The sequence below is a fragment of the Thamnophis elegans genome, chromosome 2 (assembly GCF_009769535.1).
Source record: "Thamnophis elegans isolate rThaEle1 chromosome 2, rThaEle1.pri, whole genome shotgun sequence".
In the NCBI taxonomy this organism is placed as follows: domain Eukaryota; kingdom Metazoa; phylum Chordata; class Lepidosauria; order Squamata; family Colubridae; genus Thamnophis; species Thamnophis elegans.
In genome coordinates, this window is record NC_045542.1 from 137,455,461 (window position 1) to 137,714,437 (window position 258,977).

The 258,977-nt window shown below is 39.4% G+C and overlaps 3 protein-coding genes across 5 annotated transcripts; 2 read left to right on the forward strand and 1 right to left on the reverse strand.

The window, feature by feature from the left end:
- The first annotated feature begins 45,000 nt into the window (after nucleotides 1-45,000).
- On the forward strand, nucleotides 45,001-58,080 carry PSMD6 (proteasome 26S subunit, non-ATPase 6). Its single transcript, XM_032211416.1, has 8 exons — nucleotides 45,001-45,296; nucleotides 47,721-47,926; nucleotides 49,584-49,729; nucleotides 51,345-51,564; nucleotides 51,675-51,783; nucleotides 52,897-53,065; nucleotides 57,306-57,383; nucleotides 57,746-58,080. Exons 1-8 carry the CDS (start codon nucleotides 45,152-45,154, stop codon nucleotides 57,840-57,842), a joined length of 1,170 nt encoding a protein of 389 aa, XP_032067307.1. The 5' UTR covers nucleotides 45,001-45,151; the 3' UTR covers nucleotides 57,843-58,080.
- A 4,391-nt stretch (nucleotides 58,081-62,471) lies between these two features.
- Nucleotides 62,472-185,906, reverse strand: ATXN7 (ataxin 7). 3 transcript variants are annotated; one of them, XM_032208801.1, is made up of 13 exons: nucleotides 185,825-185,906; nucleotides 163,112-163,198; nucleotides 144,283-144,567; nucleotides 140,078-140,146; nucleotides 111,818-111,922; nucleotides 78,020-78,275; nucleotides 76,670-76,929; nucleotides 75,440-75,522; nucleotides 73,334-73,599; nucleotides 70,901-71,099; nucleotides 70,223-70,344; nucleotides 68,055-69,021; nucleotides 62,472-66,736 (listed from the first exon to the last, which is right to left on the reverse strand). In XM_032208801.1, exons 3-13 carry the CDS (start codon nucleotides 144,554-144,556, stop codon nucleotides 66,719-66,721), a joined length of 2,619 nt encoding a protein of 872 aa, XP_032064692.1. In that variant the 5' UTR covers nucleotides 144,557-144,567; nucleotides 163,112-163,198; nucleotides 185,825-185,906; the 3' UTR covers nucleotides 62,472-66,718. The 3 variants fall into 3 exon arrangements, with proteins under 3 accessions (XP_032064692.1, XP_032064694.1, XP_032064693.1); XM_032208803.1 differs by lacking the exon at nucleotides 163,112-163,198 and having other exon boundaries at nucleotides 185,825-185,893; XM_032208802.1 differs by lacking the exons at nucleotides 163,112-163,198; nucleotides 185,825-185,906 and adding an exon at nucleotides 145,458-145,593.
- Nucleotides 185,907-185,945: 39 nt separating this feature from the next.
- Nucleotides 185,946-198,723, forward strand: THOC7 (THO complex 7). The gene is made up of 8 exons (XM_032208804.1): nucleotides 185,946-186,205; nucleotides 187,508-187,625; nucleotides 191,516-191,643; nucleotides 192,837-192,923; nucleotides 196,571-196,628; nucleotides 197,830-197,896; nucleotides 197,987-198,056; nucleotides 198,489-198,723. The coding sequence occupies exons 1-8, from the start codon at nucleotides 186,187-186,189 to the stop codon at nucleotides 198,554-198,556; spliced, it is 615 nt and encodes a 204-aa protein (XP_032064695.1). The 5' UTR covers nucleotides 185,946-186,186; the 3' UTR covers nucleotides 198,557-198,723.
- The last annotated feature ends 60,254 nt before the right edge of the window (nucleotides 198,724-258,977 follow it).

Genomic DNA, 258,977 nt, shown 5'->3' on the forward strand with positions numbered 1-258,977 from the left:
GAACCGGTAGTTCCAAAGATCAGTTTGCCCCGCCCACCTGACCCTGCGCTAGTCTGTCCTATATTTCCTTTGTTTGAAGCCCAGCTGATAGGCACAGCAGAGCAGATTGCCATGCTTCAGCTGTTTTTCTCACCGGGGCTGCAGTAGAAGGCAAGTTTTAAAGCTGCTTTCAAACCTGCATGCTCAGCGAACCGGTAGTTACACCGGTTGAATTCCACCACCGACAATAACATATCAACACTTGTAAGCAAATCTCAAGCGATTTGGTCACGACATTGGACTGCATATTTCTAGCTTTTCCCAAACGTACATTGCCTTCCTTTTCCAAACGCACAAAATGTGTTCTGAAATGCCATTGTTATTTGATTTCTGGCATGAAGCACTAGGAGCACCTTAAACATAATTTGTAAGCTGTGCCTTTTGCCAAAATGGGCTACCTAAACATTTTAAAATAAAATGCCTTTCCTCAAGAACAGGGTTTTTTTTAAAAAAATCCCTTTAGTGTCTTTGCATTGTTTCCAAAATATAATGCTGACTCTTTAATATCGATGCATTTCAGAAATTTGACCTTGAGTGCTGGAATTATTTAGCTTTTGATGGATTTAGCCTACACATTTACCAAACGAAAGAAGTTAAGCTTCACCCCTATGATTTTTCGTTCAGGGGTCAGTAATCACAACCCATCTGTAAATGTTGAAGGATTTGGGCTTTCAGCCTCAAATATTTCACACATGCCTTTTAAAATAATGTTATCACTCAGAGCACCATAACTCTGAGGCACATTCATGCTTCTTGACAGCAAAGACTCAAAGGCCTCTTAAGGACCTTTTCATGCTCTGCTGGCTTCTACAGGAGGAGAAGGTCCCTCTTGGGGTGCAGATTTCTGCCTGCAGTTTTCCCAAAACACGCAGCCTCGAGGTCAAAGCCGAAGGTGGAGAGAAATATTGTAAAGCAGACTCTACAACTTTTAACACCACTCTCTCCAGTCACCACTACGATGGCTCCAGAAATTGAATTCAAGGAATTTGGTAGTTTATACAAACTGTAATCAGTGGGGAGGGGGGGAGTAATAAATAAGGCCCGAGGGAGAAAAATGACATGATGAAGAAAAGAAAAACATCAGGAAAACATATGGGGGTATGGATATTATGTGCTGCACAGATGTGCCAGATGTAGCAGTAGTAGTGCCAGGATAAAAAAAAATAATGTTAAAAAAATCACATTGTTGTGTGGTAGCATCAGTCCTTGTTTTGATCTGGCAATAAATAAACCCTAATTCTTGAGAATTACGGTATGCTTCCAATTAAATGATGTTTTTGGTGCCCCAAAATATTTTTTTTAAAAAAATCTCTCTTTCACTGTAATACTTTGTGGGCTATTTGTAATTTCTAAATGATTCTATAAGTCTATGAGATATTTCTTCTTAGGTGTGATGAAGTATGTTTTTTTTTAAATAGTTTTTATTAAACATTTTTACCTTTAAAAACAAAAAAACCCACAACAACCAAAAAAGAAAAAAAACAAGACAAACATAACAATATAAAATAGTTATACAGCCTTCTGTATCTGCATTCATGTTTAGCCTTTGTAGTTCTCCATGCTACATTGCTTTCCTATGGCTTGATGAAGTATGTAATTTATATTTTTTAAAATGTTTTCCACAACCCTCATATTAGCAATTAAAGACAAAACCCGGCATAATCATCACATGATTCTGTTTTACTGGTTGCAGTTTGCAAAACCCAGGCCAGATGTTTCATTTTTTCATGTATTGTGACCTTTTCTATAGTAAACAGATAAACATCCTTAAAATGTAATTTCTGAAACCACAATGCAACAGGGGCATGGGGTTGGAGGAATGGTGGCGGCAACTGTGTGTATGAAGCCCTTCCAAGAGCCAAGGTGGTGCAGTGGTTAAATGCAGCACTGCAGGCTACTGCTAGATCAGCAGGTCAGCGGTTCAAATCTCACCGGCTCAGGGTTGACTCAGCCTTCCATCCTTCCGAGGTGGGTAAAATGAGGACCCAGATTGTTGGGGGCAATATGCTGACTCTCTGTAAACCGCTTAGAGAGGCCTGAAAGGCCTATGAAGCGGTATATAAGTCCACTGCTATTGCTATTGCTATTGCTATTGCTATTGCTATTCCCCCTTTTTGTTTTGCATGCACAATAGTGTGTAAAGAGGAGGAGTGGTGCGGTTGCTTAGAGGTGGAACTCTCACCTCACAATCAGGAGGCTATGAGTTCAATCCTAGGTAGAGGCAGATATTTCTCTCTCTGGGCACAATGAGAATATATCTGCCAAACAAAACTCTGGATTGGCAACAGGAAGGGCATCTAGCCAGTAAACAGTCTGCGAGCTCCATTCAATTGCCCAGACTCTACCCTGCAGGGGAGTACGGGGTTGTTAAAAGAAGATGATGAATTGTGTGTAAAGAGGAACGGTGCTTTGGCTGCAGTGGTGGGTTCCTACTGGTTTGGACCGGTTCAGCTGAACTGGTAGTGGCTTGGCAGCCTGGGTAGCTGGAACCGGCCATAGGTGTCACCATCTTGTTTTTCGCTTCTGCGCATGCGCAGAACAATTTTATTGGACTGTGCATGTGTGCGCCGCACGCATCAAGCATGTGAAGTGTGTGCGCACATGTGGCACTCACGTGAGCAAACCGGCAGTAGTGCCTGCAGGAACCCACCCCTGCTCGGTTGTGATGTCAGTGCAGTCTGTTATGATCCCTCCTGCATCTGTCCCTGCATTCTATGCTGCCAGTGTGATGTACAGGCAGTCCTCGACGTACGACAACAATCGAGCCCAGAATTCATGTTGCTAAGTGAGAAGTTTGTTAAGTGAGTTTTGCCCTATTTTACCACTTTTAAATGAAGTGAAGTGAATCTGGCTTCCCCATTGACTTTGCTTGTCAGAAGGTCACAAAAGGTGACAGCAGGACCTCAGGACACTGCAGCCATCATAAATATAAACCAGTTGTCAAACACCCAAGTACAAATCAAGTGACTGGCAGTGGTGAAATTCATTTAGGTTCTGTGGGCGTGGCTTGGTGGGTGTGGCTTGGTGGGAGTGGCAGGGGAACGATACTGCAAAATATCCATTCCCACCCTACTCTGGGCCAGCTAAAGGTGGCATTTGCCAGTTCTCTGAATTAGTCAAAATCTCCACTACCAGTTCTCCAGAACCTGTCAGAGCCTGCTGGATTTCACCCCTGGACCATGGGGATACTGCACCGGTCGTAAGTGTGAAGAAATGTCCATAAGTCACTTTTTTTTAGTGCTGAACAGTCACTAAACCAGCTGTTGTAAGTTCAGGACCACCGCTATTTATTGCAGCCATGACATGAACTGGGATTTTCTGTTGACATTGCGTAAGTGTGCTTTTCATATGACAGGTCTTTAGAACTAGGGGATTGATGTGACAGGTAGCAGTAAAAGTGCCATTTCCAGGTGAATTCTCCTTACTAAATAATGGAGTTTATCATGGTTGGTTTGGTCAATGGAACCCAATAAAGCTCTGGCAATGACAAACTGGCCTGCCCTCCTTGAAGACTATAGGTAGTTGCAGTTCTTGTTTAGTGACCACAACTGGAACCGGCAACTCCGTCATTTCGCTAAGTGAAACCACAGTGTTGTTTAAGGTCTTATTTCAGCTTTCCTTTGCTTTATAGACTTGCCAAGCTTGTAAATACAAAGATTGGTTGAAAAGTTATTTTCTCTACTAAACTTAGGGAAATAATGTTAGTATGAATATGAAAGATATGGCAAAAGAGGAATGACGTTGCACAGAGATGTTTGTACCCAGACAACACACTGCATAAGGGAAGGTGGAATGTTTATTTTTGTAATTGAAAAAAAAAAATAAACTCTTTTTTTTAAAAGTTATTTTCTCATCCCTATCATAAATGGGAATAGGTCGTTAAAGGAGGCTGTTGCTAAATGAGAGGAATCTGTACATTGGTGTAACACAGTGGTTCCCAAACTTGGCAACTTTAAGACTTGTGGACTTCAACTCCCAGAATTCTCCAGCCAGCTCTGCTTAAAATTGCCAAGTTTGGGAACCACTGGTGTAACACAATCAGAAATATTTGGAGTAATTTTTGGGTAATGTATTATTTTATACTAATTATATTGAGCACTGGAAGACAGTACATGAGTGGTTTCATCCTGCTCAGGACTCTTCAGTTTTTACAGATTAACAGAGTTGGAAGGGACCTTGTAGGACATCCAGTCCACCCCACCCCCTGCCCAAGCAGGAGACCCTACACCATTTCTGACAAATGGCAGTCCAATCCCTTCTTGAAAGCCTCCAGTGATGTCATGTAAAAAGCTGACACATGAACACATGACAATGGAATGTCTATACAGGTAGTCCTCAACTTACAACCACATTCAGCCCCAAATTTCTGTTGCTAAGCAAGACAGTTGTTAAGTGAATCACCGCAGTTCAGTTAGCAACACGGTTGTTAAGTGAATCTGGCTTTCCCATTGACTCGGCTTGTCAGAAGGTCGCAAAAGGGGATCACAGGAAACCCCCCCCCCCCGAGATTTTGCAACTGTCATAAATGTGAGGCCGTTTCCAAGTGTCTGAATTTTGATTACGTGACCATGGGGATACTTCAGTGGCCGTAAGCGTGAAAAATGATCAAAAGTCACTTTTTTTCAGTGCTATTGTAACTTTAAACAGTCGTTAAATGAACTGTTCTAAGTCAAGGACTACTTGTTTTGCTCTGGTCGGGGAACGTAACTGAAGTGGGCTTGTATCAGATGTGGGTTGCTGCCGGTGTTGGTGCCAGTTTGCTTTGCGCGCACTTCGCTCACGCCGTGCCACCCATGCGTTGCTCATGCATGCACAGTTCATTGTAAATTGTTCTGCGCATGCCCAAGGACCATTAAAAACTAATAAAAACATTGCCAGCAACAGCAGCAGTTTGGGGGCATGGCCAGCCTGGGTTGCTGCCAGTTCTGCGACCCAGGCCAAAATACCACTAATGGTTCACCCGAACCGGTAGCAACCCACCTCTGGCTTGTATACACCGATAAATGGTTGAGTTTTTGCTAACTTGCACTAACACATTCATTGTTAGTTGCCTTTTTTTTCATTGATCGCCTCTCTAATAGACTATTTCCCCAGATATGCTGGCATAGGGAATTGACAGGTTGCTGTTCCATTTCTTGGCCATCTGCCTATCATCCATTTCAGTCCAGACACCAAATTGCTGGCTGAGAACAGCCTTCAAGGGAGATTACTCAAAGCCCCCCCCCCTTTTTTGCTGCAGAAGAAGTATTTTGTCTAAATCCAAACCAGAATGTCGGTATGCAGCCTGGGAAAAAACGAGAGAGGGAGTATTTCTCTCTTAAGTATCTGATGTAACCTACAAGAATCTGGAAAAAAAAATCCAGGAAAAGCAAGCAGGAATTGTTTGCTATAGTGAATCTCTATCACTAAAGAATAGATAAATATTTTAGCCAGGATTCTGCTGTTAGACTTCTGCTTCACCTTGATGCGTAAAGCTCAGGGGTGAAATTCAGCAGGTTCTGGCAGGTTCTGGAGAACCGGTAGTGGAAATTTTTAAGTAGTTTGGAGAACCGGCAAATACCATCTCTGGCTGGCCCCAGAGTGGGGTGGGAATGGAGATTTGGCAGTATCCTTCCCCTGCCATGCCCATCAGGGCACACCCACAGAATCGGTAGTAAAAAAAAATGAATTTCACCACTGGTAAAGCTGTATTGTTTCTGGTAATCTGAGCTCTCTTGTATATTCTACATAAAGTCAATAGTAGCTATGAATATCTTGTGGAAATTCAAACCTCACTGAATAGTCATTTTAAACCTAGAAGCAGATCTTTATCACCAGGTGATCTATCCATGATTTTACAGATTCCTTCCCCCGCTTTTAGAAATCTTTTATAGGTAGACCTTGGGTTACAAAGGCAAAAGGGACCAGGATTCCTGTCACTAAGCCATGTTCTTGCATAGTACCAAGTCGTATGTGTCGCTTAGTGATGATGACACAAACAGTCCCGTAAAACCCAGGTGCACAGGTTGTTGAGCAAGAAAAGGCACAAATAGTGTGGAGGTCTTATGCAGGGGGATGGTGATGTAGGCCAGGGCAGGCCCTGGGAAGCTGGAGACAGGCGGCATGTGAATTGAGGGAGGCCGGGAGAGAGGGTGTTGTGGTGTTGCACAAGCACAGAAAGCTGTGAAGTGAAGTGGTGCTGTTCTGACCTAGGCTTCCCAAGAGCATGAAGCAAACTCCTTGTCCCGACAAAAACCCCTTTTGTTAATTTACTGTGAAGTTTGCTCATTCACAGCCAGCAAAGTCTTTCAAAGGAGGATTTACAGTCACAGACCTTATCTGGCTTGGAAAGCTGACAGGCCGATATCTGCAAAACTTGGCAAGGAGTCTCGGAGAGTCACGAGCCAATTAAGTGAACTAATTGTCTCCTGCAAACTCCACTCCACTTTCGCTCCTCTTTTATTTTATCTGGGAGGGGCCATTCATTCGCCACCTGTGACTTTACTCCCAAGTCAGCCCCTGTTCTTTTGCTATTCCCTTCATCTGGAAACTCTGTGCATGCACACACTGGGAAGAGGCTCCAGATGTTTGTCTGCCTCACAGATCCCTGACTCTGAAGGCAGCTGATAACTGGCATAGGGTTCTGGCCCCTTCTCTGCCTCCGACACAGAGCCCTCGTCCAAGCCTTCCCCAGATTCAGGACTGGCCCGTGTTCCTCCCCAACCTCCTTTCTGTCCAAATATGCTGTCAGCTCCACTGGCCGCTGGCAGGCCACAACAGGTGCAGCAAAGTATGAGCGCTGGACAGCTGACATGTGACTTGGGGAAAGGAATCACATGTCCATGAGTCCCTGTCACATCATTATCATTATCCTGTGACTGGGTGTTGATCATGTGACTACAGGGATTCTGCAATGGGCAGGACTTCAAGGATTGGTCACTTAGCATTCAAAGTTCTCACTGACCTACTCCAGAGCCACTTAGGATACAAATGTGAAGTTCTGACAGTTGGCCTGCCCTATGTTCAAATGATCACACTTTTTGGATACTTGGCAACAGGGCCATATTTGTAGCTGTTTGCAGCATCCTAAGGTCATGTGACTGTGTTTTAACAGATTAACAGAGTTGGAAAGGAGCTTGTAGGTCATCTACTTCAACCCCCCCCCCCTTGCCCAAGCAGGAGACCCTGAATGATTTCTGACAAATGGCAGTCCAATCTCCTCTTGAACATTTCCAGTGATGAACCTCCTGCAACTTCTGAAGGAAAGCTGTTCCATTGGTTGAGTGTTATCCCTGTCAGAAAATTTCTCCTTATTTCTAGGTTGAATCTCTCCTTGATCAGTTTCTACCCATTATTCCTTGTCTGGCCTTCAGGTCCTTCGGAAAATAGCTTGACCCCCTCCTCTCTGTGGTAGCCCCTCAAATATTGGAGCAATGCTATCAGGTCTCCCCTGGTCCTTCTCTTCACTAGACTAGCCATGCCCAGTTCCTGTAACCATTCTTCATAGGTTTTAGTCTCCAGTTTTATGATAGGTTTGTGAAAAACTGGAAGTTACTTCTGTTTTGGGGCAAAACTGACCCTATAACAAGCCAGTGATTCGCTTAATGATTGTGGTGGTTCATTTAATGACTACTACGAAAAGGTTGTAAAACTGGGTTGGTTATATCAGTGACCCACGTTATGACCATCATGACTTACAACCGTAATAGGCAAGCTTCCATTATGCAGGCTCAGCTCTCCTGTTACAACTCTGATTGTCAGGGGTTTGCACCCCCCCGCCGGAAAGTTTATCCTGTTAAGATCCCTTCAAACATTACTCCCAGTGCATCTCACTTGCTACTTGTAAATGCTAAGCAGCTTTTGCCACCTTATTATGGAGCATTCATTAATTTTAAATATCCTTATCAGAGATATTTGCCGTCTCTTTGGGATTCATGTTTTGAACAATTAGGAATTACAGGGGAAAGTGTCATCTTTACTGCTCACATTTTTGGTCAAATTAAAAAGTGTGGTACCAAAACAGGTCTCTGGTGATCGTTCAATGCTTCAATTTTTGTTTCTATTGTACTTTTTACTGGACTCCATACCAACTCCGGTGTACAAAGACACAATTGCTTCATCCATACAACTTGATGCGTTTTATAGCTTTCATAACCTGAGATATCCACCAATCTTTCATTTTCCATCAGATGGCTGATATGCCTACTGCATCCATGTTCTCTTTCAGAATAAACAACTGTTTATTGGTATTAGCCTATAAGTACCAATACACTGGGAAAGGATTGCGATATTGGTTACATATTGAAAAGCAAAAGAAAGTTTGGAATAACATAGAATAAAAAGGCTGGAAGGGACCTTGGAAGTCTTCTAATCCAACCCCCTGTTCAAGCAGGAGACCCTATACCAGTGATGGCTAACTTTTTGATCCTCGCGTGCCAGAAGCATGTTCATGCATGTGCAACAGCGTGCACATGTGGGCCCACACCCATAATGCAGTGCAAATGAGACATCCCCCTGTGCACCCCACCCTCCTGTGCATACTAACTGCCTGCACATGGACACGAGATGCCTCCCCACTCCCCCCACCCCCATGCATGCATGCAAACACCCACTGACCTGTTTTGAGCCTCCCTGAAGCCAAAATCAGCTGGCTGGTGGGAGGCACGCGAGCATGCGCACTGGAGCTGAACTGGGCAACAGCTCACATGCCCACAGAGAGTGCTCCCCGTCGCACCTGTGGCACGCATGCCATAGGTTTGCCAACATGGCCCTATATCATTCCAAACAAATAGTTGTGCAATCCTTTATTGAAAATTCCAGTGATGGGGCACTACAACTTCTGGAGGTAAACCGTTCTACTCATTAATTATTTTCACTGCCAGGAACTTTCTCCTTAGTTCTAGCTTGGATCTTTCTTTTATGATCTTCCACCAGCTACTTCTTGCCCTGCCCTCAGATGCTTTGGAGAATAGATGGACTATTGTTTTTCATTAGGCTAAACATACCTACAGCAGTTCTCTCAACTGTTCAACTTACGGTTTATCCTCCAGATCGGTTATCATCTTTGCCACTCTTCTCTGCACACTTTCTACAGCCTAAACAACTTCTTTGTATCATGGTGACCAGAACTGGATGCATTGTTCTTAATGTGGCCTCACTAATGCAGTACAAAGTGGGCAATATCTCTTGATCTTTGGCTGTTCCCCCCCACCCATCCCCTCGAGCTAGCAAATTAAATCCATCCATCATTAATTCATCCCTTGTTCCATCAAGACAGTGCCATCAGTCAACACTGTTCCCTTGGCTAAGATTGTAAAAGGAAACCTGGCTGCCAAAGAACACAGGGGCTGGACACCGTCAATGCTAACACTAGCCAGAGCATAGAAAAATTCATAGAAGCAATGGAAGAGTGGAAAATCTGGAGAGACCTGGCCCATAGAATCTGCAGAGTCAGAGATGATTGAATAGATAACATCATCATCAGCATAATCATCATCATCATCATGGTGCAATGGTTAGAATGCAGTATTTGCAGGCTACTTCTGCTGACTGCAATTTGACAGTTCGAGTCTCACCGGCTCAAGGTTGACTCAGCCTTCCATCCTTCCCAGGTGGGTAAAATGAGGACCTCCCATCCTTCCCAGGCTGGTAAAATGAGGACCCAGATTGTTGGGGGCAATAGGCTGACTCTGTAAACCGCTTGGAGAGGGCGGTAAAGCATCGTGAAACGGTATATGAAGTCTACGTGCTATTGCTATTGCTACCCTGGCTAAGATTGGAGGCAGAAAGCTAATGTTTTTGTGGGGGTGGGGGGGAGAAAGACTTTGCCATCACTCATCTCAGGGTGATCTAAAATCTCTAACTATTCTATGGGAAAATATTTAGAATCACAGAAACCGGGTGCTTATGGCAAAAAATGCAGTTAATTAGATTCATCTAGAAGGCTTCAACAGCTGCTTCACAGACAAAATCCTTGCCATTTCTCTCAGCTCTATGGAGACAGCGAGGTTGGTTTTCCGTCCCCTTCTTGGCCCCAACCGAGGATGTCTTTTAGTACACATGATTATTATCTGTTGCTGGGTTTCAGAAAATGCAGGACACACAAACAGAGAGAGAGGGAGAGAGAGAGGGCAAGAGAGAAAGGACAAACATTTTTTGCATAGATTATTTTCAGCCTTAGAGCCTCAGCTTTTCCTTTTGAAAATCCTGGGTAGTTTATTTTGCAAAAGATTGGAATGAAGCCTGACACAGCATGTTATTACTTAAAGGAAGTCAACCCAACAAACAAACATCTGCATCTATCTCTATCTCGAGGATGTTTTTCTCTTCTTCAAATGGAAGAAAGCCTTTATTTTTCCCTGTTAGCAAATACTGGAAACATTAAAGTGTCCATGCAGGCACGTACTGGAAGATCTCTATGCCAAATTAAACATTCCCTCCTTGATTCTCAAAGATGTTTGTATTGTTTCACGCAGCTGGTCTCTTTCTAATCTTAGTTTCAGGATATTAGGATCTGTCTAAGGGTAGAGACAGATGACAGTGATTTGAGAGAGGTTCTATTTCTATTTAAGCATGCACACACATTTCTGAAGACTCAAGGCCACTTGTCAAAGAGATGTCATAAGCCTAGAGAGGTCATCCACACCATACACGGATAGTCGTCGGCTGACAGCATTATAGCAATAGCAATAGCAGTTAGACTTATATACCGCTTCATAGGGCTTTCAGCCCTCTCTAAGTGGTTTACAGAGTCAGCATATTGTCCCCAACAATCCGGGTCCTCATTTTACCCACCTCGGAAGGATGGAAGGCTGAGTCAACCTTGAGCCGGTGAGATTTGAACAGCTGAACTGCAGAACTGCAGTCAGCTAAAGTAGCCTGCAGTGCTGCATTTAACCACTTCGCCACCTCGGCTCTCCAAGTAATGCACCCATTGAAAGCAGAACTCCAAGGCAGGTAGATTCCTCAAAGAACAATTTGTTGGATACATCATATTGGCACAATTGGTGAAAACTGACTCTGAAGGTTCCCATGGTTTTCACCAAATTAAAAGGTAAAAGTTCCCCCTTCCCCCCAGATCACTGGTCACATTGTCCAATAGTGGTGCTGGCAGGTTGCCTGGTTACTCCACTTCTCCTCTTCTCAGCCACCTATTGGAATGACCTTGGTTCCCACAGGAAAAACTTTTTTATTTTGACGGCCAAGCCGAGCTATCTATAATTCCCCCTTCCCTTTCTCCCCCTACGCTTGGTGGCAACCATGAAGCCTCAAAGATGACCTCAGCCAGGCTCACTTCAGGGTTGACAACATCCATTCATTTCTAGACTGTTTGAAGTTACAACTGCCCTGAAAAATGTCACTTCTGACCAATCCTCACATTTCTGCCCATTGTAGCATAGTCACGTGATCAAAATTCAGGTTCTTAGGAACTGGCATGGATTTGGGATGCTTGCCACCTCCCTGGGTCATATGATTCGTCCTTTGCATCCTTTTCAACGGATTTCTGACAAACAAAGTCAATTGGGGAAGCTGGATTCACTTAACGACTATGTGATTTACTTAACATCTACAGTGCTTAACAACAATAGCAAAAAAAGGTCATAAATATGGTGTGGCTCACTTAACAACTGCCTTTCTCCAAGCATATACACTTCCTTTTTTGGCAATTTTCCTAGTACACTGTATCATTGAACAGATTGTTCTCTAATATGCTTTTTAAAAACTTTGCAAAATTGGAAAAATCTGGATTTTAAATGATTATTAAGGCTTGGATCATATATAGGTACTTCTCCATTAGTAATCATAATTGGGACCAACAACTTGGTCACTGAACAAAGCGGTTGCTAAGTGAGATCATGCTTACAGTCTTACTACAGCTTTCCTTTGCTTTATAGACCCCAGTGCAAGGACTGGTTGCAAAATTACTTTTCCCCCAGCGTCATAACGGCAAACTGTCGCTAAACAAGAACTGCAGTGCCTGTATCACTTTTCAAAATGAGAAATTAGTATGAGTGCAAACACAGTGAATTTCTCCTTCCTCCCTAAGACTTACATGACAAAATGGGGAGTGGGGTTTATGGTTGTTTTTGTAAACAAGTTCCAAACCCAGTTTTCAAGATTGTGAGTGAGATGCCCAAACAGCATTCCACTCTCTTCATTTTTGAAATAACCAGAGTTGGAAGAGACCTTGGAGATCTTCTACTCCAACCCCATGATCAGGCAGGAAGCCCTATACCAGTGTTGGTGAACCTTTCCAGCACTGAGTCCCGAAACGGGAGCGTGCGGGTCTACGTGCGTGCCAAGAACCGGAAACGCAGCCACCCAGTGCACATTCTCTTCCAGTTTCCGGCATGCACATGTGCACCAACCACCTGGTCTTCTGGTTTCTGGTGGGCATGCGTGTGTGAAGAGCAACTGGCTGGTGGGCATGCCTGTGCCAGAAACCAGAAGATTAGCCACCTGGTGTGCAAGAGTGCACTGGAAAGATGATCTTCTGGTTTCTGGCATGCACACTGGGCAGCTGGTCTCCGTGCGCGCATGCATGCCAGAAACTGGAAGACTAGGTGGCCGGTGCACATGCGCATGCCAGAAACTGTAAGAGCAGCCGCCTGGTGCTTGCATGCGTACAGGGTGGCTGCTCTTCCAGTTTCCGGCGTTCCCGTGCACTTGAAGATCAGTTGGCTGGTGCGCCAGAACCCAGAAGAGCAACGGGCAATGGTTCATGTGCCCGGAGAGATGGCTCTGTGTGCCACTTCCAGCATGCTTGCCATAGGTTCGTCATCATGGCCCAACCATTTCAGACAATGGTTGTCCAATCTCTTCTTTATAACCTCCAGTGTTGAAGTACCTTCTGGAGGCAAGCTGTTCCACTAATTAATTGTTCTAACTTTCAGACATACTTGTACTCTTTCACACATACATCTTGTACTGATTCCCTTCTAGAGTCCTAATATAAATTATAAAGGAGGCAATCAGGAATTTGGCTTTGCTAGTCAACTGAGTTTGGCTAATAGGAACCAGATTTCTTGGAGTCTTGTCATTAGTGGCAGCAAGACACCAGAAATCCATCCTCTGCCAGCCACCTGGCCAAGCTAATTAACTGACCCTTGGGAAACTGGAGAAGGTTCCTACGGTTCTTCAGTCTGTGCTTTTTGGCTTGGTGGGAGATGGATGGGGCAAGGCTGAGCAGAGGAACTCTCCTTTCATTTCTCCCCCCCAAATTATCTCCTTTTAGCCTGAATTATTCTTAACTGTTAGTTAAGGAAATAAATGAGCATGTGGAATTCGTAAGTGGGGTCAGCACTGAGACCATGCTGTTACAAAGGAGAAGAACCACTTCTGAACACTTCAGGAAGCCAGAAAGGGGCGTCTGCAGATTGAAGCTGTTATGGTGTGATGGCTTATTTATATACACACTTTTGTTTGCAAATGTACATACGTGGTGTAAAATAAGCTTTCCTGTTCAAATGGAGTTAGATTTCCATGGGAACCCAAGAATGCCAGAGAATATGCATGGAGACAAAACCAGCTATGTGCTTTCTTCTCAAGCACAAATTGCTTTGGCTTCAAGCACAGGTTTCATTTCTCCCTTCCCTTTGTCAGAAGGGAAGAAAAAATGAGTCCAATCCACTCTCCCATCAGAGGATCAGAGAGTCATAAGGGTTGGAGGGATCTTGGAGGTCTTCTACTCCAACCCCTCCTCAAGGCAGGAATCCTTATATTATCCCAGACAAAGGTTGACCAATCTTTTCTTGAAATCCTCCAGTGATGGAGCACCCACAACTCCAGGAAGCAAGCTACTCCATTGATTAATTGTTCTCACTGTCATAAAATTTCTCCTTCCTTCAAGATGAGAGCTCTCTCTGATCTCCCATTGCTTCTCATCCCACCCTCAGGTGCTTTGGAGCAGGAGTCCCCAACCCATGGGCTGCAACCCACTACTGGGCTGTAGCCTATTCAGAACTGGGCTGCAGAAGCAGCAGGTGAGCGTATGTGCGTACTTGCTCACCACTGGTATGGAACCATCCCCCCCTGGGGGGGGGGTTGCATGGGTTCGGGCAATCCTCTAACTAGGATTCTGCCAATTTGGCAAACCTCCAAATGCCACCCCTGGCTGGCTCCTCCCACCCTGCCCCACCCCTCTCAGGAGTCTCCATGTGGCGGTTCATATGCCAGATAAGTGTAGGGCCTGCACGGAAGCTCAGGGAGGGGGGAGAAATAGGCATATTGGAGGTTCCAGAAGTTCAGAAACGGGCCTGTTTCTGGCCTCCAGAGGGCCTCTACAGCCCATGGAAAGCAGTTTTCACCCTCACAGAGGCTCAAGGAAAGCCTCTAGAAACTGGGGAGGGCAAAAAACTATATATATAGTGTTGTATCACATACCTATTTCCCTGGCCTAGCTGATAAAGGAATAGAGCCTGTGGCTTAGTGGCTAATATAACTCCCTGATATGTAATACAGCTCAGGTTCGATTCCCAGTAAGGGTATGGCTAGCTGATGAGAGCTAAATAGCTTGAAATAGATCTATATTAGTCTCCCTTTATTTATTTATCAGCACAAATGCAACACAAATGTAACAAAGGCAACAGTAAAAATAATGGCTTTCTGTCGTGATGGTCTCTTGTGATGAGCCGATAGACAGAAAAAGGAAGCAGTGTGCTTCCTCCCATATTTGGGCATACCAGGGGTTGTGACACAACACATACCTATTTCTTTGGCCTAGCTGATAAAGGAATAGAGCCTGTGGCTTAGTGGCTAATATAACTGCCTGATATGTAATACAGCTCAGGTTTGATTCCCAGTAAGGGTATGGCTAGCTGATGAGAGCTAAATAGCTTGAAATAGATGTATACTAGTCTCCCTTTATTTATTTATCAGCACAAATGCAACATACACACGCACACATAAAGTTTTTATTTTTTTCATTTTTCTAACATATAGCCACATGTATACTATTACATAACCAACATCTTATTATATTATTAACTGTTTACATCAATTTGTCTTACCATCAACTCCCAAAAACAATCATTGGCTCTTCTGCTCTCCATACATCATATTTGTACCATATCATTACTTTCTTCTCCCTCTCTCCTCCTCCTCCCTACCTCCTTTCTTCCCTCTGTCATCTTCTCTTCTCTACTTCCTCTTCTTCTCTCCTTCTCCTCTCTCCCCTTTCCCCTCCTTCTTTTTCTCCTCCTCTCCCCCCTGCCCTCTCTCCTCTCCCTCTCTTCTTCCCTTACCTCTCTCCTCTACTTCACACTCTTCATCTCATTTACTTGGTGTATTTCAGCCTCTGAGCGAGCTCCATTTTATGTTAATGGTATTTGTAATTCCTTTTCAATATACATATTTTATTTTAACATATATCTTCCTCTTCCTTTTTTAAAAGAGAAAAAAAGAAGTATACATATATAGTAATCATATTTTTTTTTAAAAAACCAGCCTATTTTTGGGCGAGATGTAGGCCTGCTTACAATTTCCAGCTATTCTCATCATTATATTTATATAATTATGCATCCTTACACGCCCCAAATTTAAAATTCTGATTTGTAATCTCAATAATTTCCCATTGTAGGTATACTTCATGTTCCCCCTCCATTTTTCCATATCTTGACTTAGATTACCCTTAATTGTCTTTAAATAACAATCTTTACTGTTCAATGTTCATTACAATTCCCTTAATCTACTATATAGGATAACAAGCGGCACACATCTCACTTTGTTCATCATCTTAGGAGTTCTATATGTATCCATGTTTCATATATTTTAACCCATACTTAATTGTCCTTCCATTGTCATATTCAATCAGTTAGCAACTCAGTTTAATTATCATGTATAAAAGTGAATCACATACCTCTGCTTTACATTCTCCCATAACAGTTTCATATTTGCCCCATTCCATATATTTTAACCTTTATTTAATTATCTTTCCATTATCATATTCAATCAGTTAGCAACTCAATTTTATTATTATATATAGGAGTAAACCACATATCTCAGCTTTATATTTCCCCATATAACAGTTTCTAATTATCTGATTTTTTCCTAGTAAGTCTTTTGTCCCACTTCTCTATTCCTGTCTTCTCCCTTTTCTTTGTTTTGACATGTCCACCCTTGTCAATTTTCCCCAAGCCATTGTCAAACCCAGTGAAATCTTTTCTATTTCCCTTTGTTGGGGCATAACCCTCCTCTACAGTTTTCCCTATACCACTGTCAAACCCAATAAAGTTTTTGTCTGCTTTTTATTTTCCACTGTTTCTACCCCTTCATTATCCCTCTCCCTTCTTCCTTCACTTCTTCCTTCAGTTCCCACTTCTCTGAGTCCAAAATTCTATTTAGACTTGATTTGAATGATTTATGCATATATTCTTTTATAATTTCACGTAGTTCTTCAAATTCCCACCTTTCCATAATGTCCTGTTCCAAAGTTACAGTTAGTTAGACAGTTCTTATTTCAGAGTTCTGGTTCACTTTAAATTTGGCTAATTCAGTTGATGTGGAGAGGAAGAAAGACCAGAGCCACCTTAATCTTTTGTTCTTCCTTAATGTCCAGTTCCAAAATTGTCTGTACTTATTTCAAAGTTCTGGTCCACCTTAAATTTAGCTAATTCAGCTAATGTAAAAAGGAAGAGAAGCGGGAGCTATCTTGATCTTTTGCAAAGAGAAAAAACTTTGCATTTTCTCAGTTCTTGATTTTATTATTTTTTCCCTTGTTACCTTCCACCTCTCATTGGATATAATTGCTCAAAATATATTAATTGGAACAAACTTGCATATGGCCAAATTCCGGTATGTTTCTCTTCACCACCTGCTTTTCCAAGTTTTGATTTATGGCAATTGGTTAATTAAATTTTCCTGCTCAGGGTTTCACATTCCATTCGCTGCATAGGCAAGGTTAGATTATCAATGAGAAAAAAGTGCTTTTTTCTTGATTTTTTCCCCCTTGTTACACTCCATCTCTCATTAATTGGAGTTGCTTGAGATATGTTAGTTGGAAGAAATTTGAACATAGCAAATCTACTCGGTATGTTTTGATTTTCATTTCAACCTCCTAGTCTCTTTTAAAAACATAGTCTTTTCCAATGCAAGATCAAATTTAGAGTTTGTATTTGAGTGGGTTTGTCACTTCTCTACTTTCTCCTTTTCTGTCCAGATTTCTGTCCACACGCATTTCAAACAAATGGATCTTTTTGGGCTAGTGGTTCAACCCTCCATTTTTTCCCTTCTTTCTTTTTGCCAAAATCCAAATCTGTCCATTAATATTATTTATACTCTCAAAGTTCTTTGTCTTTTCCAAGTTCTGATTTCTGACTGTGGGTTAATTAGATTTTCTTACCAGGCTTTCATCTCGTCCTGGACACTCCTGTTCAGTTGTTTTGGCTGGAAGCCAGCTTCTTGTGCAGCCATGTTGCCATGCTGCCGCCCCGATTCCGATTCAAAGGGCAAATCTCCAAGCTATGAGGGACCTGTTGCCTCCCCCTGGGTCTGATGAGACGTTGCCCCTTCTTCACCCCTCCCCCCCAGGGGGGTTCTGATCCAAAAAGGATCTCGGAATTGGTTTGTCAGACAGAGTTCATGGGAGACTCTTCAGAGCTCACATCTCCCTCATTTGTCCAGCTGGTCAAATCTGACCCTATACCATTTCTGACAGATGGCAGTCCAATCTCTTCTTGATCAGTTGAATCTCTTCTTGATCAGTTTCCATCCATTATTCCTTGTCTGGTCTTTAGGTGCTTTAGAAAATAGCTTGACCCCTCTCTATGGGAGCTCCTCAAATATTGGAACATTACTATCATATTTCCCCTGGTCTTTCTCTTCATAGTCTCTTCACTAGACTAGCCATGCCCAGTTCCTGTAACCTTTCTTCATATGTTGTCTCCAGTGCCTTAATCATCCTGGTTGCTCTTCTCTGCACTTTTCCTAGTGTCTCAATATCTTTTTTATAGTGTAGTGACCAAAACTGGATGCAGTACTCTAGGTGTGGTCTTACTAGGACTTTATAGAGTTTTATTAGTATCTCACTTGATCTTGATAGTATCCCTCTGTTCAGAGGTGGATTCCTACCGGTTTGCAGCAATTCAGGCAAACCGGTAGTGGAAATTACGAGTGGGTTACTGAACCAATACGTTCCCTGGTCGCCCATGCCATTGCTGGCATGGTTTTTAGTCCTTTTTTAATGTTCTGTGCATGCACACGCAGTAAACCATCAGTAATGCCAGCAGCAACCCACTCCTACCTCTGTTAATGCAACTTAGGATACCATTGGTTTTTTTGGTTGCTGCCGCACACTTCTAACACATATTTAACTAGTTGTCCACCAAGACTCCAAGATCCCTCTCAGAATTACTGCTGTTAAGCCTGCTTTCACCCAGTCTATATGTGTACTTTTGTTTTTTCTTGCCTAAGTGTAAGACTTTACTTTTCTCTACCATGAATTTCATTTTGTTAGATAGGGTCCAGTGTTCAAGTCTGTCTTCAATAGGCTATAGACATAGTTTCATGATGTATGCCACCCAGAGTCACTTGTTGAGTTGGGAAGCTACAGAAATCAAATTAATAAGTAAGCTTATCATATTTTAAGCTATCCATAATACCAGAGCTGCCAGTTTATAGACACTGCATTTCAAGAAGCAGAATCATCTTTGTTTCCTGCTTTTCAAATCTACAGATCTCTTTCAATGAACCCAGTATTAGAAATTCAGCTTTCTAATTACCGTCAATTTTAAAAAAGAAGCACCAAGTTCATACCATGTGATCTGATATTCCAATGGCTATGCAGCAGTTCAGAATATACTGGAAACCCCAACCTATAGAGTAAGTTATTTGTGCTTCATCGTGATTCGGTCTCAAAAACTGCTATGAGGGTCTGCCTTTTAATTTCATGAAATTGTGCTCTTTGAGGCTGACAATTGTTTGTGACATTTGCAGAAAAGATTCCAGTTTTCAAATTTTTCAGGAAAAGCTCATTTCACTACAAGCCTGAGATTTCTTTTCCTTTATTTTTCCCCTTTTTCTTTTCTTTTAATTGGCACAAGTCAGTGGTTTTAAGAGCCAGAAAAAATATTTCTTCGGGCCTCCACTTACATCCAGTAAGTTTCTTATTACTCATTAGACAATTCGTAGGAGAAAGCTGAATGGAAAGAAGTTTTCAGAACCAAATCAAAGAAAAACCCTTACGTTTGAAGAGAAGGAGAGCAAAAAGACCCATAGAGAAGCAGAGACAACATTTCTACAGATTCTAAAAGGTGAGATTCCATGCACCACAATGAACAAAAAGTGATCTTTCAGGTTAAATAATTTTTATCAGGGGAATCTGGTCTACCCCAATATGGGATGGAGCCAGGGTTGGGCTTCAAAAATTTCAGTAATGGGTTTGCTGCCTGGTTGCTGGGTGGGTGTGGCCATGGTGGGCGTGGCCTTGTCAGCCTCATACACCACAGGGGGGGATTTTCACCTTTCCCAGGCTCCGGAGGTTTTCCTTGAGCCTCTGGGAGGGCAAAATCTGCTTTCCTGGGCTCCGGAGGTCCTCCAGAGGCCAGAAACGGATCCATTTCCAGCCTTTTGGAACTTCCAGGAGGTCCGTTTTTCCTAAGGTGACCAGATTTTAACATTGGTAAAGTGGGACACCATTGACCGGAGGGGGGGGGGGTGTTGTTGATTAACATGGAGCAACAACAATTTTCATAGAACGCAAAAATAGTATTAACAAAAATAATATAAAACTCATATCCTGGCGAATAGCCACATGGCTGCTGAAAACTGTATGTTCCCTTCCTGTTCTCCCTTCATTCACTAGCTTGTTGGGCATTCTTTCCAAAAATCGGGACTTTTTTAAAACACCGCGGGACGTGGGACAAATTGTTAAAAATCAGGACTGTCCTGCCAAAAGCGGGATGTCTGGTCACCTTGGTTTTTCCCCCTCCATGAGCCTCCACATGGGCCCTGCACTTACCTCACATCCAAAACGGGCCACATGGAGACTCCTGGGAGGGGCAAGGTGTGAGCGGCCAGCCAGGGGTGGGATTTGGAGGTTCTCTGAACCAGCCATAACGTTAGTTATGGGTTCTCCCAAACCCGGGCGAATCCGTAGCAACTCACTCCTGGACGGAGCATACTGCTTCCGCTTTCACCTTTCAGCCTCAATATAGGAGCCTTTGCAGGCAGACACTTTTGTGACAAACTATTTTTGTGTTAAATTTATATTTTACCAACAAAGAAACAAAGGAAGACTAATATAGATCTGTTTCAAGCTATTTAGCTCTCATCAGCTAGCCATAGCCTTCTGGGATTTGAGAAGTAGCCCACGTTCGAATCCCAGAAGGGTATGGCTAGCTGACGAGAGCTAAATAGCTTGAAATAGATCTATACTAGCATCCCTTTATTTCTTTGTTGGTAAAATATAAATTTAACAATCTTTCAGGTTATGGGCATTTTGCAACGAAGACTGAAATAACTGGAGAAAAGTTTACAAGTATGGTTGATAAAACAGAAAGATGCTGATATCACAAAGCCCAAAGCTATCTGAACACACACGGCTGAAGGTTATTAAACCTAATCACAAATTTGGCAGAAAGGAAGTGAAAAAAGACAGCAGTGATGGATTTCTGCTGGCAGCTTTATATTTGGGTTCAGGCTTCTAATGGTGCCAAGGGAAACAAATAATGAAATTGTTAACATGCATATGGAAGAGTGTGATTTGTAAAGCATTCCAGAAAGACATCAGTTTAAAAGGTCCAGGGTGGGAATTATTTTCTAGCTGTTATTGTTACTTAGCTGGGTATCAAAAAAAAAAAAAGGCTTGTGGTTTTTGGAGTCACCCTACCCTCATCTGTCTTTGGGACAAGAGAGTGAATTTTTGGACATCTGGCAGCCTGGACAAAGATTTCTAGAACATGCATAGAATATAAAACTGCTGTGAGCTCATTTCCTGATTGCAGTGTGTTTTCCCTGATGCTGGAGCTAATGTGGAACAGCCATGCAATCAACCAAATAAGACCTTTTCCCACAGCTACTTGATATCAGAGATGGGTGAATTTCCCAGGTTCAATTTCTCATTATTTCAGGGAAATTGAGGTGGGGTTTTTTTTGGGGGGGGGGGTTTAAAAACAAAAATCAGTAGAATTCGTCAGTATTTTGATTTGCATTTTTCTTAAATGATCTTTCTCATCTGCCTTATGCACATGGTTTTAACATAGCTTTTTTCCTAATACATTTTTGCACATTGTTTTCCTGAACATATGCATTTTTGTACAATTTTCCCTTAACAAGCTTTAAGAAATTAATAGAGGTAGCATTGCAAAATTCAGATACAGATAGTTATCAACTCACAACACTTCATTTAGTAACTGAAGTTACAACGGCACTGAAGAAAGTGACTTATGACCATTTTGTCACACTTATGCCCATTGCAACATCCCCTGATGGTGGCCACCTGATCAACATTCAGATGCTTAGCCGCTGACTCATATTTATGACGGTTGCACTTTCCCGGGGTCATCTGATCACCTTCTGACAAGCAAAGTCAGTGGGGAAGACAGATTCACTTAGCAACCATGTTACTAACTTAACAAATGCAGTGATTCGCTTAACAATTGTGGGGAGAAAGTTTGTAAAGTGGGACAAAGCTCACTGCCTCACTTAGCAACAAAAATATTGGGGACAATTGTGATCCTAAGTCAAGGACTACCTGTAACCAGAGGTGGGATTCTACCAGTTTGGATTGGTTTGGGCGAACTGGTAGCTCCGACCATCAGCTGGGACTGAACTGGTTCGCTCTCCCTCCCGCCCTAGCGCTCTACTCACCTGTATCTTCCCAGCTGAGTCACACGGCAGAGCAGATTGCTGCATCTCAACTGTTTTCCTCCCCGCCAGCAATGAAGGTACTTTTTCTCAAAATGCAGTGAAGCAAATATGCAATATGTAGTGAAGCAAATCACGTGATCACCGGTTGTTAAATTGGTAGGATCCCACCATTACCTGTAACTGTACACTACCTGTAAAAATTTGGTTAGTTAGTTAGTTAGTTAGTTACTCTACCTATTAGCAAAAAGTGCTTAACTTTGCATTTAAAAGTGTATTAATAATATTTCTTTCTTATCAGTCTTTGGGATTAAACTGACACAGGCATTGTGCAGAGCCAGCATTTTTTGGAGAGCACTAAGTTTGGGAATCTGATAACATGAATGCCTTTGGGGGAAGGATGCAATTTAATTGGGAGACCTCCTAATCATATTATCCTAATCATATTATGCTAAAGTGCAGTTTACAAGCCATGAATTTATCCGTTTATGAAAGACAGAGTAGAGTAGAACACAACTAGTGAATAAAGTATACCTAAATTTATATAATTATGGAGATTGTATTTAAATATAAATTATATTTAATAAATTGAGACATCCCAATGTTGTGGGTAGCTAATGCATTTGTGTGTCATTACCCGAGGAAAAAACACTGTTACCCAATTTGGGGTAATTTACCCAGATATGGAAAGCACTGCTTTAAACAAATACTTTGAAAAAGTGGTTTATTACGACCACTTAGATTAGAAGGCAGGGGTGGGATCCTACCAGTTTAACAACCATTTTGCTGCATGCACATGTGCAGTTTTAAGAAAAAGTGCCTTCCGCATTACTGCTGGGGAGGAAAACAGCTGAGGCAAAGCAATCCACTTTGCCCTGCCTATCAGCTGGGCTTCAGAAAAGGGAATATAGGTGAGTATAGCGTAGGGGTGGGCAGGCAGGCCCAGATGAAAAATGGAGCGAACCGGTTCACTCCCAGCTGATAGTCGGAGCTACCAGTTCACCTGAACCAATCCGAGGCGGTAGAATCCCACCCCTGTTAGAAGGTATTATAATTTATCTGCAGTTGTAGAATAAAGGTGATTAAAAAAACCCCGTCCTCTTAGATTTAATCCTAAGAACGAACAAAAATCATCCAGAATGGACAGTCAGAAGTGCTTAGGACATACCATGGACATCTGATAGAAGCCACCTTTCTTCCACCAATCCCCATCATGCACAATGATGTCATGTCATGTATGACATCTTTGTCTTCCTTCGTTTCCCCATAGATGGCCATGGCATAACACTGTGGCAATGGACAGCAGCTTTTCAGATTATTATCTTTTCATCCTTCACAATTTAGTATATAGGTCCTCTTTGTGCCCCGTATCTCTGCTCGTTGTCCTCTCTTCCTTGTCTCATCTTCCTGTTGACCTCCATTCTGAAATTCTCATTAGCTCTTTCTGTTCATTGACTCAGCATGGAGGGTCATCCAATGAAATGAAGGGGCAAGTGCATTTCTCATACTAGGTAGAAATGTGACAACTTCTCACAAGAGGTTTGTGGAAGGAAAAAAAACAAAGCTTCTTGGATGTGAAGTGAAACTTCTTCTTCCTCAAGGAAAAAACAGTCTAGCTGCCTTTTGAAAAAGCATCTTTGAAACAATTAACCGATGGTAAGGTTAAGGGATGAGGGGGCTCAGTGGCTAAGACGCTGATGTTGTCGATCAGAAAGGTCGGCAGTTCGAATCCTTAGCGCCGTGTAATGGAGTGAGCTCACATTACTTGTCCCAGCTTCTGCCAACCCAGCAGTTCGAAAGCATGTAAAAATGCTAGGAGAAAAAATAGAGACCACTTTGGTGGGAAGGTAGCAGCGCTCCGTGCTCCTTCAGTGTTTAGTCATGTCGGCCACATGACCAGGGAGACGTCTTTGGACAGTGCTGGCTCTTTGGCCTTGAAATGGTGATGAGCACTGCCCCATAGAGTCAGGAATGACTAGCACATATGTGTGAGGGTAACCTTTACCTTTAAGGTTAAGCTAAACCTTGAAGTTTAGAACATGTATGCCTTCGAATGCCAGTTGCTGGGGTACATTACAGGACCAGGAACAATGTGATAGCCAGCCAGCAGGATGTCAACTCTGAAGCAAACCTGTCTGAAGCCATCTTTTGCTGCCTCATAGTTACCATGAATTCTGAGAGGGGGAAGAAGGGGAGGGATAGATAGACCAGCTAATGGTCAAAACAAAAAGTTGTCTTGTGGGAACCAAGGTCATCCCAACAGGTGGCAGTAGAAGGAGGAGAGGAGTGACCAAGCAGCCTGCCAGCTACTTTCATTAGACAATGTGACCAGGGACTTCTGGGGAGGGATTATTTGTTCTTTTAATTAAGGGAAAAAAACACGGGAATTTTCAGAGTTGGTTGCCGATGTGATGTATCCAATAAACATGTTCTCAAAGTTCTGCTTTTGGCGGATGCATTACTCGGGACACTGGCGCACACTGATCCACCAAGGCTGCCAGACATCTGAGGACAGAAGAACAACCATAGCACAAGAGAAGTGAGCCCTCCGCAAAGCCAGAGCTCCAAATGCTGCAACAATGGTGCCCACACATGTCTGCTCAACATTTGGCAGAACATTTTGTGCTGGTATAGGCCTTACCAGTCGCCTGTGGACACATCATGGACAGCCCACAACCTGTTAGATGTCAAGGTCCTCTTCGAACATGATGGATGGACATCATCACTTGGGACATTGACACAGGATTGAATTATATGCAGGTAGTCCTGAACTTATAACCATTCATTTAGTGACCATTCAAAGTTACAATGGTATTTTAAAAAGTTACTTATGACCAATTTTCACACTTACAACTGTTGCAGCATCCTCAAGGTCATGTGATCAAAATTCAGATGCTTGGCCACCGGCTCATATTTATGACGGTTGCAGTGTCCTGAGGTCATGGTCACAACTGCTGTGATTCACTTAACAACAGTGAAAATAAAGGTCGTAAAATAGGGCAGAACTCACTGAACGACTGTGTCACTTAGCAATGGAAATCTGGGGCTCAGTTGTGGTTGTGAGTCAAAAACTACTGTATAGGCTGAATTATTAGAAGATAGTTTAGATGGGAAGGAGATGCAGTTTGCAACAGAAAGCGTATCTTCTGGTCTTTATTCAAAGTGGCCACCAAAGCAGGGGTGAAACTCAGCAGGTTCTGACAGGTTCTATAGAACCGGTGGCGGAAATTTTGAGTAGTTCGGAGACCTGGCAAATACCACCTCTGGCTGGCCCCAGGAGTGGGGAGGGAATGGGGATTTTGCAGTATCCTTCCCCTGCCATGCCCACCAAGCCACGCCCACAGAACCAATAGTAAAAAGTTTTGAATTTCACCACTGCACCAAAGCCTTAGAAGAGTCAATAAGAGCTACCCAAATGAATACATGTTGTCTTCACTATCAAAGCCAATATGTGTCCTAAAATGAATAGCTGAGTATTGAGCTGAATGGACATGATGAACTCCGATTAGGCCCTGTGGGTGGGCTCCTTCGTTGCATCTCTTTGCAAAGAGAGAAATTTCTATGGCCCAGCTCTTCTTCTGTTTCATAACATCAACATAACATGCTAGAAGCTTCAGAGTGTAATTTGATGCAATCAATACAGACATCCAAACATACTCTGGGTAACGATCAAGGCAGAAACAAGATGATCGATGGCAATTCTTCAGCGTGTGACAAAAGAGAAGATAAAAACCGAAGCCCTCTCAGCTAATCATTGATTCAAATACAAGACATGAAGAATACTTACAAAAAGGAGTAATATCTGAAATGGATCATAGGGACTAATGACATGGATTTCCACTACATTGTCAAAACAGCAAGATAGAAATTGTCATTCCTTTTATCAAACAGCAAGCATCACCCAAATACATACATACAAAAGAGTCATTTTTTTTACACATTCTTAAAATGACTTTTTTGTTTTAAAAAATGCTAGTTTGCTGACACAATCATGCACCTAGTTTCAAATGTTCACGTGCTTTCCTGATAAAGATGTGCATAAACATATTTGATAAACCACTAAAAACGTATTGTATAGCAACAGAATTGGAAGGGACCTTGGAGGTCATCTAGTCCAATCCCCTGCTCACACAAGAGACCTGTACTAGGAATTCGAACCACTGAACCACCGACCTTTCTGATTGACAAGCTCAGTGTCTTAGCCCCTGAGAATAGATGAAAAATAATATGAAATGGTATTGTTACGAAAATTTTCCTTCTTGTTCTTTTATCGTGCCTATATTATTTTAGATGGTCTATGACAATGAAGAAAATGTTTGTTGAAAGAAGCAAAAACAAAACAATACCCCCCTCCACTGACTAATAGCATGTTTCTATCTTTTTGGCTATATGGAAATGAGGGTTTGGGTATGTTAGGAGAAATAAGGAAGTAAAATGGGAAGGCAATATCTTGTGTAGCAAAACAAGAGGAATTAGGGTCAAGGATGAATGGTTGCTGGATTAATGTAGCTTGAATGCAATAGAGCCCTATGGCACATGTGCTGGAAGTGGCACAGCCATCTCTCCGGGCACGCCAGCTGTCACCCATTGCTTTACCGGGTTCCAGCGTGCACATGCACATGGCCAGTTGATCTTCGTGCGTGCGGGAGTGTCAGAAACCGGAGCAGCTCCGTGACACACATGCATGCTCCGGGAAACTGAGCTTCCGCTTTCCGACCCACATACTTGTCTTTATGTGCACATGCGCACCAGAAACCAGAAGACCAGGTGACCAGCACGCACATGCACTTGGGGGAACTGCTCTTCCGGTTTCCAGTGCTCCCATGTGTGCATGCCAGGAAACTGCTCTGCCGGTTTCCGGTGTTCTCCCACATGTGCCCACGCTACCATTTCAGCAGTCGGTGCTGAAAAGTTTCACCAACACTGCAATAGAGCATGAACAGTTCAAAAGAAGTACAACAAAATAACAGAAGAACAGAGTTGGAAGGGACCCTGGAGATCTTTCAGTCCAAGCTGCTTGCTCAAGCAGGAGATCCTATTCCATTCCAGACAAGTGGCTGTCCTGTCTCTTCTTAAAAGCCTCCAGTGATGGAGCACCCAAAACTTATGAAGGCAAGCTGTTCCACTGGTTAATGATCCTCACTGATAGGAAATTTCTCCTTAGTTCTCGGTTGCTTCTCTCCCTGACTAATTTCCATCCATCATTTCTTGTCTTGCCTTCTGATGCTTTGGAGAATAGATTGCCCCCCTCTTCTATGTGGCATCGCCTCAAATATTGGAACACTGTTAGCGTGTCACCCCTAGTCCTTCTTTTCACTAGACATAACCAATTCCTGCAACAATTTTTCATATGTTTTAGCTTCCAGGCCCTAATCATCTTTGTTGGTCCTTTCTGCACACTCTCTTTTTCCTAATATGGTGACCAAAAAAGATTCTGAATATCTGGAAAGAGTACAGAACAGAGCAACAGAGATGATTGAAACCTCCAATAGAGAGTTGGTACATTAATAAAAGTTTTTGAAAACTCAAAAAAGCACAGAAATTTTTTTTTGAGGGGGGGGGAATAGCAAAACATTGTTGATGTTAAATATGATTTATCATAGGGAGGCAATGAATTGAGAAGCAAATATATGAAGGAAGAGTGAATGAGTCAAGGGGAACGACCAACACAGATGAAATATTCGAAAACAAAGGTGAGAAGTTTAAAGACTGAATGACAACGTAAGGACAGGATAGATGTTAGGTAGCTGGAAAGAACAGAAAGGTGTGGAGAGATTATTGAAGACTGGACAAGAGAGGCAACAGACACTCTGAGGTAACCTTTAACAACTCTTTATTTAAACCAACAGCAAGCAAACGGTAGAACAACAACTTCAGCACCATGCTCTGCTTGACAGCTATTTATACTTGAGCTGCCAAGCAGAGCAACCAATAGGGAAACAGTAGAAGTCCTGCTTCAGCCAGCCACGTCTCAACCAATAGGCATTGTCCTGTAATTGCCAGGCTGAGGGGTCATAGGTCGAGGACTTGCAGTCGGTTGTAGGTCGAGGACTTTCTGCCAGTCACAAGTTGAGGACTTTACAGAGATAACATGAACAGTGGCGTATAAACAAGTATGTGTTTTCTCTTTTTCTTGTCTTCCTGCCCTTATTATTTCTTAATCATTTTTTAGAGTGTAAAATTCCTTTCCCCAGAAAGAATAATGTAATGACTATTTACACTCACGCACATATAGTGGTGAGTAGCATGGTGGCTGAGAGATGGAGCTCTCGTCTCTCAATCAGGAGGCTCTGAGTTCGATCCTAAGTAGGGGAAGATATTTCTCTATCTGGGTGCGATGAGTAATTGTCTGTGCGAACTCTATGTTGCCACCAGGAAGGGCATCCGGCCAGTAAACACACAAGCTCTGTTCAGTTGCCCTAACGCCATCCCGATCCAAGGGATTACAGGGTTATTAAAAGGAAAAAAAATCATAGGAGTTGGTGAGGATAGTGGTGAGTGCAATGTCATTAGACCTGAAAAACCAGGTGCGGGACAAATCGTCATGGAGAAAATCAATCTCTGTGGTCACGAAAGAGCCAACACCAGCTTGAAGGCGTCTAATCGATCATTATATATGAATGAGCAAGGAACGTATTTATGGAGCCATCATTATCAAACAAAACTCCCAAGCGAATAAGAGAACAAACATTGCTTTCATTTTTTTTTCCAAGCCAGCCGGCCTCTCTCCACTGAGGGCACAGAACTCTCACATTGATTTCAGAATAAGGTAGAAAGCTGGTGAATATAAATTGCAAAAATAAAAGAAAAATATTACATCGACGTATACTAATTGTTTGCAGAGTTTACACACAGACCTTTCGAAAATTGGGTAGGTTTCCCTACACTTGCTTGAACTTTCAGCAGCCTTTTTCAGTTCATACCGGTAATTGTTGAGCTTCGGAGCATGAGGAATTAGTCCCAGTTTTTTTCTTTTCCTCCCCTCCCTATCTCTTTTACTTTCTGGGCCATTTCCTGCAGTTTGGGTTGTAGGCCTGACAGCAGAAAGCTTTTATTTTTTTGAATTAATCTTTTGTGCCCCTCTAATTCCTTTTTGGGCAAAGAGCAGGCTATAAATGCTCCCAATAAATATAAACCTGCTTTGTCTGCAGCATTTCAAAGGTTCACAATGTCACAGATGCACAATGGAAAGTGCCACACTGGAAATTGCCCAGACATGTCCATACCTGTGGTAGAATCCTTTGCAAAGTGCATCCCAAGAGCTTTTATAAACTCTCCAGGGCCCTGAGCCAATTAATCCTGCAAAGATCCCGACGGTAAGAAATTCACTTTTTACCAAGTTAAGAAAAGACTTCCTTTTAACCCAGAAACCAAGAAAGGAGAAAGCTACCTTACGACCTTTCGAACTACAGGAGGTACAAGATAATTCCAGCTTGGTTGAGCCCTATGGATGACTCATTGTGGCTTCAGGTGAGTCAATTCTTGTACCTTTTTGATACAATACTTTGGATTGAATTTAAAGGATCGTGGTATTATTGTTATCACAGCATTGCAAAACACAGCTGTTCTCCTGAGATTAGCATACACATTGGGATAATGTGATAAAAGACCAAACTTAAATAGAATTTATATAACACTTCTCCTGCAGGGTGGGGGGGCACTCCTGTCTTCATTTTGGTAAGAAAGAGTGAAGAACAATGGAAACTCCGCTTCTTTAACCTGGACAGAAAGTTGATGGTAAGAATGGTCTTTATCCAGGAGTGGGATTCAATTGGTTTGGCCCGGTTCAGGTGAACTGATAGATCTGAAGATCAGCTGAAGTTGAACTGGTTCGATCCAACCTTCAGGTGGGCCTGCCCGCCCACCCCTGGGCTATACTCACCTACATTTCCTTGGTTTTTAGCGCAGCTGATAGGCGCGGCAGAGCAGTTAGACTTATATACCGCTTCATAGGGCTTTCAGCCCTCTCTAAGCGGTTTACAGAGTCAGCATATCGCCCCTGTTTGGAAAGATGGTTTTAATAGTGGACATGACCACACGGTTTAAGGTCCTGGGCAAAAAAGCACATGGAGTGGAGAGAAGGATAGATTTATAGCCTCTGTTGGGCCCCACCTTAGAGCTTCCTGTTCCTGTGTAAGAAATGTATCCCACTGACTGTCAGACTCCCAGGGGTCTTAGCTAACTTTGTAGGCTGTCCTGTGTCCCAGGCTTGGTTGAGCCTTGCTGGGTGATGTAATCTTCCCAGGTGCCATGTGGTGAGATGGGTAGAGGGCTAATCCTATCATATCCTGAGGGCCATGTCTTAATCCCATCATCCTGGAGCTGAAGGTAGGGGGGCAGGGATCTGCTTTGTCTTTAAAATGTGTTTCTCTTTTTCTCATCCAGGAAAACATAATATTCTGACTTTTTAATATTTCCTAAAATATTTCATTCTTCTAGGAAGGGGGTGGGTGCTAACTTCCTACACAACATATATAAGAAAAAAGTTCCAATTTTTTTCTCCAGTTCTTTATCCATTAGGCCCAATAGGAAAAGTTCTGGTTTCTTTGTTGCACTGCCTTTCCGACTTCACATGATTTTCCCATAAGGAGGGAATTCTTATCTTGCATTTTTTCCATATTCATAATCAGAGATTTATTACCGAAAAGGCCTGCACACAATCACAACATTCCCTCCGCTTTGTAGCAAGAATGGAATTTCAAAACACCACTAAAATAAACCCTAAATCATCTTGAGAATGAGATAAGAATAAAAACCTGAAACTCCTTTCTTGGGAGGAAACACACCAATGACTCCCCACAACAGTGCCATTTTGGACCAATTCCAGAGGAAGCATAGCTAACTCCCACATCTGAGTTAGATGAACGGGGGAAAGAAACCCTCAAAAACACCGACTGCTTCCCTTTGCTTACTCACATCAAGATGATGGAGTTTAAGATCGTCAGTTCAGGTTTGGGACTCATTGCACTCAACAACAATCATACATGAAGCCAATTGACATAATCGTGACTGATCATACACATTAAGCCAGAGGTGGGATTCTGCCAGAGCTGCCAGGCCAATATCTGCAAAACTTGGCAAGGAGTCTTGGAGTCATGAACCAATTATGCAAACTAATTGTCTCCTGCAAACTCCACTCCCCTTTTGCTCTTTTATTTCCTCTGGGAGGGGTCATTCATTGTCCACTTCTGGCCTTACTCCCAAGTCGACCCCTGTTCTTTAGCTCTTCCCTTCATCTGGAAACTCTTTGCATGCAAACATGGGAACAGGCTCCTGCTGTTCGTCTGCCTCACTGATGTCTGACTCTGAAGGCAGCTGATAACTGGCATACAGCTCTGGCCCCCTCTATGCCTCCGACACAGAGCCCTCATCAGAGCCTTCCCCAGACTCCAGGACTCGCCCATATTCCTCCCCAACCTCCTCACTGTCCGAGTCTGCTGCCAGCTCTGCTGGCCACTGGCGGGCCGCAACACTACTGTGCTGCAGTTATTCCTGTTGGCCTTCGCCATTGACTTCTGAAAGCAACGAAAAAGGCCTGTAGATTAAAGGCAGGCAGCTTTAGCAAATGTATGCGGGGTTTTAAGTCACTCAGAATTGATAAGAAAATCTTATCAGTAAAGTTTGCAGCCATAAAATTAAATAAAAAGCTTTGACTGTCTCAACTGAATGAAAGTTATGAAGCTATCTCATAAAAATAAGATCTAATAAGATTTAATCAAGTCATATGACAGGTCCTGATAGATATCCTCCATCTCTTATCCCTGCCAACTTTCATCTCTGTTAAATTGCACTGTTACAAAGAAACAATTTTTTTTCCTCCTCAAGAAGATTATTAGATTGAATATAATTGTGGATTTAAGAGAATGTGGTTACATTCTCTTGGCTTGACGCCATCAAAACCAATAGAGTTAAAATGCCAACAGAGTGTTTTGCTCAGCACATCTAAGTTTATAACAATTAAACAGTATTATTTTTGGATGTGAACACTTCCATGGATTGTAAAATGTCAACAATAATTAGTTATTTAAACAGACAGTAATCTTCTAGAAGCCTTTCTCAGAATATTTCAGCATGAAATACATCCTTTGGGTTTTAGAAAAAATGATGCAGAGATATACACATTTATTAGACATGAAACATAAATCAGGGCATAGTGTTATTTTTCAGTGTCTTTAAAAGCATTAAGTGGAAGAAGAAAACAAGAATAAAAAATGGATTTTGAATATCATTTGGGTCACGCTCCCTTTCCCTTGAATTGAAGGAAGTTTCAGGGCAGCTTCAGAAGATCAATATGATTACTACGCCTTTATTGACTACGTAGTAAATGAAATACATGGGTCCAATTGTCTAAAATAGATGATACAAAGCTACGGAGATGCAGAGCAAACCGTTCTAGGCTTCGTTGCTGTGCTTTCTTACTTGTTCGGATTTCATTGTCCACACAGACTAGGCAAAAAACATTTTTTTAGTCTTCCTTGTCCCAAAGGTGCTTTTTCAAAAGGCAACTGAACTTTGCTTTTCCTTGAAGACATTTCATTTCTCATCCAAGAAGTCAGAACTGAAGAAGCCTCTTGGATGAGAAGCGAAACGTCTTCAAGGAAAAACAAAGAAAGTCCACTTGCCTTTTGAAAAATCACCATTGGGACAATCATGACTTGGATGACTGAGAATCTCCACAGACATTTAATCTTCCTTCTCAACTTGCCACCATTTTTGACTTGTCCAAAATGTCCTGAGTCGGTGATTTTAGGCAAATCACATCCGAGCAAAAGGCATCCTGTACAATTCATAGAACTAAACAATGACATGCTTTGCCATCAGGTGCAGGAATAAGGTAAAAATAATTTTAAAATAGGATTTTGTTAGGGTTGAAATTGTTGGAAGAAGTATCCATCTGGTTCAGTTCCAAGCCAGGAGAAAGGCACTGGAGACAAAATGGAGGCTGGAGGCTGACTGAATTGAATTGAATTTATTGCATTTATATGCCGCCCTTTTCCCCGAAGGGGACTCAGGGTGGCTCACAATCCAAGTCAGGGAAAGGGGTACAGATAAGGGTAAAAAAGACAAACAGAACAATACACAATTTAAAAGCACACAACAACCACACCATTCGAGGGGGAGGCAAAAGCTCTTTAGCACCAGGCCTGTTGGAACAGCCAGGTTTTAAGGGCTTTGCGGAAGGCCTGGAGGGTGGTGAGGGTTCGAATCTCCACGGGGAGCTCGTTCCAGAGCGTTGGAGCAGCCACAGAGAAGGCTCTCCTCCGGGTAGTCGCCAGTCGGCATTGGCCGGCGGATGGAATTCGGAGGAGGCCTAATCTGTGGATCTGATCAGTCTATTGGAGGTAATTGGCAGCAGGCGGTCTCTCGAGTACCCAGGTCCAATACCATGAAGGGATTGGAAAGAGGGTTGATTTATTAATGAACAGGATCACATGGGTTGTGGTTCTGGTGCAGCTGACCACATGGAGTTGAGAGTGGGGGGGCTTTTATACCTTCCCTTGGGCTTTGAACTTGAGCTTCCTGTTCCTGTGCAAGAACATGTATTTTTTTTTGGCTATTTTAGGGGCACAGCTGTCTCTGTAGGTTGTCTGAGCTCCCAGGTTTGGTTGAAGTTTGGACTGCTGATGCAATGAAAGGGCGTTGTGGCTGAGGGATAATCCTACCTTTGTTCAGACTTTGCTGCAGGGAATTTTTGCCTATGAATAGAGCTACCTAGATACTTGGCTTTTCCCCCCAATAAGCTCTTCATTTGTTAAGTGCTGACATCTGCTGAGGGCTATTAAGAAAGGTGGGGGCTGCTTTAAAAAACCATGTTTCTCCATTTCCCATCCAGGGAAATATAATATTCTGACATCTTAAAATATTTCTCAACTGATCTTCCTATGTTGCCCTGAACAGGAGAATTTCATTCTGCTAGGAGAGGGGTGGGTGTTAACTTTCCACAAAGGTAAAAAGAGAGTACAAACCTAATTGTTTAACCCCTACAAATCTTTTCTCAGGATCAAATAGCAGATGCAGAAGTCAACCACACAATCTCAGGAAAGGACATGGATGTTATAAAGAGTTGCAGATGGGAACGGCATTAATTCAATTGCGTGCGCCAAAGCACATTTTGGCCTTCAACCCCAAAACACTGCGCAACCCTTGATTTCCCAAATTATAGCCATTAATCTTAACAGGTAGCACTGCATAACATAAATACAACAGAGGGGAAATCATACATATAAACTTTCTTTAGGTACTTGGCTGGATATTGTGTGACTTGGAATATTGATTTAGCTGGGCTTCTGGAGGGATCCAACAGGACTCCTGTTAATTTTTATGAATAATAAGATGGCGTTCCCATACTGTCATTATTCTAAATGAAAGGAGGATATATATTTCATGGGAGGGAGGGAGGGAGGGAGGGAGGGAGGGAGGGAGGGAGGGAGGGAGGGAGGGAGGGAGGGAAGGAAGGAAGGAAGGAAGGAAGGAAGGAAGGAAGGAAGGAAGGAAGGAAGGAAGGGAAGACTGCATAATTTATAGGCAGCAGTAATCTGTTCAGTGCCCTCTAATTTTTTGGGGACAAACTAAACAAACACACAAAATTCTTGCTTCTTACTCTACAGTCTGTCTTATTTTTTTTTCTTTTTCCTTTCTTCCTCTAGTTCACTCCTGTCTTCTTTTCACAGAGATAAAAGAAATGGTGAGGATTTTTTTTTTTTTAAAAAAATCCCCCTAGTAATGGAAGGGTATTTTCAGGAAGGTTTACGCTTTGTGTCTCATTCAAAGAAATTTACAAGCTGGGAGAGAGGGGATTACAGATAACTGTCATTTCATTTCATGATGTTTTCCTACTGCTGCTTTCTTTGTGGTTTCACACAACAGTAGTGTTAGATATTCTCCCCCCCCCCGCCCCATTACAGACTTACAGAGGTTTCCATCAAGGTCCTCTGTTCCGGTGGGAACAGAGGTTGAATCCCATTGGTCAAGAGGTCTGACAGATCCCTTTAAAAGGGGATGCTGCCCGACCATTCCCCAGCCGGATGTTTGCTTGACTTGCAATAAAGAGCTATTGTTACTGCAGCCTTTGTGTGCCTCCTTTACCCGATCTAACAGGTAGAGAAGATATAGAGAAGATAGTTTCATTTTTGTGTGTTCTGGCTTCATGGTAAGAATGGAGACTCCCACTGTGAGGTAAATGGGTGGCTTGAAAATTAAATAGGTGACGGATGGAAAATAGATAGATAGATGGATGGATGGACAGATAGATAGATAGATAGATAGATAGATAGATAGATGATAGATAGATAGATAGATAGATAGATAGATAGATAGATAGATAGATAGATAGATAGATCTATAGATACGGATGTGGTGGCTCAGTGGCTAAGATGCTGAGCTTGCTGATTTGAAAGGTTGGCAGTTCGGTGGTTCAAATTCCAAGCGCCGCATAACAGATTGAGCTCCCATTACTTGTCCCAGCTTCTGCCAACCAAGCAGTTCAAAAGCATATAAAAATGCAAATAGAAAAATAGGAACCACCTTTGATGAGAAGGTAATAACGTTCTGTGCGCCTTCAGCATTTACTCATGCTGGCCACATGACCATGGAGACGTCTTCGGACAGCGCTGGCTCTTCAGCTTTGAAACAGAGATGAGCACCGCCCCCTAGGGTCAGGAATGACTAGAACATATGTGCGAGGGGAACCTTTATCTTTGCTAGATAGAAAGATGATAGATAGATAGATAGATAGATAGATAGATAGATAGATAGATAGATAGATAGATAGATAGATATAGACAGATAGAAAAATATAGAGACTGTCAGAATATAAGGCCAGCAGGAAATAGATGTAGTGAATGTACCTGTATGCAGGGCTTACTGAGGAGTCAAGTGACCTGGACATGGAGACAGAGCTTGGTTGGAGAAATAGCAGCAGGGAGGTGAGGAGAAGACACTAGGAGAATGCGGGTGGAAGCAGTGTGTGCAGAGGAATTGCCAGAAAGAAGACCATAAGAATACTCACATACATATCAAATTTATTGGGAGTCCAGGTGGAGATATACAGCTAGGCTGAGCTGTCCAAAGCCAGAGTAACAAAATGAATGCTAGGAAATGCCAATTAAGAGTGTTGGAATTGTGAAAGGAAACTGTACTCCACTATACACGGTAGCAAAAGTCAATGTAATCTGGTATCTGGGAGAGCTCTTGAGTGACTGGGCCCAGATCAGGGGAGGGTTCCAGGAGGCACTACTGCCAGTTAGTTTGTGGGCATGCAGCGCGTGCATGTGCAGCATAATAAAAATTGTTCTGTGCATGCACAGAAGCAAAAAAAAAGATGGTGGCGCTTATGGCGCAGAGAACTCATTTGTGGGTGTGGCAGGCCTGGGTCGCTGCTGATTTGGCCAAACTGGTCTGAACTGGTAGAAACCCATCACTGGCCCAGATTCTCTGTGGGAACAGATAAGAGACAGCATAGCCTGCAGTTGTATAGTGACTGGAGTAAGAGACTCAGGAAAGATTCTCCCTAATTTCACAAGAGACGGGAGTATTGTACTTATATATTTTTAAGATTCTGTTAATTTAACCTTACTAGTAATTAGAACCAGGATCAAAGGACAGGAAATACAAGCCAGAGGCCTCTGAACCCAGATGGCTTCTACAAGGTAATTGTAGTGGCATGGTTTAAATCCCCTCCTTTTGAGAGTGCACCACTACGGGCTCTCTTCACACAGCTTCTGATGAGGAGGCAGCTGAGTTCTGGGCTTAGACAACTCAGAACTACGCTGCCTTCGGTCTGACCTGAGCATAGTACACAAAATTACCTGATACAATGTCCTACCTGTCAACGACTACCTCAGCTTCAACCACAACGATGCACGAGCACACAATAGATACAAACTTAAGGTTGCAGAAAATACGACTTCAGCAACAGAGTGGTCAATGACTGGAACGCACTACTTGACTCTGTGGTTTCATCCCCAAACCTTCAAAACTTTACATTGTCTATTGCTGATCCCACCGTATTCCTAAGAGGTCTGTAAGGGGGTGTGCATAAGCACACCAAAGTGCCTACCATCCCTGTCCTAACAACCCCATTTATTCGTATCCATTTCATGTATTCATAAACTTGTATATACTTCTGTCTATTATCTTATACACGCTTGACAAAACAAAACAAAACCAAACAATCAAACAAATAAATATTCAGGAACATGATGTTTGATTGGCAGGCATTAACTTTGGTGCGGTGTAAGGTCTTCAAGCCCTGGTCAGGGTAAACTCCCATACCTTCTGGCATCTGAATTGGTTGAGGAAGCTTCTGTGCTGCCAGGGAAGAGGCCTGGCAACACATTGAAGAAATAGAGGAATCTGTAACCACTGATGTCCCTCGTACCAGACTGACTGTAGAGTCGAGCCAATGTGGAGGAATATTGGTAATGAAGGTATTGCTGAAGTCACTTGGCTGGCAGCTGTATGGGCACCTTATTTGTTAGGGGGCACCGTGTGGCTCACGGTTTCCATAAGCAGCTGGCATTCATTTTCCTGAGGCACAGGGCCTTCGTGCTGTCTCCCACATCTTTTGGCACCCAGGTATACATTCACATTGGCAATAAAGGAGAATATTTATAGCCAGGGTTGAAATTAGGGAGTCCTTGGTGCTCTTTTGCAAACTTCAAACGTGCTGCAATAGTTTTTTTGGACAGCAATGGCTTCCTCCGTGGTGTCCTCCAATATACTCCATTCTTGTTTAATGTTTTCCTTATTGTAGATGTGTCAACAAAAATGTTAGCATGTGCCAGAGATTTCTGTAGGTCTTTAGCTGACACTCTAGAATTCTTCTTTACCTCATGAAGCATTCTGTGCTGTGCTTTTGCAGTCATTGTTTTCTTTCAGATGTTTCATTACCCAAACTAGGGTAATGAATCAGTCAATCAATCATCAATCAGTCAATACCCTAGTTTGAGTAATGAAACGTCTGCAAGAAAACAACCAAGCTCAGAGAGCACCAAGGACCCCTTATTTCTACATTGGCTGAGGAGAGGCCATTTTGTAAGCCGCCCAGAGTTGCCTATGTGCGCATTGGGTGGTTATATAAGTTTGATAAACAAACCAACAAATATCTGAGGAATGGAAAGTTCTGCAGCACCTGGGCAATGGAAAGTCTCTTGTTTCTGGAACTACCCTAATGTTCCCATTAGTCAATGCACAAAGAAAGGAACACATGGGGAATACGGGTGACACTTTCATTGTTCAACAGACACAATAATCAGGCCCAGCAATTAATCTGGGGGGACCTCTATGTTGGGAACAAGAAGCAATGGTGCGGCTAGAATTGGATTCTAGGATCTTAATTGGATCTGTGAGCCCACAGCCTGGGACACTCCCAGATGACTATTTTTTTTTTTCCACTGGTGCTGCTGGAGCTGCCTTTGAATTGGCACTCTCTTCTCTGCCTCCTCTTCCTTTTTTCATATACATGTTTTCTTAGATTTTACTCAGAGTTTTTTGGAAGAGAGGCTTTGTCCAAATCCTATGCAAAGCAGTGGGATTCTTTGTGGCACCAAGGGATCCATTGAAGGGTCAGTCCTTCTGCCCCGCCTCAATAGTCTATTTGGTCACGTCATTGTGGCAGTTGTATGAAAATGAAAAAGTGAAGGGATTGTGAGAAATATTTCAATGGTGGAGTAAACATGCTAAGTTTCACCAGGATATGTTTTGCCCAATGCAACATCTTTTTTATTCGTTTGAAAACATTTTATAGTCAGATATTAGCTAGTTTGGCCTATACAGTGGTTATCTTGGCACTCACTCTTAATTGGTTCTGGGAGGCATGATGAGTACCAAAAATGCTGAGTACTAAACGATTTCCCCCCCACAAGGAATAATAAGTCACAAGGCAACAACATCAAGAAGTTCTAGCTTGTGCATTGAGTACCAAACAAATGATGAGTACCGGGATGAAATTTTCATGTACAAATGCGTTGAGTACAAACTTGATGAGTTTCGGAGCAGTTGAGTACCAAAGTACCATTGTGCCCTGTTTCTCTGAAAATAAAACCTCCCCAGATAATAAGCCTAATCGGGATTTTGAGTGCATGTGCTAAAATAAGCCCTCTCCCCAAAATAAGCCCTCCCTGAAAATATTGCAACACAGAAGCAGCCACGAGGTGACCACGCTCACTGCCTCCTGCACCTCAAAAATAATAAGACCTCCCCGAAAATAAAGCCAAGCATTTATTTGGGGGGGGGGGTTCAAAAGAAAATAAGACTCTGTCTTATTTTTGGGAAACCATGGTACTTAATGAAGAGTTGCTAATTTTCATATTTTTGTATTTTCCACGTCTGAATTCTTCTTATTCCCAAGTGAAGTTCAGCATGAGGGGGAACAGAAACAAACTCTTTTTTATTCCAGAAGTCTTAGCGATGCTACAATCTCAACAACTTCAAAATAGGAACACCACACAACCTCAGAGTACTTCTCCTTTATTCAGTAATGGTTGCCCAATGGTCTTGCTGCTTTGATTACAGTGTGATGAAAGCATGGGAATTCAGTGGTGGGAGAAAGGGGAAAGACAGTTATGCATTTCACAGTCCCGTTACAGGCAATCCTCGGCTTACAGCCACTCATTTAGTGACTGCTGGAAGTTGCCATGGCACTGAAAAAAATGCCTTATGCTGGACTTGCAATTAGGACCATTTCAGAATCCCCAGGGTCACATGATCAAAAATCAGGCATTTGGTAACCAGCATGTATTTACAAAGGTTGCAGCATCCTGGGCTCACGTGATCGCCATCTGTGACCTTCCCAACTTGGTTATGATGAAGTCAATGCAGTGTGTGTGTGTGTGGGGGGGGAGACGAATTCTCTTAATTGTGCTATTCACTTAATCAGTGGTAGGATTCAAACATTTTTACTACCGATTCTGTGGGCATGGCTTGGTGGTCATGGCAGGGATACTGTAAAATCCTCATTTCCCCCCAATCAGCTGGGACTCGGGAGGCAGAGAATAGATGGGGACGGGACCAGTCAGAGGTATTTACCGGTTCTCCAAACTACTCAAAATTTCCGCTACCGGTTCTCCAGAACTGGTCAGGACCTGCTGAATGCCACTTCTGACTTAACTGCAGTGATTTGCTTAATACTCATGGAAAACAGATTGTAAAATTGGGTAAGATTCCTTTAATTGCTTTGCTTAGCAATGGAAATTCTGGCCCCAATTGTGGTTGTAACTCAAGGACGTTAAGGACCTAATCTAAGTTACTTACCTACAACTTTGGCATTGGACATGTGTTAGCCCATCATCCCAGGGGTGAAATCAACTTACCTTTGTTACTGGTTCGGACATGCGCAGGACTTTCTGTGCATGCGCAGAGCGTCAAAAATGGACATGATGACATCCGGGCGGGTGGGCGGAGCCTGCTACTGAATGCGCCTGCAAAGGGAAGTGAACCGCAAGGGGGGGGGGAGTCCGCTATGCCATGCGATTTCCTGCTTTCTAGCTAATCTAAATCACGCATCACAGTTGATCATCAGAAATACCAGTTCACCTGAACTGGTAGCATTTTTTTTACTACTGGTTCAGACCAACTAGTGCAAACCGTAGCATTTCACCCCTGCATCATCCTCTCTTCACCGTTTTAAGTCCTTTATTCTTTGCTTCCCTTATAATGGCTGCGTCTCTCTAGAATAAGTCTATGTTTTATCCATGGTTTCCACAACACTTCTAGCAATGCCTAATGGGTCACATATTGTTGTGTTTAAGCAACAGGGAGAGGCCATGCAGTAATACACAATCTATGCTGCACTTTTTTTGCACCAGGCCCAGCTCTTTTATTCCTTGTTTTAAGGAAAAAAAACCACAGAACAAACAAGTCTATCCTTAGCAGGATTTTCTTATTGTTTAGAATTTAGAACACATAGGACTGCAACTTTAATCTTTATGCCATCACATCTATTTTTTTTTTGAGCCTGTAAATTCTGTTTCTATTTTTTCCCCAAATTTGCTTCATTGTTTTTTTTAATAAGCTACCCAAATTGCACTGTGATCATGGATAAGAAATCAGATCCAGGTTCAATAAAATTCCTGCAAAAAATTGTGCATAACGTAAGAATTTTCAATCTGTGTTTGGATTGCAACTCTTGGCTGCATTGAAGAAGTAGACAGATGCCTACTCTAGTACTTTGAGTAGTTTCTTTTATCTCTGCTCTCAACTTTCCTCTCCCTCCAAGCATTTGTCCTACATCCTTAAAACGATTTCCAAAATAAGGCAGATAAGATTAGCCCTATAACTTTCTGTACTGATGCCTATCTCAAACTATACTGCTGATTCTGGCTCCTTTTTTTAAACAGCAAATTAATCTTTCTCCTTTTAATGTTTGTGGTTCACCCTCTTTACTCCTCAGCTAGTTAATCTTGGCCACCGAACAAGAAAAGGAAACGGGAGAACCAGTTTAAAAATGAAGATGTATTTCGTGTGACTCCTGCACAGAAAGGCAGGAGTTACTGCTTTGGACATTCCTCTCTCTCTCTCTCTCTCTCTCTCGCTCTCACTTTCTCTCTTTCTCATCTCTCTCTCTCCCCCTTTCTCATCTGTCTCTCCCATCTTTCTCTCTCTCATCTTTCTCTCTCATCTTTCTCTTTTCTCCTCCCTTTCTCCCACTCATCTCTCTCCTCTTTCTCTCTCTCTCCCCCTTCTTTCTCATCTGTCTCTCCCCCTTCTCTCCTCTCTTCTCCCTTTCTCTTTCTCTCCTTTCTCATTTTTTCTGTCATTTCTCTTTCTCTCCTCTCTCCTCCCTTTCTCTCCCTCATCTCTCTCTCTTCCCCTCTTTCTCTCTGATCTCTCTGATTTCTCTCTCCTCTTTCTCTCATCTCTCTCCCTCCCCTTTCTCTCTCATCTCTCTCTCCTCTTTCTCTCATCTCCCTCTCTCTCATCTCTCTCTTCTTTCTCTCATCTCCCTCTCTCTCATCTCTCTCTCCCTCCCTCCCTCCCTGTCTCTCAAACACAGACAGAGACACACAGAAAGACACAGAGAGAAAATGTGCAAGCATATGAGAAAAGCAGTGGAAAAATTACATTAGCTCTGCACTAATGAAGTGACTCAATGTAAGGATAAAGAAAAAAGAATCTTAGTGAGAGAAGTAGTAAAGCTGGAAAGATGCCAACCCATAGGCACCAGATCATTGCATACAAAATTGGATTCTGAGCATGTGCCTTAATGCTCAGATTATAATATATCCTCTCTAACCAGTCTAAAAGGCTCAAAAGAATTATTATCTAGCAGAGGCTGAATTTGAGAACAAAACAGAAGGTCTATAACGTACAATGTATAAAAGATTACTATAATGTATAAAGGGGTTGGAAGGGACATTGAAGGTCTTCTGGTCCAATCCCTGCTCAAGCAGCAAATCCTATATCATTTCAGACAAGTGGTTGTCCATTCTCTCCAACCCTCCAGTGTTGGAGCCTCCACAGCTTCTGGAGACAAATCATTCCACTGATTAGTTGTTCTGTCAGAAAATTTGTCCTTAGTTTCAAGTTGCTTCTCTCCTTTTTTTTTATAAAGTTTTTTAATTTTTAATTTAAAACAAATACAACATCCTTCTTTACATGCTATAGAAAATGTATCAGTTGGTTACAAATAGACTTTTGCGCATCTCTTCCACAGTCAACAAACATAGTTCATGTTAACTCGAGCATTTTAACTCAAATATTCATACGTGTCACCATCATCATATATCCATTTTCATTTGACTATAATTATTATTAAATAATAATAATAATAATAATAATAATAATAATAATAATAATAATAATTTTTGTTTCTTAAACAATACATGCCCACACCAGTGGGAAAAGAAAAAAAAAAGAAAAGAAAAAAAAATAAAGAAGACAAGAAGAACAAAAAAAAAAAAGGAACACAGGTATATATTATAAAAAAAAAAGTATATCAGCTGGTTACAACATGTTTTGGTGCATCTCTTCCATTAATTCATATTATAATTAATTCATATCATAATTCATATTAATTCAAATATCTTAACTCAAATGTTTACCATATTGACATCATTATACCTCCACTTTTAGTTGACTACAGTTATTTAAACATCCTTCATCCTTAACTATGCCAAACTATGCTTCTCTCCTTGATGGGTTTCCACCCATTGCTTCTTGTCCTGCCCTCAGGTGGTTTGGAGAATAATTTGACTCCCTCTTCTTTGTGGCAGCTCCTGAGATATTGGAACACTGCTATCATGTCATCCCTAGTCCTTCTTTTTATTAAGGTAGCTCATACGTGCCAAAATGTTAGGAGAAATGGGTAAAAATTAACAAGTTCAGAATAATAATGCAGCTGCTATCAAATAGATACATTGAGAAAATTTACATAATTATTTTAAGGAATTGCAATTGATTTCCTCTAACTGACACCACCTAGCCTTATCTTGCACAAATAAGGTCAGATTTAGTTAGTCTCAGATGTGGTAGAATTGAAGGGAAAAAGTGAAGGGGATGACAGTTAGATAGTGTCAGAGAATAAGAATTTGGACAAACTCCAGAAGACAGTGGAGGATGGGGCAGGTGAGGCTGTCGTGCTATCATCTACTGGGATTGGGAAGAGTTGGACATGACATAGCAACTGAACAACAGCAGCAAGCTATGGTAGAACACCACCAGAACATTCCACCTGTATGGACTAGCCTGAGCCTTGGTGGCATAGTGGTTAGAATGCAGTACTGAAGGCTACTTCTGCTGGCTGCCAACAGTTCGATTCTGACCGGCTCAAGATTGACTCAGCCTTCCATCCTTCCAAGGTCGCTAAAATGAGGAGCCAGATTGTTGGGGGCAATAGGCTGACTCTGTAAACCACTTAGAGAAGGCTGTAAAGCATTGTGAAGCGCTATATAAGTCTAAGCGCTATTGCTATTGTCAAATTATCATGCTTTGGACACATTATGCAAAAATGTAGCTCTGGGGAACTCTTTTAATGCTGGGAAAAGTGGAAAAAAAGAGAACCACCAGGAGAAAAATGATTAAGGCGGAAGTCCCAGTAGCAAAGGGTGCACCTTTAAAAGATCTGAAGGATCAAGTTGGGGGCAGATTGAAGACCTCCAAGGTACCTTCCAGCTATTCTCTCCTCATCCTCCCCTATCCTATTCTAATTGGACTAGAAACTCCAAAAAACCTTCCAAAAGAAGGCAACGGGAAACCACTTCCGTACTGTTACCAGGTAGTCCTCAACTTATGACCACAATTCAGCCCCAAAATTCTGTTGTTAAGTGAGACATTTGTTAAATGAGTTTTGTTCCATTTTTCAGGGACAAGGAATGGGAATTCTTGGCCATCGTACAACTATTATCCAAGTACATTAAAATAACCCCAGGAAAGATCTTGAGCAGATAAAACAGACACACACACACATAACACACACCTCTGTGAAGATCCTTCATCAAAATGGACCCTGTGAGCAAGGAACAAGCTTGCAGCAAAGCCAGGGTGAAAATAAACAAAGAAGACATTCCTTAAAAAAAGACAGAAATAAGGAAAGAAATAAGCAGAGGCACGCAGCCTTTTCGCTGACCCTTTTCATCGCACATGCTGGTGATTTTGCCATTTATGCAAAACAAATTCCTTAAATCCCTGATTTCTACCAGCAGGAAACACCATAAATGCCGTGGATAAATACGGAGGCAGCGCCATCTATCGGTCACAATCTCATAATGCGAAGGGAGGCGTGCAAGTGGCCTCATTTCCATCAAGGAATGCAAAAAAGGAAGAGATGTTTATAAAAACCGGACCTTTGCCTGGATGATCATTTCCTTCTCCCTCTACATCCAGGGAACCACCAGGGCAAAAAGTAAACTGGATCAAGCAAAGGGGCAGAAAGGGTAACAGTTCCTTCCCGCCTCGCGCTTTGCAATTAGCAAGTAACATCTTGCCGGGAGAACGGGTAACCCAACCAGCCGCTTTAAAGCCATTTGGAAACTAAACTCTTTGGGCTCAACCCACGCATTCTCTCGCGTCTGCTTTATTCTTCAGCCTTACGAGGACCGCATCCCCTTTTAACCCTAGCCCCGTCGCAAATGGCACGCCACGCATATGGGGGCGCGCGAGGGCGTAGAACCGGAAGAGTCGGATGAACGCCGCAATCACCCTGCCTCTTGGTGGCGCGCCCAGACGGATGTCGGAAGTGTCCTCTCGGAGCGTTCCTTCCGTATCCGGGTGGCGGGCTGAGTCACTCTATAGTCTCTTCTTCGCTGCTCGCTGGCTGTTTGGTTTCCCCTCCGTGCCTGTCACCGACCGGCCTTTTCCCCGCTCGGTCTCTCTCGCGCCTTTCTTCCTCGCCAGGATGCCGCTGGAAAACCTGGAAGAGGAGGGCCTCCCTAAGAACCCCGACCTCCGGATCGCGCAGCTCCGCTTCTTGCTGAGCCTGCAGCCGCAGAGCCCGGACCCCGCCGTGCGCCAGGAGCTCATGGCCGCCATCCGTCAGCACGGTAAGAAAAACGGGGAAACCGACAGCCTTTGCTTCCTAGGGTTTTTGCCCTCCCGCCTCTATTTAGGGCAAACTTCAAAACCTAAACATCGAAATGAACGAGGGGAAAAAACCCTTCAAGTAACCTGAAAACTAAATTTAAAGTTTCTCAAAGTTAAGAAAGATGGATTTATTATAAAGGGTTCTTTTCACACCAAAGGAGGAGGGACACACCTTTAATCCTCTTGCTGAGTAGGGAGTGGGGAGCTTTCTGTACATGCTCTAGGGAGTAGGAAGTTGTCCTCGACATACAACGGTTCATTTAGTGACCGTTCAAAGTTGCAACGGCGCTGGGGAAAAAAGTGACTTACAGACGGTTTTCACAGTTACGACCTTTTCAGCATCCCTGTGATCAAAATTCAGATGATTGGCAAATGGTTTGGGCTTATGACCGTTGCTGTGTCCCCGATCCCCTTTTGCCGACCTTCGGACAAAAGCCAGGTCAACGGGGAAGTCGGATTGACTTAATGACTGGGTTACTAATGTGTCAACCGCAATAATTCATTTAACAGCTGCGGCAAGGAAAGTCGTAAAAATGGGCCACAACTCACTTTAACCAACAGAAGTTGCTTAGCAACGGAAATGTGGGGCTCGGTTGTGGTTGTAAGTCGAGGACCACCTGCATTAAGTTGAAGCGTCAGTCTGAGTTTCTGCTTTGAACCCATCTAAACGTGGGGAATATGTGCCACCCTTTTCGCTGTGAGGTCTCACTGTCAAACCTGCCATACACAGTGTCTCAAAATTGTACCTGCTAGTTTTCCCCTCTCCCTGGGATCATAAGGAAGAAACTATGCCCTTGTTCTGTGTAACATCTCTTTGGATGCTTGAAAAAAGATTGTGACCACCATCCCTCCCACTGTTTTTCTTCATTGTTGCCTCAGCCTTTGTGACTTAAGTTTCTAGTCCCTTCATCATCTTTCTTGTCTTTCTCTGCACTTGGATTCTCTGAGTCCTTCTGCAAATGCAATGCCCAGAACTGGATATTATACTGGAGATGGGGGATCTGAGCAGGCCAAAATAGAATGGCTGCTTTCCAGGGGTAGGAAAATATATTTCTGCTAAAGAAATGTAATTGATCGTTTTAACAGCCATGTCACACTGCTGATGGATATTTGGCATGTATTCAGGTATGTCATTCCCAGACCATTTTTGCAGATGATATGAGCAGGGCAGGTAGATCTCTTATCCTGTACTTGAGCGCTTGGATCCCCCCCAAATAAATGTATTTATCTTAAATGTGTTATTTTGTTTTCAACACATTCCAATTTATCAACTTTGCCTTTGTCTTTTAGAACCAATTTTATTCCACGCCTCTTTGTTTTTGTTCAGAGCAAAACATTCTTGGACACTTATATGTCAGTCACCCTTCTGATTAGCTTTTGACTATCTATCTATATATCTATATCTATATATATATATATATAATCAGCACTGATTATTTATTACATTAATTTCCTCTCTCAATACCTATTACTCAGATTTCTATATTTGCAGCAAGTAGTTCATATAATTATCTCCTTTGTTATCTTTGAGATTATTACTTTCTGTCTTTGTCATCTGCTCTGCCACCCTTCCCTCTTAAGGAAATTATTGTGTTTTTATTCCTTTGCTCTAAGTATTATTATTTAGCTAACTTTCCTCATGAATTGGAGTGGCGCTGTGGCTCTGCAGTGAAGATACTGGGCTTGAAAGCCGGCAACCCGGGTTCAAGACCCAAACGCCACATGACAGAGTGAGCTCCCATCCTCACCCAGCTCCTGCCAACTTAGCATTTTGAAAGCATGCACATGTGAGTAGATAAATAGATACCACTTAGGTGGGAAGGATGACCACAGAAATGTCTTTGGACAGTGCTGGCTCCATGGCCTTGAAACGGAGATGAGCACTGCCTCCTATAGTTGGCAACGACTAGCTGAGTAAAATTCACAGAGACTCCTTCATGAATTGTCTTCTTGTGAATGTGATCACTTGGATATAAAAACTCAGCTCTGAGAGATATCATGCGTAGTATTGCATGTGACACAAACTTTGCATATTTAGGAATCTTTTGAATTTTGTGAGGGTGCTTCCCTGCTTTACACATGCTGTAAAATGTAATAGAAAAACTTTCATGTACCTCCAGGTAAAGGTACCTGGAGTTAGATGTACCTCTAGGGAGTATTTTTATTCCACTTGAAAAAAGCAAGCCTATGGAATCTCCAGGAACAATGGCCTAAACAAAGATTTGAAGCATCTTAGTCTAATCAAGGCTTTTCACTGGTCCTATATGAAAACCTTAGCTGGATAAATTGCTGATTTCATTTCCTTTTATGTTTTTGTTGCTCTAGTTCTCATTGAAGATACGATTTTTATCATATTGTTTCTGGTTATTATTTTTTTTTTTCAGATATGGCCCCATATTATGAAAGCCTCTGCAAATCCCTTGACTGGCCAGTAGATACAGATTTGTTGAATAAGATGAAGAAAGCAAACGAGGACGAGTTGAAACGCTTGGACGACGAATTGGAAGATGCAGAGAAGAACCTGGGAGAAAGTGAAATCCGTGATGCCATGATGGCCAAAGCTGAGTATCTCTGCCGAATTGGGGACAAGGTAAGTGAAGTTTTCACAAATTGCCAAAGGATTTAAACCTGGATTTTTCTATAGTGATGTCCATATTGAAAATGAGTATTAAGTGTGAGCTGCTCATACTTTTAATACTCATACAGAGTATTAAAACTGAGGGCCACACATGGCTTTTGAATGCTATGCTGCGCATTCCAGAAACCAAGAGACTAGAAGAAAACCTACATTTGATTTGTTTTACATTCAGTTAAAGTTAAGTTAGTAGGATTAGTCTCTAATCCAATATTTCATAATTTTGTTTAGCCACATTAAAAAAAAATTACAATTTGTTCTGGGGATCCCACCCATGGTTGTCTGGCTATATCTAATACCAAACAACTTGTTTATAATGCTTTCAGAAGCTGCTGTTATATATGGGGGTCATAGCATGTTATAAAACACAATAAAAAGGCCTTTGGTTTATACTAAAAAGCTCAGTGAGAAAGATTGTGTGTTAGATAATATCTTTCCGCAGATTCTCACTGGATTACTGAGTTATTCTGAAAGGCTATAGATTCCCCACCTCTTTGCTAATAGTTTTGTTTCATAAAAAATACTTATTAATACTGTGTGGAGGGAAATGGCTGGTAACCTGATATTCGTATTTTAGTTAACCAGAGCAAAAATACATATATTTTGTCATCATTTTAACTAGATTCTTACTTTAAATGTCAGATTTGGAGGAATTTGGAGACCTTCTGTTACTGAGTAAGGTGGGGAATGCAGTAATAAATAAAACTTAATGATTGCTGTATATAGATTTTTTTTCTGTCTGATTTTTTTTAACTTCATTCTTGTGGGTGAAGAAAGAGAGACCATTAATGCTGTTAATGAATGGGAAATAGAGAAATAGAACAATCTGTCTAGGGTGCTTTAAGTTGGGTTCCTTTACTGAGGAAAGGATTGCACTCTTTGGCTTAAGTAGACTTTCCTATTCTGTGATTGTGTAATGCATCTGGGGTTGCAGAAATGCATGTGTGGATCACAGTCTGGTTGGCATACTAAGCTGGTATGTGACTTTGGACCGGGCTGAAAACCCATTTGTTTTCTTGTGCTTTTCAAGTCCATTCTGCTGGCCTATTTTTATGTTACTGTACACTCTAGAAAAGGAAATGTTTGCATGATTTTAGAATTAAGGGCAACAGGTAGCAATTTTTGTTGTTTAACTCTGTCCCTTCCCTTGGGTTTTCTGAAATTGGTGGGGGATAATTCTAGTGAAATGAACTACTGGAAGTCTGACCTTTACTCGAAACACAAGCATAAACATTGAATTGGAAAGTTGTTCTTTTTTAGTTTAGTGAGGTGATGGTGTTGATCAGTAACTATTAAAGCAGGGTCTGATATCACTGTGGTAGTATAAAACATGTTTGGTATCCTTAGAGCAAGTTGTATTTGAGCTGTGGTTAGAATGCAGCGTTGCAGGCTAATTCTGCCCACTGCCAGTAGTTCGATTCTCAGCAATTCAAGGTTGACTCGGCCTTCCATTCTTCTGAGGTCAATAAAATGAGGACCCAGATTGTTGGGGGCAATATGCTGACTTTGCTTAGAGAGGGCTGTAAAGCACTGCGAAGCGGTATATAAGCCTAAGTGCTATTGCTGTATGTAATCATACACATCTTGTCTGCCTTTGCCGTTTTTCCTTTAGGAAGCTGCTCTAACTGCCTTTCGGAAGACCTATGATAAAACTGTTGCTCTAGGACATCGTCTGGATATTGTCTTCTACTTGCTGCGAATCGGCTTGTTTTATATGGACAATGACCTTATTACACGGAACACTGAAAAGGCCAAAAGGTATCTTTCCTGCCAGAATGAGAGAATTGGGAAAAACTCTTTATCTAGGGCACTTCAACATAAATTCCCGGTAGTCTGATTGCAAGCCAGTGGGACTTTGTGTCACAACAAAGGCTGACATTCAGGAATATTCAATCAATGAAAAATGTCAGAAAAGCTGGAAAATGCAATTGTATCATTTAAAAATTATGATTTGGGGAGGGGGGAAATGAAATGATGTATGTGATGGTTAGGAAAGGTAGCTTTACTTTTAAAAACTGAAATGCATTTTGTTTCTGGAGAACATTATTTTATGGGTTTGTTATATTTTGTTCATTTTTAATAAAGCGGCTTGTGCTCATAACGTAATTAGGTTATTTTAAAATATTCAGAAATATTGTACTTCTTGGACAGTGATACTTTTGCATTAATAATGCCTCTACCCCATTTTTCTTACAGATCGACTTAACGATCATAATTGAGTCTAAAATTTTGGTCATTGTGCGTGATCATAATGCAGGTCACCGCATGATCTCATCCAATTTTATAGCCTTTTTTTTTTTTTGCAACAGTTAAGTGAATGCCACAGGCATATAGCAAACCCATTGTTCGCTAGAGACCTTTTTGTTTTGGCTGGAAACCAGAAGTAAACAACGGTTTTTTGGGGGGGGAGGGGAGGATGTAAATCGAGGTCACTGGACACTGCAAACGGCCATAAATGCGCGCTTGTTTTTGAGTGCCCAAAATGTGATCATGTGACTGGGGTGGGGGGCTGACTCAAGAACTTTGAATCCAGGTTATTAGTCCCCTTTTGGGGGGCCTGTTGTAACTTTGGTCACTAAGCAACTGATTGTACATTGAGGACTACTGGTACTTGTATCTGGAAACAGCTTTGAAAAACTACTTTTAACACTGATGATTTGTATGACATGCCATTATAGCTTACAGGTCATCCTTTGGTTGGCAGGTGAATCAGAAATAGGTTGCTTTATTCCCTTTGCTAAAAGCCCAGGTGTGCAGCCTGTGGAAAGAAGTGTTTCAACCAGGAACCTGTTATTGAAGGAATGTGAACCTTCACTCAGAGCAGAAGCAAAAGAGTTATGGGCCAGAACGCAGAGATTATATAGGTGGCAGGTTTTGTGCAGCAGAATTGTACTTGTGATTTGTCTATTTACTGGTAGTCCTTGACTTACAACCACAATGGAGACCAATATTTCTGTTGCTAAGTGAGACATTTGTTAACTGAGTTGTGTCCCGTTTTATTACCGTTCTTGCTACATTTGTTAAGTGAATCGCTGCAGTTAAGTGGGTAACATGGTTAAGTGAATCTGGTTTGCCTATTAACCTGGCTTATTAGAAGGTTGTAAAAGCTGTTCACAGGACTCCAAGACCCTTCAATGCCATCATAAATATGAGTCAGCTGCTAAGCACCTGTAGTTTGATCATGTGACCATGGGGGGGATGCTGCAACGGTGTGAAAACCGGCCATAAGTTAATTTTTCCCATGGCATTGTAACTTTGGTCACTAAATGAACTGTCATAAGTCGAGGATTACATGTATTCAGCTACTAACCTACAGTATTTCAGATGTAATGCGGATTGCAGATTAAAGGGGTATCTCTCTTTTCTTTGAAAGTCTTATAGAAGAAGGAGGAGATTGGGATCGTCGGAATCGGCTGAAGGTCTATCAAGGCCTTTACTGTGTGGCCATTCGGGACTTCAAGCAGGCAGCCGAACTTTTCCTGGATACCGTTTCGACCTTTACGTCTTACGAACTTATGGATTACAAAACGTTTGTGACTTACACAGTGTATGTCAGCATGATCGCATTAGAAAGGCCGGACCTGAGAGAGAAGGTAGGGCAAATTGTTTAGTAGCATAGAGAAGCCACAGAATCTTCCTTATAGCTCTGCTCTGATTTTTACACCCCTCTTCCCCCCTTCCCCTCTTCTTTGACCTACTTTAGGTTATCAAAGGAGCTGAGATTCTGGAAGTGTTGCACAGTTTACCCAAAGTGCGGCAATATCTTTTTTCCCTCTACGAATGTCGGTATTCAGTATTCTTCCAGTCATTAGGTAAGAAATAGTTTAGCTTTATGATTTTCTGTGAAATCCTAAATGGTTGCGAACACTTAACAATCTATCGAGTAACAGGCTGAGTTGCTCCGATGCTCATATCTCATCTTTGAAGGCCAAAGTGCTCCAAAACTGTGTGAACCATTCCCAATTGTGGGTAGGTGGCAGAAGCGAATGTGAGGTTTCTTACAAAAATGAACGGAAGCTGTTTGCAGATGTGGCAACTTTACAGGGCAATGGACAGGGCAAGCAAAAAAGATGGCAGGAGTTCTTCAGAAGAATGGGAGGGATGCAAGTGAGATTGGACATTGGTTTTCAGATGGTGGGGAGGGTTGCACTTCTGGAATAGGTACAGTGCAGTGGTGGGATTCAAAATTTTCACTACCAGTTCTGTGGGCATGGCTTGGTGGGTGTGGCAGGGGAAGGATACTGTAAAATCTCAATTCCCACCCCACTCTAGGGGAAGGTTACTGCAAAATCCCCATTCTCTCCTGATCAGCTGGGACTCAGGAGGCAGCGAATAGATGGGGATGGGGCCAGTCAGAGGTGGTATTTACCAGTTCTCTGAACTACTCAAAATTTCCACTACCCATTCTCCAGAACTGGTAAAAACCTGCTGAATACCACCTCTGGTACAATGGATATAGAAAGCCTACACACCCCTGTTAAAATGCCAGGTTTTTGAGATGAGAGGGAAAAAAATCAGACCAAGTGCTTTGGGTCATTATATTGAAAGGTGAAAATCCTCTTCATATTTAGCATTTTAGTTGAGGCCTGAAGCCTTTTTTTGTTTTGTTTTTTGCCAAAAGTGACCAATATTTGAAATTGTTTATAATTTCCCCCACCTTGACTAAAGCCTCAGTTCCAGCTGAAAAAAAGCAGCCCTAAAGCATAATGCTGCCAACTACCCTGCGTCACTGTGGGTGTGGTGTACTTTTGATGATGTACCGTATTGTTTTTTTTAAAGCCAAACATATTTTTTGGAATTATGGCCCAAAAGTTCAACCTTGGTCTCATCAGACCACAGTACATTTTTCCACATGCTTTTTAATCAGACTTGATTTAATGTCTGTAAAGCATTGCCACCTTTACATGCTCTCTTTCCCATTTCAGCCAATGTAGAACAAGAGATGAAGAAAGATTGGCTGTTCGCGCCACATTATCGTTACTATGTTCGGGAAATGAGAATCCACGCCTACAGTCAGCTTCTAGAATCTTATCGGTCCCTCACCCTTGGTTACATGGCAGATGCTTTTGGAGTCTGCGTAGAGTTCATAGATCAGTAAGTATCATTTGAAAATATTAAGACCTGCTTTTTGTGATCCATCCACATTGAAACGGAAGAGAGCAAACCAATTTCTTTTAAAATTCTAAATAGTTAGGATTAATGTAATTTAGTTGAAGAGGTCCATAATGAAGATGCCAAGGTAAGGGGAGACATGATAGCAGTGTTCCACTATCTCAGGGGTTGCCACAAAGAAGAGGGAGTCAAACTATTCTCCAAGGCACCTGAGGGTAGAACAAGAAGTAATCAAGGAGAGAAGCAACTTAGAACTGAGGAGAAATTTCCTGACAGCACAATTAATCAGTGGAACAGCTTGCCTCCAGAAGTTGTGAATGCTCCAATACTGGAAATTTTTAACAAGATGTTGGATAGCCATTTGTCTGAAGTGGTGTAGGGTTTCCTGGCTAGACAGGAGGTTGAACTAGAAGACCTCCAAGGTCCCTTCCAACTCTGCTATTGTATTTATTGTATTAAGGTTAATTTCAGTAGTTGGATTCTGTCCATGGAGGCATGTGACTCTTTTTATTGATAGAGCCACTCAGTGCCTAGTGTCAGAATGTTGAATAATTAAATTATTCAAGAGAAAAAGACCCTGTTTCATTATTGATGGCAGGACATTTTTTTCTTTGTGGCTTTCTTGTGACGTATATTTTCATGGAGGCCAGGAATAAGAAGTTCCAATAGGTGATAAATAAAACATAGTGCCATCGGTTATGATAATGGAACACAACCATGAAACAAAAATAGAAGTAAGGATTGGGCCTTATCCAAAGGAGAGGGCAATGGAGAAATGTTTAGGAGATTTTGAAAAGTATCTTTATGAAAGCTAGTAGCTACATGTTGAGTCTAAGCTCATTGCGGCCAATTAGATTTAACAAGAGGAAACTTTTAAGGTCTCCAGCAAATTATTCAATTTTCTATTTCGCTCTGTGGTTAACAACACTTGATAGATCAACGTGGACTCGACTTCTCAACTGCAGAAAGCTTGGGGGGGGGAGTGGAAATAGAAGCGGTTTTACTTTCCTTAATTTGTGTGTGTGGGGGGGGGAGAAAAACCCCAAGCAGTTGGCCACAAATCATGCATCCCTGCAATAAACAATTATAAAACAATGAAATAAATATATACAGTATGTCACAGAAGTGAGTGCACCCCCTCACATTTTGTAAATGTTCTAAATACATCTTTTCATGTGACAACACTGAAGAAATGACACTTGGCTACAATGTAGTGAGCATACCGCTTAATATGCTGTCCTCTCCAAATAACGCAACACACAGCCATTAATGTCTAAACTCTGGCAACAAAAGTGAGTACAACCCTAAGTGATAATGTCCAAATGGGGACCAAAGTGTCAATATTTTGTGTGGCCACCATTATTTTCCAGCACTGCCTTAACCCTCTTGGGCATAGAGTCCACCAGAGCTTCACAGGTTGCCAAAGGAGTCTTCTTCCAATCCTCCATGACGTCACAGAGCTGGTGGATGCTAGAGACCTTGCGCACCTCCACCTTCCATTTCAGGATCCCCCACAGATGCTCAATAGGGTTTAGGTCTGGAGACATGCTTGGACAAACCATCACCTTTACCTTCAGCTTCTTTAGCAAGACTGGTCATTTTGGAGGTGTGTTTGGGGATATAGAGCCGAGGTGGCGCAGTGGTTAAATGCAGCACTGCAGGCTATTTCAGCTGACTGCTAGTTCGGCAGTTTGGCGGTTCAAATCTCACCGGCTCAAGGTTGACTCAGCCTTCCATCCTTCCGAGGTGGGTAAAATGAGGACCCGGATTGTTGTTGGGGGCAATATGCTGACTCTGTAAACCGCTTAGAGAGGGCTGAAAGCCCTATGAAGCGGTATATAAGTCTAACTGCTATTGCTATCGTTATCCTGTTGGAATCCTGCCCTGCGGCCCAGTCTCCAAAAAGAGAGGATCATGCTCTGCTTCAGTATGTCACAGTACATGTTGGCATTTATCGTTCCCTCAATGAACTGTAGCTCCGGCAGCAATCATGCAGCCCCAGACTACATACATTCCCACCATCATGCTTGACTGTAGGCAAGACACATTTGCCTTTGTACTCCTCATCACTAACAAGTCACATGACACTAGGGAGGGAAAATGGCTACTTCGGCCCCATTTGGACATTATAACTTAGGGGTGTACCGCTTTCATTGCCAGCAGTGTAGACATTAATGGCTGTGTGTTGCATTATTTTGAGGGGACAGCACATTTACACTGTTATACAAGCTGTATACTCACTACTTTACATTGTATCCAAGTGTCATTTCTTCAGTATTGTCACATGAAAAGATAAATATTTACAAATTGTGAGGGGGTGTACTCACTTCTGTGATAGGAAATATTTTAAAATATCTAAAATCACTATCCCATTCAAAATCTAACGTGGTTTTGCAAACAAAAAAGAAGATAGTATTTAAAATAAGTCTGTAGTGTTTAAAATAATCATATTTTTAAAAAGGCTGTCATATCTGCTCCTTTTCTAAAGGCCACAGTTGAGGCAGAAGCCAATCGCCTTTTTGTAAGCAGAAGAGTTTCAATTTGGGTTATGGGAAACCATCTCCAATTTTTTTGAAAGAATGGTTTTCCACTGACTTCTGTGTTTGAAAGGGCTGCCCTAAAGGCATAGTGGCTGTGGCAGGGGTGGGTTCCTACTGGCGAACAACTGGTTCGCTTCACACACGCTTTGCCATACCGGTAGAAACCCACCACTGGGCTGTGGTGATTTCATCTGTGTTTTGTGTTCATTGAAGGGAAGTGTTCCACTGTTGTACAAAATAAAAGGTGCTATTAGAATCATAGATTTTTTTTTAAAGCCAACTAGGTAGGAGATATGAGCTCATTCTTCCTTAATTTAAGGGCTTTGGATTTGGTAGCGCTCAAGAATTGTTCCAGAAAGTGAAGAGAAAAGTACGAAGCCATGAAAATTGTCTCCAATTCTGTTACCATGTAGAGAAGTTTGCAAAGGGTGAATAATCTTTCAGTGTTAACCATAGCCCCGAAGGGCTCTGATACAGCTCATGAGTCAAGGGGATACTACTCATAATCTAGTTCTACTAGCTCTAGAGAAACATACTTGTTAGAGAAAGGGACGCGTGTAAGGGACTAACCCACCTGATTGTGGGAGCTGTGATTACTTAGACAATCAGAACTTTGTCCTCCAAAATAATATTTGCAGGATGGTATCCTTTGTAGGATACAAGCAGAGTTGACCATCTATTCAAGTTACAGCTTTTACAATAACGTTGCACGGGGAGGGTCAGATAAGAGATTGTTTGGTCGACTTGGTTAACCAAAGGCTGTAAGAATGTGTGCAGCCTACTCTGCAGTAATTGTTCTCTCTGCCTTTGAACTATTAGACCCAGATCAGGGTACTGTTTTATATTTTCAAGCTTTTATTGGTTAACATCATCCTATGGTTACCCATAGGATGGAGAGGGATTGAGAGGTACACGGTGGCTCAGTGGCTAAGACGCTGAGCTTGTCGATCAGAAAGTTTGGCAGTTTAAATCCCTAGCGCCACGTAACCGAGTGAGTGCTTGCTCTTCAGTTTTGAGACAGAGATGACCACCGCCACTTAGAGTCGGGAACAACTAGTACATATGTGCGAGGGGAACCTTTACCTTTATAGTTACCCAGTGAGGGCCTATTGGTATGTTCCTTGATTATGAAAAACAAAATCAAGGTTAAAAGCCTTTGCGGATAATCTATTGTTATAGCATGCGTTTACATTTACCCCTGTGCTGTGCATACCCAGTGGTGCTCAAAGGAGCCCTTTATTTTTAAAAGTGTAGATAACTACTGTACATTCACAGGTTAAGCAGCAAAAAAAAACGAACGATGTGTTGCCACTAAGCCATTTTCCTTCCCATGTGGTTTGCTAATTGCAGGTCTTAAGTTTCAAAGCTATAAACAATCAGAAGAGCAGCATTTAATTAGGCCCTGGCTGCAGCTTTGAACATTTTCTGACATGTCTTTGAGGGGAAAGGGACTGTTGACTGCATGGGGTTAACATTGGCTGCACTAGGTCAATCTGGCAGACTTCCTCTCCTCCCAGTCTTTCTAGAAGAAAGAAGCAAGGCTAATTTATACTGGTTCTAAAACACCAGACCTTTTAGATGTGTGCTGCTACAAAGGGACTTTGCAGTGGGGCTTGTTCAGATGGTCTCCTGAAATCATCAATCTGAGTATAACACAAAAGGATTTTTTTCCCCTCAAACAGGGAACTTTCAAGATTTATTGCTGCTGGGAGACTACACTGCAAGATAGACAAAGTCAATGAAATCGTAGAAACCAACAGGTAGCTATCAAGTTTCTTATTGAATATTGTTTAAGGAAGTAGCATTATTTGGATAATAAGAGTAATTATTGATCATTGTAACAGTAACATTACAAGATTTGTGGATTGTAAATTGCTATCCTTCCAATTGTGTTCTAAGGTATACCTTCAGTTACTTTCTCATCTGGGCCAAATTTGAAATAAATATGTAGCCGCAAATACCTTTGCTTTTTTCTGGTTGTGATCTTGCAAGGGAAGACCAATAGTTGTAAAGGAAATACTTTATAAGAGTCTTATTCATAGACTTCTTAGGATGGCAGTTTGAAGGCCAACTGGTGTTGGTACAATATCTCAATAAATGTTCTTTTGTTTTCTTATTGTAGGCCTGACAGCAAAAACTGGCAGTACCAAGAAACCATCAAAAGAGGAGATTTGTTGTTAAATAGGGTGCAGAAGCTTTCTCGAGTAATTAATATGTGAATTTTTTTTAAAAAAAAAGTAAAACAAAGGAATGCACCATTCAGTCAGAACTTTTCTGGAAGTAATTATTCCTATATTATATAATTTGTACTGTAGGTAAGGAAATGTAACCATGATGTAGTTAGGGCTTTTGCAGTCTTATTTCATTGTGTAAACAACTGAACTGTATGACTATTCATGTTTTTCCGATCATTGTCATTTATTAAATGTACAGTACGGTTGACTGTTCTGTTCTCGAGTTATGGAGTTTAATTTAAAGCTTAGTATTTTTTGTTAACCAGAGGCTGAGCTGTTTTGGCCTTTGTGTTTTGAATGAGAATGCGAGACTGATCTTTCTCAACTTTTCTTATAATAGAAAGAGAACTAGCAGGGCACTTTGGCCGATTGGCACGATTGGCATGATTACTAGATCGTTGTGTTTTACTCCATTAATTTTTCAGATAAAGATACTGAAATTCATAGGCCTCATCTAGCAACAGTCATTAATTCAAGTCAACCTTATTATGCTAGGTCAGGCGTGTCAAACTCCTATTTCATTGGAGGTCACATCAGGTTGGGGGAGGCTGGCCAATGGTGGGCATGGCTAGCTCAACATCACTTGAGTTGGGGGCGCCTGTGGTGGACCAAGTGCTCTGCCGGTGAAAATACCCTCCCGAACTCCGTTTTTGGCTGCAATGGATTCCTGCAACCCTCTCCCAAGGTCCATTTTAGCTGGCAGAGAAACCACAGGCTGGTCCTTCACTGTTTCCAGGGCGGTCTCATGGCCAGATCTAAGCACGCCGCAGGCTGGATCCAGCCCCCGGGTATTGAGTTTGACACCCCTGTGCTAGGTGATAAAAGATACTTTATCTATTCTCAAATATTTGCTTTATTGGATAGGCCCCAAATCTAACGCATTTTTCCCCTCAGTCAATTTCATACCATTTGTAATGTTAGGTATGTGCCTTTTTTAATGATCTGGAACCCCATTTTTCATTATACCTTTTGCAATAAAGTGAAACTTCATTTGCTTCTTTTTGTGTTAAATACAGCCATAATTATATTCCTGATTCCATATTATTTATGAACATAGGAAAAAGCACAACTATCCTTGGTGACATCACAAACCATCCCACTCACCCTCTTTTTTTTGTTTGGACTAGAATTACAGGTTTATAAGGCCTTTCCCTATTGCCCAGGAGTCTTTGAGAAGTGTTTGAGACTTGAACAGCTTCTCACATTGTGTAATCAAGTCTTGTTTCTCATACTAAGAAGCTGCCAGAGACTTGTATCACTTTTATTTGCATTTAAGGAAACAGGCCAAGAACAGAGCTGGGGTTATTGTCAGACAACTATATTTATTGGATTTTTACACCCACCTATTACTTTTATATGTAACTCAAGGCCGCAAACGTACCTAATACTCCTTTCCTCCTCCTGTTTTTTCCACCACAACAATCCTGTGAAGTGGGTTGGGCTGAGAGAATGTGACTGGCCCAAGGTCACCTAGCCAGTTTTTCATGCTTTAAGGCGAGCGTAGAACTCCCATCTCCTGGTTTCTAGTCTGGTATCTTCACCACTAGGCCAAACCGGCCTTTACAAATACATATGCCCTATTTACATAAATATGCATAAATATGCATTGGTTATCTTACGGATATGCATGACTAAGAAGGGCACAGAAATCTTTTGGTTCAATCCTAATGTAGTCTGATAGGATCAACCAACAAAACTACATGGTCAATAAAACAATTTAGCACCAGGTAGCAGCATTCAAGCGTTTGATGAACTGGATTTGGCTTCTGTTCCGTGGGCTTCTTTGCACTACCTAGAATCGTGATGGCAAGCCTATGGCATGTGTGCCACAGGTGGCATGCAGAGCCCTCTGCGGGAATGTGAGCCGGCCCCCAGCTCAGCTTCACCATGCATCTGTGCATGCATCCCGCCGGCTGATTTTTGGGTATTTGCCACACATGCGCGAGGGAGTGCAGGGTGGTGCATCGCTCCCCGCCATGGCCTGTTTTTGGCTCCAGGAGGCTGCACGGAGCAGGGGAGGGAGCACATGGGGGGTTGTGTGCATGTTGGGGGGGAGTGGCCAGGGCCCGGGGGGGGGAGGTACCATTCGCACATTGCATTATGGGTGCGGGCGCTTGCTTTCGGCACACGACAAAAAGGTTAGCCATCACTGACCTACAATGTGGGCATCTTTGTTGTCTAGAAATGTTTTAAGTGTTTCATATGATGGCACATGACCTACAAGACAGTGTGACACATTTTTGATACATGTATTTTCTTCGCTACAATTCCATCCAGAAAATTTTAACATGCTTTGTTTGACAGATTCTTGGAGCCTTGGAGTTGATTAGTTTGATCATTCAGTAGTTAACATGTTATTTTGGCCATAACTGTTCCAGCTTTTTATGAGGACTGAGCAATTATGGTTATTGCAATTATCAAGTAGTTTTGACTCCTTCAGAATTTGGAAGGAGTTAATATTTTATGTCAATGTTTGGGCAGTTTCTGGGGAAAATATCCACACATTGTGGTTCTTCAAGATACTGATTTAAGTGAGTTGAGTTCCAGTACTAACAGCAGATGGCAGCATTATCTGTGCTCACCAGTTGCTTAAAGAAGAAAAATCCCTCTTTTGAGAATCTTAGCAATAGCAGTTAGACTTATATACCGCTTCATAGGGCTTTCAGCCCTCTCTAAGCGGTTTACAGAGTCAGCATATTGCCCCCAACAATCCGGGTCATCATTTTACCCACCTCGGAAGGATGGAAGGTTGAGTCAACCCTGAGCCAGTGAGATTTGAACAGCCGAACTGCTGAACTGCAGTCAGCTGAAGTAGCCTGCAGTGCTGCATTTAACCACTGCGCCACCTCGGCTCTTAGTGGGTTCTTAAGGTATTGATTCAAAATTCCTGTTTCTGAGATGATATTCGTAGTGACTATCGTCTCAAACTAGACAAATAGTTGAGATGGAGAAAAGATCAGATTTAACTTCATACGTTCCATCAAATTCTTATTTTTTGAATGGGAAAAATGTTATTTTGTTTTGCCATCAATCAAGTACTCATTATTGTGACATATAACTACAATGCATTCACTAAGGATCCCACAGTGATTTTTAGGACCAATGATATTATATGAGAGACATGGTGAAGGTACCTGGACATTATTTGGCTGCTGGATTTTCATTACAAAGTATTTGGGAACTGCCTATACTATATGAAAGAAAGAAACCAATAGTTGTGTGTCCTTTAAGACAATTGCAAATTTTACCTAAAATTCAATGAGTTTTTAACCTTTTATATTGCATTTTCATTGGGTTATGAAATGACCTCCAGAAAAAGCAGGAGAAAATTAGTTCGGCACAAATGAATTCTCGTTTTCTGTATTTTCTGGAGGACATTTCACTTACTGTCCTGGTCTTGAACAAAAACAATTTTCAACACCCACTAAAGTGAAGACAAAGGTTGGTCCTTCCATGTCCATTTCCAATGATTTGGCAAGGTTACCCCTTCTCCGTTATAATCTATAATTAGCGATGGTAGATTTATTCACGTCATTTGAAGTTGTTCTTTTTTCCTGTTCTACTACTCTCCAAACAGCCTCGAATTAGCGATTAGATACAGTAAAGGTGACTTGATGTGTCCTGATGTTTCGAGCAGACAAGAGACAGCCTGGTATCATGTTGCTTCTGTTTTGCGTCTACCTGATTTACAGGTAGAGGTAGGAAGATGGAGACAGCTACATAAGACCTTACAAGTTTAAACCCTCTTTTGCATGTATGTTTCTAGAGATGCCCATATCTACCTAATTAGAAATACGGTTGGAATTCTTCACAGAAATAATGACACGTCTCTTAGCTTAGACCAGGTTTTGATGATTTCATTATGAAACAAACAATGTCCATCTCATAAAGACAACCTATTTTTTTTTAATCTTGGTTTAAGTCACATTTTGTTTATTCTGCAAGATTATTTTTCTGGTTATGAAGCAAAAGCACAACTTTTTTTATAAATAGTATAAATTATTTTATTTACAGAAACCTGTTACAAAACAAATAGACTATATATTTTCTTCTTTTAAATATCCAAAGTAATTTTTTCTACCCCATGACATTTGTTCATGTACTATACAGCAGCCAACACAAAAAGTTCAGCTCCGAGCAGATGCTCTTGAATATGTATACAAATTATCAAACTATTCACACATTTTACACAGGAGATTGCTTTTCCCCCACCCTCTCTATGGAGCTAGGCTCAACTCCAAAGCAAGAAGCTTCCATGGCCTACATTCTCATTGACATTATGTAGTGCTCATTAAAAAATAATAATAATAAACACCTTTCATAAAAAGTAGAGCATTTTGCACAAAGCATTTAACATAGGTTTTCTGCTGAAGGAAAGCAGAACAATCTTCAAGTCCAATCCCCTTCGCTTTACAATTACCAATCCCCAAAAGACAGAGACAAAAAAAAAAGGATACTTGGCAATAATAACTCTTGCCGGAAGACGACTTACCGGAAAAATGGTTGGAAAAAAATCACACAACCAAGCACAAGCTCACTTGGGGGAAGGAGGGGGGCGGGGCAAGAAGTCTTCACTGAAATGAACCGGGATTTGAACCGCTCTCGTTCATTTCGGTAAGGATTGTGTGTAGGACAGTGGTAGTGGCTTGTGTAGGTAGCTCGTAAAATTGCTTTGAGAGGTTAACTTTTTTTTCAGTAATACAAAATGTCAACCATCTGTATCCTTAAAAAAAAGTTCTATCTGACGGAACTACGGCTCTCTGAATTCACTAGTTGAAAGCCTACCTATGTGCAGAAAAACCCCTTGGCATTGGTTACAGAACCAAGGACGTATTTCAGTTGGATCATTTGCAAGTTTTATTCTCATTCCCCTGCATCCTCTCTTCCTCATTAATGGAAAAGTCACATGGAGGTGGGAAAAGCAAGCTCGACTTTTTTTTCTTTTCTTTTTAAAACAGAACATTCAAGTCTTTAAAGGAGAAGCTGTCTAAAGAACAGTCCAAGCTTAAAATCTAGATATATATAGATATATATATATATCAGGCACTTTCAGTTTTTCCATTAGTTTTTAAATCATATAAAGACTCACACCTGTGTGCATGTATGCGGACACCGAGGTGTGCACATACACATACACACAAATGCTAAAATGAAAAAAAAAAAGCAGTGTGTCACAACTAAACGTAGTCTTCTGGAAATCAGGCAATTGTAAGCTATGCTGCATATACCAGAGTAGGTCAACAACATGCCACCCGATGCAACCTGGCCTCGCTGCTAAGAATTGGGAAAGCTGGGGGCACAGGACTTTCACTTGTATGGAGCAACTCCCAAGACAAGGGACAGAATACCCTCCTCGCCATTCCCTGGACAGAGGCATCCCTTAAAAACTGCAAAGTAGGCATGTTAGCTATTGGCTTGGCAGTGAACCACTTCAAATTATAAAAAAAGGGTATTTGCTTTTTTTCCTTTTTTAATTAATAAATACTAGATGATTTTTCAATTGTACCAAAACTGGATATAAGAAAAAAAAACACGACCTGTGCAAAAATACATATTTAAATATGTACAATCAATTAACAAAATATGTCTTCTGAAATAGGGATACTTCAATATTTATAATAGAACAAGAAATTCCAAAATAAAGGTACAAAATTATGGGTTTCATTATTTTTTTGTATATTTCTTTGTTCACCATTGCAACATTTTTTTATTATTATTTTTTTAGGTTAAGAAAACTGCAGGAGTCATAATGAGAAGCAGGGAAGTCTATAAAAATCGTATCTTCTTAAATTAAAATCATTCTAACAACCCAGTCACTGCAAATTTTGCAAGATAAATTAAATTTGAAAGTTCCTTAATTATTTACAATGAGAATGTTGTCAGACAATAAAAGATTCAAAAACAATTACTCCATTCATTAATAAGCTCCCAAAAATGGAATATTGTTTGCCTAATCGTTAAGCAAGTCTACACTTTGAGGGCAGGCATAAATTAACATCTTCCGCTTCTATTCATAGCAAATTATAAAACTATATGCTTTAAGAGCCAGATGCAAGACGTAATTCCACCTTAGAATGCCTTTTATGTATTTAAGCCCTACCGAACGCACTGGGCGAGCTCTGTGCAACAACATGGCTGTGTTTGTGTGAAGTTCCCAGTGCTTTCAACATAGCTTGCAGCACAGGCATTCGCAGTGGGAACTCGGTCCATAGCTGTGCAACCTATTTAAATTAAACACTGTTGAACTTTCCATAGAGATCTGCATGTTTTAAGGAGTTTGGGACTTGCTTTGATATGCTCAGAGTAACAGAATATTTATAAAAGAAGTATATTTTCGAGTACTTAAAGCCACTAAGATTTAACTCATGGAAAAGGTCAGCCTTCAAAGGTAAAAACCAAATTGCACTTGTGATTGAAAATACCTAACCCGTGGGATGGAACCTATGTCTACTTTCTCTGCCAGGCAGATACATTACTTTGGTTGTTCCTTCCCACTTTCCAAATAAGCCAATTAAGAGGTCTTCACATTTTATTTTACAATATTCTCTATCTAACGAAGGGTGGTTTAAAATTCCCCTTTCTCCAGAATGCAGTCACTTTTAATATTTGCATAATCATCAGTGTCCATAATATTATTCCTTTACTTTAAAAAACAACAACCCCCCAACATGATCGTTTGTGAATTCAAGGCTTTAGAGTTGTCTGCATAGAGTCTTGTTTCTTCACTGTGTTTTTAAATAATTCACTAGCAAATTTCATGTTGATTTGAAAATCTCAACAGGTAAAAATCAACCAAGGACAACAACAACAACAAAAAAAAGACCCCAAGCATCTACTGCTCGTGGTGGCTTTAGAATCCCTGATGTGCACTGCACCACCGTAGGAGGGAGAGAGAGGCTGGGCTGTGTGAATTAGATAGGCTCAGATTGTCTAATCTCAGCAAAATCTGGTGCCCATTTAAGGCAGAAGTCTACAGGCATATTTCATTGAGAACATCTTCACAAGCCCTGTTGTGAGTAGATTCAGATGATCCGTTTCCTCTCTCAGTAAGGGTTAACTTTTTTGACCATGTGGTTCTCAAGTGACAGGCATGAGATGGAATTGAACGGCCTGGAAGATTGGGTGTTGAGTCCACAAGGGCAACAGATTTGCAGGTGCATCTCCGAGAAGCTGTGAAAATGCAACCATGCTAAAAATCTGGCCTCCTTGAATGTGATTGCAAGAGTAAAACTCTCACTGAGGAGGAAATGACTGTCTGAATCTATACTCCAAAACACACCCTATTACAAAAGGACAGGAAGTGCATTTTTAATAGAATTGCAGAAGGAAAATTCCCCATGGATTAGGTCCTATGGTTTGGATTGATCGTTTCCTCTCCCTTTCAAACAAAACACGTAAAATTCTAGGTTGTTTTTCAAGGTTCACTACTCTTACAATCAACCAGATCACATAGTAGTGTTAAAGCCCTTCCAACTTTCCCATTTTTTTTTCCTTTTTGCTTAAAAGAAAAAGGTATCAGTGGGGACTGAATGACTCATTACCCCTCTCCCCCTGTTATAAACTAGTAATGCAAGGGGTAAATTTAATACTGAGCTCAGAACCTGAACTGGCACTTAATGCAGTCATCAGAAAAAAAATCTGAAGGTGGACTTCAGAAAAAGGTGATTTGGTTGTGTGAACAAAGTTATCAACTTGCTGGAAAAAATATTTCAAGAAAAATAGCACAGGAAATTTAGTGTTACAGATGATTGCAATTTAGGTTTTTTTTTTTTAAAGGATTTTTCTTTCTTTTTGGTTTCATTTTTCATCCTTCCCCACCCACATCTCCCCAAAACAACAAAGGCGTATGGCATACAGTATAGGTCAAGAATATATTCTTTGGGAATAAGTTTTAGAGGTCATTCACCATTTTGGATTCAAGAGCTTTGCATCGGTCTGTGTATCAGAATCAAAGCAATTTTATTTAAGAATCAAGAAGGTACCACCCTCCTCCAAAGAATGCCACTGCACAACCTTTATTCCTTTCAGTGGGTCTCGCATAGGCGCCCTATACAACCTCCACTGGAAGGAATGAAGGAGATGAGGCAGTTATGCTCGGTGGACAACTTCCATTAGAAAAAAATTGTTCTGTACCATGTGGTTTCACAATTTAAATATGCTTTTTAGTTTTTGAGTGATGACCCTAAACTTGTGTTTTGTAAGAACTCCTGTCAGCTTCTTATCCCAAATTACTTATAAAAGGCTGGGCAAAACGTAGACTTTCATTTCTAAATTGTGCTATTTTTTAAAATTATTATTTTTTGTATTCCAATCAAGGAACATTGCTATAAAACACTAAAGCCATATTCCCTTCTGGAGGGCTTTTCTGTCTGTTTTATTGTGCCTAACACATTTGTGCCCCCTTCTGGAAGGGTTTTCACTAGGACAGTGCCAAAAGAGCGGTTAATTAGGCCTATGACACTATCGGTAAAGAAAAGAAAACACAAGTCCATAGTAAATATTCTTTCCCAAACACTGCTTTGCCCAATCAATCTTGTTTGAATTAGTGGCAAAAATGATGTACTCCTGTAAATAAAACCTCACAGGGATGTGTAGCAAGCAGTCCAGACCACTGGTAACACTGATAGGAATAATCCTGTGGCTGAACGGCAATCCAGTGTCCATTTCCAATCTCTGTTGCTAGACATGGCTTCAGGGATTCTCCTTGACTGAGTGACAGACTAGTAGATTTCCACACCTGAGAACTGTGGGAAGCTGGGAGAACTCAAAAGGCATCAGGGAGTCCAGAATTTCCAGATGGAGATTTTTTTTTTCCTGCTTGTAGTGAAAATAATCCAGTTCTGTCATGGTACTGTCAACTGCTAGGGACGTGCCTTTGGCTTTTACACAAATGGGAGATGGAGAGAAAGAAAAACAAAAGATAAATATAATGTCTCAAACCATACCTAGTTAACACAATTTGGGATACAAGGGTCATGCTTTGGCAGAATCTAGGAATGAAGGTTAACAGTCAAAGATGGGGAAGAACAAGGTTTGTTTTGCTTATTTCCATTGATCAACGTGAAATGCTTTTATATAGGACTATTCATTACAGGTAAGTACAGATATTGTTCGTTAAGTCCAGAAAGCATTTACCATATTTTTCGGAGTATTATAAGACGCACCGTTTTCCCTCAAAAAAGAGGGTGAAAATCTGGGTGCCTCTTATACATTGAATACAGCATTTTTTGCTTCCTGAAACCCCACCACCTTTACCAAAATGGTCGTGCATAGCTTTTAGGCGACTTTCAGAGAGCTCCTGGGGGCTGGGGAGGGCAGCAAGCTTTTTGCCCTGCCCAGAACACTATATAAGCCTCCTAAAGGCTATTCATGCCCCTCCCTTTTTTAAAAAAAAAACAGGCCCGTTTTCGCAAAATACAACCATCTATCAAAAGGGTCCAAAATCACAGAAAGATTGGTAAAACATTAGTTAAGTTTACTGATCAACAGCATGACTTTTTAAAAACGTAATTCAATATATTCCTTTAGCAATATGGTTCCCTTCCCCTAATTTATGATGATTTGCTAGTCCCTTCTCATATCAACAAACGTCCCCCTACCATTACCAGGCCACAGTCATCCTGTTTGTAGTTTTGTTACCGGTTTCAGAAATTACTGATCTATGGAGTTAAAATATTTATGGGATTTATTCATGTAATTAATGTAATAATAGCTATCACACTGATTCTCTTCACTTTTTTCAGCAGTTTCTCAGACATAGAATCTACTGATGGCCACGAGAAGGAAAAATCCACAAATGCACATGCATCTTTTTCCTTCTCTAGCTGGTGAAAAAAAAAGCCATACATAAAAATAGGGGGCACCAGCAAATTATGTCATTTCTCTTCTCAAGACATTTATGTTGCACTTGGAAGATTCAACAACTCTGAAAATATGGGATGCATTATATCCAAGTTAAATTACTGTGAAATATACGTTGATTTTTTAAAAAGAAGATAAAAAATACAGCCAAGATATCTAAAATTTAATTTTATAAAAAGTCTTTAACAGAGTAACAGAGTTGGAAGGGACCTTGGAGGTCTTTTAGTCCAACCCCCTGCAAGTTATACTTTCTGTTTTCAAACATAAGCAAAGTTTTAGAATGACACCATGATGCATCTGCCTGTTGTAAGCCTGACCCAAGTTAAGATTTCATACCTGATGAAGAATAGAATTGTTCATCAATCCTTGTGTCCCTGGGATTGCACCAGTGTGTTTTGTGTGAATGTTGTTCACCGGTGGCAATTTGGCAATCTTGCTTGCTTTGCTGCTGCTGCTGCTGCTGCTTAGGCTACTTGAACCAGGCCCGCCCTTTCTTTTTTTTCCTATGAGTTTATCTAGGGAAGGATGTGAGTGTGAAAACCCGCCATGCGAGTTTACAGTCAGTTCGCTGGACTGGTGAATGAACGGTCCCAGTGAGAGGGTAGAATCGCCGCTGTTCACCATCACGCTCATTCGTTTTATCGATTCTGCGGGGCTCCCCGTGGGAGGCCCCCTCCCTGATTGGTCATGCTTGAGGCTAAGCGAGTTCGCTTTACTAGTCATACAGTTGAGGCCAACACTGTGGGATGAAGACATCACAGGAGAGTGAAAAGAAGCCCCCGAGTTTCCAGAGTTCACGACGCAGGTTTTCCTAAAGGACTCCGTGGAATGAGAAGAAGCTGCTGGCAGCGCAGAACTGTTCTTACGCTTCTTTCCTGAGCTGCCGCTGCCGCTGTTGCTACTGCTACTGTTACTGTTACAGTTGGCGCTGCTAGCAGAAATTTCCTTAGGCTTAAAAGACTTGCTGGATTTAAATTTCTGAGGTTTGCTGGACAGAGGTGAAGGTATTGAGGAAAGCACTGGAGGTGTTGAAAGGGATGTAGACCCTTGTCTTGATTGCATACTGCAGGCGGGTTCTGCGGCACCAAAACTAGCAGGGTTGGCATTGAGCGTAGTCCCATGGGATGGTACTGATTTGCCACTAAGAGATAAACAAGAGGGAGACACAAGTACTGGAGGGGGCACAGCGGTTGTGGGTAACGTGGAACTGGTCGTGCTGACACCGTACTGTGACGCGGGCATGGCACTTGTCCGGTGGGGAGCACGGATGGATGCTGAGTTGCTTGTCGCGGGAGGAATCTTCCTAGAAAGCAGGGGGGAAAAATCAAAGGATATACTTCAAAGACCATATTATTTTGCCTGTTTTCAAAGGTCAACTGAACATGACTCTGAAGATACAGCGAAGACACTTGCATAAAGCAACTTCCTTCTGTAGGTACATGTGGATGTAGAATAGAACTCTGGAAAAAGACTTTAAACCCAAATTCATTAAGGTTTGTTCTTCTTAGGATAGATGCATTAAAAAAAACCAAGTCCTGAAGTTTGAATAAAGCAAAGCAGGTTCAATTTTTTCTTGTTTAAGCTTGATGGACTCTGGCAAAGAGATGCTATAGGAAAGTATATACATGTGTTATATCAAGAGAAGGGAAATAAATAATTCTAGGCCCTTGGGCCATAGAATTTATTAGATCCACCAGCTGACAAATACTATAGTATGCTTCCTGCTATCCAGTACCTTAAAGATGAATAAGATGACTTTTATGCTGCAATGAAACAGCAGATAACTAAACAAAATTTTAATCATAGAGGACTCAATTGTTTTGTCTCCATAATCTTTTCTCTCTGCCGTCAAAAACCAGTTTCATTTCCAAGAAATGATCAAGGTTTGTAGCAATATTTTAAAGGAAATTTCTTGCTATTTTACATCCAAAATTCTATACCCTTGATGGCGAACCTATGGCACGCGAGGTGTTGCCCTGTCAGCTCCAGCATGAATGTGTGCGCTGTCAACTGACTTCAGCCTTCTTTTTCGGCTGTTTTTTACCGTCCGGAGGCTTCCCTCCGGAGCGCGAAAATGGCCCTACGGACAAACTGGAAGGCCGTTTTTCGCCCTTCGCAGACTTCAGGGAAGCCTCCCGAAGGCTCTGGAGAGAGAAAACAGCCTTATGAGCAACACGAAAGTTTGGGAACAGTGACTTCCAGTTTGTCTGTAGGGTTGCGCGCATAACGTTATGGGTGTTGGCATGCCTGCGCACGATCCCCCTGCACTCCCCCCGCTTTTGGCACTCAATTCAAAAAAGGTTTGCCATCACTGTTTTATACGTTTAACATCTGTTGTTCTTGGAAATTATCATAATATTCATCCTGGTTCCAGAAAAATAATTTCTACTTATTTTGAAATTGCTAACAAGGCTGAGAAACCTTTTTCACTTCTTTGGTCTTTACATGCAAATAAAAAAACATTAACAGTGAAATAAATTAGAGATTCTTCAGTGTCAACTCACTTCCACATCTGTGAATTAAGATGTTTGTCCACCATGACATTAAGTGCACATCGGATATGGTTCCACCGCTTATCAAATACATAGTAACCTCTTCCGATTTGTCGACTACCAAATGTGCAAAACTGGGAAGGCAAGGAGAACATGATTTCAATTTTACTAATTCAAGATCTATTTAACCAACAAACAACACTTTAACAAATAAAATCAAGACAAAATGAAACTTAATATCTGCAATTAACTTACACTAAACGTCCACCTAAAGGATCTTATATATATGCCACCCCAACTCCCCCTTTCTTAGGATTTCTTATGTAAATCTTCTTTCTTAACCTTGGTCACTTAAAGATATGTGGACTTCAACAACCAGAATTCCCCAGACAGCATTGCTGGCTGAGGAATTCTGAAAGTTGAAGTCCACACGTCTTCAAGTGGCCAAGATTGACAAATACTGTTTTAGAACACTATATGTCCAATGAAGAGTTTCTTTTATTCTGCCATCATAATATTTTAAAACCCAGAATAATCTAATGTGTATTACACCAATCATGACCAACTCCAGTATCCGTCATCTGCAGCAAACCGTTACCTGCATTTCCATCTTCTCTAACGAGGCAACTAAAGCAGCTGCTAATATACAGCTTTTAAATATAACACAGGAAAGTATTGACTGAAACATACAGCAGCTGCTTGAGGATGATGATCCGAGTAAAGACAATCCAGTTTTTCAACAGGCTCTTCTTTTTCATCACATTCTCCCTCATCACTGGATAACCGAGATGCTGGCTCAGCTGCAGGCAAGGGAGCATGTGGAGATTCATGGAGTGATGGCGACTCACTGGGGGCATTCCCACTGTGCTGGCCAGGACAGCCTGGAGGCCTTCAGACAAGAGGAATCATTGAATAAAGGTAATATTAGAAAACAATTTGAAAGCTTGCACAACATCAGTACTAGGTGCCATAGATTCCATCATAACATTTTATTTCCTTTGTAAACATACATAAAATAATTGTCATACTGAGGTTTTATGAATACAAAGTGAAATTTAAAGGCCCAGTGAAATGATGCACTAATCCAATGTAAATATTGGGGGAGAGGGGGAGATGAAGGCATTAATAGAATAACACAGTTTAAAGACATTCTGGAGGTCTTCTAGTCCAACCCCCTGATAGCAGGACACCATTCCAGACAAAGTGGCTGTCCAGACTTGTCTTAAAAGCCTCCTGTGCTGGAGCACCCGCAACCTCTGAAGGCAAGCTGTCCCACTAGTTAATTGTTCTCGCTGTTAGGAAATTTCTCCTTAGTTCTAGGTTGCTTCTCTCCTTGATTAGTTTCCATTCATTGTTTCTTGTCTTGCCTCCTGATGCTTTGGAAAATTGCCTACTGAAAATCAGTTTGGTGTAATGGTTAAGGCACCAAGCTAGAAACTGGGAAACTATACGTTCTAGTCCTGCCTTAGGAATAAAATCAGCCAAGTGATCTTGGACCAATCACTCTTTCTCAACTCTACAAAGCAACAATGAAAAACCATTTCTAAAATTGTGCCAAGAAAGCTGCAGGGACTTGTCCAGGCAGCTGTCCGGAGTTTTTTTTTTTTTTAAACTGACTTTAAGTCAATATAGATTTGATAGATGTAATGGTAAGATCTGAGCAACAATGAAGCAGTCTACCTATGGGGTTTTTTAGACAGGATAAGCGATAGCTCTCATTGATGCTTTAATTAATTATCCAAATGGTTGGACTAGATGATCCTTGTGGTCCTTTCCAACTCTACAATTCTAGGATTTCTAGACTACGGTCACAGTCAGGAACTTAATGTGACAGTGTTGGTCATTGCAGACACTTTGAGACTAACTACTAATAGCATAGTAAGAATAAAACAGCAGTGATGAAAAATCATGGCAGAATAACAACTTCCTCTGAACAATAAAGGTCAGGGATAATTATTGTGGCTCAATGGTTTTCCAGCAATTTATTTTTACACAGAGCCACTTGTTTGTAGTGTAAAAGTAATGGGAGTCTATTTCCATCCTCCCATTTCACAAGCATATTCAAGCCAACTGTGAAATTACTTCTGTGTATCATAGAAAAATTAAAATGATCAACTATTACAGAAACAGCAAAAAGAAAGAACCAGGAAGACCAGAGAAATATTTTTGTTTTTACATCCCTCACTATATTTCATTCATCTTTTTTTTAAGCTCTAGATGGGATTGGTATGCAGCACTTGCTTACTGTTGATTGGCCTATATCATTACCTTGAAAATAGTTTATAATTTATCTTTCTTAATTATTGTACTAATTTTAGAAGTGGAGTATTCTGACCTAGACTTCCCAAGAGCATGAAGCAAACTCTCTGTCCCGACAAAAACCCCTTTTGTTAATTTACTGTGAATTTTGCTCAGCAAAGTCTTTCAAGGCAGGATTTACAGTCACAGTCCTTATCTGGCTTGGAGAGCTGACAGGCCGATACCTGCAAAACTTGGCAAGGAGTCTCGGGGAGTCACGAACCAATTAAGCAAACTAACTGTCTCCTGCAAACTCCACTCCCCTTTCACTCCTCTTTATTTCCTCTGGGAGGGGCCATTCATTGTCCACTTCTGGCCTTACTCCCAAGTCAACCCCTGTTCTTTAGCTGTTTCCTTCATCTGGCTATTCTGTGCATGCACACAGCTGTTCGTCTGCCTCACTGATATCTGATTCTGAAGGCAGCTGATAGCTGGCATTTGGCTCTGGCCCCTTCTCTGCCTCTGACACAGAGCCCTCATCAGAGCCTTCCCCAGACTCCAGGACTGGCCCATGTTTCTCCCCAACCTCTTCACTGTCCGAATCTGCTGCCAGCTCCACTGGCTGCTGGCAGGCTGCAACATGGAGGTAATACCAAGTGTTTGGGCAACTGCCACACAAAAGCATGTCATCAACTGAAGAGAACTGATGGTAAAAGTGGCAAACGATTTGGATGGAAATAACTCAGCACGTCACTAATTTCTTGAATTTGTTCAGGAAGAGACACCCATCCTCACAAGGAAGCATCAACATACCATTGGGATGGTATTTTGGGAGGGGGGGGGGAGGTCACAAGACACTCATCCCTACCTGTTCAGGACACTTACCTTGGAAGACTGGGGGTGTGAGGTTTGGGTTTATTAGGTACTAAAGGCTTTGATTCTGTAGGAATAACTCCATGAGAATTTTGGTGCAGCTCCTGGGAAGTCCTTGAAGGTGAGGGATGTGGTTCCCTGAGAAGGGGCATCTGCTGATGATGATCCAAATGGCGGAGTAATTCTTTTTCCCTGGTTTTGCTTTTGTGCTCAGCTAGTAATAAATCAAATCGTTTCCTCCGACCCTGCACAGCTCTTCGCTGAGTTAGGGAATGTGTCTAGAAAGTACGAAATATTAAATTAGTTCACGCTGTAAAAGGATTGCAGAAATTAGGCACAGACATGAGAGACTGAGTACGCAAAAAGGGTTAGACTCTTTGGCAAGCCACTAATAAAGAACAGTATATTTACAGTATTTGAATCCCGCATATCCAACACATCTTTTGCCTCCTTTTCCTGCAACATCAACCCTGGGAGGTGAATTGGGCTGAGACAGGGTGACTGCCTCAAAGTCCCCCAGCCAATTTTTATAGCTAAGACAGGACTAGAATTCATGGTCCCGGTTTCTAGCTGGTGCCTTAACCACTAGGCCAAACTGGCTCTCTCAAATGGATGGATTATTTATTTTAGGAAAATAAAGCCCATGGCATATCAGGGAATCTTAAGGAATGCCTTTCATTTGTCCCCACTGTACCAATATTGTAAAATAATGTTCGGCACAAAGGCAATGTATTTTTATTTGAATTTGGGTCCTCCTGTTGTAGTCCAATACCTTAATCATTACTTCACAATAGCTCTGACTAAGCAAACAACCTAGCCATTTTTTCTTACTATTATTCAGGAGCAAGCATGTATCTTTATACAGCATGTAATTTTTACAAAGACTCCCAGATCAACCTTGAGTTTTGGTTGAGAGCTAAAGGGGAAAAAAGTTATGGAAGAAAGAAATAGGAAATATCTATTATATATAAAACAGACCTCTGGCCTAGTATAATAGATCTAAGTCTGTCTTGTCAACTTTCTTATGAAAATATTATAGCATTAAAAATAGAATTTAATGAATAAACTATCATCATACTGTGTTTCTTATTTCATGATACATCAAATTCATTACATGTGGCAGTTATACACGGTAAAAGAGTGTTCAAAGAGTTGACATCTGCTCATGTCCCCATATATCTGCAGTGACTACACAATTTCTAAATTTAGAACCTGATCAAGCAGAAATATTGTTATGGTATGCATTTTTTTTCTTTTTTGTGCCTTTGAGTCAGTGTTAATGCCTGGCAACTGCCTGGACAAATCCCTGCAATTTTCTCACTTATTAGAGATGATTTGGCACTGCATCGTTCCCAATGAGAGCGGGTGGTGATGGTGTTGGCTGAAGATCACCCAACTGGCTCTATGCCTAAGGCGTAACTAGAAGTCTCCAGGTTTCTAGCCTGCTGCTTTAGCCACTACCTCAAACTGGCTCTCTAATGGTATGTGTTAAACATAATTAATTCTGTCCAAGAAACAGATATTATTTGTGATTGGCTAGGGAATTCTGGGAGTTGAAGTCCATCCAGCTTAAGTTTGCCAAGGTTGAGAAATTCTGTTCTATACTATTTAAATGGGTATTGTGATTTACGAATTACTTTTAGCATACATCATAATTATGAAGTAGTACATGTGGAATACCTAGTTCCACTTTTAAGTTCAGGCTAAGAAAAGTAAAAAAAAACCACAACAATATAAAGAACGAAGCACTGATCTAGCAATGGGTGGGAGAAGTATGAATGAACTCCAGTTCAATTCTCACATGTATTTTTCACTGGTATTACTGAAAAAAACGCTTTTCCTATGTTTTGTGTTATTTTACAAATTTATTTTTTTAGGAGAATTCTCTTTATACATGCCATACATAGGTTCTTTTTGTTGTTCTTGATAAATGTTTGGTTTCAGTTTAAAAAAAAAAACAGAATGTCAGGAACGGCATTATTCAAATGTATTTTCACAAGGCCGTTATAGTTTTAAAAGTACTCAGTCAGCCTATACTGAAGTCTCTCAGGTTGTTTTTGCAGATTGTTCAAATATGCTCAATTACTTTGGAGATCTAATATACAGTAGGCATCTTACCTTGCATGTTAACGACCTGGTACAGGGTTTCTTGGTTTCTGTGTCAACGACTCCGCAGTAGATATCAGGATCAAATTCTCTCTCTATTAAAGGCAAGATAAAATTGTCATACTTGGACTACATCGGTTTGTGCTACTGTATAATTAAATCCCACATTGCTTTCAACTTTCATATATGTTACTATGTAGCAATCATTAACATTGGAGTTTTTTTGGTTTTCAGAAAACCCGGTTAAGTCTGTAACAGAATTTAAGAAGGTAAAATTCGCACGAAGACTCTCAATTAGCAGCCATTCTTCTTAGAAAAGAAAGAGTAAAAAAACAGCAATTAATTGAGAGTTAGCATTTGTAAAAGTTGCATCATATTGCAACAGTACTACTGTTGCCACAAAAATATTCAGCTAAGTTCAGCTAAGCATGTAAGAATGTCTTTAAAGATTGTAGTGCTGCACAGAATACTCTTGAGTTACTACACCTTTGTACAGGTACATATGCCAAATGTTATTAGTTAAGATGAGGGTTAATCATTATAATTCCAGAAATACTGAAGATGAATTCAGTAAAACAATATCTGAAAAAACACTGTGCTTTTCTGTGCAGTTGTGCTATTTGCCATTTTATTTTTATATAAAAATAAATATGTGTGTGTGTGTGTATGTATGTATGTATACACACACACACACACACACACACAAACAAACACACACACACACACACTGCCCCTATTATATAGGAGACTAAATAGCATTGCAGAATTCATGGACAGTTTACAAATTTGTTGAAATTTTCAACAGAGCAGCCCCTTGAGACATGAAATCAACTCAAAACTCATATTGTAAAATCCAAAGAATCCATGGGTGCTTCTTTTTACCTTAACTACCAATGTTAATGCTTTACCTTTTGCATTGTTATTATGATTAAATACATGCTTTATGCTAGGCCAGGACCCTTTAAGTGTGAGCACAGAAGATGTATGGCTGATTTTTCATTTCAAAAGTGTGTCAGCAGCTATCGGAAGGATTCACAATGGGGAAGGAGCAGCTATGCAGATCCCTTCACATGGCACTCTGGATTCTGGTTATTCAAAGATGGTAATTATTAACTTTTCTATACCATTTCTAGAGTTTAGGATAACTTCAGAAACATACATTTTATTTTTACCTTTATTATAAAAATGCACATGGCTTTTTTATTTTAATATTCGACATTTGACATTCATTGTAAGAATTACCTGACAGTCTTTTGTGTAAAAATTTCCTATTATTTGTACTCTCGTCTTGTTTCTTTTCTGTATATGGAGGCACAGAGAGAACACTTTTACCATTCAGTATCTGTCCAGGGGAAGGCAAGGGTGGCTTTGGTATTGAGGGATTAAGGCCAGTCTTTATTGAGGAGCTCACAGTAGTAGAACAGGTTGGACCAACAGCAGGCTTCAGTAATGCACCATCTAACTTTGGATGTATTTTTTCCATTTTGACAGATGGAGTCATGCTAGTGAAGAGGAAATATAAGGCAAAGTCATATGTAATTGTTACACAATGAAGCCTCCCTTATTTAGGCATGATTTAATATACAGTACACCTCAGGTTCATCCCAATTTAACTGTCCTTTTCATTTAAACACAAGAATTTCTAAATGCTTCTCTTTCTATGCAACCCAGGGCAAGCCAGAGCAATCTGACACTATTCAAGGTAATATCCTTCCATATCCGTCTTCCTCCTCTAGAGAAATTCTGGGTAATTGATTGTCTGAGAAAGGGTGCATGTGTGAAGAGAGAAACCTTGCCATATGGTATTGGCTAGGGCTCAGAACAGAAGACAGAAAGACATGTTATGTGTCTGAAGAGGCTTTCCTTTTTCATTACCACGGAAAAGCCTTTCAGGAACACTGCCATTTCATTTTCCATTTTCTGGAAGTGGGAATGTATCATGACAGGCCGTCTCTGAACTGACAAGAAGTTATTTCTGGAGCACTGGATCCGAGTCAAAAAGCAAGCTGACATCTGCGCAGCTCTGGTAAATTATGTCATTTTTCAACCTTATAAACAACAATTCCACCCTCAATCCAGATCTACAACTCGCTACCTGATCTGAGTTTTCTTTCCACTATGCTCTGGATCACACCAATGCCGCAAACCTATTATTTGGGGGAACAAATCCCTCTCTTTCTTCCTCCTATGTGATTTTTCCTTTCCGTTCTTTCTCAGCATTAATTGTGCTCTTGTGTTTCATCTGCACCGATTTTAGGGTTAGCCTCTGCTTCATTTAACAATGACTTGCAAATCCAGAGTCTGCCTTGGTTTAATGGTTCCTATTAATTCTTAATGTGTGTGGTACAGCTAGCTATACAGTGTTATTTACTGATCAGGGCTGGGGGTGGGGAAAGAGGAAGGGTCATACAGAAGAGAGTTTCATGGCATTTCTCCCAAATCCTAGTTTACGGTTGGAAAATAACCAGTACCAAAATAAAATACCATGTTTAAAAATGGACCTGGCACAGTTAGAAACAGAGTACTCGTCTCAGTGCTAAAACTTTTCTATTTTCAAAACAAAGGCAGGTAAGAAATCAATAAATAACTCACATTTTGTCATGGAGACCTTTGCTATGGATTAGATGCATTGGCCTATTGTTTCCACCAATTGGCAGCTTGTCTTTGGGTGATTTCAATAATTTTGAACTGGATGAGGACGATGCACCTGCCCCTCCACCACTGGATGAGCGATTGCTCCCTCCTCCGCTGCTACCTTTACTTTTTGAAGACAGAGATGAATACAAGGAGAATACTGAAGAGGAAGGAGGTGTCAGAGGTGGTTTGCTGGAGGAGCTGTGTCTTCTTTCTGGGACAAAAAACACCCAAAACAAAAGCAAAATGAGACATGTTAATGATCACACAGTACACTGTGATAATTTCCTCCAAATTACTTCCTATTTCAATGTATGTGGGGTTAAAACCTCGCTTAAAAGGGGTCTCCAGGATCAACTCCCATTAAATATTTACAGTGCACTGTCGTGTCTGCTTCGTTTTACGCATTCTGATTACACGAGTCCTTATTGCAAGAGCCTTCTGCATGAAGACTATGCAATCCCATTTCTGTGGTGGATCCTGGTTTTAAAATGTTTTCATAACAGGACACTTTAAAAGTGAATTTTGGTTCTAACAACAGACTGGGAGGTTATACAAATTAGAACACCTGGGTATAAAATGCATGTTAATTTATATCATAAAGTTTATACGCTGGATAATTATTTTAGTCTTCATCTATTTGAGCATACAACTGTAACCACAGGTTACTGCATTGAAGAGGTACCCAGAGGTAGATTATAATTTCAATAATTATTCTGCTAACAAATATTTATCTTAATTCCATTATGAAAGTAATAGTGGGTAAGAAGAAATTATTTGAAAAGTACAAGGAGATAATTTCATGTTAGTTATTTTGGACTACAACTACCATAACCCCCTGAATTTTTGGGCTAGTCAAGTATAATATATATCTATTGCTGTTGGGAAGGACTCAATAAGTGCATTTAATATGCCAAATCTGGCTGACTCTATGATGGTACAATAATAATAAAAACAGTAGCAGACAGCAAATGCCACCTTTGCAAAGAAGCTGAAGAAACAGTGGATCACCTAGATAGCTGCTGCAAGAAGATTGGACAGACCGACTACAAAGAACGGCATGACAAAGTAGCAACAATAGTGCATTGAAGATCTGCAAAAAATACCATTTGTTTATAAGCAAGAAGTTGTAGTTTAGAATTCAGACAGGCGCCTGACACATAACATCCCAGACATTATAATTCTTGATAAGACAGACAAAAAAAGTTGGATTGGGGACATGGCACTGTGCATGGCAGTATCCAGAGACAACAGAATAGAAGAGAAAGAATTGGAGAACATAACAAAATACAAAGATCTGCAAATAGAAATAAAATGAATGGGGCAAAAGAAAGCAAATGTAGAACTACTACTAATAATAGGCGCGTTGGGTGCAAACCCAAAACAACAAGCTTACATCCTGCAATGATATCTCTAATATATCAAATATCAATATCTGCTTATCCCAGGTCCCTGGAAGGACTCGATAGATGGCTAAAAATTCCAAATCCATCCAGAACATCTGGCTGACTGTGAGACAAACTATAATTACTATCACTGTTATTAAACTGACAGCTAACAAAATTCATTCACACAACTTCACAGTTTTAATACCCTGAGATATTACAAGATTTAGAGAAACAAACCATGCTTTTTTATTATAGTTTTGCTTTCTGAATAACTGTTCTCAATTTTTCTCCTAGTAAAAGTGATGTAAATCTTTATTAAGTCCTCTGGGATTTGACTATAAATGTCCAATATAAATAACATCTATTTGGTGTACCAGTACTCCTAGACGGTGGCATATAGGCGGCAGTATGCTGATTTACAAGACAGTTTACAGATGAGTGATCCAAGTTTATAGAGTAGCAAAAGCAAAGGTGGCATAGTGGCCCAAATGTGCTAGTTTCCTTCTATGATAGAAGTGGGAATGATGGCCCCTTTATGACTTGTGGACTTCAACTCCCAGAATTCCTGAGCCAGCCTGTCTTGCTCAGGAATTCTGGGAGTTGACGTCCACAAGTCATAAAAGGGCCGTCTTTCCCCACCCACCCCCATTCTACGAGTAGGGAATATTTCAAGTTAATCAGAATAGAACTGGAAGTTGACTTAGAGGTCTTGTAGTCCAACCCCCTGCTTGAGCAGGAGACCCTGTATTATTTCAGATAGGTGACTGTCCATTTTTTTTCTTTAAAGCCTCCAGTGATAGAATCACTTACAACTTCTGGAGGTAAACTGTTTCACTGTTTCACTGTTTTCTCTATTAGGAAGTTTCTCCTTAATTACAGGTAGCTTCTCTCTTTGATTAGTTTCCACCCATCGTTTCTTGTCTTACCTTCTAGGGCTTTGAAAAATAAGTTGACTCCCTTTTGTGTCAGCCCCCCAAATACTGGAATACTGCTATCATGTCACCCTACTCCTTCTTTTCTAGTCCTTTTTTAAAGTAAGTAGCCTTAATTGAACCATCACTGGTTACTAACTCAGTAAAAAGTGTCCAAATATAACCTTGATTGACAAAACTAGCAATTAAAGTCAATCCCTATAAATCATCTTGTAAGATCACTGTACACAGATTTTGAATCTTAGAAGAATCAATGGTAAGGAGCATGAAATGAAGAATATTTTTACAAGGATAAAAAGATGAGGGGGTTTAATGAATGGTGTTGGTATGAACTGGATTAAGTTTTATGATTCATTTTTTTTCTCCTATCTAATTTCTTTTGTTTACTATTTCTTACTCCTTTTCTGCGAACTGTGTAACATTATCTACTCCAAGAGGAAATAGTATGTGATAATTCCACGGTTGGGGTGTATTATACCCATTGATATTCCATTTTTTTGTAACTATTATAAAGAGCTCCCTTCTTAAACAAGTATCCAGTAAGATAATTACTGTATTTACAAAAGTATGAGCTATGTAATATATGTGGGTTTTATATCCTAACTTCTTTCCTTCTACAAAGGATTAAAAAACTAAGGCATAAAATGTCCTTTTTTAACAATGGTGTTTGCTAAGATATAATTGGAGTCTCTTAAAAATTCTGTGCTACATGATGTAGCTAATGTTAACGTTAGTCATGACAAATCCTTTATATAAAACAGAAAAAAAATTGCTGGTTATTTTCACCTTCTTAACCACTGTACACTTGGCAAATCCTAAATCCTAATAAATGACAGTTGAAAATAATGCTTGATTCACTGGCAAGTTACTAAAATTTTGTATTTTGTCACTCTTCAAATGACTATTTCCTCTATATAAATGAAGCATTGGTTGAGATATTACTAAATGCCAACATTTTCACTGCAAATAATTTTTATGAAAAATAACTTTTTGATTGGTACAAATGTCAATAGTTGTCTTTATTTTTGGTTGAGTCAATCAGTGTTCTGAATGGTCCTGATATTGAATTTCCCAGTCATAAATGTTCACAATCAGTCTACGTAGGAGGTTAATGAAATTCTATTCTTTACTGAAGAAACCAAAACACTTATTTAAATCATGATTTAAATCACTAGTAAAAAGACTTGATTTAAATCAACTCAATTTAAATCATTTTTTAAAGAGCAACTGTCATCTCTGTCCCACAGCAGCTCCTCCTCTGACCTGTTACTAACTCACCAAATGTCCCAATATTGCAGAAAATACAGCCTCATGTTACCTAACTAAGCTCCATTTCATGGTGAATAAACTAAATTATTAAGGTTTCTTAAATAGAAAACTACCTTTAGATAGATTTTTACTCCAAGAACATTTTATTAAAATAAATTTGATAAAAATAAAAAAAATCCAATTTAAATTAAAGAAATCTTATTTTTTATTTTAGAAAATCATCAATTTTTCTCCACCCTGGTTTCAAGGGAGTAACGTGCTCAGTTCAGCTTGAGAAAAGAAAAAAACCCTCTTTGCTTACAGAACCCTGGATCACACCCAGTCAAATGTCAGCGTAACTGTAGGTAGCTTTACCCATAAACCAACACAAATTAGAAGACTACTGATTCTATGGCTACTGCTCTCCAGAATGATAAATGACCAGGTGGGACGGGATGGGACAGAAAGATGTGCAGGATACGAAATTGGGGAAGGAGCACAAGAAATGTATGTATGTATGTATGTATGTATGTATGTATGTATGTATGTAGGTAGGTAGGTAGGTAGGTAGGTAGGTAGGTAGGTAGGTAGGTAGGTAGGTAGGTAGGTAGATAGATAGATAGATAGATAGATAGATAGATAGATATAGTTTTGACGCCCTATTCAGGAGCTATGAATTAAATCAAGTAAATATAAAATAGATTTGGTATTAAGGCATTTGAAAGAAAAAAGGTGATTAGGGGTGCAAGTAGACACCCATGTAGCATCAGCTAACCCCTTAAAGCAGAGTATCAAACTCAATTTCATTGAGGACCTCATAAGGGTTGAGTCTGACCTCAGGGAGACTGGGGGGTATGGCCAGGGTGGGTGTGGCCAATTCAACGTCACTCGTCGAGGCTCAGTTTTTGCTGCAATGGCCTCCTGCAGCCCTCTGCTATTGAAAACAGAGCTCAAGGAGGTTGCGTGCAGCCCACCCAGGCTCCGTTTTCAGCAGCGACAGCCTTCTGCAGTCCTCTGCCAATAAAAATGGAGCTTGGGAGGCCGACGTCACTCGTCGAGGCTCTGTTTTCTGCTATGGCAGCTTCCTGCAGCCCTCACTGCCAGTGAAAATGGAGCTAAGGCGGTCCTGCCGAGCTCTGTTTTTGCTGCCAGAGGCACCATGGGGCGGTCCTTCACTATTTCCAGGAAGGGCCCAAGGGCCAGATCTAAGCACCCCATGGGTCAGATCTGGCTCCAGGGCCTTGAGTTTGACACCCGTGCCTTAAAGCCAGATTTGAGTTAACAACAGGTGTGTTTACACTCTTTCCCTTCCAGATCAGTGCACAACTCATTATTGGATAACATCCTAATTGTTAAATAATAATAAAAACACACATAAACCAAGCTAACTTAATAGTATAATCTAGTACACCTCATAGTATTATCAAATATCCTATTTCAATCTGCAAAGCATAGGCTTAGATCAGTGGTTCCCAACCATTTTTTGGGCCATGCCCCACCTAAACATCTCTAAAATCCTGATGCCCCCCCCCCCCCCCGTGATTCTTTCTTTACTCAAAAAGTGAACTCTACTCATATGGAGGAAGCCTAAAAGGCCATTAACTTGGTTTAAACAAGGTTCAAATTGTCCCCATTAAAAATCAAATTGCCCCCTGTGGGGCATGGGCCCCATGTTGGGAACCAATGGCTTAGATTTAATTTCTGCAGTACAGGTAGTTCTCGACTTACAACCACAATTGAGACCAAAATTTTCATTGCTGAGACATTTGTTTTCGTTCTTGCCTCAATTATTAAGTGAATCACTGCAGTTGTTAATTTAATAACACAATTGTTGAGTGAATCTGGCCTCCCATTGACTTTGCTTGTCAGAAGCTTTCAAAATGTGATCACATGACCTCGGGACAACTGCAACAGTCATAAATATGAGTCGGTTGCCATGCATCTTAATTCTGATCACATGACCATGGGAATGCTGCAATGGTTGTAAGTGTGAAAAACGGTCATTTTTTCAATGCCATTGTAACTTTGAATGGTCACTAAATGAACTGTTGTAAGTCAAGGACTACCTGTATCCTTCTTGACTGAAAACTTACCTACTTCTGAAATCAACCTGGGATGACTCATAACTTTCATGAATGACACTTTCTAAGTCACTAGTATAATTAAACAATACTTCAGAGTTAACATTAACAGCAAGAATTAGAGACTCAGAGCATGTATGTTTTAATTTCAGATTTGTATCTAAATCTTACACTGTTACTTGGAGGAAGAATGGGCATTGATTCTTACCTGATACACCCCTTCTCTAGGTAGGTGGAGACAGCGGTCATGCATAGGTTAACTCAGTCAGTAACCAATAGAACTGAATCTATCCAAGTGATGTCATCGCCTCGGGAGAGTGTCCTCCCGCTTTTGTGAGGAAGGAGATAAGTAGACTGCTGTGCATTAGTTGACTGCTTTCAACCCTCCGGAAAAAAAAAAATTCTCCCCTTAGCTCCATAATGCCCACTGTCACTAGGCCAGGAGCCAAGGGTGGAGATGACCGCTGTCTCCACCTGCCTAGAGAAGGGGTGTATCAGGTAAGAACCAACGCCCCATTCTCCAACATTGGTGGAGACAGCGGTCATGCATGGGATCTACCAGAGCTGGTCTTGTCCCCGGGTGGGATTGAGACTGGGCTAGGAGCTTGAAGAAGGGAGAACTTGCTGGAGGACTCACCGTCCAAATGCTGCATCCGCCAATGCGTACCTGTCCATCTTATAATGGCGGATAAAAGAATTAAGGGTCGTCCAGGTGGTTGCCTTGCAGATCTCTTCCACCGAGGCCTGCCTTGTCCAGGCTGCAGATGTAGCCGCGCTTCATGTGGAATGCGCCATGATGAAGGGGAGAAGTTGTCTGCCACATAAGCCCTGGTTATAGCCGATCGGATCCAGCGCCCCACCATAGATGGCGGAGCCTTTAGCCCCTTATTTGTGGGATGGAAAGAGACGAAGAGTGCCTCAGTGCGTCTGAAGACGGCTGTCTTGGCAACATAGATCTTAAGAGCCCTTCTGATGTCTAACTTGTGCCATTTGCGCTCGAGCCTATGAGAGGGATTAGGGCAAAAGTTCGGTATGGTGAGGTCCAGGGACCGATGAAAGGCTGAATTGACCTTTGGGACAAAGGTGGGATCAATCCAAAGGACCACACAGTCTGGGTGAAAGGTACACAGGTCGGAACAGATGAAAAGAGCTGCCAATTCTGAGACACGTCATGCCGACATGATAGCCACCAGGAAGGTTGTGTTCAATTTGAGGCGATGCAGGGAGGCCGACCTGAGAGGCTTGAAGGGTGGTCCAGTGAGGGAGTCAAGGACCCTGGTGAGATCCCATGAGGGGAAGCGGTGGATGACAGGAGGGCAGAGGTTAGACGCACCCTTAATGAAGCATCGTACATGAGGATGCAAGGACAGAGGCTCATTTCGGTGAAGAGAGAGAACTGAGGACAGAACCGAAACCTGCCTCCGCAAGGTGTTAGGCATAAGTCCTTTGTTTGGTCTCTGTTGCAGGAACTCCAAAACCTGGGAAACCGAAGCCTCCAGGTGAGAGACAACTTTATCTCTCATTATCTTTTCCAGCTGGACCTTTAAACAACAAGCCCTTATCTAACCACAATACCAGGACTCTTGGCCTCTCTGGACTGCACCCCCTCATTGAACTCATTGAACTCTCACCAGAACTCTTATCAGACTTACAGAAGAGAAGGTTAAGATTATTAAGACCTTTATATAAGCCTTATGCGTTCTTTGCACATCGCGCAATTTTTAATTTTTAAATTTTTAATTTTAATTGGTATGATGAGTGTATGAGATTGCATGTGATTGAGTGAATGCTCCCACTTTTTACTACCCTATATTGCTGTATTTATGTGTTCTTAATTATCACGTGGGGACTGTCTGAGTGAACGAATGAGTGTGTCTGATTCGGAGGGCCTGTCAGGGAATGCGGGAGCTATAGGTGTGGTTGGGGGGACCACGGACACGGGAGTGGGCCGGAGCATTATGGTCGTAACGGGGAGGGGCAGATATGGCGGGGACTTTAGGGCTGGCCATTACCGGGGAAGGAGGGTTCGCTACGTCACAGAGATCCCTCCTTCCGGCCCTATGAGTCCCACTCCGAGGCCAGATGGCGCGAGTAATCAGGACCCTGGTCTCCGGCTGTTGTCGCTAAATGCCAGGTCTGTTGTTCACAAGGCTCCCCTCGTCCGGGACTTAATTTTAGACAAGGGGGCAGATCTGGCATGTATTACTGAAACCTGGCTGGGCCCGGAGGGAGGAGTCCCCCTCGTAGAGATGTGCCCAGAAGGATTTCAGGTGCTTCATCAGCCGAGAGCTCAGAGAAGGGGTGGGGGTGTGGCTATTGTTATTCGGGAGTCTTTAGTACCTCATAGGATCCCTGCTCCGGAGCTTGTCGGGTGTGAGTCCCTACTGGTGAAGCTGGACCTCAAGGGTCAAGTGGGCCTGCTGCTAATGTACCTGCCTCCCAACAGCGTTGCAGCAGCCCTCCCCTCGCTCCTCGAGTCGGTAGCCGAGCTGGCAATTGAGTTCCCCAGGCTTATGGTCCTGGGGGATTTCAATTTGCCTACGCTCGGTGAACACTCTGATGGGGCGCAGGAGTTCATGGCTTCCATGACAGCCATGGGCTTGACCCAGATAATTCGGGGCCCAACTCACTTTGCGGGTCACACGCTCGACCTCGTATTCCTTTCGGAGCAGTGGACTTGTGATCTTGGTCTGAGGGGTAATGAGATCATACCCCTGTCGTGGTCAGACCACTGCCTACTGAGGCTTGACTTCCGAAGACCAAACCCCCACTGTAGGGAGGAGGAACCGACCAAGTGGTTCCGCCCCAGGCGACTTATGGACCCTTTGAGGTTCCAGACGGAGCTTGGGGTTATTCCTGATACTCTCGCCCACAGTCCGGTAGAGACTCTGGTTGCTGCCTGGCATTCGGCAGCATCGGAGACCCTCGACCGGATTGCGCCATTACGGCCCCTCCGAGGTGGCGGATCCCGGAGGCCTCCTTGGTTCACCGAGGAGCTCCGGGAGAGGAAGCGCCGGAGGAGACGCCTAGAGCACCTGTGGAGGTCCGATAAATCCGAATCGAACCGAGCACTCTTAACAACCTGCACCAAGGATTACATCAGGGCACTTAGGGCTGCAAAGAGATCTTATATTGCCACCTTGGTTGCGTCCGCCGAGTCCCGTCCAGCCGCCCTGTTTAGGATAACCCATTCCCTCTTAAATAAGAGGGATACGGGGGACCCCTTGCAGGGTAGGGCGGAAGACTATGCCCAGTTCTTGGCGGACAAAGTTGCTCGGTTTCGGTCGGATTTGGACTCCACCTTTGCAGAGCCAGCCGAGACACGAGAGGACGATTTGGTAGACCATCGCTGGGTTGAGTTTCAGGATGTTACCCCCGGGGACGTGGACAAGGCCATGAGGGCTGTGAGTGCCTCCACCTGTGTACTGAACCTGTGTCCCTCCTGGCTGGTTGCTAACAGCGGGGAGGTGACACGGGGCTGGATCCAAGCGGTTATTACCGCCTCGCTTCGGGAGGGGCACTTCCCCGCCGCACTTAAAATGGCGGTGGTGAGACCCCTCCTGAAGAAACCATCTTTGGATCCAGCCGTACTTAACAACTATCGTCCAGTCTCCAACCTCCCCTTTATTGGGAAGGTTGTTGAGAAGGTGGTGGCCTACCAGCTCCAGCGGTCCTTGGAGGAAGCTAGTTACCTTGACCCTTTCCAGTCCGGCTTCAGACCTGGTTACAGCACAGAAACCGCTTTGGTCGCATTGACCGATGATCTCTGGAGAGCCAGGGATGGAGGCCACGCCTCCATCCTGGTTCTCCTTGACCTCTCGGCGGCTTTCGATACCATCGACCATGGTATCCTTCTGCGACGACTGCGGGAGGTGGGGGTGGGAGGCACTGTTTTGCAGTGGTTCTCCTCCTACCTCTCGGACAGGTCGCAGTCGGTGTTGGTCGGGGGACAGAGATCGACCATGAGGCCCCTAACATATGGGGTGCCGCAGGGGTCGGTCCTGTCCCCCGTACTATTTAACATCTACATGAAACCGCTGGGCGAGATCATTCGGAGGCACGGGATAAGATACCACCAATATGTGGACGATACGCAGCTGTATCTGTCCGCCCCGTGCCAACTCAATGAAGCGGTGGACGTGATGAACCAGGGACTTGAAGCTGTTAGGGACTGGATGAGGGCTAACAAGCTTGTACTCAACCCAGAAAAGACCGAGTGGCTGTTGTGTTTCCCTCCCAAAAATTTGGTTGGCGTTCCATCGCTCAGGCTGGGGGGCCAAAATTTACACCCCTCAGACAGGGTTCGCAACTTGGGAGTCCTCCTGGATCCACAGCTGACCTTTGATTACCACCTGTCGGCTGTGACCAGGGGGGCATTTGCCCAGGTTCGCCTGGTGCGCCAGTTGCGACCCTACCTGAATCGGGAGGCTCTCACAACAGTCACTCGCGCCCTCGTGACCTCTAGGCTGGAATACTGCAATGTGCTCTACATGGGGCTGCCCTTGAAGAGCATCCGGCGGCTTCAGCTAGTCCAGAATGCGGCCGCGCGAGTGATTGTGGGTGCACCTCGGTTCACCCACATAACACCTATCCTCCGCGAGCTGCACTGGCTACCTGTTGATCTCCGTGTGCGCTTCAAGGTGCTTCTTACTACCTACAAAGCCCTTCATGGTAGTGGATCTGCGTACTTGGGAGACCGCCTCCTGCCAATCACCTCCTCTCGACCCATAAGATCTCACAGATTAGGCCTCCTCCGAGTGCCATCTACCAGCCAGTGCCGGCTGGCAACTACGCGGAGGAGAGCCTTTTCAGTAGCAGCTCCGACCCTCTGGAACGATCTCCCCGTGGAGATTCGTACCCTCACCACCCTTCAGACCTTCCGCACAGCCCTCAAGATCTGGCTATCCCGCCAGGCCTGGGGGTAAAGACCATAGTCCGCCCCCACCCGAATGCTGTATGAATGTTGCTTGGTTTTAATTATACATTGTGTTTTTATGTTATTGTATGTCTTCCCCCTCCCATACAAGTTGTTAGCCGCCCTGAGTCCCCTCAGGGAAAAGGGCGGCCTATAAATAAACTCAACTACTCAACTACTCAACTATTTTAGAGATGCACCACGTGCTGAAAGTCTACCACGTTGATTTGTAGATTCTATTAGTGGCTGGGCATCGGGAAGCCTGAATGGTTTGGATTACAGTCTCTGAAAGGTTAGCCGCCCTCAAGACCTCCCGCTCAGCCTCCATGCAGTTAGGCGGAGCCAAGATAGGTCGGGGTGTTGGATGGAACCCTGATGAAGAAGGAATGGTATCAGGGGAAGACGCCACTCTGGCTCCACTGAGAGGTTGATGAAGTCTGCGAACCATGGCCAGAGGGGCCAATGGGGGGCGAGCAGAATGAGCTCGGCCCCCTCTTCTATCATTTTCCAAATGACCCTCTGTATCAGGGGGACGGGAGGGAAGGTGTACAGGAGACCGCGGGGCCACCTGCACCTCCAGGCATCTGTCCCTACTGCACCTGGTGTCGTGTAGTGACACAGATACCTGGGCAGCTGTTTGTTGGATGCCATTGCGAAGAGATCTAGGATCGAGTCCCCGTACCTGGTCGACAGCTGTTTGAAGATGTGATGGTTGAGGGTCCACTCTGCAGGGTCGATTGTTGTACTGCTCAACCAGTCCACCCTGGAGTTGTTGGAGCCTGAGATGTATTCGGCGTAGAGAGAGAAGGTTGGCTTCCACCCAGATCTCTAGGTGAAAGGTGGACTCTAAGAGAAACAGCTCTTGGCCTCCCCTGGCGGTTGACATGCGCCTTGGCTGTCGTGTTGTCTGTCCGAATGAGCACATGTGTGTTGCGAACTGAAGATTGGAACTGAAGGAGATCTAGATGGATGGCCCTCAATTCTAGCCAATTCATACTGTGGGAGAGGTCGGAGTCGGACCAGATACCCTGAGCTATCTGATCCTCCAGATGAGTGCCCCAACCAATCAGGTTCGCGTCCGTCGTGACTACGAGGCGAGGAGGTTCCCTGAAAAGGGACCCCTGAGAGATGGCGGGGGAGATCCACCAATCCAGAGAGAAAAGGACTGACTGTTGCTGGGGAACAGCTGCTGTTGGTCTTTTGGAATGGTGAAGCTGCGCCCAAGGAATGATGGAGAAACAAGAGACCATCTTCCCCAGCAGTTGAGACCGCTGGAGAAGGGGGGGCCTGCTGCTTCCTTCATACCTCTAAGGCTAATTCCCTGAGGCTGAGCTGTCTCTCCTGAGACAGGAAGACTTTCCCCTGGGCAGAGTCAATGAGAGCCCCCAAGTGGACTAGACGAGAGATGGAGGTCAGGTGGCTTTTCTCCTAATTGGAGAACCCCACCTCCTGAAGTACCTGCAAGGTGTCTTGTAGATCCCGCAGGGTCTGGGTGCGTGACCTGGACAACAGGAGGATGTCGTCCAGGTAACAAAAGATGCGAATGGGTCTGGCATGGAGGTGAGCTGCTACGACTGACAGGATCTTGGTGAAGACCCTTGGGGCTGATGATAGCCCGAAGGGAAGGGCGCGATACTGGAAGTGACGGCCTGCATAGACGAATCGGAGAAATCGTCTGTGTTGCTTGTGACTGGGTACATGGAGATAAGCCTCATGAGGTCCACTAAAGTTAGGAGATCGTGTCTGCGCACAATCTCTAGAATTGACAAGAGAGAGTGCATTTTGAACTTCCTGTACCTGATGAACCGATTCAAGAATTTGAGATCGAAGATTGCTCTCCAGCCTCCCCAAGACTTTGGCACGATAAAGAGATGAGAGTAGAACCCCCATCCCACCTGGCCTGGAGGCACAGGTTGAACGGCCCGTATGAGGAGCAGGTGATGGATGGCCTGCTCCACTAGGAGCCTCTTTTGAGGATCCCTGGAAATGGGGTAAGGGACAAAGTGGTTTGGAGGGCTGGAGCGCAAATCCAAGAAAAGACCGAATCTCACCCACGCATCATTGGTGATGTTGTCCCAACGATCTGCAAAGGTTGACAGCCGACCCCCTATGGGGAGATCTTTCAGGCAGTCACTTCTGCCTCTTGAAGAATCAGTTGGTATTGTCCCTGAATGACTTTCTGGGCTGGAATCTCTGGCTGTTTCTGCCTGACCTGTTATTAAAGGAGGGGCCCTGTCTGGGAGGAGCCTGACGCTGTGGACAGGAGTTGGGGGAACTCCCATCCTGACCTCAAAAGGGCTGTCTGCGATAAAAGGATTGGCTTCGGCCCTCCTGCTTCTTAGTGGCCGGCTGCAAGACCTTCCGCTTATCCTTGGACTCCACCAAAAGGGGGTCCAATGGGGCTCCAAAGAGAAGGGATGAAGAATAGGGAGAGGAGGCAAGCCTCCACTTGGCCCGGGCTTCTTTGGGGCTGAAAAAGATGGGATTCAGTGTGATTAGCCTTGTCCCTGGCCTTGCAGGGAGGAGCCTGGGTGGCACTAGCCCTGGCCTGTGGCTTGGTATTACCCCTCTGTGACTCCCTGGGGGCCTTGGGGGAAGGTTCCGTGGGAGATGCTTCTGGGGCCGGTTTGCGGCGCTTGGAGGGGTGCATAGCCCAGCAGAGGTAGCAGCGCAGAGCGGGGCCTCCAACGGCCATTGCCAGGAGGCACTGTTTGCCGGAGAGCTCTCTGCCAGCAATCTCCAGAGACAAGAGCCTCAAAAATTTCTTCCCATAGCCCCGGGCTAGTTGAGAGACTTAGCTTTAAAGAGCTATCCTGATTCTTCCAATTTAGATGAAATTTAGAACAACATCCAAGTAAATACGATTTAAATAACTTTTAAAGTTGAAGAGAAAGCAGTTAGCACAGCCAGTTCGATCAAACTGAGTCTAGAAAAGTGGGAGGACACTCCCCCGAGGCGATGACATCACTTGGTAGACTCAGTTCTATTGGTTACTGACTGAGTTAAACCGTGCATGACCGCTGTCTTCACCAACGTTGGAGAAATCTTTTTTTTATTATGGAACCAAGTCACTATAATAAATGTCTAATAATTTTAGAATGCAAACCTTATTTTGAAGCATTAAAACACAACTGAATTTATTCTGTATTAAAAACAGATAGCACTGCCATGAAAGTTTAAAAATATAACTGGTTATGTTCAGCCTGACCAACTGCTTATCATTTACATTTCATTGCAAAAAATATTATTTCTGTTGTAAACAAAAAGACCTAAAATTACTGTATCGGTTCATTGAACTGAAAAAGAGTTATATGTGATCTTAACTGCTAAATTCTATGTTTAATAATACACTGATTAAGTAGTATTCAAATTTCAGGGCTGCAAAGTCATTTTATTTATATCTTTTGTTGTTTCTTTTACAACAGCTTCCGCTTTTATACAAGCACAGATTTCAAACTTCTGCAAAAGTAGGTTTGAAAAAGAGCAAAACCTGAACTTTGATTACAGGTGCACTTTAATCACAAATATTCCCAACAAAATAAATTCAAGATTTTAAAGCGTGCAGAAATCTTAATCTTAGAATGGTAAGCATCAATTCTGTAAACAGTTACACATTTTTACTATACGTTATGAAAAAAAATCTACTATGTTTCAAACACTGCCATGCAAACCTCAGCATTCTGTCTGAGTTAATAGGAAACTCAGCTCCCCGTCTGCTTTGAACTTTGGCCAAATTACATTTCAAAATGGCTAATGTGAGTTGCTTGCAGCAGTTAATCCCTTATTTGAGATTATCTACTCCGATCAAACTAACACTGCAAAAGCCATCTAACTTCACTGCTATTCAGCTTCCACTTCTGTCAGAACAAGCAAATGTCAGAAAAACGTTATCAAGTGTAATTCTCTTTGCAACATGTCATGTTAGTACAGAACTATACCAACCTTCTGCAAACTCCATTCAGAACTGGGCTTCCTGCCAAATGTCTTTCAAAGCTGCACTCAAAAAGTAAAGCAGAGTTTTTCAAGCCTGATGCCATATAAAAAGGCTGTTCTGGAAAGCAAGTGTTTTGTTTTCTCATTGACAAAATATGTGTTTTGCTGCAAATTGCTTCCAAAGTTTTGCTTAATAAGTTTGCTTACAAGCTCCAAACAGACTCCCGTATTTAGTTTTATGTAACATTTGCTAATACAGTAATGTGCATTTGAGTCACAAAGGTCCTGGCAGATAACTAGTAAAAACAGGGAGGTGGAATCTAATTTTATCTAAAGAGGAATGTGTGAGTAAATTCCTCCGGTAGAAAAACCTGCCAGAGTTTGAGAAGGCTGTTCTTCCATAAATCTACCATGATAATTACTCAGTGTTCCAATTTTATGTTTCTTTAAAATTGTTCACATATTATTAAAATATCTTGTCATAAAAAGTATAATAAAAATTTCATGCAACACTAAATTATCAAACCTATTTAATACAATGTTTTATAATAACAATAATTCCTTACAACAAATCTTCATAATGGTCCTATAAAATTACTTCTATCTTCTGATAGTAACATTTCTTTTTACCAGACTATTTATCTTATCGGTACATTCTTACATGAATACCTGTTCTTTCATACCAGCACTCCTATGTCATAACTCTAATCATTTTGCCACAAATGATTACTAGGGCTGTGTGCACTTCAAAAACAATTAGGAAGAACTGCTTAGGACCTCACACGAGTACAGCACCTTCAGCAATTCATTAAAAAAGCTTATCTTTTTCCAGCTTATCTCTACTCAAGCCTGAAACATGTTGTGGTTGCTACAAGAACTGCATTAATTTTAATGAGTCTACCCCTTAAACCACTGGCATTTTTACAGGCTTATTTGAAACCCAGGAAAGAAAAAGACATCAGTGCTGTGATGAATAACAGAGAGATACTGTGCCCACACAAAGTCCAAAGCAGTTAGTCCAAATCGTTTTTTGAACAGTAGACACAATATTCATTAGCAGCTTGTGCAGAATGCATTACTACACCAGGCTGCTCAGAAATCTGCACACAAATTCAAGGGAATGATCCTTGTTTTCCATGGTAGGAAAACTTAACCATGTCTGAATCTGGTAGGGCTACAGCCCAAATAGGGTCTAGGACAACTCGGTGCGGCCAGCTCAGCAAAGCCAGCTCACCACCGCAAGCACGTCACCGACAAGTCGCCTCTGCAAATTCATTGCCACCAAATCATCGCAAGACAACTCAACATGGCTAATTCTCTGCAGGGACAAGTAGCCACAGGCAGTCGGAGGGAGAGGTGGCCGGGCAGCCGGGGGACCAAGCGGATCGGCAGAGTGCAGAGCAGCAGCAATGGCTTTCTGTTTTTACACACCCCACTGCTGTCACCACCACCTTGTCAAACTCCAGGCTGTTCGGAGTTTGGCAATTCAGTGGTGGTGGTGTTTGGGCATTTGGTGGCGGTGGCAGTGGACGGGGAGGATGACGGGGAGGGGCAGGGCCTGTCCCATTTTCACACACCCCATTGCCGCTACTGCTGCCATGTCGAACTCTGGCAGGATGTATGAAAATGGGAAGTGCCCAGCCTCCATTGCCTCCCTGCCCAACACTGCCAAATGGCCAGAACACTTCTGCCACTACCAAACAGCCTGAACTCTAAATGGCCTGGAGCTTGGCATAGTGGTAGCAGTGGCATGTGTCTGTGTGGAAATGTGTAGTTTGCTTGTTCGCCTGGCTCTCCTTCTGGCTATCCACAGAGTTGTCTCCACAGAGAATCAGCCATGTTGAGTTGTCCTGAAATGACTTGGTGGTGGTGAGTTGACAGAGGCAACTCGGCAGTAGTGAGCTGGCGGCAGAGAGCTGTCCACATTGAGTTGTCCCATTCCAGCCCAAATATCTGTCTAACATTTCTCTGTCTATCACAGGGTTAGGGATACTTCTGCATAACACAACTAATGGACTCTATGGGATCAGTGAGACAAAACAGCATCCAATTTTAAGAACTTTCTAGAGACTACTCTATCATCAGTACGTCAGTTTGAGTGCTAAAGCATTTTAGAGTGAGCAGCTATAATACAAGACTAATGTATCATTCTTCATTATGTATCTCCTTGCCATGATTTCAGAATACAGTAACTGAATTATAGCATTGACACATTTCACAGACTAAACATACCATAAACATAATCTTGCATACGTAACATTTGTTCATAGAATTTCATACTCCACTACACTATTCACACTTCTTGTTTTGCAGCTCTTGTGTACAATCCATATGCCTCATCTAATTCCATTGGAAATTTCCAACATTCCTTAGGGATATTATTTTATGCAAGTGTCCATGTTTTTGTGTGCATATGTATATACAGAATTCATTTCATGAACTAAAAATGATTAGGATTTTTTCGCTGCAAAATATTTGCTTTAATCGTTCCACTATACATGATAAATATATCTGTTTCTGATTTAAAATCTACACTGTGACTGTGAATAGGAAAATTATTATTATTTTTTTATATATATTTTTATTTTTAATTTTCAAAGCAGACACAACACAAAGAATCCTCCTTCTTTACATACTGTAGAAAGTGTATCAGTTGGTTACAAAAGACTTCGTGCATCTCTTCCACAGTCATCAACCATAATTCATATTAACTCAAGTATTTTAACTCAGATATATTTATACATACTACCATCATCATACCTCCATTTTCATTTGACTATAATTGTTTAAACGTCCTTCATCATAAAATATATCAAGATTTAAAACATAACCACATACTGGCATTTCATTTGCTATTTCTAATATCCTCCAATAACACTGAATCCTTATGGCCTATTCTGGCTAAACATCCATAATATTTACTAACAAAAATTTCTAATCCTCCTTTCCAAATCAGTGTTTACAATTTACATCTGCTTTCCTTATGTTGTACCCATGCATATATATACATTGTTTATCGTTATCCCTCCTTTATTTGACTTTGTCCTTTATCATAACATTTCCACCCCTAATTAACAAAACTTAACTAAATTTAACCTAGTTCTTTTTTTATTAACCTTTATATATAACCAAAAAAATTTCTAATCTTCCTCTCATAGGTACCATTCAAATTCATATCCAATTATTACTTATCATAGCAAAACACATGTATACATTATATCATTATCAATTATTTATTTAACTATATCTATTGTCACTAAATTTCACTAAGTTTAACTAGTTTTAGATTATAGGAAAATTATTTTAATAATCAGACGTACCATATATAACTCCTTCAACAGGCTTCTCAAAAAAGAGGATATTTTGGAGGCAGAATTGCCATGCGGCAAGATGGGTAGCAAAAAATAATAATAAATAATAATAATAAATAATAGATAATTATAGGGATAATGCAGTAATCCTACTGCTCGTAAATGACATTAAGTCATCAGCCCTTAATGCATATAAGACTTCATATTATTAATAAATAACATCAAATAGCAAATTATTTTATCAGTAATAGTAATTTATATACTACAGCTAGTCCTTGAGTTATGACTGGTCACTTAGCAATTGTTCAAAGTTACAATGGACCTCCAAAAAGATGCTTATGATCTGGATTTGAAGTTCCAACAGCCAAGGCCACCTACGGTCATATGATTGTATTTTGGGCACTTAGCAACCAGCCTACATTGATGGCTATTTGTAGTGTCCTGCAGTCGTATGACAGGAATTCCCAATGTATTTTTTCAGAAACCAGCTTTTACTTCCAGTTTCCAGAAAAAAACTGTCTATTGTAGACAATGTGTTCAGTTAATGACTGCCAAAAAAAAAAAAGTTGATCAGCTCATGCAATGACCTGCTGAATGACTAGCATGGCATATGAACATAATTGTGGGTTCAATTATGGCTGTAATTACAGTATCTGTACTAAAACTCTCATGCATGTAACCTTTAACTGGCTGAAACAGTGATTCATAGGAAAACCCATTTTCAATTAAGGTACCTCAAATGGGCTAACTTATAAAATGAGCCCAAAGTCCAAAAGCATTTTATGACATAATACAAGATATCATAAGACAATTCCTGTGATCAACTCTTGGCATTTGTGCGATAGAGTTTAATATGGGTTACTTTAATCTTTAAATATCTCCCTGAATTTTAAAGAACTTTTCAAGTTCATTAGTGCCATTGTTGAGGGTGGGTGGGAGGAAAACTGTATAGGGAAGGAAGGAAGGAAGTCTAATGCTCACAGTCATCTTCCCACAAATTCAATGCGGAAGCTGACAAGGTCACTTCCACCCGACTAATTTTTTTTTTTTTGGCTGCTTCTGGTCATTTCTATTCTCTATATAGGTCAAGCAATATCTCTAAATATATGACCCAATGAGCCACACTTGTCTAGTTACTTATTAAAATTGTATGTTTACCTCCCTTCCCCCAACAATTCCTCTCCTATTGGTTCAGAGTGTACAAGCTCTGGGTTAATATTTTTACTAGAACAACCAATAAGCTCTTCCTCATAAGATGCAGAATATATAAGAACATATATATTCTCCAAACTATTCCCCAGATAAAACCTAACTGGCATTAATAACATCTGGCAGCTTTTACTGAGTATTAGAGTAACACTAAAGATTAGCACAAGAGCAAGCAACATACAATATACAATCTGACAATGATATTTAGGAATATTAAGATTAAATGAATATGGGGTTAAATTAAATGGGGTTTACATATGGAAGAAATCAGGTGCAATGAATAGGCCCCTTTCACTGGATTTCCTAGTATATCTCAAAGGATTCCTGGAATAACAGCAGAAAAATATGCATTTCCCTACATTATAGCTGAAGATACATTTCCTTTTCCAATTTTTGTATCTCACATGATAGCTGCTTTAATTTTGTGGATCGTTTCACAGTTCTACAGCATCATGTTTAAGGAGTTTTAGCCCCTTAGAATATTTTCTAGCACCCCTGCCAAACTGCAATTTGATTAACTCAAGGCTCTTCCAGTGTTTGCCTGTGTATGTGTGTGTGTGTGTGATAGAGAGAAAAAAAGAAAGAGAAAGAGAGAGACAGAGAATGAATTGGATACTATGTCTGCTCTTGATAAAAGACTTTTTTCTTTGTAAAGGTAGGGTTAAGCTAGATATTGTATAGTAAAATCACTGCAAAATTCTGTGTGAATTTCAAGTTGAACAGTGTTTCCTTAAGACTATACTGTTTGCTCCAGGAAAATTTCCTGAGTCTCACTAATAAAATGTCACAGTTCTAAAGAATTAACTTTTTGAGATTTTAAAATTTTAATATGGTATTAAATATTTCTAATACTCTTGTCTCAGGAGCTATATATCACACAGTACATAAGGATGGCAACAATTCTATTTAAAATTACTGAAACTGAGAAATAATTTGATTATTTCAGTTAATTGATCATTTTCAGTTAAAAATGAATTGGATGCGATTAGAAACCAAAATATCTAGGCAAAGGCTGGATACCATAGTTGTCAGAAAGGTGCATTAGGTGTTTAAATGTTGCTGTAGTAACAATTTATTTATAATTACATTCTACGTGATTCTCGGAAAGCAATACCATCTGTCTGCATTTGGCTGAACTTCTGCTGATCCATGGAAAAGCCGCAAAATCAGAAAAATCAGAGGAACAAAAATAATATTCTGTGTTTCTTCCTGCTGTATCTAAATAACTTATAAATCCTCCCCAGGTGTTTTGATATGTACAAAACCATAGAATATCTCAGTGACAAAGGCTGGATATTTCACCACTAATAGCTGTAATACTACTGGTCCCAAACACACACATATACACACATATACACACTCAATTCCATAACAGAATTGACAAACTAGATGTACCAATAGTTGTCAAACAACTGAAATAGCTTGAACATCAGTTTCATGAACTCATTTTGAAGCTAAGGCTGGTTTTGCTCAAGTTAATCTTTTGCCTTGAAACATTATTGTAGAAGGAGTTGCAAAGCCTGAGATTGGCGTCAAAAGAGGAATCAGCCTAAAGTCTCTACGTTCAACCCTTCTTGAACTCTGTTAATCCTTATCTAGTGCCAAAATAATGCTAATCCTTAGTTGACTTAAGTGGCTATGGAGATTCTCAATCATCCAATAGAAGCTCCTTGGATGAGAAGCAAAACGTTTTCAAGAAAAAAACCAAGAAAGTCCAGTTGCCTTTTGAAAATCATATTTGCGACCTTAGTTGACTATATTCCTGGGCATAGACATGAGCAAAAAAAATAAGCTTAATTGGAACTTAACAAATGTTTTAATCTTTAAAAACAGAAAGAAAAACACAAGAAAAACAAAACACAAAACATATATAACAATATAAAGTAATTATACAGCCTTCTATATCGGCTTTCCTGTTTAGCCTTTATAATTCTCCATTCTGCATTGTCTTCCTATTGCTTTTACCTTGTCCTATAATATAACAATAGTAGCGCTAACACTTATACTAATATTGATTATTTATATCACCATATATTTACATTCTCTATTTTCTGTTTTAGCTTCTATTTTCTAGCCACTTATAAATTTTATTCCATATTTTATAGAAATCTGATTCTTCTCTTTCTTTTAATTCTATTGTCATTTTGTCCATCTCTGCACATTTGAGTACTTTTCTAATTATTGTTTCATCTGCGGGTGTATTGATTTTTTTCCAGTTTTGTGCAAAAGCAATCCTGGCTGCAGTGAGTATGTGTATGATTATGTATTGAGATTGTTTATCCACTTTTTTGGTCTAATAGTCCTAATAAGAATGCTTCTGGTTTCAGTTCTATTTTTCGCTCTATAATTTCTTCCAACCATTTCCGAATTTTGCACTAGTATTTCCTTGTGATGGGACACATCCACCACATATGGTAAAATGTTCCAGACTTATGGCTACATCTCCAACATTTGGGAGATAAATTTGGGTACATTTTGGCCAATCTCACTGGAGGCAAATGCCATCTATAAAACATTTTATAAATATTTTCTTTGTAAGCTACTGCTGTTGTAAATTTATAATTTCTTTCCCATAGTTTATCCCATTTTTCTATCTCTATATTATGGCCAACATTTCTTCCCCAGCTAATCATTGTCTCTTTTACTGTCTCTTCCTCCATTTTATATCTTAAAAGAAAATTATATAATCTAGTAATCATTTTCCTCTTGTTCCTAATAATATTTTATCTAATTCCATTTGTTTCTTGTGTATTCCGTATTGTTCCCAATCTTTTAAAAATCTTGTTTAAATTTGTAAATAGGGCCACCATTTCATATTTATTCCTTGTGTTTTCAGATCTTGTACTGATTTTAGTTCTCCTTTTTCATCTAAGACTTCTGCATAACTTACCATTTTTGCAGAGATCTATAGTATAGAATAATAATACTATTATTATTACTATTATTACAGAATAATCTTGAGATAGGACTCTAGTTTATTTTGAAAATGAGCACATTACCCAGTAACCAAACTTAGGCAGTGTGACATGGAGGAAGCAGGATAAACAGAAAATCATAAAAATGAATGGATCATGATGAGCCATACTTTCCTTTTTGGTATTTGTACATAATATATTCAGTCTGAAAAAAGATTAGATTTTATATCAGCTATCAGGTATAATTCCATCACCACCACTACCACCATTTCTGTTGTCTGTCCTATTGTGGCAGGTGTGTTTGTTCTTAGGAGGGATGAATGAAGGACAGCAGAAGTACACGTGAAGAATAATAATCTCCACAAGGTCACCCATGGCATGACAGACATTCTAGTTGCCAGCTGGCATATTGGAAAACAGAAATCTGCTGGAGACAGATGTTTACTTTATCATCATTTTATATGGTTTTAAAACTGGAAGAAGAAACATCAATAACCTAGATGTGCTGATGACAAAACTCTTAATTGCTTCATATCAGGAGTTCCTATCAGGGATATCTATTGTTAGGGTTACTAGGGGAAGTTACAACGGGAGGCGAGAGTAATGGGATGACGAAAAAGCTTGAAAAAGATACAAGAGACCTAAAGGGAGGTATGGTTTTAATGGAAAGCAGGAAAATAGGGAGAAGGGTGTACTTCAGGAAATAAATAGCGAAGGAGAATTAGATAAAGATACAGTTATATTAAGAAACATTTTATCCACTGAAAGTCTATATAAATTCTCAGTCATCCAGGTCATGGTTGTCCCAAAGGTGCTTTTTCAGAAGGCAACTGGACTTTCTTGTTTCTCCTTTGAAGACATTTCGCTTCTCATCCAAGAAGCTTCTTCAGCTCTGCAGGCAGCCAACAGGCATTCCATTCCCCACTATCCTGTCAGAGCTGAAGAAGCTTCTATGATGAGAAGCAAAATATCTTCAAAGAAGAAACAAGAAAATCCAGTTGCCTCCTGGGACTTTGGGATTTTACCCACTGCCAATCTTTATGTTACCAGTATTTATATTTTCTGTTATAGTGAAACCTTGCTTTAATGGCTCGGTAAAAAAGAAGTTGTGTTCAGGTTACCCAATTCTCCATTAAATTGAGGAATACCTCATCTGTGATGACTTCATCACAAAATTAAACATTTACATAATTGTTTAATAATATCATTACATCTATTACTTAAACACAGTGTAATTCTGTGTACTGTATTCAAAAACTGAATTTTTGCTGTACCACTAATTTGTTCTGAGACTGCATTCTAAAAGCAATATTCATGGTACAATTATTTTATCAAACCATATATCTAATCTAAAGGACTACACACACCTTTTTAAAAATAAAAATTAATATGATCTACAAATTTGGTATTACATTTATCAAAGATGTTTTTTACTTTCTTTGACAAATATATATATATATATATATATATATATATATATATATATATATATATATATATATATATATATATAATTTATTTAGGATACTCAAAACTACTGTTTATTTTTTTAACACAGGTAATCTTTGACTTATAATGGAAATGGAGCCAGACATTTTGGTCGTAAGTTGTTGTACATCTATGTTACTGGATATGATTTTACAACTATTTTTATAATGGCCATGTAAATGGGTCACCATGAACATCAAGTGAATCCTGTGGTCATTAAGTGAATCCAGCATTTCCAATGGGTGGGTTTTTTTGCATTTTTCTGCTGGAAAATGGCAAAAAATCCTAAAACGGGATGCTGAAATGGATTGTAAATGCATGCCAGCTGTCAGGTGTCCAAAATGTGATCACTTCACCACAGCATATGTGCGTAAATCACAATTTTGAGGATGGGTCATCGCTAGTATTTTTGAAGTCCATAATAATTTTGAATGATCATTAAGTGACCTGTTGCAAACTGTGGACGACCTACATGAGATATTATTGGAAGAAATGAAACCAGCAGATAAATGCATATGAATTATAATGTTCCTATTAATAATCTATCTTCAAAAAAACCTGACATATAGAACTAGTAAATTAAAAAAATTACCAGTTCTATTGTAAATTTAAAATTCTAAGACATTCAAGGAGAGAAGCGTCTCCCCACTGGAATAGTCTTTGGAGACCTGTATGGCACCCTCCCTTTCTAATACTTAAGAAATCTGTGAAAATGTAACAATGGAAAATTTTAGACTAATATAATTAGGTAACACAATTTATGTTATTTGCGATACGGCTTTCAATTATTTTTTATTGTTTATTACATGATACACAGGAAAGAATGCCAGGCATCTGTTCAGTGTGTGATAGTACAAATATAAAGTACCGTATTTTTCAGAATATAAGACGTACCCTTTTCCCTCAAAAAAGAGGCTGAAAATCTGGGTGCGTCTTATACACTGAATACAGCATTTTTTGCTTCCTGAAACCTTGCCCCCTTCACTAAAATGGTCGTGCAGAGCCTTTAGGAGGCTTATAGAGTGCAAAAACTTTTTTTAAATTTGCCTCTTCAAAATCTTGGTGCGTCTTATACTCCAGTGCATCTTATACTCCAAAAATTACGGTAAGTATATAAACCAAGTTTGGGAAGTGCAGATTTCTCTTCTATTCTGCTAGTTTTTCCAGTTAGCAGCTTTAAAAAGGCATTTAAATCTGAGTAGTATTTGAACTAAATTTTAGCTGTCAAATGGAATTATTTCTGGTTTAGAAAGATTGAAATAGAAGAAATGGCTAACGATGCGTGTATGTGCACCAGGTGGTCCCATGCTCTGCATGTCTGTTCTAGAGAACAAAATCTAGTGAAATAACAGCAATTGTGTTCTTTTCACGTCAGCCATCTGACAACATCCAAGATGATGGCAAAGGGCAAAGAAGAGAGAAAGCTCAAAGCGCATCACCGAAGAGAAAGCTGGTTCCCTCAACTTTGCTGTTCTAAGATCACTCTGCATGAATAATGCTAGTAGCAACCTACTTTAAGCTGTCATGCTGAGAAGGGGAAACTGTGAAGTCTAAATACTTCCAGCTTTTCTAGGGTGTAGTTACACAAATCACATACATTGTTCTTCATGCTAATTCAAATGCACACTCTGCAAATGAACTGACAGTCAAAGGATCCTACTGTGAAAACCTACGCGACAGCGATGACACTGCCCATAACTGGAAAAAGAGTTAGTGCTGCTAATTGATGTAAATAGGTAGCAACTAGTCTACTACGTATAACATACTATGTCTTCGCTATATATCAGAGATTATTACAGAGTATTTTACAGCGGCATATTGCAACAACTATCATGACACTATTAACACATTAATTTAGATCTATTATATGTCTTTTAACTGCTCTACAAAATATGTATGCTGCATATTTTCTTTGAAATATAGTACTGTTGATGAGATCTTAAGTAATAGGTGATCAAGTTCTGGATGCTGTAGACACAATAAACAATACAGAAATGGGCTCTATACAGGGCCGAGTAACCCATTTTAGGGTCATCGTGCAAATCCACTTTTGTTGAATGATTAGAGTTGCTGTATTGTTTGAAAGTTTTTTCCTGTTGTTTGGGAAACAGCTTCTAAGTTTGGTTTTGCAGACACTTATTCCATGGAATGACATGATTTCCCCACCCCACCCCCAACTATATCTGTAAGTGTCATAGATAAAACTCCATCTTTTCATGCAATTGTATTCCTATCGTTCATAATTACCAATAGTTTTAAAGTACAGGGAAAAAAGGTAAATGGATCTTGATAGTTATTTTAGAAATAGATAATAAAAAGCCATGGAAATGTGAGGATATATCATATCTGAGGCAGAGAAAATTCTCAACTTTACGTTATTATATTTCAAAGGTTAAGTTAAAATTTTGGGAATAAAAGCAGATGCTTCAACTATGGTTGCAGCAGCTCAGTAAAAATATGTACTCATAATCCAGGTTACAGTATTAACATACTCAAACCATATTCTTAGTTTTAATTCCAACATACCAAATGTGCTGGTGACAGACCTTAAAGAACAAATGTGAATGAGGAGGAACTTTATGAAAGAAGGATATTTTTCCCCCTCCCATGTTTCCTCACTTGGCATTTATAATCACTGCAAATGGCACAGGGTAATCTAGGATTGTGTTCAGATTGCCAACTGCCGAATTAGCAATGAAAACAAAATGTACAGCCTCAGTAAAGAAGCTTATGAGGTAGGAAGCAGCTAATTGCTCAATGAATGATCCTCACATCCTGGCTCCTCCTCTTTCCACCCCATGCATTAAAAAAACATTTTAGAATGACAGAATTGGAAGGGATCTTGGAGGTCTTCTAGTCCAACCCCCTGCTTAAGCAGAAAACCTTATATCATTTCAGACAAATGATTGTCCAGTCTCATCTTAAAAACTTCCAGTTTTGGAAACATTCACAACTTCAGGAGGCAAGTTGTTTAACTGATTGAGTGTTGCAATTGTCAGGAAATTTATCCTTAGTTCTAGGTTGCTTCTCTCCTTCATTATTCCATTGCTTCTTGTCCTGCCCTCAGGTGCTTTGGAGAATAGCTTGATTCCCTCTTCTTTGTGGCAGCCCCTGAGATATTGGAACACTGCTATCATGTCTCCCCTAGTCCTTCTTTTCATTAAACTAGACATACCCAGTTCCTGCAACCATTCTTTATGTTTTAGCCTCCAGTCCCCTAATTTTATATCCAATAGTTTTAACTTTTCACCTATGCCTTTGGGAAGAAAGAGAGACATCCCTCATTTCAAGGCATCTGTTCTGTTGATCTTGCCATCTTTTATTTTTTATTGATTTTATTGTAATTTCTTTATTGGAAACTCTCCAGAGCATTGAGAGTTGGGTACCATGCGGGTACTCCTTGATGTACAACTATAATGGAGCCTCAAATTTTGACTGTAAGTCATTGTGGTTGTAAGTTAGGCATCACGTAAATGTAGTCAATTTTATAATAGTTTTTAAGAGGGTCATAAAGCAACCCTCATGATCATAAAGCAAATCACATGGTTGTTAAATGAATCATGTAGTCATTCTTCAGAAAGGGAGGGTTTTTTTTTGCTGGAAACTGTCAAAAATATTGCAAATCTCAGTCATGTGATCAGAGGGCCAGCAGGCATCAATGGAAAATATAAATAACATACACTTCTTCAGTTAACAGCAATAGCAGTTAGACTTATATAACATTTTACAATACTTTACATCCCACTCTAAGCCATTAACAGAGTCAGCGTATTGCCCACAATAATCTGGGTCCTCATTTTACCGACCTCTGAAGGATGGAAGGCTGAGTCAACCTTGAGCCTGGTGAGATTTGAACTGCCAAATAGCAGTCAGCCAGCAGTCAGCAGAAGTAGCCTGCAGTACTGCACTCTAGCCACTGCACTACCGTGGCTCAGTAATGGATAAAGACACAAAGAGTTTTGAAGAAAGATGACAGATGTAGGAGTTGTCAAAAACAATATGTGTTATAAGATAAAATGAGCCTTTTATGATGTGCCTCAGAATATTTTTTTATCCTAACCACAATCATTCCATTAAAATATTGTACTTTTTTCTGGAAGCAGCTTTATTTTGTTCCTATGTATACAACCTTCTAAATAATTTTATAGAAAAGAAATATGTGAAATAATAGTTATAGTTAATAGCAGTAGACTTATATACCGCTTCATAGGCCTTTCAGGCCTCTCTAAGCGGTTTACAGAGAGTCAGCATATTGCCCCCAACAATCTGGGTCCTCATTTTACCCACCTCGGAAGGATGGAAGGCTGAGTCAACCCTGAGCCGGTGAGATTTGAACCGCTGACCTGCTGATCTAGCAGTAGCCTGCAGTGCTGCATTTAACCACTGCGCCACCTTGGCTCTTCTTAAATGGGATTTATTTGGAAGAATAATTCAACAGATCTTACACTAGTATAAAAAATAAAAACTCCATTCAAGACTGCGTGCCGTTACAAACAACCACCTATGTATATTGCTGTTATTATACATTCTTTGGGAGTTTGTTTTTTTAAATAAACAATATACAACTTTTAACAAACAAACCAATAATCATGCAATGATTCTGTACGAAGTGATCAGGGTTAAAATTGTTAGGTGTTCTAAATCTTATAAAGGAATTGGAAGATTACTCATTTTAAAACTCTGCCTATTTCAGAGCTTATACAATAGTTTTTATTTTGTTCTGTCAAAATTATTGAGAATGTGGAAACTATGCTGCTGATTTTTAGCAATTTTCTGACATTCAACTATGCAACCAATGAGAATTCTAAGAGCTACAAAAAGTTATTTGTTCCTTCTGCAAATTTCCTTTAATAATTAATACAATTTGGGAGCATACCAGTAATAATAATTAATACAACTACCATCATTAATTTTCCAGTTAAACTACGGATTGTGTGGGTTAGAGGTGAATTGTATACTGAAGCTTTTGTATTTATTGTGATTTTTATGCAAGTGTTCCTGAGTCCTGAAAATTATTTTAAAGGCTCACCTATGCAGGCTAAAAAGGTTCAAAAAGGCTGCACTAGAATGCTCAATTTCAACAGACTCATTTCCTAAAACAAGCTTCCTTTCAGCAATTGTGCAATGTAATTCTTGAAAGGACAGTATAAATCCTACTATCAGAAACCACATTAGATTAAATGCTATAATCTTTAAGACAGGGGTGAGGAACGATGGCCCCTTTATGACTTGTGGATCTCAACCCCCCAGAATTCCATGCTGGCTTAGGAATTCTGGGAGTTGAAGTCCACAAGTCATAAAGGACCATTGTTTCCCACCCCAGCTTTAAGAGATAATATCTAAAATTGTTTTAAAGTAAAGATTCAGGCAAGCAACAGCTTAACAACCCTTACTGAAACACAATCTTTGGAAACTCAAATATCCCTTGCTCTCCATCCCATCAGAAATCACTCACTATCCTATGTATATTAGTAAGGGCTTGAAGCCAATTCGGTATGTCAATCCTCCCATGACATACAGTACAATCTACTCCTAAATGACTTATACAATATTTGATGGTAAGTAGTCCCTTTATCTTAAGCATACTCATAGTGCTTTCAATATTAAACATTCTCTTCCACTGTTTTCAAAAGAATATTATTAGCATGGCAGGGAGGAGAATGTTATTTAATTATTCATATAGTACTAAGTATTTCCCGAATGATTTTTTATGATTATTGAGAAACACTTCAAAAGGAAATGCAGTTTTCATTTAAAAAAGGAATTATGTTTAACCTTTTATATTAGTCTTTATATGATATAGTTCAGTCCTTAGTGATGAAACTTTGATAGCCTTTTTGAGACAGTGCTACCCAGATTTATTTGGTAGATATGTTAAAAAGACTTCAATATTAGTTGATTAGAAAAGGGATAAATTCTGATTTAGAGAAAGGCTTATTTCTTTATTTAAACAATTTATAAGGCTTCCCTCCTACCAAAAGTGGGAAGTATATAAGAGTTAAAATAATCACCATAAACAGTTAACGAAAACCAAACCCTAGAGAAAACAAAAACAATCTAACTCATAAAAGAATACATAATAATATAATCACATTAAACAACAAAACTCTCCTAACTACCCAGCCCAAATGTTTGGGGCAACAAGTTATTTAATGCCTTACAGAAAGCTAAGAGGTTCAGGGTCAATTTATGTTGTTCCATAGGGAAGGTGTTGCCACAGATAAGGCATGAGTGAAGGATCCAACAGGATAACATTGCTTAATAGAATGAACCCTGAGTATATACAGTACCTTACTTCCTAAATCTGATGGGGCGAGCAGAGACAATGGGAGATAAGCAGTCTCACAAACAGCCTGGCCCAAAGCCACGTGAAGCTTTAAAGGTGACAAACAGCACTCTGAATTGTACTTGGAAGCTCATTGGGAGCCCATGCAGCTAATAGAGCAGTGGTATTGTATGGATTACCATGAGATACCCAAAACAGGGTTGAGCTGAAGCTTCTTCTCTCAGATCTGACCTCCCCAACTCCCTTTGCCAGCCTCCAGGCATTGAGAAAGAACTTCAATGGCATCAACTGTTTGGTCCAGGCAGAGATGTATAACTGAGTGTCATCAGCATACATCATGCCGACAGATAACCTCACCCAGTAGCTTAATGTGGATATTAAATAAGAGCAGGGAGAATAGAGCCCTGTGGCACCCTACAAAGCAGGGGCCTCAAGTTCAATCTCCCCTTCCTTATCAACCCTGACTGGAGCCAGACCCAGAGAAAGGAGGAGAACCAACTTAATAGCATGCCTCCCACTTCTAATCCCCTAAATTGGCCCAGAAAGAGGGAGAAAATAAATGGTATCAAAGGCCACTGAGAGATCAAGGAGATTATATTGTGAAGTTGGTTACAGCCCAACTCCACAATACTTATTTTGATCTTCTGCTAAAGTGTGGATGGATGAGTATCAAATCTTTTCTTTAATGGAAACAACAGGTATCTCAATCTCATACTGAAGAAAGTACATATTTTTCCCTTTAATGAGGTTTGAAGTGTTAGATCCTACATTATATTTTTTTCATGATTTAAATATTCTATAAATTGCTGTGTTATATAAGCTATCTGCTGAGTTGAGAGGAACAAATATTGGGAAGAAACAATTCATGAGATGAGATTGTATAGGTATTGAGGAAGGTCTTCAGCATTATAGGTGATGTTGGGACAGGATCATCTTCAACAAAGAAGAACAAAATGTAGAAAAAAAAGATGATCATTTCACTTGGGACAAAATTTTGATTCTTATATTTTGTATTTGAAAAAACCAAGGTTTTCTAAAACTGCAGACACATTTAAATTCATTTCACAGTTGCAGTGTCAATCGACATAATATATTAGTGTATTAGTGTCCACTAAAAGTCTTACTGACAACATAATAGTCAAGCAGAAAAGTCAGTTTCATTTGATACATGTAGATTGCAATTAGGATGAAAATAGTTTCTAAAAATCTTATTGTGTTTTAAGTAGTATCTGAAACACTAGATTCCCCATCTGCTGTGACTTAATTGCCAAAATAAATTTGGTTGTTCCTCCTTTTCTTCACAGCAAGGAATCCAGCCTATCTGTCTAGTGCCAGACAGGCACAAGTTGTGGCTGACTACCAACAAAAAGCCTAAGTTAATTACTGTGTATAGTTTAACAAATTACCATTAAAACTTGAGTTGGTTCCATATAAATGCTTATCCGGTCTTCAAACAGTAGTTCACCAACTCTAGATTCCAGCAATGGGATTTAATCTCTAGTTCTAGCAATGGTTGATTTAATTTCTTCTTGGCAGAGCTGTGTGAAATTGTATCACCGCTACACAGAGTACTCTGGCATTTCCCCAGGAGCATTTTGCACTTCAGCTTCAGTGAAGGAAGTGTTTCAGTAAGTCACTTTAACCAATTACTTTGTAACTGAAATAGTACATCGTTTAATGAAATTTTGCCAATGGAGTAGCCCTTCCAATAAAATAAGTAAACAAGGCCTGGAACCCTGTGTCTATTACAATATTACGCAAAGTGAGAAATTCTTAGGTTATACTGTAGTTATAAGTTCAAGTTTCAAGTTTCATTTGCGGTCAAGTTATAGAAAGAAGGGTGTGAGCCATGTTTTCAATATAACCCCAAAACTGTATATTACGAAGAGTTTCTTTTGTGATAGGTTGTTATAAAAGCAATACTTCCTTTAAAGTACTGGTGCCTCTGCATGATCTTTCTCCTTGTTTCCATAAATTAGCATTTAGCAGTGGCTGATAAAATGCTGTGGTTATTGGTGTTCGTTTTACTGTATAATCTGTCATTAACAGTATTGCTGAAGCACTGTTTGTGCTGGTGCATTTTGTTTTCTTCTTGCTTTTAACACTGGTTTGTATGAATCAAATTTTACTTGAATATGTTAAGAGTCTCTCAGTAGCTACATCTAGAAGAGAGGTGGGGAACAATGGCCCCTTTATGATTTGTGGACTTCAACTCCCAGAGTTCCTGATCCAGCCATGCTGGCTCAGGAATTCTGGGCGCTGAAGTCCACAGGTCATAAAAAGGCCATCGTTCCCCACTCCTGATCTAGAAATTGAAAGAATGTCATAGATGCTCCTAAAGAATGGCCTCCAAAGTGGGTATGGCTAGTCACCAATAAATCATAACGTTTGCAAAAGAAGTGCAATAAAGTTTATTCTGCTACAGGGAATAATTCTTACAACAGGAGAACCGTGTGTGTGTCAATACTTGATGAAAGAAAATGAATGAGATAAATAGCCAGAAAGGCATATACCCACATTAAACCCCATTATATGCTAAATTAATATCTTGGGGCATTAGATTGATATGGTATAAAAAGTAGGAAGAAAAATGAGGAAACAATGGAGAGGAGGAAAAAGAGGAGGGTCAAATGAAGAAATTGGAATTTTAAATGTAAAGTCTAGAAAAAGAAAAGATGGCGGAAAGAAGAAAAGAAGGAGAGCTGAAAGTCATTAACTGAGAGCCGAGGTGGCGCAGTGGTTAGGGTGCAGTACTGCAGGCCACTTCAGCTGACTGTGATCTGCAGTTCAGCAGTTCAAATCTCACCGGCTCAAGGTCAACTCAGCCTTCCATCCTTCCGAGGTGGGTGAAATGAGGACCCAGACTGTGGGGGCAATTTGCTAAAAAATTTGTAAACCGCTTAGAGAGGGCTGAAAGCCCTATGAAGCGTTATAGAAGTCTAATAAATAAATAAATAAATAAATAAATAAATAAATAAATAAATAAATAAATAAATAACAGGGAAGATCTTCACAGCTTTGACTTCTGATAAATAGCTTTCTGATTTAACCTCTTCAAGTGCAGTGATTCTATAAAGGAGCACACAATGCTCAAAACATGAAATGCCACAACATTAGGAACTCCCATTCTAATAAATAAATAAAAGAAATTGTAAGTAGAAGTCGATTTCTTCCTGTATTCCCATTTTTCCAATGAGAACTTTTCACAACCTGATTACAAAATCTAAGCAGCAGTAAAGAACTTTGACACAGATTTTGATATTTTTGTTTAGAACTTTTATATACTATATTTTAAGGAAAATTCAATTGTTGTTTTCTTTCTGTATTTTTTAGAAACATTTCTATGTTAATGCAGCCTACAGCTTTAGAATTTCTCCAGCCAAAATGCTAACTGAGTCGATTCTGCTCAGCCTTTTCAGATCAACCAGAACAGGTTAAGTGCTGCCACCTAGTTGAGCCTCACTAGATCATTTTTAAACAGCATAACATAAACCACAAATCAAAAGATAAAGTTGAAAGGTACAACTGAGTACTCCTCTTACCCAGATATGATTACTTTTGATAACTGATTGCATATTAAATCCTATGTATAACATTTTTTTGCAGACAAGGATGTTCTCTCTAGAATCCCCATAAAACAAAGTTTGAACATATAGTGGAAAAGGCATTCAAATGTACATTTTTACCGAAGTATTATTTGCACAACTGGTTTAAATTACCAAACCCAGACTCCATCCTGATAGCACATAATAGTAGTTATAAGGCCAAAATCCAAGCCTGATTTATAATAAAAATGTAAAGAATAACATTCCTAGTTTTAATGTGCAAAGGCTAAATAATACAGTTCTATAGTTATTGTGCTAACATTTCTCTAAACATTAAAAATGTCCAGTTATTTGTTATAATTTAATACTAATGAATAATTCATATTTTTACATATTTACATAATGCAAATGCACCATCAGCTTTTAAGATAATAAACAAAGATAATTAAAAGCTGCGAAGCTTAATCTTCAAACCCTGACAATTAAAAAACGGTCCAGTACTTACCATAATGTGATTGAAATGCCTGTGGTTTTACGACCTGATTACAGTGGTTACACATCACCAAATAGAAATCATCATGAGCTGGGCAAAGACCAAATATTGGCATATCTACAATAAAAAGGACAATATATATATATATATTTATATCTACATCTCATTGCTAATCAGAATCAGTGTTAAATTTATATAAAAGTAATATTTGATGTTACCATAATTGAAACTCTGATATTGTATTTCAAATACACAAGGGGGCAAAAGCCCAAAGGGACATGCAGTTATTCAACTATTTATATTTATAAAAGCATTTCAAAAGTCACCTTGCTCCTCAGAAAAGCTCCCTGTGATTTCCAATTCAAAACACAATAATTTAACAACATAAGATACTGTATACAAGAGAGTTAAGAATAGGGAAAAATATTTAAAAACCAAGACTGGAGATAAAATGTTCAAAATATTTTGAAAATTATTTTGCAGACACATACAGGCAAAACATGTTAAACAATTTCCTAGAACTAAATATGAATACGCCAAATTAACATATTTACCCCAACATAATTTCCGCCCCATTCAGCTATAGCTAGAAAATTTCTATCCCAGGTCTCTTTACTCTTTTTTTGAATGGTGAGAAAAATAAAAGGATCTCCAAAGAAGATCATCAGCCAAATGAGGTGCATATAATATAAGACTTTCTCATATTTTACCAAATGTATTTTGCTTTCTTCTTTACCATAAATAAGATATTTGTCATTACTTTGCTATAATTGACATACAACTGAAAAAGCAACAAATTTATACTATGTTAAACAAAACACTATTAAGCCTGGGCAGAATAATTAATAATTAGTACAAAAATAACTTACTGAAGCTATACCGAAAGTTGCCCAGTTTGTTTGTGATCCAGCTTGCACAAATGTAGGGAGTTATAGAATATTTATTAAAATTATATGCCAGCCATTTCACTATCTATTTATGAATCTATAAAACACCTGTATGTAACAATGGATACTCTGGGCTTTGTTTCCTAGCACAATCAGAAGAATTAAGTTTTAGTTTGACTGATCGGCATATTATAACTAAACCATCTAATGGTCCCAGAGGTATAAATCTTATTAGAGAAAGTGAGAGAAAACGAACAGGAAAATAAATGTAAAAAACCCCCAAACCCTCCATACTTCACTAACTTCCTATTTAGCATTTTCATTATTAATAAACATTAAACACCATTTAGTGTTTTAAATTAGATTTTCTTTAAAAATTTTATAAACTACTTGTAACATGGCTAACAGAATATGTTACGTAAAATCCTCAGGATAGAGATTCCAAGCTACATTTTAGAAAAGGGTTCCTAATCTTTGGTCATGAACACCACCACCCCTTTGAGAGTTTAGCAAAACCCATGGACCCCCTTCTCAGAAAAATGTAATTATACTTATAAAATACATGCTAAATATATTTAATATGTGATATTACAAATAAATGAAACCAATTGCGCTCAAATTACAAATATGTAATATAGTAATAAATATGTTTCTTTATTAATCCAATAATTCATTAACAAGGTATGGTACATTTCAATTAGATGTCTGTGAATGCAACCAACTGCTGACAGTCCCCCTTCCCGAAGTTATAGACCCCGGCTTAAGATCCCCTGCCTTCAAAGCTTACTGTACAACTAAAACAAATTAAAAGTGGCTAACAAGTTGTTGTAGCTTCTGTCTCAGTATTTGGATGGGGGCCTAAATTGAAAGCCACAACGGGAGCCTTAGGGTGGGAAGTCCATTTAAACAAATCTTGGAAGAATGCAATGGTCTGACGCTATTTTTGTAACTCTGCCAAGAAAAATACCCAGATGCAGTCAGCAGCAGACTCGTTCAACCTGAGAATATCTTTATATATGTTGTGGTTCAGAAAACAATCAAATATTTGGAACTTTGTTTTATATTACTTTATAGAAAGCAGTTATACAGGAATATACCATATTTTTCGGAGTATAAGACGCATCGGAATATAAGACGTACCAAGATTTTGAAGAGGTAAATTTTTTAAAAAAGTTTTTGCCCTCCCCAGCTCCAAGGAGCACTCTGCAGGTATCCCAAACCCTCTGCATGCCCCGTTTTTTTTGTGAAAAATGGGGCATACAGAAAGTTTGGGAGGCCTGCAAAATGCTTCTGGGGGCAACCAGGCTTGCTCACAGCCCTCTTCGCAACCCCACTTCCTTAGTCTTGGGGCAAAAGCAGGTGCCAGGCTCCAGGGAGACTCCCGACCCAGCGCTCCTGCATTCCAAAACTTCCTTTCCATCCCACGCTTCTTCCACTAGCCAAGATCCTGATGATGCCAACAGCTTTTTCCGGAGACAAAGTGGAGATCTAGCATCTTGAGAAAAGCTTTCATGCAGAGGAGATTTGTCCTCTTCCCTTGCACCAACCCCTCATCTGCCCGGATCTATCATGCAGCAAAGAGATACTGTAGCGGGGCGCAATAGCAGCAGTAGCATAAGCACTGCATGACAGATCCGGGGGGCATTGGGGTGGGGGGTTCAGCAAGGGAAGAGCATGGGATGGAAAGGAAACTTCGGAATGCAGGAGCACTGGGTCAGGAATCCCCCTGGAGCCTGGCACCTGCCGCATTCTGAAGTTTCCTTTCCATCCTGCACTTCTTTCACTAGCCATGATCCCGACGATGTCAATAGCTTTTTCCAGAGAGAAAGTGGAGATCTAGCATCCTGAGAAAAGCCTTCGTGCAGAGGAGATTGGTCCTCTTCCATCCATCTCCCCCCAAATCTGCCCAGATATGTTATGCAGCAAAGAGATACTGTAGCGGGGTGCAATAGCAGCAGTAGCAATAAGCACTTCATGAAAGAGAATGCAATAACAGTGTTTTCAAGTGGCAGCGTGGTGATCTTGACTGCCTGGAACTGTCTGAGAAGGGACAGGTGAAGTAGGCACTGTGTGAGAGACATAAGGCAAGGTGGCTTGCTGCTTGGTCTCCCCTTCTCCAGACAACCCAGTCAGAGGGCAGTCAACTTCTGCTCCTGGTCCAGGAGATGGATCTGGCCAGAAGGAATACAAGTCCCATTTTTGCAATCGCAGAGGAAAGAGAGCATTTAAGGCGCTGGGCGGTTCCAGGCTGCAGCAAACAAGCAAGCAAGCAAGCAGATTATGAGAATAAGAGAAGGTCTGAGGGAAGTCCTGCCTTAGCACTTGGCCACCACAACACAAGTGATGTCAAACTGGCCACACCCACCACCCCCACCCCAAGGTCAAACACCACCCTGATGTGGCCCTCAATGAAATCAAGTTTGACATCCCTGCTGTAGACAATCACATTCTGAGTTCAGATACAATAGGAAAGCCTGTCTTCCTGGTATGTGAACAAATGCCCACTTCTGAGTTTCAGTTTCTCTCTCTCCCCCCCCCTCACACACACACACACACACACACACAAACACAAGTCCTTTGCCCAAAAGTGTTGAGGATTATTTGAACATTAATTCATAAACAAGCCAGTATCTGAAAATAACATTTAGTGCTGATTTGTTCTAAAGCTAAACAAATCATAATTTAGAATTTACAGTTTTCTAAATTTCAGTTTACTTAAATTCTATTTATGAATTCGGAAGTGAATACTTTGAATCTCTTTATCGGTGCATTAAAGGAGATATGAGATGGACGTTCCTCAGAGGGCTCATTTATGTAGTTGTAATCTATGGTATTTGTTAAATTTGTCATTCATATCGATATCCATACCTATTCAAAATTTTCATGCTTCCGATATAACTGCACTGGCATTATCATCCTAATTTTTGTATTATGTACTGAACACACTACATTAATTATTGTTCACAATTAAAAGCTAAATAATTTCAATTCTTTACTCAACAAAGCAGCCTACATAATATTCATAGTTTTGTAACTAATTTAGCACTGGTATAGCATAGATTCTAACATAACTGTGGTTAAGGCAAAAAACAAACAGAACACAGAAGTGTGTTGGAGAGGTGTACTTTTCATATCTGTTTAGCGGGTATTTAATTATTTGTTATTAATTATAACAATAATGAATACAGTACACTCTATTAACTTTAGTTCAGATTACAACTATGGTGGGAATGTATGAAATTCTTCATGCTGGAAACAAAGCACTTCAAGTATGAAACATTTCCCACACAACTAGGGATTATCTATCATTTATATTTGTTTCACAAACATGATACAGTGAACTAAACTCTTGGTTATTTTAAGAAATCTAGGGCTGCTGGTAAAATATTTTGGAAGCAATTTGTTTAGTTAGTAAGGGAAATAAATACTGCAGGTCTTTGTATTTCTTTAGAATTCCAACTTTAATCCTTCTATGATTGACAATTTACTGAAGGAAATTCTTCAATATGTATTTATTTTAATATGTCAACATAGATATTTATACTAACACTTTTTGTTCTGAGGATCAATTTTTATTTTGATAACATACGTAATCAAAGGAATTTGAATGAATCAAAAGGACATTTCTATCCGTGACTTCTACATCTGTTGTGGAAGTCTCAGAAGAGATTATGGAGTTTGCTGTGAGAAATAATATTTTACAGTAGTAAAAAAAGTCTGCTAAACTTAAAATTTACTGAGAATGCATAATCCTTACCCTGGAATCTGCAACTAGTACAAAATGCCCACATTAACTAGGACAACCCAAAGTTGTCATATAAGATCATGATTGTTTGTTGTATGTTTCCTGGTACAATTCAAGATTCTGATGATTCTTCATGGCTTGCAGCTTGATGATCATCATGACGGCTTACTCCAAAACATAAAAAAAGACTAAGACAAGAACCAATCGATGGAAGGTCCAAACTTGAATTAAGGAAGAAATATCCTGACTATCAGAGCTATTAAGCAATGGAACAGCTTGCCTCCTCAAGTTATGGATGTTCAATCACTGTATACTGAATAGCCGTTTGTCCAGAATGGTATAAGAATTCCTTCACTGGGAATGGGGTAGGACTAGAAGACCTCCAGGGTATCTCCCAATCCTAAGATTTTGTCAAAAGTGTTTACATTATTTCCTAGTCTATAATTCAGGGTAATTGATTAATAGATTTTACGAATGCGCACACAATCCAAAATCTGTAATAATATTCAACACATTCTTGTTTTTTTCTGACAAGGCAGAGCAACTGAAAAATCCCTGAACTTTTGTTTGGCTCTCTGGACATACGCTAACAGTCTGCAGGATCACTTATTTGAAGACAAGGATCACAGTTCAATATAGAATTAGATGCAATTAAAATTAGGCATTCCTAGCACCCTGGTAGCAAGACTGATAATTAGGATTGGACTAAAGGAATAACTTCCCAATGTACAGAAAGTAAGTGATCTTGATATTTGTTGGCAGTCACATTCATTCATAAGTGAAAAACTTTTTTTAAAAAAACCCTTGGTTTTCACCTCACAGCTGCTTTTATCAGTTTAGTTCTCCCCACTTCATAGATATTGCCCATTTCAACTGAATTGCAAAGAACAGCCACGCCATTCTTTCTTTGTACTGATAAGGGTATAATCTGCATCCTGCTAGTTTTTCTTGGAATGTTCTATATAGGCAATCGGCAATTGGAAGGAACAGCAAGAAACATGTGCCATTCTAAGAATTTCAGCTGGTCACTGTAAGAAAATTGGACCATTAGAAACAACTGACTTAATTTGTCTGTTTTCTTCTTCCTTTCCCCCCTCCCCTTTTATTTCTGTAGGTTTTTTTTTCTTGGATTATAAATCTGAGTGTGAAAACAGAAAGCCTTTTGGCCAAAGAGTTCAATATAAATAAAATAAATTCCCAGACATTAATTCTTTTATTAAATCAGGATTCTGTGCTTTTGTGTAAAACTAAGGATGCCTTTTCTTTCTTTTTGCTTGTATCCTTACGATTTATATTAATATTGATTGTTTCCTGATTGCTCATTTGTACCCTATGACTATCATTAAGTGTTGTACTTTATGATTCAACGAATATATATTGTCTTTTTATGTACACTGAGAACATATGCACCAAAGACAAATTCCTTGTATGTCCAATCAAACTTGGCCAATAAAGAATTATATTCTATTCTGTAACATCAACCACTCTCCTATACAGGTAGACACCGATTTATGATCACAATTGGGACTGGAGATTCCTTCACTAAGCAATGCCCAATTCAATTACTTTTTGTGCCCAGCCCTTACATGATTCACCACAGTTAAATAATAACACGGCTGTTAAGTGAGTCTGGCTTTCCCCATTGACTTTGATTGTTAGAAGCCATCTGGGCAAATCACAAATGTTGATGTTACCCTCATCATAGTCTTTAGGTGCTTATCAAAGCACATTGGGCAGCAAGTATTTTCCAGCAGTTTTGATCATTCACTGCATCTTCGGCATCATCCCAAGGGATATTAATAATCTAATGTGACCCTGGGATGCTGCAACTGTTTTAAATACTGTATATGCCAGTTACCAAAGTGCCCAAAATAAAATAGCATGACCCTAGGCATGCTGCAATGGTGATAAGCACAAGGAAACTTTGGTTACTAATTTAATGGTCATAATGAATGAGGACTACACGTAGCTCAAACTGTGAAAACAGAATTGGAGAAAATAGGAGTGCAAAACTACATGTTTTATCAGTTGACCACATGGCCAGCCCCAGCTTATTGCTACCAAGTCAAAGAGTAAGTTTGGGGTGTGCCTCGGTGCTGCAATACAATGGTGAAACTACCAGCTGAGCTTTACTACTCTGAATGAAAATATGAGACTTGTTTTGCTACCATTCAAAAGTGACTCCATTATCCAGTTTGTTCTGCTTCGGACAAATTGCATGTATACAATTTATGAAGAGTACAACACTATCCATTATCTCAAAAAGAAACCCCACATTTTATTTTACAATTCCTTATCACATCAAACTCTTAAGATTCTTGTCTCTGAATCTTACATGTAAGATTGGAGCCTGTTAATACGATTTACAAAAGGCTCTTCGGCGAAAACCCGCTACTTTAATTATGCAGTAAATGTGGCTCTTATTATCCTCGCTCTTTATCTCTGATTTCATGTATCTGCAATTTGGAGAATAAATCTTTTTATATGTATAAAGGTTTTTGCCACAGCCACAGATTTGATGTTTTTATTTTCACAAATAAAGAAAATGATGGATGACTTTCTATGAATGCATTAAAGTACATCTTTTAAGGCTGGGATTAGCACATATTTGATCTCCCTTCTTGTTTGGTCATAGCAGTTCTTACTGGGTTGGCCTTGTTGAAAGGCTCCATATGGCTTCCTTGTGATAGTTTGCCTTTTTCAAAGTACCTTGTTCAGCTCATGACAGATAAAATCATATATGACTTAGACTAGCTTCTTGGTTCTACTGCAGATGTCTCTGGATCATGCCACTACATGTTTTACCTGCCTCATGGAAGTGGTGTATACAGCAGAGAAATCATAAGACTCTTGACTGGATTGACCCAGCAAGATCTATCATGGCCAAGTGAGAAGGAGATGAAAGGGGAGAAAACGGGAATAGTCCTCATAGTAGGCAGAAGACAAACATAAGCACCACATCCAACAAATTAATTCGCATATATTCACAATCTCATTAGTTGGTTAAGTTCAACACTAAAAGGGAACTACTGTGAATAATGATAGCCATGTGTAGCTTGGTTTTATATAAACATCTGTTTTTTTAAAACAGATTTGATGGTATTTTGAAAAATAAACTGAAACTGCTGAGGTGAAAACTGGAATTGATGCTTCAAAAAATTTCCTTAGATTTGTTTATATATTTCCAGAACTCCAACAAACAATTTCTAAAATTTGCTCAATTGATTAAAAGAGCTTACAAGAAGCTTTCCAACAGCCAATATATCCATATATTGGATATATATATATATCCAATATATCCATATATATTGCTTTAAATATTTATAGCATACGGATAGCAAATTTCATGAACTGTTGGCAGAGCACAGCATATGTATATTACACACCAGAATTATTCATCATTTTTTGAACATTTAAGGCAAAGAATTTTACAAGAGTATACATATGTAAAAATAAAACACATACTAATTCAAAGTGCCATAAAACTAACTGTTTGAATAATAGTAATCTATATACTACTGAAACTGTGATTCCTGTAATCTTGAACTGGGTGAAATGGCACACCACAGGGCAAAATGTTTTCAACCAAGGTACCTCAGATAACTTACAGAATAAGTTCAAAATCTGGGACCCATAACTCCTGTGAACTGAAATTTGGAAAACTATAAACACATTGTGACATGAATATTATCATAAGACTATTTATGACACCATATAAAATGTCATAGAACGTTTTCTGTGCTGATGTTTGACAGTGTTACTCAGTTCAGCATGAACTTATTTTCAAGAAAGATACATTGCTGAACCAGGGATAAAATTCAGCAGGTTCTGACAGGTCCTGGAGAACCGGTAGCGGAAATTTTGAGTAGTTTGGAGAACTGGTAAATATCACCTCTGATTTGCCCCACCCCTATCTATTCTCTGCCTCCTGAGTCCCAGCTGATCAGGAGGAAATGGGGATTTTATAGTATCCTTCCCCTGCCAGGCCCAACAAACCACGCCCACAGAACCGGTAGTAAAAAAATGTGAATTTCACCACTGCTCTGAATGCATCCTAACTTCTTCAGCGAATTATTAACGATATTAGAAGTTCTATCATTGTTGAAGCATTCAGGAATCTGGTAAGGAAATATGCTCTGAAAGGATGATCCAAGGATCATGGGTTGTCTACTCAGTATTAAAAATCAAAACTATTTGGAATTGTAGCTACTAACAAAGATCTAATTGCTTTAAATTGTTTTATAACAAACTAGAAAAATAAATATTGATAACTGAAACAGATACAATTGTAAGATAACTCTTAAAATTAGAGGCTTTTTTTTCTTCCAATAACTATCACCATGAAACCCCTATGTATTTATGCTTCAGGTATTTAGAAAAGAAAGTTGGACTAATCTGAATTTCTCAGGATCTTTATTTAAAAATGCAATCTAAAGTAACTGCTATTGAATGATCATGGTTTTAAATATTTACAGATAAATCAACACTTTAAAAAAGTTCACTGCCTACTTTATATTTTTCCCGATTTGTGGAAATAGGAAATTTTTGTTCTTGCAAATATTATTACAATGAAATCTTAATTCACTAGATCCTGAAGCAACAGATTAGACATGGAACAGATCAATTTTCCATAGCAATTAGCATCATTTCTGTAGTATCATTTTATACAAAGAAAATTAACTCACTAAATGACGCAAGTTGCATCATATATGTATAGTAATGACTTCAATATAAGAATATCATTACCTGATTCAAGTAACATAATTAATGATATGATTACACAAATGATATAAATTGACATAAGTGCTTTAATTTGTGATAATCGGGTAACAAGATCATTATACAAACGAGACAAATCAGTATGAGTACTTTCCAATTTGGTGGATACTTATGATTAACACAAAACTTGTCTCCACTTAGTCTATTAAAAAGAGGTCTTATGCTATTAGGTAGCAACAGAGAATCTGCTTCTTACAAATGTCTTACACCATATATTTCATGAATATTGGTTTTAATATTTCACAGCCAAGGTTCAATGATCACTCAATGAACAACCTGGATGAAGATATATAGAGTATATTTATCAAATATACAAGTGATATGCAGACAAGAGTATTAGCAAGAATCGTAACAAAAAAAATTATAACCATCTGGGAAAGGCTAGAACAATGGATTAAAACAGAATAAGATGAAATTAGATATATTAGATTGATTAATGTGAAATCAATAAAAAATAAATGCACTAATAATTTTTGTAAACAAATCATAGGCATAAATATAAATTGAAGAGACCTTGTTTTGCAACATAAAATAAGAGAATGGTTTAGGATTAATTTTCACTGGCTGAACATGAAGGAAGAATCTCCCTATATCTGAAAGAAAGATTCCATAGATTCATTCAAATGCCATACTGTAATCCTCACTGGGTCTCTTCCATACAAGCCCTAAAATAAGAAACATCAAGTGTTTACTTTGTTACCTTTCTGACATTAGATATAGATGCTCTTATTTTCCCATACCTTTTTAGGAAAGTAGTATGAAAATATTCCAAATCTGTATGTTTTTATAGCTTTTTAAATTAATATCTGTGGTTTATATATTTTATTTTTTAAAAATAAAATTCTGATTATTTTAAATTAGTGTTTTTAATGTTGTAAACCACACTGAAAAAAAAGTTCTAAAAAGAAATAAAAATAATGCAGTTGCATACAAAAAATGAACTAAAGAACTAAGGTACTTAGTGGCACAGTGGTTAGAATGCAGTACTGCAGGCTAATTCTGCTGACTGCCGACTGTCAGAAGTTCAGCAGTTTGATTCTCACTGGCTCACTGTTGACTCATCCTTCCATCCTTCCGAGGTTGGTAAAATGAGGACCCAGATTCTTGGGGGCAATATGCTGACTCTGTAAACAGCACTTTAGTGCTATTGCTGTTGTGTTTTTTTAAAAAAAAATACAAGAAATATCTATTCAACTCTATTTTGACTGGATATGCTACATTTGCAGCAGTACTGACTACCAGAATATTTACAAACAAGAAATAGGGATTGTAGTGCAAAATAAGTAAACAGAGTCCTACTATGACTGACTGATTTGAATGGGTTTAGGATTCAAAACAGGGTTATCACATGGATGGAATTCTGCCCCCGAATAAGTAGTTTTGATTAGATAATCTGGGTTCATAAATATTTACACATGAATTTTGAAAATAATTTTGCCTTTTCTTTCTAAGCTAGCATTCAAGTAAGTAGAGGGAGATTTGAACATAAATGTCTGTATTCCTCCTTATGTGATCAAATATTAAGAAATGGAGTAATAATCTACTTATGAGATTTACTGAACGAGGTTAAGATGATAGATACAGCTGAATTTCCTACATACCTAAGTCTATAATCCTACCCACACATACCGAAAAGCAAGCCATACCGAACTCAACTAAATTTTATTTGTAAATACATGCATACAGTTGCAACAGCAGTAATATAATAAGGAGACAATGAAATTTTTAAAAAAGCTGCAGCAAGAGATTTTCATAAGAACATTCTTCCTTACTTTTCCAAGTATAATTATGACAATTATTATATAATGGCCTACGAATGTATATTTTATGGATGCAGTTGAAAGATGCTCACCCTGACTCCTCTGGCATGTATACTGAATTCCTTTTTTTGTGATGGAGGAAGGAAGGAGAGAGAAAGAGAGAGGGAGAGGGAGAGAGAAAAGAAGGTGGTGAATTAAGAATATTTTTTTTATTAAATTTCAGCTAAAGTTAAATGTCTGTTAAGAATATTCTGATTTAAAACAATAAAAAATTCTTATGACATAAGCTTTCATGGATTAGAGTCCATTTTATCATTCATGAGGGACAGGAAGAACTGTTAAGTGAGAAGTCAGACAGAAGTACAATGGTAAAAAAACCAGATCAATTAAATTATGTTTATTTGATTACGTATAAAAATGAGTTGAAATGGATATTTACTTTCCATTTCATGAAGAAAGCTATTGCTCAGTATTTATTTATTCTAGTTCTATAATAATCCACAATGGTTTATTCAACAATTTAAAAAAAAAAACATTTGTGGTACCTAATGCAGCATAAAAGTGATCAATAATTAATCCAAGTAACAACAAAGATCAATTATAATAGAAATGATGATGAGAAATAAAGCAAAGAACATAACAAAAATCATTATCAGCAAATAAATCAATATTAGGAATTCAGAATAAAATCAATTAATGATGGTAGGAAATGTTCAATACTAAACTTTTGGAGAAAGTTCTATCTTTGGTTTGCATATGGAAGGAACTTTAGAAGCGATGGAGCAAGCCCTAATAGGAGAGAGGATTCCACAATGTCAGAGCAGCAGCGAGAAAAGTTACTTCCTAGCTACCCTTTCTCTTCACAAAATGAATTAAGGCAGTCTTTTTTTCAGCACTTTGCATTGCATCCAGAAACCCACTGATAATAAGGGCCTAAAAAAAACCCCAAGGTGTAATGTGATCTTAGCAGGTTAACATCAGCCAGTAACACCAGCCAGTAACACCAGCTGCATTTTTATACTTACCCAGGTGGGTCTTCAAGGACAGAACGTAGAATGTGTTGCAGTATTCCAGCTGAGATGAGGGCATGAGCCACTGTTGTGTGAACTTTGTCTTCCAGGTAGGAATGCAAGTGGCACACCAATTAAAGCTGGACAAAAGCCTGTTTGGCCACTGCCTCCACCTGCCTAATCAGCCCTAGTCTCTGCACTCTCAGGGGCAGGGGCACCCCATTGAGAAACAATCTTGATTCCCACGGCGATTCCCAATTAACTCTTTCTTGTTTAGGCAAACTCAGTCCTCTTACTATGGCTTCCAGACACCAGAATCAGACTTCCATAGATTTTCATCCTGGATCAAATCTTTCAGAAGATTTTCTTGGCGGCTGTTGGTTATTATGCATGATTAATCTACAACAACTAAATTAGAGGCTGAGAACTATTTACAATTAATTAATGAACAAATCCACTGAGAAACCACTGATGACAGCGGAATGGAATACAACATTTAAGCAAGTTTGTTTAGAGTATTTTCGAGATTTCAAAAAATCTGAAAGCACTAAAGCCAAATGATGGAACTATTTTCACCATCACTTAGCTCTCAAATCACCTTTAAATGTACTTCCTGGTACTTTGGTGGTGTTTTTTTTGGGTGGTGATGGTGTTACTTTTAGATGGAACAACAGGAAAATTTAAAGAGCTTTCTGGAAATCCTGCATCTGATTAATAACCAGCTCCTTTCAAATAAACAAATACATTAAGGGTAACAGAGAAGCCTGAAATAAAATATTTCAACTCAATTACTTTTGTTGTCAATAAAATGCTTTCTATACAGCCCATCATCTACATTAATCAGTTAAAACCTAAGCATCAGCTGTTTTTAAATTATACTTAATATTTTAGTGGGTGTTAAGATTTCAAGAATTCTATCTCCCAGAATTTTTTCCTGTTTCTGAGAGATTTGTTTTTATAAATTCCTTTATCATCTATAGCTACAGAGCCTGTTACCCTAGCAGCCCTATTTTAAATTACCTCATACCTAGCACCACATAAAAATTGAGCCCAGTTTTTGAACTTTTCCATATCTGCACAAACATATCTTCTAAATTAAACCACTGTAATCCATTCAGTAGCTGCAGCGTCAGTTTGAAGCAGATATCTAATTTTTAATACTGTTAAAAGTGTATTTTTAGTTTATAGACTTAATCTATTTTAGAGGGTTAAATCTTATAACAATCTACACATGCCAAGCACTTTGAACTATATTAGTATTGCACTTAAAGCTTGTAAAAAGGGTGACATTAGCTATACTGCTTAAAATTATAATTTAATTCATGTCTGTATAACCAGTTTGCCTGGCCTTTTCAGACTTTGTTCCATAAAGAAGTATTTCACATACCTCACACTTCCAAGTGTTTGTCTCAACACTATTCACTTCAGGCAGAAGTCCAAGAAAGCGTAACTTATGATCCTTATCATAAACCCTCTATAGCCACCCATGATATCTTATTAAGCTTAAAGTTGCTATTATTACATTACATTGGGTAATAAAATTTATTCCAGATTAAACCAAACTTCTTTTAAGGAATAAAAAACTGACTTGAAAATATCATGCTTGTTTCAGCCACAGAAGAACATGTATTTTTCTTCACAATTCAGAATTTTCTGATTTTTGCTCTGTTAAACCCTTTCTTTAAAATTTGTCTTAGTTTTATTAGATTGATTCTATTTTGTGCCATTTTAATCAGCACTGTTAGCTTTTTATGACTTTGTTTCCAACAAATATGCCAATGTAGTTTATCAATGTAGAAGCATTCAGATAATCTTCAACTTATGGCAATTGAGCCCCAAATTTATATTGCTAAGTGAGAAATTTGTTGTGTTTGGCCCCATTTTAAGACTTTTCTTGCCACATATATTAAGTGAATCACCACAGTTGTTAAATGAATAACATAGTTATTAAGTAAATCAGTTTTCCCCCTTGACTTTGCTTCTAGATCCAGGAGAAGCTCTTTTTTCCGACAACAATGAGAAGCAGCCATTGAAGTTGCAGAAGGTTGGGACAGCCCCTGAACAGAAAGGTGAACGTATGACCCCAGAACATTGCAAGCGTCATAAATGTGAGTAATCTGTCAAGCATTTGAATGTAAATCATGTGATCATGGGGATGCTGCAACGGTGAAAAATAGAAAAGAATAACAGAGTTGGAAGGGACCTTGGAGGTCTTCTAGTCCAACTCCCTGCCAAGACAGGAAACTCTATACCATTTCAGACAAATAGTTATCCAATCTCTTCTTAAAAACGTTCAGTGTTGGAAAATTCACAACTTCTGGAGGCAAGTTGTTCCACTGATTGATTGTTCTAACTGTCAGGAAATTTCTCCTTAGTTCTAAGTTGCTTCTCTCCTTGATTAGTTTTCACCTTTGCTTCTTGCCCTACCCTCAGGTGCTTTGGTGAATAGCTTGACTCTTTCTTCTTTGTGGCAACCCCTGAGATATTAGAAATGGTTCTAAGTAACTTTTTTCAGTACCATTGTAACTTTGAATGGTCACTAAGTGAACTGTTGTTAAGTTGAGGATTACTATTATTTAACAATAGTGCTTAACAGCATTATCAACTCAGAAAGATGTGACAGAATGAAAAAGGGACAGCAAATCTGGCTTAAAACTGGATAGCTCTTGGGGCTGACGTCGCTATGACACAATGTGCAATCTTGGAGCTCCAGGATTGCTGTCAATATCTCTGCTGCTGGACAGTCCTTTTGGACCTAAATTGTCCCGTAGAGACGGTGATAGAGAAGGACATGTCCTGCTGATCTCAGGGACATCGCAAAGTCCCTGATTGATCCAGGAGAAGCTCTTTTTTCCGACAACAATGAGAAGCAGCCATTGAAGTTGCAGAAGGTTGGGACAGCCCCTGAACAGAAGAAAAGCAGGAGAGAGAATGTGTCGAAATGGTGAGATAAATTTTACTATTAGAGAAGAGAACACCCCCCAAAAACAGAGTAAAATTAAAATTGAAGACAGGAGAGAGTAAGCAGCGAATTAAGCTGAATTAAACTTAGTGAGTTATCTTTTTTTAATTTTGCTTTTTTTATGGATGGAACTTTTACAAATGCCTCTTACTTTTTAAATTGGACTGGTTTCTTTTTCCCCCCTCTTCTTCTATTTTTCCTTTTTTTCATATTTGTGGATTATGATTTTCTTTTACAACGCTCAGCTGGATTCTTTGCTTTTAAGCACTATTTTTCTTTCTTAAGTGCAGAATTTAAAGAGAGGGGTAAGGCAGAAGAAAAAGAAGCAACACTGCCATCTAGAGGCTTGGAAACATTGTCCTTTTGTATTGTCTTTGAACATTTGACTTATATCTAATACTTCAAGGCTCTTGATTTTGTTTATTGAAAGGGATAGTGGGAAGAGTACAGATTGTTTATGCAGGTGCTCTTCTGGAGTACTATAAATAGCTGGACTCAAGTGAAGAGAAAACCTTGACTTGAAAGATTATTGTGAACTTGTTTACAAAGTTAAGTTTGGATGTTTTAGTGGCAGTGTTTATAACCTGGAAGAATGGTGCAACATGAATAAGAAAAAGCATTAATATTGCAAATGATTATGTTTGAAATTCAAAAAGTACAAATAAGTACAAAAAACATTGTAAAGAGGATGGAGATCATAGAACAAAAAATAGAAAAAATAGAGGGAAGAGTTGAGAATATTTATAAAACGATGATGAAATTTTGAGAATAGAGTTCAAAAAATTGAAGAAAAATATGAGCAAAGTGATAAGAAAATTGTTGATATTGACAGCAAATCGAGCGTGGTTGGAAACGACAGGAATGGAATATTGAAAGGAGAGATTAACGAATTGGAACCCTATCTCAAACCTCAAAACATGGAAGAAGAAAAGGGAGAAAATTTGGCAGAAACAATGAGAGAAATTTTGGCAGAAGCACGGGTGATAACTAAAGGCAAGCGGATGGAAGAAACAGATGGAGGGTTTCAAGTTTTAACAAGATATGCAAGGAACAACAAGGTGCCAAGAGAAGTCCACATAAGACTTATCAAGAAAACAATTAGAATACAAATACAACAAATGGCAAGAGATATAGGACTGGAAGGATACAGGTTGAAGAAATGAAATATTAGAATAAAAATTAAGTTAAACTTAGTTAAATTTAGAGTATTATGTATAAAATAAAGTAATAAGTTATAGCTAAATAAATGATTACTAATAATGCATATACACACACTAGATTGATAATATGAAATTTTATACAAATTGTAAGTGAGGACTATGGAGAGGATGTTTAAAAGCTTTGTTATAAAAGTTAAATAATTCTATATAGAGTAGAATATAAAGATGTAATACTATTAGATGATTTCAGGATGATTTAAATGACATAATATAAATTTATCTTAAATTTGGAATAGTTTACATAAAAAGGATGTAATAATATAGTCAAATGAATGTTTAATAACCATAACAATTGTATACATATATATTAGAATGATGATATGAGTCTTTATGTAAATTGCAAGTGAAGACTATTGTGAGAAAGCACAAAAGTTTTGTAACCAATCAACACACTGTAAGTAATTGGAGAAGGATTTTTATTTTGTGTGTGTGTATGTCTGTATGTTTTATGTTTGTTTAAAAATTTTATTTAAAAAACTGGATAGCTCTCCTCCTCCTCCACATGCACAACAGGTTGGAGAACCTTTAGAATTGGTACAATGAAGCATACTGTTTTTCTTTCCTCTATGATTTTGAGCCACTCTCTGATTCTTAGGAGGTCAGTGTTTTCTTTCACTACAGAAAGGGAATAGATCTGTGTATGTCTAAATAAGAATTTTTTCAAGTGTTGCTTAGCCCTCAGGAATTCTTGGGTGCAGAATTCAGATAGGAGACTTTTCTCCAGGTAGAAGTGGAAAATCTACAATTGGATGCTCATAAGGTTTCCAAAAATTATAGAGGAACATTTTCTTTAATGCAAACAGAATATGATCTGGAAAATGAAAGAAGTAACTGGAACATTGGATGGGGAATTTTTTACAGGCCATATTGAGTGCACTGGCCAAAGGTCCCTCAAGATTGCTTACAACAATCACAAATGAGAAGTATTTGTCATCCATAAACTTCCTTTATGAACCCAATAAAAGAAAAGAAAGTTTACTTATAGGAATCTCAGAATTAACATCCCATTTTAAAAGGGCTCAGATTTAAAAAAGCATAAATAGTGAAGAAAAGAATAATCAGCCCAACTGTAAGCATGGTGTCATTTCTGAAAAGGCATTCCTCAAACTACTTAATCACTTCACTTCATCTGAGGCCTGAAACAATGTATGCAAAGGATCTTATGAATACTTGTGGAGAGATGTGATTTTTTTTAAGAATAATTTTTTATTTTTAATTTTCAAAACAAACATGAGACATAAAATCTTCTTTCTTTACATACTGTAGAAAGTGTTTCAGTTGGTTACAAAAGGCTTTCGTGCATCTCTTCAACTGTCATCAAGTATAGTTCATATTAACTCAAGTATTTTAACTCCAATGTTTATATATGTTACCATCATAATACCTCCAGTTTTATTTGACTATCATTGTTTAGACGTCCTTCATCATAAAATATACCAAAATCTAATACATAACCACATACTGGCATTTCATTTACTATTTCTAAAATCCTCCAATAGTACTAAGTCCTTATGTCCTATTCTAGCTAAACATCCATAATATTTAGTAACAAAATTTTCCAATCCTCCTTTTCAAAGCTCTGTTTACAATTTACATCCAATTTCCTTATGTTGTACCCATACCTATATATATAAATTATTTATCATTATCCCTTCTTTATTTGACTATATCCTATATAATAACATTTTCCCCCTAATAGTCAAAACTTGACTCTTATCTAATTTAAATTTTTTAATTGACCTTTATGTATAATCCAAAATGTTTTTTTATCTTCCCTTCATGGGTATCATTCAATATTCATATTATTGCTTATCATAACACTACATATTGTATACATTATTATCATTATCAATTTTTTATTTAACTATACCTATTGTCACTAAATTTCACTAAGTTTAACTAGTTTTAAATTATACTTTTCCATCTATCAACCTGTATCTTTCCAATGACAAAACAGTCTCATGTCTTCTGCCATTTGTGGTATTAATCTTCTAAACATCTTCTTGATCAAATTTGTATGGGCTTCTCTTAGCAACTTCTTGCTTGTAAGATCTCTCATATAATTTTGATGCCCTCTTTCTGTTTCTTTATTCTGCTTATCTTTGATTGTCAGCAGTGTTATCAATATTTTTGCTGATAAGGTTTCATAGTCCATAAATTCTTTATTTTTTTCTTTTTCTTCTATATCTTGCCCTTTGAGATAGATTTCCTCTCCATTTATTTCCTCTTTCTATATTCCATTCTTTGCATTTTCAAAAACAAACCAATTGCCATAAATATTGGCAAGTTTAATCTCTTCATATTCATTTTCCACTTCAGTTTTTTTGGGTGTCAATCCCCTCATTTTGCATAAACATCTTCAATTTTTCATCATATTTTACTGTTAGCTGCTGCAAGTATTCCAGTTTTTGTTCTATTCTCTCATATGTATTTGATAATTTTAGTAATTCTAAAAATATTGTCTGTAAGTTTACAATCTCTATATTTTCTTGACATTGTGCCATCTTAACAAGCATAGCTGCTCTTGTTTGGGGGGTTATTAATGTTAAAACATGGATTCTCAAAAGCCGTTTTTTCCCTTCTTCTCTGGTTGAAAATACACTTCAAAGGGACATCAGGCTTACCCCTATCGCTCTGTAACGAGCGTCAAAACAAACTGTGAAGGAGAAGATTCCGCTTGAATACCCAAAGCTCCAATGAACAAAACTTCCCCGCATTCGAGCAGTGTATCACTGTTAAAATGTTTCTTTTTTATGTCTATTTTGTATTTCAAATTGGAAAAAGAGGTCCAATCTTTAAATGAATTTTAAAAAAAATACCTGCAGCAATGAGAGAGGAAAACTTTGGTCTTTAAATCACAAAGAGTCACAGAGAAAAAGTAGAAAAAGAAGATTTAATTCATCCACTTTAAAAGGCTTGTAAAGCTTCCATCCATAAAGATAGTATTTAAAAAAGTGAGATAACCACTGTCCAAAGCCATTAGAAGTTTAATTTTGCCGCTTGATTCTTCTATTCTTCAATTTAAATCAATTTTTAAGTTTTTATAGGCAGTCTCTCTTTTAAAACATTCAAGATTTCTCACCAGCTGGAAACACTTTCACTTTCCATTCCTTCCATTTTGGAGCCGCCTCGACCTCATCAGCCTTGGCTGGAATTTTTGTCACCGGCTTGAAGAACTTCTCTTGCTTCTTTCAGGGATTTTGCGATATCCCCAAGATCAGCAAGATGTATTCTTCCTGTTCACTGTCTCTTCGGGACAGTTTAGATCCGTTTGGACACCCCAGTGGCAAAACTGTTGACTGCGATCTCAGAGCATTGAGATGCACGTTGTGTCATTGCAACTTCGGCCCCGCCTCTCGAGAGATGTGATTTTTTATGTAGCCTGATTCTGTATGGTTTGGGTTTTAAATCAGGATGGCAATCCCTTAAATTGTGTTTGACACAAAGAGGGAGTCAACCTATTCTTCAAAGCACCCGAAGGCAAGACAAGAAGCAATGGATGGTAACTAATCAAAGAGAAAACCAACCTAGAACTAAGAGGAAATTTCCTGACAGTTAGAACAATTAATCAGTGGAATGACTTGTCTCTAGAAGTCGTGGGTGCTCCAACTCTGGAAGTTTTTAAAAAGAGATTGAACAACTATTTGCCTGAAATGCTATAGGATATCCTGCTTGAGAGGGGATCTGACTAGAAAACCTCCAAGGTCTCTTCCAACTCTCTGCTATTTTCTTAAATCCCTTTTTGTTGCCAGTTTCTTTCTTCTTCCCCTATCAACATATTTCTCAGACTTGCAATTTCCCTTTTCACAAAAAATAACTGCATGTATACTTATCAATCAGGATACTTTCTGTAGGAAAAAGCAATACTACTCAAAGCTCAGCAATTCCCCTTTCCAAATTATGATTTGGGGTAATTAAACAAAAGGAAATATAGCTAGGAAATATTGTCAGCTTAATCCAGCATCATTCATTATATGTCTTCATATCTTTTTATCTTTGCAAGCCGTCTTTACTTTGCTTTAATCATATCTCTTCATATACTGCCTTTTATGCTTTAAGATACTGAACTCTATCATGACACCTCAACTTAATTTTAAAAATTGTAGCCTTAGTCTTGGGTTCACACAGTAAGCACATGAGAATTAGAATATACCACCATCACTATTATATGCCTATGGAAATTCCATCACTTTCCACATCCATGACATCACTGGGTTTGGATCTACTTTAAAAGTATAGTCTCTAATGATCAAAATGTTGCCTTCTGAAACGTCCATTGTACAAACAAACTTTATACAATATATTATACTCTAGTTCAGTATAATTTAAAAACGGTTGGATTAAAGGCACCTGATTAATAGTTTTAGATTGTAGCATAAATAGTACTGAGGAAATGGAATGATTCTAGGTATTAAATAAATGTTTCTTCTGTATTCATACTACCATTAGATTATTTTAGCTAGCAAATCCAACACTGCAACTATTTCAAAATCGCTATCTGCATTTGTGCCAAGTCAATATACTCCTATCTTGTCCAAGGTGTAGTTTTGTCCTGGCTAATTTCTGATAAGCTAATATTCTAAGCAGGAAGCCACAAACTGTGTAAATTAGATTCTTTTCTAAAGATTTCAAATGCAAAGCACAGCAGTGAAATATCATACATATTATAGGAAGCCAACCACATTGTCATGAAGGATCTATAACCACATCAATTCTACAAAAGGTATGGGTAAATACCATCTTCAAAACCAAGTCCAAAAACCTTTTCACTGACTTGTATAATTACAGTACCTTACAATCTGATAGCTATAAAACAATTTAAACATGTTAAAAGCCAGAAGTTCTTAAACTGTGGATCATGATATACTGGGAAAGATGAGCAAATTTAAAGGAGTGGGGTGGGCACAATCTGGAGACAGGTTGCATCTGCAAAGTAGAATGGAGATCAGAATTTATTATCTGGAGCAAGCCAACAGCAAACTTATCCAAATAAAGCTCATAGCAAGTTCTGCCAGAATTCTAACTTTGTGTTCACAAGTTGCATGGTTTAAACTTAGAAGCTGGAATCAATTTTTAACTTCCACTCTGCCTTGACAAGCTAGTTGTCTGATTGCAAAAGCAGGTCTCTATGCTGTGGGTGACTATCCAAATATGAGCAATCAATCAATCAATCAAAGAAACAAACAAACAAATACACACACACACAGGAGTTTGGGTGCAATCTTAAAAGGCCCCAGCTTTGTATGTTCAAATTTCCTACTTAGTGCTGCAACGCTGGATCACTGTCAGAATGTGTCTTGCCAAGATTAAGCCTGTAGAGAGAACTATGACAGAGCTCCATCTTTGGGTGAACAAGTCTCATGACATATATATATACTCAGAATTTGCTCCTGCCCTGCATCAAAAATCTAGTGACAAATTCAGAATTTATAGTTGTAATTATAAAGATTCAAAATGTGAAATCAAAAAATTAGTGGCAGTCTGAAAAAATAAAACCAAGATAAGCAAACTCATTCTTCCCACTAAAAAACTACCTTGGTTTTAAATATAATTATCTTATGGAAATATCTCCAAAGTAAAGATTTTATACTATAAATCTGCAAGGTGCTATCATTGTTTTGTTTTATATACACATTAAAATTTGATTAGAGGTAGTCCTCAATTTACGACCACAATTATGTTGCTAAGTGAGACATTTGTTAAGTGAGTTTTGCCCCATTTTACGCCCTTTCTTGCTGTAGTTGTTATTAAGTTAATAACATGGTTGTTAAGTGAATTTAGCTTCCCCACATGACCCCAGTACAACCTGGCAACCATCAGAAATACATGCAAGTTGCCAAGTGCCTGAATTTTGATCATATGACCATGCTGCAATGGTCTAAGTGTGAAAAAGAGTCATAAGTCATCTTTTTCAGTGCTGTTGTAACTTCAAATGGTCACTAAATGAACAGTTGTAAGTCAAGACTGACCTGTATTAAAGTCAGTGGTATATTTTATCTTTTGTCAAACTTAACCTCAATGCAATCATTTGTTTCAGCCATTGGAGATGAAGCGTGCGGTAATTTTAAAAATTTATTTACCAAATTAAAGCAAAATTTTAGAAATTATGCAATACACCAAAATACTGATAAAAGTCTGTATAATACAAAAGTAACAGAGACTGTTGTGTAGAGACTGGTTGTGAAAAAATATTTGCTCTCTTTCAATTTTTTTCAAGTTTTGCCTCTGAAAGTTATCAGACCTTCATGTGGGACACAGTGTTGTACAAAATAGTCTGACTTCAATGTTTGATTTATTTATTTCATAAAGAAAATAATCCACCAGATGATAATTGTAGTAGTAGAGTTATTTTTTTACTGAACTGTAGCTTTAATGTGTGAAGTGTTGAACATTTACCATCAAGCATTTTATTCATTAAGGATACTGTTGCTGGCATACACATAATTATTTCAAATTCAAAATGAAAAAGTGGAATTTAATTGGGTCAAAATTAGGTCATTATTTAAGAGTGTTTCTACAAAAATATCTAACCCATGCTGTGAAGCAATATGTGAACTAAAATGGTCTTACCAGTCCTTTGAGAGTGTCACTTAACTACATGCTTGTAGCTAATATGCTCACATTGGTAACTTGTTTTCTAAAGCATATTCTGAATTTAGTTGGCCTACAACCAAATAAGGTATAAAACAAAAGAGTATGTGTATAACTTCTGCATTTAATTTTTTCCTTGCCACTATTTTAATGTATATTCTGGGAATCCTTAGTACTTGTGAAATAATGCAATACTTCATAATATTTTTGTCCTATATTCAACCACCCTAATATATTATTTCTAGTAAGACTTTTAATATCAGTTATGAAAAACATGAATGGGAAGAAAAACATGTTCCCCATGTCTGTTTGTGGGTTTATTATTAGCATTCAGTTAACCACTGAAAGCCAAAATGGTTTTTCTTTTGTTTTTAAATATATTACTAGTGGTTTTTAGCTAAAAAGGGAAACATAATAGCCAACAGCTGGAATATCACATACGATGCAGCATACTGCTAAATATGATTTTTGTATGATTGTAAGCGATCTAGAATCGGCACAACAAGATAAGCAGCATAAAAGTTTAATAAACAAACAAACAAAAGCAAGTTTACGGTATAGTAACTTTTTGGAGTTAGGAATGCTAAAATATATGAAAAGTACAGAATAAATATCAAAATCACCCCATTATGGTTTTTTTTTAAAAAAAAAAAGTCATTCAGAATCCTGTAGTTTAGAGCAAAAAATGCTACCAATCATCTACTACTACTTGGTTTGTAAACTGATACACATGTTTCAGAGAGAGATGCTGCTTCGACATACACAGCATCAAGTGCTAATGGCCATTCCCTTCAGTAGATTAAAAAAACTACAGAATCGATATCAGAACATTGACAAAATTAGATAATTCTGAAAAAATGAAATTACATCTTGTTCAGAAATTTTTTTTTTAGTTCTGTAACACACATACAATAAGCCCAAATAAACATTTTTTCAACTCTTATCGTGTGGAAAATTATATGGTTTAATACCTCTGCCTCCCACATGGCATACCTAACTGAACTCAAAGTACCAAAACACAGAAGGTTCTTTACTCCGCATGGTGTCAAGGCCTCCCCACAGCTGTCTTTGAAGGGCAATACAGGAAAGTTCCTTACTCAGAAAGACGACGCCTTTGTGATTCTGGACACCCAAAAACTACAGAGCATGTACTTCTCCAGTTCCTGCACTACAGAGATGTTCGTACCCAACATCTCACAACGAATACAGAAGTATCCAAGTTGTACAAAACAATTTTATACTGCCCTATTGATTTCAGATACCAGCCCTACCACAACATAGTGTTGCTACATTTTGTCCAATGATAGCCTGTACCTGAGACTCAACTTTGTAAATTAGATTTGTGCCTTGTAACTTGATATAGTCTTCCATAAAAACTGCAGGTTTTTTATTCTCCTATACATCCATCTAATGCTCCTACCCCATCTTTTAAATTCTCATGTTTGTATCTACTTTTAATGTGTGTGTATTATGTGTTTATATTAAATTGTTGTGTGTATATACATGTATTTTCCGTACGCATGTATATGTGTGTATAACATTTTTGTATGCATATATGGTATATATATAATTTTTTTTCATTTCATTCATGACATATTTTTAGACCATGCTTCTTTTTAGTTACTTACCACCCTCCTTATGTTGGTCTATGGCTATAATAAAATTTTTATTTGATATGGCGTAACAACTATTTTGTGTTTACATAATTGCCACTTATCTTTATGCAGCAGCTATCCTCAACTGGTAACTAGATAGGCGTTATGATAGTTGTAAAATACATTTGGAGAGAGCAGGATGAAAAGGACCTTAGAACAATCATAGAGGATATCTTAACTTACTTAGATATTGAAGAAATCAAAGGTAGTTATTAAGAACTACAAGGAGCATGGGCTTGAAAATGTATCCAGCCGGTCAACTTCAGATTAAATTGTTACTCTTGTACAGTAAAGCTCATATTTGTGTTCAAAACATGTTTTGATGGCAACTCATGTGTCTCTTTCGCAGCTCTAAGCACTTGCAGACACGGCTGCATTTCCAATATTTTACTGAACGCGAGACACACATTTCTATGGAATTCTTATATTAGAACCTTCAGAATCAACCCTCACTTACAGGTCCAATGAGCTGGAAGTGGTAATTTTGTCTGCTGTTAACTTGTCAAACTGAAAAGGAACAATGCAATTAAATGGAAATCATTGCTTGATATTTTGTCTGTCTGAAAAGCCAATTTAATTTTACGTGTGAAACAATCCTGATTGTATCCCATTCTGCTCAACTAAATCTCCCACAGACTCATTTGTGAAATGACAGCAAAATAGTATTTGTGATAACTAGAATACTTTGTACGGAAAAATATATGATTTGCAAAGAAAACCCCTTTCCTTTAAATACCGTTAAGTACCGAACAGCATGTTTCAGACACAAAACAGTGAAGGGGAAGATTTTTTTGTTGGGTAAGGTAGATACAACTACTGCTTTGAAGAGAACTTTTTAGTTGGAAGGATTTAAATGCTTTTAACTCTTAGCACAGATGATAGCAAAATAGTTATGTTGAACTATTCTACATAATGTGGAGTGTAAATATTTTAGTATGTAACAAATTGCAAAATTGGTAATAAGGCAACCATGTGATAGCTAATAGGCTTATCCGTGATCTATTTTGCATCAGCTTTTCAGGAGATGAAGAAGAAATATCAAATATCAAGAAGGCAACAAGTGTACTGTTACAGATCAAAAATACCAAGAGACCATCTAATTATAATTATATCCCTTGAAGAGGCTGAAAATATAAACAAATGTTATGTATACAGCTTTAAAAAGGGTATGTAATCTATATTCTATACAACTGAACATATGGCTCATTTCTCCACTGTGTACCTAGTCTCAACCTGCCCTTAATTAAGAGGTAAAAAGATATCTACCTGTTCAAAAACTGATATACTATGCAGAACACACATCTTTTTTGTAATGACTTTTCACTTTTCTCTAGCATAGGACAAAGTTTTTAGGTAACATTTCAAGAGGTGTTAAGGCCAACAACATTTTCATAAATTTACAGGGCAACTAGAAATCCTTTAATCATTTCAAAATTTCTTGGAATTATAAACAAAGATTAAAAAAATAAACATTCCTTGTGCAGAAAAAAAACTTTGTATGTCTGCATAAAAACTAAACTGGCATGCATATTGTAGAAAGTATATAAGATTCAAGAAGTATTGACCCTGCAAAAGATCCATTCAAAAACGTTGCAAGAACATTTTTTTGATGTAAATGAGATGAGATTGTAAGAGAAATAAAAATAACAGCTATTGCAGTGCCACTCAATTCTATTTATTAAACTTGGCCAGAATGTATCTCCCAACATACAACCAGCCCAAAAAAAATAAACAAGTAAAAGACTATATAATGATGAAAGTAAGTGGTACTGGAGAGATCCAGATTTAAGTCTACCTTTAACCACTGAAACTCTCTGGGACCTTCAGCCAGTCACCAGTCACTCTCAGCCCAATCTACCTCAGAGGGCTGTTTGTATGGGGAAAATGGGAAGAAGAGCACTACATTTATCTTATGCTCCTAAACCAAAGTGGAAGATAATGCAAACACAGAGATAAAGCCCAAAGTAGAACTGAATGAATAGCTCAAAACATCTTCATGAAAACATGAGTTTATAGATTAATAAAAACTTCAGATATATTGCAAAAATTACATGACTCAGAAACCAGTAGTACATCATAATCTCCTTATATAAGGCTACATTATGATGACACTTGAATCCTCGGCTGTTTCTTCCTTTTAACTGCCAGTGGAGGTTTGAACTGATTGTGTGGGAGCTTGGCTGTGTCCTGATTGGGTGGAGGTGTGTCCTGATTGGGTGGAGGTGTGTTCTGATTGGTTGGGGGTTTGTGTTTCATGTAAGGATAGGAGGGGTTTAAAGAGGCTAATTGTGCATTTGCAGTCTGGCTTCTGGTCCTTGGTCGTGCCTCCTCATCAGTGTGGGGTTTTGTCTGCTTTCTTTGTGGATGTTTGGTGGTGATATCCTGTGTGGCTCTTGTGAGTGTGGGCCTGGTGTCATTCATCATGTTAGGGACAGTTAAAAGGAAGAAACAGCCGAGATCTCACATTGCTCCTGGAAGCACCAAGCCTGAAGATGACGAATGAGACTTCGTCGAAATGTCGCCAAGACATCTCCAATTTTACGCGGGAGAAAACCCGAATAACTAGAGACCTACATACTAACACCCGCGAAAACCTCAGAAAATAAATAAATATACACACACACACACACACACACACACACACAATATAGAGCTCAAAATGTGTTAAAAAGGCAACTAATGTGATCAGAAGGATGGAGTAAATGACTGCAACACAAGGAGCTTTTTAAAGCTGAAAAATATAAATGGAAATTGACAAGAAACTTACAGAAGTTGATAGATATTCCCCCCTCTTAACATTTTATGAATTAAGATGAATCAGTGCATTAGGAATAAATCTAAACCTTATTCTTAGTGCACTGATTCGTCTAACATTTGTTCATATACCAAAGTTAGATGTGGAACCCGTAACTGAAATGTGAGGTAATGATTGTCAATTTAAGTTGTTTAAAGATGAACTGAATGAGTTCTTAGAAAGCAATGCTGCCAATATCTATTAAACATGAAAACTATGCCTCTAAATACTTCCCTTAGATAGCTGTACTACAAGACAGCTGTTGCAGCGGTGGCCGGCTTGTCAATTTTTTATAGCAAACAGATCTATCCACTTCAAAATGGATCCTGGAAAAATATCATTTAATCAAAAAATGCATAATTTTTCTTCCTCTACTTTTTGATCTGTTCCTTGCATACCACGTAGCTAGGCAAACAACCAACTGTCCTGTGAAAAGCAGCTTCAGCATTCAGCATGACCTTTTAAGAATTACATAGAGCCAAATCTATTATAAGATGAGCAAACCAATGAAAACTCCAAGTTAGCATATAAAAGTCAAAACCTATAACTAGTTAGTTCTATCAACTCTATTAGTTTTTGTTGTTACATTATGTATTTAATGTAATACAAAATTACATTAAATAACTCATAAATAAAATAATAATAATGTTTAGAAATTTTGAAAAATGTAAATGTATGTTATTTATCTGCAATAATTATAACAACATAAATGTATGTTAGTTATTTCCCACAAATACAAGGTTCCAATAATCTCTGTAAGTGCAAGTTTGTAATAATGTAGGGCAAATTGAGGCCCATGTAAATTTGTGCATATGTGTATGTTCACTGATTGTCGTACGAAGTGGGAAATCTGTCTACATCAAACTCACCTTCCCTACAAAGTCGCATCGCTTCTCGGTTTTTACCATACTCCTTGAAATTTTCTTCTAAGGCTGCTCCTGTGAGGATGTAACCAACAAAAGAAAAATGTTAGTTTGTAGAGTTCCTTTTAGAGTGTCAGCTACATGGCAAATTATATTCTGATTAAATCCAAAGCATTCACTGCAACGATATAAAATGAATTTCTTATGTCTGTCTCCCCATCTTACATAAAACAGTTTAAATTCATCTGATAGGGAAAAAAATTCTCAAGATACAAAAAGCATGTAATAAATGTTTTCCTTCCCTCTTTAAAAGTGAGTATTATAACAAACATAGATAATATAAAGCATTTCATATGATCTAGAAGTCAAACACTAAAAAAAATCTGACACAAAAAGAGTTGTACTTTAGAATTAAAAATAAACTTTCTGCATACAACTTTGATTTGGAACAAAGAAGAGAGTTCTCTACAGTGGCTCCTTAACTTTGCAATGCTTTCCTCTGAATATGAATTAAAGTGAGATCCCTAGCCATTCCATCATTAGGTTCAAACATCTTCAGTCAGGTATTTTAAAACTGATCTAGTGTTATATGTTCTTTTTAGCCATACACTGAAGTGGTGAATGGCTATAAATGACCTAAAAATGTTAGTAGGCAATAATCATCATTTGGAAAGATTCCCTCTTTCAAAACTTGACTCTGGACTTTGATACAACCATGAAATCAAACCAATATCCTCCATTTATTTAACAAGTGTCAGATTCACCTCATAGCCCCAGTTTTTATTCTGAAAAAGACAGATAGAATTCTTATGTCAAACATCCTAGCACAAACTTCCTGCTCAAATCCTATAAGCAACATAAATGTGAGGGGAAACAAGTTTATAAGGTGCATTCTCCGCAAACTTCTCAGGTTCAAACTAAATCAACCCTTCACTGAAGCCAAGATCAATGTGTGCTTATCTCAAAAACTGCCAATGCTGTGAAGTATTAGAATCTGCAAGGTGAAAAAAGCTAAAGATGGAAGGACCAGCTTTGTAGGGCTCCTGAACGTTTAGCATCTTTCAATAGAAAATAGGCATTTGATCAGTTGTCCCACATGCTGGCAGATTATTGTCAGCTACTGTCTTATCAAGGTTCGCAGAGCAATAGTGGTATTGACGTTCCAGGTAATGCCTTCAATATGGACACGGGATGTGGGGCATAAAGAAAAGTTCCTAAACATAATGTCTACTTTAGCAGTACTTTGAACCTAGCAAGAGGCCTTGATTTCACAAGTTCATGAGGTGGACATACCACATCGAGTCTTTGTTGCCAGAGTATACATGCCAATATGGGCAATTTGAAATGTTGCATGTTTTATGCAGGCTTGAGAGGAAAAGTTTTAGTTTCTACTCTTAAATTCTCTTCCAAATAAAAGTTTTGCAGGTTGTACCTACATTTCTGTTGTGTGGTAAACTGCCTTATATTTCTTCCTGACAGTATATTTTTTATAAACCACTGGAAATTACATAATAGTTTTATGTAGCCTATTTTTAAATTATTATTATATTTTTGTCTCTTATGTTGGCTGCTCAAAGATGCATGTGATAGACATTATGTATTACATCACAACTTCCTTTATTCCAGGTGGTCTGATATTTTTGATAAATTTCCAAGTCTGAAAAAATAGCTCATTCAATGTTTGGATATATTAATACTTTCCATATTTTAACTTTTATTCATAAGCATGTCATAAAACATATCTAGAATATCATTTCTATCATAAGAATGATTTATAGGAGCATATCAACCTTCCTGCCTATATTTACATTATCTAGTCTCATTGTCTCATTCCTTGTAGCTAAGGAACACTTTTGCTTCCACTTTTAGTTGTAGTTCTGAACCAGGAACTAACTAGAAGTTAACATTAATAAGCTTATCTGGAAATCATGTTGATTTATTTTAAATTTAACTTGGGTGTTGTTAACTGCAATTTGTTGCTTCATTTAATGTGGCAAACTGTAGTTAACTAAAGTAAAAACAGGAGGACTGTGTAAACCCAAAGGACCAAGCTTGCCGATACCAAGTAACCGGCAATTAGCATAATTTTAAGCAGAGCAAATATAACATGAAAGTTATTTGGTGGTCCAGTGCTATCAGTATGTTGATGAAACATATCCTGGGACACACTCTGCTCTTGATGTCTTATTTTGGTGACTGAAGGGCATTGTGGTTCTATGGCTACTCTAGTAATGTCACTAGAAATGGAAACACTAGTCCTGAAAGAGAAGGCCTGTGGATTTGAGGTCATCCTGGACTCAGGACTCCTACTTGAACAGCAGCTGCAGGCTATGACTGGGGCAGTTTTTGCTCAGCTTTGACTTGTGTGGCATCTGAGGCAAGACACCTTGCTACAGCAACACAGGGCCTCATTACTACTTAGATTACCACAAAGCAATCTACTTGGGATTGCCTTTAAAGACCACTCAGATGTTTCATTTTCTCCAAAATGTAGCAGTTTGAGTACTATTTCACACTTTGCAGGAGAAGTACAGACAGCTTTGGAACCTGCCATGGCTTCCTATTGGCATTTGGTTGCCCTAAACTATTATTAAGTGTTGTCATATTGTGCGATCAAGGAAATGTGTCTTCTCGGTCATGAGCCCCAACCTCTGGAGAAGCATTTCCTCAGAAAGAAGGGAAACATCCTCTCTCCTAGGGTTCTGGAAATCACTTGAAACCTGGCTTTGGTTGAATGTATGTAATATACATTATAATATTACCAAAAATATTTTGGGGAGCCCTGTTTTATTTGATTTGTGTTGCTTTTAAGATCCCTTTAGGCTGAGCTGTGTGTGGTTTTATGTCTTTTCTGTTTTTAATGGATATTTTTGGTTTTGTATGCTGCCCAGATTCTGCTGGTGTTGAGCGTCTATAAACAAATTTAAATAAATAAAAACAACCAAATGTAAAGAGATGCTTGCATCCCAGAAAGCTCTTCATCTTTCATACCACATTATCTTCAGGAATGTGTTTCGCTCATTAGAATCAGGCTGACCAATTTTATCTCATCCAGAAGCAACTAATGATTTCCCACTTTCAGAAGATTATGGGGGAAGGGGAAACTCATGGGTCTAGAATGGCCTCCCACTAGAGTTTAGTTTATCTCAGCTCCAACTTTTAAGTGCCATCAGAAGCAGTTGAAAATATGTTATTCGGATATTCTGTTTTAAGGATTTTAGTGTTTTAATATTGACCGTGGATGTCTTTGGTTGCATATTTTTATAAAACCACTGGGAGTCTTGAAGAATGGTGACGGGCTATAAATCTTATGACTAAATAAAATCATGTCCGCAAATGTTATATTAAATACTCTTGGAGTCTCATTACACTGATTTCTACACAGAGCAAAGAAAGTTATAAGTCTTCTACTTTGTGTGATTGGAAGGAAGAATACAGTAAACTTCCAAAATCGACTGGGGAAAAAAACTTGCATTATGGGATGTCATCATAACAAATAAAAACACCACAAAATAGGCAATCACTCTCCTGCTTGACATGATAAATGAGTTGTGGGACTTACCTGAGATTTAGCGTTATCATTTTTTTAAGTGAACACCTCAAGAACAGAGAATGCCTTTATATTTAAATATAAAATCTTCCTCCAGCAAAGCTGAACTCCTGTTGCTGTCATACCAAAAAAAAACAAAAACAAACAAACAAACACCCCAGCGTCCATGCTGTTTTCCTGGCAGGAACGTAAAGATGAATTCCCATTGTCTTCTTCCAGGACTTTTTCAAATTGAACACATAAATCCCAAACTAGCCCAGAGCTCTGGGATTTCCTGGTGGTCTCCCATCCCTGAGCTGACCAATCAAGCACACTGTTTGTTTTACAGTTTTACAATTTTACGATTACCCAAGGTCAGCTAGGCACTGCCACCTGCCTGGACAAGATTCACCCAAGTGACCTACCTATGTATAAACCTGTGATACAGGCAGGGTAGTAGTGCGTGGTGGAGTAAGAGACACAAACAGAACCTTCTTGGCTAACACTCCCTCCCTGCCCTCCCTTGCCCCCCACCCACCCCACCTCTTACTCTAGGACAGATTATCAGACAATTCCGGCAGAAGAGTGTTAGGCGACCAGCTGTGTTAACCCTTTGGCTGCCGGCCGGACCCCTCCCCTCTCTCCCCTCCCCCATGAGAGAAGGGACTCCCCGCTCGCTCACCATCGTTCCCGTGAAGTTTAGCAGCATCGACCCAATGGCTCCAGGGCTGCCCCAGCATTGCCTCCGGGCTAGGCAAGGACCTGCGCTCCCCGACGGTCGCCATTGCTGCGCTGGTGGCGGTGGCTGTACTGGCGGGGATGGTGGTGGCGGGGCCGAGGCCGCTCTCGCCGCTGCCTCCTCCGTGCCGGGGCCGCCGCTGCTGCCTGCTGGCCGCCGCCGCCACCGCCGCTCTGCGTTGCTCCCCTCTGACGTCAGCCACGGCCCGCGCCGACATTCTTTCCGCTGCTACAATGTAACGAGAAAAGTCATCAGGCTTCTTTAAGGTGGCACCGCCGCTTAAGGAAGTTCCCGAAGAATCGCCCGCTCGCCGAGCTCTGAAATCGGGGCTGCCGCTAAGGGCACCGCGCCGGGAATAACAACGCCAGGCCTCGCATCGCCTTTGTTTCCCATTAATCTCTCTCCGACAAGCCGGATTGAACTGTCGGCCCCGGTTGGCTCTCAGCTCGGGAAGGGCACCAGCATATTTTTTTCTCTCTCTCTCTCCCCGCGGCGCGCTAAAGAAAGGGAGGCAAGGCGATCGACGCTAAGGCGGCCGCGGGCATCGGAGATCCAGACTCGGCAGCCCCCCAGGAAAAGTGCTTCTCGGGAGCCAGCCGTCCAAATCCGAGGCGGACGCGTCCCCAGACGGCCATCCGGGAGCCAACAGCCCCAACTCAAGCGTCCCTCTTCGCCCTCTCCCACATCGCGCTTCGCGCAAGCCCCGAAGTCGCCAAACTCCACAGCGAAAGGAAGTTGTTTATTTTAGGCGTCTCGCAAAGTCCGGGCGCCTCACAACTGCGCCCGCCTCTTTCCTTTCCTTTCGCAGCGGCAGGGTCTTAAAGGGACAAGAGAGAGAGGAACCATCTCGGGCTTCCTCCCCCCACGCCTACAGCCAGGAAGTGCGGAAGGCAATCGCTCCTCCTCAACGTCCGAGGGTTTCGTTTCACGAAGACGTCGCTTCCCTCCCCCCCAAAAAATCTTGACACACACATTGAACCCCACGCCCCTCGGTTGCGCGAGTAGTCTTGGTTCCTTTCAGGGCTACCTTAACGCAAGACGCCTCCCTCCCACCTTAAAAGTTTTCACGTCAAGCACACAGGAACGGAGGCTGAATAGGAAACAAGCAGGAAACTAACCTCATCTATGCAACTCATCTCCCGCCCCCCGCACTCGCGGACACCTTCCTTCCACTAATGTCATCGACGATCTTGCCTTAAAAGGTCTCATTTAATATTTAAATCGCTTCGAATCGATCCGCCAATAAGAAAAAAGTTAGGCTCCTGCTTGCTTGCGAAAGTCGCCGAGGTTTTTTGTTTTTTTTTACATCTGTCAAAACCAGGAGCGCAGAACAGGCTTGACAAATCCGGCGCCTGAGTTTAAAACGCAGCAGCATAAGCATATATATATATATATATATATATATATATATATATATATATATATATATATATATATATATATATATATATATATATATATATATATATATATATATATATATATATATATATATATATATATATATTTATTTTCCCCACCCCCATAAAACCTTTAAAGATGACTAGGAAGAATTATTACCCGCTTAACTCTTTCCTTGCCCCCTCGCATCTTCTTAATATGAAAATGAAATCTGGCAACATTTCTGGATACAATTTGTTAGATGCACGGTATTTAAGAAGTTTTGCTGTTCTTCTACCTCAGACTAGACCGATTTTGTAAATACATTTTACTTTGTATAGGATGGTGGTTTGTTAAACTGGCAGTCCCAAAGGTACTCTCCCTCCCCCCCCCCCAAAGAGGCAACTATTGGACTTTCTGGTTTTTCTTTGAAGACCTATTGCTTTTCATCTAAGAAACTTCTCCAGCTCTGACTGGATGGTGAGAAATGGACCATGCAATCAGAGCTGAAAAAGCTTCTTGGATGAGAAGCAAAATGTCTTTAAAGAAAAACCAGAAAGCCCAGTAGTTGTCCCTTGAAAAAAGCACCTTTGGGACAACCATGACCTGGATGACTGAGAATTTCCATAGACCTTAAACTTGCAGGTTTCACAATACCGGCAATCATCTTTTTTAAACTGTATTTTGTTCCAGTAGATTAAATGAAGTGGTCCCTTAAACACTTGCAAAAGAAGTCAAGGCATACATATTTCCCTCACTTGACTGATTATGAGAAATTAATTTCAACATCTTCTGTGGAGCTGTAAGAAATCTATGGTGCACCTCAAAGAACAAGTTTGGTTGGTATTTCCACAAACATTCCTTCTAGAAGTGGAATGGGACTCAATGCCTCATTATTATTCCTTGGCAGTTAACTCTAATTATTCCTGATATTATTCCTAGAATCAGGAATAAATACTATACCAAAAGCTGGCGGAAAAAGTCAAACAGAACTGCCCAAAAATATATTTCTATTTTCAGATGTTAATATCCAGTTGCTAATCTGCTGCTGAGGCTGATCCTGATATTAGATTTACTCAAAAATAAAGTCCATTGAATCCAATGAAAGTTATCAATTATGCCTATGATTAGTTACTAAGAAACAAATAGCTTCTGTGGCATTTAACAGTTAAACAAATGTACCAGGAATGCATTTTAAATGAACAAAAATCAAAATAGAATATTTCTGTATGTCTTACTTTGTCTCAAAAATTGTTAGTAGTTTCCAATAACAGTGACTAGATGATAAAATGGGCAAGATTGGAAAGATAGCAAATTGCCATTTTATTTCCACTAGAAGTCAACGGGCTTTAAATGATACTCAAAGCAATCTTAAGAAAAAATTGAAAGCATTCAAATATAATTGAATGAACCGACAATTTAAAAATAAAGTTTAAGGAAGAAAAAAAGATGGTTTATACAATCTGAAGAGAAACTCTAGCAGCTACTACCTAAGTACTGTGAGATAGTCATAGAGGGAGTTTTGCCTAGGTGTTCAAAATATGCTTAAAATACATCAAAATATCACAAGACTTGAATATTTATAAGATTTAATTTAAATAAAGTAATGTTTTGGAGTATGTAGGGACTAGTTTATAACAAGCATAAATTCAAAGGATGGATTTTATATTATCCAAACTTTTAAGAAAGTTTGAGAGCTAAGGGCCCAAATGCAAAAAATGAGGTATTAGTCAAAATAGATTATCTCAATTAGAAAGGTTTAATTCTAATTTATACATCATAACCAGTGAATAAATGAAGATTGAAATAGATTTTGTGCAGTAAGCATATACTGTTGTTCCTATGACATTTGCATAAGATAGTTTGTTACATGGATTCCCTATATTATGAATTTCTATGTACTATCACATGTTCAGAAATTCTAACTGATAGACACAATCCACACCGCAACGAATTCTACATAATAAAGCCAATGTGTAACCAGCTACTGTGTAAAGCAGCATTCATATTTATGTCCAACTTAAATTACAGTACTTTGCCACTTATGTTTATTCGAATGTTTGGAGTTAAGTTACTGCATACATGAACTATCCTTTCAGACAATAACTCACTCTCTTTTATACAGCCAGTTAAAACTATTAAGATGTCATTCAAATCTCATGGTGTACAGGCAATTGTGTAATGGCTTAAGCTTAACAAATATTGAATGCCAAGGTCCATTACCAAACTCTAAAGTCTTATGGGATACATTAGCAGTGAGATGCCAGCTACAGTTAGCACTATTCTGCCAGCAAAGCAGATGAAGAGAATGAGAGAAGGAATCGGTATGAAAAAATAGAATCAAAAGCTATTCAAGCATGCCATTTCTGCCAGTTACTACTGGAAAGAATTGGTCACATTATTTAAATGAACAACATATATTACAAGTATACAAGACTCTATTTCAACTGACTTTTAATCAGGTCTATTGAATTTAATATTACAATTATAAATCACAGTTTACAAATATAACAGCTACTATCATACCTCATGGTAATCCAAGTAGTGTATAAACAAACCATGGGTTAGAATGATATGTAAAGTTCAGTAATTCATTTTCAAAGCCAGAGATACAGGTAGGCTCACGAAACATTTTTTTAAAAAAATTCAAAATACATAGGGGCTTTATTATTTATTCTAAATTTTGCATATTTTTCTATAAAGTCACCAAGAGTTGCCTATGAATGATCAAGTAAAATTCTGTTTTCTATCTTTCACCTTACCTAACCCTAATCTGTGAGGCAGAAAAGAATATGCTATTGTCAAAAAAGACTGAGCCAACTCTGGAATGCTAATTTAAGAACTCTTTCCTTACAGTATTTTATAGCAATTCAAACTGATTTTTTTCTCATATTATGAAAATTGTTTCTGGAAGTAAGCAGCATAGTTCTTCTGAAAATATTCATTTTATTCAAATGAGTTCGGCTTGTGTATAAATCCTTTGCATTTACAGTTATTTCTACCACAAGTAAAACATGTTTTCTGATCATACATTATTACTTATTTTAAAGCGTTTTTCCATTTTACTCTCCTTTCAAACATACCACTTTTAGCGTTGTTGTTTATCTACTTTTTAATAAAATATTTCTTTAATCTATATATAATGTATATATAATCTTGCTTTATTGTATCATTTAACCTAATTAAATATTCTAAAATGCTCCAGTTCTTACAAGAAATGTCTTGCGTCCTATACAATGTGAATCAAGTCTCAGAATTTCACCATCTATATAAGTCTGACTCTTTTTAGATTTCACTGAAAGGTTTAGACAGTGCTAGTAAAGAAGAATTGAAGTACGATTACTCTGACAAATGTAGGAATATATATTTGTAATCAATTTGTGAATCTTGAGCAATTGACCTGATTATGTGCTAATTAATAACTTGATCAACCTTATTGTTGGTTAATGACTTTCAAAACAGTTGAACTAGAAATTATAATAAGAATTAATTTCCTGACCATTGGAATTGCTACATTATTTGCCTTACTATTATTATAATAGTACTTTCCAGAATTCACAGCTCCCACTAAAAGTGAATGTGAAAAGAAATACACAAGGAGTGCATTTTGAAATTACAGTTTAATTAATATAAGAAACTGTTCAATAAAAAGCTAATATTGAGTTTTATGAAAAAGATTTTTCTCCTATTTGTAGTTTTCATGGAAACAATTGAAATAGTAACAAACTATTAGTGTTATATATTAGCTTCTTTCTTTTTTTCTGTCTTACTCTTTCTGATAAGTAAGCTTTCTCAAGATTGAAATATTTAATATGGTTACTTGTCTGTTTTACCACATCTGATAAAAGATCTTCAAATACTTGTAGAGCTAATTTGAGAAAATATTTTTTTGCTAGGGTAGCAGTTCTTATACCTTTTGAACTTTACAATCACTCAAAATATTCTGGCACAGCATTGCATCAATACTTTGGGTACAAGATACAAGAAATGATTAAGGAACTGTGGCTGTACATTCCAAAATAACTTTGCCCTCCCCTCTGCCCGACATATATAGCTATCTAAACAAAGTGGCAAGAAGATGAAAGTCTTTAACATCTAACTCTGAAAGGAGGGAAAATGTATTTTACACTGAACAGAGAATTGGCGGTCTCACAAATTATTTTGCAATCTTTTAAAAGTTTATGCATATTATTATTTACCTTTTGTATTACAGGGGGACAGAAAACTTATTAGTTACACAAAATACATATCATGTTTAATTTGAAATACGCTACTGGTTTTCACGGAGGTAATTGGCGATGAGGTAATCTCATCATATAGTACATCTGTAAACTCTGAAGATACATGACAATAGATTCATTAAAGACATCAAATTAATGCTATTTATAAATTAAAAGCATATTTTTGAAAGTATACTATATAACTTGAGAAGAAAAATAGAGATTCCAGAAAAAATATGAGAATATGAGTTTAATAATTTTCTAAGAGAAAGAGATATAGTCCAACAATATGTGGCTGATATCACTACTAAGACTACAGATGAGAGGCTGAGTTGCAAAGAAATGAATCAAGAAACCTTCAGATCAACATCAAACAGAAGTCTGACTGACAACATTGAATGATGATGATGATTTTAGAAACATTGGAAGATGCATCATTCTCTCTTTAACATTTGTTGTAAACCAAAATATATGATGGAATCATATGAAGATGCCACGATGTATATACAGAAATATGACAATGCTTCATTTATCATTATCATGATATATAATTCATACTTGCTAGAAATGGGACAGTATTGTTTATTGGAATCAGCAGCCAAATGATCAGCCAAATTTAATCACAGGAATACTCAACTGTAAGAGAAAGTTGATCCTGAAGTACCTCAATGGGGCATATGGTCTCTTTGAGGTGTATTGGCTTAAGTGCTAAGTGTGGAATACTCAGTGGGGTCTGCCTCATTTACATGACTGTCTGCTATGGCTTGATGAAGCATCTAAGCCCACAAGATTAGGATACATTTGTTCAAACTGAAATAATGAATAACTCAAATGAAGATCCAGAGCTGCATAAATTGGTATTGAAGCATATAATAATTCATAGTCCAAATTGCAGCAGAAACTCAGTGTGTTGCAAAAGTGGTACATGGAGTAACAACTGTGCAAAGCTATTCAATGAGCATACAACAAAAGACAGTCTTCAGAAATGGGATGCTTTGAAGGACATCAAGCAGGACAACAGAAAATGTCAAAAGAAGCAGAATCCCCATAGCAAAGAGAGATTTGTTTGTCCTCTTGCTAAAAGGTAAAGTTAAAGGTTCTCCCGCACATGCGTGCTACTTGTTTCCAGCTCTAGGGGTGGTGTTCATCTCTGTTTCTAAGCTAAAGAGCCAGCGCTGTCCAAAGATGTTTCCATGGTCATGTGACTGGCATGAATAAATGCTGAAAGTGCATGGAACACTGTTACCTTCCCACCAAAGTGGTCTCTATTTTTCTACTTGCATTTTTACTGCTTTCAAACTGCTAGTTGGCAGAGCTGGGACAAGTAATGGGAGCTCATTCTGTTATGCAGCATTAGGGATTCGAACCACTGAACTACCAAACTTCTGATCGACAAGCTCAGAGTTCCATGTCCTCTTGCTAACAAACACTGTAATCAACAATCATACTTAAGAGAAGCTTTGTCAAATTTTATTTAAAAAGAAACATGTGACTGAATGAGGGAGAAGGAAGTTATTCTGAGTTCTTATTGGATGATGGAGAAGACATATTGCCCCCAACATTTTACCAACCTTGGAAGGATGGAAGGCTGAGTCAACCTTGAACCGGTCAGGATCAAACTGATGGCAATCGGCAGAGTTAGCCTGCAATACTGCATTTTGCGCCATCACGGCTCTTTTATGAAAAACAGATTAATTTCCTCAGGGGAAATTAATAGCAAAATTAGTAAATAGTGACACACTGTTCAACTTCTCAAATGAAGTGATTTTTGCTTGCACAATTTTCTTTGTTATTTATCCTTTTAAAAATAGCTACTAAATATAGGTAGTCTCCAGTTAGTGACAGTTCAAAGTTACAAGAAACCACAAAAAAGTTACTTATGTCCCCGTGTTGAAATTCCGATGGCCTCTACCCTTGTGGTCATATGACCACATTTTGGGCACTCAACAAACAACCTATATCTACAATTGGTGTTTTATTTTCAGTTTCTGGCAAAAAAAAAGCCCCCCTAGTGGACAATGGGATCACTTGAGGACCATGTTCAGTTAAAGACTGCTGCAAGAAAGGGCTCAGCCACATGATGACCCACTTAACAAATATCATCATTTACAAGCATAACTGTGGACACAATTATGGTTGTACTGTAAGTGAAGGACTACTTATAGCTGATGTTAATTAGAATTCAATATATTACAGTTTCAATGTACTGAAGCTAAATTCTCAAATAATAAAGTTTCTCTACGTAAGAAAAACATATCTTGTGCTTTATTATATGTACCTGTGCATATGTGCAACACTAGACACATGCCTTATAGTGTTCCATGAGGCCAATTCCAATTCTGAAATACATAATAAATTAATTAAGTTTAACTAAGAGAAGTTATTGTATTCGACAACAATGAGAAAAAAGTCCTAATGCTTGTAAACCAACACATAGATATATCTGACACTGAATGAGTTTTTTTAGCCTCTTGCGCCCAAATATATATAAAAATAAAAAGTAGACATTAAAAGTCCAGATTTGGTTTTTGTCGGCCTAGGAACCTTTGGACTTAAGTGAGTTAAACCTTTTATTAAAAGTTATATTGTGCAGGAATGTATGTGTTTGAATAGAAGGAAAAATGTTATTTTGTAGATTTATATTAAATGAGCCATAAAAATGGTCACCAACTTGTGGAAGCAATACATTTGTGGTGACCGACTGCAATGTAAAGTGAGAGAATGCTTCTAAGCTTCTCACATTGCAAAAAACATGAATTGGGGAAAGTTTTGTCAAGTGCTGGGAAATCAGGAGATTCAGGCAGTTCAAATGAGTATAAAGATGTATTGCCAATTTAACTTCTCTAAAAGAATCTGAATTACAATGGTCAAGGAAATTAGCGGGAGTTATAAAAAGGAATTCAAGGTGAGTTGGACTTAGATTTCTTGTGGGCATGCAGGAACTCATGACTGATGACAAGTTTAACCTCTCCCTCTGGTTCAGCCTGGTCATCTCCTGCAAGGTCTTCATTACAGGGGTGTCAAACTCGATTTCATTGAGGGTCACATCAGGGTTATGTTTGACCTCGGGGGGCTGGTGTGGGCATGGTCATGGTGATGGTGGGCGTGACCAGCTTGACATCACTGATGTCGGGGGCGCCTGTGGTGGCCCGAGCACTTTGCCAGCAAAAACAGACTCCCAAGCTCCGTTTTCGGCTGCGACAGCCTTCGGTAATCCTCTGTCAGTCAAAACAGAGCTCAAGAGCACCACAGTCGGCCCACTTGAGCTCCGTTTCCTCTGGCAGAGGCACTATGGTCCTTTTGCTGTTTTGCTGTTTCCAAGGCGGCCCCTCAGGCCAGACCTGAGCACCCCAAGGGGCGGGATCTAGCGCCCAGGCCTTGAGTTTGACATCCCTGTCTATATAAAGGAAGAGTAAAATATGGCAGATAACCAGTGTAAATCTTATGGGTGAATTGTAGCAAACCATGAGTAACTAGCTACAACTTCAACCCCAAAATTGGAACTTTAATTAGGAAGGAAGCACTGCAGTGAAACAAAAAATAAATAAAACTAGACTACTTTTGAAATAAACCTCGAACATTATGCAAAATAAAATCAATCAAGATAAACAAAAGGTTCAGGACAGTCCTCTTTGTCTCACCCTTAGAATAGACATGTAACAAATGTATCTCATCAATTACAAAAAAAGTGAAGCAATGGCAAACCACTTCCGAAGAACCTTGGCAAGAAAACTGCAGGGACTTGGCCTGGCAGTCTCCAAGAATTGGACATGAGTGAACAGAAGGGGGGAGGACCCTCAACGAGAGTGTCGGATACAGAAGGACAAGTTTTCAGAATCTGTCAATCAGTCACAGGCTCATTCATGAGGAAATGCTGTTAGAATATGTTAGAATATAACAACCTGCCCTCTCTCTTTTTTAACTATTATTATATGCAGTCATTAAAAACAACATGTCTTCATGTGGGGCTTGTAGAAATGTAACTGAATGATCATTGTGCATTTAAGTGGAAAGCAAATGTGAGAAATTGAGTTTTGATGTAGTGTTTAACAGTGTTTGTCAATGAATATTTCCTAAGAAGGATTTTTCAAGCCCTCTTGAGCCCTAATAAGATCATGCCCTCTACTGAGAAAACAAAGAGTATGCATAATACAAGAGAAAGAAAGCATCAAGAGAGCAAATGAAAGAAAGTAACTGTGTTAATTATCACAATATGAAAGGAAAATGACTTAATGCCCAATCACATCAGTTTTTTTTTTAAGAAAGACAAGCTCAGTTTTTGATATATAATAAAATGCTATGTTATAGGAAATTAAACATTAAAACATATAATCAAAACCATTGCAATTAAAAAGTTCAGAGTAAATTAGGCATGGTCCCATTTAAATACGCCAACTGAAAAATATACCTGACATCTATTTAATCACAGTTGTGTTTAATAGAAGAAACTACTCAAATACTTTCAAATTTCTGGTCCCTTCTTACCTCCTCAATAAGCAGAAGGTCTGACTGAATTCAATGGCATTTATTTTAAGTACTATATGCATCTATAGGACTACACAGTACATTAACTAGTATTGGGCAGCTTATATAAAGACTCAGAAAACTTAAGTAGCTGTTTGGTAAGGTGCAGAACATGTTTATATAGTGTGATCCCTCTGTCGCTTCCTTCTTTTCAGTTTATATGTATTACGTTCAATCCTTTTTTTTTAACCAACTAAAACTGTCCAAAATTCCACATTCTAATATATATATATATATATATATATATATATATATATATATATATATATATATATATATATATATATATATATATATATATATTCATTCAACTAGATGAAATGGGGGAGGAAGGGGAAGACGACTGTTAAATCTAAATGATTTTAAAAGCCTAATACCCGTTAGTTTTTATCCCCTGCCAATTTAGATTTCACATTAGGCTGGCCATCACTATAGTACTACATGTCATGAACCAATCAGTATTCCAGCAGAGAGAGAAAAGAGCCCTCCATTTCTTCATTTCAGTGGTTAAAATTACAGAGCACAACTAATTGTGGAATAATGAGGATTCAGAAACAGATTTTTTTATTGAGATTGAAACTAGGAAACTAAATTCATATGTACATAGCACAAGGAGAAATAATCATATTGTTTGCCATTCCCATGAGTCACTCAAATTTTAAAGGGATTTGATTACCTGATAATCATTAAAACATGCTTTGTGATAGATTAAAATTAACATATTAAGCATTAGAGAAATTGTGACTCTTTAACCATTTTAAGTAGGGCAGGGACAGCAAGAGCTGCCGAATCCTCTATTAATTGAAAAAATTAGATGCTATATGGAAAGATACAAGCCCAGAGAGCCATGCCATAATCTGCTCCATGTATGCCCAAATATTATTAGAATCTTTCCCAACCTTGGCATCTGGATGACAGATGGAAGGGGAACAGCAACAAGAAGGTCATGTCATAATCTTATGTATCCTAAAAATGGTTTCTCATCATTCAGCCATCTCTAAGGCAAGTATGGAACTAGAGGCAAGGATGCCTGTAATAGGCAGACAAACCAACATGAAACATAACTGAGGCCACAGATTGATCCTGATTCAGTGGGATATCAGATAGACAAGAATTCACTATAGACACTTGATGGGGATGCTAGCTATGTTGGTTGAGATACTATAGCTGATAAATTATATAAGGGGCAGCAACAAAAAGGATGCAGATGACCAGCTGTCTGCAAGGAGAATAAATCCTTCTATTCCCCACTGTCCTATCAGAGCTGAAGAAGCTTCTTGGATGAGAAGCGAAACGTATTCAAAAAAAAAAACCAAGGAAGCCCAGGTGCCTCTGGAAAAAAGCACTTTTGGGACAAACATGACCTGGATGACTGAGAATCTGTACAGACTTTTAGCTATACATGAACACCCTTAGAATGATGTGGAATGATTTCCAGAGGGGGGGAAATTGCAGACTACAGGAACCAGCACTTCTACTCAGGTGACCCTGAGGACACAGATAAACCTCCAAATGTTTCAATAACCCTCTAAAAGGATGCAAATGACCAGTTGTCTGCAAGGAGTATAAACCCTTCCATTCCCCACTATTCTGTCAGAGCTGAAGAAGCTTCTTGGATAAGAAGCAAAACTTCTTCAAAGAAAAACAAGAAAGTCCAGTTGCCTCCAGAAAAAAGGACCTCTGAGTCAGGGACAGCAGCATCTATACTTTTATAAGGCCGCTGCACTCTATAATAGCACCTTGTCCAGGAAATGCAGAAAGACATGGAATGGTGGTAGGTTAAAAAAAAACCCTAACAAATAAATTCTTCTGGTGAAGACTTACTACAGTTCACATGAGATCAGAAAGTAGATCCTGGATAAAAACTTTGGTTAAGTGGCCAATGATCCCAAATTTTTTAAAATGGAGTCAACATAAGATAATTTTGTGTAATTGATCCCTTGCTGTCACAGGGATGGAATATGTAAATGAGAGAGAGTTGCCAGTAATTAAAGTAATGCAGATGCACTGGAACTAATACCAGAGGGATGGAACTGAAAGTCCTGACTTCAGTTTCTTCTTTCTCTTCTTTTGTTTTGAAGGGGAGGGGAAAAACATTTTATTTGTGTTTGTGGTGTGGTACCCAAGGATTGATGTCTTGGGTCTTCTTCAAGAGTGAAAGCTTAATGAAGAACAAAATCTTCAAAAGCCTGGTAATAGTGGAGAAAAGGACAAAAGTTGCCCATAAAATGGATGAAGGTTTCCCAGATTATGCAGTAGCAATGGGTCCATGCTAACCATATAGTTAAGAGATAGTCTTTGGGACTAGAATTTTCGTAATTAAGTGGTACGACTGCACTGGTTAGCAACGAGAATCCCTGTACTGTGGCTTCAGTCATTAACCGAATCCTACTATTGTAGGACAAGGCAAATTCCTGACAGCTTCCCACAACAAAGTCAGTTCCAGGCTGGTGGGCAGGTAAGTGGTTGCTGCTGATCAGGAAGGGAGAACGAGGATGTTCAGAGGGAGGTAACAAAAGGATTGGGGGAAGCTATGCGAGGATGCAGTGCAGGTTATGTGAGAATATGACGAGAGTCGGGGAGGTGCACAAGTGTGTGAGGGGAGGCACGAGAGGCACAGCGTGGGTCAACGAGGGTTCTGGAACCACCATTCTTTCAATGCTTTCATAACTTCAAACAATCACTGAATAAACAGTCATAGATCATTTTCAGAGCTGGATAGTTGTTGAGTTATTTACCAAAACAAATATTGATACAATTAGAGAAAAGAAAATTCAAAGAAACTGCTATGTGAGATAAAAAAGAAAGGAATTTACTGTAGCCCCACCTTTACATAGTTTCTGCCAAAAGTTCCCAAAGCTTGTGAACTTTGTGGAACACAATGAAAAATTGTGAACTTTATGGAACACAGTCACATACAAAACCCATACATGTGAAACAGAGCTTATGAGTTTAAAAAATCACTTAATTCTCTTTCTTGTGTAAATATATTGTTTTTAAACTTATTCCATCTTTAGATGGCCAGAACAGCATGTATATTCAATCTTAACTTTAGATTTACATTTCTATCGTATTTGATAGAAAAAATATATTAAAACAAAGAAGCAAACACACACACAGAGAGACAAAACCACTATTTCCTTTCCCACACAATTACTTAAGAATCTTTATTACTGAAAATTTATTTAAGCAGGTTCCAGAAAAATTTGTTTGATCTTATCTAACCTGATTTTAACAGCTACAGTCAAGATGCACTCTATAATAAGAGATTTGCTGAAATGTTCACTATTCATTTTCCCCATTACCTGATTTAACCATTTTTTTGCATATCTGAAATACAATGAGCAATCTAACCTCCAGAATTAAATAATAAATAATTAATCATTATAGAAAATATTTCATTATGTCAAAGATTTCATTTCAGCTGTCAAATAAAACTATATAAAATGACCTTCTCTTATTTTAAATGTTACTGAAAATATAAAACATCTGTATCACTGGTGTTTATCTGTTAAATTAGGAATTTAAAATTTCTCTTGGATTCAAGATCAGCCCTAGGGCTCATATTAAGTGCTAAGGACTACACTCTAACAGTAGACAAGATGGAGAGGTTTTCAGATGAATTATGATCTGTAAGGCTTAAAGCATTCATTTTGTCCTCTAAAATCTTCTATCCCTGGTACAAATGGGGGCCCATATTTTTGCTTCCTCTTGTACCTGGGCCCAATAATCATTTCTGGTTGTGCTGTGTTAATTACATGTGAATAATTGGTACTCTCATTTTCAACACTGTACTGTAAAGAATAGGTGTCTGGAAGATGGGAGATAAAGAGAGATAGTGGCAAAATTTGTATGACACTACAAACTCTCATCCCAAACATCTGCATGAGATGCAATAGAACAAATATGAAAGGGCTTTAGCTATATATAATGAAATAAACAGAAATCTATAAAAACCGTAACCCATTCTTATTAGTGGACAGAGGTGTCCGCTTTTCTCTCATTTGCTTAGTCAACTGCCCAGCGAAAGAGGTAGTTGAGTAATTATAAAGATCTTCAGTTACTTTAAAATACTATCTATGCACTGTACTTGAATAATAACAAAGGCTGCTAATAATAGAGAAATAATATGGAATCAATAAAATAATGCATTCAGTAAAATGCAAGAGAGGTAAAATTTACATTGTACGAAAATGTACATCCAACACTAAGTTTTTAATTTAATTTAATATACATTTTCTGCTCAACTCTTGGGAATTTATTATAAATTTATTATGATACAGGAAAAACCATTTTTGAAGGTAGTCTTCTGAGTCACAGTTTCTAAAGATATTTTTCTTCTCACACACACAAATACTGTACTCCTCACATTCAATATATTATATAAACAGCAGAAAAGGAATAAGAAACAGTAAGACAAAAATTAAGACTAGTTAAGAAAAAGAAAATATAGCTAAAGCTATTTCATTCATTGCATCTCTTCATCTCTTTCTATCCTTTCATCTACCAACGCATTCCAACATCTCTGCATTTTCTTTGCCTCTTTTCATATTAACTATTCCTTACCTCCTTCACTATATTCTTTGCTATTATCCTTTTCTCAGTATACATTCTATGCTGTGTCTTTCTCCTGCTCACTTTTCTAGCATCCGTACAATAACAATCAATTTCCTGCTCTACAGCTGTTCATTTCATCATTCCACCTAACATAATTTCTCATACATTCCACTAGCATACATTCCATACATTTTTCACTCTTTTCCTAATAGCTTCCATATTCTTATGTCTACTCTTCATCCTTTCCATTAAGAAATTAATCTAATAGAAGAGAATATACATGGCATTGTCAGTTGGATCTCCAGCATGGGGTTCAAGTTTGCTGCATGCTTGCTATTGGCTGCCATAGTAATGGGGAGGAGGCACATGGTATTTGGGTTGGGGAAGTGAGCCGGTGAGGTGAAGTCCCATGTGGACTGATTTGTTCTCAAGAATTATTGCCCTGCCAAGTGGAGTTTTTAGCACCTACCAAGGCCAACAGTCCTAGAACTCCAGATGGGTGAAATACCTGAAGATGAGCTTCACACAACCCGGCTGCAAAGGGGGTTTGCTGTGTGGCGGCTCATGAGCATGGTCACTTCATGGGTGTTGTGTTGCGCTGCTGTGACAGCACAACACAGCCATTCGCCCATGAGGCTGCGCCCGGCTCTTTGGGAGCCCGCTCGCAAGAGAACAGACGCCCAACAACCCCAAAACAATAAACCCTTACCCCCCTAATAAAGCCCAAGCCATACTTTGTAGGTAAAAAGAAAATAAGACCCTGTCGTATTTTCGAGGAAACACGGTAAATATTTGAAGAATGTTGTGCAAAGGGACTAACGGAGTCAAAAGAAATTATAGGACATTATTTGAAACATGCAGCTATCACCAATTTAGGAATCCTTATTGTCACATATACAACAATCTGGATGCCACTAGGTTATGCTTTTTCGTAAACATTTTATAATCTTTTTTCATAAATAAATTATATTTTCATGCCTCTACTTAGCAATTCCACTCCAATATGATTCCAACTTCATTCAAACCAATCACATCATTTTCCTTTATCTTAATTTTCATAAGCACACAACATGTTACTTCTTTCATCAATTTATTTTTTTAAATTAATTGTTATTCTTCATCATATGTTCTTCTCACATTTCAAGTTCATAATCTTCCATATGCCGTGGTTATCAAGATGTGGATTCACAGATATTGACTTCCACCCACCCATCATGGTTCTGATCAACTACTGCATGCATCTGTGGGTATATATGGTTAAACTAGTTTGAACTATATTTCAATTTTCTGTGCATATGATTCATTTAATTTCTTTTTCTTATTGCATCTCATTCCTTTTCTGTGCTCAGTATATCACTGGTTTCCCTAAAAGGGAACAGCGCGCTAAGTATGTATGTTGCACTTAATCATTTGACTGAATGACTGAAAGACAAGGTATAAGATTTCAGACTAAATATATCTGGTTCAGATTTTATTATGCAGTTTATTCATCACAAGAGTATTAAACACAGAAGGTATGCAAGCTTCAGTAATAGTTTAATTTCAGGGAGAGAAAGCACAGCTATGAATCCTTTTAAGTATTTGCCCAACCAATCATTTCTGAGAAGGGAGAGCAAGCGGTTTTATGTTAGCTGAGTAACTTCTCTGATTCTGGTCCTGTAATGGTAACAGGATAAACTACAAAAAGCTCTTTTTTTTTAAAGGAGAAAGGATTTTAGATAAACAGCAATGCTATCAAAAGATGCTACTGAAACCTTAACTGATTTGTAGATCGTAAGTACCAGAATCACATGTTTCCAGCAACATTACATTTCATCACAAAAAGACAGGCTTGCTATGGAGATGAACGTTGGAGACAATTTGTCATGTGTATAAGCAATCTGAGAACGTCCTGCATTGCTTAGGATAGAAAATAATTCCCTCCAGATCATGCCTTTGCTGCACAGAGAATATCATTATAATATCACTAAAATTAGATTGTCTCAAATGCTGACAACCTACATCCTGAAAGCGCTGGGTCTAGAGTTAGTCCAAAAAGATGTCACTAACTTGCAACTTTCAATGTAGCTGAAGGGTCTTTTAGTTTTTTTCCCATGGCATAGTGGCTACCTCATATTTCATATGGCCTCTTCTCATTTAGCTCCTTCTCTCTGGAATTGAAACTCCCTTGAACTACATTTGAAATCTGATTTCACAAAGTTAAAAAGGGTCCTTTTCTTTTTTCACAAAGAAACTGGAAGAATTGGACTTTTCAGTTGCAGTACTCAACAAGTAATTTAGATTATCGTAGAGATGATGTTCATTGAGCTGACTGCTTTATTTATGTACACATTTCCTATATCATTATTGTAGTCCTTAGCTTATTGTGACAATTGGGGCTGGAATTGCTATTGCTCCGCGACTTGGTTGTTAAACATGAATATCATATGATCCTGTTGTTAGCAATGGCAAATTCCAGCAGTCCAGATTGCTGTCATTAAGCAAGGACTGTGAGAATTGTTAAGTGAGGACCTCACATGACTATGATGTCTGACTTCCTGCTGGCCTCCCCATTGACTTTGCTTGTAGGAAGCCAATGGGGAACAATGGAAATCACAAGAGTTGTCAAATAAAGCTGCAACCTTGACATGGGTGTATGGGAAGATAGGAGAAGAACAGAGGAGATATATCTTAAGCATCTTAAGCCACCATCACACAGAGTAAAACAATTGAATAAAAGAAGGGTTTTTTCCTTCAAAAGCAGTGGACGATCCAAAAGAAAGGAGAATAAGTGTGGAGGCCCAGCAAGACAAAGTACAATGTAAAAAAAGATCCAAGAACTCAACATGCTGGCCATTAAGGGAAACAGAAGAAATATCAGAGACAAGGGACTTAAGAGAACAGGCTGAAGAAAGAAACGTTGATGCATGGTAGTAATAGTATAAAGGTTAGTTTATTGGTAATTGTACTAGAGTAATAGGTACTAGAGTAATAGGTAATATTAACAGAATATATTGAATAATAATAGTATATAATAGAAACTTCAGAGTAATAGTAATTGAAGAGAATATAGAGTAATAGCAATTGCTATAGTAATAGAATAGTGATAGCAATAGAAAAGAATATAGGAAGCACACATATCACTTTGCTATGTTTGTTTTTATACCCCTCACCCCAGAACTCCAATCCTCACAGGTGTTATAAAGAAACCATCTGTCTAGAATTCAATGCTTTTGTCTCTCTCTTGAGCTGGGTTAATCCAGTTGGGCATGGTTTTTTTAAAAAAAAGGACTTGTGACAGGGACGCTGCGACACGACTGTGAGCAGGCTGTGACGGCCAGAACTATGAGGACCCGCATTCATCAATGTTGCAATTTTGAATAGTCATTGAATGAATAGCCACAACTCAAAAGAATTCCCTCACTGCATTTAGATATAAACACATACCAACCCTCCCACCTAAAAATACCAAATGTTTACTATGGTTTTACTTGGATTTCGGACACTTTCTAGAAAAGTTTATTCGTCTTAAGGCTTATAGGGTAATGTAAAAATATACTATATAAGTCACAACATAAGATTAATAAAGTTCTTGTTTCAAGATGATAAGAATTTATGACATTAATTTAGCTAATTTTTAGAAGACACCAGGGGGCTATACAAAATGGTTTGGGAGTTGCACGTGGCCCTATATGGCCTCAGTTTATGCATGCATTCCTGGTTTATTAATTTAAAATAATTGCAAAAAAATGTTTGCAAAAATGTTTACAAACGTATCTGAAAAGTAAGATAAAACAGCTGTTTATTCCTGTCGTAAGGGAATGACACATTTAATGTGCTCAATCTCCCCCTTCCTTCAAATAATATATGCAACTCTGTCATTTTTTTAAAAAGGGGGGGAAGAAGGTATAATTTTCCCTTACAGGAATTTTTTTTTCTTATGTAACAAATATCATTAACCCCAGAACTCTTCATTAGCAGATCACTGGTCTGTTATTGGACAAAAGATGTAATAACAACATGGTCCAAAATCTACTTTCTCTCAATATTAGCATGTTTTCGAATATGTGCATGTGTATGAGTGAATGCGTTGATTAGTGGGGTCACAATACCTTAAAATCTGGTAAAAATCAGGTTGATATATCAATTGATCATCATCTGCCTGGATTGTGGAAGTTTCCTTTTACAGCTGATTAAATCTGCAATGGAATACATAATCAAATCACTATTACAGTAATAAGATTTTGCCCTCAGCAAAATAATGCAGGTTATACAATACTAATAAATCTCCTGCTTAAACTTAATCATCATAAAGCTTTTTTACTTGCAAAATAAGTTTAAATTATATAAAAAGTATATTCAAATTTTATGTAGGGAGAATAGAATGTACTTCAGGATCTTGTTAAAGACAATAATAATAATATTCTTGAGCCCCAGCTGCTAAAATACTACTACTAACAAATCTTGCCCAAGTTCATATTTTTATTTTCTTGGCATTGATAACAGAATGTCAGCAAATTCCCAACAGCGCAGCATCTTGAGGGGGAGGGGCAGGCAAGAGGGGGTCAGAATGATGAAAAGGACATCACAATTCAAGCAGTGCCCCTTGTGATGCCATATGCATGTCCAAAAGGGGCAGAACATGTGCCACCATACCACCTTGTTGCTTTTCAACATTCAAAGCGGACAGATCTTGAAAAACCTACTGGCTCAACGTATAGTAAAAACAATATGAAACATTTTACGATACTAATAGCTTGATATCAACAACAATCTCGGTGTTTTGGGAATGAGCCACCTATAGAGCAAACTCAAAAGCATAGATTCTGAGCAATCACTCACTATTTGATTTCTCCATCTGATATTTTTTTCTCTTTGTAATTGTAAATACAGATATCCACACTTCTTTCTTCTGTCCTAACAGTCAATAATGGTTTATTTATTTAGAAAATGTATACAATTATTCTGCTAAGCAAATAACTGGGCGTTTCACAATTAAAAAAAGATTTAAAAAATAACATATACAGATTCAAAAAATATAATAAATACAAAATTCAGAAGCTGACCTAATTTTTAGTCACAAAATCATCAAATCAGGTACCACTACCAACCTGGTACTTAAGCCTATGGGAAAAAACCATTTTTTAACAGACACATTATTGTCAGTAGCAGATTCGTCTCCATCAATATAATTTTTTTAAAAGTTTCAGATAATATCAAAACACAAACAGAAATATTAATTCCATAATTTGTATGCTCACATTGTAGTTTGGTTTCTTAATTAAACTATCTGAATATAAAAATCCAAACTGCAAAAAATGCACATAGGAATATTAAGCAGCGATTTCATTTTAAAAAAATCCTTAATTTATGAAATTTCCAAAAAGTAATTGAATGCTTATATAATTTAATATTCAACATTATGTGTATTTTAGAAAAGCTGTTTAAGTTGCATAACAAACTATGTACAGAAAAATTGAAGTTAAAATTTAGATTTATTAACTAAATTTTGCTTAATTAGATAAATTGCCCAGCTAATTTTTGTTCAGTTCAGAAATTATTAGAGTTAATAATGTTAAAAGCTTCATAAAAGACATAAGAAAGCTATTAAAAATAAAGGTGTACACAAGTAAAGGTTGCTATTTCACATCTCAAGAATAGACTGCAAAAGCACAGGTTGAATAAAATGTAAAATACAACTGCACACAACCAATAGGAGGAGCTAATGTTTACAAAGCACATGGATTTTACAAATCTACAAAGTCTATTGTTAAAAAACAAAACACAGAAGATGGGGCTTTTCATTTATTCATAAATATTTCTTAACAGTTCTCTAATGCTTCACTATTATGAAGCGTTCATATTTCTGTTCAATATTAATTTACTAGCACCCCCCCAAAACACACACACACACACACACACACACACACACACACACACAAACAAACAAACAGAAGGAAAATATAATTTCAGTGTTAGTAATTTAGGTGCCACAGCACTAACCTTAAAAAAGAGACATGTTCATTTACAGGTACAATGTCACATCGCTATGCACAATGTAAACAAAAGACAGTGGCATGCACCCCAGGCTAAGGATGTCAGCATTTTTCAAACACCTTTCTGGCTGTTGCATTTTATAGTGATGCAATTTGACCTACATTTCAGTGGCCAAAGACAGAGGGAGATAGAGAAAAGGAGATAGAAAAGGCAGCAGCGGTGGTGTTGGTGTTGGTAGCTGTGGGTAGGAAGGTGTGTGTGAGACACACACACACAGAGTGAGAGACAGACAAGTTGACAGTAGGGAAGAGACTGAAATTGTTTATCCACCAATCCATTAACTGGGATTTTAACTGATGCTACAAAGGATATAAAGTGGGAGCAGATATCGTTTAAAACAGTTTCAATGATAAAAAATATTATATTTACATAATGTCACAAATATAACACTACAGAATGTAGAAAGCGTAAAATAAGGTCAGGGTATTTGATTTGGGGACAAAAGTTAATGCCATCACTAAACCAAGGAGAAGAATCCTAGAATAAATATTGTAATGTGGGATTCTTGCCAACTTTTCACATATGTTATCATTAATACCTTGCATAATTCAAATCTTGTTTATTTACTGGAGATTTTTTTTTTGCTTGCATAGAAATATGTTCACTTCTCAATAGAGATGGAGGTAGCATCCACTTATGGGTTAACCCTGTCCGTTCTCTGATTGGACTGAGTCTAATCACTAATTAATTAGCCACCTATATAACCCGTCCCTGTGAGTGACTCCACCAAGCTTTCCACTCAGTCCACTCTGGACAGTCGTGTTATCCAGTGTTTCCAGTATTTGAGCGAATCTCTTTTTATTGACTTTCAATTTGGCAGTGAGTAATTGCGGAAAAGAAGAGTGGGCTGGAGATAGCAGAGCCATCCTAAGTGGCCAGTGGAAGCCTTGAGGCTCTCGGAGAGAGGCTCATTGAGGTGATTCTACCCAGCCTCAAGCCGCAGTGTGCGGGGGGGTGGGGTGGACCATGCACTGACAAGCCAGTCCTAAATCTTCATATCGCGCACTGCAATCCCCGGGATAGTATCACCCACCTGCTGTGTGTAGCCGATTGCGCAGCATACTTGCGCGGCTGTGGGGCACTTGACAGTGTTGCCCCCAGCGTTTCCAGGCCAGATCGCAGGATGGAACTGCCACAACTCCGGGAAACATCACTCCAACGCAGGAAAATGGTCCCCTTAAACTGCTTTCACGCCCTCCAGGCTTGCAGGTGGTAATTGAGGGCATGCGCGACCGCATTGGCCTGAGGGGGCTTTTAGAAGCCTAGAAAGAGCACCAGCAGCCGTGCCATATAACACGGCTTGCCACTGGACTATCAGTCCTTCATTGCAGAAGCCATTAAACAGGGGATTGCGGCTGGGTTGCAGCAACGAGAGCTGCTGACACCACCACCGACTGCCCCAGTTTGCACCCACAGTGACCTCGTGCCCAACCAGGGGGCGGACCAGTCACCTCAGCACCAACATCACAGTCGATCCCCACCCTCAGAGGAAGGTGAGGTCAGGGAGGCCGAGCTGTCTGAGAAAGAAGGGGCAAGCCCAGACAAGCAATTGCCTTGGGCCTCTTTCCACTGGCCCTGTTCAAACCTCTGCTTTCCAAGGCAATCACTACAGCCAATATGGGGGGGACAGATAGAGGCTCCCTCAATCTCTGGAGCAACCAAGTCAGCCAGCACATGGTTTACGGAGCATAAACTGGAGATGGACACCATCCCTGCTCCCCAGTTGTTTATGGACACCATCCAGAGACAATGGGCTGCACCAAAATCAGGCCCGGCCCCGTCCAGCTCAGACAGGCACTTTTATAATATGGCAGAGGGCCTTGACAAACTGTTGCTGTGGCCGACGGTAGATGCCCTGATTTCGGCCCTTCACTCTAACACTACGTTACCCAGGTCCCTGGAGGAGGTCCTAAAACCCGAGGAGAAGAAGGCAGACCAAACTCTCCAGCAGGGCCACCAAGCGGCCGCTTGGGCCGTCCGGGCTTCAGCGGCAGCTTCCTTTTCTCTCGCTCTAACTTGTGTTGGTTGCAGCAGCTGCAGGAGAGAATCCCGGCTGGGGATTCCAGGGCACACCAGGAACTGAATAAGATCATAGCTGCAGTGCAGTTTTCGGCTGATGCCACCCTGAGAACCACCAGATTCGCCTCTCGGGCCATGGCATCACCCGTGGCCTCCCGCAGGCTCCTACAGCTGCGCCCATGGCAAACTGACTTCCAGCACAAGTGATGTCTGGCTTTTGAGCCATACAAAGGGGGGGACCTGTTCGGGGATTCCCTCACACCACTCCTAGTAGAGGGAAAAGATAAGCCTAAGGTCTTACCCACATATCGCCAGCAGCGAGGCAATCAGTCCAAGCGGTCCTTTCGTGGCGGGGGGAACCGGTTCTACTGCAGGCCCTAAGCCACCTCGCGATCGGTTCCCCATTGGCGGGCAGTTAATACATTTTGCGGAAATGTGGGAGGCCACCACTTCCGACTGTTGAGTCATCACTACAGTTAGGGCAGGTTTGGCTCTTGAGTTCCTTTCGTTCCCTCCACTTTTTTTCATTAGGTCCCCAGTTTCTGGTAATAGGCAGCGGCAGCTCTTAATGAGCTCGGCCATACAACATCTTTTAGACATTGAGGCCATCCAACCGGTGCCAGTCGACCAACATTTTTGGGATTTTTATTCTGTGTTATTTGTCCTTGGGGGGTTGGAGGGCTATTTTGGATTTGAAGCGTCTTAATAAATACTTGAAATACTGACGGTTTAAAATGCACTCCTTGCAGTCAATTTTAAAATGGGTGCGACAGGATGACTATCTCACCTCTATCGACTTGACAGAAGCATATTTGCATATACCAATCCTCTAGGACCACCGTTGTTTCCTCCGTTTTTGCTATGATAACTGTCATTATTAATACAAAGCCCTACCCTTTGGCCTCTCATCTGCCCCTCAGGCTTTCACTAAGGTGTTGGCTGCCCTGACGGCACATTTGAGAACAGTGCCCATCAGGATTATGTCTTATCTAGATGACGTCTTGGTATTGTCACGCTCTAGGGATAAGGCCATGAAGGACCTCGACACCACTATTCAAGTCTTCCAATCCCATGGTTTTTCCATCAACAGGAACAAGAGTCACTTTGTACCTACCACTCGCATTTTGCACCTGGGGGCTTGGATTGACACGGAGGCAACCCAGGTGTTCCTCTCTGAGGAGAGACAGGACAGTCTCCGCCAATTAGTTCTCAGGCAGAGGGGGAAAGGAAGATTTCACTGGCCATCTCAATTGTCCCTTGGGCCAGACTACACACGAGGGAATTGCAATGGCTCCTACTGCCCTTCCAAAGGGAATGGAGGAGCACTTTCCTGGCTAGGGTTACTTTGCCTAGCAAGGTACCTCACTCCTTGCATTGGTGGAGGTCCCCTGTGATCAAAAGATGGTGTCATTTCGTGGTGGTGGATAGGATCATGATCACAACTGATGCAAGTCTCTGAGGTTGGGGCATCCACCTTGATACACATTTTGCACAGGGCAGGTGGTCGGAGGAGGAAGGTACCTTGAATATTAACCTCCTCGAGCTTAGAGCCATCCGTCTTGCCCTCCTCCACTTCATAGACTTGATAAAGGGAACCCATGTACTGATTCTGATAGATAACATTACGGCCAAGGCCCAGGTGAACAGGCAGGGGGGCACCAGGTCGAGACAACTAATGGGGGAGGCGGAAGAGTTGGGTTGATGGGCGGAGGTTAACCTCCTGTCCCTCATCGCTGAACACATTTCAGGGGTTGACAATGTGAGGGCAGACTGGCTCAGCCGCTTTACCCTGGATCAGGCAGAGTGGAGATTACACCCTTCTCTCTTCCAGGAGAATATGCGATCGTTTGGGGTTCCGTTCATGGACCTCTTTGCCTCTCCAGCCAATGTTCAGCTGTCCTGGTTCCTCACGAGGTTCCCCACAACAGGTGCAGAAGGGACGGACGCCCTCCGCTGGCCCTGGCCTCAGGGACTACTATACACCTTCCCACCGCTTCCACTTTTGTCCAGGGTCGTGCACAAGATCATTTCGTCCAGGGCGGAGATCATACTAATGGCCCCACATTGGCCACGTCGGCTATGGTTTGCAGATCTTCAGACATTGTCTGTGGAGAGGCCCTGGAGGATCCCGCCAGATGAGGCGTCCCTCAGCCAGGGGTCGCTGAAGCACCTGGACCCCCAGTGGGTCCAGTTGACCGCCTGGCGCTTGAGCGGGAGGGTCTGATGCTTGACAGATTTTCCACTAGAGTCATAAACACTGTACAGGAATCCAGGCGGCCCTTCACGGGTCGCATTTATAACACTACCTGGTGGGTGTTTTGCGAATGGTGCTCTAATAGGATAACGCCGGTTTGGGCCTCAGTTCTCCAGGACGGTCTGGACAAGGGATTATCGCGCAATACCCTTAGGCGACAAATAGTGGCCTTGTCCACCGTGTTGTCCTGGGGAGTGGGCCAATCATTATCCCATCACCCGGAGGTTAGAAGGTTTTTAAAAGGGGCATCTAATCTAAGGCCACCTGTAGTGCACAGATATCCCACATGGTACTTGTCAAAGGTTCTCACCGCCCTCATGAAGCCCCCATTTGAACCCCTCAGTACTATTCCTCTGCAATTTCTTTCCCTGAAAGTTGCATTCTTAGTTTCCATCATCTCTGCTTGGAGGATATCAGAGCTCCAGGCACTATCAATTAGGGAGGGTCTGTGTACCTTTTATGAGGATAGGATGGTCCTCAGGCTGGACTCTTCCTTCTGCCCCAAGGTCAATTCGTGGTTTCATCAGGCACAGGAGATTATTTTACCGGACTTTTGTCCCTCGCCATCAAGACCATTAGAGGAGCAGTGGCACATGCTAGATGTCCGGTGGGCTCTCCAAACCTTATCCAGAGGATTTGAGGAAGATGGAACATCTCTCTGTGTCTTTCCGGCCTTCCTCCCTGGGGCAGAGGGTTTCGGTTACTACCATCGGCAGATGGGTTAGAAAATGTATTGCCACAGCCTATTTTTCCACAGGGCAGTTCCACAGGGGATTATGGCCCATTCCACCAGGAGCTCTGCCATCTCTGCAGCGTGGAATACCCAGGCTTCCTTGGGGGAGATCTGCAGGGCGGTGGTGTGGGCGACCCCCTCATCCTTTGTTCAGAATTATAAATTGGACAAATTCGCTTCGGCAGATGATGCCTTTGGCCGCAGGGTTCTACAAGCAGTACATGCTGACAGGTAGTCCAACAGTCTCTTCCCTCCCAACGGGGAGTAGCTTGGGTATGTCCCATAAGTGGATGCGATCTCCATCTCTATTGAGAAAGGGTGTTGGTACTTACCTGATACGCTTCTTCTAATAGAGTGGAGATAGCATCCAGCCCCTCCTATATGGAGACTGTTTCCCATTCTTGCCTGGGGTGGTGATTGCTCGTTGCATTGTGTCTTTTCTTGTGGAACTTCTTGTTTGGGTTTGCACTGCATGGTTTACTAAAGTTGAAGTTTGGATAACACGTGGAGTCTGTGTCTTTGTTCTTTGTCGTAAGATGGGTGGAGTCACTCACAGGGACGGGTTATATAGGTGGCTAATTAATTAGTAATCAAACTCAGTCCAATCAGAGAACGGACAGTGTTAACCCATAAGTGGATGCTATCTCCACTCTATTAGAAGAAGCGTATCAGGTAAGTACCAATGCCCTGTTTCTACACCCGCTATAAAGTGGCTTTTCTTACAGCACCTTCCCAAAGGAAGCTGTCTGGCAAATTGAGCTCAAACATATTGTAGCTCAAGAGAGCTATTGGTGTCCGCAACTCTGCAGGACAATAATCTTCACATACAGTAAAAGAACTGTAATGACCTAGGATCTCAGTCTTGGGTTTTCCTTTGCCCATCCTATTGGCTATGGAATATGATCAAGCAAAACTTAAAATAAACTAAGGCTAATGGAAATAGAGCCAGTGAGATTTAAGCAGTGCTTCAGTTAAGAAAGACTTCAGTATATTATCTCCTCCCTTCTAATTTTCAACAATTGGAAATCCCAAGCCACAAGGCTTTTACTTTGGCTCAATGCCCTCCTTTTTGCTATTCTTGAAGGCAGTTATATGACACACCCTTTGCCAGATAGAGTGCCCATGTGCCACCAAACAAGTCAAAACTGTAACACATATCTTCACTTCCACCCATTTTACAGAGGTGATTGTAATGATCATTTAGATTTTATTCCTGCATGGGTGTCCTAGCCATACAAGCCATTGCTACACGTATTGGCTACTTTTAGATGAGAACCCTGCCATTAAGTACTGAAGATTCTTGACTTGCGACAATTGCCCAAAATTTTTGTTGCTAAGTGAGATATTTGTTAAGTGAGTTTTGCCCCATTTTACAGCCTTGCTTGCCACAGTTGTTAAATGAATCACCACAGATGTTGTTAGTAACAGTTAAGTGAATTGCTTGTCAGGTCACAAAAGGTGATCACATGACCCTGGGACCCTGCAACCGTCATAAACATGAGTCAGTTGTCAAGCATCTAAATTTTGATAAGGTGACCGTGGGGATTTGTGAAAAATGGTCGTAAGTCACTTTTTCGCAGTGCCGTTGTAACTTTGAATGGTCACTAAATGAATGGTTGTAAGTCAAGGATTACCTGTACAACCCTGAAAAAATCTGTGCAGCAGCATAAATAGAACTCAGTAGATTCTGATAGACTCCATTTCTGGCCCAGATAGAGCACTATTTACATCTATGCACCATGTAGTTAATTCTGCATTAGCTTCAGCATCTTGACAGAATCTTAAGCTTCGCAACCCTATATATTTATTTAGGCTTGGGCTGGCCTTATATATGCATGTATACATGCATGCGCATCATACTGGTGTGTCTGTACCAAGGCTCATAAACATTTTGAGCAGTATAAACTGAAACATCTGTTTTTATCTCCCAAACCTTTTAGCTCTAAATTTTAACCTCTAAATGTTAATCTCCATTTTCTAATCAGATAGCTCTTAGTGTTTATTACTTAGCCCTTCCTCTAGGTTTAGAAATCATTTCAGCCCGTTTATGGCTCAGGGTTTCATGTGTCGTCTTTAGCAGTTTTGTACTTTTCTATACTATTTAGTTTTACATTGTTCACTTTCAGTGTTCATGTTTTGGGTAAACTGGACTATCTTCCCCTATTACAATTTTAACATAGTCATACATTTGCATATATACTAGTCTTGGACCATAATAATAAAAAATGTAAGCTATATTGTAACTCTTTTTATGTCTTGTGAGAATCAAATACATAATTCTGCACTCAGAATTTTAAAACAACATAAATAATAAAAGAAAAAAATATTTCACAAACCGGACAATTTACTCCTCTTAACATTTGATACATAAATCATCTATCCTAATACCAGCAGTAGCCAAGAAATAATTGTATTTGCTAGGATGGAATTCCTAGACCCAAAGGAGTTCCAATACTTTCCCAGAAGATATAGATTGTAACATTACAGGTAGTCCTCGAGTTATGACAATTGAGCCCAGAATTTATGTTGCTAAGTGAAACCTTTTATTAAGTGAGTTTGTCCCATTTTATGACTTTTCTTGCCACAGTTGTTAAGTGAATCATTGCATTTGTTAAGTTAGTTACCTGATTGTTAAATGAATGTGAATTACCCATTGACTTTACTTGTCTGAAGGTTGCAAAAGGTGATCACATGACCCTGGCAAATATGAAACAGTTGCCAAGCATCTGAATGTTGATCACATGACTGTGGGGATGCGGCAGCAGTTGTAAATGTGAAAAACAGTAAAAAGTCACTTTTTTCAGTACTGATGTAATTTTGAACTGTCACTAAATGAACTGTTGTAAATCGAGGACTACCTGTACTTCAAGAAAGGGTGAAACTCAATACACATAAATGGATTTATAGGACCATTTTACCCATAAATATATCCCTTCCCAAAATAACATTTAAGTAGGATTACAAATCTTAAAGTGATCTACAATTGTTAAAAATTTAAAAATCACAGATTAAGTCAAAACAAAATAGTATACAGGTAATCCTCGATTTAAGATTGGTCACTTAGCAACCATTCAAAGTTACAACAGAACCCAAAAAAGATACTTATGTCCCAGATTTGAGGTGGAGATGAAATGTAGTGAACTCAGATGACTGCATTTTGGGCATGTGGCAACCAGCCCTCATTTATGGCTCCTTGTAAAGTCACTGATCATGATTTATGATTTATTTTTCTTTTGCTGAAAACTAGCATTTACTTCCTCTTCCCGGCAAAAAAAATCACTCAATGGGTTAGCTGATAAAATCAGTCACGTAGCATGACGACCCTTTTAATGACCATCATGATTTACAATTGTAATTCCAAGCTCAATTACGGTCATTACGCTGAAGGCTGTAAAAGGACAGGACTTGTTACTGTAAAATGACACGATTTAAAAACTGAAAGGAAAAATAGAATGCAAAACATACTTTATAATACATTAGTAAAGATTTGGGTTACAATTTGGATCTTTAGCAGGCATGTAAAATGTGTAAATGGAGGTGGCTTCATAAATTTCAGGTAAGCATTCCCCCATGAAAGGGCCACCACCAAAAAGGCCCTGCTGTAAGAAAGCAGAAGAATCAGTGGTTTCTTGAACCTATGGGGGCGATATGCTGACTCTGTAAACCGCTTAGAAAGGGCTGAAAGCCTTATGAAGTGGTATATAAGTCTAACTGCTATTGCTATCGATCTCCTCAGAGGAATTAATCTGGAGGCTAATGACAAAAATGATCTATTGGATATTCTGGTCTTGTGGTTGTATTTTTTGGAGCCTTATGTCAAGTACGAGAACAAAATATTGGCTCAGCAGCTAAATGGAAATTAGTGCATAGTGCAGATACTTGAATCACAGTGTTAACAAAAGCATGGCGTTCAACAACCTGGTCCCTTGTTTTGAAGTTTTGCTTTATTAGCTCAGCCTCCCTTCTGGCTTTAGGTTGCCTTTTATTCTCCACTAAATTATGCTTAGAGCCAATCTCTCTTCAGCTTTTTTGCCTCTGTACCTTTGCTTTAATTGCAAAGTAACTGGCACTGATAGATGAATTCCCTATTAAAAGAGATCACTACAATTAGAAAGTATTTCTGTATTCCAGCTATTATTGAAATATTTGTGGAAGCCAGAGGTTGCCCTGACCCTATGCTGCATAATATGGAATCCATCATATCAGATCTAGCACCATCTTTGTAAACAGATAAGATGCCTTTGTAATTCCTGATGACTAAATGAATCCAATCATACAGTTTCTTTGGCAGATCTTCAGAAATGGTTTGCTGCTGCCTTCTTCTGGAATGTGTATTAACTTTCCAGTTTAGCCTACCTCCCCAGGACTTCCTGGTATTTTCCTACCAAGTACTAATCAAACCTGACTCTGCTTAGCTATCAAGTCTAGGCAATACCTGCTTTGCATCTTATTAAAAATTAATGTAATTTAATTTATTCAATTTACGTGGCTGCTCACTTGTCATGACAAGTAACTCTGGGCAGCTAACATCAAAATACACCAAAATACACAAAGACTATTATGGCAATGGGAAAATAACTTGCTTTAGCACAAAGAGTGGCTCACACAACATCCTGGCCCAGTGCCAGAGGGAAGAGCTTGTTTTCAGACCCTTTCTGCAGGGCATCAGAGTTGCAGCTATGCAATTTGTTGGGGGTAGTGAATGCTGCTCCATAGGGCACAGCAATATAGAAGGCACACTTCTTGGATTACATAAATCAGAAAGAGTTTGGTAGTAATTTTTAAGATTACCAATTTTGATTAAGGCATAAACTTTCATGAGCTGTAGCTTATTTTATCAGATCCATGGAGTAGCTAGATTAATGAGGAATGCGGATACATTTGGATGAGGGAAAAGCGGAAGAGAATACAGAATAGTTATAGCAAGATTCCTTACAAGGCAGATAACAAACATCTACCAGTTAATAGATAATTAGCCTTGTGCTTGTTAAGTCTTTCTCAGATAACCTGAAACCTCTTGATGTAAGCTCAACTGTCTCCAGATCAATTACTTGCAAAGTTTTTGTTCCAAAATCACAACTTTCAATTTGTGATGAAATGTCCTAGGAGGGTAAACTGCTTAATAATACTTTGTCTCTGTTCTGAGTTTTAATCTTACATTTCTATTTGCATTAATGGATAGATGGTGAAGATACAGATTTCCTGTATGCCAAGTTCTTTATCTATTGTTTTACAATGACATTAAGGAAGTGGGCTTGCCCTATAGTTATGTCCAGGCTTAGATTGGTGGCTGAATGGAGATTTATTGTTTATTTATTTCATCACATTTGCATCCTATCACAATTACAGTACACAATCCTTGCCCCGTATTTCAAAAAGTAAAAAAACAAAATATAAAACAAAATATAGAATCATAAAAATAGGACAAATAAAGCTCAAACAAGCTCAAGCTTGATATTAGGTCCAAAAGCCTCTGGAAAAGCTCCATTAGCTTTTTCTAGAAAGTGGAGAATGTTGGGCAAATCTCCAATTGGGGGCATATTCTAAAGGGTCAGCCCCATCACTGAAAACCAATGTTCCTCACCCACACTCCCAAGTTAAGTGGGAGATGCAGTCCTGCAGATTAACCAGATACCAGACCATAAATGGCTTTATAGGTAAAATCAAACTTTACATTACACCAAGAAGAAAATAGGAAACCAGTGCAGAGCCTACAAAACAGGTATAATCTGTGTCCACTTTTGTGAAGACCTGGGCGACTGCATTTCCCCCCACCAAAGTTTCTATAAATGGTAGTCTTTAAAGATAGCCCCCTTTAGTGTGGGTTACTGTAGTCTAATTGGGGGAGGGGAATGGTATACTGAATGGAGGTGTTAAGCCATGGTAGTCATGTCCCCTCATTCCAAACAAGGCCACAACTGGTACACCAACTGAAACTTGGCAAAGGCTCTCCTGGTCATAACCCCACCAGCTGATCCAGCAGGAACTATGAATCCAAAAAGACCCCAAGCTCCTTTTCAAGGACAGTGCAACTCCATCCAGAAACAAAATAGGGAGCACACACAGGAGTAAAGGTAAAGGTTTCCCTCACACATGTGCTAGTTGTTCCTGACTCTAGGGGGTGGTGCTCATCTCCATTTCAAAGTCGAAGAGCCAGCACTCTCCGAAGATGTCTCCGTGGTCATGTGGCCTGCATGATTAAGCACTGAATGCACACAGAATGCTGTTACCTTCCCACCAAAGGTGGTTCCTATTTTTCTACTTGCATTTTTACGTGCTTTCGAACTGCTAGGTTGGCAGAATCTAGGACAAGTAACAGGAGCTCACTCCGTTACATGGCGCTAGGGATTTGAACCGCTAAACTGCCGACCTTTCGGATCAAAAAGCTCAGCATCTTAGCCACTGAGCCACCACGTCCCTCTACACACAGGAGTACTGGTGTCTAAACAATAGCATTGTCTTGTTTAAGTCCAAACTTGTTTTCTGCCTTCTATACCTACACAGTCTCCAGACACAAGGGCAAGATTTCAACAGCTTCTCTAGCCTGGGCTGAGATCATGATACACAATTGGATATCACTGGTATACTGAAGATACTAGATTTCAAATGCTGAATGACCTCCCAGTAGCTTCATACAAATTTGAAACAACAGGCGGAAGAGAACCAACCCCTGTGGCATCCACCAAAGGGGTAACCATGGGGCCAATCTCCCCATCCCAACGACTGCCTATTGCAATTGATAGCTTAGAAAAGTGTTTTATATAATATAGAGATAATTCTCAACTTACAACCAATCATTTAGTGACCTTTCCAAGTTACAAAGCGACTTACAACTGGTCCTTGCACTTATAACCATTGCAGCATCTCTATAGTCCCATGATTGAAGCTGGGGCACTCGGTAACTGGCATGTATTTATAAAGGTTGCAGTATGCTATAGCTCAGCGATGGCGAACCTTTTTTGGCCCGTGTGTCATAAGAGGGAGGAGCGCAGGAGGAGGATGCGCGGGTGTGCTGCACCCATAATGCAATGCACGATACACACACCCAGCATGCATGCACGCATGACAGGCACTCCCGCATTTTTTCATGCTTTTTTCACCCTCTCCAAGCTCCAGAGGCTTTATAGGAGCCTGGAGAGGATGAAAACAGCCTCCCCCCGATCCCGGAAGCCCTCCAGAAGCTTCAGGAGCTTCCCTGAAGCCTCCGGAGGGCAAAAAATGACCCTACAAGCCACGGAAGTCACTTCTGGTTTGCTCGTAGGGCCATTTTTAGTCCTTCAGAGCCTTCAGGGACCTTCAGGAGGCCTCAGACCTCCCTGAAGGCTCCAGAGGACTAAAAATGGTCCTACAAGCAAACCGGAAGTTATTAAATAAAGTGGAGGCCTCCGGAACCTGGGGAGGGCGAAAAATGGCTTTAAAAAAGGCTGAACTCAGCTTGCTAGTACGTGCATGAGCGCTGGCCAGCTGACAGGGCAACGCTTTGCGTGCCTTCCCAGTGAAAGGGTCGTTCGACCCACAGGCTGAGAACCGCTGTTCTAGGACAAGCCAATGCCAAGCCTAATTTCTGAAACACACCTGACAGTTAAAATACTGCAGCAGAACACACCTTGCTTTACTTGAAAACAAGTACACAAGAATACTTCCTAAACAGTACCAAAATAATTTTACTTCGTTAAAAAAAAAAAAAGTTAAAGCAGTTAGTAACAATTCTAGCTACTTCAGGTATACTTCACAAATGAGCACCATTGAACAATTTTCATTAATTCCAACAGATTTCCACAAAGTAACAAAATATGTAGCATAATTTCCACTAAGGCAATCACTGAAGCTAAAACTTTTATTCATTAAAGTATTAATCCAAATTATTTTTTAGCTCTTACGCAGTGGACCAAACCTCAAAAACTGTATGACAATATTTCTACAAAATGACACGGTTTCCTTAACATATAAGAACAGGAATGTCTCCGCAGCCTCTGACAATCCAACGCAGAAAGAACACATTGCCACATGGCATCCTACAATGATTCTGTAGTCAAAAATATTTATTGACATTATTTCCCCTGTAGTCCTCCAATAGAGTCCTCAAGAATGACATAAAATCCAGTACTATGATTTATATTTGAATATTAATCATAGTACAAATATTTGAGTCCTATTTATTGGCAGTAAGAAAGAAAACAACAACAGAAGCAGTGCATTTTCTTGGAAGCCTAAATGTTGATTTGACAGATTAAAACAAATCAAACTACATCTTTTTAAAACAAATTATCAAACTACCAACAAAGTTTACTTCAAAAATAGGTTGTTCCTTAACTGTGCAGCATTCAAGGACAACTCTAGCAGCATAGCAAAATTTCACACTTTGACAACTATTTCTAAACAAGAACACCCAACCCTCCTTTATGGTGATGGCTTCTACCTAATAGGTAAGATCAGGGAAGTACACATTCAAACCTGTATTTATTTGGCAAAGCTGACACATACTGCTCGATTTGCTTTGTGAAGTAGACATAGTCTTCCAGACACGGCCAACTTGCTTTGCATTGTCCCAGGGGTTAATTATCCTGACTCATTACTCATCAGGCTTTCAAGGCTAAGTCCATACTAGATTTCCCAGCCTTCTGGGTTTCTAGCCTGATACTTTAACCACTAGACCAAACTGACTTGCTCCCTGCAGTTTTCTTGGCAAGATTTTTCATTAGTGGCTTGCCATTGTTTCCTTTGTAAGACTGAGAGAAAGTGACTGCCCAAAGTCACTTAGCTTCGTATCCAAAGTGAGATTTGAATTCACAGTCTCCCAGTTTCTACCCTGATGCCTTAAATTTCTACACCAAATATGTCTGAGCCACTGTCAGCCTTCCCAGGTGACCCTGATTAGATGAGCTAATTTGATTTTATTGTAAGGCTATGTTAACAGAATCTTGCAGGTCTGAAAGTACATTCACCACTTTTAATCGTATCATCAATTACAGAGAGTCCATCCTAAATTTCTTTTTCTGAACATTATGCAACTGTGCATTCCCCCTTATTTAATTGCTTCCTAGACAGCATTTCTTGCCCTTGTTCCCCAAGGTCATTCACATATTCCATTAAACTCCCCAGCTTATGAGTCATAGTCACTTCTTTTCCTACCATTAATGGGACTTACTTTGCCCTTTACTTTTCTCATTCCCTCTAGCTCCTCCTTCAGGCACTGGCACTTCTTCAGATTTGCATACTGCTTCCTGATGTTGCTGGCACTACTACATCTGTTACCACTTCTGTCTTATGATCCTTCTCTACTACCATAGCAATAGATTTATATATCGCTTTGCAGTGCTTTACAGCCCTCTCTAAGCGGTTTACAGAGTCAGCATATTGCCCCCCAACAATCTGGGTCCTCATTTTACCCACCTCGGAAGAATGGAAGGCTGAGTCAACCTTGAGTCTAGTGAGATTTGATCTGCTAAACTGCTGGCAGCTGGTGATCAGCAGAAGTAGCCTGCAGTACTACATTCTAAATACTGTGCCACCATGGCTCACCATGATGTCCAGTTGATTGGCCAGTTCCTGTATGTCCGTCTGGTATAAACAATACCTCCACCAACACTGACAGGGTAACCTACTGTACATAAACAGAGAGCAATTCCCATTCTCATCCGGCACTAAAGATGTTACTTAATCTGGTAACAAAACAACTGCAAGTAAATAGCCAATCCCCACTGTTTCTTATTTATCTGCTCACACGTACAGAGCAATATGAGGTATATTTTAACTAAAAAGAAAAAAAGATTTCCATAGGACATAGTGAACAAGCTAATCATGGATGATCACATCATGTATCACTATATTTAAGAGCCGAGGTGGCGCAGTGGTTAAATGCAGCACTGCAGGCTACTTCAGCTGATTGCAGTTCAGCTGTTCAAATCTCACTGGCTCAGGGTTGACTCAGCCTTCCATCCTTCCGAGGTGGGTAAAATGAGGACCCGGATTGTTGGGGGCAATATGCTGGCTCTGTAAACCGCTTAGAGAGGGCTGAAAGCCCTATGAAGCGGTATATAAGTAACAAATAAAGTAACAAATAAAATAAATAATATACAATACACAACAGACCAATTCATCCACTCCGGGGGTTCTCTTCTTCACAAAATAGTTTCAAAATAGCATGTTGATCATAATGATCAATGCTGTAAAAACACTACACCAAAAGAAATAGAACTAAGAAGCTTCTTGGTTACTCTTAACATCTTCACTTGAAGGAATATTATCTAATTATATATGATATTAATAGAGTAATAGAACAGAATAATGGAGTTGGAAGGGATCTTGGAGATCTAACACCACCAACCCCATACAAGTAGGAGACCCTTACCATTCTGGACAAATGACTGTTCAATCTCTTCTTAGAACCTCCAGTGACAGTGCACCCACAACTTCTGAAGGCAAACCACTCTTCTCACTCTCAGAACATTTCTTTTTAATTCTTAGTTCATTGTCAGGAAATATCTTCTTAGTTACCTATATTGACATAACTGATTAATTAAAAACATTTAATTTTAATATATAGAGATACCCTATTCAATAATGTGTACTGAAATAGAAAGTAGAATCTAACTTTAATCAATTCATCCCTTCTTTGCCTGCTCTGAAATCTTACTTCTGACCCAAACTTTTGGTACTATGTATTATTTGCTAGCAAAAGAAGGCAATGCACAGATTGTCTTCCACTCTGTAGCATGCTGTCTGAGTCAACTGAATGAAAGGGAAAGCAGAAAATATTGACCACAAGGGAAAACCTAAAATTTAACAGTAACAAGTAGCATTTTTATTTCCAGATCTCCAAAGTAGAAAAAGAAACTAAGTAGCAATTCACAACAAATCCAAATTCTTTATTGTATGAGTTCTTACCTGAAGAGGGCAGCATCTTCTAGGTACAGAAACACATGTAAGCGTTATGTGATGCATTATATACCTATATACTTAAAATTTCTTTTTGAATATGTTCTCATATTGAAAAAAGGCTGCATATTTCACATTCTTTCAAAAATTTCATTCATTCCAAGAAAGAAAATACGTTATAGATTCTTTATTGAGAGATAATTCTGCCTATATATTTAATCCAGAAAATTTAGTTAAAGTTGTAAAACTGAAACCACCCTTTCCTTCCAAATGTCATTACATTTCTGTATTGATAAGGTGGCATCTTTTTTTGGTTTTACGTTACAAGACTACAGTTATGTCTACATCAATGCAAGCACTATTTCAAATTGAATTGTAAAGACTAACAAAAAATAAAGCAAATCTCATAATTTAAAGACAAGACAAAACCAAACCAAATCAAACCAAACTGAAAATCAGTTAATATCTAGCAAAAATAACAAACACAGTATAAAAAGTTAAGAATACAAATTAAAAATTGTTTTAAACGTCAATCATCTGCCAAAAATATATTAGCATCTTCAACAACAAAGATATCCAATGTTGTGAGATTTAACTTTGTGAAAGATAATTGAAAGATGAATGATACCTAACATTAAAAAAATGCTTAAATATGGATAGGCTATGAATCAAAATGCAACAGATAAATTACATAAAGCAATATGTTTCCTTTTACAGTAAAAGTTATTACCTCATTACATTTGCAAAGATTATAATAGTCCATTCTGGATCATTTAATGAGCTTCAACAGATGGTTATCTACTTTTTTCTCATTAATTGAGGTGAGATTTCATTGCAAGCATGAATTTCAGTGACTTCCTAAATTGGCAAATATAAAAATGTATGCAATAATGTCAGAGGAGAAACAAATATAAAAATACTGTTTGCAGTTAAATATACAAGCCTTAAATGTATATTCAACTACCGGTAATACTATAACCTGTGGGAGTGTGTTATAGCCCATATAAGCTAATTCCAGGGTAATACATGTTTAAGGTGTCAGAAGAGTCTTCTTCATTTTGCTACAACTAATTAATATCACTATGCCCCAATAAATGGTTATAATAGAGACAATTACAATGTAAGGAAAGGTAAAAGGCCTCATTTTGTCAACTTTACAGCACTTGTTATAATTAAATGGTAATTCAGTTCTGTGTTAACTATTCCAAATTACTTGCATCTATTTATATTAAAAACAGAAAGGATCAATGGAATTTGACCCACAAATAATCATGCAAAGCAGTCTTAAATAAAGCCAACTAGACTCTTTGTAGTAAATTGTATAAGGATTACTACATGACCCAATATCACTTTTCCTATTGGCTTTGGCGGAGAATGAATTTTGTGTCTTGCTGACAATTGTACGCATTAGCTGTGCACCAGAGCTTCAGATTCAAAGGCAAAGTGGTGCTTTGGAGTGTGAGAAGTTACTGTCTGTAACTTCTTAAACCCAATGCATCTGTTTCTAGGAATCACACTGCAGTTGTGTGGAGTTGCATGAGATTCCAGGGAAACATGGAGCTACATTTAAGGAGTTGTAGGTAGATGAAACATTCATCCCCCTGCATAGTTTGAAATACTTTGGGGGCTTTGAATCCAAATAACTGTCCAGTAACATAAAACCAACATAGAAAACAAGTATATTCAATTTTCATATAGCCACTACTCACAGAAGTAGTGTGTAGACATGATAGCAATTACAAGCAAAGGCAGTAGTAAACCAGATTAACTTAACTGTGTTACTGATTTAACAACTGCAGAGATTCACTTAACAAATGTAGCAAGAAAAGTCATAAGATGGGGCAAAACTCAACAACATAAATTTTTGGCTCCATTGTGGTCGTAAGTTGAGGAATATCTGTAATGACTGCATTTGGGAGTCCAAAAAAGAGCTGGACATAATTTTGGTTACAGGCACTGCTTTTTTTAATGAAAACCTTCTGATACACCACATGGATCTTAAAAAATACATAAACTTAAGACTTAAGAACACTCTGAAAGAATTTAGCACTACTTTATAAAAATGTACAGCATACCAGGCTAACACATTTTCCCCCCTAATTTCAACAGAATGATTAAAAGATAGCAACATAAAAGACTCATTTTGTTGCTATTGGTAGAAAAGACTTCAGTCCCATTTCTGGACTGAAAACCTCCAGCTTACAACCTAATAGCATTCTAAAAGTTTAAACTGTGAACAAGATACTAGAGAGACAGAACTGGCTTCATCTTGCATTGCCTTTCCTGAGTTTCTATTAGAAGTTATTCTCAGGATCCAAATCTATGTTGATACACATTTAAAATGGAGCAAATTGCAAATCACGACATCTTTGTTGTTTCTTATTAATACACAGCACATTATAATTATTCTTGAAAATTCCAAAATTAATACATTGAAAAGAAATACAAATCTGTGAAAAAAATGTTGAAAACGTAAAAAGCTGTTCATGTATTATTTTACTACTCATGCTTAAAAACAAGAAATCATGAAAATGAAATGTCTAGAGTTTCAAACTTGGAAATATATTTGTTCGAAAGAAAATAGATTCCCACTCATGATTACTGAAAACTTGCAGTTCCAGAAGCCTAAAGCTTTCCGCTGTTATCACTGTAATTTTCAACATATAATACTTAGATAGTTCCAAAATTCCTTTACCTTCTTTTTTTAAAAAATTCAATACATTTCTATTATTTTGTCACTCTCTTTCTGCACCACAGGTGGAACTGAGTTGAGAGCAATTCTGAAGAAGGCATCCATAAGAACAAAAATAAACAATTGCTTCTGCCTCTTTGCCTGACTTTTCCCAGCATGAACACTATTCTTCACTCTACTATCAGTAGCTGATAGGAAAACAGAAACAACATAAATAGAAAAATAGTTATGCTTCCAAAACCTCCATTCTTCATAACCCACAGCAGAATCTATGATGACGGGTTCCAATCTGGATTAACCACTGGATGTACAATTAAATAACAAATATCTAGATTTTTTTAATCTGATATACAAGGATCTCCTTATAAATGAATTGTGGGATCCATTTATATTTCCACTTTTCATTAGAGCTTTTACAAAGGAAAAAAAATGGGATGAGTCACAATAATCCTCAAGTTTAATATGACTAGACTTTCCTTATTATGAACACTGTAAAGGAAATATATTTTTTTTATCAAATACTCCCTCTTATTTAAAGTCAACTCCTTTGTGGTAAGTGAACTATGGACAAGTCTATTATTTAGAACAATAAATTGCTACAACTTCCTTTCAGGATTAAAAAAAAACTTTGCAGTTTAGTCTCAGACTCTGAGGTTACAGGGTAGTCTCCCATCCAGCTGCAAACAATGTATAACTCTGCTTAGCCTTTTCTCACTCAGCTACCTGCTATGATTTTACCGTTTTGTTTTACCAATTATGGTTCTTCAACAAAAGCAACTATCACCAATGAAACATATGTAACAAACTGCAAAGGACAGCAATAATAAGTAAAACGCTATCAAAGCTATGAAAATCACTGAGGGATTGTAACATTTAATCCGTTTATAAGAGTTACCGAGTGGATTATGTCAAGAGATTTTCATTCATACGTTTACAATGGTACAACAGAAACAATCATATCAACAATAGTAGAAACGGTAGACTAGGGCTTTCAAAGGCAAAACAATATTAGTGGAATGTACATTACTAATTTCAGAGAAGGAAAAGGAAGTAAATCCACGGTATCTAGAAATGTAAGGAAATTCACAATGGAAGTTATCAAAGAAAACAAAACATATTGGAAAAAAATAGAAGCAATAAGTTAAACAGAATGTTACAGACACTGGGAGAAAATTTCAGCATGGATTAGTGTACTAAAAATCACAGAATCACAGGATTGGAAGAGACCTCAGAGGTCTTCTAGTCCAGCCCCCTACACAACACGTAAAGGGTCTTCTATGGCAAAAATGAAGGGAAAGAAATGGCAGCGACAAAAAATGAAGTTTTTTTTTTAGCGTTATGTGTGTTTTCTGATAATAATGCTGGAACACCACCAGTAAAGGAGCAGAGGCACAGCAATAAACACAGCAAAGCTGAAAACATACATATGGGGAAAACACATGAAACAATGTGGTTCTGAGAAAAGTTATATTATAAGGCTTTCAGAGAAATCAAGAGGGGATATATAAGCAAAGTTGTATTTAGGATAGCGGTGCAGTAGCGAAAGTGGCCAATTTCATTGGGAGATCTATCAGCAATGGCAAAACTATGGTTGGCGACAGCAGTGTCCGTATCAGCGAAGGATATTACTAGCATCAATAAAGAAGGTTGGAAAGATGGAAGCGATAAACAGTCAATGACGATGATATGGCAACGAGGATGTTGATGGCAGAAGCTTCACCACACACAGTTAACGGTGTCAGTTATAAAGGGGCATCCCAACAGAGATGGCCGCACGATGTGCCGGATGGATTGCAGCAATGGCAGTTATCAGCAAACCACAGCGCAATGTTACCCACGGAAAGGAAAGTGACCCACAACGGTGCCAGCTAAGCCGAAGAAGAGACGAAAGGATATATCCAGCCGGAGAGGAAAATAAAGAGCAGAACAATGAAACCCAAGGAAGTTCCCTAGCAGCATTTGGACCCTGGCAAGCCAAGGAGAGCGCAGGTGGTACAGGTGGTGGCCAAAGTGGTCAGCACTGGCATGGCCACAAAGCATGGTGGCAACCCCAGGGAGGCCGAGCAAAGGTCACCAAAGGTTACAAAGCCAGTGGCCAAGGCAGGCCTCTCCCCCCCCCGCCCCCGCACACCTGGGCAGGGGGGGAGGAGCTCCGTCCCCTCACCTGCTGCCCTCCCGGGTTTTGTCCTCACCTGGTGAGGAAGGCGCCCTGCTGGAGCGGGGAGGCCTGGCCCACAGGACCGGGGACTCCCTGGGCGGACTTCAGCAGCCTCGCCTGCCTTGCCCGCCTCTCCCGCCTTTGCCCCCCCTCCCCACTCCAACTTGTCTCGGCCCGGCGAGCTTCAGGCCCCAACCGTCGCCGCCGCCGCCACCGACGACGACGACGACGCCACCACCTCCTCCCCCTCCATGGCTGCCGCTCACCCGGCTGCCGCTGCTGCATTGTGGGAAGCGGCCGTCTCAGTCGGACCCACCTCACTCGCCGCCGCCGCCGCCCAGACCGGCTCCTGTACCAGCAGCAGCAGCAGCAGAAGCAAGCGCCGCCGCCGCTGCCATGGGAGCTGTAACCGACGGTGAGAGACGGAGCGACCCTCGGAGCCGGCCGCGACCTGCCTTGCCGCCTGCTTCCGCTCGCTTTTCCCGGACGGGCCCAGCTTGAGCGTCCCCGCCACCTTCCCCCCTCTTGGGGCCGGTAGGGCCTTTGCAAACCGGCTTGTCCGCTGCCTTAATGCTCAGCCGCGGGGATGGTGATGGGGGTGGATTCGCTTTTACTACGCCTCCCCCACCGAACCCCGAGATTTAGGACTCCCTTCCCCGCCGGTTGAGCCTCCCGATTCTACCCGGGCTCATTTCTGCCTTGCAGCTCTCCGTGGCAGGACTTCCCACGGTACCCCCCCCCCCGCGAACCACAGGAGCGGCGGCCACGAGGTCTTTTGGGTTTGGGTTTTGCCTCGCGTGTTGTTGTAAATGCAGCCCGTGGGGCTTAATTTGGGGCTCGGTCGGTGGCGGGACTTGCCCGGGTCCAGTTAATGAAAGAAAACCAAAGGAAAGCCTTTAGGTGAACTCAGGCTGGGGAGGATTTGGGTGGTGGGGAGGTTTGAAATATGAATATTTAAGGCTTACTTCTCTTCGTACGGCTAGGCTGCAGGAATAGGGACGACCTGTGGATGGTATTGTTATTATTAAAATGCGTTCGCCGTTGACCAGCGACAGTGGACTCTGGGCGGCGCGCAAAACAAAACAAAAAAAGGCACAAAAGTAGCTAAAGCGAGTAAAGCCCACAAGAAATCCCTAGTATAGGTCTCCTGCGTGAGCAGGGGGTTGGACTAGATGGCCTCCAAGGTCCCTTCCAACTCTGTTACTGTTACTGAAACACTGACTGAGCTATAACAACTTTCAGGAAAACAGAACAGGGATTGAATAACAAACTTCAAAAACATTAAGTATCCCAGCGAAAGGTGGGAGGGGGGAACTAACCCAGCACTACCGTGTAGTGGTTGTATTTGCTTAAAAATTATGATTTTCTGCACATACTCTTTTTTTTGCTCTTGCTTCTGATTGGCACATTATTAACTTTATGTTTTGTTCCTACTTTACAGCTCCAGTACTTTTATATAGCTTATTCTGTTTTCAGATTTTGTTCTATAGATATACCCCATGGATTTAAAGATTAATTGATCTATTTTTTCCTATTTTTTCCTGTGCTTGAAATTAATTTAATACATTTATAATTTTGATGAACTTTTTTAAAAATAAAATTGTAGTTAATTTTAAAATAATATACCGTATTCTTTTTCTATATTGAAGGCTACAATTCTGTGTCAAATTTTCAAGTGATAATTTGTCTCATTTTAGAAATATTATTGCTATTTTAGATGAAGTTATTCGTAAGAGACTTTTGATTGATGGAGATGGTGCAGGGGATGACAGACGAATTAATTTGCTGGTGAAGAGTTTCATCAAGTGGTGCCATTCTGGATCTCAGGAAGAAGGGTATTTTGCTGTCTTTTGTTTGTAAATCAAATGTGGAAACAGCAATGTTATCTATAGCACATGCTCATTTTAATAGAAAAAGGAATTTGTATCTAATGACCTGTATCTGAAATGGTTTAACATATATATGAGGGGGAACAAGTTATGATACAACACTTTATAACTTTTGAAGTATATCTTCGGCAATATGGTAACTGCTTTGGTAATTAAAATGAATGGGTTTTATAGCAAGTGCTGAATAGTATGATACAGGGTAGCTAATAGGGCCTGGGAAAATGCATTGATTTGTATTTCTAAGAAAAACAACAAATCATCATATAAAATAAAAAGTAAATGAAAGCCATCAGACAAAAACAGTTTGACTTTAATAAGTAAATCATTGCTATTTATTTGTTATATAAATGTTAAACATTTTTAGTTAAGACTCTTCTTTCAGCACAGGATACCAGTTTTCTCACACTGGATACTGTATGCTACATTATGGGTATATAATTTTATTATGGAATATGGTTGTACTTTTGATAGTGACCGTAATAGGAATTGGGATATCGCATTACTCTTCTAATGGTTGTGTCATTGGATACATATTGCGCTTTTGTAATGTTTTGCTAATAATGCTGGGAGTGATAAAATACTGTCCACCAAATCTACAAGAGCTACTTCCTCCATAGGCTTTAAATAAATAAATAAATAAATAATATCAAAATGTCACAACATGGTAAGATTTCAGTAGTAGTTTTCACATTGTCTGTTGCCTTGGACATCTTTGGCAAGAAGCAATAACTACCAATTCCTGCTGAAGAGAGTGAAACTCTTCTAACATTTTTTTTCTAAACTGTGTTTAGTTTAGTTTACTTTTTGTTTTTCTTAAAATGAATAGAAATTTGGCACACTGGAAAACAAGGCACTCTTCTAATATTTGTATTTCTAATCATTTGTTTGGGATTGAGATAGTTGTAAGCTAGTGGTTAGGAGTGCTAGTGGTTTGTTTAGAAATGTGTCCACTTGTCCAGAAAAAGAAAAACCCAAGGAAGTACAGTTGTCTTTCAGAAAAAGTACCTTTGGGATGGTGTGAGTTCTAGTCCATTGTTAGGCATGAAGCTAGCAAATGGCCTTAAGCTAGTCACACACTCCCAGCCCTTGAAGTAGGAAGAAATTCCAGAAATCTTGCTAACAAACTGCAGGAATTTATCCAAGTATTGCAGTAGTGGAAGAAATAAACATAAGAAATAAAATGGAGACTCCACTCCTTTCCTCCCTGTCCTTAAGGTATTACCAGGGTTAAACCCAATATCTCTCTCTGCCTAATCCCATCAGATCCAAATTGACCCTCCCTGCCCCAGACAAAGCCTTCTGCAGTCCCATCTAACCAAAGAATAGAAGCCTTATCAGCCCTTACAAGGGAATTTCAACCTAGAGAAACTTCAACCTTCCATCTTATCAGCCAGTGACCTCAATATTCAGTCTCCTTCACAGTGGACTTCCCCAGATCTGAGACTTTCCTGAAACACCCATTTTGCCTAACAATAGAACTCAAGTACACCAACAAGGATATGCCTAACATGCCCAAATTGGCCAGCTAATCCCATCCCTAGGATTTCCCACTTTGTATCACTCAATTTCTATAAAAATAGTTGCTTTTCCATTGTTAGGAGTACCTCTTTCCTGTAAAGCAGGCACCCAATGATCATTGCAATAAGGATTTGTCTTTCCTCTCAGTGTTGTGCTGGTTACTTTAACAAAATTCCATGTCAGCTGCCAAATGTAAGAAGTGACTTGAGTGCACAAAACTATATATTTTATCAAACTAAAATACATTTGCATTTTGCTTGATGATGTCTGCAGCTTTCTCTTGAGGCTGAAGTTCTATGAGCAGATAAATTGTACTTTACTTCGCTTGTTTTTATTAGAACTAAAATACTTAATAGATATAGTTTGACCATTATAAATATCAACTTTCCATCTTCCAGTTAACACTTTTAATAACTTTCAAAAAGTCCCAGTTAAAATAGGTTTAAACTTAGATATATGTATCTAAGCCGAGGTGGCGCAGTGGTTAAATGCAGCACTGCAGGCTACTGCTAGATCAGCAGTTCAGCGGTTCAAATCTCACCGGCTCAGGGTTGACTCAGCCTTCCATCCTTCCGAGGTGGGTAAAATGAGGACCCGGATTGTTGGGGGCAATATGCTGACTCTCTGTAAACCGCTTAGAGAGGGCTGAAAGCCCTATGAAGCGGTATATAAGTCTACTGCTATTGCTATTGTATTGTTGGAAGAAATGTCTTTCTGGGTTCAGTTCCAAATGGGGAAAAAGACACTGGAAACATGAAGGCTGCTTGGAAAGATGGTTTAATGGTGGACAAGATCACATGGCTTGAGCTCCTGAACAGGAAAGGGGGATTACATGCTTCAAGATGTTAGGTGAAGAAGAAAAAAAGGCAGAGATGCTGAAAGTCCCTGGTTTTATGCTTTCTCTGGGCTTTGAATCAGCTTGTATTCTGATTGGTTGTCAGACTGCCATGGGGCCCTACAGGGGCAACTCTCTAGGCTGTGTTTTGAGTCCAGGTTTGGCTGAGCAATGCTTCTTCCCGGGTACCCTGTGGTGATATGGATAAAGGGCTAATACTATCATGCCTTAATCCCATCACCCTGGAGCTGAAGGGAGAGATTTTTGTTATGTAGAATTGACTGGCTAGGGCCTTTTAATGGCCCATTAACAAATGTGGGAGCTATTAAGAGTGAGCCTGTTTCCTTCCTAAAAACATGTTTCTCCATTTCTTATCCAAGGAAATATTTCCTTTTCAATATTTCCCAGGATATTTCATTTTTCTAGGAGAGCGGTATGTTTTAACTTCCTACAGTATATTTGAAAAAAAGTGATGATACCTATGTTGAATATTAGCAGTCACAAAGATAGACCTTCTCTATGATGATCTGCCCTGAAAATGGTTCCTTAAGTTTTCCCATGGTGTAGCCATTGTTTCTATAATTAAGGGCATCTACCTTGCTTCTAGTTGTCATCTTTTTTTCATTCTTTTTGATATTTCTCAATATTATACACTTCCCAAGAGACCTATATTATACATATTTCCAAAATATGAACATTTGAGTCTATCATTTGTGCCTTAAATGAGAACTCTGGTTTGTTCTACGATCCATTGTTTTGTATTTGTTTTTATTTGTTTGGCTATGTATGGTATTCTCAGAAGTCTATCCTATTGCCAACATTCAAAAGCATCAATAATATGCTGATAGAAGAGAATAATTGTAGCTCAGGGTTGAACTACAGAATTCTCGTTGCTCTCTGAGCTTGGTTGTGTTGTGTTACAGACATTTTATAATCAAACTAGGTAGTATCATCAGTGCTCATTTAGAGTAGAGCTTGCTCTCATTTTATATACTAGTAGGTTGCCATGTCAGTATTGGTGGGAGTGGTCTTGATTGGCTATAATTTATTGTTAGCTTATGTGCTTTCTATTAGCTTGTTTGAGTTGGTAGTTCCTAAGTTCTACATACCATTCAAAAGAGACAGTAAAAAAAGCAAAAACACCTCCTTACCAACAATCAGTATCCAAATGAGCAGAAATTAACATTAAGATTAACATTAGATCAACAACCAAGAAGCAAACAATACCTCAATCAAGGAACTACAATTAAGGATTGCACATTCTATTAAGTTTCCTTTTTTGATACTAATACACAAATTGATTCCTTTCAGACTGTTGGCCACAGTCATTCTTCAGATTTGCTGCCATAATTCAGTTAGAATCTTTAGCGAAAATAAAAATAAATCTACTTCATTTTAACTTGCTTCTAATTGTACCAAAAATAGTGCCTTTGGAAATTGTTGATTAGCTACTAATACCATATGTTCCTTCTCTGCTGTTTAGCTATACTCAGTATCAGCGCATGCTCAGCACTCTTTCACAATGTGAATTTTCAATGGGAAAAACTTTACTAGTATACGACATGAATCTCAGAGAAATGGAGAACTATGAAAAAATCTACAAAGATATAGGTAATATTTTTTTCTGATTATCAGTGTCAAATGCAAACTTCTTTTTAAAAAAGGAATTATTCCAAATGAGGTGTATGATAGATTTGGGGGTTGAAGTATTCTAACCCCAGTCATTTCTCTTCTGAAGGATGGTTCAGGTTGAGATGTTTTTAGTTAGATATTGGAGCAGTTGAGCACAACCTCAAATATTTTGTGCAGTTCTATTGGCAAGACTTATTGGTACTATAGAATGTTTTAATTACCATAGGTGTAATTTTTTCTTACAATTGTTCCTGAGGATAAGATGGATTTATTTCTATCTTGTAAACTGAAAGCTAAATACTAAAGGCAACCTTTTTGCCTTTGCTTAAAATAGCATCCTAGAAGATTCACATGGAAAAAATGTTCAGGTTGCTACAAAGAAAGTGTACACTTTTTAAAATCCAGTTCCTTCCTAGTGGATTTTAATTTATTTGTCATTAGAGATGATAAAATGCCATATAGATCAGTTTTTACTAGCTTAGCTAGTTAAATAGCTGTGATAGTATCTGGTCATCGCTAGCTATAATCAAGCAACTTTCCATTTGGTCTACTGCAGTATTTTGTAGGAATTGCTTTTAAAAATATTCTGGAAACTTCAGATAATTGACTGAGTGATAAATCACCATGTCAGAATTCCGAGACCTTCACTGGTTCCCACTCTTAGCTGAAAATGTTGACTTGATGTTAGAAGTGGCAGCTGCATTGATCTCACTTTTGTGGAAGCTGTATTTTTTTAGCACAGGTCTTTTGAGTTGTTCCATTTTAATTAATTTTGCTTTTGTTACATTTCTATAGTTTTTAATACATTTTATTGCTTCATTGTAAGTAGTTTAATTTGTTTTCATAGTAAGCTATCCAAGATTGTGATTACAGACTGATAAACATTTATATTATGTCTAATCAACCTTAGAACCAGATTTTTCTAATTGTCTCACAATTTTATAGAAATAACTAGCTTCAGCACATATAGACACACAGACAAATGTTCTGAGTACTTTGGCAGTAATTACAATATCACAAAATGCGACATATTTTAATTTCTTGATCTATTTAGTTCTGGAGATGAAAATCAATTTGGATAATGTTGCTACATACTGATTGGTGTAATTTTTATAGTTCAGTAATATTATGAGATTTATAAATTTATGTCATTGATTTTATTTCTTTGAAAGAAAACAGCATAGCTGCAGCTCATGAAAAAATTGCCGAGTGCAAAAAGCAAATTCTTCAAGCGAAAAGGATACGAAAAAACCGACAAGGTAGGGTTTACTCTGCAGTTGACAACTTTATTTATTTATTAAATGTATATGCCCCCCATCTCACTATTTTTTTGATAATTTTTTTTTATTTTCAAAACAAACACAACATCCTTCTTTACGTGCTGTAGAAAGTGTATCAGTTGGTTACAAAAAGACTTTCGTGCATCTCTTCCACAGTCAACAAACATAATTCATATTAACTCAAGTATTTTAACTGAAATATTTATACACATTACCATAATCATATCTCCATTTTCATTTGACTATAATTGTTTAAATGTTCATCATCATAAAATATACCAAGATTTAATACATAACTACATACTGGCCTTTCATTTACTCTTTCTAAAAGCCTCCATTAACACTGAATCCTTATGTCCTATTCTAGCTAAACATCCATAATATTTAATAACAAAATTTTCTAATCCTCCTTTCCAAATCACTGTTTAGAATTTACATCCAGTTTCCTTGTTATACCCATATCTATATATACATTGTTATCCTTATCCCTCCTTTATTTAACTGTATCCCATATCATAACATTTCCCCCCATATAATCAAAACTTTAACTGTATCTAACTTAGTTCTTTTTTTTTATTAACCTTTTTATATAATCCAAAGGATTTCTAATCTTCCTTTCATGGGTACCATTCAATATTCATATCCAATTATACTCATCATGACACTACACATTGTATACATTAGCAACATTATCAATTCTTTATTTAAACTATATCTATTGTCAATAAATTTCACTAAGTTTAACTAGTTTTAAATTATACTCTTCCATCTATCAACCTGTATCTTTCCAATAGCAAAACAGTCTCATACCTTCTGCCATTTGTGGTGTCAGTCCTCTAATCATCTCCTTGATCAACTTTGTATGGACTCCTCTTAGCAACTCCTTGCTTATAAGATCTCTCATGTAATCTTGATGCCCTTCTTCTGTTTCCTTAATCAGCTTATTTTTGATTGTCAGTAGTGTTATCAATGATTGCTAATAAAATTTCTCTTTAAATCCATAAATACTTTTGTTTTTTCTTCTTCTATATCTTGCAATCTGGGGTAAATTTCCCCTCCATTTAATTCCTCTTTCAGTATTCCACTCTTTCCATTTTCAGAGACAAACCAATCACCATAAATATCAGCAAATTTAATTTCTTTATATTCATTTTCACTTTGATTTTTTGGGTTTTAACTACCACGTTTTCCACTTGATAAACATCCTCAACTTCTTCATCATAGAAGTCTTCCAGCTTCTTTTCTATCCTCTTATATGTATTTGATAATTTATGTATTTCTGAGAATATCTTTTGCAAGCTTAAGGTTTCTTTCTGCTGTTGAAATTGTGCCATTATTTCCAGCTAACAAACACAGCTGCTCTAGCTTGGAAGGTTAATAAGATTAAGCATAGATTCACAATAACGTTTTGTTTTCACTTTTCTCTGGTTAAAGATATTCTTCAAAGGGACATCTGTATGCTTTCCTTCTTATCACTCTTCATAACCAAGCAGTGAGACCTTGTAGTGCCAAGCCAAAATAATCAGTGAGAAACATAAGAGTGTTTCATTTCCAGTACACAAAACTTCCAGCCTCCGAGTAGCAGTGTTATTGTTGCAAGTTTCCTTGTTTCTTTTTGTATCTTTTTTGTATTTCAAGTTAAAAAAAGAGTTCAATTTTTGAATGAGTTAGGAGAACACCCACAGTAATGAAAGAGGAAAATTTTAGTCCATAGGTTACAGAGAATAATAAAAGAAAAAAAGTAGAAGAAGAAAACTTAATCCATTCGTTTTAAAAGGCTTACATAAATTCCATCCATGAAGATAGCATTTAAAAAGTAAGATAACCCACTGTCCAAAACCATTCCAAATTTAATTCCGCCGCTTAATTCTTCTGTTCTCCAATTTAGATTAATTTTAAGTTTTTTATAGGCAGTCTCTTTTTAAAACGGTAAAAGTTCCTCACCAGCTGGAAACACTTTCTCTTTCCATTTTGGAGCCGTCCCGACTTCATCAGCCTTGGCTGGATTTTTTGTCGCCGGCTTGAAGAACTTCTCTTGCATTGATCAGGGACTTTGCGAGTTCAGCAAGACGTATTCTCACTGTCTCTGCGGGACGGTTTAGGTCTGATTGGACCACCCAGCAGCAAAAGTATTGGCTGTGGTCTCGGAGCATCAAGACCGCCTGTCCGTATCATCACGACGTTGGCTCCTCCTCCCCCATCTCACTATTGAAGCAACTCTTGGTGATTTACAAAATGGTAAAAAAGTAATATTGCAATACCATTTAGGGTTATATAGTAATAGCATTTAGACATATAATTTTTAAACAGTGCTTTATAGCCCCCCTCTAAGCGGTTTACAGAGTCATCATATTGCCCCCAACAATCTGGGTCCACATTTTACCGACCTCAGGAGGACGGAAGGCTGAGTCAACCTTGAACTGCCAAATTGCAGGCAGCAGGAACTCAGCAGAAGTAATCTGCAGTACTGCATTCTAACCACTGTGTCATCATGATTCTTAAAATACTGCCCCATAGTACTTTACCGCACTGTTAGCAGTTTACAATGTAGAAGCATTATTTGCATATTGCACTCAATAATCTGGGTCTTCAAATTCCCGACCTCAAAATGATGGAAGGTTGAGTCAACTTTGAGCCCCTATCAGGATCAAACTCCAGGCTGTGGGCAGAATTTGCCTGCAATATTGCATTTTAACTATGATGCCACCAGGGCTCTAATGGAAAAACAATTAAAATGACCAAAAATTAAACAGAAACTAAAAATGAAGAGAACGGATGGCACAGAGGGTGGGATCTTCTCTCTTCCACATCACCCCACACGTAGAGCACCCCTACTGAGGTCCCAGGCCAGCGGGTAGAGCCAGGTTTTAAGGCCCTTCCAGAAGGCCAAGAGGGAGGGAGCAGATCTCACCTCTGACCACCAAGTCAGCAGAAATCCTAGATTATGTTGGAATGCTTGTGGGGAAGCAAAGGGGAAGGGGTGGAGATGCTCATTTGATATTTTCACTACTATTTCTTCATATGCTATTTAGAAAATAATAGTTTGAGATACCTACTTGATTTCTTAGGAGCTATTTTACGGGTTCCACAAGAATTTAGCTTGTCTCCCACATTATTCAATATTTATATGAAGTCTTTCGGGAGGGTCATACAAGGGAGTTGGCTGTCACCTCAACTTTTGAATATCCCCAGTCTATAAATAGTGACTGGTAGAACAGGGTGAAAAGTGAATGTGGACAAGATTCAAGTAAGTAAATGACAACATTAAAGAAAAATTCCTCTTCTGAGGAATTTTATTCTCTTTCAAGGATGAGGTTTACCTCTTGCTGCTGCAGGACTATGTAACATAAATGAAAAAGGAAGGAGTTTTTTGCCAGTTTTTGTCAATTAAACCTTTTTGAGATTATCTAATCACTATTACATTGTCTTCCTTTTCTTTTATTATATTGTTTATAGTTTACCCAAAATAATAATAAAAATAAAAAAACAAGAAAAAGAAAGGACTTTCAAATTTGAGTTCTGCACACAAAATAGAATATGCACCTTAAAATTATTTGAATTAATAAATGTCATTCTTTGTGGTATTGAAACAATGTGGACTATGATCCATATTTTTTTCTTTTCAGAATATGATAACTTGGCTAAAATAATACAGCAACATCCAGATAGACATGAAACATTGAAGTAAGTATGAAATGAACTCAGGTACCTAATGCATTACAGAGTACAGGTATCAAATAATAATGGCAAAAACATTTACATGCCCCTTCATCAATATTAAGAAAGATTTGAACATTTACATTATAATATAGCAGCAAAGATGTTGGACTTAAATGGGAATACCCTAATTTAGGTCTCCACAAAGAGAATTAATTTTTGGCCAATTATTCTCTATTAGCCCAACCTCTTACTACAACTTCTGTAGGACCAGATTACAGGTAGTCCTCAATTTACGACCATAATTGAGCCCAACATTTCGGTTGCTAAGTGACATATTTGTTAAGTTTGTTTTGCTCCATTATATGACATTTCTTGCCACAATTGTTAACTGAATCACTGCAGTTGTGAAATTAGTAACACAGTTGTTAAGTGAACCTGGCCTCCCCATTGACTTTCCTTGTCCAACAATCACAAAAAGTGATCACATGACCCCAGGATCCTGCAACTGTCATAAATATGAGTCAGTTGCCAAGTGTTTGAACTTTGAACACATGACCCCAGGGATGCTGCAAGAGTTATAAGTGTGAAAAAGTTCATAAATCACTGTTTTCAGTGATGATGTAACTTTGAACGGTCACTTATATACCAATTGTTATAAGTCAAGGACTGTCTGTATAGGAGCTGGTAGTATGCCAATTAGCGGTACTCCTGTTTTTGAAAGCATAATAGAAACTGAATTATGGATTAGTTTTACTGGTCTTGAAAAATGGCCTTTTCATTGGGTTCATTTCCAGACATAACTGAAAATGCTACTTTAATTTTTTGAACTCTCAATGAACATTTCAAATAAATTGCTTTTGCACAAGCCTGAATTACAATAATGGCTTCTTTTGCCATGAAAGGTGAGATGAGGCATCCTCAGCTGAGTAATCTGGCTTTGGAAATGTGTTTTTTTTTTCCCCTAACAAGAAAATTAGACAAGTTGCTTTCTCTCCAATGCCTTTTTATTAGTGCAGACATTTTCATACATACATGGTTTACGGTATTTTACTGCTGTTCTATCTGGTTCAGATTCCGTTAATTGGTTTAAATCAGAATTTCATTATTATTTGCAAATGAGCTACTCAGGGGATTTTGAACAGTTAAAGCATTCAATATAAACAATTAAAATAAAACGAGTGGAGGTACTATGCATTAAATGACAGTGCACTTATTATGTTCTCAGGCAATTGGAAGCTCTGGGGAAAGAACTGCAGCATCTGTCTCATATCAAAGAAAGTGTTGAGGACAAAGTAAGTTTATCTCACAAGCTTATTGATTCAGAATAGAGAGTCTTCTGTAAAAACCCATATTCTCATGTATATTTCCTTTCTGTGCTTCAGCTGGAGTTGAGACGGAAGCAATTTCACGTTCTTCTGAGCACCATCCATGAGCTTCAGCAAACACTGGAAAGTAAGTAATTCTGCTGCCGTACTTAAGAACATCATTCCTTCCCTTTTATATAGCTGCTTGACCCTCCAAATTTTCATTGACTCAAAGGTATTCAGAACACCTTTACTAAATGTCAAGTTCTGAATTCCACCCTCAAATTACCTTATGCTGCCTCATTCTTTACAGGTAGTCTTTAAATTGTGGCTGTAATTGAGTTCCATATTTACGATTGTAGGTCACTATGGTGGTAAAACCATGTGATCGGACCCAATTTTATGACCTTTTTTGTAGTGGTCATTAAGTAAATGCCCAATTACTTCCTGTTTCTGGCAAAAAAAAAACAACCACTGCACAGTGAATAATGTGAACAATGGATTTGCTTAATGATCACAGCAACTGCTAAACAAATGTGAAACTTATTTTTTAAAAATGTTTATTTTGGATATATTTCAGATGATGAGAAACTTTCTGAAGCTGAAGAATCATCAGATGCTCCAATGGAAGCAGAGGATAAACAATAGATGTGTATAGCTCAGCAATCTGGTAGTATGTTTTCCTGAAGATGATTAATAACTAGGGTTTGAATTCATTTTGTATATTATTTCTTTGTCCAAAGTAACTATAATATGTTTCTATCTGAATGAATCCATGCTTATTTACAATAAATTCTTGAAATTACACAATAAAATAATCTAGTCTTGGATTAATGTTCTGGAATTAAGCTACCTATTATATTGATTATATGGTAGAGTATTGCATTGAAACAAAAATCAGAGATAATTTACAATTCTAGTAAGTGATAGACAAGTGACCATTCTGAACCATAACTTGATACACTGAAACGTGTCTTGTATAAGAACACATTAATATTTGTTGTCTCAGATTATTAACAACAACATATATATGAAAACATGTTTATTCAAAATATTATATTGTAGTCCTTAAAAGATCATCCAAAGCAGTTTAGATTAGTCTGATTCCCAAAGATTTACATTATTGGCTACACTGATTTTTCAGCGATACTATCCAGGAGGATAACTAGTTTTATATGTATGAAAAATACAAAGTATAATAAAATAAAATATGGGAATAAAAGGAAAGGTTAAAATGGTTGAGTCACTTAAGAGATCTGTGTTGCTTTGTTTTTCCCAAGAAAACAGTGAAGCATAGGAGCAACTTTTAGTGTCAGCTTTATGTAATAGATGCTTATCTCTGGCTTCCTTATTCAAATCTTCGTATTGTTAGGGCACTTATTTTAGCTTTTTTTGTTTTGAGAGGTACTTCCCCTGTAATGGAATATAAGGTGGGAGTTCATTAAACATCTCAAGTCAATCTTGTATATGAGTTGCAGATTTGGTATATGCAAGGAGGCAGCTCATCCTTCTAGGAGAAGTTGTCTGCCCAATCTTTTTCAATTCAAAGAAGGGAAAGAAGAGAAAACAAAGAATAATTCCTTGTCTTTGTCTCTAGTGTGATTTGCATTAAGGAACAGGGGCTTCAGCCATTACCATTGCTACCATCACTACCACTGGTATCACCAAAATAAATTCTCTTGTGGATTGAAGGGTTTTCATTTGCAAGTCTTGAGAATCATTTGGCTGGGCTAAGTAGGATGACTAAATTGCAGCATTCTAAATATTGGTGTGTGCCATCCCAACTACAGGTCAATAATTAAGATTTCCTTCCTTATGTATTGTCAATTCAAACTATTGTATATTATAATGGATGGACATTTGTGATGATATTCCAAGTGAGGAAGTCAAAGAGAATGTGTCATATCTTGCATAATCCAAAGGAATCTTAAATTTTTCCATAATGACTTTAATGTATTCGGTGAGTCCCAAATGCTGATTTGTGGGCATCATGAAAAGCACAGCTAGTTTGTTGATTTTGTGTTGTTTTTCATACCAAAGGAAAGGTGATGTTTTATTTGCCAAACTAATGGGTGTTATGAAATGATAAGAGACCCATTCACTGAGTTTGTCTTATAGAACAAAATGTTTTGGCCTGCCTTATTAGCTAATGAGCATGTAACACTGAAGCAAGTTCTACACAATTGCATTGAGCTCACTTCAAAGGAATGTATTTAGCATCTGGATAACAAGCAGTGCAGGATTAATTGATAAGTGGATGAAAGAGTTGCATGGAATTACAATAGAAAGATAAAGGTTGGTGTTGCATGTTGCAATTAAATAATACATTGTCTTCATTTTCCTGCATTTTAAGTATCACTACACTTATATCTGATGGCATGCTTTTTCTTTTGGAACAAGGAGAAAAGTCTTTTCCACCCCCACCCACCCCCCATCTGCTAATTTAAGGAAGAAAATCTCAAACCAGCAGCTATCATAATAGATTGGATTGCCTTAACATGCCCAACCAATTCCTCCCCAAAGTACAATAGTAGTTTACGGTAATGTGTGAACACAGTATCTGTTCAGCCTCTGAAGTTTTCCTTCAACTGGGGAAACCTTTCCCTTGTAACTGGGGAAACCTTTCCCTTGTAACTGGGGAAACCTTTTCATATAGTTTCACATGCTCAGTCGATTGTGTGGATTGAATTCTATACAGTAACCTTTTTCTGCTAAGGGCTGCATTTTTTCAAAGATAGTCCATCAGAGATAGTAGGTGAAGAGGACAAGGTTTACAATATTGTAGGGTTGTATAACTCTTTTCCTTCTGCATTTCGATCTCTGTCTGACCTTTCCTTTCTTCCACTGGTTGTTATCTCTTATCTAGCAATGGTGAAATGAGAACCACATACTAAGCCAAGAAGTGAACGCAGTTTTCAGATTCCAGATAATAAAGTCCTAGTATGTAGGTTTTTTTTCCCCATCCTCACTCATCACCTTATACATTTATTTACAAAACCGCATTTGAAGTTGTAAAGGGGGCAACTCAGTTGTAAAACTGGATGAAATATAGAAACAGCAAATAATTATAAGCAAGTATTAAACATACATATAAAGATTGGGTTAAAAATTGTGGCAAGGTGGAATATGAGGTTAAATTTGCAAGTTCTTCTATTGATATTAGTTACAAGGGAAGGCTTTAAAATACAACTGTAAAGATAGTATATCTAGGGACAAACACTTGTAGACCTTCAACAGGATCATGTCTAAATAGATTTATTATACTCTGATAAAAAAAAAGAATGTGGTTTTGAATTTTCAAATACCTCATACAAATACTTGAATGGAATACATTCGGTTGCCAATTTGGCAGATTCCGTTTAATGTCATTGGTCCCCTGGACTATTATTTTGACCAAGAATATACTTTACTGAAGCAAATGTGGTTACAGAAGTAGCAAAGCGGAATCTGCTAAATTGGCATGCAAACAATATACTTCACTTTCTTTTTTTCCCTAGGATTTCCTGTTATCAGTCTTCGACCAATTAAACAGTTTGAGGTTGTTTGGGTAACAGACCCTCTGTGTGCACCTCCTTCATGTCTACATTCTTTTAGGCGAGCTTGGGCTGGATTGGTGCATCTCCTTCATTGACCCAGCACTGCATGGTTCCCAACCCCCCCCCAAAGCCTCTCACATTCCATGCTCCTCCCCCCCCATTGCAAAAATGTCAGGCGACAGGATGCGAAGTGATGCTAGCAGGATGGCGGCTGTGATAATATCGTTATTATACACTACCTTATAACTGTAATAAACAAAAATATATTTTCCATAAGTTGTGAACATTCCTTCTATATTATACAGTATGTACAAGCAAGTGAAAGATAATAAAAAAAATAGTTTTGAGTATAAACCAGCAGAGGGCTATCACAACCAAACTTTCAACCATTCAGTAGCTGCGGTATTAAAAATTGGAAGAAGATCTCATATAGAATTTCTGATGATAATTTCACAAAAATTAAGGTTCAGCTTTAATTTTAAGACCTGTCACACTGCAAACGCCGTTTCTTTATTACTTCTCTCTGTTCCTAGTCAAGTCCCTGTATAAAAGAGTATACAACAAGCTGTAAGATGTTTCTGTTGTGATAACCGTTGTGGTTTTCTAATTGGGAAAACAACTAAGTGGTCAAGTAGATCAGGGATCCCCAACACCCGGCTGCAGAAACGGTAGTGAGTGACTGCGCAGCTGCACTTGTACATGCAGGAGGCGGGCGAGTGGGCATGCATCATTTGTGCAAGCAGTGGGTGTATGTGCCTGCCACTTGTGCAAATGGAGCTGCACGTGCACTCACTCAACACGGAACCATTCCCCACCCCCCTCTCGACAGTCCAGTAAACTGGAAAGGTTGGAGACAGTCAAATTGAGTAAAGCATTCTAGAAGCAAAAATTGTGCAACCGTGTGATCGTAAATTGCCATTTTCTGCATCTTCTAAAGTAGTACTGCAATAGTATTTGCAGTACTATAATAGTACTGCAAAATATAGTATTCTTTAAAAAACACAGTTTTATGTACAGTAATCAGTATAACAACAACAAAACTCACAAAAGGATATACAATTGATTATGTGCCCTTAAGTGGGAGTCAACTCTTAGCGACCACATAGAATAATCTGGTTATTTGGGCCTCAAATGAGAACTCTACATTTATTCATTCTGAAATGTGTTTATTTTCATAGCTGTCCATGGTATGCATAGGAGTTTTCCAAGATCTTCCTGTACTGTTTTTGCCCAATATTAGTACCTGTTTCCTTTAGTTAGGCAGCTGGGAAGATCTTCATCCATGGATGATCCTGCTGGCATTGCCATATTTTTTGGAGTATAAGACATACCTCTTTCCTCTCTAAAAGAGTGTGGAAATGTTGGTGCATCTTACACACCAAATACAGCCATTTTTGGCCTCCCGAAGCTCTGCCCCCGCATCCCATTTTTGCAAAAAACGGGCCGTTTTTCACCAAAATGGCATTTTTGCCTTCCCCCAGCCCTTCTGAAGCCTACAGAGTGCTCCTGGGAGCCCGGGAGGACAAAAACTTTTTTCTTATTTCTTTGAAATCTTGGTGTGTCTTATAGTCTGAAAAATACGGTATGTTTGGCTCCTCATATTTTTCACTCACTCCTCCAGGATGTTAACATCACCATTATTACCACAGTGAGGGGAAAAAGAAATACATGCACCATACACTGTGAATATAAAAATATATTAGTAAACTTGATTAAATGCACAGATTCAGACATCCATAATCAGTTTTTCCATCCAAAAAATCATTTCTACAAATGGGGTTTATTTCTTTGGAACTTATATTTAATTGTTCCATCTTCTTCAAGACATTTTGTTGCTAATTTTTCAACCAATATTTCCTGTACTTTTACGTATCATGAATCGGCAGTAGTATGCAAACTCCTAAGATTTGCTAAAATCTCACAACAAGCAAATTAATTTTTTCCACTTTCCAACTTTTGTTTTAACTTTAGCAGTTTTTTTCTCCTAAGCTTCTCCATGTCCATTAGCACATCTTCCAAAAAGCTGCTCAGAAGGAAGTATCTTAAGGTATGATACAAATCTCTTCGCTATTATATAGTTCAATAATTGCCTTTCCAATTGCAAGTCATGTTAAAGATATGGGGAGACAAGGAACAGGATTTGGGGAATGAGAAGTTAGGAGTTTGTTTTCCACGTGGAGCCCTACAGAGAGTAGATAATCAGAGAGGATGGAGAGAGAGAGGTAGGGAGGAGGAGGAGAATGCATGCAACTGGGTCTTACAATTCAGGCCCAAAGCCTAGGAAACTGGAAGAATGTAGTAGGAAGAGAAAGTTGCAGGAAACATGACTTGTGTGAGGTTGCAGTTTAATCTGTTTAATGTTGCAGTTTCAACTGCAGGCAGTTTGGATTTCTGTTCCAGTTCTGTAGATCTCCAGATCCTTGTTTATTTGCTCAGACCAATTACAGATGACCGAATGCTGGATTTGGAATGCAGCCCTCAGCCTCACACAGTTTGTGCAGTTAATTATTCTCTCAAATCCCTTCTGCAAAACTTCTGTTCAAATAAAAATCCGTCTTTTCAATCTCTCTGCTGTTGGATTCTAAGATAACACAATATATTGTGAAAGAGTGAAAATTGGATACGCTTTGTTAAAAGCTGCTTCCTGGGAATGCGGCTTTGCCCATTCAAGAATAAATAATGGCAGGTTACCTGAGGACATACACAAACACGCACACACACACACACATACACACACATCCTAGAAATCTGTCAAAGAAGGTGAAGGATGCTTATTGGCTGGAGTTGCCTGGCAAGCTGGGGTGAATATTAGTCATATTTTGTTTGTTCCTTCCGCTACATCCCAATGTATGATTTGTGAGGATACATAAGGTACTTTATACAGTGTTTGCAATCAACAATGTTATAATATAGCAATGAACATGCAATAATGTTTTCGAACAGCAGGGGACAGCAGAGGATAACTTTCTTCTTCCAGCAGTTCTCTAATAAAATTGCCAGGGCTTTTTAATTATCATATATTGGCAGGCATATATACACACAAAACTATTAATCTTTTTCATTAAATATACCCAGAATACATGATCTGTGTATCCAAACTGCATCTGTTTTGATCCACGGAGAATGTGGTTGTTTTTATATCTGAAAACTGATGCCTCAAGCTCATCCTCCTGGGGAAGCCGGAGTTAAGATAATGTTCTTTTTTAATATCAATTCAGAAACAGCTAGATCTTTCTTTGGCATTAAAACATATTAAATAAATATGAAACCATGCTGAACTTTTTCTCTCTCCTTTTGTTTTTATAATGGGCAGGCTCTGGTTTTCTGAAGTTTTTGACCCCTTGAAGTAGGAATGGCCTCTTTTTGTATTTTGTGTCTCAAGTTGAAAAGCATACCATAGATGTAGAGTTTTTCTAGGGACACTAAAAAAGTTTGGAACCTCAGGTTAGTCATCTCTGCACTAGAGTGAATATTAACATATTATTTTATTCCTCCAGAATCCCAAACAAATGCTATTACAATTCTGGGTTGTTTATTTTCCATCCAGCAGTTCAAGAACAATTAGTAACTGCCTTGTTAAAAAGAATGGACAGATTCATTATTTTCCTTTTCTTGCAGGTGAAAACAATAAAAAAAATCCCCTTTTGCTTGCATAACTAACATACCTTCTGCAATTTCACTAGAATTAACCAGACTCGAATGGAATCAAGCCAACAAAATCTTTTTCCATTTTAATTCCCTGCATGGGAGTTTGGGTAGATTAATTCAGTTCTGATAAACACTAGCTTCTATGAAATACAGATAGTCTTTGCTTAAAGACCATTCATTCAGCAATTATTATAGTGGCTCTGAATGAAAAGGACTTATACCAGGTTCTCGAAGTTACAGAGGTCATCATATGATGAAAATTCGGATACTTGGCAATTAACTGCTGCTATGACTAGAGGGTTGCTTCAGCTCCCTATTCACCTATCTATTTCCTCTTCTCTGTCCTTTCAGCCACCTGACACAGTAACACTCTTTGGTGGTACTGATACTGAGATTGAAGTATAATTCTCCAATAGTCTCGGACAGCTGCCACATGCCCCTACTTCAACCCCAGCACAGCAGCTGTGGAGGTGCACCACCTCAAGGCTAGCCATGTTGTGGCTAGCCACCACAGCTATACAAAACAGCTCCAGCTACTCCCACTGCCCTGCATATGGCTGAATCCAATTGACCTTCACCATCTTTCTCTGACTGCTGATGAGGTACACCCAACCTATCTCTATTCAAGGCTGCTGCTGGCCATGCCAGACCTTTCTCCAAATAGCGCCTGCTGTTCTCCAAATAGATTCTGAGGCCTGCCAAAGCATGACACAATTTGGAGAATGGCGGGTATAAGGTTTCCAGAATGATATAAGAGGGAAGAAGGCCTGGTGTAGCCAGCAGCTGCCTCACACAAGGTGAGGTACGCCACCTCAGCAGTGGGAGGAAGACAATGAAGATCAGCTCAATTCAGTAGGGACAGTGAAGTGCAGAGCAGAGGAAGCAGGTGGGGTTTTTGCTGTAGCACTGAAGGTGGCTGGTTACAGCACAGAGTTTGAGGTAACACTCCGTAGATATGGATGCAGTGCTTTTAGAGCTGAAGGTAAAGGCCTGGCAGCAGTGGCATCTATCTGAAACTGTTGAAGATCCTGCTTTCTACTTCAGACCCAATGCTGCCACCACTGCTGAGAAGTACCATTATATAGAGCAGTCAAAAGAGCAGAAATGAAGGGGGAGAGATAACCAGGTGAGGGAAATTTAAGTGAAGGTAGTCCCATACCTGAGACCTGAGGCTCAAGTCTGAGAGGGACCAAGCTGGGCATAGCTTTGGATCTGGGTGGGTCCTTGCCTGACAAATGGTGGGATTTGATTTGAGAGGGCTATGGGGACTGGTGGGATTTCACGTATATAATAATATCTTCAACACCATTAAACAACATCTGCCTATTCCAGATCCTTGTGAAGGTCTCAATATGCGAATAAAAATGTCAAATCCAGTCTAAACATCTGGCTGGCTGCGCAACGAACCATAATAATAATGATTAGCTCTAATATCTGACTAGCTTATATCTCAATTATAACTAAACAGCTTAATGAACCATTGCATAAAGAAGACATCAGCTACTGGTTCATAATTGGCAAAAACATCTGATTTAAAAAGATCTAGTGAAAGGAACAACACCGGAAAGTATAGGCTGATAACGTGCTTGAATAAATTGCTCACAGGCATCATAGCGGACAGCATCCAAGATGATTTAAAGAAAATAACATCTTCCCAATAGAAAAAAAAAGGAACAAAAGGAAAAATAGAGACCCAAAAGATTTCTGATAAAATAATTCTGTAGAAGTGCAAAAGTCAAAAAACCAATTTACATACAGTCTGGGCTGATTATATAAAGGGATTGGTTTAATTAATCTTTAGGAGATTAATTGCTACTATGATTAGGTCAGCTTACTAAAATTGATGGGTCTGCTATAGATTGGTATATTAATTTTAGCATATGTGCTTAATTGGTTTCTGGATAACATGATCTCAGTCTGTTTGCTTATACATTATTGACTTTTCCCCTGTGCCTGGTTGTTTTTAGTATTCTGTTTGTCTTTGGCTTGACTTAACATGACTCCATTTAAATTTGTGAGTAATTAAGCAGCTGTAATTGGTTGTCAAGCAACAATACTATAGACTTATATATCTCCCTAAGTTCAGTCCAACAATTACAAATTTGTGTCTTGCAATATCTCTAATCCCTGAAATAATTTAAGTCCCCTCCTTGTCATTTAGATTACAAAATGGACTGAGCAACAAATATCTGATTTAGAATAGATGGTGTTACACATATTAAAATTTTAATGATTCACTGACCTACCTAGCTAATCAAAGTTTACCATATAATGGCTTATACTACATGGAATTCTCTTATGTGAGCATCTGAACAGGTGAATGTTTGGATTATTTAAATGGATAACTTGAATTTCTAGAATTGCTTTCTTTGAGACACTTGGAATATTGCATCCAGTTTTGTTGCCACAATATAAAAATGGTGTTCTGACTCTAGAAATAGTGAAGAGAAGGAGAAAGAAGGATGATTAGGAGACTGGAGGCTAAAACATGAAGAACGGTTGCAGGAACTGGGTATGCCTAGTTTAATGAAAAGAAGGACTAGGGGAGACAGTATAGCAGTGTTCCAATATCTCAGGCTGCCACAAAGAAGGGGGAGTCAAGCTATTCTCCAAAACACCTGAGGGCAGGACAGAAGAAATGGGTGGAAACTAATCAAGGAGTGAAGCAACCTAAAACTAAGCAGAAATTTCCTGACAGAACAATTGATCAGTGGAACAACTTGCCTCCAGAGGATGTGAATGCTCCAACACTGGAAGTTTTAAAGAAGAGATTGGATAACCATTTGTCTGAAATGGTATTGTTGTGACTCAGCAGCAGCTTGCTGTGAGTTGCGTCGGGATGCAGGAATAATGAGCAGCTGTTGCTCGTTAGGGTCGTCTTCTGCAGATAAAAGACGGATGGTGCCACGCCTTAGTTCGTTTTGAGATTCACTTGGATAAGTGATTTGCTTTCTGTAAACCTGATTCAAAGAGGCACTTGGATAAGAGATTTGCTTTCTGTAAACCTGGTTTGCTGTAAGAGCTTTTTGTTTTTGCTTTTGCTGTGTAACTTTTTGCCAGAGACTTTATCTAAGCTTATTTTTGGGCTCGCAGCCAACTTGAGCCAGGACTGATAAAGATATTTCCTTTAAAGTTCTGTCTGACTGTCATTTGTGAATGAGCGAAGAGGGGGGTCTGAGCAGGTATAGGGTTTCCTGCCTAAGGGGGTTGGACTAGAAGACCTCCAAGGTCCCTTTCAACTTTGTTATTCTATTCTATTCTATGCTATTCTATTCTATATGCCATATTAGGAAGAGAGCCAGGGATGTTCCTAGTTTCCTAATTAAGACAATATGCTAAATGACACTTGAATGTATCCTTGAAAAGGATAAGCTTCTTCTGTGGCACAAGCAATTTGCACCACTAATCCCTATTTTTGACCTTGCAGTCAAAATACTGGCCCTAGATTTATACGGAAGAATCTGATGGATTAGCAGAGCAGGCAAAGCTTCTATGTTTATGGCAATATTCATAAGACACATGCTTAAGTGAACCATGGTTTGCTCAATTGATCCAATTTTCAAGGTTTTCCTGAATGCCTCATCTAATCACATAGACTGCATTTACATAATATGCAGTCCAGATATGTGTTTAGTTAGTTTGTGATTCAGTGCTGTGTTTTGTGGAAAGAGTGAATTTTTAAACTAAGTTTGGAAAAATACATATGAACTAAGAAGGCTAGTTACAATTCAGCTTTACGATTCACAAATAGTTTATATGTGAATGCAGAGTTCTAACTAGCCTTTGCCCATATTCTTTCTTACTCCTCAAAATAAGCCAGTAGAATTTTCCATGAATGAGCATTTCTTGGTTCATCCAAACTTGACTAATTTTCAAAACAAGCCAGTTCAGATCATAGTTTAATATATTAGACTTTTCCAAAGCTTTTGCATGCTGTTTTTCTGAAATTCCTGCTTTCAAAAATGCTGAAGCTCATAACAATTCACTGAGAAACAAGAGATGAGCAGTTGTCAGTTGCTGAAAATGCCAACATTGCACTAATGACAGGGGTTTTGTTTTACTTGCCTGTTAAAATGTTAATCTCAGCACAAGAAACACAGTGCCAATCGGAGTTAAATCTGGTAAAAGTTCAATATGGAATCAGAACTCTGGACAGTTACAATTCAGTGGTTATTTTTAGAGGACTTTGAAGCTATAGCCAATATTTGCAAAGGAATGACATAAATTGGCTTTCCAATGTTAAATGTTTACCATTCTCATAAATCTAGATTGAAATCTAGATTAGGCTAGATTAACCAGCAGAGATAAAACCAATATTAGGTACAGAATCATAACCTTATGCATATTGTTAATCTTGAATTGCTTTACTATAATGATTCCATTGTTTCATACTCTCTCAACGCTCTGCTTATTGATAATTTATTAATTGCATTTATTTATATATACTCCTATCCCAAGATCCTGGGTGGTTTTCAAGCATAACATACCATTTAATAAAACCCCATATAAAAATTCACAATCAAATCAAATCTCTTAACTCACAAAATAAAATCCTACTTAAGATGGATGATAAAGTGCATCTAATGACACAAGCAGCAGCTCTCAAAAGCTTATGCCTTTTAATAAAATTGGATAATCAGAAAAGGTCCTACCATACTCCTGATTTTTTTTTACTCCTTTCCTATGAGTTTGATTTCACCAGAATTATCTTTCAAAATAAATTGGAGCTATGATATTTCTGCACAGATCTTAATTAATTTTGCTAGGATTTAGTTTGCATCTGCAATTGTATAAATACTCACCTAGGAACAACAGAGTCACTGAGAGTGAGTTGGGTACCTTATCAGTTTCAATCAATCAATCAATCAATAATAAATAAATACATTCCACTGAAGTTCTACTTTGGATGATCTTTCCCTCAGAAATGTGATAGGCCTCTGTCCTTCTGGATTTCCAGAAAGCCTTGAAGACTTGACTGACTCCACAACAATAGTGGAAAATTATGTGGGAGAAACCTAGGAAAGTTATCTACTGGATGTGAGGAATATGAGTTATTGGGGGGGGGGGGGGACCAGTAACTTTATGATGATTTTACACTTGTATTTTTTTAACTATTTTTACTATTGTGAGGTCCTTGGTGCTCTCTGTTGTGGCCCGCCAGTTGCCAGTGGAGCTGGTGGCAGACTCAGATAGTGAGGAGATGGGGAGGAACATGGGTCTGGGGAAGGCTTTCATGAGTGCTCTGCATCAGAGGCAGAGATAGCATCCAGGCCGTCTGACAATTATCAGCTGCCTTTGGAGTCAGAGATCAGTGGGGCAGAAGAACAGCTGGAGCCTGTTCTTGATGTGTGCACACACAGAGCTGCCAGGAGAAGGGAGCAGTTAAGGAACAAGGGCCGACTTGGGAGTAAAGGCACAGGTGGAGGGTGAATGGTCCATCCCATAGGGAATAAAGAGCAGCAAAAGGGGAGTGGAGTTTGCAGAAGACAATTAGTTCACTTAATTAGTGTGAAGATTTGTTTGTGATTCTCAGAGACTCCTTGCCAAGTATTTTCTTGTACAGCATTACGTTTGGAAGATATCGGCCTGGCAGCTCTTCAAGCCTGATAAGGTCTGTGGTTGTAAATTCACCCTTAAAAGACTGTTTGCCTGGACTTTGCTTAGTCGTTTTCTCACAAATGTTTCATTACCCAACTAGGTAACATCATCAGCACTAGAAGGGAGTGGGATTTGCTTAATTGGGTAATGAAATGTCTGCAAGAAAATAACCAAGATCAGACAGCACCAAGGACCTACCATTCAACCCTGAACTGCAAATATTCACTTCTAATGGTGTTTTATTATTGTTTATAAGCCACCCAGGGATATGATACATAAAATGGATGACTATACCAATATTTTAAAGAAATCAATAAAAATTAGTCAGTTTTTGATTAAGGATGTATAGATTGCAGCATAATGTATTGGAAGAAAAAACGTTTAATAATAATAAAAGGCCTGCATTTGCAAGTGCCTGAATTGTAGCCATTGAAACATTATCCATTGAAGATCAATTCATTTGCCATTCTTAATAGATCAGTTTCCCTATTGGAGTCATAGATTGACTGGAAATTGTGGTTAGGGGAGTGATTTTTTTCCCATCAAATACTGATACCTGTATTTTTCAGAGAAAGAAACTAATACCAATTAATGTGCCAATATCCCAAACCGAAAATGCAGCAAACTGAAAAAATTCTGCATTTCTCAAAAGACACGTTTTGCTCCATAATGAATTTCTAAAGAAATGATATGGTCCACCTGCAGCTGGCAGCAGAGTCTGACAGCGAGGAGGTTGGGGAGGAACATGGGCCAGCCCTGGAGTCTGGGGAAGGCTTGGACGAGGGCTCTCCATTGGAGGCAGAGAGGGGGCCCAGGCCATCTGGGAGTTCTGTGCTGCCTCCGGAGTTGGACATCAGCAAGGCAGAGGAACAGGGAGTGCCTGTTCCCAGTGTGCGCATGCACAGAGCTTTCAGAAGACAAGGACAGTTAAAACCAAAGGAACGATTCGGGAGTACGGATTGGAGGTGATTGGTGCATAAAACACCCTCTCTCAGTGAATTGTTAGTAAACCGGTTAGGAATCCATCACTGGGTTAAAGCGTGTGCTTTTTACTGTATCAGGAAGCCTAGGTCAGAACAAAAAATAGGCGGAAACAGTTGTAGCCAAAATGTATTTAAAAAAACTTCAGCAAGTAAATGTGCCTTCCTGTATTTTCTATGTATTATTATACATTGTTGAGCTCCTCTTTCTCTCTCTCTCTCTCTCTCTCTCTCCCTCCCTCCCTCTCTCTCTCTCTCTCTCTCCCTCTCTCCCTCCCTCCCTCCCTCCCTCCCTCTCTCTCTCTCTCTCTCTCTCTCTCTCTCTTTTGTTTGCTTTATAATTATTCCACCCAGTAGGGAGAACTTGTGCAATCCGTCAAATGAAAGAACAGTGATTTCATCTGAAAACAATGGTAAGACAATAACATGCATAGATTGCACTGAAAAATTTGTGTACAAGAGATAGGGAACACTGTGCTATATAATCTGCCAATTGCTACCTGTCAAAGTGCAATAACTGTAGAAATATATATTGGGGCTGGTGAGCTGAATTTTGGATAGCATTTGAAAGGCTGTATTATTTTGTTAATATTTGAACTTATTATGGAAGGCTAAGAGGGCACACCAGCTAGTCAAGAACATTATTATCTCTCAAATATTAACACCTCTTGAAGACACTAAATAGCCACAGGAAATGACAGTATTTGATTCAACTAGTTGACTACCTGTTGACATTACCAAGTTAAAGCATAGGTCTTTCATCCAGATATATAGCCATATTTAGAGTAGATTAAGTGGCACAAAGAACCATGGAAAGAAAGATGCTTGGCATGGCAAGACAAGATAGGAAGACCTGCACATGGATTAGAGAGCAAACAAAAGTAAATATCATCAAGAGAGTAAAATAATTGAAATGGAAATGGGGTAGTCACGTAGCAAGAAGAATTGATGGCAGGTAGACCAAGGAAGTCATAGATTGGATCCCACTTGATAAAAGGCATCCACAAAAGAGACCCAAAACAAGATGGATCAATGACATCAACAATTATTACGGGCCCAATTGGCAGGATTGTATTGGTTGGAAATATACTGAAGAAGCTTTCATCCTGTAGTGGATAGACAATGGCTAAAATGATGATGATTGATGATAATGAGAGTAGATTAATTCAAGTGACAGTATGATTAACTTCAATATTAATTACAGTACTATTTACCCACATTAATTTTAGTGGGTCAGAATTCCACCTAAAATAAAAACAAACCTTTATGCACATCCCAGTATGATGTAATTCAAGGCTAAGTAGGGTCAGGCTATCTGTGGGACCGCCTTTCCCTAAGGACAACTACCTGTCCTACCAGATCTGTTCATCTGTTAAGCATTGCTTGGATTTCAGCTGCCATTGCTTACATGAGCCCTTGCAATGCCGTATGGCAGAAAACTTGCTTGTGTAGAGAGGAATAGAAAAGAAGGATTTTTTTTTAAAAAAAAATCATATTTGAATGTATCCATAGTGTTGGTCAAAAAGGTCAAGATGGGCAGGGGAACCATGTAATTGAAGTCCCCCTCTCCTTATTTGCATACGTGATGCATGTAATGCACATTAAAAATCTTGACTTTTTTGACCAACCCTGTAGACACCACTGACAGAGCTCACTGTAACAGCATTAAGAGTTGTTAACCTAATTTTGCAAAGCTTCTTCTCCGGTAATATTGCATTGCTAACTTACAAAACCTTTGCCAGACCTATTCTTGAATACAGCTCATGTGCCTGGAATCTACACTGTATATCGGACATTAATATGACCGATGATATTTCACGAGAAGAGTACTCCACTTCTCTACTCACAATAGAATCCCTTATGTCACCAGGCTCGAAAGTTTGGGCTTGGACTTAAGCATAGTACACAAAATTGTCTGCTACCACATCCTATCTGTCAATGACTACTTCAGCTTTGACCACAATAATACATGGGCAAACAATTGATACAAACTCAAGTTAACTGCTCCAAACTCGATTGCAGAAAATACAACTTCAGCAACAGAGTGGTCAATGCCTGGAATGCTCTACCCGACTCTGTTGTTACATCCTCAAACCCTCACAGCTTCAACCTTAAACTGTCTACGATGGACCTCACCCCATTCCTAAGAGGTCCGTAAAGGGGGGATGCATAAGTGCACCAGTGTGTCTACCATCCTTGTTCTACTGTCCCCATTTATTTGTATTCATTTCCTTTGTTCATGTACATATTTATACTTATACCTGCTATTTTGTATGTGTTTGACAAACTAATAAATAAATAAAATAAATATAGCCTCAAGCTGCTGGCAGGATTGCATTGCTTTCAATGTGCAGAACAGCAAAAGCTTACTTCTTGCAATCCTTTTCTCTACAATCTCTCCATTCTACAAACGGGTGGGGGAGAGGTGTAGATGTCACAAGTCAGGCACAGGACAATGTCTACTGACTATAATAGTAATCACAAGGTTAAGGGGCCTTGTGAAGTTCGCAAATGCTTGTAAAGGAGTCATAAAGTTAATTTTTCAGCATCATTGTAACTAGGAATGATCACTGAATAGGTGGTCGGTAAGTGAGTACTATATGTCCTGCTTTTTTGTTATTATTTCTTTGTTTGTTTTATAGAGCTGTAGGCTTATTAAAAACAGAATGATTCTAAGATCAGAACTACACGATGTGATATATCAAAAATTGGACTCCTGGCTGTAGAGGAGATAGAGAATGGAGGATTTTAACATTACAAACATTATTATTGTATGTTTATCCAACAAATAAAACAATCTTTAAAGTGAATAATTTCTGATGATTCGGGCTTTAACAAAGAACCTAAGAATTTTGGAGGTATCTTTGAAAGTTCCAAACAAGATGGGTATTTTTGTAATGATGTCAAATACAATGCATTTGAAACTTCCAAATATTTGGTGAATCTGCAGGACTCCAAGAACTAAATTATCAATTGATGTTTTCTTCCAAAGTTTTTCAACTTCAGTTTACAAATCCTTCTGTTTATCTCTTTACATTTGGTTCATGACCTGAGATTGAATCTCTTCCCCCAGGCTTTCAAAAACATGCTAAAATCTTAACATTTTGGGTCAGACCTGGCAATCCTACTTATTTGGGAAATTTTCATAGAAGATTTAAATAATAATAATTAGTCATGTACATGAGAAGTAATTATATACCAAAGAATGATACTTTTGCAATGTCTATAATTAAGGAACAATTTAGGTTTTAATTATCCACTGCTATCTTCAGTGACTGATAATCCAGCTATGAAACAAACATTAAATACAAGCACAACAGTTTCCAAAGTCAGGAACAGGCCATCTGAGTTTTCATTTATGATTGTGGCTTTCTCCCTTACTTGAAGCTACAGGGAATTTGTGCTGAAATCTTCAAATGCTAGACTGGAAATACTTTTTGTATAAATTATTCAAAACTTTGGATGTTCCTTTGATGAGCTTAACTACCTTGGGAAGATTTCTGCTCTGATTTTGCAATATCTAAATTATTCCAATGGGAGTTAAGCAGTTCAAACTTAAAGTGGATTTTTGTCACCTTCTAAAGTAAAATCTCAAAAGCAAATAGAATTCAGCATTGAAAAGAAATCTACTTTCAGGTTACATTCATGGTTTTCCTTTGAAATAGTGGTTTGCAATGTCCCCCAGCGTGCTCTCCTTGAGATCAGAGCTATTATTCAGAGGAATCCTTTGGATTTATGGCGTTCATGAAAATGACAGGTGCAACATTGACCCATTATGATGCAAGCTTTCCTGCTTTTGTAAAAGCTTTTGGGGAAGCCTTAATGTAAAGAGGAGAGGCTGAGAAGAAAATGGTACATATCTATCAGCCTATGTAACACCAAAACTCCAGTTTTTTCAAACCTACAGACTGCTCACATCATCCAAATTTGGTAGCAAAATGATGATTCCTGACAGAATTTTTTTTTTACAGATTTTGCTTTTATTGTTATTTTTCCAATAAACAAATGAAACCCTAAGTAAGAGATATGCATCAGTAAGCTTAATATACCATTTGAAACCTTTTTCAAGAGGCAACTGGACTTTCTGGTTTTTCTTTAAAGACGTTTCGCTTCTCATCCAAGAAGCTTCTTCAGCTCTGCAGAGATGAGAAGTGAAACATCTGCAGAGCTGAAGAAGCTTCTTGGATGAGAAGCGAAACATCTCCAAGCCAAACCAGAAAGTCCAGTTGCCTCTTGAATATGGACCTTTGGGACAACCATGCCCTGGATGACTGAGAATCTCCACAGATACAATTTCAAACATTTTTAAAAGACTGACACAGGGCTGCACAACCTACAGCCCAAGTAGCCTGCTGAAGTTTTTTTTAAAGGGTTTTTTTTTTTTTTAAAAAAAAGTAAATTACTTTGGTTCAAAAAACCTGCTGCTGAGCATCTCTAAACTTCACTTCTGCTTATCAGCATTACAGGGATTTTTTTTTTGCTGCCCAAAGGATTTTTAATTTATCAGTGTGCCCCAGGCCTGGTCAGAAGTGGCCTACTACTGTAAATTGCAAATCATTTGATCCTATGACCTTCTAGCCATATTTTTTTCATCCTTCTATTTAGCCTTCCAAATGCCGGAGGTTTTTTTTTAATAAAAAGGAGCAGTTTTCAGAAAAATATCTCTCAGTATATCTTGCATTCTCCAATTAGCTTGTGTCTGTGTCTGTGTTTGTGTGTGTGTGTGTGTTCTTTCAGGAACAATTCACATTTATTTAATAGTGACTTCTATGTTTTTGAGGTGGTAGTTGTTGCCAAGATGAATTTTAGCCCAAACTTCAGCTTGAATTTTTAATGGAAGTGATTTTTAATGGGAGTGACCTAAAAGAGTTTACAGGAGTTATATAAAATGGGGATGTTTACCACATCAATGGTTTTGCATGAATTGTCTTGTGGGAAATGTTTCATAATAGAATAATGACAATTATAGTTCATATCAGAATGATCAGTCTACGTCTGGTCTGTTGTTTATTTTTATTATTAGTTGTTTTTTTATTCCACCCTTATCATTTTATAAATAACTGAAGGTGGCAAACATACAGAAAACGCCCTCCTCCTATTTTCCCCACAACAGCGACCCTGTGAAGTGGGTTGGTCTGAGAGAGAGTGACTGGCCCAAGGTCATCCAGTCAACTTTTGTGCCTAAGGTAGGACTAGAACTCACAGCCTCCTGGTTTCTGAGTCAGGACCTTCACTACTACACCAAACTGGATCTCGGGAGTATATATGTTATGTTTCCAAGCTAATTATGATTTTTCAAAACAAAATAATTTCATTAATGTTGGATATTTACTCCTGTCCTCCATATAATCTACAAGATTCTTTTTTCTTCTTCTGAATGTCAAAAGATGACATTAAAGCATAACCTGCCATAGCACAGGAATAATGAAGATGACATTAAGTTCTGCGATAGCATTGGAAAAGATAAGGGCAACATTTACAGCTTTTACAGTTCCCATCATTCCCTCAGATTAATTGATAATATATACTCCAGTGGTGGGTTGCTACCCGATTTATTACTGGTTCGCTGGTGCATGCACGCTCATGCACGCACACCTGCGTGCAATGTTTCTGTGCATGCAATGCTTCTGCGCATGCGCAGAAGCGTTCGGGCAGGTGGGCGGAGCCTTCCACCGCTGCCATTTCTGGTTAAGCTGAACCAGGAGCAATCTACCTCTGAAATACTCCCCCTGCGGCTGGTCTAGATAAATTCTTTTCATTCATTTGGATAGGAGCACTGTTGATTTGTTTTGTTCTGTTTTAAGTGTGTGTGTGTGTGTGTGTGTGTGTGTGTGTGTGTGTGTAAATTATATATATAATTGGATAGATAGATGATAGATAGATAGATATAGACAGACAGACAGACAGACAGACACATACACACACATACACACACACACATACCATTCTTACATAAGCTTCAGGACACCATATTGAATCAGAATCGGTGTTCATCAGATCTAAATTTATATGTCTTAATACAAATTGAAAAGAATTCTGGGATTTCTTCAATGCATCCATTGAAGCATGCATTGGCCTCCAAGGTTAATTGTTTCTCATGCTGTTCCCAAATAAAGATGGAAAAAAAATCCTTGGGTATCCCTAATCCAGGTTCCCTGACTAAGTGCCCCCTTCCTGATGGGTTGAATTTCAGTCACAACTTTGCTGGCACTACATTATTGAAGCTGAAGCCAACACATCTGAAGGACACAATTTGAGGTTAGGCTGATCTTGTTCCTAAAAAAAAACAAAAAACATTTACCCTTTGGAAACAGTTGCCCTTTGGGTCAAAGTGTTCCCTTCTGCACTCTCTTTCTTGCAGTTTTGATTCTGGGGACGCTCACAAATGTCTCCCATAAATTCATCTTGAAGAAAAGACATGAAATAACAGGCTCCACAGAACAATTGTAGTATGAGATAGGGGTAGGGGTTATACCTAGGGTGCAGAGTATGCCCTGCTTGGGATTCAATTCATGTTTTGTTCCTGCTACACCTGGAAACCTTATCATCGGGGGGGGGGGGGGGGGGAGAAATGTAGTCACCTCTCCTATCTAAAGGCCTATTGTTATCTGTCCTCTCAGTTGTGCTATGCTGTGTACTACCTAGAATTTTCTGTAAGCCTGTGTGATGCCATCACCTATACTTCATTCTCCTGATCAAAATTGTTATTATGTCTTTTGTCTGCATCCAGTAGCCTCAAGGGGCACACCATCACTTTTAATTTAAAATCAGATGAATTCCGACATACAGGTGAAGAGAAATTTGGCCTGAGTGGAGATTACTTCATTATGCTGCTTATTAAGAACATAGCTAGATGCATGAATTATTTGTGGGTGAAATTTAATATTACCAGTTAAAATCTATGGAAAGACAAGTAAAAAGTAAGAAAATGGAAAAGTAAGAAATGAAATGAGCTGGGAAAGAGAATTCACTTTACTGAACTCTTGATTTGAATCCGTGACATTTTCAACTTCAGACATACTTATATTATAAGATGTTACCTCTAAAAAAAAGCCTCATATCATTCTTTGTAAGTATTTGCTACTGACAAATCAATTTGATATGCAATTTTAAAAAACTCAGTGCAACAAGGAACTAGAGTTGTCCATTTTTCCTAAACAAAAAATAATAGTATAGCTCAGACTATGACTTTATTCCATATCAAAATTATTTTAGAACCCCTGCATTTATAAAGAAAAATATTGCTTAAATAACTGCGCTATCAAAGACCTACTGTCTACTTCTGATTTACTATCTACTCTTGACTATGTTACAATTTTAGAGAATATAAATAAAAGCTTTTTTATTTGTGGCTGGCCACATGCATAATGTCTCCTGGCTTCTGTTTTATATTTTGTACAATAGAAGAGTAAACTAATTCAAATGACTTCAAATTGTTGATGGAAGAATGAGCAATATTGTAATAGCTGTCTTCTGCAATAATGTTGAATTGCCACCAGAGTTAATCATTCATAGGGTTTGTAAATGTGTATAGTTTATGTTGCTATTTCTGTGGCTAGAGAAAGAAAAAAGGCACCCACAATACAATCAACAGTGTAGCCCAGCATTCCTCAACCTGGTGTGTGCTATGCTGAATTTATACCTCCATAATTCCCAGCCTGGTTTTTCCAGTTGCAATGTATGGCTAGGAAAGTTGGATCATAAGGAAGGCTGAGCGCCAAAAAATTGAGGCCTTTGAACTATGGTGCTGGAGAAGACTCCTGAGAGTCCCTTGGACTGCAAGACGATCAAACCAGTCAATCCTAGAGGAGATCAGCCCTGACTGCTCTTAAAAGGTCAGATCCTGAAGATGAAACTCAAATACTTTGGCCACCTAATGAAAAAGGACTCTTTGGCGAAGAGCCTAATGCTGGAAAAGATTGAAGGCAAAAGAAGAAGGGGATGACAGAGAATGAGGTGGCTAGGTGGATTCACCGAAGCAGTAGGCGTGAGCTTAAATGGACTCGGGGGATGGTAGAGGACAGGAAGATCTGGAGGAACATTGTCCATGGGGTCATGATGGGTCAGACATGACTTTGCAACTATCAACAACAGCAAAATTCCCAGCCAGTTGAGCATAGGGCAATGCATAAAAGCCCTGAGTGATAGTTTGGTGGTGGTGATTATAAAAAAAAGAGAGATCTGAGAGAAGCAAATGACAGAAAATGTAAACAGGTTTGACTGGCTTCTATGTTCCAGTGACAATTTTATTAAAATTATGACTAGTTTAGTGTAGTGGTTAAAGTATCAGGCTAGCAACTGAGAGACCATGAGTTCTAGTGCTACCATAGGCATAAAGTCAGCTGGTTGACCTTGGGCCAGTCCAATAGGAGTTCAGGCAAAGCTCTTCTGGAACCCTTGCCAAGGACTATTCCAGATAGTTGCCAGTAGTCAAAAACTGACTCAAAAGCATACCAACACCCATACACAAAGAGGTAACAATGGTCACCAACAAACATCCTCAAACCATAATCAAACAAACACACAATATTTTCCGGATGACTTGAATGCTTATATTAGTGCCTGTAATGACTTGGTAATGTTTTAAAAAAACATTATCAAGGACATTAACTCATAATAAGGGTTACCAGCTACTGAGATCATTATGATATTTTTTTCACATTGGCTTTGATACCTCCAAAATCTAATGCAAATATCTTCCTGGTTCCTTTATGACATATTGTCTGATAATTATGCCAGCATTTCTTTTAATAAAAAGACAGACTGATTCATACAACCTATAGAACATATTTTACTTATGAAATAAGGAAACAAATTGTAGAATCCTTGGTGCCCTTTGAGCTTATTTGGTTTTTTGCAGACATTTCACTACCTGACTAAGTAACGTCAGTTCAACCCTGAGCTACATACAGCATATTCTCTTCCAGGAAGAAACAAAGTTCTCGTTCTGACCTAGGCTTCCCCAAAAAGCACAAAGCAGAATTCTGGTCCCAGCAAAACCCCTTTTATGCAACAAATGTGAATTCTCTCATTCACATTCAGCAAGACCTGGCAAACAGTCTTTCAAAGGAGTAATTATGACTACAGACCTTATCTATCTTGGAAAGCTGCCATGTAAATATTTTCCAAATGAGGTGCTGTGCAAGGAAAGACTGGGCACAGAGTCTCTGAGATTCACAGACAAATTTTCACACTTCGGAAAGGAATCTTAACGACCGAACGAACAAATTGTTTCCTGCAAAAGCCCACTCCCCTTTTGCTCCTCTTTTATTCAACTTCCACCTGTGACTTTACTCCCAAGTCGACCTTGCTTTCTGAGTTGTTCTATTCTTCTGGCAGCTCTGTGCATGCGCACACTGGGAACAGGCTCCAGCTGTTCCTCTGCCTCACTGCTGTCTGGCTCCGTAGGCTCCTGATCACTGCCAGACAATCTCAGCCCCTTCTCTGCCTCCGACACACAGCCCTCATCCAAGCCTTCCCCAGCCTACACACTGCCTGACTCTGCTCCCAGTTCTGCTGGCCGCTGCTGGGTCACAACAGTTCTTGTGACAAAATATTATCTTTTGTGCGCATAAACCCTGAGATTAACTGAATCCCCATGGATAAAGACACTGTTAGTATAGTCTGAGTGTCATTAATTTTTTCTACACATAGTTGATCATGGTGATTAGTTATTGTTTATAATAATTCAAGAAAAGTTGTTATATATATTCTAAACCCCATCTTTCTGGACTTGTTGCAGACTTGTAACAGAGGTAACTTCTTACCTAGAAGACAATGTTAAATAATAAATAAAGAATTGGAGAATGGTCAGCTAGCAGAGCTAGACAAATCTTAACCCACATAGAAAGCTGGACCATTTAGGTCCAGATTTAGAGAGATGGTATTTTAATCTATGAAATTAGTATTTGCTCATGTATATATTTGTGGCAATTATTGCATGATTGCTAGAATAATTACTATGCTGCTCTGTTCATCTTTCTAGTTTCCTTTTCCTTCTGCATTGAAAACATAGTTAACTGTTGTACAAATTGCAAGATTTAACTCTTGTCAGTGTATTCTTCTATACATCATCATCGATGAGGGCAACCGAGCCAGATGTGTCCAGATTCATGAATAGATGGGAGGTTGGACTAGCTCATTAATTCTGCTTTGACATGACCTCACCAGCCCTTGAAGGATGCAAGAATTATATCAGTACGCTGCGTTAATTAGACATTTCATCATGCTACATATTAATATTGCCCTGGTGTTGTTTTAAAATAGAAGGAGTCCCTTTTTTTTTTAAATCGTAGCATTTCTTAACTTGGATGTCTTAAGCCTAAATAACAGGTTTGGGGAAAAATGCATTTTCTTTCCCCATCTGAAAGGGGAAAGTTTGACAAATGGAGGCTATCCTATTTTCAGGGACACTGTTTAGCATTCTGCTTTGCCAGGATTTTTGTTGTTGTTGTTGATTTCATTATTTACTTTTTAATTACAGTCCAGGCGTGTATTTTATGTTATGGCTTTGCTCAGGCAAACAAGGCAACATCTGCAGCACTGTTTGATGCACTTTGCAAGCTGAGATATATTTCAAGAGGCTTCATTTTGCTCTAGAGAACTTTGAGTTACCCGTATTTTTCGGATTATAAGATGCACCAGAATATAAGACACACCATGATTTTGAAGAGGTATTTTTTTTTTAAAAAAAGGTTTTGCATTCTGCAGGCCTCCCAAATCCTCTGCATACCTCAGGGGTTTTTTTTTGTGGGTGGAAGGGCATGCAGAGGTTTGGGAGCCTCGTAAGTGCTCCTGGGATCTGGGAGGGCAAAAACAAACAAAAACGTCCTGTTTTTTGCTCGTTTTTGCCCTCACTAGACCCCAGGAGCACTTTGAAAGCCTCCCAAACCTCTGCATGTCCTTTAAAAAAAAAGGTCAATTTGCTCATTTTTGCCCCCCCCCCCAGCCCCCAGGAGCACTCTACAAGCCTCCCAAACCCCCTGCACATCCATTTTTGCAAAGGAGCAGGGTTTCGGTAGCCCAAAAATGCTGTATTCAGTGTATAAGATGCACCCAGATTTTCACCCTCTTTTTTGGGGGGGGGGGAAGGTGCATCTTATACTTCAAAAAATATGGTAAGTATAGTTTGGTTAACTGAGAAAAGAGACCGGTGATAGAAATGCAATTTTAGGGAAGGAAGAAAAAGTTTCCTGGGAAGCTGCAGTCTTTCTTTAGAAAATCTTCATTCTATCTTTCTATCACATCATAATAGAATCCGCACTGAAGATAAGCATGGACTTCTGCAACTAAAGCCTTGTTAATCTTTCAAGGCAGGCAGAAGCAAAGCCGAGAGAAAGAAAGGCAGATGGGCTTAAGTTTACCCATCAAAGATTTCCCACCAGAGGCATCTACAGGATCGTGTGATTTCATCAAAATGATGAAGGTAGCTTTGCACTCAAGCTTTGCACCTTTTGTCCATTTGTGTGATGTCACTAGGCCCATATAAAAGGGCTGGAACTGGCTTACCATTGACATGGCACTGCTTTCGCCGTTTCACCAATCTAATCCATCCAGTGTACATTTCTGCTTCCCACTTCTGATTTAATTCCATTTTATCCATGAAATAACTTTATTATATATAAAACTGAAACTTTGGAATGGCCCAGTGGTCTGTCGGGCGAAAGAGTTGTGAGTTCGATCCTCGGTAGCGGCAGATATTTTTCTCTCTGGGCGCAGTGAGTAATTGTCTATTGTGAACTCTGCATAGGTGTCAGGAAGAGCATCCGGCCAGTAAATGCTTGGGCTCCGCTCGGTTGCCTCGATTCCACTTTGATGCAAGGAATTACAGGGTCATTAAAATACACACGCACTATTTCGTGGCCTTTTGGCAAAAAATCAAATGTAGCATATATAACTAAAGTTAAAAAATTCAAAAGAAATTTTAAGAACTCTAGGCCTACTACACTACTTCACTGGAACTCTAGTAAAAAAAAAAAAAATTCAGAGGAAGGCTCCAGACATCTCATCCAAAGGTTTCTTACCCAGGTGGAAAAAAATATGCAGTAATGTGTTCTAGTAAATATACCTGGTAAGAAATCCTGGGTTGCTTAACATGTCCTGTAAAGCCCCTAAATTTATTTAGAAATCAAATGTGAAAATGTCTATACCTATCGTCTGCCTTTTCAGCTATTTAGAAGTAATTTTATCCTCATTGTATACCTTTAGAAAGTCTAGGTAGATCATGGAACAGACCTGAGATTTCAAGATTCTCAGCAAAACTGCATCCTAAAACAATGAAATGTATTTTATTTTTTCTATTGATTAAGATTTACTGGTATCAGTTGAAACATATTGTCAATTATTTGATTGAAGAAATTTCAGTTGGAAAGATTGTTAGTAGTTGTCAAGTTATGGAAGAGGACAAGTAATTGATACCATTTTTAATCTTAATCCAAACAGCCTTATTTCATGGCCAACAGATATCATTGCAATATACATCATGGGAACATTTAAGAAAACACCTTAGAAATTGTAGACTAGCCTGTAGCTTGTCTATGGCTTTGTTCTGGAATAGAAATATATATTAGCAACAACATATCCTGATCTAGAACAGCATACTAAAAAGCAGAGACATCACCCTGCCAACAAAAGTGTGTATAGTCAAGGCTATGGTTTTCCCAGTTGCAATGTATGGTTGTGAAAGTTGGATCATAAGGAAGGCTGAGTGCCAAAGAATTGAGGCCTCTGCACTATGGTGCTGGAGAAGACTCTTGCGAGTCCCTTGGACTGCAAGGCAATCAAACCGGTCAGTCCTCAAGGAGATCAACCCTGACTGTTCTTTAGAAGGCAAGATCCTGAAGATGAAACTACTTTGGCCACCTAATGAGAAGGAAGGATTCACTGGAGAAGACCCTAATGCTGGGAAAGTTTGAGGGCAAAAGAAGAAAGGGAGGAGAGAGAATGAGGTGGCTGCATGGGGTCACTGAAGCAGTAGACGTGAGCTTAAATGGACTCCAAAGGATGGTAGAGAACAGGAAGGCCTGGAGGAACATTGTCCATGAGGTCATGATGGGTTGGACACGATTTCATAACTAACAACCAAATCCTGATAGATATGTGGCAACTCAAAGAGATCTCCAACCTTTTTGGTTCTATGGATTGGCAGCAGTGGCTTTTGTGGTTTCCATATTTGCAGTTTAGAACAGGAATGAAAACATATATATATAAAAAAAAAGCCTACCCTGAGTTTGAAGTGAAAGTTCATGACTAATGTAGAATTCTGTGACAGCCCACTAGGAACAAAAACAAACATTCACACCAACTGCACTATGCACACTGTATACTAACCAGGTGTCAACAAACAATTGACACATTCTTGGAAAATTGATGTAGTGCTTGCAATCAACCAGCATAATTTAATGAAAATAAAAAAGCTCTTAACCTTCCCCTCTGAATTCTGGGAAAAGGAAAAAGACTATAAACTCCTATATAAAGTTTCCAGAAATCACTTCCAATAACTATTCTTGGAAGTCATATGTGCTAAACTCCCCAGATCTCATTTGATTAAGTAAGGCATTTATATATTATGAAACCTGTTGGTATTTAAACTTTAATATGTGAAATGTTGAGATAGAAGTCATATTTATAAGAAAATATTAATATCTAATTCAACTCACTTCAGCTAGTTGTACTACACTTCAGCTGAGAAAGACTATTAGTTAGAATTAAGTACTGGATTAAAAATGATATTTCCTCCATTCTGTAGGCTAAAGAGGACATGGTAGTGGTAGAAATTGCTTAGGCTGCTACTAAACTGATTGTGTTTGCAGATGCAAATTCCAAGATTGTGTGTATGAACACAGTAATTTTGACTATGGATACATATTTGGCAGTTCCTATAATCCTGCATCCCTTTCATGCATTCAGAAAATTGTGGCTAAACTGGACCTAGAAGATGGAGGGATTTATTATTACACAGCATTCATGCAACAAAAATCTAAAATGTTCAGCTACTCAGTGATAGTAAATCAATAGTAACTCATAACTTGTTCATTACTTGTAAAGCTGAACTAGGTAGCTTCTGAAGTGGAAGCAAAGACTCTCAATGTGAATTAGAAGAACAATCTAGCTGAATTTGCTCAACCGACCAGTGATTTTATTGCTTTCGTGTTACGCTTGTTAAACTAATACAGATTAACATAAACATACAATAACAATAAACAATTCAAATACCACTTTCACATCAGTGGACAGAAGCCCATTAGAACAGGCACAGTTTGGGAATAATTGTAAGGATGCAGACAATATTATGAAGTCATGTAGTAAATGAGAAGGGTCATCCCACCTTCACTTTTGCAACTGTCCTCCAATTAAGTCTAATTGGACCCAATGAATATATAGTTTGATCTGGTTGTAAGGCAACTTCTTTTGTATGTAGATGAATGAAATCTTAGAGGTGGGCTATTATTTGTTTGTTTCCTGGTCAGAATTAGATCTCACCTTTTTTGAAAGATGTCCACAGTACATCATAAATACATCTTTTGTGTTTCTGATTGTTTTCAGCATGTCATGCCTTCTTTTTTTGAGAGTCCTTTATTCTTGAGATGTTGCCTAAGGATCGATCTAGTTTCTATGACTTCTTTAACTTGTATTTCATTCCAGTGAAATGGATAAAAGTGCCACATATGTTTTCAGCTGTTTGCTTCCCTTGAGGCTTGGACAAAGAGAGAGAGTCAGGTACATGATTTCCATTCTCAGACTTTGAGAAGATGACGACCATATAAAAAGAGTGTTTGGGTTGTTTTTTTTAAAGGAGGGACATGGTCTTTTTAGTATTTCCATGAGAATTATATTAAGAGTGAATAGTACAATACATAAAATATTAGCCATTAATATAGTGGCTTTGCCATATTCTTTGGAGATCCAGTTGTGGTATATTCTTTGGAGATCCAGTTGTGGTCTGCTCAATGGCTGTACTGAATGCTATGAATGGAGTTAGAGCCACTGATTATGTTTCTGTGTTTTGATATTATTTTTAGTATGGTTTTTATTGTGTTGTTTTATAACCATATTTTGCTTATTGCCCTTGATGTTTTAGAACTGTTTGTGAGCTGTCCAGAATCATATACATGAAATTGGTGGCTATACAAAATGGATGGATGGATGGATGGATGGATGGATGGGTGGGTGGATGGATGGATGGGTGGATGGTGGGTGAATGGATAGATAGATAAATAAATGAATAAATAAACCTTGGTTGACTTGCTTCTTGTTTTCAGCTTGATGTTATCCTGATTTGAACAAACTTTTCTTGTATGGTATTTTCCTATTTGTAATTCACTTGAATTCTCAGGATACTGGTGGGAAATTGACATTTGTCCCTTTTTAAAATTCTGATATTTATCAGTCACTATAGTAATTTTTGTAATCATATTTTTAATCAGGGCAGTTCCATATTAAGAAAATAACTTAAGTCACCTTCAATATAAGAACCTGCTAGAGGTCAAGAAAGCTGTGAGAATTGTATAGTAATAATTTGTAAAAAAAATATTCCTCAACTGTAGACACATAAGAAAAAGGGAAAAAAACCCGTTCTTGTTCCAATCATCAAAACCATTTTAGGAAACTTGAACTGGAAGCTAAAAATTAAATGTGTGGGGAAAGTAAGTCTTACATGACAAGACAATTGTATAAGGGTGGTATCTGACAAGCCTCCCCAGAAATAGCTGCTCCATAATTATTCTCTTCAGTAACAGAGAAAGACAGAGAAAAATGGTTCTTCCAATCAGCTCCAGTAGCCACTGATTTTTCTTGTAACAGACTTTCAGAGAGTAAGTTTCCCCTCATTATGTTGTAAATACTTTTATCAACTTACCTATTAAATACCAAGAACATATTCGAATATGTATTTGTATTGTATAAAATTACCTTGTATTTAGTTCTTGAGAAGCTGAAGATCATAATAACAGGGAAATCTGCCTTTTCTGCTGTGGGGCCTACCCAGTGAAATTTCCTGCCTAAGCAGGGGGTTGGAATAGAAGACCTCCAAGATCCCTTCCAACTCTGTTATTTTATTCTAAATGCCTCCCCAAAAATATGGACAGTTCCTTCCTTATGGAATCTGCAAAGCTGAGAAGAGCCGGCTCTTCCCCGGGTATTGTGGGCAGAAGACTGGGAGCTCTAGTATGGGTACCTGTCAGTGGTGGGTTCTGGATCCCGTTCCAACTGGTACTGTTGGAACGGGCCCAGCAGAGTCCACGTGGATGCAGAGAGTGCGTGCATGTATCTTAGTGCCTCCGCAAGCCTCCACGATGCTCCAGCTGCTCAGTGGAGCATTGCGCAGGCACTATATGCGCTGTGCATGGAAGCGCTGAAAACATAAAAGACCGGTAAGGAGCTCAGGCGGGCGGGCCCTTCGGAGCACCATACCAGAACGGTATCCGGTGCTCTGGGTAGGCTCTGGTACGCCCATATCGGGGCGTACCGCCTGCAACCCACCACTGGTACGTGTATTCAGCAGTTGATGTTTTTATTGAGCCATGTTGTAGTTTTTATTTTTGCTTTAATTTTCCTCCCGTTCCACAGTTCTCAGATGATAAATGAACCAATTAATTAATTTTTTTAAATGACATTGAAATAGTTATACTTAGTTTTCTGATGAACTTTTACATATGCATTATTCTGTGATAGAAGGAAAAAGGGAGAGAAAGAGAGAGAGAGAGGGAGAGAGAGAGAGAGAGAGAGAACAACATACACTGAATGGCACAACCAAGTAGCTGGCATTGTGTACAGGAACATCTACACAGTGTACGGACTAGACCAATGATGGCTAACCTTTTGGGTACTGTGCCCAAAGCGCGCATGCACGAAACCCAAAAGTACAATACAAGCACACCCACACATGTGCCCCACCCATGCGCATGCACACATGTGTCCTTCACATGCACTCCATCCCCTGCGCATGGGCAGCAGAGACCCAAAGACCATCTGGCTCGCAGGAGACACGTGCATATGCATGGTGGAGCTGGAATGGGGTGACAGCTGGTGTGCCCGCAGAGAGGGCTCTACTTTCCACCCATGGCACGCATGCCATAGGTTCACCATCATAGCGCTAGACCCTCACAAGTCAGAATGGGAGATTCCATGAAAGATCTTATAGAATAACTAGGCTAAGATCCAGGCCATGACAGATCGAGACAGACTGATAGATTATTGGCCAATCAATCAGACATTGTGATAATAGATAAAAACCAGAAAGCAGCAGTGCTGATATATGCAGCGGTGCCAAGTGAAAGCAACATTAGGAAGAAGGAATATGAGAAGCTGTAGAAGTACCAAGGTCTGAAGGAGGAACTAGAGAGGATATGGAAAGTAAAAGCCAAAGTGATCCCAATAGAGAAGCACTCAAGACAGCTCCAACAGATCCCAGGAACTGGCAAAAGTGCAGTGTGTTAAGAACAGCTAAAATACTGCACAGACATCCAAGGTTGAGGAAGACACATAGGGGTGAAAAGGAATTTTTGTATATGCCCTTTCCCTTTTCTTCATTTTGTTTTAGCTTGAAAATCTCCCCCCACCCTGGTTTAACAAAACCCAGAACAGATTTATCCAAGACTAACTAATTAAAACAAATCACATTGCAATGGAAATCATAGTTGTCAAGAGTGTAATCTGGCAGGCTATTAAAAGACTTTGTAAGGGCCCTGTGGCAGAGCCCCTTGTAGAAAGAGAGGTAGTGAGCTGATGGATGAGAAACAGAAAGCAAACACTGGATTCTCCAAAAATGTAGAAAAACTTCCGAAGTTTCTTCTCCCAAGCACTTAGGCATTCAGGGTCAGAGGTTAACCCCAAAAATACACTCTCTGAAGCTTCAGCAGTCCAAACCAACCATTTTCAAATGAAACTCAAAATATCTAACCAAGAAAGTTAAGTTGGCAATAGGCGCTGGCTCTCATGCTCTTGCAGCCACAGTTTCAATAAACCTTCCACCTTTGACTTATGTGTAGGTAGCTTCTGTCCCTTTCCTTTCCTTTGACGAAAGCTTTCCAACCTGAGGAACCAACTCTGCCTGGGAAATAGAAGAGCTGAGAGGGACTGGTGTCTGTTTCTACAGGCCTGGTAAGGATAATCCAGCAGGTGTTTCCTCTTTGGGTTTTCCTTTATTGTCCTCTAACACAGGGTTCCCCAACCTGTGGGCCCATACCAGACCATGGCCTATTCATGACCAGGCCACATGAGAGGCCCACTCATGTGAGCTTTGTGGGGGCTCGCGGCTCCGTTCATCACAGGGAGTCATGGCCTCACTTGTGCGAGCATTGCAGATGCTCAGGGCCTCACTTGCACAAGCGTCACTGATACTTGCAGCCCAACTTACATGAGCAGGGGCGCATATGTGCATGCACTTACCCCTCCCACAAAACCATACCCTCTTTCCCCACTCCAATCCCCAACTCTGGCCCACCAACCCAGAAAGGTTGGGGAACGCTGCTCTAGACCTGTCATCTTCCTTAACTTTTCGTCTCCAACTCCCCACTGCTTACCCTTTCTTCAGAGCAGGCTTTATTCTTAGCAAGCATTGAGTCTCCTGGCACTCATTGTCTGATGATTCAGAAGAAGGGTGGCATTTTCCCTTCCACACAGGCTTATTTTAAAAGGGAGCTTTGACAAGTGCCAACGTTGAATTTCTGTGATGCAGTAAAAGTTTAATATCCATAGATAAAATTTAAAATTACCTTGAACAGCATGTGAAATGAGCAACAGAATACCAGCCTTTAGCACGCATGCCTCCATACCATTGCTGACTTTTTACACTGTGGCTAAAATGTGAACTCTGATTACTCAGTCGGGATCAAACATGAAGCCAAAGGGTGCCATTCCCATATTGGCAAAGTTGACAGCTCAGGCAAGTTCCGTAGACACAAAAAGCAGAAAAGCTACCCAAGAACAAATCTGTTATCCGAGTTTGTTGCATCCCAGTGGAATAAAGCTGTACTATGCATCTTCTACAAGTTAAAAAAGGTAGATAATTCTAATTTGAATGATATGAAATGTTTACTTACTTATCTGCTCTTTGTTGGCTTCATTTGCTTAACTTATTTTGACATTTCAACATTCTCAGACAGATTGAGATTGCTGCTCAAGCAGAAAACCCATTCAACCCACTGCTCAAGCAGGAAACCCTATACCTGTGATGGTGAACCTATGGCATGCGTGCCACAGGTGGCATGCAGAGCCATTTGTTAGGGCACACGGCATTGCCCTGTAGCTCTGGCTAACTGGCCCTCTTTTAAGGCCATTTTTCACCCTCCAGAGTCTTCCTTGAAGCCTCTGGAGCATGAAAAACCGGCCCTATGGGCAAACCGGAACATCAGGAATGGAGCTTCCCTGAAGAGCCGAGGTGGCGCAGTGGTTAGGGTGCAGCACTGCAGGCCACTTTAGCTGACTGTGATCTGCAGTTCAGCGGTTCAAATCTCACCGGCTCAAGGTCGACTCAGCCTTCCATCCTTCCGAGGTGGGTGAAATGAGGACCCGGACTGTGGGGGCAAGTTGCTGACTCAATTTGCTAAAAAAAAAATTGTAAACCACTTAGAGAGGGCTGAAAGCCCTATGAAGCGGTATATAAGTCTAATAAATAAATAAATAAATAAATAAATAAATAATAAATAAATAATAAATAAATAAATAAATAAATAAATAAATAAATAAATAAATAAATAAATAAATAATAAATAAATAAATAAATAAATAAATAAATAAATAAATAAATAAATAATAAATAAATAAATAAATAAATAAATAAATAAATAAATAAATAAATAAAATAAGACTCCAGGGGGTGAAAAACAGACCTTCCAGCAAACTGGAAGTCACTGTTCCTGAACTTCTAGGTTGCCCACAGGGCTGTTTTTTGCCCTCTGGGGGCTTCAGGAAAGCTCCCGAGGGCTCCTGAGGGCTTCTGGGGGGGAGGCTTTTTTCACCCTCCGCAGGCTCCTAGAAAGCCTCTGGAGCTTGTGGAGGGCATAAAAAGCACACCGAAAGCAGGGGGGGGGGGTTGCACTCATAGCATTATGGGTGTGGGCATCCCCCCTGCACTCCCCCACTTTTGGCAGTGATCCAAAAAAGGTTAGCCATCACTGCCCTATACCATTTCAGACAAATGGTTGTCCAATCTCTTCTCAAAAACCTCGGGTGTTGGAGCACCCACAATTTCTGGTGGCAAGTCATTCCACTGATTGTTTTCACTGTCAAGAAATTTCTCCGTAGTTCTAGGTTGCTTCCCTCCTTGATTGGTTTCTCTTTCTAGGGTCTCAACATCTTTTCAACATCCCAGGTGAAACCCTCACCTATTTGAGATTGGAAGCATCAGATCCCATTTTAGGTCATGCTAGAGCTGGTTTTATGATACGTGTAAACATGATTTCCCTATTTTGACTCAGTGATACATGAATCTTCTTTCTCTCACCCCAAATTTCCTCATTTAGTCAGAAACCTGGTATCAGATGGATGAATGCATGTAACTAGTTCAGAGAAGGAAGTTGTACCTCAAGAGTGCTTTATAGATAAAACGATCAAATTGGAGAATAATTTAATGGTCAATTAAGTCACAGTCTCAATCTAATAGAAATAAATGCAATTCATGTCTTGTAGTCATCATGAGGCAATTAGAGTGCTGCTGTTCTGGTGCTTTGCTACATGGCTAAGTAGAAGATGTTGCTAATCAGCCTTCAAAGCCAACGGGTAATAATTCATAGGCTTATTTTTGAGCTTCCAGTTTTCACTGTTGAAAAAGGAGAGGTATGCTACCTTTCATTCCAAATTGAATCTCTGCAAAATAGAATTCTGTTCTCTCCTTTAAAAGGGTCACCAAGTTGGAAATGCAACTGCACAAGACAAAGACTCTCAGCAAACTGTGTGACCAACAGAATAATTAATGGAGACATTTATTCTACTGAGAAATTTAGTATAAATGCTACTCAGTCTCTGAAATGATTGAAGTGTTAACAAAAAATGTGAATCTGTCCAACAACATATATCATTCACTGTTATTGACTGGGATGTTTTGCATTCTAGAAATGCCATTATACTTGTAAACCAGAGTTCCCTTGAGTAGGAAACAAACTCTCACAAAAATGTACAATTGCTTAAATCATTTAAATATGAGCCAGCTGCAGCTGCCAAAAAAAAAAGCCAACGCAGTTCTAGGCTGCATTAGCAGAGGGATAGAATCAAGTGGAGAATTAATACTACTTTATAATGCCTTGGTAAGGCCACACTTGGAATACTGCACCCAATTTTGATTGCCACAATTTTTAAAAAGGTGTTGGGATTAGAAAGAGTGCAGAGAAGAACAGCAAAAATGATTAGAGGCCTTGAGGCTAAAACATATAAAGAACACTTGCTGGAATAGGGTATGTCTAGTTTAATGAAAAGAATGACTAGGGGAAACATGATGGTAGCGTTCCAATATCTCAGGTGTTGCTACAAAGAAGAGTTAGTCAATCTATTCTCCAAAGCACTTAAAAGTAGAATAAGAAGCAATCAAGGAGAGAAGCAACCGAGAACCAAGGAGAAATTTACTGACAGAACAATTAATCAGTGGAAAAACTTGCCTGCAGAAGTTGTGAATGGCACCAACATAGCAAGTTTTAAAGAAGAGATTGTACAACCATTTGTCTGAAATGGTGAAGGATTTTCTGCCTGATCAGGGGATTGGACTAGAAGACCTCCAAGGTCCCTTCCAACTTGTTATTCTGCTAAATTAGGAAATTTTGTTATGTTATCACACCTGGATGTCACAAAGAAAGAGTCTGACTAAATTTTTTATAGTGAATCAAATTCAGAATCGAATGTCAAGCTGATCAGAGCAAAGTATTCAGAATGAAAATTTCCCAGCTTTGCGAATGAGTAAGTTTTCCACCAGCTTTGTGAATGAGTAAGATTTCCTTTTGAGAAATAAATGAAAAGGTGATTGGAAATTTAAAAAAATATACAATAAAGGAAGAGTCCAGGGCATGCAAGCAACACAACATTTTTGATGAGAAGCCACCCAAAGTTTGTAATAAGATGGGTAACTATATAAATGTTTTCAACAAACAAACTAGGGAAATACATATGAGAACAAAAACAAATCAATTATGCTAGAAAGCAGAGGCATCTGCAGTAACAATAAAAAAGTCAATATGGCAGGCACAACCATGTGACTGAAGCCCCACCCCCTTCCTATATGTGTGAAATGTACATAAAAAGGAGTGAGGCTTTGAGTGAATGGTTGTAACCATGATCTTGACCCCATGTGCAGATGTCCTTGACAAAAGTGGCATTTTTGTTGTGTTCTCAAGTCATTTCTTAAAATAATGTATTGCTATAGATTAACACGCTGTCATCAAGTTCTGAGCCAAAACTATATTGTGAAGGAAATAAAAATTGTTATGTGCTATTAGCATATTAAAATGTATTTACTTGATTTGAGGCTCTTTGATTGAGATAGAATGCAAAGAGGCAACATCAAATATTCTACTGTACACATTTAACTGCTCTCTGACATTATTGACTGTAGCTTATGGTTATTGGAAAATATATCCTTTGACAGTACAATAGAATATGAGAGACCTCAATGTAAGGATGCTTTGGAGAATAGTTCTTACTCTTAAAAAGTGAATGAAGAACAATAAATGCTAAAGATTGATGGCCTATGTGATGGTTGAATTGGGCGCAATAGTTCTCAACCTAAAAATGGTGGTTATGAAAACATGCATCAACTACTTGACTTCAAGGCCCCTGAGCACCCTATCAAGACTCCTTGCTTTCATGGGAAAGGCAAAATGAAAAAACAATGAATTTACTACCCAGTTCCTGAACTAAGGAGAACTTTCCTGACAGTTAGAACAATTAATCAGTGGAACAACTTACCTCCAGAAATTGTAAATGCTCCAACACTGGAAATTATAAAGAAGAGATTGGATAATAATTTGTCTGAAATGGTATAGGTTTCCTGCCCAAGCAGGAGGTTGGACTAGAATACTTCCAAGATCCCTTCCAATTCTTCTATTCTATTCTATTCTATTCTATTCTATTCTATTCTATTCTATCCTACCCTACCCTACCCTACCCTACCCTACCCTACCCTACCCTACCCTACCCTACCCCTACCCCTACCCCTACCCCTACCCCTATCCCTATCCCTATTCCTATTCCTATTCCTATCATTCATTTGTACACTATTACTGACAATGAGAGTCAACTGGTTTATATGGGTTCATTTTTGGCCATAATAAAAAAAAATCTGATACAGCTAAGCCATGTTTGTGAGACATCTCTCAAGGGTAGCTGAAGAGTCAAGTTAAGCCTTGAAGTGTCAAGAGGATCAGGTTCACATACAACATATGAGCCTGGTGGTTCCAGATGGCTCTCTAAATGTACTTGGGGTATCTCCCATCTTGCCTGTTGACAAGACTGTTGCAGCCCTGGCTGATCTGTTGAGTAATCTGTTGACACCATCATTCCCAATCTGTCTTTCCTTTGTACAGTTGATTAGAGATCTTGGTTTGCTGAGGAGCTAAAAGCAGTGAAAAGCAATGAACTGAGAGCTATATATTATGGTATGGAAAGTGATAAGAAGAATTCTTATATTTAATATTAAACACAGGAATAGCAGGGATACCTAAGAAGTCTAAGCCTCATGTTTAGAGCGACTTTACAGTCCCACCTTTTCATCTAATAACACATCAAAGTCACAATAGTTTGAATGCCATACTTTGCTAAACAACTAATTCCCACAACACTGTTATATTACCTACTAAGACTGTATTATATTATTCCTCCCTTCCTAGTACTTATCTCTTCCCACTTATGACTATAACCATGTTGCTTGTATCATTAAAATTTATATTGTTTTGTTTGTTTCCTAGTATGATTTGATTGCTTATTAGTAATCTATGACTATCACTAAGTGTTGTATCTTATGATTCTATTTTTTTATGTATACTGAGAGCATATGCACCAAAGACAAATTCCTTGTGTATCCAATCACACTTGGACAATACAGATTCTATTCTATTCTATTCTATTCTATTCTATTCTATTCTATTCTATTCTATTCTATTCTATTCTATTCATTTTAAAAGCCCAAATCCTTCATAGGGTCAACAGATGCCTCTGCTTAATGCGCTATAACCAGATGTATTTGGGGGCAGCGGGGAGGAAGGGTATACTTCAGGTATTTTTGAGTTCTGCATACGTATGTGTTGCATAGGTAAAAGTGTTTTGTTCCAGCTGCTTGGAACATTCTAATTAAGACTTGCAAAGCAGAAATCTTTATTGATTATATGTTCCAAGCCTGAAGTACTTTCTTTTCGAATTATGATAATGATAAACCCTTTGAAATAGAAGGAAAAAAATAACAAAAGAGTGCTAATGTGGAAAACATACAGAGAAATCGTAGCAGAACTGGAAAGAATTGTATTCTTTATTACTATATTGTTATTAATATCCATTGTTGTTTTATTACTATGATTACTCTCTCCCTATGTAAATAAATGAGAGACGAGAAAGTAATGAATAACAGACTATTTCTAAACATGAAATACTTCTATTTAAATTTGATGGCCAGCTGTTGGTGACTCAATTTAAACACATAGAGTTCAAGGAAAACAAGATGTTTCCCAGTTTAACCAAAGAAGTAAAGGTCAAAAGTTTTAAAATATATATGAGGGTGCTTGAGGATTCAATCCTTGACATGCTACAGGGAGGCACTAATTAAAGTGTCTACTGGAGAAACATAGAGACATCAGCCATGAAAGCTGGTTGGGTGACTTAGGGTCAGTGACCCCACCTTTCTCACAGCACTGTTGATGTGGGGGAGAAATTGTGGTGAAGAATTGTATGGCTGCTTGAGCTCCTGAAGGAAAGTTGAGATATAAACCAGACAGATAAATAGATAAGAGATGTAATGCTTTAACAAACTTCTCACTAGCAATGTTGGTTACTTCTCAGGACTTTGTTACTGAAATTCCAAAACTAAGATTTAACCAGGGGTGAGATTCAGCTGGTTCGGACTGGTTTGGACAAACTGGATGTTAATTTTAATCTGGTTCACCAAACCGGTAGTTGAAAGGACTGGCTGAACCCACCCACCCCCCTCCTCCTCCCCCCTCCCCTCCCAGGAGTCTCCACCTGGCCAATTTTGGATGCCAGGTAAGTGCAGGGCCTGCACGGAGGCTCTGTGAAGGCGAAAAACGGACCTAACAAAAGTACCGGATGTCTGGAATCAGGTGTGTTTCCAGCCTCCGGGGGCCTCTGGAGGCTAGGGGAGCCGGTTTTCACCCTCCCCCAAGGCTCAAGGAAAGCCACCGAAGCCTGGGGAAAGCAAAAATGCCACCCCCCTTGCTGTGATGCAGGAAGCCAACTAGGCCATGTCCCATTGCCACACCCACCTAGCAATGGGGCAGAGAACTGGTTGCTAACATTTTTCAATCCCACCCCTGGATTTAACCTTTCCCGTTATAGCTGGGATTGATAAGAATTTCTAAAATTATCACTGGATATGAGGGGGACATGAGGAAGATCTGAACTTATCGGTGTAGTTTGAAAAAAATATGTCATTAAAAAGCATGTCATGTTTTACTTCAGCATCGGTCTCTCAAATGTTTGGACCCAGAATTTGCTTTAGAAACCGTGATCAGATTGCCTTATCATACATCACAGCACTTCTGTGTTCTTCGGGCTTGGTTCTGATATACGGGGAGTGTTCATGAAAACACCTGTTCAACTGAGGAACCCTCTTCAGTGAGCTCAGGAAGATTTGATGAACGGCAGAAATGCATCCAGGCAGTGTAATGAGGCCCATGCTGGCTTGCCCATCCAATTCAGACATTCATCAGGACTGTTATATTCTGAGTGTGCTGCTTGCAGAGAAGCACTCAGCAGGCAATAAAAGAGAATTGGCTCAGCCCCCAAGTCACAGGAATCATTACCTTATTAAAAAAAGGGGGAGGGTTATACTCTTTCTCCCCATAATGCCCTTAAGCACAGGATTTCATTCACATGTGTTTCAAGTGAGAAACCATTCATTATTTTTGAAGCAAGTAACCTTTAGGTTTAGCCTGGCATTTTGTGCTAGTTTGACACTTTGATCTTTTCTTATAAATTAAGAAATTTTCCTTCCGGGTTTAGAACTGCTTGGAATCTCAGCAGCTGCAGTTTCTTCATGGGACATAAGACATCGACCTCCACATGTTGCTGAACCTCGAATCTCAAGGACACCCCCCCCCCCAGCCTGCATAGTCAATAAGATGTTGGGAGTTGGTGGATCAACATCATTTGGAAAAACTACAGATTATACACCCAGGATTAAAACAAGCCGGATAATTCCTCCTCATCAGCATGGTTGCCATTTTTCTACAGCCATTTTGTAACACTGGGCGAGTGAGATAACTTAGAAATCCTTCCCATGAACTATCTTACTGTGTGGCAGTGTATTTTCTTGAATTTTTGGTGCTCATTTTGGGGCTGGGGGTAGAATACAGAAGGACAGAGGCTTTTTATTTCCAAGCCATGATGCAGGTTATGGAGAAGTTTGGGAGTTCATGGTCTTCCTGCAGTAATGCATTTGTTCTAGTAGATCTCAAATCCAGTGCACAACCATACTTTATATTCCTTCTTTATCTCTGATATGTTGGTGATCTAGGATTGGAGGACATGTGATATATCAGTGTGTCAAGGCTATGTCTTCCTTTCTATATGCAGTTAACACTCACCCCTTTCCTAGAAGAATGAAATATTTTGGGGAATATTTAAAAGGACACACATGTTTTTAAAGACAGAAAGCGTTTGAGTTTGAGTTTGAATTTGAGTTTTATTTCATTTGTATGCCGCCCTTTTCCCTGAGAGGACTCAGGGCGGCTCACAGCTCAAAAGGGGAAGGGGGGATACAAACAGTTTAACAACAATACAGAACAATACATGGTTAAAAAAGCACAACAGTCATACCATTCGAGATAGGGGGCAGCGAATCTTTAGCCCCAGGCCTGTCGGAACAGCCAGGTTTTAAGGGCTATGCGGAAGGCCTGGAGGGTGGTGAGGGTACGAATCTCCAAGGGGAGTTCGTTCCAGAGGGTCGGAGCAGCCACAGAGAAGGCTCTCCTCCGGGTAGTCGCCAGTCGACACTGGCCGGCGGATGGAATTCGGAGGAAGCCTAGTCTGTGGGATCTAATTGGTCTAGTGGAGGTAATTGGCAGTAGGCGGTCTCTCAAGTACCCAGGACTTCCCCAAGTCTTTCTTAAGCAATCCCCAAGTCTTTCTTAATAGCCCCAGCAAAAGACCATGAGCTCCAGGGTGATTGGATTAAGACATGATCCTCCAGGACATAATAGGATTATCTAGCAGCTGGGCTCACTACGTTACACAATCTCCTAAGGACATTGCACCACCCAGCAAACTTCAACCAAACTTGACTCAGACAAACATGACCCCACATGGCATCATGGGAGTCTGACAATAGCCAATAGAAAACATGTTCTTGAACAGGAACAGAAAGGAATAAAAGCCCCTACTCTCAACTCCATGTGGCCAGTTGCACCAGAGAATTGTGTGCTTGATGGTTCTGCTTCATCATTAAACCATCTTTACAATCCGCTTCCATGTTTCCAGTGCCTTTCTCCCAGATTGGAACTAAACCAGGTGGTTATATCTTCTAACATTTCTAAACCTAAATAATCTGTTAAATTGAATCTCTGTTAAATAAAAGTGTTGTTTGCTCAGAAACCATCAGACCATAAATCGTCGTACTATTTCATGATAATTCTGGATAGGGTGGAGCAGATCTGTGACAGAGGGTCCTCCCAAGGACATTGCTACTGTTAGATAGGCAAGCGGAGGCCCGAGGTCGGTGGTCTTTGCCCTGTTCTGAAAGGTGCATCAATTGTGTGTCAGACTTGCCGAGCTCCCAACATGACATCTCTAATAGCAATAGCAATAGCAGTTAGACTTATATACCGCTTCATAGGGCTTTCAGCCCTCTCTAAGCGGTTTACAGAGTCAGCATATCGCCCCCACAGTCTGGGTCCTCATTTTACCCACCTTGGAAGGATGGAAGGCTGAGTCAACCTTGAGCCGGTGAGATTTGAACCGCTGAACTGCAGATAGCAGTCAGCTGAAGTGGCCTGCAGTACTGCACTCTAACCACTGCACCACCTAATAAATTGGAACTTTGAGGAACCACAAGCCTCGGGGTTTTATTTTGTTGGGGGGAGGTTGGACATTGTGACTCTTCCTAGAGCACAAAGCTTTGCGGGTATTTACCCAAGTGATCATCCCCCCAAGTGGTGGGATTCAGTATTTTTTACTACCGGTTCTGTGGGCATGGCTTGGTGGGCGTGGCAAGGAAAAGATACTGTAAAATCTCCATTCTCTTCCCACTCCAGGAGAAGGTTACTGCAAATTCCCCATTCCCTCCCCATTCCAGGGTAAGGATACTGTAAAATCTCCATTCCTTCCCTACTCCAGGGTAAGGATACTGTAAAATCTCCATTCCTTCCCCACTCCAGGGTAAGGATACGGTAAAATCTCCATTCCTTCCCCACTCCAGGGTAAGGATACTGTAAAATCTCCATTCCTTCCCCACTCCAGGGTAAGGATACTGTAAAATCTCCATTCCTTCCCCACTCCAGGGTAAGGATACTGTAAAATCTCCATTCCTTCCCCACTCCAGGATAAGGATACTGTAAAATCTTCATTCCTTCCCCATTCAAGGGGAAGGATACTGTAAAATCTCCTTTGCCTCCCCATTCCAGGGGAAGGTTACTACAAATCCCCATTCCCTCCCCACTCCAGGGTAAGGATACTGTAAAATCTCCATTCCTTCCCCACTCCAGGATAAGGATACGGTAAAATCTCCATTCCTTCCCCACTCCAGGGTAAGGATACTGTAAAATCTCCATTCCTTCCCCACTCCAGGGTAAGGATACTGTAAAATCTCCATTCCTTCCCCACTCCAGGGTAAGGATACTGTAAAATCTCCATTCCTTCCCCACTCCAGGATAAGGATACTGTAAAATCTTCATTCCTTCCCCATTCAAGGGGAAGGATACTGTAAAATCTCCTTTGCCTCCCCATTCCAGGCGAAGGTTACTACAAATCCCCATTCCCTCCCCACTCCAGGGTAAGGATACTGTAAAATCTCCATTCCTTCCCCATTCCAGGGTAAGGATACTGTAAATTGTCCATTCCTTCCCCACTTCAGGGGAAGGATACTGTAAAATCTCCTTTGCCTCCCCACTCCAGGGGAAGGTTACTACAAATCCCCATTCCTTCCTCATTCCAGGAGAAGGTTACTGCAAAATACCCATTTCCTCCCGATCAGCTGGGACTTGGGAGGCAGAGAATAGATGAGGGCGGGGCCAGTCAGAAGTGGCATTTACTGGTTCTCCGAACTACTCAAAATTTCTGATACTGGTTCTCCAGTACTAGTCAGAACCTGCTGAATACCACCCTTGTTTCCCCCTCCCTTGAATAGGCAATGTGATTTGAATAAGAATGCCTCTGAGGACTGCTCAAAAAGTGCAGTTGGTACAGGATGCAGCATCCTTCATTCTGTGCAGGTGATAGTCAGCAGTCTCACATAATGCTAGCATTAGCTTTTAATAGGTTTCCAAGAATAATTCCAAGTGTTGGTGTCAGTCTAAAAAGCTGGAACAAAAATTGACAGATAGGTCTGTGGTTAAAAGGAAGAGCCCCCTTCCACCTACAACGCCCTTTGTACAAAGTACAGAATATGGAGATTTGATACAGGAGATTTACATTTTTATAATCAAATAAATTGAATGTGATCCTTTGGCGCTATGTCTGTCATAGCATGTTTCTGTATATTATTGATATGTTAAATGTATGTAGAAAAGGGAAGGTGTCCTTCTATATTTCCTGTTCCGATTTTCAAGGAAATAAAATGCAAAAAAGAAAAAAGAAAAAGAAAAAAATTGAAGCCTCTGAAGTTCCTTCCCCGGAACTGTCTATTGGCAGGCATTCATTATATTTCTCATTTCATGTCTAAACTCATATATTGTTCTTCTTAAGAGCAACTTGAGACACATCCATTTTTCACCAAGAGGACTGTAAGAGAAATGTAACTGTGGGTTGACATCTGTGGGAATTGTGAAAACAATGTGTAAATTGTACCAACTACATTATCAGCCAAATAAAGCAAACCAAAGCTGAGATTTTTGAATCTCTTTTTGAGATGACTTTTAGGTAAATACCTTGATTGATTGATTGATTGATGATATTTACATACTTTTTATTTACATACATACTTTTTATTTACATACATACTTTTCAACAGTGGTGGGATTCTAAAATGTTAGCAACTACTTCTCTGCCTGGTTGCTGGGTGAGCGTGGCCATGGTGGGTGTGGCCTATTTAGCCTCCTGCACCATGGTGGCGGGGAGTGTTTTCACCCTCCCCAAGCTCTGAAGGCTTCCCAGAACCTCAGGAGGACAAAAACGGCCTTTCCCGGGCTCCAGAGGCCTTCTGAAAGCCAGAAACAGGCCCGGTTCCAGACTTCCGGTAGGCCTGTTTTTACCTTCCAGAGGCTTCCAGGAGAGCGAAAACGGCCTCCATTGGGCTCTAGAAGCTGGAAACAGGCCCATTTCCAGACTTCCAGAAGGCCCAATTTTTGCCCTCCATGCAGCTCCAGCACTTACTTGGCATTCAAAACGGGCTTTGTGGAGACTCCTGGGAGGGGAGGGGTGGGGCGGGGTGAGCAGGGCCAGTGGGTCCTTCCAACTACTGGTTTGCTTGAACCGGTGCAAACTGGCTGAATCCCACCACTGCCTTTCAACCTTTCAACTTTAAATATAGCTGAGCAACTCCCACCAAAATTTAAAAAAACCTAGGAAATTATATTAAAACTATAAAAGTAAACAGATGAAAACACCCAAACTAACAAAGACCTGGAGCCAAGTTAACTTCCAATGTGCAATTACCTAATCTTATCCCAGTGCTTGGAAGAAAACCCACATCTTCAAAGCTTGGAGTGAGGAGACCTGCTGAATTTAAAGGGTCAGAGTATTCTAGGGGGCACCATGGAAAAGACAGGCTTCCTAGCTCCCATCAAATGGCAATATTTAAAGGAAGAAACTAGGAGCATGCCCAACCTATCTGACCTGACAAATGGATAGATGTCCCTAAGGAAAGGCAGTCCCACAGATAGCCTGGACCTGTGCCATGTAGGACTTTAGTAGTAATGACCACCACCACTGAAAAAGCAAGAGACTCAAAAGTCCCTTCATTGCACAATCCCAAGAAAGGTTCAAACTTCAAAATCACAGAAACCTATAAAAATCCATGTGCTCATCAAACCAATTTGTCAGCTGTCCCAGAAGTAGAGGTGGTATTCAGCAGGTTCTGACCAGTTCTGGAGAACCGGCAGTAGAAATTTTGAGTAATTTGGAGAACCGGTAAATACCACTGGCCCTGCCCCAAACTATTCTCTGCCAACTCCCAGCTGATTGGGAGGGAATGGGAATTTTGCAGTATCCTTCCCCTGGAGTGGGGTAGGAATGGAGGTTTTACAGTATCCTTCCCCTGGAGCAGGGTGGGAATGGGGATTTTGCAGTAACCTTCCCCTGGAGCGGGGTGGGAATGGGGATTTTGCAGTAACCTTCCCCTGGAGTGGGGTGGGAATGGAGATTTTGCAGTATCCTTCCCCTGGAGTGGGGTAGGAATGGAGGTTTTACAGTATCCTTCCCCTGGAGCAGGGTGGGAATGGGGATTTTGCAGTAACCTTCCCCTGGAGCGGGGTGGGAATGGGGATTTTGCAGTAACCTTCCCCTGGAGTGGGGTGGGAATGGAGATTTTGCAGTATCCTTCCCCTGGAGTGGGGAAGGAATGGAGATTTTACAGTATCCTTCCCCTGCCACACCCACCAAGCCACACCCACAGAACCGGTAGTAAAAAAATTTGAATCCCACCATTGCCCAGAACTCCATGTTGTTAGTGGTTCTGCTCATCAATAAACAAAGTCCTTCTTTCCAATCAGCCTCCACTTCCAATACCTTTCTCCCGACTTGGAACCGGACTGGATTTTTCTTCCAGCAATGGGGTATCCTAGGACCCCCAATTCATGCAGACTAATTTTAATTTCTGGGTGGTCTTCAAGGGCAGCCCCATGCAGAGTGCATTAGACTGCAGTATTCTTCTCTGTTTTGAAGTGGTGGTGGGGTACCCTCCGGAAACTTTAGAAAGTGCCAAGTGGCAAGCGCTCTTTTAAATCATTCCAGGACAACTCTCAAGAAAGCCTTGCCACTAAGTGAAAGAGAGTGATATGTAACTGATGCCCCTTTTGTTATTACACAGTCAGCAACTTCTACAGCATGTGGCTTTGTCACAGTTTCTTTCTTGAGACCAAGCTATTTTCAGCCTAATGTTTGCTTTCAAGCTCTGCTCTTTCTGCTCCCTGCTTCTTGAAATAATCCCCATGGGTGGGTGCGGTTGTTGTGTTTCGATCCCAAGCAACTCTTCTCTCTTACTGAGCCAAAAAAGAAAAAAGAAAAGAAAAGAAAAAGGGAAGAGTGTTCAGAATCATTCAACCTCCTGGCTGTTAGCCAGACTCAGGGCTTTGTTCTTCAGATCCAAAGGGGAGCCAGTAGCAAAACGACTTGAATATAATGCAAAAGGAAGGAAACACTCTTGCAATTGAGTGGCAGTGGCAGTGGGCCAGCCAGCTCTCATTAAAGGACAGCCTTGAATACCTCTGTTTATTTGCTTGTTCGCTTGAGCATAAAATTGGACAAACATATTGCTTAATTGGGCAAAAAGGAGAAAGATTATCAGTAAAAGTGCCCTAATTGGATTTTAACTTTTGGAGGTTTCAGCCGTTTTCATGGCAATCAACAACATTCTCTGAGCTGCACTAAAAGGCACATTTTTTTTTAAAGGGACGCGATGGCTCAATGGCTAAGATGCTGAGGTTGTCAATCAGAAAGGTCGGCAGTTTGAATCCCTAGCGCGGGATAATGGAGTGAGCTCACATTACTTGTCCCAGCTTCTGCCAACCTAGCAGTTTGAAAGCATGTAAAAATGCAAAAGGAAAAAATTGGGACCACTTTGGTGAGAAGGTAACAGTGTTCCATGCACCTTTGGTGTTTAGCCGGTTCCACCACAAAACCGCGGTAGAATAAAGCGCGCTCGACGAAAGCGCGTACGTGACGTCATCACAGCGCGATGAAAACAGCACGCTGTGAGCAGTAAACTTAAAATTAATGTGTAAATCTAAACCTAACCCCCCCAAACCTAACCCTAAACCTAACCCTAAACCTAACCCTTAACCTAACGCTAAACCTAACGCTAACCCTTAACCTAACCCTAAACCTAACCCTAACACTTAACGTAACCCTAACCCTAACCCTAACCCTTAACCTAACCCTAACCCTAACCCTAAACCTAACCCTTACCTTTATGTGAATCGGCTTGCTTTAATTTTATTTTAATTTTAATTTAATTTATTTTTAATTTTATTTGTCGTGCTGCTGATGACGTCAGGTACGCACTTTAATCGGGCGCGCTTTAGTGGACCGCGGTTTTGATGGGTCACGGCTAAGCCATGCCGGCCACATGACCACGGAGACATCTCCGGACAGCGCTGGTTCTTCGGCTTTGAAATAGAGATGAGCACTGCTCCCTAGAATCAAGAACGACTAGCACATATGTGCCAGGGGAACCTTTACCTTATGCCTTTTATAAGATAAGATAACCTTTGTTGTCATTCCGGCACACATTAAAAAGGAAAGTCTGTTGCCTGCTCTTAAAAGTGTACACCTACACAACACACAGACACACATAGGTATACACCTATACATACCTGTATATACCTACACTCTAACATATAAATACATATAAATATTATATATGTATATATAAAACTTCCTTAGACAAGAGGACTAAGATGCATGTAATCATATGTTTTCCTTAATCTGGTTGATCATGATACTCTTGAATTATAGGGTGGAGGAGAGCAAAGTTAATTATTATAAAAGTTCTAATACCTATTTTATCATCAGGGATTACGTATGTTAGAGTGATGTGTTCATAGGTTATACTGAGGTCTGGTTTAGCATAATGGGCACATTATGAGTTGGAATGAGCTCAAATAAGATTTGAGCCCCCATATTTCTTCCTGCGGTTGGGAACTAGAGAGGAAATCCTGAGCTTTCCATTTCCCCTTAAAGGAAACTTCTGGTTGCATCTGAACATGGTCTGCTGAATTATTGGTTAATTATGAATCAAACCAGTTTAATCATTCATCTTTCATTGGGACTTAGTTTGCTTTTAAATTGACCATAATGGGAGGGAAGAATTTAATCTAAATCTAGACTCAGTGAGAATCTGAATTTCAAGAAGTCTGACAACAATAAATTTGGAAAGTTCTCCTAGCCATGAAGCAAAGAGAGGGGGAGGGGAGAAGAGGGGAGAGAGGGGAGATGGAAAGTTGGTCATTGTGAGAGGGATAAAGCCAGTCAATTTGGTCTTATTCCCAATGAAACAGATTGAATAAAACTTTGGTTTTGCACAATCTGCAAACATCACCTCTACCTGCAGGTATCGTATCACACTTCCTTAAAAGTTTAATAGGATTTATGGTATGATTTTGTTTACATTTACTTCATTTCTTGATTTGTGATACATCTTCTCTCCCTCCCCCTCTCTCCCTCCTCTCCTCTCCTCTCACACAGACACATACCAAACAGTGGCAATTTAGTTGATTGGATTGGTAGCATCTGGAAATATCTGATTTGGAAATATGCCAATTGGAAGGTATTCTATTTGAAAGAGCTGGTCCAAGCCTCAAGGGAAACAGAAGGTTAAGTGTGTATTAATAAATCGGATTTCAGCATATTAAAGAAGAATTTGAAGACAGAAATTGGTAGCAATTGGTTCCAGGCGCAGGACCAAAGTTAATTCATCTGCACACTTCTCATTACTGTTGAAGGCTCAGTGCTAGGTGGGTGAATGCAGGTAAATCCTTGGGTGGGGTGGGGACACAATTCAAAATGGCAGCTGCAGTCTTGGGATTGAAGCCCCAGTTTTCTGTTGTGTATCATACATGCTAAAAAAGTTCAGGTTTCAATTTTGGGGTCACCATTTTGATTGTTTTACCCCCCCTCCCCTGCAGCTGCCTCTGTATAGGTGGAGAAGATACTTCTAGTCATCTAATCCAATCCCCTGATTGACGTAAGATCCACTAGAGCACTTATGAAGATGACCATCCTGTGTCTCTTTGAAAACTCATCACCTCTTGTTGAGCCAGCTGACAGCTTCTAGTCAGAAATTTCCTTTTGATATACAGTCAGAACTTGCTTCCATTGGTTCAAAGGATTGGTTGGAAGAAATGTCCTTCTGGGTTCAGCTCCAAGTGAGGGAAAAGACACTGGAAACATGGAGGCTGCTTGGAAAGATGGTTTTAATGATGGACAGGATCACATGGCTTGAGCTCCTGAACAGAAAAAGGGGATCACATGCTTCCAGATGTTGGGTGAAGAAGAAGAAAAAGACCAAGATGTTGAAACTTCCTGGTTTTATGCCCTCTTTGGCCTTTGGTCTTGAGCTTGTATTCTGATTGGTTGTCAGACTCCCATGGGGCCATGCAGGGGAAATTCTGCAGGCTGTGAGCCCACTTTTGGTTGAGCATTGCTTTTTCCCAGGTGCTCTGTGGTGAGATGGGTAAAGGGCTAATGCTATCATGTTTTAATCCTGTTGAATATACAGGAGATTATTAAAAGGCCGGCAACAGCCTATGCTGCTCTCTGATTGGCTGGGACGCAGCATAGCCTGTTGCTAGCCAGTTACCAGCCCTGATTGGGTATGACAAGCTCCAACCTGATTGGTTTTCAATGTTCTGTCAGTTACAGTTATGAGTACAAATACCCTGGCGCGTTACCGGGCGGGTTCGAATCGCTGTCATCTCTGTTAGAAATAAACATCTTGCATTGCATCCATGGCTCCTGCGTCTTCCTTCCACCAATATATAAAAAATCCCATCAGCCTGGAGCTGAAGGGGGGAGATCTTTGTTATGTAAGAATAACCTGGTCCAGGCTTTTTAATGGCCCATTGAAAAAGGTGGGGGCTATTAAGAGTGAATCTGCTTCCTGCTTAAAAACATGTTTCTCCAATTCTGATCCAGGGAAATATAATATTCTACCTTTTTAATATTTCCCAGGATATTTCATTTTTCTAGGAGAGGGGTGGGTTTTAACTTCCTACAAGAGAATAGACCCACCCCTTCTTTTGTGGAGCAACCTTTCAGATTTTTTTTTTCTGACGGCTAAACATACACAGATCCTTCAGCTACTACATTTCAAACCTTTTACTACTCTTTTAGTCCTTTTCAAAACTTTACACTGTCCATTTTGAATTCTGGTGGTGCCCAGAAGTGGGCACAGTAATTCAAAACGGGGTCTCGCCAGGGCATACTAAAATGCAACAATGGCTTTTTGTGATCTGGAGTTTGCATTGTTGCTAATGCGTCTTTAGATAAGTCCTTCCCCCCCCCCCCTTCTAGTTAGACTAGCTATCTACTTCCTGACCCAATTGAAGGTGTCGGCACTAATAGCTTTAAACGCTGAATGATTTTAGAAGATCCCTAAAGACTATTCTCTTAGTAGTCTGCACTGAATAATTTTATAGAACTGCTTGTTTTGAATTTTTCTGGGTGGTCTAATAACATTAATGTTTTAAATATATTTTTCACAATTTATGTTGTTGTGGCATGAATGACGTGCCACTTTGCAAGATAGAGACCCCAAAAGCACGCAATCTAATGAAACAAGTACAATAAAAATCCTGAGGGATGGTGCTCAAGAGAAAACAGACTGAACAATTTTCCTCCATTTTTCTATTTATATGTCTGTAACTCTTTGGGGCATAAAGTGTGTTGAATAGGCAATTGCTATTTACACAGAACAATGTTTGAGTCCCTGTACACCTAATATTGTAATTGAATGGTAAATTGTCCCACTTTAATTTTAACATGTTACTGGTTAATCTTCAGGCCTTTGATATCCTCATGTAGAAAAATTAGCACATAAGATTAATGAGTAAGTACACCACTTAGACAGATGCTGAGCTTGACAATCAGAAAGGTTGGCAGTTCAGAGGTTCGAATCCTTAGTGCTGCATAACGGAGTGAACTCCATTACTAGTCCCAGCCTCTGCCAACAGAGCAGTTCGAAAGCACGTAAAAATGCAAGTAGAAAAATAGGAACCACCTTTGGTGGGAAGGTAACTGTGTTCCGTGCTCCTTCAGCATTTAGTCATGCCGGCCACATGACTATGGAGATGTTTTTGGACAATGCTGGCTTTTCGGTTTTGAAACGGAGATGAGCACTGTCCCCTAGAGTTGGGAATGACTAGCACATATGTGCGAGAGGAACCTTTATCTTTTTACACCACTTTGCCATTTCAAACCTCAACCTCTGGATTTGAAATATACTGCAAAAGAGGAACCTCACCTGTTCAATAAAGATTCTTCTTCAGAATGTTTAGTAAACACCAGCACAGTGATCTGATGCCTGCAATAAACCAACCTACACACCACACTTTCTTTGGAAGGTAGGAAAATGTATATTTTGAAACAGAAGGTTTTTTTTTAAGGGGGAGAAACGTTGGTATCACTTTGCACCAGTATGCAGTGATTCATTTCTTTCCTTCGGTGCACAACTTTGAACTCCTTCTGTGAAGATTGCAACACAACCCACACTTTGTTTTGGAGACATAGGCAATAATGCTCAACATGATATCATTATTCTTGCTGCTTTCCTCCCTCTTCATGGGGTTTCTTTATGAACATCAAGCATAGTTAGGAACAGGGACGTGGGAAGCCTATCAGGATGCAATGGCAAGAAATATGGAACTTGCAACTATATATTCAGTAATGTAAAATCGTTCTCCTGAAAACAGCATACCAGTTTGATTTCCTAAAGAGTCATAGTTTCTCCAATCATTAAATCCGAAAACATCATAACTGTGTTCCCCCACCCCCACCCCCAAAATCCTTAGACAGAAAATAAAATCAGCTAGTTTCGAGACGAACATTTGATAATAGATGAAGTTTTTGAAAGCTTCTAAGCCTTCCATGGTAACAGATGATGTGATATAATTATATTGTCGTGCTTTCTTAAATAGCATTCTATAAAGTACAGCAGGAGGAGAAAACTCACACAATATCCTATCATGTTTGCATTATTAGAATATTCTTAGACTGTTGGATATAGAAGTCATCATGATGAAGGACGATGCAATTAGTATCCTGGGCTGGATGACCTTGGGTGTTAGGCCATTTCTCCTAATGTTTCTCTTGGTTCCAGTAGTGTTCAAAACAATATCAAAACAGAAACAAAAACCAATTAATGCGGGTGGTTTTATGGCATAATTGATGAGAAGGACTGGGATAGAAATATCTGATGTCCTTCTGTTGGGTCCATGATATATAAAACTTTATATTCCTATGTAATGGTTGAATATGCAATTCAGAAGCAAGCATTTATTTTGGCCGATCAAGGATTATATTTTAGTGTACTTTGTTTTTTTCCTGTCCTTTATGGGACACCTGTGTAGCATGGAATGATTTTTCTCATTATCAACTTGGGGACTAGATATATATATTTTTAATGATCTTATTGCCAGCTGATAGAAAGGCTCCTCCTCCTTGCTTCTTTATTATGATATTTTAACATTAATTGTTGTATGATTGGTCCTTCTTGATAATCATGGTCAGAACTATATTCCATCTTTACAATATTTTGAACCAATTTTCTTTCAGATTGTGGTTTTGTGTAAATTTTATTTCTTTCTTCCCCTCCACGCTTATTCTTTGAAGTTATGCATTCATCTATAAATCAGTTTTTTGACTTTGATTTTTCCATGCTATGCTTTAGTAAGAATTTACAGATTCATACTAATAAATGATCTTGGTTTCAAATTCTGTCATTTTTCTTTAGAGATTGCTTTTGATTTTTCCAGTTTTTGCAGATAAGGTAACTAGGGTAGATTCCTATCTTTATTAAGCAATTTGTGCTTTAGTCTATTTCTTGGGCCCAAATGTATCATGTTGGCATATGGGATTAGATCTCTTTTATTATAATTGTTCTCAAATAGAGAAGCATTTATGAGTGATGTTAATGGTGAAATTGCTGGACTTATCCTACCTTTCAAGGATTCCAAATTTTTAATAAACCTTTTCTTATACCTTCACATATTTCAGATTCTTGTCTTCTTTTGTTTATACTATAAAAATGTATAAAATCCACTGGTTAAACCTGCTCCTTCTGTAATTGATATTCTGCTATTAGGAAATTTTATCCATTCTATTTGTTATATAGTTTGCTTTTTACGAGTGTCTAACATTAGGAAAAGCCTAAAAGCATTAATCCACTTCTCTCTTTTGAGTCTTGCAAAATTTTGAACATATTTTTTTCCGGATCCCTATAAATCTCTTAATAATACTTTGCCAATTGGGAAGATCTTTGTCTAGTTTTGAATTGGTGCTATTTAAAATAGGAAATTTATATTGGAAAAAAATATTTATATTAATCATCTAGATATAGAATGTAGAAGATTTTCTATCAGGGTTTGGATTCCAGCAATAAATCATTCAGCAAAATGAATATGACTAAATATATTTTTCAATTATTGTTTTTGCCTTGTTCTAGATGTGAGGGCACTGCAAAGATAGGGACAAGTGATTAAGATGCTAGAAACTGAACCAAAATAGACATTAGGTTTTCACCTTTTCACATCCTTTCTGGCATTTTAATATGCCTTACGTGCACCTCTAAATTTGAAGAGAAGAACCTTGCTGAATTATCTTGTTCCTTGGGGAAAAAAATGCCTTCATTTATCAAAGGAGATGTAGAAATTTGTAATACCTTTGTGTTTTCTGTAGAAATCAATAATTGCAAATGATTGTTTTGTGAGTATTTACTAATTACTTTTTAAAATTTGGACAGGCTATTAATTGAAATGCCAATATTTGACAGATCCAGTATCAGCCTTACTTTGAAATTATTTCGGTAATTAAAAGTTGGCATGAGCATCTTGCCTTGAACTGCGACCAAAATACATCACAGTGCAATTAGGCTTTTGCACATGAGCTACAACATTGGATGCAAGTATGATGACATTCCCCCTCACAAAAATATTAAAATCAGAGTAAAGAAAGGTTTCTTTCATTTCATTTATTTCCTGAACAAGGGAGAATGATTGAAAAGAAGAACCTAGTATGCCCAAATATGGGAGGGAGCATACTGCCAGGTGCTTTGACATAACACTTAATTATTTCAGCTGGTAAGGTAGGAGAGCTTGTGACTTAGTGCCTAACAACTGCCTAACATGTAAAAATAGCCCAGGTTCGAATCCCAGTAAGGGTATGGCTAGCTGATGAGAGCTAAATAGCTTGAAATAGATCTATACTAGTCTCCCTTTATTTATTTATCAGCACAAATGCAAATATAGATAGATAGATAGATAGATAGATAGATAGATAGATAGATAGATAGATATAGATATAGATAGGTAGATAGATATAGATATAGATAGGTAGATAGATATAGATATAGATATATATCATACATACACAAGTTTTTGTCTCATTTTATAACAACAATTTCTCTAATCAAGTGTGTAGGTTCCATTAAAATCTGTTTCACCTCAATCAGAGGAATTCCAGATGGCATCAAACAGTTTTAAAAACTGATTGTTATATATACCTGGAGGCCTAGTGGCTTAAAAGACTCCAGAGAAGATCTATACAGCAATTTGAGTCCTATCAGTGTGTGAGGGAGTGAGCTCCTGTCATTTGCCCTGGATCCTGTCAACCTATCAGTTTGAAAGCATGTAAATGCAAGTAGATAAATAGGTACCACTTTGGTGGGAAGGTAACATCATTCCATGGGGTTTTTTTTGCACTCTCTGCTGCAGTGTGATGTCATGCTGGCCATAGGACCACAGAAATGTCTTCAGACAGTGCTTACTCAATAGTTTAAAGAAACAGAGATGAGTAAAACCTGCAGGAACTCCTTTACCTATACATACCTGAAAAGTTTGAAATTGTTATTTTTCACTGAAAGAAACAATATGTACAAAGGGTGGGAAAATGACAAATTCAGTATGATTTTAGAAATATTGTTGTATATTATTCAATATTCTTAAGAATTATAAACCTAGTAATAGGGTGCTTTTTCCCCCAAGGTTTTCTTGAAATAAAGGATCTTTGGACCACTGTCTTTTTGTATCTATTCTTTGCTTAAGATGCTTGTGAAAAACTTCCATCATTTTTACATGTATTTCAAGGGTGACCCAATGGTGCTATGCAAATATAGATCCACATTAATTACAAAAATCTACATATTGGTTCATTATTTCAAATACTGATTATCAAATGACCTTAATGCAATTTGAAAATGAATTTGAACTGCCACATGATTTATGGACAAAGTTTATAGGCAAGCAATGAAAAGGAGTCACTTGAGAGTGAGATGGGTAGCATCTAAATTTAATTAATAAATACATTGTCAACAGATCAATGGGTTTTCCATTCTACCTCCATGGTTTCTGAGGATAATATTGTTCAATGCCTGTAAAAGACCTCAGATTAGGGGCAGCACAATCATTCTTGTTCAGTTCATTACTCTATGTGTTCAGATTTGTTGCTAACTAGAATTCTTGAATAGATTAGGTCAAACTCCATTGAATGAAAGGACTTATAATCTAACTTCATTGGCATCCTTTGGCATTCATGCAAACTTCTGGAGATATACAGTACTACAGTTCGAATAAGTTTATAACTAGTCAGGCTTATTGTCAATGCATGGCCAGGTATAGGAGGTTGAAAAGAATTATAGTTTTTTAATAGAATCTGGCCACTAGGTGGAGCATCCTTTACACCTAGTTGCAATCTGCTACCACTTACATATCTGCTTCTCTTTTTATGACCCTATAATCTGTTTATATATCTGAAAAGGAAAATCCAAATAATTACTCTCTGTCAATGAACTTCTGGATGCACATTGTTGGCTATTCTGACATGGACAACTCTGAAAAAAATAAGTGTTTGGACCAGTGGTGGGTTTCAAAATATTTTAGAACCTCTTCTGTAGGTGTAGCCTGCTTTGTGGGAGTGGTTTGCCGGCCATGTGAGCAGGTGGGAGTGGCTTGGTGGCCATGTGACCGAGCGTGAGTGGCTTGGCAGTCATGTGACTGGATAGGCGTGGTCAATTTGTAAAATGTGGTGAAACTCACTTAACAACGCTCCTACTTAGCAACCAAAATGTTGGCTCAGAAACTCTGGCATTGAAGTGTGCAAGTCTTAAAGCTGTCAAGTTACAAGACCCTTGCACCCCTAACCCTTTAGAAAAAAACCCCCAGGGGTGTTCAAACTTGACAGCTTTAAGTCTTGTGGACTTCAACTCCCAGAATTCCTTCTCTTGCTCTTCATCTTGATGATGTGGGGATGGGCAGGGGGAGGGAATTGGAACCGGTTCTAAATGGCACTGTAGATTTGTGGAACCTCTTCTATAGAAGAGGCTAGAACTGGCAGGAACCCACTCCTGGTTTGGACCTCCTGATGTTCTTATGGAGGGAATGTAGAATAAAGCCTTTTGTAATGTGTCTAACCATTCTGGCCAATTGAGAATTTAGATCACAACGTTGATTAAAATAAGAACCACTAAAGTGTGAGATTCTTTGCCATAATTTGAATGCCTCTTTTGGACGGTCATATGTTCAGTCAGTGTGGTGGAAGACAAAGCCAATGGATGTCATAAGAATCAACCCGAAGCAGCATTACCACTTGGTATTTTCTCTTAGACTGATGTAAGACTTCCCGCCCTCCTCACAGTGCAATTTATTGCTTTTTTTTTAAAGATAATTCAGTAACATTATTTGGGTTCCTAATCTTCTTGGCTTTGGACCATGAATAGAAGTGACTGTCTGTAGAAGCTTTCCTAGTGCAGTTGTTTGATAGGCGAATGAACCGAGTTCATGAACAATTAGTGTCCTCAGAAACATTCTCTACAATGCAGGATGGCTTCCATTATGTCAAAGCATTATGTCTGTGTCTCAGAGGCAGGAACTGGTCTTCAGCCTGAGATGATCCTTATGATATTCCAAGCTGGAGTTCAACCTCAACCTCTTTTCCCTCATTTGTCAACCACACTGAGAATCCACAGGGCAGAAACGGTGACAGATGAAATACGGTATTGATGAGCTGGGTAATGCATGCATGGAAGCAAGGGAGAGAGGAAATGATCTATTGGAGGCTGAGATTGGCAGACACAATGGAATGAATGCTGCCCTGTTGTGCGATAAAGCTGTCTGCTCCATAATGCTATACGGCCCTAACAAATGCTGTGTGCATAATAGCTTTAAAAGGACTCTTCGGTGACATGCTAGATTTGGGCACGATAACACCAAGTTTGGCAGATTTTGATTTTTTTAAATACATCCCCTGGTAAATTGGCTCCTTTTCAATCCCCACCCCCTCCATTAAATTTCAACGTTATACTCCCAAAGAGACACTTGCCAGTCCCCACAGTTACGCTGTTGTGTATGCAGGCGATCTTTTCTCAAATGTGATTGCTTCTTCCTAGCATGTCGCTAGAGGATGACAAGGCTTTTTTATATTGTTTTAAAATATAATTGAAAGCTCCATCCAAGTTGTAGTTCATACCCTGTTTTCTCCAAAAATAAGACCTCCCCAGAGAATAAGCTGAATTGGGCTTTTGAGTGTATGTGCTAAAATAAGCCCTCTCCCGAAAATAAGCCCCCCATGAAAATATTACAACACAGCAGCAGCCATGAGGTGACCACGCTTGCTGCCTCCTACACCTCAAAAATAATAAGACCTCCCCAAAAATAAGGCCAAGTGCTTATTTCAGGGTTCAAAAGAAAATAAGACCCTGTCTTATTTTCAGGAAAACACAGTAGTAACCTAATTATCAACATAAAGAGTCCAGGTATTTTGCATAATTAGACAGCAGATCTAAGTTTTAGAATTTATTGGATATTATTTTCTTATATCACACACAGCATACTGACAACTTCCATACTCTTGAATGTGAACTGCCTACAGTTTTTGTTCAAAGAATCCAAAGGCAGTCACGAGGCTGTCAGCACCTCTTCCAGATCCAATTCCTGGCACCTCCAAGAATCATTGGGAAGGACTCTAATCTGATATATTTGAATGATTGCCAATTAGTAAACTTTTTCCAGTTGCATGTTTGATGTGTGATGGTTCTCTTGGATGTGGTGTAAAATTGTGTTTTGTTTTGCATTTTGTACATTATTTTGTTATGTATAGTTATGTTGCTTTTCTATCTTCACTATTTGGAGTACAATCTGTTAATTTGACTAGAAAGAACAGTTTGCCACCTATAGTGAAATTTTTTTGCATTTATATCTAGAGCATTCATCACGGTTGCACATAGGATGCTGATTGTTTATATATATGTTGCATTTGTGCTGATAAATAAATAAAGGAAGACTAGTATCGATCTATTTCAAGCTATTTAGCTCTCATCAGCTAGCCATACACTTACTGGGATTCGAACCTGGGCTGTATTACATATTAGGCAGTTGTATTAGCCACGAGGTCACAGGCTCTCCTCCTTTATCAGCTAAGCCAGGGAAATAGGTATGTATTGTGTCACAACCCCTGGTATGTCCAAATATGGGAGGAAGCATACTGCTTCCTTTCTCTGTCTATTGGCTCATCACAAGAGAGCATCCAGACAGAAAGCCATTATTTTTACTGTTGCCTTTGTTACATTTGTGTTGCATTTGTGCTGATAAATAATTATCAGCACAATTATATTCCCCCCCCCCACATACGCAGTGTTTCTTTCTTGTCATTTGGTACCAGTTGTGATTTGGGATGACTGTGGTTATGATCTTACCTCAGCTTTTTTTTGCTTATCCCCTGCAAAGAGTATAAATGCGAGGATTGGACACAAAATTAATTTTTTCATCACCCTTGTAACTGCGAACAGTCGTTGTATGAGGTAGTCGCTAAATGAGGCCTATCTGTACATAGGAAAATGTGCTTGTTCACTCTTAACAATCTTTTGAATAGACCTTTGGGATAAACATCTATCAATGGCATCGCTGTGCAGTCTTTCGCTACCATTATGACACATTTATTTTTAAAATTCTGTTGGGAGCTTCTTCAACCCACCTGTTCTGGAAACTCTACATCATCTCACTGCTATGCATGAACCTAATTAGCCTTAGGGGGTGGGAAATCTGCATGCTTTGTAGATGGCTCTTTGTAGACTTATTATGTCTTCTCATTTGTTTTCCCTTGTTCTGCACAATTATGTATGCAGATTCAATCCTGCATTGTGCTTCTGTGCACACAGCTCAGTAAAATTCCAAATGTTGCTAAGTCAGAGCCTGCACAGTTGGGAAAATGGGCACCACCTCCATGATGAATCACGCTTTTCTCTCGGGATACACGAGATACAATCTACTGTATGTTCCATTGGATCGTTGTTTCAGATATATTTCCTTACCTAAACAGAATTATCATGAGTGGGCAATAAAACAGTGGGTGGGTGAGTGACTTTCCTTACGGGAAGTTAGCAGGGAGCATCAGAAGCCTTGCCTTGCCACTCCCTCCCCTTCCTGTAGGTAAGGAGCTGTTTCTAGGTGAAGATGGAACAAGGCATTGTGAGACTGGCTGGGAAACTGTCACAGAACATTGAATACAAAGATACATGACCATAGCAGCAGCCTAGCAATAAAGCGGCAGCCAGTAACCCTGAAGCAGACACAACTTTCTCAAATTTCATTCCCTCAGGAGTTGCGGGTTGCAGATTTTGGACACATTCTGCAAATTAGCCTATTTAAGGTACCTTGGTTCAAAAACTGTAGCCCTGCGATGCATCATTTTGCTCAGCTAAAGGTTAAAGAGAGTTTGACTAGCATACAGATATTCTGGAGCTGTCAAGAAGTGTATAAATAGCCATGAAATTTCCATTAATGTCCAAACATCTGAAATTGCTGAAAAATATAGACATTAATATCCTTTCAAACGATGTGCTGATCTTGCATATTTTAGTCTACTTGGATGAACTCTGGAACTTCTGAGATTTTATTGAAGGTTATCATGTAACCGAACCCTCCTCCACTGCCGTGATGATTGTATTCGAAGGGGAAGCTGCAGACAGCCCTGCCTTATCCTGATCTTTAACTGGTGGTGGCAGGCCTGAATGCTGTAAACTTTGGGATGCAAAGCACTGATATTGATTTGTTGAGTGCAGGATAGAAATCCCACAAACAACCCAAGTATCTGGGGAGGTACAAAGTACCAGCAGTCACATAAACTGGACACAGAGTCTTCTCATTCTTTGGCCAGTTGGAGCAGCAAGAATATTCTTTGCCAATCCTGACTTTCTAAAAGTTCTTCCAAAATGTTCTTCCAAAAGTGAAAGGCTCTGTTCATAAGTCACTGTTCTCGCCTGAGCGCGTTTCTAGGTGCTAATCTGTACCAGTGGTGGGTTTCAAACTTTTTTTAGAACCTCTTCTGTAAGTGTGGCCTGCTTTGTGGGAGTGGTTTGCCAGCCATGTGACTGGGTGGGAGTGGCTTGCCAGCCATGTGACTGGGTGGGAGTGGCTTGCTAGCCATGTGACTGGGTGAGCGTGGCCAACTTGTAAAATGTGATGAAACTCACTTAACAACGCTCTTGCTTACCAATCAAAATGTTGGCTCAGAAACTCTGGCATTTGAAGCATGCAAGTCTTAAAGCTGTCAAGTTACAAGACCCTTGCACCCCTAACCCTTTAGGAAAAAAACCCCCAGGGGTGTTCAAACTTGACAGCTTTAAGACTTGTGGACTTCAACTCCCAGCATTCCTTCTCTCGTCCTCCATCTTGATGATGTGCGGACAGGTGCGGGGGAGGGAGCTGGAACCAGTTCTAAATGGCACTGTAGATTTGTGGAACCTCTTCTATAGAAGAGGTTAGAACTGGCAGGAACCCACCCCTGATTTGTACTCATCCTTGCCTCTTTGCTCTCTTGTTTTAAGGGATTTTTTTTTAAAAAGCCAATTAAACAGCATGGTAAATGATTCTGGGCAGTTGCTGCTCGCTCTTCTTGCCAGACTCCCTCCAAGCTCTGTGACATCCTTTGATAATTGCCTGGAGAAGCTGTGCTGCAAACAGGTAGCTCTAAAGGCAAGGTTTTGCAATGCAGATTGTTTACTCTGACACTTGTTGATGATGGATTGAGATTGAGGACGGCAGGTGGCCCGCTTCTCCTCCTTTCACATCACCTGCTTTTCTC

Coding starts and splice junctions, on each gene's coding strand:
- PSMD6 (XM_032211416.1), top strand. CDS start 45,152: ATGCCGCTGGAAAACCTGGAAGAGGAGGGCCTCCCTAAGAACCCCGAC. Junction 53,066..57,305: donor TGCGTAGAGTTCATAGATCA/GTAAGTATCATT, acceptor CCCCTCAAACAG/GGAACTTTCAAGATTTATTG. Junction 57,384..57,745: donor GAAATCGTAGAAACCAACAG/GTAGCTATCAAG, acceptor TTCTTATTGTAG/GCCTGACAGCAAAAACTGGC.
- ATXN7 (XM_032208801.1), bottom strand. CDS start 144,556: ATGTCGGCGCGGGCCGTGGCTGACGTCAGAGGGGAGCAACGCAGAGCG. Junction 78,276..111,817: donor GGCATTTCAATCACATTATG/GTAAGTACTGGA, acceptor TTTTTGTCCCAG/AAAGAAGACACAGCTCCTCC. Junction 76,930..78,019: donor AAAGGTCTCCATGACAAAAT/GTGAGTTATTTA, acceptor CCTCTTCACTAG/CATGACTCCATCTGTCAAAA.
- THOC7 (XM_032208804.1), top strand. Junction 191,644..192,836: donor AAAAATCTACAAAGATATAG/GTAATATTTTTT, acceptor TTTCTTTGAAAG/AAAACAGCATAGCTGCAGCT. Junction 192,924..196,570: donor GATACGAAAAAACCGACAAG/GTAGGGTTTACT, acceptor TTTTCTTTTCAG/AATATGATAACTTGGCTAAA.